General features: G+C 46.9%; 40 protein-coding genes, 3 long non-coding RNA genes and 1 other non-coding gene across 60 annotated transcripts; 17 read left to right on the top strand and 27 right to left on the bottom strand.

The window, feature by feature from the left end:
* Window positions 1-2,451: 2,451 nt before the first annotated feature.
* LOC112269451 lies at window positions 2,452-2,985 on the bottom strand. Its single transcript, XR_002961299.1, has 3 exons — window positions 2,956-2,985; window positions 2,699-2,872; window positions 2,452-2,488 (listed from the first exon to the last, which is right to left on the bottom strand). It is a non-coding gene; the product is annotated as an uncharacterized LOC112269451 (long non-coding RNA).
* A 5,718-nt stretch (window positions 2,986-8,703) lies between these two features.
* On the bottom strand, window positions 8,704-12,387 carry LOC100845659 (FT-interacting protein 1). The gene has a single exon (XM_003580847.4). The coding sequence runs from the start codon at window positions 12,212-12,214 to the stop codon at window positions 9,161-9,163; it is 3,054 nt and encodes a 1,017-aa protein (XP_003580895.1). The 5' UTR covers window positions 12,215-12,387; the 3' UTR covers window positions 8,704-9,160.
* A 3,634-nt stretch (window positions 12,388-16,021) lies between these two features.
* LOC100839049 lies at window positions 16,022-24,627 on the top strand. 5 transcript variants are annotated; one of them, XM_024455559.1, is made up of 12 exons: window positions 16,023-16,402; window positions 16,513-19,710; window positions 19,908-20,031; window positions 20,445-20,530; window positions 20,863-21,104; window positions 21,246-21,332; window positions 21,936-22,035; window positions 22,259-22,454; window positions 22,559-22,773; window positions 23,286-23,431; window positions 23,725-24,082; window positions 24,292-24,627. In XM_024455559.1, exons 2-10 carry the CDS (start codon window positions 16,513-16,515, stop codon window positions 23,304-23,306), a joined length of 4,269 nt encoding a protein of 1,422 aa, XP_024311327.1. In that variant the 5' UTR covers window positions 16,023-16,402; the 3' UTR covers window positions 23,307-23,431; window positions 23,725-24,082; window positions 24,292-24,627. The 5 variants fall into 5 exon arrangements, with proteins under 5 accessions (XP_024311330.1, XP_024311329.1, XP_024311327.1 ...); XM_003579501.4 differs by having other exon boundaries at window positions 16,024-16,402; window positions 22,577-22,773; XM_024455562.1 differs by lacking the exon at window positions 22,559-22,773 and having other exon boundaries at window positions 16,022-16,402; window positions 23,286-23,450.
* A 126-nt stretch (window positions 24,628-24,753) lies between these two features.
* Window positions 24,754-25,586, bottom strand: LOC100845152 (30S ribosomal protein S17, chloroplastic). The gene has a single exon (XM_003580845.4). It carries the CDS (start codon window positions 25,569-25,571, stop codon window positions 24,978-24,980), a length of 594 nt encoding a protein of 197 aa, XP_003580893.2. The 5' UTR covers window positions 25,572-25,586; the 3' UTR covers window positions 24,754-24,977.
* An 18-nt stretch (window positions 25,587-25,604) lies between these two features.
* On the bottom strand, window positions 25,605-28,581 carry LOC112269266. Of its 2 annotated transcripts, XM_024455564.1 has the most exons (4): window positions 27,945-28,581; window positions 27,534-27,769; window positions 26,478-26,535; window positions 25,605-26,358 (listed from the first exon to the last, which is right to left on the bottom strand). In XM_024455564.1, the coding sequence occupies exons 1-3, from the start codon at window positions 28,411-28,413 to the stop codon at window positions 26,497-26,499; spliced, it is 744 nt and encodes a 247-aa protein (XP_024311332.1). In that variant the 5' UTR covers window positions 28,414-28,581; the 3' UTR covers window positions 25,605-26,358; window positions 26,478-26,496. The 2 variants fall into 2 exon arrangements, with proteins under 2 accessions (XP_024311332.1, XP_024311331.1); XM_024455563.1 differs by having other exon boundaries at window positions 25,605-26,535.
* Window positions 28,582-29,519: 938 nt separating this feature from the next.
* LOC100838433 (transportin-1) lies at window positions 29,520-41,815 on the bottom strand. The gene is made up of 29 exons (XM_003579500.4): window positions 41,451-41,815; window positions 39,969-40,256; window positions 39,669-39,758; window positions 39,489-39,566; window positions 39,319-39,399; window positions 39,022-39,072; window positions 38,543-38,628; window positions 38,222-38,288; window positions 38,071-38,127; window positions 37,951-37,980; window positions 37,567-37,626; window positions 37,353-37,469; window positions 36,144-36,257; window positions 35,794-35,892; window positions 35,362-35,487; window positions 35,209-35,283; window positions 35,023-35,094; window positions 34,795-34,905; window positions 32,806-32,889; window positions 31,952-32,059; window positions 31,636-31,737; window positions 31,488-31,550; window positions 31,350-31,424; window positions 30,919-30,990; window positions 30,712-30,836; window positions 30,498-30,549; window positions 30,332-30,400; window positions 30,195-30,254; window positions 29,520-30,108 (listed from the first exon to the last, which is right to left on the bottom strand). The coding sequence occupies exons 1-29, from the start codon at window positions 41,637-41,639 to the stop codon at window positions 30,025-30,027; spliced, it is 2,685 nt and encodes an 894-aa protein (XP_003579548.1). The 5' UTR covers window positions 41,640-41,815; the 3' UTR covers window positions 29,520-30,024.
* Window positions 41,816-46,208: 4,393 nt separating this feature from the next.
* Window positions 46,209-48,766, bottom strand: LOC100844843 (amidase 1). The gene is made up of 7 exons (XM_003580844.4): window positions 48,356-48,766; window positions 48,011-48,288; window positions 47,761-47,886; window positions 47,433-47,618; window positions 47,172-47,322; window positions 46,874-47,045; window positions 46,209-46,777 (listed from the first exon to the last, which is right to left on the bottom strand). Exons 1-7 carry the CDS (start codon window positions 48,475-48,477, stop codon window positions 46,490-46,492), a joined length of 1,323 nt encoding a protein of 440 aa, XP_003580892.1. The 5' UTR covers window positions 48,478-48,766; the 3' UTR covers window positions 46,209-46,489.
* Window positions 48,767-48,915: 149 nt separating this feature from the next.
* On the bottom strand, window positions 48,916-53,935 carry LOC100844532 (receptor homology region, transmembrane domain- and RING domain-containing protein 1). 2 transcript variants are annotated; one of them, XM_010242369.2, is made up of 6 exons: window positions 53,801-53,935; window positions 53,478-53,714; window positions 51,918-52,239; window positions 51,336-51,560; window positions 50,603-51,019; window positions 48,916-50,034 (listed from the first exon to the last, which is right to left on the bottom strand). In XM_010242369.2, the coding sequence occupies exons 3-6, from the start codon at window positions 52,072-52,074 to the stop codon at window positions 49,265-49,267; spliced, it is 1,569 nt and encodes a 522-aa protein (XP_010240671.1). In that variant the 5' UTR covers window positions 52,075-52,239; window positions 53,478-53,714; window positions 53,801-53,935; the 3' UTR covers window positions 48,916-49,264. The 2 variants fall into 2 exon arrangements, with proteins under 2 accessions (XP_010240671.1, XP_010240672.1); XM_010242370.3 differs by having other exon boundaries at window positions 50,603-51,007; window positions 53,801-53,933.
* A 4,469-nt stretch (window positions 53,936-58,404) lies between these two features.
* Window positions 58,405-61,936, top strand: SWN5 (protein SOMBRERO). Of its 4 annotated transcripts, none has more exons than XM_010242364.3 (3): window positions 58,405-58,813; window positions 60,418-60,670; window positions 60,772-61,936. In XM_010242364.3, exons 1-3 carry the CDS (start codon window positions 58,583-58,585, stop codon window positions 61,626-61,628), a joined length of 1,341 nt encoding a protein of 446 aa, XP_010240666.1. In that variant the 5' UTR covers window positions 58,405-58,582; the 3' UTR covers window positions 61,629-61,936. The 4 variants fall into 4 exon arrangements, with proteins under 4 accessions (XP_010240666.1, XP_010240665.1, XP_010240669.1 ...); XM_010242363.3 differs by having other exon boundaries at window positions 58,406-58,813; window positions 60,409-60,670; XM_010242367.3 differs by lacking the exon at window positions 58,405-58,813 and adding an exon at window positions 60,070-60,213.
* A 6,668-nt stretch (window positions 61,937-68,604) lies between these two features.
* LOC100837527 (DDB1- and CUL4-associated factor homolog 1) lies at window positions 68,605-78,003 on the top strand. The gene is made up of 14 exons (XM_010242368.3): window positions 68,605-68,907; window positions 69,598-69,688; window positions 69,783-69,899; window positions 69,994-70,166; window positions 70,273-71,125; window positions 71,239-71,336; window positions 71,431-71,854; window positions 71,965-72,564; window positions 72,661-72,843; window positions 72,950-73,441; window positions 74,109-74,219; window positions 74,348-74,466; window positions 74,546-76,109; window positions 77,009-78,003. Exons 1-14 carry the CDS (start codon window positions 68,735-68,737, stop codon window positions 77,723-77,725), a joined length of 5,715 nt encoding a protein of 1,904 aa, XP_010240670.1. The 5' UTR covers window positions 68,605-68,734; the 3' UTR covers window positions 77,726-78,003.
* Window positions 77,942-81,082, bottom strand: LOC104581468. The gene is made up of 3 exons (XM_024455555.1): window positions 79,496-81,082; window positions 79,149-79,387; window positions 77,942-79,055 (listed from the first exon to the last, which is right to left on the bottom strand). The coding sequence occupies exons 1-3, from the start codon at window positions 79,620-79,622 to the stop codon at window positions 78,363-78,365; spliced, it is 1,059 nt and encodes a 352-aa protein (XP_024311323.1). The 5' UTR covers window positions 79,623-81,082; the 3' UTR covers window positions 77,942-78,362.
* Window positions 81,083-81,434: 352 nt separating this feature from the next.
* LOC100843625 (serine/threonine-protein kinase SAPK5-like) lies at window positions 81,435-82,812 on the bottom strand. Its single transcript, NM_001317865.1, has 3 exons — window positions 82,693-82,812; window positions 82,260-82,583; window positions 81,435-82,133 (listed from the first exon to the last, which is right to left on the bottom strand). The coding sequence occupies exons 1-3, from the start codon at window positions 82,810-82,812 to the stop codon at window positions 81,435-81,437; spliced, it is 1,143 nt and encodes a 380-aa protein (NP_001304794.1).
* Window positions 82,813-86,414: 3,602 nt separating this feature from the next.
* On the bottom strand, window positions 86,415-94,339 carry LOC106865471. Its single transcript, XR_001404670.2, has 5 exons — window positions 93,789-94,339; window positions 90,364-91,960; window positions 90,177-90,259; window positions 89,640-90,056; window positions 86,415-87,304 (listed from the first exon to the last, which is right to left on the bottom strand). It is a non-coding gene; the product is annotated as an uncharacterized LOC106865471 (long non-coding RNA).
* An 8,445-nt stretch (window positions 94,340-102,784) lies between these two features.
* On the bottom strand, window positions 102,785-105,374 carry LOC100837218. Its single transcript, XM_010242361.3, has 3 exons — window positions 104,116-105,374; window positions 103,783-104,015; window positions 102,785-103,673 (listed from the first exon to the last, which is right to left on the bottom strand). Exons 1-3 carry the CDS (start codon window positions 105,263-105,265, stop codon window positions 102,990-102,992), a joined length of 2,067 nt encoding a protein of 688 aa, XP_010240663.1. The 5' UTR covers window positions 105,266-105,374; the 3' UTR covers window positions 102,785-102,989.
* Window positions 105,375-108,570: 3,196 nt separating this feature from the next.
* Window positions 108,571-108,642, top strand: TRNAQ-UUG. The gene has a single exon. It is a non-coding gene; the product is annotated as a tRNA-Gln (tRNA).
* Window positions 108,643-109,475: 833 nt separating this feature from the next.
* Window positions 109,476-113,168, top strand: LOC100836914 (auxin response factor 13). 2 transcript variants are annotated; one of them, XM_003579496.4, is made up of 3 exons: window positions 109,476-111,375; window positions 112,100-112,710; window positions 112,805-113,168. In XM_003579496.4, exons 1-2 carry the CDS (start codon window positions 110,446-110,448, stop codon window positions 112,676-112,678), a joined length of 1,509 nt encoding a protein of 502 aa, XP_003579544.1. In that variant the 5' UTR covers window positions 109,476-110,445; the 3' UTR covers window positions 112,679-112,710; window positions 112,805-113,168. The 2 variants fall into 2 exon arrangements, with proteins under 2 accessions (XP_003579544.1, XP_010240662.1); XM_010242360.3 differs by having other exon boundaries at window positions 109,479-111,375; window positions 112,818-113,168.
* Window positions 112,312-115,754, bottom strand: LOC100836601. Of its 2 annotated transcripts, XM_024455554.1 has the most exons (3): window positions 114,926-115,754; window positions 114,490-114,837; window positions 112,312-112,451 (listed from the first exon to the last, which is right to left on the bottom strand). In XM_024455554.1, the coding sequence occupies exons 1-2, from the start codon at window positions 115,368-115,370 to the stop codon at window positions 114,533-114,535; spliced, it is 750 nt and encodes a 249-aa protein (XP_024311322.1). In that variant the 5' UTR covers window positions 115,371-115,754; the 3' UTR covers window positions 112,312-112,451; window positions 114,490-114,532. The 2 variants fall into 2 exon arrangements, with proteins under 2 accessions (XP_024311322.1, XP_003579543.1); XM_003579495.4 differs by lacking the exon at window positions 112,312-112,451 and having other exon boundaries at window positions 114,161-114,837; window positions 114,926-115,746.
* Window positions 115,755-117,960: 2,206 nt separating this feature from the next.
* Window positions 117,961-122,512, bottom strand: LOC100836295. Its single transcript, XM_010242359.3, has 4 exons — window positions 119,970-122,512; window positions 119,711-119,879; window positions 119,305-119,359; window positions 117,961-118,559 (listed from the first exon to the last, which is right to left on the bottom strand). Exons 1-4 carry the CDS (start codon window positions 122,210-122,212, stop codon window positions 118,507-118,509), a joined length of 2,520 nt encoding a protein of 839 aa, XP_010240661.1. The 5' UTR covers window positions 122,213-122,512; the 3' UTR covers window positions 117,961-118,506.
* Window positions 122,513-123,550: 1,038 nt separating this feature from the next.
* Window positions 123,551-129,684, bottom strand: LOC100843019 (small glutamine-rich tetratricopeptide repeat-containing protein). Its single transcript, XM_003580838.4, has 11 exons — window positions 129,508-129,684; window positions 128,428-128,687; window positions 128,167-128,200; window positions 127,845-127,981; window positions 127,472-127,538; window positions 127,151-127,250; window positions 126,352-126,515; window positions 125,429-125,475; window positions 125,268-125,312; window positions 124,539-125,028; window positions 123,551-124,005 (listed from the first exon to the last, which is right to left on the bottom strand). Exons 1-11 carry the CDS (start codon window positions 129,593-129,595, stop codon window positions 123,989-123,991), a joined length of 1,449 nt encoding a protein of 482 aa, XP_003580886.1. The 5' UTR covers window positions 129,596-129,684; the 3' UTR covers window positions 123,551-123,988.
* Window positions 129,685-130,433: 749 nt separating this feature from the next.
* Window positions 130,434-132,047, bottom strand: LOC100835986 (RNA demethylase ALKBH5). Its single transcript, XM_010242358.3, has 2 exons — window positions 131,763-132,047; window positions 130,434-131,446 (listed from the first exon to the last, which is right to left on the bottom strand). Exons 1-2 carry the CDS (start codon window positions 131,977-131,979, stop codon window positions 130,608-130,610), a joined length of 1,056 nt encoding a protein of 351 aa, XP_010240660.1. The 5' UTR covers window positions 131,980-132,047; the 3' UTR covers window positions 130,434-130,607.
* A 338-nt stretch (window positions 132,048-132,385) lies between these two features.
* On the bottom strand, window positions 132,386-133,441 carry LOC100842715 (tyrosine-sulfated glycopeptide receptor 1). The gene has a single exon (XM_003580837.4). It carries the CDS (start codon window positions 133,387-133,389, stop codon window positions 132,553-132,555), a length of 837 nt encoding a protein of 278 aa, XP_003580885.1. The 5' UTR covers window positions 133,390-133,441; the 3' UTR covers window positions 132,386-132,552.
* Window positions 133,442-135,076: 1,635 nt separating this feature from the next.
* On the bottom strand, window positions 135,077-136,079 carry LOC100842409 (receptor-like protein 2). Its single transcript, XM_003580836.4, has one exon. The coding sequence runs from the start codon at window positions 136,024-136,026 to the stop codon at window positions 135,286-135,288; it is 741 nt and encodes a 246-aa protein (XP_003580884.2). The 5' UTR covers window positions 136,027-136,079; the 3' UTR covers window positions 135,077-135,285.
* A 436-nt stretch (window positions 136,080-136,515) lies between these two features.
* On the bottom strand, window positions 136,516-138,353 carry LOC100842101 (probable LRR receptor-like serine/threonine-protein kinase At4g37250). The gene has a single exon (XM_003580835.3). The coding sequence runs from the start codon at window positions 138,346-138,348 to the stop codon at window positions 137,545-137,547; it is 804 nt and encodes a 267-aa protein (XP_003580883.3). The 5' UTR covers window positions 138,349-138,353; the 3' UTR covers window positions 136,516-137,544.
* Window positions 138,354-139,198: 845 nt separating this feature from the next.
* LOC104585476 lies at window positions 139,199-140,369 on the top strand. Its single transcript, XR_733300.3, has 3 exons — window positions 139,199-139,435; window positions 139,659-140,142; window positions 140,221-140,369. It is a non-coding gene; the product is annotated as an uncharacterized LOC104585476 (long non-coding RNA).
* A 5,565-nt stretch (window positions 140,370-145,934) lies between these two features.
* On the top strand, window positions 145,935-148,967 carry LOC100835680 (protein ACCELERATED CELL DEATH 6). Its single transcript, XM_014896131.2, has 3 exons — window positions 145,935-146,964; window positions 147,283-147,836; window positions 147,940-148,967. Exons 1-3 carry the CDS (start codon window positions 146,097-146,099, stop codon window positions 148,654-148,656), a joined length of 2,139 nt encoding a protein of 712 aa, XP_014751617.1. The 5' UTR covers window positions 145,935-146,096; the 3' UTR covers window positions 148,657-148,967.
* A 123-nt stretch (window positions 148,968-149,090) lies between these two features.
* Window positions 149,091-149,786, bottom strand: LOC100841805 (phytosulfokine receptor 2). The gene has a single exon (XM_024456137.1). It carries the CDS (start codon window positions 149,784-149,786, stop codon window positions 149,091-149,093), a length of 696 nt encoding a protein of 231 aa, XP_024311905.1.
* A 1,806-nt stretch (window positions 149,787-151,592) lies between these two features.
* On the bottom strand, window positions 151,593-152,411 carry LOC100841194 (phytosulfokine receptor 2). Its single transcript, XM_003580832.4, has one exon. The coding sequence runs from the start codon at window positions 152,374-152,376 to the stop codon at window positions 151,732-151,734; it is 645 nt and encodes a 214-aa protein (XP_003580880.1). The 5' UTR covers window positions 152,377-152,411; the 3' UTR covers window positions 151,593-151,731.
* Window positions 152,412-152,855: 444 nt separating this feature from the next.
* On the bottom strand, window positions 152,856-155,413 carry LOC100835063. The gene is made up of 2 exons (XM_010229046.3): window positions 154,407-155,413; window positions 152,856-153,767 (listed from the first exon to the last, which is right to left on the bottom strand). Exons 1-2 carry the CDS (start codon window positions 155,179-155,181, stop codon window positions 153,055-153,057), a joined length of 1,488 nt encoding a protein of 495 aa, XP_010227348.1. The 5' UTR covers window positions 155,182-155,413; the 3' UTR covers window positions 152,856-153,054.
* A 3,344-nt stretch (window positions 155,414-158,757) lies between these two features.
* Window positions 158,758-162,684, bottom strand: LOC100834756 (pathogenesis-related protein 5). 3 transcript variants are annotated; one of them, XM_024455812.1, is made up of 4 exons: window positions 160,905-162,684; window positions 160,683-160,778; window positions 159,577-160,288; window positions 158,758-159,090 (listed from the first exon to the last, which is right to left on the bottom strand). In XM_024455812.1, the coding sequence occupies exons 2-4, from the start codon at window positions 160,744-160,746 to the stop codon at window positions 158,961-158,963; spliced, it is 906 nt and encodes a 301-aa protein (XP_024311580.1). In that variant the 5' UTR covers window positions 160,747-160,778; window positions 160,905-162,684; the 3' UTR covers window positions 158,758-158,960. The 3 variants fall into 3 exon arrangements, with proteins under 3 accessions (XP_024311580.1, XP_010240659.3, XP_024311581.1); XM_010242357.3 differs by lacking the exon at window positions 160,905-162,684 and having other exon boundaries at window positions 160,683-160,839; XM_024455813.1 differs by lacking the exons at window positions 160,683-160,778; window positions 160,905-162,684 and adding an exon at window positions 160,485-160,676.
* A 1,256-nt stretch (window positions 162,685-163,940) lies between these two features.
* Window positions 163,941-166,935, bottom strand: LOC100834153. 3 transcript variants are annotated; one of them, XM_003579488.4, is made up of 3 exons: window positions 166,617-166,935; window positions 165,136-165,601; window positions 163,941-164,487 (listed from the first exon to the last, which is right to left on the bottom strand). In XM_003579488.4, the coding sequence occupies exons 1-3, from the start codon at window positions 166,748-166,750 to the stop codon at window positions 164,335-164,337; spliced, it is 753 nt and encodes a 250-aa protein (XP_003579536.2). In that variant the 5' UTR covers window positions 166,751-166,935; the 3' UTR covers window positions 163,941-164,334. The 3 variants fall into 3 exon arrangements, with proteins under 3 accessions (XP_003579536.2, XP_010240658.2, XP_010240656.1); XM_010242356.3 differs by having other exon boundaries at window positions 166,488-166,933; XM_010242354.3 differs by lacking the exon at window positions 166,617-166,935 and adding an exon at window positions 166,152-166,394.
* Window positions 166,936-168,015: 1,080 nt separating this feature from the next.
* Window positions 168,016-169,756, bottom strand: LOC100833843. Its single transcript, XM_003579487.4, has 3 exons — window positions 169,000-169,756; window positions 168,706-168,891; window positions 168,016-168,586 (listed from the first exon to the last, which is right to left on the bottom strand). Exons 1-3 carry the CDS (start codon window positions 169,528-169,530, stop codon window positions 168,281-168,283), a joined length of 1,023 nt encoding a protein of 340 aa, XP_003579535.1. The 5' UTR covers window positions 169,531-169,756; the 3' UTR covers window positions 168,016-168,280.
* A 7,166-nt stretch (window positions 169,757-176,922) lies between these two features.
* On the top strand, window positions 176,923-178,881 carry LOC100833536. The gene is made up of 3 exons (XM_010229045.2): window positions 176,923-177,502; window positions 177,630-177,865; window positions 177,960-178,881. The coding sequence occupies exons 1-3, from the start codon at window positions 176,923-176,925 to the stop codon at window positions 178,635-178,637; spliced, it is 1,494 nt and encodes a 497-aa protein (XP_010227347.1). The 3' UTR covers window positions 178,638-178,881.
* An 86-nt stretch (window positions 178,882-178,967) lies between these two features.
* Window positions 178,968-183,506, bottom strand: LOC100833018 (probable receptor-like protein kinase At1g49730). Its single transcript, XM_003579485.4, has 9 exons — window positions 183,329-183,506; window positions 182,242-182,793; window positions 181,872-182,159; window positions 181,327-181,588; window positions 181,193-181,245; window positions 181,047-181,114; window positions 179,916-180,005; window positions 179,751-179,835; window positions 178,968-179,648 (listed from the first exon to the last, which is right to left on the bottom strand). Exons 1-9 carry the CDS (start codon window positions 183,444-183,446, stop codon window positions 179,122-179,124), a joined length of 2,043 nt encoding a protein of 680 aa, XP_003579533.1. The 5' UTR covers window positions 183,447-183,506; the 3' UTR covers window positions 178,968-179,121.
* Window positions 183,507-184,395: 889 nt separating this feature from the next.
* Window positions 184,396-186,928, top strand: LOC100832713 (PI-PLC X domain-containing protein At5g67130). The gene is made up of 5 exons (XM_010242353.3): window positions 184,396-184,653; window positions 184,733-185,270; window positions 185,360-185,583; window positions 185,667-185,753; window positions 185,852-186,928. The coding sequence occupies exons 1-5, from the start codon at window positions 184,438-184,440 to the stop codon at window positions 186,638-186,640; spliced, it is 1,854 nt and encodes a 617-aa protein (XP_010240655.2). The 5' UTR covers window positions 184,396-184,437; the 3' UTR covers window positions 186,641-186,928.
* Window positions 186,929-188,694: 1,766 nt separating this feature from the next.
* LOC100840693 (cationic peroxidase SPC4) lies at window positions 188,695-190,022 on the bottom strand. Its single transcript, XM_003580830.4, has one exon. The coding sequence runs from the start codon at window positions 189,867-189,869 to the stop codon at window positions 188,853-188,855; it is 1,017 nt and encodes a 338-aa protein (XP_003580878.1). The 5' UTR covers window positions 189,870-190,022; the 3' UTR covers window positions 188,695-188,852.
* Window positions 190,023-194,230: 4,208 nt separating this feature from the next.
* On the top strand, window positions 194,231-195,539 carry LOC100840082 (cationic peroxidase SPC4). The gene has a single exon (XM_003580828.4). The coding sequence runs from the start codon at window positions 194,316-194,318 to the stop codon at window positions 195,345-195,347; it is 1,032 nt and encodes a 343-aa protein (XP_003580876.1). The 5' UTR covers window positions 194,231-194,315; the 3' UTR covers window positions 195,348-195,539.
* A 3,152-nt stretch (window positions 195,540-198,691) lies between these two features.
* LOC100832395 (cationic peroxidase SPC4) lies at window positions 198,692-199,974 on the top strand. Its single transcript, XM_010242352.2, has one exon. The coding sequence runs from the start codon at window positions 198,735-198,737 to the stop codon at window positions 199,713-199,715; it is 981 nt and encodes a 326-aa protein (XP_010240654.1). The 5' UTR covers window positions 198,692-198,734; the 3' UTR covers window positions 199,716-199,974.
* Window positions 199,975-209,641: 9,667 nt separating this feature from the next.
* LOC100832094 (protein NRT1/ PTR FAMILY 5.10) lies at window positions 209,642-212,433 on the top strand. Of its 2 annotated transcripts, XM_003579482.2 has the most exons (3): window positions 209,642-209,852; window positions 209,988-210,205; window positions 210,886-212,433. In XM_003579482.2, exons 1-3 carry the CDS (start codon window positions 209,693-209,695, stop codon window positions 212,224-212,226), a joined length of 1,719 nt encoding a protein of 572 aa, XP_003579530.1. In that variant the 5' UTR covers window positions 209,642-209,692; the 3' UTR covers window positions 212,227-212,433. The 2 variants fall into 2 exon arrangements, with proteins under 2 accessions (XP_003579530.1, XP_024311921.1); XM_024456153.1 differs by lacking the exons at window positions 209,642-209,852; window positions 209,988-210,205 and adding an exon at window positions 210,306-210,406.
* An 880-nt stretch (window positions 212,434-213,313) lies between these two features.
* Window positions 213,314-216,318, top strand: LOC100831794 (protein NRT1/ PTR FAMILY 5.10). The gene is made up of 3 exons (XM_003579481.1): window positions 213,314-213,446; window positions 213,835-214,052; window positions 215,065-216,318. Exons 1-3 carry the CDS (start codon window positions 213,314-213,316, stop codon window positions 216,316-216,318), a joined length of 1,605 nt encoding a protein of 534 aa, XP_003579529.1.
* A 3,420-nt stretch (window positions 216,319-219,738) lies between these two features.
* LOC100831494 (peroxidase 2) lies at window positions 219,739-221,165 on the top strand. The gene is made up of 2 exons (XM_003579480.4): window positions 219,739-220,048; window positions 220,202-221,165. Exons 1-2 carry the CDS (start codon window positions 219,824-219,826, stop codon window positions 220,973-220,975), a joined length of 999 nt encoding a protein of 332 aa, XP_003579528.3. The 5' UTR covers window positions 219,739-219,823; the 3' UTR covers window positions 220,976-221,165.
* A 789-nt stretch (window positions 221,166-221,954) lies between these two features.
* Window positions 221,955-223,441, top strand: LOC100839781 (cationic peroxidase SPC4). Its single transcript, XM_014895601.2, has 2 exons — window positions 221,955-222,272; window positions 222,390-223,441. Exons 1-2 carry the CDS (start codon window positions 222,027-222,029, stop codon window positions 223,170-223,172), a joined length of 1,029 nt encoding a protein of 342 aa, XP_014751087.1. The 5' UTR covers window positions 221,955-222,026; the 3' UTR covers window positions 223,173-223,441.
* A 7,746-nt stretch (window positions 223,442-231,187) lies between these two features.
* On the top strand, window positions 231,188-232,794 carry LOC100831194 (cationic peroxidase SPC4). Its single transcript, XM_003579479.3, has 2 exons — window positions 231,188-231,526; window positions 231,725-232,794. Exons 1-2 carry the CDS (start codon window positions 231,269-231,271, stop codon window positions 232,517-232,519), a joined length of 1,053 nt encoding a protein of 350 aa, XP_003579527.1. The 5' UTR covers window positions 231,188-231,268; the 3' UTR covers window positions 232,520-232,794.
* A 1,058-nt stretch (window positions 232,795-233,852) lies between these two features.
* Window positions 233,853-236,965, bottom strand: LOC104585475 (F-box/FBD/LRR-repeat protein At1g13570). Its single transcript, XM_010242351.3, has 5 exons — window positions 236,751-236,965; window positions 235,912-236,001; window positions 234,920-235,813; window positions 234,634-234,789; window positions 233,853-234,503 (listed from the first exon to the last, which is right to left on the bottom strand). Exons 2-5 carry the CDS (start codon window positions 235,990-235,992, stop codon window positions 234,132-234,134), a joined length of 1,503 nt encoding a protein of 500 aa, XP_010240653.1. The 5' UTR covers window positions 235,993-236,001; window positions 236,751-236,965; the 3' UTR covers window positions 233,853-234,131.
* Window positions 236,966-238,005: 1,040 nt separating this feature from the next.
* Window positions 238,006-239,607, top strand: LOC100839477 (peroxidase 12). Its single transcript, XM_003580826.4, has 2 exons — window positions 238,006-238,604; window positions 238,733-239,607. Exons 1-2 carry the CDS (start codon window positions 238,194-238,196, stop codon window positions 239,348-239,350), a joined length of 1,029 nt encoding a protein of 342 aa, XP_003580874.1. The 5' UTR covers window positions 238,006-238,193; the 3' UTR covers window positions 239,351-239,607.
* Window positions 239,608-246,318: the final 6,711 nt, after the last annotated feature.

The following is a 246,318-nucleotide window of genomic DNA, read 5'->3' as shown; positions in this document are numbered from 1 at the left end:
CGAAAACAGAAATATTTCACCACAACCCAATAAAAGCTTCATCTGTGATTGGTCCCTATAAATTTAATAAACAAGATTTTATAAACAACTATGATCTCTATGTTTGTTTTATAACTATATGAACAAGATTACCGTCAATAATTGAGTGAAGCTAAGATTGGTCCGGTAGACTTCATATTCTTTCCCTTTGCCACTATAAACACCATCATTTGCAACTTGTACTTGTGCATCTGCTTGTGATTGTGCTTGTGCACTGCCACTACCTGCCTCTTCCCCAACGTCTTCTATCTGTGGTGAAATAAAATAGAACGGTTATGAGAATTGAAGGACAAAATGATAACACTGAAATTGCACTTTTATTTAGCAACATACCTTTTCCCTCTTTTTTCTGAACTTGTGCTTTTTATCGAGCCAAGTTCTTTTTCGTTTTGAAGTTTTTGTTTCAACCTCCTTTTTCTTTAGGCGCGTGTAGTCAACAAGTCATCTAGTGGGCTAGCATCTGTGGGAATCGTAGATGGATACCGAGGAGTGCTTGTGCATGCATTGAGTTTTTCTTGAATTTGCTTACCAAGAATGTCAAGTGTGCTATCCACCAACGCAACACATTCTGGGAAGTTGGATGCTCGATCCGCCAAATTATGAAATTTGTGGGACATATATCTGTAGCTAAGCATGGCATCCATATATGGGTTTTCAATTATATTTCTTCCCTCCTTGTCTTGTACAGCTCCACTTCGTGCTTCTCTTGTCCATCGCTTTAACACATAATGTGATGGCAATGACTTGATGTTCATTAAATCAAGAACTTTAAGAGCATGGCCACACAATATCCCAATTCTCTCATATTGCTGGCAGCTGCACACAACTATTTGTCTCAAAGGATCACCGGTAACTTTATACTCCTCTTCGATGGTAAAATCTCCTACAATATATTCATTACAGCCATCCAATTGCTTGGTGCAAGCTGATAAGGATCTTTCATATTCACCTTGGAAAGCTTCGAATATACCAGGTGTATATACGTTGCTAGCTTGCACCAACATAGGTGGTGGTCTCCTCATAAATAATTTTGGCAACTTTTTCCTTGAGTCAAATTCTGGATTCAGTTCGTTATTCCTTTTTCCTTGCACCACCCTTTCAAAATGCTTAAAGAAACGGATGATATCGAAATCAGATTTGAAATGGATTTTCAAATCATTGTTCAGACTCTCACTCAATTGTGTACTTCTCATTCCTAGTGTGAAGACATCGTTCATATAACATTCAGCCCATTTTTCTTTAAACTTATATATGCTATCCAACCAAGTTTGCTTGCTCACCTTTTTCCTCATGAGGTCAAACTTTTGTTCAAATTCTGCCTTGTCTTCATACTCAAACATGCACGCACTAAAATCTGCCAGAATACTAGTTTCTTCATTCTCCTCTCTTTTCTTCTCTTCATTTTTTTCTTTCTTCTTCTCTTTTTTCTTCTTTTCCTTTTTCTGATCTTCATCCTTCTCTTCATGTAGATGCTTGACAGCATTTTGCATAATGTGAAAGGTGCATAATCCATGCCATGCTTCTGCAAACACTTCTCCAACTGCCTTTCCCATTGCGGCATCTTGATCTGTATATAATGTTTTAGGCACCTTTCCTTTATGAGCATTTAGAAAGGCCTCAAACAACCACTTGAAAGATGCAAAGGTCTCATCATACATGAGAGCAGCACCAAAAACTACAGTTTCTCTAAAGTGATTGAATCCGACAAAAACACCGAAGGGCCTACTCTCTTTGTTTGTTCCAAAAGTAATGTCAAAACTAACCACATCGCCAAAATGTGCGTAGTCCATGATCATTTTAGCATCAGCCCAAAATATGTTTGCTATTTGTTCTTCACAATCCATTTGCAATGCATATTGGAATGATGGGTTTTCAGCAATCTTGTCTTGAAAATACTTAAGCATGCTACCTGCTTGGCCATATGCCATTTCTCGTTGGCGCTTGGTCCGCAAATAATTCTTGTGATCACGGAGGGTATAGCTAAGATTGAGTCCTCCACCAACTTGGCGACTTGCAAACTCATGTGAGGCTTTTGGCCCAATACCTGCATCATCTGCCATTTCAACTTCAAAAGCTTGTAACTCTGAAATTTTCCTCTATGACACCATTAAATGTAAAGTTTCTGGCAGGTGCAGTGTGTGATTGTGTTCCAAAATCAGCTTAGTCACTTTGAGATTTTCCTTTTTCCGGTCCATATTAACGCTCATGTGCACTTGGCAATCGGTTCTAGTTTCAGCTCGAGGCAACTTTGTTAAATGGTCCCTTTTGTCTTGTGATCGATGACCCTCATTTGCACAAACAAATTTGCATGATGTAACTTTCCCATCAGATGCTCTTTTGTTTGTATACCTTTTTCTGACCTCAAAGCCTTGCTGCCCACTATAGCTCAGCCAAAATGCCCAAGCTTCATCAGAATTTGTAAATTCCATGCCAACATGAGGTACCAAACCTGGCAGCACAACTCTGTCGTGTAAAAATTGAGTAAGTGTTGGAGTTATGAGTTGTGCAAGTGTGGAGAAAATATTGGAACCAATAGTATTGAAAAAGAAGTTGTGGAAATAAGCAAACACTAGCAGTACGTAAGGATACAAAAATCATATAGCCTTTTCCTGTTTAAATTACCGATTTCATGCCAAAGTACTTGAGATAAGGAAAGTACCTATTTAAATTAGGATCATTGCTTGATCTGTTAATCTCCTCTGCCACCTCTGTTTCTTTCATAGTTTCTTCTTCCATGGACAAATAGAGAAATTGATCAAATTCAACCATTTACTTCCATGAGAAATAGGGGAGTTGATCAAACCAAAGTAGAGCAGCGCTTGAGCTCCAGGTCCTGGCACAAATTTGAATTCAGGTGATTGTCGTCATGTGGGAGACAGAACGAGAAAGGGAGAAAATCGGGCAACTGAGATCTACCTGGGAATGACGAAGCAGATCAGCACGTGATCTCCTCCAGGTCCTGGCAGGAAATCTCTTTCTCTCCCGCCGTACTTGTCTAACACCCTGTCCTCTGGCGCCTTTTTCTGAGACAGCGCTCTCCTTTTCCCTCTTGGTCCTTGGACTGGGCTTTGGGCCAACCCATCAGTGCGTTTCCAGGGGATCTGATGTGCTGCCGGCCGATGGACCACGAACGAACCGATTTAACTTACGTCCCTCTGCAGTATTGACTAGTACGTCAGAGGATCTCGTTCCGGTCTTTGGTATGCGACGGACGAGGGAATTTTTTAAACATCCGGCCTGAAATTTGCTCCCAAGAGGAGTCGAACCCAGTACCAAAGGGGTGCTACTAGAGACTCTAGTCATTACGCTAGAAGCTCCTTCTCATAAATGGCGATAACATGCATGCAAAAAAAGCATGACATTAGGAAATCTTGGATCATGAGAAATACATCATTCCCTCCTTCTAAAAGTATAGGATAAAATATTATTATTCTAATAATTGGTCAAAGTTTGATATAAATTCGGTAATGGCCTTATATATTTCGAATGAGGGAGCAAATATTATTCTTAAGTCCACAAGTATAAGATAAACACACTTTAAGAAAATATTATAGAATTTGATCCGACGGGAAAAAGTGATGCCTTATAGAATTTGCAGTAAAAATTCTTCACTTTAACTATTAGTAGTTGATTGGGTAACGATGCTATCCATGAATTTTATGATGAGAAATATAAATACTTTTATAGTGTATATATAAGTTCATTTATTTTTTCACGAATAACAACCTTACAAGAAAAATTATTTTTCAATTAAATGATGAATGCTCTCGTATCCATTGCTGACCGGGCTAATTAATTTTTTGTTCTCTTCCAGGACAATTAATTTGAAAACGATGCTACTTATTTTCAAAATTGCTAGAAAGAACCAGTCATGCATGCATTGATATTCTGTGGATCATCTGCAGCCGTGATTTGATTATGGAACTCCGGAATCATGGATTAGCCAGATCGAATGAATTCTGTCATTGTCGACCAAAACGTGCATATCATGTAATTATTACTCTATAATTAATCAATTAATAAATCCTGGCGAGTTGATCCATCCAGAAGATATGCGCATGCATGATGGATGGATGCATGGCTAGCTAAGATATACGGAGTGTACACTAGGGTCCAAAATCAATTTAGAGACGAGATGGATCGATCGATGGACTAGATTACACACATGCATGCAACATTAAAAGTCAAAAAAAACGAGGTCTTGCCGGCGGTAATTGTATTCTCCGGCCGACATTTACTCACTTTTTTTTTTCACGGGATAAATATCAAAGTGGCCGGATATATATGTACAGATAGCGATAAATCACATCTCAGCTATATAATCTGGATATGATTCATCTGTCATTCTGTCAAAAATAAAAGTCTGATCATGCATATATAGTATATCCTGCTTGTTTCATGTTCCATCGGATCGGATGCGATCGATCGAGATGTGGACGACGATGGCTCATCGGCTGATTTCTTGATGGCTCATCGGCTGATTTCTTGCTAGGTGAAGAAGAAGAAGAATCATGCATGCATGTACAAACAACCTGTAGCGTCCCTCCAACAAGGGCTTGTCGTCGTTTGTCAAAATGAAAAGGGAATGGTAACAACAATTGTCGTGGAGCGGCGATTTCTGGCACGCACCGACGCAGCACACGAAGAAGATAACAGGATTAAATATATATATTTTTTAGCGCATGTAGAGTAAATCTATACCTAAATACGGACCGTTACCTTCACCGTCGTCTGTCAAACTTCCCATAAAATTTGTGGGGCCCAATGATTGTACCGAATCTATCTATATCTGTATACCAATGTAAAAAATACGGACCATTCCAACTTCTTTTCTTCCTTTTTTTCGCCAAGCCCCCAAGACCCAACTCGTCCGTCCGCACGCCAACCACTCTTTCGTCTGCTCCAGACGCCAAGCAAGGAATATGTTCGTTATCTCAGCCCTCATCCCCTGACATGTTGATCTGGGCCAACGGGAGCCGCTATGACAACGCGCGCTAAGGCGGTTCAGTAGCCGTTTAATTCCACAGAAAACAAGAGAATATGTTAGTTCTCTCAGCCCTCATCCCCGGCGTGTTGATCTGGGCTAACGGGAGCCGCTACGACAACGCGCGTTAAAGTGGTTCAGCCGGGGGATGATTGAGGAGGGGAAAAGGAAGGAAAATGCCATGGGATACGGTTCAGAACGCCTAGACGGATTGCGGGTCGAGGAGGCGTCGTCGAGGGCGGAGATTGCAGCGGCCGACGCACATGTGTGCTGCTTTTGGCGCTAGGAGGAAGACGGGCACGAGCGCTCGTGCGGGCATGGGCTGGGCGCTCTCGGGGAAGCTGGCCCAAGAGAGAGAACGGGTGTGGCACAAGAAGAAAAAAATGAAAAAAAGAGAAAAAAAAAGAAGACCCGAAAGTGCTTTGCTCGCCCGTGGCAGTGCACGGGCATTCTGCTAGTATATAATAAAAAAGTTGTATGCGAAAAGAAAAAATTTGTTTGGCTTGGATTGCTTGTGTGTAAATAAAGGAAGAAAGCTAGGCAGCCCAAAACACAGAGATGGAAGCGAGACACACAGCACACACACCTCTGCTGTTCTTTCAATAGAAGCCCATAAGAAAGTACTCCATATTCATTGACGATTCAAGGCCTTCTTTCCTTGCTTACTTGGGCCTCTATTTAGCCTGCACCGCCGGAAGAGCATATACAAGAAAGCAGGAAATGCTCTAAAAAAACAAGAAAGCAGAAAAAAAAAGTGTGAAGAAACTACTAGTAGCTCACTGTGCAAGTTAAGTTGACTAGGTTTAATGCTGTGGAATGAAATGGAAAAAAATTACCGTAGTTTTTTAACAAAAGTAAAATGACGACCGTGAAGAGTCATGTCGATGACAGGTGGGGCACGTACGTACGGCTTAAAACCGAAACTGAAATGAAATGTAGTATGAAGAAATGAGGTAATCATGGATGGCGTGGACGACGTGGTGCGTGATCCATGCCCTGCGTGTCGATCGGATCAGGTACTCAACTCTGACGCAGGCGCAAACGGCCAGCTGATTCATCACACTCATCAGTCCTAGCTGAATTCCAGGGTTCAGTTAACACCCGTTCACTCATGCAATAATAGTACTGTCTGTTCTTCCTCAACTAGACACTGAACTGTGGATTATATGTAGAGGCACAGGGCTCTCTCTGCTGCCGGAAGTTAAATTGTTCAAATTGAGTTCACCATCCACTCAGATCGATGCTTGTACCAGTTCGCGTGCAGTGCAGAGTCCAAAGTCCATGAAGATGCATTCAGCTATATATAATTTCTCTCTCTTCTGAATCATTCTTTCTGCGATGCCATGACTGACGGTTACCCTGTCCTTCTCCTGGATACATAGTCGGTGGATGGAGCCAACCGGCCGGCCGGCAGCATGCAAATGGCACCATGGGATTGCCTAGCCAATCCTATTATCCTATACCTAGCATAGCTCATGTCCTGCCCAGCTGCCTGCCTGCCTGCCTTGTGATGAATGAACTGAATGATTGATTGATTCATCACTCCTACAGTCCTACGACTATAGCTAGAGCTAGATTTTGAGTTGGATGGAATTATTGGACCATCGATCAAAACTTAAGGTTCACCTCAGAGGCATGCACAAGTTTCAGGTAGGCTAAAACTACAAGTCTTGGAAAATGCTGTCGGAGACTGCATGAGTTTTTCTAGTATTTTAAACACACACTGATGACTGACTGACTGACTGACTGACTGATGGTGCGCACTGCTGCCTTTTACAAGCTTAGTTAATGTCAAACCACCCGTCCCGTTCCCCATCACCGTCGCTCCATCCTCATCAAGCGTACGTTACTTAATGATTTACCATGATCCCGACCGTGGTTGATCCATCAATTTTAGGGTCCATTTCAGCCATTTAAATTATGGATGGAAATGGTCCTGTGCAATGTAATGAGCATGAGGCAAACTTCGATCTCTTGTATCCTCTCATGCATGAATGTTACAGATATATGTCGACGACGATGATGATGATGAATGGCCAATGAGGGAGGGCCATGGTGTACCACTCACTCATAGTGTTTTCAATGATGTTTCGATTGCCCGATCAGACAGGCAGTTCAACTTTTCTGCCTCATTCCCTTCCCTCCACTCCACACAACCACCACCTCTAAGCTCCTGTGGTCTTCTCCTTGGTAGGCACTACTACGTGCAAATTCAAAAGGTTGTTGATAATTGCGAGTTACTAATTGAATACTGGTAGTTCTACAAATTTTTACAGTTGTATCAGAGCATTAGACACCAGTAGCTTGAGCTATAAAAAAAAATCTTGTCAGGAAAGCACAACGGAAGAAGGCCCTACCATACCACTATTATATGCATGAAGCAACGAACAAACCCAACTTTTGTGCCTAATATAATTGTTGCCCCTCTGGAGTTTGGAAGACATGCTGATAACACTTAGCATTGACAAAATGCATGCAGCTGCATAGAACAAAGATTAGGACAAAACCACTTCTGAAAGACCAGTAGCATATACTTTATTTTGTTTCGACTGTTTTCTGCGTCAAAAAGACGGAAAGAAGATTTTGCTAAAAACAACGGCAGTTCCATCCATTTTAATCGTTCATTGGTGAGATTCCAAACAATTTTCATATGCAAAGTACTTGAAGTGGATACATTTTTTGGATGTACCAGCAATCTATATGAAACCCTATATCGATCTCCGCGAGAACCAAGGCCGGGCGATAGCCAAGGTTGGATCCCCTTAATCAGCCCGAGAACCGGTAGAGATAGGAATTCGAGTAGAGGATGGGTCGGTAGCTTAACAGAGACTCATCACCGGAGACGGAGTCACCGGCGGAGTAGGATCCCCAGGGGGCTACGACGCTCAGCAACGATGGGCCAAAGATGATATATAGCATAATAAAAGTGAACCTCCTCCAAGCTTAGGATAAGCTTGGTCTCTGCTACGTGCAAATCCAAAAGGTTGTTGATGATTTCTAGTTACTAATTGAGTACCAATTCTACAATTTTGGATCGTTGTATCAAAGTATCAGACACATACAAATAAATAGCACGCGATTTGGCTGCTATAGTGGCGCAATAGTGGCGTGGAAGCCTCGCCGCGACACTATGACAGTTGTTGCGAAATCAATGTTAATACATAATTTTGCATTAATTTGTTCATTATATAACAAATAAGTTTAGATATGACGCTAATTTTTTGGACGCGATGCCACGATAGCGCCCGCAATAAGCCGCTATTGCGGTTGGAGGATGCCGCCGCGAAATGATTTAGCGTGTGATTTAAACCTTAACCAACACCACTAGCTTGAGCTATGAAAAAACCTTGTGAGAAAAGCACAACGGAAGAAGGCCCTGCAACGCCGCCACCATTATATGTGTGAAGTAACGAACAAACCCAGCTTTCGTGCCTAATATATTTGTTGCCTCACTGTAGTTTGAAGGCATGTTGATAACACTTTAGCATTGGCAAAATGCATGCAGCTGGATAGAACAGAGACCAGGACAAGCCACTATTGGAAGACCAGTAGTATATACTTGAGCTCGATAGCAAAACAGCTACTTTCTGAATAACAAAAAGATATACGATCGAATATCTTGTAGTACGTACTATGACTATGACGCATGCAGCAGCAGTAGTTGGGAATGAGAATGGGAATGGAATACAGTGGTAAGGCAGGCTTTATTTTATTCCTCTTCTTGTTATATATCAGAGCGACTTTATTCCGCGTGCTGCTTACACGTACGTATCAACGGAAGAAAGAAGAAGAAGGTCGAATGGGAGAGCTTTACACATGGACATGTTTTGGCAGTGCAGAGCCAAAAGGAGGAATGGAATATACACTCAAAGATCAGACGGGTAGTGGGGATTGAAAAATGGGATGCAAAGAATGTCCGTTGCATCAACCTCATGCATGCTTTGAATTTGTTCTCTTCGATTCGCCCCCCTTCTTCCTTCCCCAGTCTGAATGATTGATTTGCTTTCTTTGCTGCCCAGACTGACTGACAGGCTAACACAGGAAGCTTCTTCTGAATGTTCTGTCTGAATTAATAACTGCTGAATTTTGAAGCAGAATCTGTATGTCTCGGAACTGTGTTGCAGATCGAAGACCGAATCATATGAGCATGTCGCCCCTGGCGGGAAGGCGCTTGTAGAAGTTGAAGGGCACGGAGGGCTGCTTGCCCCTGAACTTTGGATGCCGGAGGAGGTAAAGCCCAGCAATGACTGCCACGACCTGGAACGGCGTCACGTAGAGCACAATGGCCACGATGAGCGAGAGCGTGACGAAGATGGACGTCGCCCTGGGGTCTCTCCAGCTGAGCAGCGACTGGGCGCGTTCGCCTTGCATCGCCAAGTCCCCGACCACCGTCTGCACCCTGCCGGCGACGCTCCTCAGCCTGTCATACCTCATCCTGACGACGTCCCCCGGCTTGGACGTCGGGAACGTGTCGAACTCCTCGTCCAGCTCGTCGGGGTGCGCGAGCTCGGCGTACGACAGCACCGTGTCCATGTGCGGCGGCTTCCTCGGCCGCCGCCGGTAGTTCCACGCCCCGATCATGAACAAATATAAGAAGACCGTCGGCAGGATGAGCTCCGGGTAGCACACTAGGATCAGGAACAGCACGTGGACGAGGATCGTCGTCAGCGGGTTCTTCCACTTGCAGATCCCCTCGAACCACTTCCCCACGGCGACGGCGCCGGAGAAGAGGGACGTGATCCGGTGGAAGTTGGCCTTGCTCCGCCGCAGGCTGAACATGTGCGAGTCCACGTCCAGCATGTACTCCACCACCTCTCTCTTCAGCGGCGGCTCCGAGCGCCCCAGCCGCGCCGCCACCAGCTGCATCGCCATGAACCGGAGGTAGTCGAGCTGGAGCACGGGTATGGGGTTCGTGTAGTGCATCTTGGGGAGCAGCGGCTTGCCGTACTGCCCCAGCATGTTTGCCCAGGACGTGCACGTGTAGCGCACGGCGAGGTGGAGCTCGCCCGTCTTCTTCAGCCCCGACGGGGTCAGCGCCATTAACGGGTAGTAGTGGGTGTACACGCGGTCCGACTCCAATGTCGATATGCGGACCCTCACCTTGCCGATCCGCGCGTCCTTGTCGCCGCCATGGACGGCGGCGTTGTCGAAGCAGGCGACGGTGACGACGGTGCAGAGGTCGAACACCTCCCAGGTGTACTGCTCGTTCCACGCCGGCGCCGCCGTGCCCACCAGCGTCCGCGTGCGGACCCACTTGGCGCCGTACTTGGCCACGCAGTAGGGGTTCTTCTTCCCCGCCAGGTTCTTGGCGCTCAGGATGCCCACCTCCAGGATGCCGATGGCGCTCTTCCGGAGCTTCTTCGCCGCGGGCTGCAGGTCGCTGCTGTAGTGTGTCGATTCGTCGAGCACGTGGTAGGCGGTCTCGAGGCTGAGCCTCAGGTGGATCTTGCTGGTGAACGTCTTGGAGGATTCCCTGTCCTTCATCTTCTCCGTGACCCCCGCCGACGCCTCGTCCACCGTCATCCCCCGGGACAGGCTGAACCACCGCGACGCGATCGACTTCGCGAGGTCGTTGCGGGCCACGAACGGCGCGCCGACGGGGATGATGACGCGGCCGATGGCTTCGTCCCGGCCGGAGAGCTTCTCCTCCACGGTGACCACGAGCGGGTCCTCGAAGGGCTCGCCGGCCACGAAGAAGAACTCCTCGTTCCACCCAGGGTTCGCCGACTGCTGCGGCCTCGTCCGCCGGATCTGGCTCCCCATGTGGATCTTCGCGATCGCCGGCGCCATTGCCCGGCCCTTCTCCCCAGGCACCAAATCCTGGGCGGCGATGACGTTCACCTTCAAGTAAATCAGCTTGGGGGAATAGTAGACCTTGGAGCGCGTGCTGGCGAGCCCTTCCTGCGACGCCACGCCATGCGCGTCGGAATGCCAGGCCTCCGGGAACGATTCGTCGGCCTGGGTGCCGAGCCAGACGGCGAGCATGATCTCGCCGCCGTGCCGCAGCTTGTCTCCCCCGGCCTCGGCGAGCTTGTACCACTGCGGCGCGAGCGGGCTGTCGGGGGGGAGGCGGCTGGGGACGTCGGACATGTCGAAGAGCACGCGGCCGACGAAGTCGTCCTTGACGACGTCCTTGTCCTTGACGATGACCTCCAGCTGGTTGGCCTGGAGGTGCTCCTTGGAGAAGGCGAACGTCTGCCGCCACACCGGGTTCGGGTTCTTCTCCAGGTGCTTTGTGGTGCCCTTGAAGTTGCCGAGCTTTACTTCCACGTAGGGGTCCAGCGCTCCGGTGATGTCCTTGGTCGGGAGGTCCCGGGCTTTCACGACGGTCACGTAGAGGTACGACATGGGCTCTACGAGGTCGTAGGTGGACGACACCTTGGACGCCGCCAGCGCCGACCCGCGCGGGCCGAGCTTTGCCGGGAGGGGTGGCTTTGTTTCCACTAGCCCGTACTGGGAGCCTGGCGCCGCCGCTTGCTGCGCCGCCGCGGCGGGGGGCTTCGGCATGACGACTGTTTGGCCCGGGGGCGCGCTCGGCGCCGCCATGGCGTGCAGCGTGAAGCGGCGTGGCTCGGCGCGGAACTCGCGCGGCGGAGGAAGCTCGTGGTCGTGGCTGCTCTTCCCCTTGGATTCCGCCGCCGCCGCTGCCTCCGGAGCTGAGGAAGAAGAAGAAGGCGCCTCGTTGGCAAAGACGTTCCTGACAGTCCTCTCAGGGTCCATGGCGACCGGCTCAGAAGGCTGATCCACGGCCGCCCCCGAAGCAGCAGCAGCAGGATCGCCGTCCTCGTTGATGAGGTAGAGGCGGAGGGCGATGTCGCCGGAGACCCTCGAGAACAGCCCCCTCTTATCAAGCGGGTACCGCTGCAGCACTGCCTCGCCGACGGACCTGGCAACAGAGGCGGCGGCGGAGAGGCGGACGCGGCCGAGGAAGGCGTGGGGGCGGAGCGCGTTGTGGTCGTTGAGGCGGCGGTCGTGGTACACGGACACCTCGACGTGGAGCGACGGGAAGAGGGAAGCGTCGGCGACGGAGAAGACGAGCGTCTGGTTCCACTGGGGCGCGCAGTCGGCGGGCTTGGTGGCGGTGCGCTGCTTCTGGCCGTCGAAGTCGACCTCGACGAAGGCGTTGCAGGTGGCGGAGCCGTCCTTGGGCGACAGGTCCGCCGCGTCGGCGATCTCCACCGCCAGCTTCATCGTCGGTTCAGCCCGAGGTTAGCTAGAGGCCAGGACGACGGGGCATCGTCTCTGTTCTGCTCTGTTCTCGTTCAAGGGGGGAAGGAAGGAAGGAAGAAGAGGCCGTATTAATAATAGCCGGGAGTTTGGAGGGGCTGGTTGCTTTATTTCGCTTTCCTTTGGCGGTGGCGGGAAATAAAAATAAAAAAGGAAAGGATGTGTGGCGGGCCCAGTGGTCAGAGAGTTTGTTGTGCTCGTCGGCGAGGAACTCTTGTTGTTGTAGCTTTTGGGATTTGATTGGGGTTTGGGTTTGGTTTTGGCCGGGTTTGGTATCATGATCTCATCACGAATGGAGTATATATCACCGACGCCACTTTACACGCACGGGATCGACCGAGCTGGCTGTCTATCCAAAGGAACTTATTAATTTGATGGCACCTTTCTATCCAAAGAAACCAAATCTTGCTATAGTCTACTTTGGTTTAATTAGGTTAGCTCGGTATAGTTAGTACTCGATCCTATGTATTTGTCACACGTGTGTTGCACGATGATTACTGAAACCATATATAGGTCTACCGATATGCTGTCGGCATAATCGTTGATTAATTGAAACGACATAAAATTAATCCTAACGAAAACCAACCTCTTAGTGTAATGAGCAGCTGTCGTCCTAGATGCTAGTACGTTCGATCGATCCGCACACGCGTCGCAATGCAAACTCTCGAGCTAAGAACAAACATATATGCATGCATGATGGATGGATGTTTTGTCGCATGTTCCTTTACTATCCTGCCGTGCCAGCTTGTCATGACATATGCGCTTCCGGCCCTAGCTAGCAAACTACTGCGCGTATCACATCTGACCTTGAATTCTCAGCGTTTTATTTGTTGGGGGAACTTACCAATTGGGATGTCCAAAGTGTTTTTTTCTCCTTCTCTTGGCCGGGAGGTTTATCATCAGTTTGGGATATGATGGATGGAAATGGATGCATGCTTTGGTGGGTCGCCATATATTCCTATCAGATTCGGTGCCCATAGCTTTCTCGGAAAGCGGGCTTGCGCTTGCCTAGTCCATGTAGTAGGAGTATTATTTAGGTCGTCATGCATGTGTCTGGAATTTTGGCATGTGTATACTTTATTTTAGGAGAATTGGTGTCGTCAATTGGTCAATAATGAGCAAAATATTGGAACACGTACGTCGGTGCCTCTACATTATCTCTCTGCTCTATCTGTCAACATTATCCTTCCGGTGGAAATATATAGAGAGTTTCTTAATTATTTTATCACAAAATATAGAAATATATATATATATATGCATGCAGAGATCGAATTCTGTTACAGCTCGTCGGGCACCCTAGAATTTTGGAATTCATTTTGAATTCCAGAAAACAACTTGTTTGGTTGGCACGGAATTGGCCACAGGAATTCAGTCTCAAATTTCATGGAATCACGCTAGCTATAACTAGCGGGCATCAATTCTTCTCTAAAAGCCATCATTTCTCTGGAATTGTCTCTCATTCTACAATTTCATGTGGTAGACAAACATGATGTTAATTTCAACCGGAATTCAAATTCAACCAATGAAATCCTATCAAAAATTGGTTTTCATTTATTTCTATCAAATGAAATAAATTCTTGGTTGCCACACGAGCAGTTAGTAAAAAGGCCTTGTTGTGATACTTATACTAATCATACGTGATATCTCTACTAAATTATTTGAAGGGGCCATGGTTAACAAGGGGGGGGAGGGGAACAAGATCGATAGAGTTTCCTCAGACCGATCTTGGATGGACCCTTGGTCATACTAAATCATTTTAAAGGGAAACCCGTAGTACTCCGTACTACTGTTACTGGTACGTACATAAAACTTTTCTTTATTCTGGCAATGATTAATCATGAATTAGTGCCCAACTACTTTGATGAGCAGTGAAGGAGACGTTGACATGTAATTGTACGAGCAGTATAGCACCCAAAAACTGCTAGTAGCCATATATACAGGCTCAAGCGACACCGGCCGGCCTATATACATACACAGTGCCAAGTGCATGCATGCGCGCCAACGTCCATTCTCAATTTGCACCTACCGACCTAACTATATGTCTACAGCGCACTATACATTCACCAACAACCTTAATCTATCTCGTATTTCTCGCTAATATATATATGCATGCATGCATGCCATTTCCTGAATTAATTCAAACGACATCAACTTTTCATGCCCGTCCTTTTCCCCCTTAATTTGATAGTCAAAGCACGCTGGAAAGTCGATGGATCGTCACAAGTAGCTAGTTAATCTACAGTTAAAACAGACCATACCTAGAAACTCTTTTAAGCTTCAGCGAACTTCCAACGGGGATGGATGGAGAGAGCGACGTCTCAACGCCATGGATGGATGGATGATGAGGTAGCTAAGCTATAGCTATATAGTTGCAAAGGAAGGGAAGGAGGCATGGCATTGATTCCCTGATGGCGGCAGAGGAACCACTGCTTTGCTTGCTGCTATCTGATCGAATTAATGCCAACATGTACGGTTGCTTTTGCTTTGGTTCATATATATATCGAGAACGGCCGGACGTATACGACATACGGAGTAGTCTAGACAAAAGAACAATCATGCAATTAATCAATCGATCGCGTTGCATTTGCAGCACCGGCCGGCTAGCTACATCGACGTCGACCGACCTGTATATGTACACCCCACGTACTCTTCCAGTAGCTACGTACGTGCCACCACCTCGTACCACACTTTTCTTTTCTTTTCTTTTTTAGCGGAAGCGCCACACTTGTATACCAGCAGGAGGTAGCTGTTCTGAAAAAAGAGAGAGAGAGCCATATAATGCCCAGCCCAAGCCTAACTCAATCAGACCATAAGATTTGTCGTCTTATCTTCATGTCTCCAAGCTGGGCCGGTCTGACTAGATTTTCTCGGCCCGCCAGCTGTGGCTCCTCTCTGGCCCATCTAGTAATTATATTCAACACATGGCCAAAACTGAGCAGCAAGAGGGCATGAGAAGAAAAGTTGCTCCCTGTCCTCGTGAGCAACCGAGCATCGAGCACAAGTAGCAGAATCAATGATGGTCTTGCGTAGAAGATTGGAGCGCGTATTGGGCCTGTCCTTGAATAATAACCAAGCGAAGATCTTGATTTTGTTCGGCACGAAGGACTGCCAAATCCAGGCAGCATTTTCATCATCTGGCGCGTCTAACACAGCCAAGTAGGCACCAGCGGTGGACATCGGCAAACCATCCTTCAGCTGCCTGATGCCCGGAGCATTTGTGAGCACCACACCGTGCAACACATTACGCAAAAGAGCTAATTTTGTTAAGGTCAGTCTATTCCGCAAGCCTACTTCCAGACCTTCCGCTGTCGTTTGGATTGGCCATGGGCCGCACGACCAAGAAACAGTAGGGTTTGTTTAAACCGCCGATAGAGTAAACTAAACATACGATTCGCCACCATATGGCTGTGTGCATCGACCGATGATGCCCGGACATACGTCGTTCCGTTGCGTGTGTTTACGTTGTTTCCGCTCTTTTGCCGTCCTCCGGTAAAGTGTTCTACGGGAGGAGTTATTGGGAGTTCAAAGTTAAAACACACGCTGACGCTGCTGACTTTGTACGTGAGCATCTCGAACAAAAAGACATTAATAAGCCTGGGTGGCGCAAAGAAGTCAAAAGAAAGGAACGAGCGAGTGAGCAAAGCAAGGAAAGGGACTCAGCTCGGCGCACACACGCACCAAGTTTGAATTTCTAACAACTCCATTCCGCCCGAACGCCGTTTAAAAACTTTTATTTAAAACGGGAACTCGCCTTCTCTTCTCTTTCTTTAAACAACAAAGCCAAACAAGACCTTCCGAGAGAGAGAGAGAGAGACAGTGCCACTCCGTCATCGCTTGCTTTGCTGCTCACTTGCTCTTCCTCCAAGAGAGGCAAGGGAGACCTGCGCCGCCGCGGCCGCCCGCAGCACCAAGCGCCCCGGCGAGCCCTCCCTCTCCTCCACGGTGAAGGCTCCTCCGTCTGTTCGCCCGGGCCGGAGACCAGATCAGCCAGCCGCACAAACCCTAGACACCACCGCTGCCACAACACGCAAGGCCGGCCACCCTCTCGGATCTCGCCTCCGCTTGACCTCATTCCGCTGCTAGTCGGGCCGCTTCTTGCGGGGGCTGCCTGTCCTCGATTCGTCGGAATTCCAGTGCCTCTCCCGGTTCCAGGTACTCGGATCTGCTCTCCTGCAACTGTTGTGTGATTTCTCTTCACTCGCTCCCCGGAGTTTTCTCACTCAGATTCGTTCCGCCGCCGCGTGCGGCTTCTCGCTTGCTAGATGTCCGGGGAGGAGGAGGAGGCGCTGGGGTTCAGGGAGGACGACGCCCTCAGGTTCATCTTCGGCGACAGCATCGCCGGGATGGACGACGACGCCGGCTTCGACAGATCGCTCGTGGAGCTCCGCGTGTTTAAGGAAGTCTTCTCCTCCGGTGTCAACCACCACCTGCATCCGCATGCGCACATGGAGGGCCATTTCAAGGTGGCCGAGACATCGCTGCTTTCCTCATTGTCTGCACAGCAGCAGCAGCCCGCTGATGCACTGCAAGCCGGAGTACTGGACACCAAGGTCGAGGAGCCTCCACGGTTGTGCAGCGAGGGCATTGAGACTGACCGGATGGATGCCAGGGCGGCTCGTGGTGCCGGGGAGGAGCATGCACATTCTCATGGTAGCTTGGATGGCACAGTGGATCCTCTTGTTGAGCATAATGCACATTGCCGCAGCGAGCTGAATGGGGTTGATGAATTGGCCCTCGAGTTGGATGCCGCCTTGCAGGGTTTCTTGGGATACTGGCCAGATGGACCTAGGTGTGCGACCGATGATGTGGTCGGGGGCTTTAACCAGCAGCAAGTTTTCCGTGCAGCTGTTGTTGGAAACAATGCGGATGTGCACATGCAAGCAATGGTTGAGGACAGCGTAGCAGCTGGGTTGAGCGACGCGGTCGGGTTTGGTTGCAGCACCAGCACCAGCGGGGTTGATGATCCCATGCCGTCCTACATGGATGCTTTAGCAGATTTTTCACGGTTCCAGAGCGACACGTCTCTTTCCGATCCATTTCTATATCAGTGGCTACATGATCAGCAACCATTCCCGAGCGATGCCTCTTGCTTAAGTTATGATCAAGGACAAATTGTTGACACTAGTCAAGTGCTATATACATATAGTGGGGCAGATTTGTCCGAAAGAGGAGCAGAAGAATACCCATTTTACAACAAATCAGCCCATGATACTGCAATGCCACCTCGCCTATCCAATGATTGTATTGGCTCTGGGCAGTTTGTTGAACTTGACAACCTTTGTGAGAAGGGTACGCCCGATCCAAATACCAGTTCACTAGATGATGTTGATGTTCCTCAATGCAGCAACCTACAGTCTGTACCACCTGTTGTTGGTTCCAAGAGGACTTTAAGCAGAGATCTTCCTGATCAGTTGGAAGCACATGCACACTGCCTTTTCATTGATGCTGGCTGGACTATCAAGCCACGCAAAAGGAATGACAGAGCTAAGATGGCATCGTATTTCACAGCACCACACCGTGAAGTGGTTCTTAGCTCACTTACTCAGGCTTGGAAGTTTTGTGGTAACAAATTATATGAAGCATCTGTAGGTTCAGAACGGGGAAAGCATCCGAAGGAGTGGTCAGATGTTGATACGTTTTGGAAGGACCTCACAGATACGATGGAGTGTATCCAAAAGATACTTGTGAACCAACAAAATGCACTTACACTTCTTCAACGGTGGGAGCTTTTGGATCCTTTCATTGCTGTCGTGTTCATCAGTAGGAAAGTTACTGCTCTGCAACAATGTAAAACTCTTAGAGCTGTCGATAGTTCAACCTTTGTTCTCGATGACAACAAGCAAATGTCCTCAGAAAGTAAAAGCACACAGAAAGCCAGTAATTCATCAACCACCTGTATGGTTCGATCTACCCCTGTGATCACAGAATCTGACTGCAGCGCACGAGCAATTGAGACCTGCAACAGGAGTCAGGCTCTACAGAGCAGTCATGATCTCAAAGGTGGTCTCTATGGAGAGATTAATTTGAAGAGTGGCCGCACACAGGGTCAGGATTGTGAGGCAAGTGACCGAACAGAGAATCGCATTAAAGAAAGCACTGAAACCCGGCAAGTTTGCTCTGGAGCAAAGCTCGTCAATAATTCGGTGAAAAAAGCAAGGAAGAAGCCTGAAGTGATACCTTATATTGATGCAAATTGTTTAGATGGGCTGTACGCTCAAAGCTTTATGCAGCATACTATGGAAAATATATTTAACCAAGAGAACAATGTAGCAATTCTGGACTTCTCCAATCCAGATAACATTAACCTCTCTGGAAGACATTCTATCTGTCCAGCTGTTGGCACATTGAAAAAGCATCTGAGAGCTGAGTCCAGATCAGCAAAGCTAAGTGGAAACAACCAAATCAACAAACCTAACGTGTTGTTTCCTTCAGAGAGCAAGCAAATGAGTATGTTAAGAGGTGATACTGTTAAAGAACCGCACACGATCTCAGAACCTGATCCTAATGAAAGGGTGCCAGATGCCAATGAAATTGTCCCTGTAGAAATGGTCACAATCTCCGAACCTGATTCTAATGCAAGGGAGTCAGATGCCAATGAAATCGTCACTATAGAAATGGTCCACAAGAACTTGCCGTCGTCAAAGGAATCATCTCTTGGAATCCCTCCCAAGGATTCACACAATGTTCCAACTGACAGTGCTGTTCCTCTTGAATCATGCCATGAATCTAATGCTGCTCTCCTGAAAACTGATCTATCTCGTGAGTCACAAATCTGCAAGACGGTTGCTGCTAAAAGGAAACCTGAAGGTTGTGATAAGTATGCCAAGAAAAGACCTCGTGAGTTACGTATCAATGACGATGACCTTTTGATCGCAGCTATTGTTAAAAACAGGGATGCTGGCTCCTACCACAAATTTGCTGCAGGCTCATCTTTTTCGGTTGCAAAGAAATTTAAAAGCCAAAAGAGAGGCAGCAAGCTATTTGTTCGAACATGTGGAAAAGGAGGGACAAACCTATTGGGTGGGAAGAGAATAAGTTTGGCACGGAAAACTGTGCTCTGTTGGTTGATTGCCACAGGCTTTCTGACTGTAAAAGATGTTATTCAGTACAGGAATCTGAGGAGCAATGAAGTTATTAAGGATGGGCAGGTTACCTGGGAAGGCATTCTTTGCAACTGTTGCACAAAGACATTATCTATATCAGACTTCAAGGCTCATGCTGGTTGCCGGCTGCGTTTGTCCTCATTAGGCCTCTTTCTGCAGTCTGGCAAGTCGTATACTCTATGCCAGGTTGAGGCTTGGTCTGCTGAATTGATGAGCAGGAGAAGTGATGCATATGGTAGGAAAGTAGAGGCGGTGGATGAAAATGATGATACATGCGGTTTCTGTGGAGATGGTGGTGAATTACTTTGCTGTGACAATTGCCCATCAACGTATCATGAAGCTTGCTTGTCTTCTCAGGTATCTAGTTTCTCTACAGTGCCATTGGATGTTTATCCATTACTTAGTTATGTTGCAAACTTCCAATTCAGTTGTTGCGATCCCTATTGGTGCGCTGTTTTGTTCCAGAAAATGTCTATCTGTTGGAATCTTAAATTGAGCACTTATACTGATTGAAGTTTGTTTCATAATTTATTTTCTTCCTTTTACATCTGCAGGAGCTTCCAGAAGGCAGTTGGTACTGCCATAATTGCACATGCCGGAGCTGTGGGAATCCAGTTAACGAAAAGGAGGTTTCATCATTCTCAGATATCTTGAAATGTCTGCAGTGTGGAGATGCATGTAATAATTATCATCCCTCCTCTTTTGCCTTGTTATTTGCCAAGGGATGCAGTAGTTAATTTGTCTATTGTTCTTACAACTTTTTATTTGCCTTTAAAGTGGATGCATACTTTTTCAGTACGTATTTATCTTGCTGGAATACTTCTGTCCTTTCTTTCATAGAGCTTTTTACCCCTCTGTTGATCTAAGTCCCTTTGGTGGTAGTTTAGCTCCTTCCAGAAGTTGGCACAGAGTTTAGTTGTCAGTTGTCATGGAACCTGCTTTACTGAGGAATGAGTATTCATCTTGTCAGTATAAAACAGCCTAAGCCTCCAAGAAGACCCCCTCTAGATTTCATCTTGCTTTACATAATTGGTCTTCTAATGTTTATCCTCAACTTCAATTTGATTAGTGTTCATGTTTTCCACTGGCAGACCATAACACTTGTATTGATCGTGTGATGCTGCCCTCTGATGGTAAAAGATCTGACACATGGTTTTGCGGGAGATACTGTAAGGAGGTAACGTTTAATTTTATCTTTCTCTACAAGATGCTGAGTAGTGCAAGATTATTTAGGCAGTGACGTGATTTATCACCCGCTCATGCATTCCCAAATCAAACCTGCAGTCATCATTAGAATTAGATTCACCCTCTTGCATTGTTTGTTTTCCATGCTTGGAGAGCTTAGGTATCAATAATATGGCCATTAAGATCAAACTGTTTGCCATTTCATGGAACTATGGCTACTTCTGTTGGTGCACCTAACAAACTGTGGGCTTTGGTTTCAGACATTCTGTTTTCATACCCTTCATTTCTTCTCTGAAAGACCGTCTTTGCCATTGTTGCTAACAGATATTCATGGGATTACACAGTCAAGTTGGCGTAGAGAATGTAATTAACAATGATCTTTCATGGACCATATTGAGGTGTAACAGTGATGGTCAGAGGCTACATTCTGCCCAGAAGATTGGCCTTATGACCGAATGTAATACCAAATTGGCAGTGGCTCTTACTTTATTGGAGGAATGTTTCATTCGTATGGTGGATCCTAGAACTGGTGTTGACATGATACCACACGTCTTGTACAATAAGGGGCAAGTTTCCTATTTACTTTCCAGTCATTGTCCTTTGTGCCATTGATTCGTCTTAGACATCATTCTTTGCTCCAGTACTTGCCACAATAATATGTTGCTGAACAATTTTGAAACTTACTAACATGGAGTGCATTTCATCAGATCAAACTTTGCGCGCTTGGATTATAAGGGATTCTACACTGTAATCCTGGAGAAAGGTGATGAGATACTATGCGTAGCATCTATCAGGTAACAACTAACAACACTCTTGGTTGATCATGTAATCTACAAGTTGTTCTTAAGACTGAACATGCACTTGTAGGCAACAGTGTATGGTCAATGACTAACATATAGACTCATTAATTGTTAGAATACTTAGAGGTCACTCTGTGTTGTAAACTTTGCAGTGATGTAACTTACCTTGGCTATGTTTCTGTTTGGAGTAGGAATTTGAAACATTTTCTCAAGAACACTTACACAACCAAGCTTTTACCTCTGTATGTATGAGTTAAATGTTGTTAATCGATGGAACTGCAAACTTTTTGTAACAGAATTTCTCACATGCAAACCCAACTGGTTTTGATAAGATATCTTCATCCTGTTTAATTATTACAATTCCCACTGGTTTAGGACAGGTGTGAATATATGAATTTTTTTTCCAATACTAATATATTTATATTTTTCAGCTCATGAATAAATTAGCAAAGGTTCCAGATAGATGGAAACAGTTTGTTGGAAAAATTAATTAGTGAACAAAGAGTCGTATAAAGTGGGCATTTTTTTTTGCGAGAGTATAAAGTGGGCATTTGCAACACCATGTTATACAAAATTTATGTGTACTATCTCATGCAGGTTACACGGGACCAAAGCAGCTGAGCTGCCTTTCATTGCTACTTCTGTGGATTATCGCCGTCAAGGGATGTGCCGAAGACTGTTGGATATCATTGAAAAGGTATGTACACTAGAGTTTGGATATCAGATACAAGTGTTCTGAAGCAAATTATGAACTTATAGTGATCATGACCACATAACTTCATTAGCTTGGGTTTCAACTGTACTATGAATACCGTGGTGTGATTTTCTCCAAAATACTTGCCTAGCCCAGTCTATAATCGATCTTATTTGCATGCTTGCATATCTCAATTTGACCTGAATTTCTTTTTCTTTTATTGCAGATGCTGAGATCATTTCACGTTGAAATGTTGGTCCTTTCTGCCATTCCAGAGTTGGTTAATACATGGGTCTCAGGATTTGGTTTCAAACCTATCGAGGATGATGAGAAGAAACAACTACGTAATGTTAACTTGATGTTATTTCCTGGGGCATCCTTGCTAACCAAAAGGTTTGATGGAATTATAACTGCAAAACCAGGTTAGTTGTTCTATTACCTTCAGCCATATTTCTGCTTTCCTCATTATGAATTCAGACTTAGTATCATGCATTCCTTCTGTTGTTGCACCTATAATAATCCTCAGATTTTTGTAATTACGCAGAGAAGGAAAAAGGTGCATGTAATGTCTCTGTATTAACTAATGACAAATGTTTGCCTAATGGGAAAGCAAATGAGCATCTTGTATTCCATGAGCTTGAATTGCCAGAAAAGAAGTTGAATTCTGAGGTTGAAATGAATGGTTCTTTCAGAACACTGAAACATGAATGTGGTCCTGCAGCATGGTTTAATTCCGCTAAGGTTGGTCCACCAGCAATTCGAGGCTTTAAGCTTTTTCTTGATGTGAAAACAGACTACTTTTGTCTTCAACATCATAGTTGCGAGTTAATCCAATCTCCCAGTTGAAACTTGTAGGTTTGGGGTATTCATAAAAGTTAAACACATCTGAATATCTGATTTGGTTTTTAGAGAAACTCAGCTGTCCTAGATATATGGGACTTTTAAGTGACGCAGCTGTAATTTGCTGTGTAATCTGAACTCTGGACCTTAAAAAGTACAGAGAAGGGTTGAGGCTTAGGTTCATGGATGTGTAATCTGAATTCTGAACCTTAATACTATAATGTTTTGCATTCAGTGCACACAAACAAGCAGACCATTTGGAGCGCATACGCATACAATCCATTTTCATTGTTCTAATAATCAAATCCTAGTGTTTTGCATCTACAAGCACATCAGTATTTTTTTAAATTTTTTCTGAAGTTGTGCTATTATAACCAAACTTAATCCTTCAAGGTCTGTTCATGTTTTTGCAGCTAACTGTTGGGGAAGTGTGATTTTATCACAAAATCAAACATCCAGGCTCTATCCTTTTTGGTCGCTGTGTTAGTCAACTGTCGTGCTGATCTATGTCTGAACTTAAAGTTGTGACTGCGCAATTATATTGAAGCGTGCTGCTGTGGTGAGGCCATTCTTTCCGGGTATCTTGTAAGGATTTGTCGAAAGAAACCTGTCACAACACAGCATTTTGGTTGCCCTCAGTCATGTTGCAATTAATGTAACATTTGTTGGAAATTTTGGGGGTAACTCTGGTTTGGAATTTAACTATAGCAACAATATTTGCTTGCTCACATAAAAGATGCAGAATTCATGCCTTTGTGGGAGAAAACCATTAACGAAAGAATAGACAGAATTAGTACTATTCCAATTTTCTGCTCCTTCATTCTATCTTATCATTGTTTATATGCTCTACAGCCTCAATGTGGTGTGATGGATGTTCATTCATGCAATAACCAAGCAGCGACATTTTCGGAAGAAGTCGTCATCAAAGCCAGCATGTTGACGAATCAGAAGAGATAGTCATCCAAGAATATTCATCGCAATACGGCTCCAGTACCTAAGCTGAGAAAAGATTGGGGCACAATGGGACTGGTAATGCATGAAGACCCTCAAGTCCATTTGCATGGCACAGAATCGGTGCTGCTGAAACAGGATAAACATTGGAGTGTTGGACCCTTGAGGGTATGGATGCGAGCAATTTGTAGAGCCACCTAAGTAAGATGTTTCAGTGTTGGACCTGGTCTGCATACAAGCACCGACGGCATCCTGTCAAGTAAGTTAACTCCCCAGCGCATACTAGAATGATCTATTTGACGTTCACTGGATTCCATCTTTATTTTCTGGTCATTTTTGAGAATTCAGGTATAATAATTTGAAAGATGTTGCATCTTTTAGTAGCTTCAAAATCTGCCTTGGTCTGGTACTTATCTGCTGTAGTATTTCAGATGATTAACCTTCATATTTGGTCTTGACCTGGAACAGGACTCGCAGGGCGTAATTGCTGATGGCTGAGGCGAACAAAGAGTCCATTGATCAGATATGCAAGCAAGAGCAACTGCACTGCAGAACAAGCAAAACCTTGTTGGGTTCCGTTCATGTGGAGCTGCCATCCAAAACCTCCAAGTCTGTAGTATAAATTTTGGCAGAGCCTGCCTGAATTCTAGTACATCTTTGCATGATGCTTGGCCCTGTTTTGTCCTGTTTTCTAGAGCAATGTATTATAAATTTCGGCAGAGCAAATCATACTTTTGTATCCTTGATCCTTACTGCAATATATGCGGGCTGTTTTACAAATAAATAAATAGAGTTGATAGAACATTTTTCTTGGCCCTGCTGTGCTCCATTTCAACTGTGATGTAACTAGAAAATTTCCAGGGAATTCGTTGAATATACAAGACAGAGATACACAATGTGGTGGTTGCATGTATAGCACGATGTGACACAGAGATAACCATAATACTCGTGGATATGAATCAAAACTCTTGGTAATAATACAAGCAAATGTGCAAAGAAAACGTAATCAAGCGATTGCTGTTGATTCGTTCGTTCGTCCTACATAGGAAATGCAGAAGAGCACACGCGCCCATCTCATCTCATCTCAGAGAAGTCGAAGCAGCAGCAAAAAGGAAACTCAAAGGGCAAAGAACACATCGGAAAGCAGCACATGACTACTGGGCGTCCTCGTCACCGGCACCGTCGGCATCGGGCTGGAGCGGCGGGAGGAGCTGTGCCTTGCGTCGGGTGTCGCGGGGCGGGACGGGGACGGCGAGGAAGTGCTTGGTCTTGGAGATGGGCCTGGATCGGACGAGCTCGACGACGTCGCCGACCTTGAACTGGTTGTCCGGGTCGTGCGCCTGGTACTTCTTCTTGATGCGCTCCCGCCGGTGGTATTTCGGGTGCGGGGCCAGCCGCACCACCTCCACCCCGACAGTCTTGTTCGCCTTGGTCGTCACCACGCGTCCCGTCAGCTGCTTCGCCGCCGAGATCCGCCCGATCATCCCCGCCATTGCCGTTGCCATGGGCGCCGCATTTGGGGTTGGGAGATGGAGAGGGGCGAGGAAGGGCGAGGTCAGCAGCATCTTCTTCTTCTTCTTCCTTGTGTCTTCCTGCTTCTTCTCGAGGAGGGAGGGGATAAGGTTATTGAGCTGCAGCCACGACTCTACTAGATGAGAGCAAGGAGGGAGACGATAATACTGGGACTGTGGGTGGGCCGTCCGAGGCCAATGAACCTCTTTGGGCCGAATGAGACGAAAGGAACGCATTCTTTGTGCCTCCGATTTGTAGACAGGTCAGGGGGGCCACAGGTCAGCCTCGCGCGCCCCCTTTCTAGCAATAACATGATATATATCTGCACAAGTTCAGGCATTTGCATACTACAGATGCTGCAACAATCAAAACACAAATACTTGACACACAAACAAGTTATTGCACAAATCAGGACACAGCATAAGTTATACTCTAGTACTCCCTTACATAACTGATCCAGTCACAAATAAGTTATACAAAACACAGATGCTTCAACAAACAAACCAGTGGTAAAACAGGATATCATACTTCATAACAGGATTCATGCCTGAGCACCATCCCTAGCAATCCCTAAAAATACGTCCTGCTTGAAGCAGAGACAGACCAAGCAACAGTAATCTCCACCTGATAGCCGCCAAGGTCACATGTAGCTTCTTCTTTCTGGGGAATAAGGTCACATGTTGCTTGGCTTATGTTGCAAAGTTTTGGCTTAAACATGACATCACCTTGTGCAGCAATACCCCGACCAGACTCCGAGTATGCTTCAAGGACAACTTTCAGGCCTTCTAAATTTTCATGCCCTGGATTTATTTCAACAGAAACCACACGCCTTGACAGATCAATGTGACCGTCCGTGCCCATTGGCAGTTCTCCACGAGAATCGAGCAAGACGACCTCATTGGCATCCATAGTGGAACCCTGGCTAATCACAACTCGTCCTCCATAACTGAAACTTCCTCCTTTAATGATGCGGACACCCAAGAAAGTGGCCTGGACTGCGTTCTCTATTTGTTCCAAGCTTAACTGAGCTGTGCAAAGGCAATTGTCAAAGTAAACATTACGAAGAAAAGTACCATCACCATGGGAGTAATGGTATCTCTTCATGATCAAGGTTTTGTCCCGAGACATCGAAATGCCCTCACCCTTAGTTGCACTTCAAACTCAAGCGGGTTTATAGCTAGAATTCCCCGAGACGGCCTCCTGCAAATATCATCACCATTGTTATACTTAAATGCAATGAAATAATCAACAGTGTCATAAGCAGCATCAAGTAAAAGAGAGCGATTGATCTCAAGCGATTAAGAAATTTCAATTTCTCAGTAGATTTTTCTCCTGCCATCGTCCAATATAGTTGAATCATTTAATTCTATTGTGTCGACTAGTACTGCTGCTGTACATTGGGCTTCAGATACCAGCCATGCTATTACTAGACAAGCAGGGGACCTAATCATTTGTTTAATATGTTCAATGGGACATGGTCGTGGGAAGGGTGGTGGAAGAGGGAATCAGCGAGGGTTAGGGAGATCAAATCAACAGGAGCTTCCTCCGTTCCAAGGCTACCAGCGGATGGAAGGTTTCTCTCAGTTGGGAAGAGCCAGATTCCACCTGGAAATGTAACTCCTCAGCAGAACAAACATCAATCCTCTCATGACAATGGGAGGAGTGTCTGAATGGATTGCAATCAGGGGGAGCCGGTATCTGAAAGTGGTTCTAGACAGAAAAAGAAGAAGAAGCTAGCCTGCTTGGAGTGAATGTGCAGAACTCAGATTTGTCATATTGAATGGATTTCTAGTGTCTCTAGAATCCCTTTTCATTGTAGTGTCAGAGAAATGAATTTTTTATTATGCTTGCTACTATTGTTGGTGGCCTCTCCTGTTTCAGCCATATTAAAGCATCAGAGTTTATGTGTTAAGGCACTGTTGTTCTGCTTTCAAACTGTTGTTAAATTCCCTAAGTGCGCTCTAGAGCTAGTGAATGGCCAGCTGCATGTCAAATAACGAAGGGCACAACAAATTAGATTTGGCAAACGGGCAGTCAATAAGTATGAAAAAAAAGAAAATGGTGGGCTGGTGATCCCATAAGAGATTTAAACATCCGTTTGACTGGTTCATGGATTAGGAGATGCACGGAGAAGGATGACAAGCTATGGAAGCAAGTGGAAGGTAATACGAAAGCAGAAAGCTGGAAGCGGTACATACATCTCGGGTGAGTAGTTGGCAGTTCATATTGGTCCGATAGAAGAGAATGTTGCGGTTGCAATCGACGCTGTCTCGGGCATTGACCACTCCATACACAAGGAGCGGCCACTCCAAGTCACACTTGATCTCCGAGATCTTGAAGGAGAAGACCTGCAGGCTGGTTCCGGTGGTAGCGCCAAGATGATCGATAGGTAACCCGGGCGTGCAGTGCGTGAAGAGCATGGGGCTCAACATGGCTGTGAAAATCGTTAGAAATTGAATAAGGAATAATGAAGTAGTACTCCTTGTCTCAAATTTTTTCAAACATAAATGTATCTATAGCTAAAAAAGTCTAGATACATGCAATATTTTGACACTTAATATGGGACAGAGGGAGTATATATCTATCTAGTCGTTTGAAGTAGTACTTACTGCCAGATTTGAAATTATTTCCATGGCATACTGACTCCTTCCCCGTAGAGTAGTTGACGAACCGTTGCTCCTCTAAGAAAATCTGCTCCTTGGCTTTCTTCACCGACTCTATCTCCTCCTCCAGCTCCAGGTGAGCAGCAGAGTCCTTGTCATGTCTGTATCGAATGAATTCTCTCCAGTATGTCGCCACCAGATGCTCCCAATCAACTTCATCCTCCGAGTCCTGATACAATGAGAAATCAACTCTAGAACCAGATGTAAGCTGGAGGAACTTTGATCTGTATTCGGACAGGTATTGCTGCAGATGCGAGAAGAGCTCTGAGATGGGCGGCGTCTTATCGTCGTCTTCCTCTCTGACATCAAAGAGAGCAGCTGCTAGTTTGGTATTCCCCGTCAACAGAGAAGCTAAATCGTTCAACTCGGCAAGAAACGCCTTCATGTGCGCAGCTGACGGATTGGTTTTCTCCATCGAGAGAGATGGCTCGATGTGCCTGGTTGGTCTCGATGTGCTTCCCCCCCTCCCTCTTATGGTCCGGCTCCCGCAGCGCCTCCCCCTCGCCCTCAGAGTCCGGCTCCGGCAGCGCCTCCCTCTCGCCCTCCGAGTCCGGCTCCAACTCTGCCCCAACCAACCCCTCCATGTGCTTCTCCGCTTAGGGTTTCCCGATTGCTTCGGGTTTGTGTGGAGGATGCTTCGGGTTTCATTTATATATACTACAGGCCGAGTTCCCCCGCTCTATTGCATTTGGGCCTACTTATTTCGGACGGCCCATCTTTCTTTTTTCTATCTTTTTCCGGAATGCAAACCTCCATCCTGACCCATCAGATCTATGATGATGTTCTTAAAAAAAAATCATCAGATCTATCATGAGAGGTGGGAATAAAAAATAACACGCCATGTATACGGGGTTATGTGAAGAAAACGTGTTTGACTGAGTGTTATGATTTGCACTTTTAATCTGCGCTACGTGTTTTAGACATGGTACACATAAATAGTTTACAAGTTTGCACAGAATGAAAGTTTGCACGGGATACCACCTTTTTTCGGATGGGCCGAACTATCACCGGTTTAGTTTAGTTTATTTGAGGAGAGGAGTAAATAGTTACTGATGTATGGCCCCCGCAGCGAAGACATTTAGGATTCGAGGGAGAGCGCACGATCTATTTCCTCTCGCCTGTTGCCGCCATCTTGATTATGCAAGGTTGCGGGGCCTCGGATTCTTCTAGAAGCATGCATAAAGTGTTTAGCATTTTGTGGACATCATCGTTACCATGCGTAGGGTACGATGCCGTCGAGAATAAAGATGAACAGATTCTTCTTCAGCTGTGGTAGTGTCCTACCGGGCATTGCCACGGGGCGAACCTGTATGAAATTGAAAGGAAAACACTTCTCATTCTATACAAGAAACCCCTCGATGGGCTTCTCCGCCTCCTATGAGTAAATAGGGGTGCCATGGACGCTGCACGCCTCATAAGACTCACGTCACGACAACTTGCGACGCCACCAAAGGGCAATGTTCAAGTATTTGACATGCTCAAACCCATCTCTAATTTGAATGAACAGCAGGGATACTCACGAGAGCAATTCAAGACTTTGTCCTATCTTTTTTATTGATGGTAATGAATTAACAATACAAGGACGAGACCCTTTTCAAGCATAACAAAAAAAAAATCATCAAACCCTAGACCTACTCTCATCTCCCCATAATAGAATACACGCTAACAAAACTCTTTTCGCATTGTTTGCCGCTGGGGTGACAACAAAACCAACCCCACTGAAACCCAGCCAATACAAATTGACCGACCCCCCAAGTCCTATATGACACATACCATAGCCTCCCTTTTCGACTCGACTCAAATATGCCAACGAAAAACATCCTAACTCAATTGTCACCGTGCATTTGAGCTGTGTGGGACTATATAAACCACCAGAGTGAGTATACAACACACCAACCAACCAAAGACCCAGGCAGAATCAAACAACAATGTAGCTACACGTGACATCGTCCAATCTCATGCAACCCACAGTAAAACTTGGCCCTTTCTGCTGTTTGCCTCTCCGGTTGTATACCGAAATTCATCATCAGACACCATATCTCGCTAATCTCTGCACCACTGCTGGTTCTAGGGTGGACATACACTGTTCCCAACCAGCACTCCCAAGCATCTACAGGGAATAATTTCCGTCAGTTTCTTGCATACATACAGCATACAAGTGGAAATGCAAGGACTTCACTATTTCTTCTTTTCTACCTGCTTGTAGCCATTCAAAATCTGGCACACTTCATTGTGTAAACCTTCACTTTTTATCTCCTGCACGTATACAAGTAAGGTGAGCTCAAACGCATTGCTGGCCTCAAATAAAATATCCGACTGAAACCGCATCTTACATTCCAACTTGCACAGGCCTGACACACGTAAGTTAGTGAACCCACAGCCCCTGTTGGGTTTGCTGCCACCTAGTATAGCGCACACAAACAGAGTTGTTGTAAGTACACCATTCACAGCTATGAAGAATGTAACCGCAAGCATTAAGTAAAAGAACTGCGGGTTTACCATTGCACATAGGCCATGGAATGCGTCCTCTTTCTCAAAATCATCTCTTATCCTGCACAAGAAACAAAATTAACTCCAAAAGCCATGCAAGAGTATGAACATAAACATGCACCGCATCTCGAATGTTGTCAAGAAAGCTGCAAAAAGTCTTTCTTAGCCCTTTTGGCTATACCATAAAAAGCAAAAAAAAAAGGAAAGAAAGAGAAATGCTCACATGCACAAAGCATTGCACCAAGCTTGCATGAAATGTTCCATGTGAGGGGCCACAATGTCTGGACAGACCCAGGAAAGCCTCCCAAGAGTGATCGCACTATTTTCTATCAGTGACTTATTCAAGCTCTGTTGATGACACAACACAATGATACTTAGCTGAAATGCTCACTTGACAAGAAAACATGTTTTAAAAATAAAAGGTATTCACCTCTGGGGATGTTAGAATAGGAACCAGGTATGACACAACAGTGATCACCACAGGTGAAATTTCTTTGCCAATCTGGAAAGGAATGGTCAGTTAAACGTGTAAGAAATTTTCATAAATACTAATGAGTACTACTCACTCTGGCCGGAAATACTTGTCACTGATTTAGTACAACTTTGCACTTTGTACTAAATCTGGGTCGGAGGGAGTAGTATGTTTGTAGCATGAAAAATACCACTCGTTACAAACCCACATATAAATACTACTAGTATGTTTTAAAGTTGTTAAGGGGCAAGTGGTAATGCATGTCAATTGCTGACGAGCTAGTTATTGCACATACAATAGTAACAGACTTGCCAAAAAGAAATGAAACCCCCTCCAGTCATCTGTTATGTATAACATATTAATCTAGTACTGCTAAAAGTGGCACCAACCTTGATTGCTAATTCTCCGATGGCCCAGCAAGCATTGTTAGCGACTGACACGGCATCCTTCACAGATTGTGGGGTCTAGAGAAAAGAAACTATGTGAGAAACAAAAGGAGATAATACTGAACCACTAAGAATTCTTACCAGTTGCTTCGCTGCAACATTAAGGAATTCTTGAAGACGTGGATTCAAATGTATAGGGCAGACCTAGATATGATAATATGAAAATGTGTTATCGGCTGAAAATTGTAATAGAGATAACAAATAGAAACTTTAGTGCTTTGCAACCGACCCTAGAAAGGTCCCCAAGAAGTGCTAGAGAACTTTGTCGAACATCAGCTGCTTCATCCATACAGCATTGCAGAAGTAGATCTCTCAAATTGCTTTGTGCAACCTAAACCAAAAATAAAGATGGATTACACACTATGGAAGTGTTGCTGATATAATATGCTATAAGATGATTTCAACAAACAGAGTACAAGCAGTATTAACGACAATCTTCTAAAGCTCCCAACCAAGTGCATAATCTAGCCTATTATGTACAAACTGAACTGCATGGTCTTCATAATTAAAGCACCATTAACAAAAGCTGAAAGAATTGAATTTACCAGGCTTTCAATACCAGCACCAAGTCCTTCTGTAAGTCCGGACAACAGGTCCAACGAACAGACAATGAATTCCTTATCATATAACACACCAGCTGCAGCAGGATCAACCTGCATGTAGAAAGGAGATGTCCATCAAGCAACAGAAAAGCATGAGCTTATTTTTTATGTAAGTAAACACTAGTAGCATACTCCATCAAACATTGACGTTAAATTGTCAAACAGATTAATTTTGTAGTTGGCATAATCCATGGTACTAAACAGATCAGAGTACCAGAAACCATGCTACAACAGGAGAAGAGAAACCTCTACGCTCAGACGTGACCTAGATTAAGATCATAACTGTCCAAAGGACGTGTAGATAATAAGAACACAAATTTACGTATTTGAAGTTCACCCATTCGAACAAACTAGCTAAGTATAGGCTGGAAAGGTCGAACTTGATATAATATAATTTCTCTTCCACAAAAACAAAGAAAAGACGTTAAGCATTCAGTGTTAACCATCTCATCACTAAGTAATCTATTAAACAAAAAAAAAACTTGATTATCATAGCAGGTGCAGGCTGGGATTGATGTAGTTAGCCTTGATTTACAAATCAATGGATACTTTAGTTAAAGCTACTGCTGGATGCTGTAGTTTCACTGAAAGAGCATTCATAGTTCAAATATCGCTGTTTGGCTACAGGTATAAATAAGACATTAAGTATCACATGGAAGGAAAATGGTTCGATTATAAGGATTGTTAAACAGCTCAAGAAGCATGAACTGAAATCTCTAGGGTGAAATATCAGCAAAAGGAATGACAGAGACCGAGATAGCTACGTCCTACAGTAGGAAATAAAAAATTGCACATACCTTTGCCAACTGCTGGGATTGGATAAGACTGACGCACCTCTGAAATACTGGTTCAGCAAACTGAGAAAATCCTGGTCCCAGTGCCTGGAAAATTATGTTTTTCAAAGATGGTCTCAATATTACAGAGTAACCTTACAAACAACAATACAGAGCAAGATCTATAAATTAGTGGAACAAGCACTTAATAACTAGGATGCACAGAAATGGAGATACGGACACCGCGATACGACAATTTTTCAAAAACCCTGATACGGGGATACGTTTATGTATATTTAATAAATATTAATAATATATAAAAATTAGTGATTTCATACGCGAAAGCCCTCTCTCTTCTCCACCTAGTTTGTCATGATAAAATAGAAATCACAACTCTTCCCAGCATTCAACAACTGGACTGCATGTGCTCCTCCAGCACCACTGCCCGCATTCGATGGCGTAGCAGTAGGGGACCAGGGTGGCAGTGGCGCAGCAGCAGCAGGGGACGCGGCGGCGCCCAGCACCCAGGTCGGTAGGTCAGTATGGGAGAAAGATTGGATTGATTCAGGGTTGGAGTGGGACTAGGCATTAGGCCATTAGGTCTTTCCGTATCCTACCATCGTGAAGTATCAGAATTAATTTTCTTTCTTAAAAAATAGAAAATCGTCTGATACGTATTTTGGGGTACCCGGAGGTATCCAACCGCCAATACGCACGATTTCTGAAGTATCCGTGTTAAGACAAATTGGGACAGCATGTTTTATACTCCCTCCTTTTCTTAAAGAATGGCGTATATGGTTTTCCCCTTTTTTTCTCAAAGCTTGGCGCATGCGCATGATCTCCCGAAACTGCCCCCGCTACCCTCCGCATCTTCTGCATGCAAATTAATGCTCCCGGATTCTCTCTCCTTTACTCTCCTCTCCCGTATGCATGCAAAACTCTCTCTCTCTCTCCTTCCTTTATTATCTCCCTCCATTATTCTACCTCTTTATTCTCTGCTTCCGCTGTTCACTCAATATCCTTCCTCCTTCCCCATTTCAATCTCTCTTCTCTTTATGCGACCGTTGCTTGCAGAGAGAGAACGAAGTAGAGGTGTAGCAACAATGGTCGAAGAAGAGGTCACCAGCGACTTGCGTGCACTGGCGACGACGCATCGTGGCGAGGGAAGAAACTGGTTGGATGCTGCTGTGCGCGCCCAAGCCATGGCGGAAGAGCATAAGCGCACTGGTGAGGAGATGCGTGTCGGTGCCGTGTGGTTGGCCATCCTTTACCTGCGTGCGGCCAAATTCTGCGTGCGTGTGGTTGATTTGTACGTGCGAGCTGCCGGCGAGGATAACCAATGTGTCGCCAACGAGAAGGACAAACGTGCAGCTGACGAGGTGCGAGCCATCGCCAAGGAAGACCAACGCGCTGCCGACGAGTTCAACCCTGCTGGTGACGGGCACGGCATCACCAACTTCAATTCGCGTAGCCCGCTGCTAGGCAAGCACGGCCACGGGGACGGTGTGCAGACTGCCGACGAGGTCAAGCCTGCTGGCGATGAGCGCAGCATCACCATCTTCAAATTGCATGGCCATCCAATCCGTGAGCTGCATGCGGCCTGCTGGAGTGGCTAATTAATGCCAGCAGAGAATGCGAAGGGGTACGTGCGCATAGTCGAGAGAATTAAGTCTCAGCCAGGGGTAAAACTGTCCACAATTGAGAGAATATGAGTTTCTTGGTCTGTGTGCATGGAGCAAACACGCCAATCTTTAAGAAAAGAAGGGAGTATTGAACAATGAAGACATACAAGGGAAGTCAACATTCTTGTAGTATAGTACCAACTAAGCAACCGTCAGTGGATCATGGATTCTTGTAGTATAGTATACCATATTATTATTACCAAATAAACTCTTTAGTAAACATTTTCAATTCAAATAATTCTATATACTGTGCCAAGTTTATTACTGAGATAACCAAAAAGGTATTCTAACATGAGCACGACAGACGGTCTACAGATTAAAATAAAAGTACCTGTGCAATAGATGTAAAGCATTCAAGCAGTGGAAATAAATCTTTGTCGGAGTTGGGAAGTTGCTGCCACTTCATGATTAATGGAGGCATGAAAATATCTAGATATTTCGTCTGCATGACATCATAAAAGGAATTAACATGCTGAAAACCCAGATTGAGGAAATCATCACAGAAGAATATCTAATTAATACAAAGAACAAGCATCAGAGGAATTCATCAATGTTGAACCTGGTTTAGCTCTGCTCCAACAGCATCAGCAAGAGTACCAAGAGCGTCATAGAGTATCCGAAGGTTTCGCCTCTAATCAAAAGAATAACGGTGTTAGAGCTAAGGAAAGGAGACTTGAGGAAGTGCTTGTTGAATGGCAGTGCCCAATGCAGTTGCAAATTTATGAATGTTTAAATTCTCAAGAACCTGGTATTTCCCATATGCACACATGAGGTGCTGCAAAATAATATCCAGTCGGGGCACTAATTCTTCTGCAGCCTCCTGAAAAACAGATACCATTTTTTAGTAATTATTCACAAGACCTCGGTGCGGGAAACCAACCGAAGATAGCCAAATCACCTCTTCAAGTGTTGCAAATGCAGAACAAGCAGCCTCCTGCACTCTTTTGTTGGTATCTAATATCCTTCTGAGCAAACCTATGAGAATCTTATCAAATTGTTCACGACCGTTCGGATGGCCAAGGCTCTGTGCCACAAAAATAACAGTGTCGTAAGTTAAGAGCCACAGATCTACTAAATGAGCATGCATAAACAAGGAACCAAGTCCACATAAGTATATACCCCCATTCTCCCAAAGCATTAGGAATACATACATGACACTGGGAATATTTTAAAATAAGTAGTCCCACCAATAGAAACTTAAACATGCAACATAAAGTACATATATTATTACTACCGAGCTCCACATGTTTTAATTACATTGCATATGGTAGAAAATTAGAAATTATTCCAAACAGATGAATAGCAACAACAAATATGAGTATTCTGTTACCTGAACAATGAACTTGCTATATCGAGAGAGGGTCCAACAAGTAATACTCCGTATAAGAGGGAACTTGTCATCAAGAAGTGGGATTAGGAAAGCAACAATCTGCAGTTGAACAGAACATCTCAGAAAGGGTACAGTGTATTGCAATTAATGCAGTTAGATAGGTGACAACAGGAAAATTGTTCATACTAGATACTAGAATTGTAACTTACAGCAGTTCAAAATTCCAATTCAGATAACAGAAGCCAGTAAGATTAATAGGTATGTGTTCTCAATGGCATTTGCTCATTTGACCATAGCTAAAGATAGACTGCAGAGCGCATGGACAAATCAATAATCAGTCATTAAATTACCTGCGGAAGGTGGGGATATAATCCAGTAATGCAACCCTCTGCTATAGCACCAATAGACAAAACAGCAGCTTCCCGCTCCTTCCAGGCATCATCATCTGTACGGCCCAAATTTTGCTGCAAATTACAGAAATTAATTTATGTTATCCAAAGGATGCGACGTTGGAAACAGAGTGCAGCAATAGATATTGTACCAAGCGCCAACTATAACAAAAGGCACTTGAAAGGGTAAACTTGGAAAACAAGCCAATGATGCCAGGGACAGGATTATGAAGCTGCCAGTTACTTGAGACATACTGCAATAACTAGTTTCACAGTTGGGACATATTCGATCAACATCACAACTTTAGGTAATAGCTTTTAGGGTTTATGTGCCACTAGTCAAGCCAATTCATAACTGACAAGCTTAAGCAATTATCAAAAATCTTACTCCCTCCGTCCAACAATATGAGGCATATTTGGGTTCGGTTGACCAAGCTTTTGACCACAAATTATTTCCTGAATATGTGACTAATGTGATCAAAATCATAACCATAAGCAAATATCCTTGAGTAGGAACATAATGGATATGAATCTATGTCATATAATTATATATTAATAGAGTAATTTGTGGTCAAAGCATTGGTCAAAAGAAAACTAATACGCCCCCTATTGTTGGACGGAGGTAGTATCTAAGGAGCCTGGTTTATTTGACTCCTATAAGAACCTAAGATTATACTTCCTCCGATCCATAATAAGTGTCGCTGATTATGGATCAGAGGGAGTAATAATTATCGAGACCGATCAGAAGGCATTTCGTTTTTTGCCACACACGAGTAAGGGAAATTCGTCTAGGTAACCATTTGGTTAGCACTAAAACTGTAAGTTGACACACTTGCTTAGCATACTATCCAACCTTTCATAATCAGTTAGTTTCATATTCTTCCACACCTTTGCCTAACCTGTCACCACCGATTTTTCCCACCACAAAAATATGTGGCTAACACACTTCGACAAGGAAACTGGCAATTTATAGTATTGAACCAAACATACCAACAATTTATAGGGTCAGATCAGGAGTACTGCTAGACCAAGTGCCTCATTACTAACAGATATATTTAAATTTAAGTAATGTTTCAATGTTTGAAGTCAATGAAGCATCAAGATCAGAACTAAAATCAACTCTATAAATCCAACAGTCACGTATACAGTGCACAACCAGAAGTGAAATACCTGGATCAGAGGCATTAAAGTAGGAAGAATGTCATCACCAAAAACATTAGAGAGGACATCCAACCCAGCAGCACTGCATTTGCGCAAGTTCCAAGCATTTATAGCGTCATCGTCATCCTATCCATACAGCCATTAAGATTTTGCAAATTTAAGTTGATAAGTAGGCAAGAAAGCCATTCAGCTGCTTAAAAATAAATAAAATTTCAAAACTCACATCATCTTCTCCAGTTTCAGATCCATGTAATCGAGATGCATGGAAGCGGGGCTTCAGATCCTGTTACACAATTGTCTAGATCTTATTTCAAGTAAGAAAAAAGAGAAGATCATATATCATAAACATGTAGATAACTTGCATACCGCTGTTCTTAAACAGCCATGGCAGTGTTCTTAAATGCTAACTGTAACTACTACCAACTAACAATGAAAAGATCTAATGTGCCTATCACAGTTCAAAATTAAAGGACAATTATTATATTTTTAGTGTTGTACTGACTAAAAGTAAAGCCTTATTCAATATTTAATTACACATGGATAGAGCCAACCATATAATTCAAGCCACTATCACTGAAAACATATAATTACAGAAGTTGTAACCAACCTGGTCCCTGTCCGGGAAAGATTCATCTTCCTGAAAAAATAAAATATTTAAAAGATCAGGCCAACTATTGCCCGGTTACCAGGAAGTGAAAAATGCAAGATATAAAGAAATTTACCACACCTCAGCATCAGCAAGTGATTCGTCATCATCAGTATAGATCATATTCGACACCAAAGTCTATAAATAAATATAAAAGGATGATGTTACAAATTGTAACCAGGCTCAAGATTCATTAATCAGTAGCACTAGTTTAGATAATGTGAAATGTTACTGGGATTAAGCGTGGCAAGAACTCCCGCAATCCTTCAGGAGGCATGCTGACATCACAGTATGCGGACCTGAAAAATTCACTTATAGTTAATACTGTAAGACAGTGTCAATCAAGATCAGTTTGCCATTATGCAGTCGTTCAAAGTTTGTTTTGAAACAGAAGGATGTCAAGCATACAAGATGCGAGAATAAAAATTATTGAATTTAAATAACAAGAGTAGACGAAAAGCTGTCATAAGGAGCACCAATAAATTGCAAGAAAACTGATAATACAAAGTTTGAATATGACATGTTGAATCTATCATGTTGACAGAAAGCATACCAGAATTCACAAGCCTCAAGAGCAACTTCGTCGTCTGAATCTTTATTAGCTTGCAGGATCAATTCGGTAACATTTTTCAAATGTGGCTGCAGTTTTGATAATTTATTGTCAAATCGAGCATAAGGCTATTTGAGAGCAACTGGGATTATTGGCAAGAAAATCTACTGATGAAAGAAGATTGGCAAGTGATACATACAAAAATAAGCCTTATAAAAGGACGGTTGTGTTTCATACTTGTGCTCACAGATAGAATGTGAGCTGAATGGGGGAGATTCCAGAACTCTTTAAATAATAGTAAATACAATAACAACAAGTTTCATGGCGGAGTAGACATTTCACAACAGACAGTAAAAAATAGTGGGGAAACATAATAAAGCAGAAAGGCAAAACAAATTGGAAAACCAGTTATCTGGCTATGAATTGCTTGGTGAGGACAGCAAACGGAGTCTAAATGGGCAGCACTGAACGTTATTCATTACCTCCAAAATTGATGGCCGCACTTCAATGAGCTGAACCCAGGCCGAACAAACCTATCAAAGAAATGGGGGAAAATTATCAAGATGAAATATGCAATTGACAACTGAACTAAGCAGAGCAGCATTTATACATCCTCGTTATAATTAGCACTTGTGGACAAATCAGCTAGGTAAAGAAAAGCATTAACAGGAAATCTACTGAGTTATGCAATAATTGCATTTATACATATTTGAACTCTATCCATACAAGATTACAAAGTAGTGGTGCATCTTAAAGTGGAATTTTCAACAGTGAAATACCAGTTTCCGAACATCTGGTGAAGGATCCTTCGCAAGGCTGAATAAGCCCTGAAGGTACTGATCCATCGACATATACAGAGCCTGCAGTTAAATTGCAATGATTAGTCACAAACATTGAGCAAGCAACATAAGATTGGGACGAAGGGGGAGAAAGGGAAGGGGACTCTTACCGATGGCATCACCACAATATACTGATTGATACAGCCCAGTGCTAGTTTTCTAAGACTTGCATGTGGAGACTGGAAAAACTGGAAAAAAAAATGAATTGACTGTATCAGACCCTGTAAAAGTGTTAAACAAGAGTATGCAGGCATGTGTATAGCACCACAAGGGCATGATTGTTTGCAAACCTGCAGCATGCATGGCATGAATACGTTGATTGGTCTTTCGGACAGACCAGGAACATCAACATCAAGCTCTTCAGGAACATCCTCACATATCTGTCATAAAAAGCAATCTTTTGAGCATGCAAATTGTGTTCAGGAAGTTATAACTTATACAATTTGTACTGTAACATTCAATGCTACATGATTGCTTTACTGTCTAGGTACCAGTACCAGGTAGTGGGACTTGCCTCTCACTGAATAGCTAGACCTAGAGTCTAGAGATAGTCTTCCATGTATAAATGAAAATTCAGGCTCGAATATTACCTTGTAGATAGCGTCCATAGCACCCTCCATATGATCCAGATCATTACTGTCCAAACATTGATGTAGAGCCTGGAACAACTCAACCCATCCAGCGACTCGAACAATTTGAAAAAGCACACTGATAACGGTTCCAACTGTGGATCTAATTGCCCTATTAGTTGCCCCTATACATGTCAACAACTCAGACTTGATGTATTGCTGAGATGGAGGCGGCATGGAAATGAAAGCCGCTCGCAGATTGTTTTTCAATAGAAGGCCAGCAGCTTGCCTTACTTCAAAAGATTTTCCCTGGTATAGGCAGGAGGAGTGTTACCCAGATGTCAGCAACGTTATATACGGTAGCTGGTGAGGAATTCAAAGCAGTTTTTAATCCAGCACTAGGCACGGAATCTACAAATTTTGCTGCATAGCTAAATAATCTACATGAGATGGGAGTACATTTAAGGATTCCTAGCATTGGTCTTGGTCCCTATATAAAATGCTAAAATGCTATTTGAAAAAGAAGTAAAGAAAACATGCAATCCCAAAATTTATCATCCTATCTTGAAGCCCTAATTAAACGGATATGATGCCAGCTGCTAGAAGACATGGTTCGATCAAGTGTCTAGTATCTTTGTGCCAGAGTTGCTATCTGGTCCAAAATTAAATTAAATGTACATAGAAGATTATCTTCAATGTGTTACTTCTTCAATATATTATATATTCCAATTTTACACATTTACATCACGAGGTACGGGTTTCGCATCGAATTCCTTAAAGCGTCAATGTTAGCTTCAATTCTATCGGCAGTGCTAACTAACATGCAAGAGAAATGTTCCAAATAGTGGTTAACCCAACTTTAAGTGCATATATGTTGTTGTATAATGCTAGTTCCAGTGTAAAGTTGAGTTAGCACAATAGCAGCTGGTATTGGCATGAAACATAAAACAAGAGAATCGCTAAGCACATTGCAAAGCCTAAACCCTACTAGAACCCCAACTTGGCAGCATGATAAATAAACGCAAGGCGGGGAAATAAAGAAATAATTTCCAAATTAACCACCGGGACGCTTGTTCAAATCAAAGAGCTACACGAAAAACCCTTTTTCCACGGGATCAGCACCATAACCACTGAAACAAACGCCTTCAAATCTATGCAGTAATAAAGCAGCTACGATCAGCAGCTTACTCTCACCCAAAAAGGTCAACTAGGACGCATGTTCTTTACATGCTAATGTATTCTCATAATCGGTGCCCATTTAAGCTCTATCCTTAGTAATCCGGTGCCGAAAACCCTAGTAAGAAAAGACAGTGCGATTCCAGATCGAAAACAGCGCGCGGCGGGGAACCCATTCTCAAGCCCTAGTAGAGTACTGCATCCGTGAGCCAGCGGCCTAAAACCCTAGCGCGACGGCCATGATAAACAAGCGAGCGAGCGACTGAGGACGAGGCTTCCGGGAAAGAGGAAGAAGGAAGGCAGGGGGGTGGAGGACGGCCGACGAACCTCTCCGCGGGCGAGGAGGAAGACGAGGTAGTTGTTGAAGTCCGGGAACTGGCTGTAGTGCTGGAGCTGCTGCCAGATGCGCGCCTGGTCGGAGTTGGGGGAGATGTGCGCCTCCAGGAGCGCGCAGATCTCGCGTAGCCCCTCCTCCTGCGGCTGCCACAGCGCCGCCGCCGCCGCCGCCGAGGCCATCGCGCCGCCGACGAAAGACGATCGCCTGGAGAACGCGCCGGGGGCGTTGGATGGGTAGTGCGCCGGGGAAGTGGCGGCGGGAGGAAACGGCTGGCGGCGCGGCGGCGGAAGGAATCGATCCTGGCTGCAACCAATCCAAGGAGAGTATAGAGGAGCAGGAGTTGGGGGAGGAAGGAGAGAAGCGCAACTTTATAGATAGGCTCTTTTGCTTCTTCGAATTCTGCTTCCTCTTCCTTTTTCTTGCCTTTCCTGTGATTTCTCCGGTCTTTATGGGGCTTGGTGTAAATATATATGCGAATACTCCTATGTATCATTCTTTACGGATTCTTGTCGAAATATTACATGTATGTAGACATATTTTAGTAATAGATACATCCATTTTTAGGTAAATTTGAGACAAGAATTATGGAACGGAGGTAATACTTAGCAAAGCAAGCAAGGATTAATTTATGAGTGCTGACTTATGTAGCGTTGAATCTATTTTATCTGTTATACAAATATAGATACAGTACTAATATGACAAATCGATTAGCTAATACATAACGCGATGTAAATTGTGGGTGCATTGCCAAACAATTGTATCAGGATGATGTGAGAATAATTACAATCATCCCTGTAAACAACCAGTTTTTGCTGTCCCTGGAGAGCCATCGTTTGCCCATCCCATCCGGCCTTCGGCTAAGGCCATCGATATGGGTATTATGGTTGCCATTGGGGAAGAATTTTCATGCAATTTTTAGAAGAACTTTGAACTTCTTTGAAGAAATTTTGAAGATTGAATTTCAAACTTAGGGGAAACTTGTAGAACTTCAAAAAATAAGCATGTCAAAATTGTAAATCGAGCTCTTCGTACCTGCTAATCCTCTCGCACTAGCATCGGCTTCGAGGAGGCCATGGAGGATAGAGAAAGTGTCGGCAAAATTGGAAAGACGGAGCGTCCCCGGTGGATCTCACCATGGTAGATGGAGGACAGAGTTTCATCCCGAGATCTCGTGCCATGATCAAGGAAGGCCGGAGAGAAAACCCTAGATCTTGGGCCATGGTGGAAGCAGAGCGGAGTGAGGCCCTCTTGTGCCTTGTTGGAAGAAGGTTGCGCCACTCCTAGATCTCATGGCGGGCGAGGAAGGTCCGGGGTGTTTCCCCTCAAGATTCTGCCATGAGAGGGGAAGAAGGCCAAAGTGTTGCCCCTTGAGCTCATGTCACGATGCGGCCTCTACCTTTGGCACGGGTGTAGAAATCTCAACCCAAAAACGGATGTAGTGATGAGAAGAACCGTAGAAAGTTTTTAGGAGCGAGACCGCGAAAGAGACAAATGCTAAATGCAACCCGCACACGCAAGCGCGATTGCAAGCGTTCACGAGACACGATTGGAATTAACCACGTTACACTTGCCGTGGTAGTTGGCCGCGAAGACAAAAAAGAGAGAGAGAGAGAGGGAAAAACCGTGAATGCTAACTTGGAAATTTTCAACTTTGACGAAATTTCAAAAATGTTTCTCACTAAAGCGCTGTAGTTAAACTACACCGTAAGAAAATTACCACCTTGATCTTACCTTGATTTCTTCCTAGTGGAGTAGTAATACATACACTTTGCACCTGGATATTCCGAGTCGTAGTGTCTCTGGTTGTCAAATGCACGCCTGCCAAGTACCTCCGTGGGAAACAGTCCCTCTCAAATCAAATCAAACATGACCCAATTTTTTCTTCGAGGAGTATGACCCAAATTAATTAGTTAGCAAAACTTATTAGTAGCGATTATTGACACACGCACCCCGAATAATTAATTATAACTAAAGAAAGCATATATGGTGTTTGATTGCAACTAGCCAGACGAATCGATGATTTGCACGTGGACACGACACGCCAACTGCATTTTCCAGACAAGCGTTGTTCATTGCTTAATCTGTGAGAGATACTAATAACAACAGCCTGCCCTATGATTAATTAGAAACCAACCAGTAATAAAAAGGATCAATTCATGCTATTGATCAAAAGGCGGACTTTTTACAGCCGGGAAGATTTACTGGGAATGAAGAAAGAAGAAAGCAAAGTGGGTGATGAAATGATTGCGCGAGCTAGCTAGTAGGAGTAGCTGGGATGCAGTAAAAAGAAGATGATGAAAGGCTGTGAGTGAGTTTGCTTGCTCATGGTCATCATTTAATCCAAATGGAACAAGGACAGAAAACATCATAAATTGCCCTCAAAATCTTCTTTTCTGCTCCTACACCGAAAATGGAATTAAATTGCATATATTTCAGCATACTACCTATAGATCTCTATCCTATTTTCACCAGACCCGCTATCTCTAAAACACCAGCATATATATATTCACCTGGCACACACACAGAATGTAAAATACAGTAGCACACAGTATATAAGCACAGTAAAGGCCAGAAATGTGAACAATTTGCATGGCAAGGTGTATCTCTGTGAAGTGGGGTAGAAAATGGAACGATTGCTTGCGTTCCTCCTCCTACACCTACAGTACCTGGCTGACAAGTAAATGCATGGTGGCTTCAGTTCAGTTCCAGTCAGTATATGCATTGCACTTCACCCTGCTGCACGCACAGCACTGTTCACTCACTTGCAGACTTGCAGTCAGTGTAATATGTACGATCAATGTTTATCATCATTGTCCATGTGACCATGGAGCTGTAGCATCCAGTACAAGTAAAAAAAGAAAGAAGAAGATAATAGCAGAGTTGAGTACCAGCTAGCTAGAAAAAGAGCCTTAATAAGTCTGTTTAACAAATGCCCGGCCTGGCATCTGCAGAAGAAGTCAAGAAAGAAAAAGAGCAAAGTTTAATAAGTACGAGTAAGTACAGAATCCATTGATCAGCTTACAGGATCAACTTAATTCTCTCTGAGACTGTACTACCACGAGCAACCTGCTGACAAACTTTTGTGCTGGCACTGGCGATGGATGGATGTGCGTGTAAGCTTAATGAGATCTCTGTCACTGCAAACATATGAAGGTTAATTTAATCTGAAGGGTCACGCGCAGGCATTGATGGATTGGTGCGCTGGTTTCAGTCTCGTGAAGTGAAAACTAGTCTTCACTGTACAATCTTTGGACAGTTGGATTGGCCACAACGCCCTTTTGATTATCTGAGTAAACATATATTTTCATCTTCCAAAAGGTTTGTTTATGGCAAAAATTTATAGTAGCAGTAAGTACTGTAAGTGAATAAATACAAAAGCTTTCTTGTGCAGCAGGGGAGGCTGGCTGGCTGGCTGACTGACTGACCAAAAGTTTAAGCCAGCCTTAATTTTGCAAGTACTACTCTGCAAAAAGAACTGCCTTAATGAGATCGAGGAAGCTCATACAGAGAGCCTTAAAAATAAACAATGCGACGTGAAACGCCGAGCGGCCGAGCCCATCATCAAATACATCCATACATGGCTGCTGCCAAAACAAAAACTTGGCTTCTTTCACGCACACCGAAACAGCACACACGCATGGCTCAATGGCTGGCTGGCCACTCTGAACCTTTCTTTTCCCCTGCAGCAAGCGCGCGCGCGCACACACACAGCTGCTTTGGATGGAGCCATCCTTTTGCTCTTTAGCAGCAGCAGCGAGTGAGTAAGGCTGTGTCTCTCTCTCTCTCCTGTGAGCGTGGCAACAGCTTCTTTAAACACATTTGGCCATTGCTGCCACACCTTTGCCAAAAGGAAGAGAGAGGGCTAGAGAGATTGTTCCCTGACACTGTGACACATATACCTACACAAGAAACATGCATGTAACACTTTGGCTAGATGTGATGGAAGAGCTAGTAGTAGTAGAGAGGAGGGTAGGGTGGGCTTTGCACATAGTATGAGTGTGACTGTGTGAGCAACTGAGCATGTATACCAACAAAAGGATTCAGTTGTAAAAGCAGGCCATCTTTTCCCAAAAGCTTCCTTCAGTCCAGTCAGTCAGTCCAGCATCTAGCAGCTATTGCAGGGCACAGCGTACAGCAGCTAGCAGCACAGCAGGCTGTGAGAGATGATTATTGACTGGTGGTACCCAGATTAATTCCAGATCCAGTGCTGTAGCAAAAGATCCATGTGTGCATGCCTCTGTTACTCTTTGGTTTCAGCTGCTGTTCTTCGTGCTCTAGCTGCCAGCTGAAGACTCAAGGCAGAAGCTCTGAAGCAGAAGCCATGCTATGATTTTGGCTGTGGGGAGCGATGATGGAGATAGAGGGCTTTAGCTCTTGCTTTTGTATGCTGATGAAAAGAACTCTTGAGCTCCACCGTTGTGATCGATTACGGGTCTGCTTCTTCTTTTAATTAGTACGAATAGCTCACAAAGAAACCACTCAAAAGATACCGTAAAAGTAGCTAGGTTTGACCATTCCAGTTGCAGACGATCCATCGATGGATTACGGGTCGCCTTTCTGAATTCATCGCTCCCTTCGAAGCTGGAGAAACTATTTTGTGTATCGACTGTTATGCCGTGTTAAGTATTTCTGTTTCGATTAATCAGGTGCGAACCTGAGATTATGTTGTTGAAGCCATTCCTATAGTTCCACGGCTATAACCTTCTGTCATTACGTCTGCTTCTTTTACTGGCATAGAAACTCAACAATTAAACAAAGTACCCAGGCTCCAAAAGAAGCATACTATGAAAAGCATTGTAATTTTGACCACACCAGTCGGTCATTCAAAAAACAAAAAAGTAGAGCCTCTCATATAACTGACTTGATGATGGTTCATTCAACAAGCTAAGGGAATCAAATCATCCCCATAATCACAAGCTATACTTGATACTTACCCACTGGAATCTGAACCTGACGGTATATATATATAGACAGAATCATACTGCCTCCTGTCCTGTATATGTATGGAGGATTCAGCAAGACGATGAAGCTAAGATGATGAGCCCCAAGCTCTGACGGCTTCGTCTCTGAGAGAATCATAAAGCTCCTGAGCCACGCCAATGAGGAAATGGTCGGCGCCGTGACGTGCGAGCAGCGAAACCGACACCGGGACGCCGTCACGCGTGCCCAACGGAATGCTGACCTGGCAAAACCCAGATAGGCCGGCGATGGAGAGCAGGGAGAAGGCTCTCGACCGGAAATTCTCCAGCTTCACAGCTTCCATCCTCAACTTGGGTGGAGCACCTGGAACTGTAGGGATCGCCAGGATTCCGTTCTCCTATGAATACATTTAAAATAAATAAATTCAACTCCTATCTGCATCCTGCAGGTTCAGAAATGCAGCAATGGAATTTTGGATGATCTGTTGATTTACCTTGAGGAGAGCAGCAAGTGCAGTCTTGAATTCGGTCCTTACAGCATGAAGATCCTCCATGACCGGTTCATCTGCCGATGCGATGGCCTCCTCTACTCGCTCCCGTATGCCGAGGCCTAAGTTGGGTTTCACGGTATTAACCCACTCTGCATGGTTTGCTTTGAATTCAGACCTGAAATAATACAACGTGTTTATCTGGCTGGACTGTGGACGACATATATAGTGCCCTTCGGATCAACGTGTCAGCGCAATGCTAGTCTAAGTAAGCTGTATCGATTGAAAGGCAGTCATAGCCAACCTTTGAAGGCATCGCATGACATGTGAGATGGCAGACAGAGCGGGCACACAAGTTGCTTCATCTACGCTTGCAGCACTGCTCATGAATTTCCCGATGCTCGGAATGTTACTGGACACGAAATCACCAAGGTTCCTATTGTCAACTGCATCACCTGTCAGTGACAAAAGACACCTCACAAGGTCAATTTACATGCTGGAAAGAGATGGATCGAGCATCAGAAGCTTGAGTTCGAGTTCATGCTAGTACAAGCTAGCTACTTACTGCCGAATATCTTAGCTGCTGAAGCGTTGAGGATCTCATAGGTGTGGTCGTCAACAGAGGAGCCCAAGATCTCAAAACAGTCTGCAGGAATCATGACACGACTCGGTCGTCGGCCCTCGTCAGCAGGGAGCGGCAGCAGCACGTTGCTGACGCGAGACAATGTAGCTAAATCTCTAGCAAACCACCCTGCAAGCAAGATGAAATATAATTATGACATATGCTAACTGAATGAGTCGTCTCTTTAACACTGACAGTGGTAAGCTCACGTTCTTCTTAGCTTTTTAAGCTTGCGCCTAAGTTTAAGTAAGGGCAACATGTTGTTGATTACCGACAGTGTCAAACATCTGTGCCATGGGGATGACATTTTCAGTGGAGACCAATCCATGGGAAGGGCGGAGGCCGAAGATGCCGCAGTAAGCAGCCGGTACCCTCACACTCCCACCAGTGTCAGTTCCTGCAGAGCAAATACACGTACATGTGGTGTGCAGCGAAAGACTGAATTTTTTCCCCCTCTTCAATCGAATCGAATGCAAGAACTGAAGAAACGGAGGTCGTTTGTCAATGGCAGAGGAACGGACCGAGGGAGAAGTCGGCGAGGCTAGCGGCGACGGCGACGGCGGATCCGCTGGAAGAGCCGCCGGGGACGCGGTCTGGGGCGCAAGGGTTGGCGGGTGTGCCGTAGTGCGCGTTCTCCCCGTTGATGCTGTAGGCCATCTCGTCCATGACGGTCCTGCCGACGGCGGCGGCGCCGGCTGCGAGCAAGGCGAGGACGGCGGGGGCCGTGGCGGCGGCGGGCCCGTGCGTCCGCGACCAGTCCGGGTTGCCGAAGCCGGTGACACGGCCGGCGATGTCGAAGCTGCAACCAATTGCCATCAAATGGATGTGGAGAGCGAAGCAGGAAGAAGGAAGGGGAGCCTACATACATGTCCTTGATGGCGAAGGTGAGGCCGTGCAGGGGAAGCTGCTGCTGTTCTTCAGTAGGAGGAAGAGGAAGCAGCAGGAATTTCTCCATGAAGGCGCCGTGGTCTCCCTTGGCCTCCTCCATGGCTGGCTGCTCCTGCTGCTGCTGCTGCTTCGGCTGGGAGACTGAAGGGAAAATGGATAGGATTAAGGAGGAACGACTGTGCCGTGTAGGACTGCTTCTTCTGACAAAAAGAAGACAACTGAGAGCTGGAACCTTCACTAGTGTAGTACTTACAGTACTTGACAGAGATTAGCATTTTATTTAGTTTTGAATCTTGGCAAAGCGTCCGTGTAACCAGACATCTTTGATGGGTATTGAGGTGACTGCCAAAGCAATCAGGATCAAGTTAACTTGATTGAATCTGTCTAATCAGACATCCCTGATCTCAGTCTCTAGTATTGCTCCACTGAAGATAAGTTAAGAAGCAAGAAGAGGTGAGTTGTTGGCAGGATGAAAATACAAGATTAACCAGCAAACAAACACCATCATTTTAACTGATTAAAAAAACTGATGCCGGCCTTAATTAGATGAAAAGAACTTTTTGCTTCATTTCTCGTTTCAGACTGAGATGGAATCATGCATCTAAACCCAATGCTAGGTAGCATGAATTTCACTTGCATAACCATAACGACTTCAGAAGCATCACCTCCAGAATTACCCTCTCTGCACTGTCTTATACTTTCCTCATGCTGCTGTATACTTGTGGTGTACACCCATAAGCACCAACACAATCACTAGAACATAAAAATGTCACACAAACAAAAACTGTGCAATTTTCACTCTCTCAAGCAAGCTGTTGCCTATGTTACATGCCTCAATGTATTCACGAGTCACCATCTCTTGCATGCGCTGAGGAGAGCTGAGGTCATCAACATCCCGGCAACGACTGGCCTGACGATGCCATGGCAGACAAGCTCGCATCCGAATCACCACAGTGTCTCAGGTAGGACTGCCGAAAGGACTGAGCTGACGATGCGCCTGCTAGGTTTGTCTCTGACTCGCCACCATGGTGCAGCTGAGACTGTTGCTGTGGTGATTGAGGGGCCATGGTAGATAGGCTAGGCCCCGACTCCCCGCAGCGCCTTAGGTACGACCGATGTTGGGTGGACGAACCAAGATAGTAGCCTGAAGAACTGTGCCCAGAATTGAAGATATAGGACGAACTGACATGCGTACTGGGTGATGCATGGGCGGAATGGTACATGTGTGGTGGTGCATAACTTATGTTGATTGGTGGAGACAAGTGGCTGCCAACTAGAGAGTGTGTGGAACCAAGGTGCGAGCCGCGGAGGAGGGGAGAAGACATATTTGCAAGGTCTGCACCGCTTCTGCTTATACTCATGGCAGATGAAGTTCTGTAGTATCTTTGGATGCTAGGAGAGTTGGGGGTACCAGAAACAGAGTAGACACGAGATATAGATTGCGATGAAGGGCGTCGGCTAATTGGTCTGGGAGGGGATGCTGCAACACTTGATCGGAATGAAGATGATGGAGAGGGTAACTGAACCGCAGAAGAAAGCAACGGGGTAGTCTCCGAGGCAGGAGGGGCTGACGTTCCAGCATCTGCATCTCGCTTGCATACAGGACAGAATGATCTCCAAGATGTGAGCCACATGTCCACACAAGCCGCATGGAACTCTGCACAGCAGAAATCACACAGATATCAGATTATTGCCTCAGAAATGTCATTCCTCACATAGCTGACCATATATGACCGCAATTCATTTTAACTCAATGCATTTTTCTTTAATTAACCAGTTGCACATAAGGAGAGTGGTCAAATTACTTTGCAACACTAGTCAATTGACAAATCTACATTAAACAGCTTAATGGTTTTGAAAACAATGGACCTACAGATTCAGCATTACAAAAAAAAAAACTACAGATGCAATTATGGATTTCAAATGACAGTACCAGGACTCTATGTTACTATGTTTTTATGGATCTTCAAGTGCCTACCACAAGAAAATAAACGCAGATAGTAGTTTGGTAATTTTGTTACATACTGACAAAATTGTTGTGCAAACAGAATAAAAACCTAGCACATTTTTAAAAATTCTGAATTCAAACATGGAAGAGTAAAGTAAATCAGACAGAGGTGCCTAGTTTTGCTTAAAATATGATTTGAGCGTGCCAAAGTCTCAAACAGGTAAGGTACTACTTTTTTCATAAACGCAGTTATGGTGTAAAAAGCTGGTAGACATACTGTGGCGGCAAGGCAGCACCCTTAGTTTTTCTCCAACATTGTAGTCTTCCAAGCAAATGGCACACAATGATGATGTGCAGTTGTCCTCTTGCACCTTTGTGAAAATAAGGCTCGGCAGTGCCTTAACTAATTGGCTGCTCATTCCATGGAATTCTCGGGCTTCTGGAATTCTAGGCCGGTCCCGCCTTATTCGATGTCTTCTCACAAAGAAACAAGTAGCTAGAACAGCAGACATGGCAAGCAGTGATATGAATGAAATTGCCATGATCGACCCGGCTGAGTTCTCAAATGTGGGTATTAACCACACCTCTACATCTGTACGGCCTGAAAATTTCTTCAAAACCTCCCCTGAGACCTTAGAGATGAACACGGCATATATGTGGATACCGCTTGAGCTTCCAGCCACTGTTACAATTCCTACTTCCGAGTTAGAAAATGCAGAAAATAAATGAAGTGAACAATATTAAAATGATCTAGCGAATGTTGGATCGGTTTTTAAAATTTATCAATTTCTACAATGATCTCTATCTTTTATTTATCTGTGCATGATCTGCATAAGTATTTCTGGTTTATCCATTATGGAGAACAGATCTCAGAGAATTTTCTAGTCCAGCTCAGCTCTGTCTCATCTCAAGTGAATGTGTGTCCACCTACAGACTACAGGTCCAAAAACATGATCAGGTGCCAAAGAAAGGAAAACAACAAGACCAAGTGAGAGAGACAAGGTGCATACTTGAAACCAGAACCCCACTATTCTCGTTGTCATATACGATTGCAGCTTTGAATCCAGCATCCTGCACATTCTTCACTTTCTCGTCAAATGTGCAGCCACCTCTAATAACCAATGCGAATGGAGATGGTGGACCCTTGACTGCCTTGTTTGTTAGTGCACTACAAGCATTCAACGGTTCAGCAGTATAAACTACACCATCAACACCAGATCCTTTCACTCCTGGAGCTGCAAAACAATTGAAATGGCATAATAAGATCCTGGAAACACAAGGAAGACTCCAAGGCGATGAAAAGAGAAGAAAATAATTTATAATACAAATGCAACACGACACAATCAACAGAATAAAGTCAAGCTTAATGTTTTTACTAGAGTTAGGAGCACACAGAAACTAATGCAATAGCAATATATTTTGCGTCTGGCCATAAATCAACAGTGCAAACCAAACATTAACACCTAAATCTGTCATAAGCAACAGGTGGAGGATAGGAGAACGCATACAAAAAATGCACTGAACATCCAAATAGGTGAAGTTGGCAATCTACTCTCACAGGGCTAGATGATGGTAAGATATCCAGAACATACCAAAGTTTGCTTCAATATCGTCGAATGACAAAGTAAGATTATTCCCCATTAGAACAACATTGGCAGCTCCTATCTGAGCCATGAAGCAAATCATTGCAGCGAGACAGAGAGGAAATAACATTGCTCCTCGTCTACTCTTGAAATTATTAGTCTCCATAGCTCTTCAAGAAAACCCAGCTTGTTTTTACAAGTTACAGCTAAGAAGACGCAAGGGAAAGCCGTTTGATGCTTTAAAACTCCCAGTTCTGCGTCTCCACGAGCAGTCAACTGCCGCAACGTGCTCTGGATCTGCAGCTCCAAAGCACCCAATCAACTACGATTGCTGCAAAAAAAAAAAAACCAACAGTGTTGAGATTTATGTGACATTTTATCCCTACCAATACGACAAAAGGAGAAGAAACTTTGCACGGAACATTGAGAAATATAAGCTTTACACCCATAAATTCCAAAAAAAACACATAACGTATAAGGTAGCAAGTCACAAGTAAAACCACCAAAATTATTCTGTTGCGACTTGTTTTCCATAACAAAATATAGAACTTTAATTAAGGAAATGACAAAGGCAATTCATAGGTTATAACTTTCTTAAAGCAGAATTAAGATGGCAAGACGAGAGCCAATTAATTTCCACAAATAAGGCCAAAGGGAGTGTGTGTGTATTCCCTGATCATGTAAACAAATAAGAATAAGTTCACTAACTGATGCCTCAATCTCCAAATCAGTACGTTCCACTCACTCGACCGAGCGAACGAGATACCATAATATCCGAATGTCTTGGTTCATTCCACCAATAATTCCAACTGTTTCATCCGCTATTTGGCAGTGCGCATGAAGAGTTTCACTCAGCCTAAGTCCATTCCAATTATAACGCATATCCAAAATGCGGCAACCCCGATAAGGAAACGTAATAACCACCATAAAAGTGATTAACAAGTACGGTCCTGGCATATATCCGGTCCGTACGAAGAATAAAAATTGGATCATTTCAAGCCAGAATCTAGAATAACCACTACACAGTGTACTAAGCAACTTAGCCCAACGCCACCGGAAACCTGACGAGCAACAGAATGGGCAATTCACCATGTGCCTCTCTGTAGAATGCCACTCTAGAAAATCCCCCTTCCTATTGCAGATCATGGTCTGAATTGCCCCTCAAATTTCTATTAGTTGTGGTAGTCGAGAATCGGCCCTCTTTGAAACGTTGGAGTCTCGAATCTGTGCGCCCACATGGTGTCAATTCGATAGCCGAACAGCAACTTGGATGAACACCCACAAGGGGAAAAACCTAAGGATGGAGGAGTCAACAGACTCTGGAGCACCGGAGCACGGCGGCGGCAGCAGAACTGCAGAGGCAAGCGTCTCTCCGACACCCAACCCAGTGGTCGCACGCCGCCGCGTCAATCATCAGCGCAGCACAATAGCGAACCAAAAAGGAGCATGGGAATTGACGAGGCAAAGGGCGGATCTTTGACAGGATTTGACCCGAAAAATAGAAAAGAAAAACTTGAGCGCTGAATTCAATCAAGGTATAACCAGTGCAGTACGGATGCGGATGCGGACCTGAGGGGTAGTAGGGTTGGCAATGGGGACGTCGGCTGCCATGTAATGGAAGGGCGGTGCGGTGTCGGAGGACCGGAGCCGGAGACGATGGTCGGAGGAGATGAGAAGCTTGCTCTTGGCGGCCGCCGGGGATGGAGTCGAGTACGGAGAGGAGGTCAGGGAGGAGGGTTGTTGCTGTTGTTTGAGCCTATCCGTCCCGTTCCTGCTTCATTGACCCTAGGCAAACAATTGTTTTTCCTGGTGGAGAATTAATTATTAATTAGAAAAATGACAACTTGTTTTGTGCAGGAGTAACTGCTATTTCTCTAATACTACAAAATTACCCGGGCGCCGGATCCGGCCGAGGGGAGCTCGAAGAGAATGGATATGCTCTCCGTCTCAGCAGCGCAGAGATGATCCATCCGTTTTTAGTTAAACAAAACAAATCAGTCCAAGACCACACTCACTCGTGTCGTGCCTCGGTCTCTTTCACCCCCTGGGGCTGGAGCAGGAACAGGAGCAGGAGAAGACGAAAATGGGGACCGACTCCCAGCTCCAAATTATTCCTAATTTGGCGACCAAGGGTCTGCTGGTAATTGTTTTGTTTTTCAGCGACGATGATGTCTCAACAGCTCGCAAGTCAAAACCATTGTTGACATCTGTTGCTCGGCGCCATGGATATTATCAGATCATGTCGATTCGATCAGGAATTGATCGCTTAGTTTGTTATTTATTCTTCTGCATACACAAGGGTGCCACCATGAGTGACAGAACAGGAGGGTGGCTGGGCTCTATGTATGATTGCATCCTATCTTATCTCTTTCGGATGCGTGTCCATCATCTTGCTTGGACACTCCAGTCTAAGCTCATACTATACTAGTTGGCAGGTAGCAGTAGGCAGCCTCCTTAATTTGGCATTTTAGTTCATGTCGCTGTCATAATTCTTATTAGTAGTAATTTCCTGCCTAACTAATGGATCCGAAACAAATTCAATTCAATTATTCAGAACGCACATTCTTCGGATCCGATTATTCAGAACGCACATTTCCTCAGGGTTCCATTATTCAGAACGCACATTCTTCAGGGTTCCATTGTTCAGAAATTTGTATGGTCCATGGATCGGTCCAAAACGATGGGCCGGGCCATGAGAAGGCACCCTGGAACTTTCGTGGGCCATATTCTCTTACAGTATTTGTTTGTCTCGCACAGAATTAATGTTCGATGGGCCGGGCTTGTTTGAGTGCCACGGTTTTCCTCTCTTTTAGCTCTTTGGATTTCTACAATGCGACATGCGTACCAATGACCCGTTGGATCAAAATTAACTCATGCATGCATGGATATCGTCATTTCCTTTTACTGCCTGCGTTAGTCGTCGGAAGCTCGATCCGATGGATCTCAAGACCGAAAGCCCGACAGCGAGCAACCTAGCTTTGCTATAAACAAATTAAATACTGGAGTAGCTCCAACTAGATTCCATGTATTAATTATTCATTACCAACATGAGCATTATGCAGACTTGTCCAGGAACACCAGCTAGCAGCTACGCAGGACTGGCTAGCTAGTAGTAGGAGAACTCGTTAGTGGAGTGGTACACGTACTGAATATTAAACCATATATCTCCAGCTTAGCTTTTGACCAGTACATGTCACTGTCTGAATCTCTGCAGTCTGCAATCAGATCGTCAGGCAGCAGCTTCTAGAAGCTTAATTAGATCGATTTGTGCTAGCAATAGCATAGCTTGTTGGAGGGAAAGCATGCAGATCGATGGATCGATGACACACACACACACACACATAGAGATGGATGGAGCTAGCCAGGGCCCATATCATCCGGCCGGCCCATGCAGGCCCCCACAAACCGACCCAATTAAGTTAAGCTGACCAGAAAAGAAGAATGATGAGCAGCAGCAGCCATTGGATCCAAGTGTGAGCACCGACCAGTCTTCCCACTGCGAAAAGCTAGACGTGCTACAGAGGACAGAAACGTGCAACAAGATAGAGTTCAACTTGGAGCCGTCGATCGATCTTACATGCAATTCCGATCCTGTCCAAAAAGATGGACGGACGGATCCTTGACTTGACCACGATCCATATATATGATCATCGTCGCTGTCGTCTATCGCATCACGTCACTGGTCGATCGATCGTTCGTTTAATTAGAGAAACGCGCAATCGATTTCGCGTTCCCAAAATTATATATGCAAAGGAACGTACGGTGCTACGGTACTAATATTCGACTCCAGAACGTAAGTGCCTAGTGTTGATCGAGGAAAGGAATGGTCGGGAATTAATTAAGAAAGGAAGAAGAAGAAGTGGCCAAATTAGCTATAAGCTAGGGAGAATCGGAGCTAGGATCGATGTGAGAGTGACTGGCATATATTAATCGATTGATATCGACCGGTGCACGCGTATGTTGGCTGCTAGCTAGCTTGGAGACAAATTATGTACGATCTCAATGTTGCTCGATTCAATTCTTCGTGCTAGCTTAATTGCTTGGTAGCGACAGGTGCATGAACCAAGAAATCGAACAAGTTGCATAATTTTGCTCCCGGAATGCCCAACAGACGCGGCGCGCGCCAGTTTTCTCATCGTTTCGGCAGAATTATGTACGGGTCGATGTTCCTTTCATTTGGAAGAGATTTTTATATATACCGCTCCCTCCGTCCAACAAAGGATGTCTTAACTTTGATTAAATTTGGATCCAAATGTTAACAAAATTGAGATATCTTTTGTTGGACGGAGGTACTAGGAGAGCAGAGTCCAATTAATTAATAAATAAATAAAAGAATGAAAAATTAAGGATGTCACGCGGCCAGGCGCTGTACTGTAGCGATCAAATGAAAAGCCGAAAGATGGTCACGCGTTCCGTGTTGAAATTCCGATCGATCGATACATGCATGATCATCAGACGACGTACGTACACCTGTATATGCGAGAGCTGGATAAATCAAATCAACCGCCACACATATATGATCTATTGGAGATCGACCGCGAAAGGGATCGGATCGGATGGAATTAATCCACATCTTGTTTCTGAGACGTACACAAGATTCAGGCATCGACACACACATGCATAATAGTCCACACGCACGAATTGCAACACTGTCCGGCCACAAATCAGATGAACCTCTATATATATAATCACTGGACGATCCAGACACAAGCGCGTGTGTGTATATTCAACAGCCAGACCACGACTCCCCTGACTTGGCTGCCCCATACGAGCCACACGTGTCAGCCTCCATCTTCCATTTCCATGTACACATTTCGAGTCCGTTTCCTCTGTCCACTTCAGTGTACACATACGGTGTTCCGGAGATTCAGTCAGTACTGTACGTACGTGCTGTAGTCACTCTCTTTAGTACATTACAGTACGTACAACCCTGATCAATTAATGCAGCTCGCTCTGGCTGACTCTCAAAACTCTCCGGCGTGATTAGTCCGAGACTTTCTGAATCGATCGATCGAGCGAGCGACGGCCAGTACTGGTGCTTGATCACTGCTTGCCATCTCAAATTTATTACTGTGCCTGTGCGACCCAACATATATATGATGTAGTCTTACATACTACTGCAATGCACTTTTGTGTCTCGCAAGTTAGTTGCATCGATCATACGGCATTTAATTAGCTTTTGTGACCCATCATGCACGATGACGGAATTGATCCCTTAATTAATTAACCACTGGAATGGAACGTACGGGACAGAACGGACTGGAGTTGATATGAGTATTATTATTGTTATTTGCCAGGCCAGCCGTAGGATGCAAGCAAGCAAGCGTGAGATAATACGGTCGGAGTAGCTTGCAGTACGTTGCACCCTGTCTGCCACTGCACTTGGCTGCTGCTGCTGCTGTGAAAGGTAGTACCAATTAGTACTACCACGTAAAGTACCACCATATTTCCTTTTATTTAACATACATTGATAAAACGTTTTAAATAAGTACTCCTTCTGTATCATAATTCTTGTCGAAATATTACATGTATCTGAACGCTTTTTAGAAATGCATACATTCATTTTTGGACAAATTTGAGACATGAATTATGGGACGGAGGGAGTACTATATATATGGATAAAAATAAGATTAATTTAACATACTCGGTTGCAACTTTCTGAGCTACTCCTCTGATCCTAAATTCTTGACTCAAATTTGTCCAAATATGAATGTATCTATTCTTAAAAAGCGTCTAGCTAGATACATGTAATATTTCGACAACAATTTAGGATCGGAGGGAGTACTTAATTAATTAGTTTGCAACATGACCAAGTGACTTACTGCAACTTGCAACACATATATACGGTATATACGGACCATTTCGTACAATCTATGCATAAGATACGAAGTTAGCATACAGAAGATGGATGTGGTGCCAGTGACAGGTCCTGATCGATCATCAAATCGATCGAAATGGGCGGCTGTGGCATGCATGATGCGCACAATCTATATCTTGTCAAAGGGGTAAATCCCCTAGCGAGCGAGTTAGCAGCTTGAGTAGAAGCATCCCATTCACCAAGCCAGACAGTGACAACTCTCTTGATTTAGCTTCTCCCATACACATATACACAACTCGATCTAGCTTTAGGCAAAATAGATGGACAGGAATGGAAATGCAATGATTGGCGTCCGCGCATTTGCCCGAGGATCCATTGGTCGGAACGGCCGCCGGCGGTGGTGGGTTCCACCAGCAAGTGTCTGCCAGTTACTACAAGAGAGGAATCAAATTTGTATATATGCACCCGGCCGGCCGGCCGGCCGGCTGATCCAAGACTGGGGAATTAGTAGCTAGTGTAATTAACGTGTGTTGCAAGCACCAAAGCTAGTCTTGCACACCAATATAACGGCAGTAAAGCTAAATTCAGCCGATGGAGACTGCATGGCATGCTGCTGTTGTTAACTTGAGGACCATATATGGCTCTTCTTGATCTTAGCCGACCAAATCGACCACCACCACCCCCACCCCCCTTTGTTGGTCTCCCTACTCGATCTATAGCCACCCCCACGCGCAATCCATGGCTTTTTACTGGCTATTAGCTAGATTTATCCCGGCCCCGGCCTTACTATCCTCTGTCGATTCCTAGCTATCTCGATCGATCTCCAGCCTTTCTCTATCAGTGCAAAAATCGATGGATGCTTTTCGGCATATATAAATATGGCCCCAAATTAAGCTTCCCTAGCTACCAAACTTGGATCGATCTTACTATCATTACTCGTTTGCTCCTTAATTCCCTCATCTCTTTCTCCCTCTCCCGGCCTCCGACAACCAAATTACAAGCTTCAACTATAGCATCCTCCATCAAATATCGATCCTCTTCTTCTTCATCGTCGTCGTCTTGTCTGGCTTCCCGGTTAATTAATTTGGTGAGTGTCCCACCCTGCATATGATATACGTACTACTATATGGCGTTTATTTGTACTTGATTCGTTAATTAACTTCGTTTGGTCCATCATCATGCATGCGCCACTGCTAAGTGCTAGTACTGATACAGTACAGTACCTCGTTAATTGCATGGAGGCTGGAGCATGCATGGTACTAAGCTAGCTAGTAGCCTAGCCTGGCAAGTAGCTAGTGGTACTTCCATCAATCTACAGCTAGCAGCAGAGAGCATAGGTAGCAAGGCGACATGGTACTTGCATGCAAAAGCGACCTGAATGAATGAAACTGAATAATAAACCTCCTCCTTCTGCTTCTGCAGCTGCATGTTAGCTGCTGGTACTCACACACAAACGTACATACTTTCGCCGTTCGGTAGTATATATATGTCGATCGGCTGTACATACGTACAAGATAGGTGCGTAGATATGGTGTTGATTTCTCTGACGTACTATACATGTACCTGCACAAGAGGGGCTGGGTACATGCATCTAGGTACCTGATCTGGATGGATGTTTTAATTTGTCTCTGCAAACGCAGAGACTGTACCTTTTAGTCCAGTCCACCACAAAATTGACCGGAGAACCATTCATTCGCTCTCTACCTATATATAGTTATATACCCCGTAGGTACGTGTCAAGTACTAGTAGGCCGGCGTAGAAAAAAATGATGGAAAAATACAGGCCATCTGCCACTGCCATGCCTCTCTTAGCTTTTGGTGTGTTTGTGTGTGTGTGTGTGTGTGTGAGAGAGAGAGAGAGAGCTGGTGTTTAAGTTGTAGGAGGGTGGTGGATGTGTACATGAGAGGCAGAGCATCAGAGAGTGAGGGGCTAATCCTGAAGTGCACTCAAAGAAACATGCTGTTTGGGCATTGCATTCATACCCCTAAAAGCTTCACTCTCACAACTATCCTTTTCCCTTCTCCATATGTCCTTTTCATTCTCTATTCCTCTCCCCTCTCTAGCTCTCTCATTAATCCCAGCCACTTTATATACAAGCTTGTAGACAAATGTGCATTCCATCCGTCCCATCGAGTGCACGGTCGCAATCAAGCTAGATCATCATCATCATCATCATCATCATAAGCGCGTACTTGCCCCTCACAGATCCAGGACATGATTGCATGTATTCCTAGATAGATCATACATGGATTTTGGTGTGTGAGAGCAAGTATATCACATCGATTCGGCCTATAGCCAGGGACCTAGCTAGCTATAGATCACATTATAAGTAGCAGGTCATATGTTGTTGTATGTTATGCACTATTTGTATGTATGAGAGGCAGCAGCTAGCTAGCGTGCACATCCAATTGTTAGGTCACCTCTCATCACAAACATGAAGTGCGCCTACCCTTTGCAAGCTATATAGCCACACGCCTTTGTGCTAGGTCTCTCGCTGTAAATGCATATATTCTTCTTCTCTTCTTCTTCTTGTTTCTTCTTGTTTGGCCCACACGCATGCTAGCTAGCTACACACTCGTATATATACTCCACTGACTCTGCACATCGATCCTCCACACATGCAAACTAACAGCTTTATGAGCTAGCAACCTGAAAAGCTTGTTGTGCTTACTTGATTTCAGTTTCGGCAGGAGCTAGAGGTTAATCGATCGAGAGCTGGGCAGCTAGCTTTTGGTGGACAGATCGAGCTAGCTACATCAATGGAGCATCTTCAGCAGCAGCAGGATGATCAGTCTTGCTGTGTTCCTCCTGGGTTCAGGTTCCACCCGACGGAGGAGGAGCTGGTGGGGTACTACCTGGCCAGGAAGGTGGCTTCCCAGAAGATCGACCTCGATATCATCCAGGAGGTCGATCTCTACCGCATCGAGCCCTGGGATCTCCAAGGTACCCAATACATCCTCAATTAATCCTCAGCTGTTAATCAACAATGTTCTTATTCAGTTAACCGATTAATGGTGTTGTTATTTTCTGAATGCAAAATGCAGAGAGGTGCGGCAGGCAGTACGGCGCCGGCTCCGGGCACGAAGAGGACAGCTTCCGGTCATCGTCTTCGTCAGCGGAGTGGTACTTCTTCAGCTTCAAGGACCGCAAGTACCCGAGCGGGACGCGCACGAACCGGGCGACAGCGGCCGGGTTCTGGAAGGCCACGGGCCGCGACAAGCCCGTGCTGCGCGGGGGCCATGGCCATGGCCGTGGCGCTGTGATCGGGATGAGGAAGACGCTGGTGTTCTACCGGGGGCGGGCGCCGAACGGGAGGAAGACGGAGTGGATCATGCACGAGTACCGGCTGCAGTCGAGCGAGCACGCGCCCACGCCCGAGGAAGGATGGGTCGTCTGCCGCGCCTTCCACAAGCCTCTCCCCAACATGCACCACCACAGGCCGATGCCCTTCGTCTTCCCCGGCGCCGACCACTACGCCGCCGCCGCTGGTGGTCCTCCTCCAGCTGGTTACTACATCAACGACATCGACGCCCGCCTCAATGGCCATGGCGGTGATCTCCTCAATTACCTGCACCCTGCTCCAGTCTCCGGCGGCGGCGGAGGAGGGTTCGTCTTCCCCGGCAACGGTAGCGTCCATGGCCAGATGATCGTGTCTGAGGATCTGCAGGTGGAGTCCAAGAAGCATGTGAACATCTTCAGCAGCATCCCCCAGCTGATCGAGAGCCCGGTGACCGCCACCATCGACGACGATGATCAGGCAGGAGCAGGACAGCAGGCGGCGGGTGGCATTGACTGGAATTTCCTCGACAGCTTGCTCTCCTCCACGTCGTCGGCGTCCCAGCTGATCCATGACTCTTCCTCGCAGTCGCAGCTGATGATGCACCTGCAGCAGCAGCACTGATCGAGAGTCTGAACATTATTCATCATCGATTTGCTACTAATAATGATTCAGTACATAGTATACAGTACAGTGCAGTGCAGATATATCCATACAGATACAGTTATATAGTATTGATTTGGCAGTAGCCTAGCTAGCCCAGATGACATCGATCCATTGTGTTGATTTCTTTGTTTTGTACTACTACTGCTTGACACATTGTATCTAGCTATCCATATTCATACTCCTGTCCAGTATATGTGTATGTTCGATTTTAGTTTACAGACCACTCTGTTTTATATTCGTTTACTGAATTTACTGTACATTATTCAGTCTAGCTAGTCTTGAGTTTATACATGTACGGTGTTCCGGCCATGTGATGTCTTTTCATTTTGCCATACATACATATACGATTAACGCGTGTTTGTTATTGGGGACCATACATATCGCTAACTTAGGTGATGTGATGTGACCATGGGTAACATCCAGTCGTTAATTATAAGTAGCTAGGTCCATTGATCCAGATTGATTGATTAACTTGACGCGGTCTGGATGCACGCGTACGTGTGCACTAGAATTGTCTGAGCCGCAAAAGTCTGAATATATAGTCAACAAACTGACAGGGACTTGCACTGGAACTAGCTGCCTCATGAGTGGTGATCACTTAAGCTGGGGCTCCGAATTAAGAACCCACCACAAGGAAATATATACTTCCTTTTGACAAATTTGCTGGCTGCAAACGTGCAAGTATTTCTTCCAAAAAAGAAGAAGACCATGACCGAACATGCATGCATGGTCCTTCCCGATGACCAAGCTAGAGGGTTTATGCATGAATGGAAAACTAACAGATGACATATTTTAGATCAGATATCATTTAATTCATTTTTGTACATGTAATTATGTAAATGTATGGGAGAAGGGGGGGTTAGTAGTTGTTTAGCCAGCCGTACGTCGAAGAAGAGAAGACGAACGAAGAGTCAAGAGAGAATAGATCAGTGGGTGACTAACTTGGTGCATGAATCATTACGCCGGCTGGGTGGTGCACTCATAGCTAGGACGGCATGCATGGGGCGGTAGCCGGCAGAGAGCTAGCTGCGCATATGCACTACACCGTGTACACGACGATGAATTAATGCATGTAAAACGGATATGGCTTTTTTTCTGATTAAACGGATATGTATACACGCATGTACGTGCGTATGTATATACGGTAGTGCGTCCGGATATTAGATATCTTTGATCTCGTTCGATCATTGCCGGCCGGCCGGCGCCCTTGTCGGCAGGGAACTAGCTAGATTAGATGCTCCAGTATATCGGCATTCATTGTCAAAGTAAAGGAGTTAGTTAGCTATTACCCAGAGTAGTTAGAATCCTAACATAACAAGTCTGTCTCTATACACGGTGGTTCAAACCGTGATCTGTACGTTGTAACTAACTCTAGATACGAGTCAATCTAGTGATATAAAAGGAAGAGGGTTGGTCCGATTGGGAGCGTGCCGTTCCGATCAATTCTATCTCCTCTGTGTCATTGTTTTTCATGATATCAGAGCTTTGATTGATCTATCACCGCATCCACTGCTCCATCCACTGCATCCACTGCAGCTTCAATCTCCACAAATCCATCGAGTGCCACGATCAGCGTCGGATCTATCATGTCGACCGGCGCTTCCCCAATTTCATTCGGGCATCTCATCACAATCAAGCTTACGCAGGAGAATCATCTCCTCTGGAGGGCGCAAGTCGTTCCTCTCCTAAAGAGCCTCAGCCTGTTTGGCTTCGTCGACGGCACGTCAACTCGACCTGCCGAGATCATCGTCACCGCCGCTGCAGAGGGTGCTAAATCGCTCCCCAATCCGGCGCACCATGCCTGGGTCCAGCAGGATCAGGCGATTCTGTCCGCTCTCCTCTCATCCATGACAGAGGGAGTTTTAGGGCAGTTTCTCTTTATCACCACAGCTCGTGATCTTTGGGCAGCAATTGAAGCTTCCTTCTCCTCGCAGAGCCTGGCGCGCACCATGCAGATCTGCCGGCTACTGTCGCAGACCATGAAAAGGGAGTTGTCTATCACCTCTTACTTCAGCAAGATGAAGGCGCTGGCCGACAAACTCATGTCCATTGGCCAGCCCTTCTCTCAGATCGACTTCACCGCGTATGTTCTCGGTGGCCTGGACTCCGAGTACGACTCGGTGGTCTCCATCACCATCTGCGGCAACGCCAATGTGTCTGAGCATGATCTTTTCGCTCATCTCCTGAACCACGAGCAGCGTCTGGCGGACAGGGAAGGTGATATTCCTGTCGAACACACTGCAAACATGGCAAACTTCAACCGCGGAAGCACTGGCGGCAGGTCCTATCGTGCGCCACAGCAGCAGCAGTATCGCCAGACTCAATCTCCTCAGCAGCAGCAGCAGCGCCCCTACACCAACAACTTCCCAAGCGGCTCATCCGGAGGTGGAGCCGGAGACCAGAAGGAGAGACCGGTTTGCCAACTATGTGGCAAAATCGGTCATGTTGCTGCAAAATGCTTCAAGCGGTTCAAGCGTAAATTCGCTGGACTCGGGAATGATGGACGTATCGCTGCTTCTGCTCAACGTGGATACCAGGGCAATACGCCTTCCTATTCCATTGACACCGCATGGTACGCGGACTCGAGAGCCACAGAACACCTAACTGGTGAGCTTGACAAGCTCACCACGAAGGAGAGCTACACTAGAAAGGACCAAGTGAACACTGCCAACGGTTCAGGTATGCGAATTTTGCATGTTGGTCACTCCTTGTTGTCATCTCCTTCATCATCCAAATCTTTTCATCTCAAGAATGTCCTGCATGTCCCATCTGTTACACGTAATTTACTCTCCGTACATCGTTTTACTGTTGACAACAATGTACTTATGGAATTTTACCCTCATCATCTTCTTGTCAAGGATCTCAACACGAGGGACACAGTTCTTAGTGGTCGATACCGTGGTGGCCTCTATTCCTTTGATACATCTCCATCCAAGTCGGTTTTCAATGCAGTTTTCAGCGGTGTTAGGACTTCATCCGGTCAATGGCACTACAGATTAGGTCATCCAGCTCTACCCATCGTGCAACATGTTTTGAGTCGTAGTCAACTTCCTGTTGAGTTAGCTAAGAGTTCCAATAAAATTTGTGATGCCTGTCAGCAAGGCAAAGTTCATCAGCTTCCTTTTTCTAGTTCAACTCATGTAATAAACTCTCCTTTGGAATTAATACATTCGGATGTGTCGGGCCCTGCCCAAACCCTCAGTCAGTGGTCATCGCTTCTATGTGAGCTTTGTCGATGCTTATAGTAGGTTTACTTGGTTTTACTTGCTTAAGCACAAATCTGAAGTTTTCACCGTGTTTCTTCAGTTCCAAAAACATGTAGAAAGATTGCGAGATCGCAAGATTAAACATGTTCACACTGATTGGGGAGGAGAGTATCAAAATTTGCACCCTTTCTTTGACAAGTTAGGGATCTCACACCGTGTGTCATGTCCCCATACACATCAACAAAATGGCACGGCTGAACGAAAACACATACATGTTGTTGACACCGGTCTTACTTCTTGCACATGCTTCTGTTCCTCTTTGTTTTTGGAGTGATGCCTTTACCACTGCCTGTTTTCTCATCAATAGGATTCCGAGTCGAGTCATTAATATGCAAACTCCACTAGAGCGTCTTCTTGGTCAGTCAGTCACCTGACTACAGTTTTCTGAAAGTGTTTGGCTGCGCATGTTGGCCTAATCTTCGACCTTATAACACTCGTAAACTAGCTTTTCGGTCTAAAATATGTGTGTTCTTAGGGTACAGTGCGTCTCATAAGGGGTACAAGTGCCTACATGTTTCGTCAAGTCGAGTATATATTTCTCGTGATGTCATTTTTGATGAAACGGTTTTTCCTTTCTCTAATCTCCCACAACACACATCCTCTCCAAATAATAGTCCATCTCTTGCATCGAGTGACCAACTCGCCGATATCGCATACTCTCCGTTGCTTTTGCCTAATCATGCTGCAGGTCCAGTTCGAGGAGCACGAATACATGATCTCACTTTGGAGGAGCATGCCGAGGATACATCACCTGATTCGCCTGCTTCGGGTCAGGCATCACCATTCCAGGCAGGAGCTCCTGCCGGCTCCTCTGCCGTGGCAGAATCCGCGGCAGAGTCTTCTGCCGCGCCGCCGTCTCCTACAGCAACGCCCCCGGCGCCTCCCCCGCCACCACCTCGGCCACGCACCCGCCTCCAGAACAACATCCGCAAGCCTTACGTCCGGACTGACGGCACGATCACATAGCTTGCGACCACTGCAGTTGCCCATGATCAGGAGCTCGACACGGTTGATGCAGCTCTATCTATTCCCCACTGGCGTGATGCGATGAATGCAGAGTATTCTGCTCTCCTCAAGAACAAGACGTGGCGTCTTGTTCCTCCTTGACCGGGGGTGAACATCATAGACTGCAAGTGGGTCTTCAAAACAAAGAAGAAGGCAGATGGTTCTGTTGAGCGGTACAAGGCAAGATTGGTTGCAAAGGGATTCAAACAAAGGTACGTTTTTGATTATGAGGACACATTCAGTCCTGTGGTTAAACCTACGACTATTCGCTTGCTCCTGTCATTGGCAATTTCTCAGGGATGGCATTTACGTCAACTTGATGTCCAGAATGCATTTTTGCATGGATATCTTGAGGAGGAGGTGTACATGAGGCAGCCCCCAGGATTTGAGGATCATCGGTATCCATCACACTTATGCTACCTGGAAAAGGCGTTGTATGGGCTTAAACAAGCTCCACGATTGAGTGCTACTCTAACCGAGCTTGGGTTTAGAGCATCTCAAGCAGATACCTCCTTGTTCTACCGACGACAACAAGGTTCAACTTTGTTTCTGCTAGTCTATGTCGATGATATCATCATAATCAGCTCATCACCTCATGTTGCGGACACACTTGTTAGTCAATTTGGCAAGGCTTTTGCAATCAAAGATCTTGGTCGGCTGCACTATTTTTTGGGGATTGAAGTTCACGCACAGAATCAGTCCTTAGTTCTGACCCAGAAGAAATATGCAGAGGAGTTACTTGTGCGTGCAAAGATGCACAAGAGCAAGCCGTCAGCTACGCCCATGTCATGCAGTAATCACCTAAGTCGTGAAGATGGAAGTCCTCTGTCACAACAAGAGTCTACTCAATATCGAAGCATTGTTGGTGGGTTACAGTACCTCACCATCACTCGACCTGACATTTTCTTTGCTGTGAATAAAGTATGTCAGTTTCTTCACGAGCCGAAGACGGTTCATTGGGCAGCAGTAAAACGGATTCTGAGATATATTCGTGATACTGTTTCGTTTGGTTTGACATTGACCAAATCATCATCAACGCTGCTATCCGCTTTCTCTGATGCTGATTAGGCGGGAGACACAGATGACCGAAGATCAACTGGTGGCCATGCAATCTTCTATGGAAGTAATCTTGTTTCCTGGAATGCACGAAAGCAAGCCACTGTCTCTCGTTCCAGCACAGAGTCGGAGTACAAGTCCCTTGCAAATGCTACTGCCGAGTTAATTTGGGTTGAATCCCTTCTCTCGGAATTGGATCTGCTACCTGATCAGCCTCCTGTTCTCTGGTGTGACAATCTAGGTGCAACATACTTGTCTGCAAACCCTGTGTTCCATGCTCGGACGAAGCACATTGAGGTAGATTTTCATTTCGTCCAAGAAAGAGTTGCTTAGAAACGTCTACAGATCAAATTCATCTCATCCAAAGATCAGGTGGCCGACATCTTCACCAAGCCGTTGTCAACTCAGCTCTTCTTGAGTGGTTGACGCAATCTCAACCTTCATCCTCCAGCGGTTTCGATTGTGGGAGGGTGTCAAAGTAAAAGAGTTAGTTAGCTATTACCTAAAGTAGTTAGAATCCTAACATAACAAGTCTATCTCTATACAGTGGTTCAAACCGTGATCTGTATGTTGTAACTAACTCTAGATACGAGTCAATCTCGTGATATAAAAGGAAGAGGGCTGGCCCGATTGGGAGCGCGCCGTTCCGATCAATTCTATCTCCTCTGTGTCATTGTTTTTCATTCATCAGTTCAGCATTATCGCTATATGGACATGAGTCACATGATGCATATTATGTTTTATTTTTGAGAGAGAGCAACGATCTGGCTTTATTGATTCAAGCGACAAAAGTGCAAAAGATCGATACACGAACGAACACAAATAACAAAGATAGTCAACAAAACTAAAAGCTTCATTATAGTCCTTCGAAGTAAACTTCTTTTGATCCATCCTTCGCATCTTGATACTTCTCCACGTATTCGTTGACAAAATTGTAAAATACTATGCTTGCACAAGCTGAACTAACCTTAGGGGTTTTGAAAAGCTGCATGAGCCGCCCACCTTAAACGGTGAGAACTTAAGATCGTTGAACGCACCATGGCCGGGGTAATTAACCCTTTGCGAGACAAGCTATAAACCGCTTCTCCGTCGATGAATCCACACCGAAAAAAACCAGCAACCCGAAAAGACGTGTCGTGAGAACCACTGACTCCATGGCATAGGTTGCAATGCCTACACCAGGACGATGAAGGAGCCATGACACCAATATTCTAGACGACGGCGTCTCCATCGCCAAGACGCCACACAAAAACCTAGCAAAAGAAGGTAGCAAAACTTGATGCGTGATCCCGTGGTTTCCTTGGTCTCTTAAGGCCAGATCGGCGTGAGAGAGACGATGAGAGACCGCTCGAGATTGAAGTACATGATGCATATTATGTACACATGTATCACTTGCGCAAGAAACAGGCTTTTATGCACACAGCCACAGCCGTCACCGGCCCAAGAAAAACAAACATCCAGAAGGGCCGGCGCACACACCCCATTTCCGGGCCAGCTGTCCTACATCTCCTCCATGTGGCATACGGCCCATCTTAAACAATCGGCCCACGAAGCCCAGTAATCCGGAAAGAAAACCTGGACTAGAAACTTCCCCTGCCTGCGCCGCAACGGGTTCTTTCTTCCCCGCCGTTCTCCGATTCGCCATTAACATCCCCACCGCCACACTCTTTCTTTCTCCGATTCGCCATTAACCTCTCCCTCCCTCCCGGCGCGCGCACGCACGCAACCCTAATCCTAATGGCGGACGAACCACCCGCCGCCGCCGCCGTGCCGAAGCAGGACGAGGGGGACGCCGAGGTGCTGGCCCGCGCGGGGGCCGTGATCTCGCGGGTCGTCGAGCGCGGCGAGGCCAACCCCAACCCGCGCCTGCTGCACACTCTCGCCACCATCTGCGAGGACCAGGAAGCCAGGTTCGCCTCAATTCCCACCCCTGCCCCGCCATCAACTCGTTTCTCCGGTTTCTACTTTCTAGGGCTTCGTCCTCCCCCCCCTCTTCCAATTCTCCTTGCCGCCATCTGTACGTACCACCGTTGAGTCCTCCCTTTATTGGATTGTATTCGATTTTATTTAGGGATGCTGCTGCTCGCCTAAGAGAATCGTTCCGACAGAGGAGCGCGCCACTGTATTCTTTGCTTCATTGTAACGCTGTTTATTTTTAACGTCCACGGACACTGGTTAGTTCTTGTATGGGGACACTGTTATTTATGTCGTCTGTGGCAGTAGGAAGTTGCATTGACCGTGCAAGCTCATGTAGTTAAAGTTGCCTTACCGTTAGTCAAGTTATTATGTGCACGAGTGGTCAATACAAGAACAAAATATGCCTTGCCATATTTATTATGCCTTTATGCATAAAAGCAGAGTTGGTAGTAGGTCAACTCTGCAAAATAAAATAAAATGATTCCATCACATTAGATCACTACTACATAATCTATGGGTTTTTGAACTTGGTGGAAGTTGGATCGGTTAGTGGCGGTCACTTTTTATTTTGTTACTTCTACAGTATGGGGGGCTCCTGCTTGAACTCGTGATGCTCGTCGAATCACATCGCTTCTAAGGTTGATATATTGCTTAATCTTCACTTTGTCTATCCCCCAATGCAGGCATTTTCATGAATGTGCAAGTAATCCGACGTTCAACAACGCAAACTCAATGAGTTCACATGCAATAGGCAAGCTGGCAAATTTGCTCAGGGTGCGTACCTTTTGTTTTCTACTTGCATCAGCGTAACTTGGTCCTTATCTTAGCCCCCCTTTATCGCTGAAACTAATCGTTGTTGCTTCAACAGGAGAATGATGAGTTCTATGAACTAGTGTTTTGCAAGTTCTTGTCGGATACATCATACTCTGTGGCAGTACGCTGTGCTGCTGCTAGGCTGCTCCTAAGCTGCCATTCTGCATGGACGGTTCGCTCCACCCCCACCTTCCCAAACACACTCTCCATCTGTTGTCCACATCCAACAGTATTGACTTGTTTTGTATTTGTCTCCTCTGGCTCAGTTTCCCCATGCTTTTGAAGATGCTATTATAGAAAATATAAAACGCTGGATAAAGGAAGACGGCGAAGCATCCAATGAATGTGAACTGAAGCATTTAGGAAGCCATAAGAAACCTACAGATGTTGAGATGCTGAGAACATACGCTATTGGGTTGCTTTATATGGCTCTGTGTAGGTACTGTCATGACTCGTCAGATGAGATCTTCTGTCTTTTTGTTAGCCTTTTGTTAGCCTTTCTGACTGATGTTAATCTAACTATTGCGTTTTTGTTTCTTTCCCAGCAATGTGAACTTGGTAGAAGATGTCTTGAACATGGGAGTATCAGCCAAGCTCATGCGTTTCTTGCGAACACGAGTCCATGGGGATGGCACATCTTCACAGAGAGATGCAAGTCTTCCAGTAGATACCAGGCACCCTCGGGTTAGAGATGAGAGTAGAGGCAAAGTGCAGTTGGTTCAAGACAGTTCTGGATTGGATGGAACAAAGGCTGGAGATGGAATATCGACTGACCCAACTTTGGAGAAAGGCTTTGATCATGGTGTTGGAATGACGCAACCACATGGAGAATTGTCGATGGATGACACTATCTACCTGCAACGTGAGAATGGTGATTCTTCATTTGATCCTGCTGATATGCCTCAGGCTGATAGGATGATGTGCTCAGCCGGCTCAGATACTAAGCCAGTCAATGGGGAAAAGCACCCCACATGCGAAAGCTTGAGAGATGAACTTCTGAAGAGAAAGCTGGGTCGTACAGGATCTCGACTAAGAGGAAAAAACAAAGCAGGTGAAAGCTTGCCTGAAAGTGAATGTTCACCTTTATCACCAACCTCACGATTGAGAGTGGGAAGTCGGGCGAGCAGAGACAAGAATGCGGCAAAGGTTGAGGACCCAAAGCAAGCAATCGATTTGAACAATAGCTCTGCAGATATTGAGCCTTATACTGCCATTTCCAAAGAAGAGTTTGAAGACCGGTTCAGGGATTGCATTATCGGTTTGAAGGATATAACTGACATTGTTTTGAAGGCAGTGAGAGCTGCAGAAGCGGAAGCCAGGTCTGCAAATGCACCTGATGAAGCTGTGAAAGCAGCAGGTGATGCTGCTGCTGAGCTTGTCAAATCTGCTGCTTTAGAGGTTTGGAAAAAGACTTCTTTGGACTTTTCATTATTGGACTAGTAGTTACTTAAACCTTATTTATTTTCTGCTTCATTCCGGACCATTAATTTTGAGATGCTATGTTTTCTAAGGTTTGGAAAAGTGAAAATAGTGGAGATGCTGTTGTATTAGCAGCTGAGAAAGCTGCAGCTGCTGTAATCGATGCTTCCATGTCAACTAGCGTCTCACGGTAATGGATGAAATGCATGTTCTCTCTCTGAGACTCTCGTTTCCTCTTTTCATTATCTCAGTGTTCCTTTTCTGAGTTTTATTTGGTGTTACAGAAGCTCTGATCAAGTTAATAAAGAGCATGTTGTTGAGGAAGCTGCTAAAATCAGCGAGGACCAGGATTTGGAAGATTTTGTTATCGTTGACCAGGAGCAGCTCTTGCAACTTAAAGAAAAATATTGCATTCTGTGCTTGCAGATTTTGGGAGAGTATGTTGAAGCTTTGGGTCCTGTGCTCCATGAAAAGGGTATTGATGTTTGCCTCGCATTATTGCAACGGGGCATCAAGGACAATGAAAGACGTGGCCACTTTATGCTACTTCATGAAATCGTTCGATTAATTTGTGCCCTGGCTGCCCACCGAAAATTTGCTGCACTATTTGTTGATCGGGGTGGTATTCAGAAGATCCTGTCTGTCCCCAGAATAACTCAGACATATACTTCTCTTTCTACATGCTTATTTACTTTTGGTTCTCTCCAGGTAAATCATATAAACCAAAACTGTCTGGTCTTGCAGTCTGTTGATCTGTTGTCATTCTCCCCTGATTGTTTATTTGTCTTTTAACTGCTAAACATGCTTCATGCTTGCAGTCTACCATGGAACGTGTCTGTGCACTCTCTTCTGACACGATCAACAATGTGGTTGAACTAGCGCTTCAACTTCTGGAATGCCCACAAGATCCAGCTAGAAAAAATGCAGCCATATTCTTTGCTGCTGCGTTTGTATTCAAAGCTGTTCTGGATGCATTTGATGCACGTGATGGGATGCAAAAAGTTCTGAATATTTTACATGTTGCTGCATCTGTAAGGTCTGGTGGTAACTCTGGAGGATTAGGATCCTCAAATTTAAATCAAGGGAATGATCGATCGCCTGCAGAGGTTCTAACTCAATCAGAAAAGCAAGTTGCATATCATTCATGTGTTGCACTACGGCAATATTTTAGAGCTCATCTCCTCCAGCTTGTCGATTCCATCCGGCCTAGCAAGAGTATCCGCAGTATTGCTCGGAATACTTCCAGTGCAAGAGCTGGTTACAAACCTTTTGACATTGGCAATGAGGCTATGGATGCTATTTTTCGTCAGATCCAGCGCGACAGAAAGTTAGGACCTGCTCTTGTGAGAGCTCGTTGGCCTGTGGTGGATAGATTCTTAGCCTCTGGTGGCCACATAACCATGCTAGAGTTATGCCAGGTAAAAACATGGTACTATGTTTTGTACTTCTTTTAGAAAAAAACATAGTTTGTTGGTAAGCTGATCTAACCCGTAACCCGTAAAATTATGTTTCAGGGTCTACCTGTTGATCGGTATCTTCGTGACTTGGCTCAATATGCATGTGGAGTTCTTCAAATCATAACACTTATGCCACAGAGCCGGAAATTGATAGTCCAAGCTACACTAAGTAACAGCCGTCTTGGTATGACTGTTTTATTAGATATAGCAAACAGTGTTGTTGGCTATGTTGATCCTGAGGTGTGTTTTTCCTTCTCAAGCTATGGATTAACTAAGCTTTACAAACCCAACACTATTTGTCAATGTTCTTTCAAATAATGCCATTTTGCCATGTTTTGTGAATTAGGTGTTATGTCCAGCATTGAATGTGCTTGTCAATCTTGTATGCCCCCCTCCTTCTATCAGCAACAAGCAGTACTCAGCTGCAAATCAGCAACCTGCCGCTGCCCAAGCACTTGCAGGGAGTTATTCAGAAAGCAGAGATCGGAATGCTGAAAAAAGTAACTCAGATAGAATTCTAGCAGCGAATCAGAATGAATCTCGGGAGCGATATGGTGAAGGAACACCAGTTGTGCCATCTGGAGTAGTTGGTGATAAGAGAATATCTTTAGGCATAGGAGCTGGGGGTCCTGGTCTTGCTGCTCAATTGGAACAAGGGTATCGCCAAGCTCGAGAATTAGTCAGAGCCAATAATGGTATAAAGATTCTTTTACAGCTTCTTGGTACTCGGATGGTTACACCTCCCATGGCTATTGATCTTATTCGAGCTCTTGCCTGTCGTGTACTGCTTGGCTTGGCTAGAGATGATACAATTGCACATATGCTGACAAAGCTCCAGGTACTTATCATCGACTGCAGAATAATACACATTTACTTGTCTATCTTCTTTTTATTGCTAGCTTTGACCTGTATTTTGTCTTACTATTACTTGCCTATCTTCTTCAAATTGCTAGCTAGCAACTGCCCAAACAGTTCCACATATAGGGCCCATCCCTTTCCCCCTCTTGCCTGGTTTCAAAATATAATAAGTCCCCTACAGAAATTGGAATCACTGGGTACCTAAATGGTAGATGATTGTGCTACCAAGCAACCCAGGTTTGAACCCGAGTATCCGACCATTCTCTTAGGAATATGTTGGGGTGCTAGCACCGCTGGACCTCTTCTTTTGTAAGTTCCCTACAGGAGTCAGTAGTGTAGTCAATGAGGTTTTTCCACCTTGTACCCCTACCAAAGTGAAACACACTACCTATTCAAATCTAATCATTAAAGAAACAGATGGCTAAACATGTCCACCCTTTTCTGTTTTTTTCTCGATTTTGTTGTTCCGTAGTCTGAAAAGTGCTATGGGATGTATGGAGGCGGTGCTAGCTAAGTTGCTTTTTCGTGATAATTGAGTTGGCATACTGATCCTCTCTGACATCCTTGTCACGTCCTCTCTTTGTATATTTAAATCGCATAAACCTAGCTTGTGTGCCTCCTAGGTAGCTATTAACGTATTATTTCAGGTAGGGAAGAAATTATCGGAACTGATTCGTGATACCAGTGCCCAGACACCTGGTGGTGAGAATGGAAGATGGCTAACCGAGCTGACCCAAGTAGCAATTGAACTTATTGCGGTAAGGAACACATACTGTGTTATGTAAATTGAGTTGCCTGGGATACTAATTTATAATATCAATATCTTGCTACGCTGTTATGGGGAAGATGGCCTAAATGAGCAGTGTGTTACCTTTTCTCCTGACAGATCCTGACAAATTCTGGAAAAGAAACAACCTTGGCAGCAACAGATGCTGCTGCTCCAGCACTGAGGCGCATTGAGCGAGCTGGCATAGCTGCTGCTACTCCTATCTCATACCATTCCAGGTTTGACATTTTATATGATTTCACTCTTATTACTTATACATATTTGGGATCCTACATTGCTCTTATTCTTTGTGTCCAGGGAATTGATGCAACTGATACATGAACATCTCCTTGGATCTGGTTTGGCTGCTACTGCTGCCATGTTGCAGAAAGAGGCTGACATTACACCTTTGCCATCGACAGGTGCAGTGCTTCCTGGCCACCAGCACCAGGCCACTGCCCTTGAAGCCTCATCTGTTGAACAACAGTGGCCTTCTGGTCGTGTTCAAGCATGTCTGCAAGATAAAACAATGATTGCTACCGATCAAGCTGGCAAGGGATCTGATTCTGTCGTGCCGTCTTCTAAGAAGAAGGCACTGGTATTCTCATCCAGTTTCTCTAAACGAAGTCAACCTTTGCTTCCGTTTTCTGGTAATAGAGCAAGCAATAGCCTGCGAAGTCCTGTACCTGCTGGAAATATGGACAGTATGACTTGCGCTGCTTCTGCTGCTGGAGATGCAGAGACGTCACATATAATACCAACGCCGTTCCCACTTAAGAGGAAGCTTGTGGATACAGAGATTAGTTCCGCATCAGCAGCAAAGCGTCCTGCAAAAGTTGATCATGTATGCCAATCTCCTGTATTCCAAACTCCTGCTCCTACTCGCAGAGGCCTGTCTGTAGCAATTGATTCTCCTACTGTCGCATTTCATTCAGGACGGACAAACTTCAACAACGTTTCGTCAGAGAACTTGGAAGATTCTCAAGGCACACCTGGAGTGGTAACGGGCACACCTCATCTCGGAGCAAATGATCAACAATCTGGAAATTCAGAGCGCATGACACTTGACTCGTTAGTTGTACAGTACTTGAAACACCAGCACCGTCAATGTCCTGCTCCAATAACAACTTTGCCACCACTCTCTCTGCTGCACCCTCATGTTTGCCCTGAGCCTAGCCGCAGCATTAGTGCACCAGCAAATGTGGCTGTTCGTATGGGAAGCCGTGAGATATGTAGGCAGTTTAGTGGGATCCAAGCACCTCGCAGGGATCGTCAATTTATATACAGCAGGTTCAAGCTGTGTCGTGTTTGCCGTGATGAGTCGTCGCTGTTGACTTGCATGACATTTCTTGGAGAGGCATCACGAGTGGCTGCTGGAAACCATACTGGTGAATTAAGAATATTTGACTGCAACACTGCAAATCTCTTAGAGACACAATCATGCCATCAACATCTTGTTACAATGGTCGAGTCAACATCTTCTGGTGGAAATGAGCTGATTCTCTCATCTAGCATAAATGAGGTTAAGCTCTGGGATGCTTCCTCGTTATCTACGGGGCCTTTGCAAACATTTGAGAATTGCAAATCTGCTAGGTTTAACCATGCTGGGACTTTGTTCGCCACCCTTTCTACTGATGAAACTCAGCAGGCTGTTTTGTTGTATGATGTCCAGACACATAATATTGATAGACAGTTTCCTGACAACTCCAGCCTTTCAGATTCAAACCGTGGTTACGTACAACCCATTATACATTTCAGTCCTTCAGATGATATGTTTCTGTGGAACGGGGTCCTGTGGGACATACGAAGTCCGAACCCTGTCCATCAGTTCGACCTTTTTACAGACTACTGTGGTGGCGGCTTCCATCCTGCTGGAAATGAGGTGCATTTACCCCCCCCCCCCTCCCACCAGAGTTTTTTGGTCTCACGTCAATATTTGTTTCTATTTTTGTACCCATATCATAGCATGGGCATGTAGAAGCTTTACTCTATCCGCTTCATAATATGGGACATAATTTCCCTATACTCGTGCTGAGGCATGCAATTTTTTATCTCACTGGTCTTCCCCTTTTCTCCTGCATTACCACAACCATCCTTCTTCGGCCAATATACACTTGTGGCCGGTAGTCATTATCAAACCATAATAATCTGTGATGGAAACTGCAAGTCATTTTGTACCGAAAAATTGCATTAAGGCATATTTTGGATGCACTATTTGTGATTCTGGATTCTACACTAACAAGTTATAGCTCGCTCATGGCCAAGCTAGTTGTGGTGAGATCTTCTGAAGTATACTTGTTGGGCCTGCAAGTTCATGTCACTTTCTGAAAACAAGAAAACTTGCTGTTAAGTTTGACAGCATGACCAGCTGAAACCTGTTGTAACTTCTAGATTTAATTAGGTGCAAACTCTGAACTGTACGCGGGTACTTGTTTTTTTTGAGTCTAAACAAATATGGTTTTCTTGATGTTACTGTCAGATCTTCCTTTGCTGTAGAATTGACTCCTATTCCAGAATGCTAATTGTTGTTACCATTAGATCGAGCTATATTCAAACATTAACCCTGCCTCTTAAGTACTTAAAGAGGTACCCTGATTAGATACCATACACATAGTGTAGGAGTGCCTTCGTTTTTGTTGTTAGTAGATGTATTCATAATTAGAAAAGCCACAGCAGCATGCGGGTGGCATTACTAGCTATTTGTTACACTTGCCAATGTTTTGAAAGGAATTCGTTTGTACTTGTGCTTATCTTCTTATCTTTGTCTACATTATTTTGCAGGTGATCATAAATTCGGAGGTGTGGGATTTGAGGAAATTTAAGCTTCTGAAGAGTGTCCCTTCCCTGGACCAGACAGTAATAAAGTTCAATGGCAGGGGTGACGTTATCTATGCCACCCTCAGGCGTAATCTTGAGGATATAACGTCAGCCATTAATACTCGTAGGGTCAGGCATCCTCTGTTCCCTGCATTCCGCACGATTGATGCTGTGACTTACACAGATATTGCAACCGTCCAAATAGACCGGGGCGTCCTTGATCTTGCTACCGAGCCCAATGATTCCCTTCTGGGTGTTGTCGCTATGGATGACCCTGGCGAGATGTTCTCTTCTGCTCGCTTATTTGAAGTTGGCAGGAAGCGACCAACTGATGATGATTCAGATCCGGAGGACGCAGGGGACACAGAGGACGACGACGATGACGACGATGACGACTCGGATGTTGATGTTCTCCTTGGGACCAATTTAGCTCTCGGTGACTCGGATTCTGATGATGATCCAAGTAACAGCAGTGATGATGATGGTGGTGACGACGATGACGATGAGGAGGGTATTGACAGTGGTGATGAGAATGATGATGATGCTGACTTTGAAGAAGAAGGCGAGTTTGATGTGGGAGGGGGTTTGCTGGAGATTATGGGTGACCGTGATGGCGATGACAGTGATATGATCGAGTCCTTTAGCAGCGGTGACGAAGAAGGTGGTGGTTGGATGATGTAAGAGTATAGAGGGGCTGGATTTTTCTGGAGACTGCGTTGCCGTGGTGGATGCAAGAGCAAGGCTAGTTGCTGAAGGAAAAACTTAAAAGAGTTGTAGGCTCAACTTAAAGAGTTGTAATTATTGCCCGGTTGGAAGAACACGTTGGTGTAGTCGTTAGAGCGCATCGCAAGTCTTGAGGCATTTAGATGTTGTATGTAAAGCAGTTGAGATTTTTTGCTGTTTATCGATCAAATTTTGGGAAATTCATTTATCAGATCTCAGTTGTGTTGTGCTGTCTATTGATGAAATTTGCCAAGGCGGTTGTGTGCAAATCAAACGACAGCACACAAGTAATATGTAGGATCATTTTCACTGTTTCTGACTCGTTTCTTTCATGGCAGATTGGAATTTTCAATATGAAGATCAATCTTTTGCATTTTTAGTGTTACTGTCATTCTCTACTAGAGATGTTCCATGAGGCCACTGAATATTGATGTCAACATTTCCCAGCACATCGATCGTACCAGCTGGGTTTTATTTATAAAGATAAAAGAAGGAAACATGGCATATATTGACCAAGATTCAGACATTTGCATAAATCAAAACAGAAATATTTCACGCAACATAACACAAATAATTAAGATCAAAACAGGCCTCCTCAAAGAAAAACCTTCTCTTCAACGTGGACCGACCAAGCAACAATAATCTCCACCACGGAGTCGCCAAGATAACATACGGTTTGGCTTATGTTGCTCAGCTTGGGGGTGAGCTTGACCGCCTTGACGTGACCTTGCGCAGTAATATCACCACACTTTGAGTATACTTGTATGACAACTTTGAAAGTCTCTTCCAACTTTTCTGGATAAAGGAAATGGCTTTCCCGCAATTCCACGGAAACAACACGCCTTGTTAGATCAAGGTAATCATCACTGCTCATTGGCATTTCTCCACCATGGCAGTAATGAGAATCGAGCAACACAACCATCGTGGACATGGGATCAATAACCTCCTGAATAGCGCCCTGACTATCCACGATCGCAACTTGATGAGACGGCGATGAGAAAGCAACTCGGCCCCCGTATCTGAATGTGCCCTTAACGATGCGGACACCCAAGATAGTGGCCTGAACTGACTTGCCAAGTAGCTCCGTGCTTAGCTCGCATCGGCAAAGGCAGTTCCAAAACGGAACAGTGTAGAGACCATCATAGTGAAAGGACCCGATGTAAGGGTGCCTGTCGTTGATCAACGCTCTGTCGCGATACTTTGTTCTGCCCTTAACCCTTAGTTCGACTTCAAAATCAGGGTCCGGCAAAATCCCCCGAGCTGGGCCAATCAAGCGCAGAAAAGGATCCTGCAAGCATCGTTATATACATATACATTTAGTTGCTGACACAAGCAAAGAAAAGAAAATGGAGAGGAATTAAATCAGGAACTGAAAAAATACATCTAGTGTGACTAGTTGGGCGTCATCCCTGGTTCGATTGAAGAGAAGGTTGCGGTTGTAATCGACTTTGTCCCGGGCAGCGACCACGCCGTAGACATAGAGTGGCCACTGCAAGCCGGCTTTGATCTCGGCGATCTTGAAGGAGAAGACCTGCAAGCTGGCCCCGGTGGTAGCAGCAAGCTCGTCTTCCATTTTCTTTCCAGGCGTGCAGTGCGTGAAGTACATGGGGCTCAATGTGGCTGCAGCAATCAAGCAAGCAAATTAATCAAGCCAGGAGAAGAAAGGATCATTCAAGGAATGTGCTTGAGAAATGAGCTATATATGTGAGTAGTAGTGCTGTTGCTTACTGTTGGTTTCCAAGCTACAGGTAAGTAATGCAGTCTTCCTGCCCCTAAGGTAGCGAGCATAGCGTTTCTCCTCCATTGCCATCTCCTTCTCGACAGATCTCGTCAGCTCCTCATCGGCACGAAGCATGCTGTACTAGTCACGCATGTACTCATGGCGGTCTTGGAAAGGGATCAGCTGCAGCTTTTTGTTGGCAGCCATCTCCCTCTTGTAGGCCTTCTTCATAATGTCGACTTGGCCTAGCTTGGCCTTAATTGGAACAAGACGATTAACTGGCAGCAGTCGTCGAATCCGATCTCGGTTTGAATTCGATCGGACAAGTTGTGGCAAAGCTGATCGAAGTGAGGCAGAGATGTGGTCTGAGATTTTTGTCTTTCATGGATCCCCCTGAGGGAAATTTATGGTTGGATTGAGATAAGAGGCACTCTTTCGTAAGTTACCAAGTTTTATTTAAGGCTTCCGATCCAAGATCGAGATCGAGGAGGAGGAGGAGGAGACGGAGATGCATGCATGTCCGGGAACTAATCAGCAGCCCAGCCAAGGAAGCTCTCCTCCACGCTAGCTCTACGCCGACTAGCAGTGCTGCTCCGGCGCCATTGCTGGAGGGGCTCGTTTCTTGTGTTTGTTAGGGGTTCCAATTTGATTAATTTTCTGAATGCCACCAATTAAGTCTGAACCTTTTTTTAATTCCCCGCACTAAGCAAGCAATTTAATCGGCCTGGAACAAAGGCATGCACGTGTTACATAATTCCAGGATGTATAGACCATGTTAACTTGGAACAAGTTGACATGCCTGCATAGACTGTACAACAACTGAAGATTGACATCTTCTTTTCTGGTGGCCTACGAGCTAGTCGCACATAAGGATTTCAGCAGTAAGCAGAGCATTTCCCTCAAGATCAATCATAATATGTACCCATCAGCTGGGGTAATTTGTTACATAAGAGTGAATGTATGATTAGTACGGCTGCTGAATACAATCAAAAGAGAAATACTTAACGCAACATCAGTACCTTATCATAGTCGATTTCTGATACACACATTGCTAAATATCTGATCCATACACAAACAGTACGTTGCACAAGCAACCCAACAGTAGTGGTAAAACAAGGTATATCATGTATAGTCCACAAGCGGAAGCACACCTCAGAAAAGATCGAAGAAAGGAAACATACATCTCGTGTGACTAGTTGGGCGAGAAGTGCATGGGGCTCAACGTGGCTGCAGCAAGCAAATCAAGCATGCAAATCAAAGGAAGAAAGAAAGGAATTGAGCTGTGTGAGTACTGATCAGTAGTGCTTGCAGGTTGCTTACTCTTGGTTTCGAATCTAGAGTTCATGAATGCGCCCTTCTTGCTACCGCGGTAGTCAGCATAGATTCTCCCCTCCATTGCCATCTCCTCCTTGATAGATCTCATCAGCTCCGTCTCCTCCTCTTCCTCATTGGGATGCGGATGGAGCCTGCTGTAGTACTCACGCATGTACTCGTGGGGGTCTTGGAAAGGGATCAGCTGCTTCTTTTTCTCTGCAACCAGCTCCACGTTGGCCTTGGCAAAGTCGAACCGCTGCCCAGGCTCCATGGAAGATGGATGATTGGCAGTCCGGCTCCTTCCTTGGCCTTGGAACAAGATGGCGGTCAATCGGCAGTCGTCGATATATATGAATCCGATCGGACAAGTTAGTTGCGGCACAGATGTCTTTCTTCCAATTCAGCGCCCATGGGATCTTCTGCTCTTTCGTAATTTCGAAACCAGTAACACATGATTAACCTCAACCTTGATTACCTAAACTTGTTACAATTGGCATGTTACAACTGACGAAAGAAAGAAAAGGAAGAAGAGATCGATCTTGGTAGTAACAAATACCGTAAGAAACAACAAAAGCAGGGGGCAAGTACAGAGAAACTAAACAACGAGATGGGCGGATCATGCCGGCCATGTGGTCAGATTTGGAGCTTGCTCATGTCCAGTTCCCCACTGGCATGCACCTCCCGGACCGTCCTCTCATACTCATCTTCCTCCTCCTCATACTCTTCTTCCTGCTCCTGTTCATCGTCGTCCTCGTCTCCGGCGCCGCTCCACCCGTACCCGGCCGCCGGCTTACGGTCAACCTTGGGCACCGTCTGCGCCTCCTGAACAATCTTCATGATCTCCTCCACGCTCTGCGCCGAGTAGTAAACCTCCGGCGCCGTCGCGGCCACGCCATTGCTGCCGTTACTGGAAGCACCGGCATCAACAGTAGGAGGCCGGCGATTGTAATACGCCTGCTGCGCCTCGTCCTTGAGCTCCCGGGGCAGGTTCTTGAGGAACCAAGGGTGCGCCTTGATCTCGGCCATGGTGATCCGCTTGTGCGGGCTGGCGACGAAGAGCCTGGAGAGCAGGTGGCGGCAGGGCTGCGAGACGTGCACGTACTCCGGGATCTTGTACTGCACCGACATGATCCTGGCGATGGTCTTGCGGAAGTTCTTGGGGTCCTTGCTGTCCTCGAACGGGTAGCCGCCGACGAGCATCACGTACAGCGTCACCCCGCACGACCACACGTCCGCCTGCTTCCCGTCGTACTCCCGCCGCGACAGCACCTCCGGCGCTATGTACGCCGGCGTCCCCACCGTCGACTTGGGCCTCGAGTGCAGCACCGAAGACTGAACAGCCAATCAAGAAGAAGAAGAATTGAGGAAGAAGAAGAAGAACAGAGGAGCAAGAAGAACAGAGGAGGAAGAAGAAGAAGAACAGAGGAGGAGGAAGAAGAAGAAGAACAACAGAGGAACCTTGGAGTAGCCGAAGTCGCAGATCTTGAGGCGGGGAGCGGGGCTGCCGTCGAGGAGGGTGTTCTCGAGCTTGAGGTCGCGGTGGCAGATCTGCATGGCGTGGCAGAAGCTGACGCCGCAGACGAGCTGCTGGAAGAAGTAGCGGGCCTCGTCCTCGTGGAACCTGCCGGCGTCGCAGATGCGCTCGAACAGCTCGCCGCCGGCCGCGTACTCCATGACGATGCCCAGGTGCGTCGGCGTCAGGACAACCTCCTTGAACCGGATGATGTTCGGGTGACGCAGCGACCGGTGGTTCACGATCTCACGGAACACATTCTCGTCGATCTGCGATTTGCAATTCCCCCAATTCTCAGTTCTTTCTTGCTCCATTGTCCACATCAACTGAAAAGTGAAATTGAACTGAAGAACATAATCGGATGGATCAAAGTGTTACCCTGTATCCCCTCTCGATGAACTTCATGGCCACCAGCTCCCGGGTCTCCTTGTTCCTCATGAGCTTGGCCACGCCGAAGTTGCCCGACCCGATCTCCCGAACCGGCTCGTACTTCTCCATGCCTCCTTGCTTTCTTTCTCTCTCGATCGATCAGAGGATTCAGAGCAGAGCAAGAAGAAGAAGAGCCTGAGGAGGAGTTGTGTGGATGGATGGTGAGTGGGAGAGAGGGAGCAGGTGCCTGTAAGGTTGCTCAGCTGATTGTATTCTACTATTATCCAAAGAGAAGGGCTTCCCTTCTTCCTACTGTACTAGTTAATCAAACACACACTCTGCCTTCCCCCTGTTTGGAATTCAGCTGAAGGAGACCTGGACTGAACTTTACCTCTCTTTCAGGCATCCTCTTGTACACCACACACTGGTACTAGTGTGCATATGCTCTGCTCTGCTGTCTGATGTACAGCTCAGAAAAAGGAAACTTTCTGCAAAGAAAAATATTTAAGAAAAAGAAAGCTCTCTTTGAATGAATGTATATATGGTACAACAATGGATTGATGCTGCTGTGAGTTGCTTTCCGGCTGAACTGTTGCTTCTGGTAAAGGGCACTAGCAAAGCTGACGGAGCAGATGCAAATAGAATCCTCACATCTGGAAAGGAATATACATGCATCATCTGCTCACTACACTGCCACACACAAGGTGAATGGTTCAAGATGCTGTCCTCCTCACCATTTTTAAACTGGCTGTGGCTGGGAGCAAAGAAGGAAATATCTAGGCCAGGTTCTGAACTCAATGGAACACAAATCAGCAGAAGCAGAAGCAAAGGCGGCAAAAGAAATATCTAGTTGAGGAAGCTGCTTGGAAAAATCAGCCGTTGCCAAATTCAAAGTCGTCCAAGCAAAGGATGTTATGGTAAACTGAAGATCTTTGCTTGTTTGTTTATACTCTGTCGTTGTGCCGTGCTGACAAGGACGGCGCTCCTAACCTCGATCTTAACTCTGCCTGTCTGTCTCGTTGTCCTGTCCTGTTGCTCCATCTGGAGTATATTATTACATGAATATGCATTAGGATTTGTCAGCAAGTAATTAACTAGTACCTGCCTAACCGTTGTTCCATAGGTTTAATTGTAACTAATTAACCAAAGGGGCATATGGTTCTAATCAATGTATCTTAGTATGAGTGGGTGAAAGCGATGGAGTTCTAAGCTGCAGGCTCAACCAATAAAACAAACGATGCACGAAGCCGACAGCAGCAAGGTGGACAGTGTGGTAGGATTCAGACAACTCTTGCTGGCTCATCTACCTAGTGGAGCAGCACTCGTAGTGCCTCTCTTGTCCTAGGCTATGAGCTAATCTAGTCTGTCCATCAGGAGCTGCTGCCTGCATTTCACTTGACCTGTACCTGAGCCCACATGGGATTCTTCCTTTCTTTTTACTGCAACTGTGTGGTACTCAGCTGCACCTGTGTGGTACTCAGCTGCTTGGTGGTTTGGGAACTAGAGATATTGAATGTTTCAGTCGGGCCTTGAGACTGAAATGGCTGTGGCTGAGTTGGATGACCGAAGATAGACCATGGAAAGGTGCTGAGCTGCCTTGCGATGCGACTGACAATGCTATGTTTCAAACTTGCACCTCTATCACTGTGCAGAATGGGAGATTTACTTCCTTTTGGACTGATCGGTGGTTGGATGGAGAGGCCCTTTGTGAAGCCGCTCCTCATCTCTTTCAGCTCGCAAGAAAGAAAAAGATAACCGTGCAAAAAGGGATTGAAAGAGGGAATTGGATGGCTGGCCTGCAGAGGATGAACACTCTCGAACAAGTTGAGGCTTTCATCGCCATTTGGGAGAGAATTCAGCATGTTCAGTTGACTAATGGCCATGATCTCATTACATGGAATCATTCCAAGGATGGGCGATACTCAGCCAGGACAGCGTATGATTTTCAATTTGCTTCCCGGGTGCCGCAGCCTCTTCTTGCGCAGGCTTGGAAGACGAAGGCCGAAGGAAAAGTAAAATTCTTTATTTGGCTCCTGCTCCAAAATAGGCTCTGGACCTCAGACAATGTGCCAGAGGGTGGTGGCATTGTGTCACCTGCTCGTTCTGCGATCAGGTCATGGAGTGTGCCCGTCATCTTGTTCTTCAGTGCCCTTTTGCGAAAGAGATCTGGCTGCTGGCTGGCAATGGCAACGTCAGGATTTCAAGGGCCGCATCTGCTCCAACGATCAAGAAGTGGTGGTTCACAGCCAGAGGAGGGCCGGCTAAAGATGTTGCCACCAAACGAGAAATTACTCGCGTCGCATACACTGCCTGGAATATATGGAAAGAGCACAATAGAAGAGTTTTTGAGGGAAAGAAGCTGACTGCCACCCTGGTGGCTGGGCTAATCAATGACGAGATCGAGGAGCTGGGGAGAATCTTAGGAAGCTAACACTAATGTTTGTACAGCCGAGGTGTTGCTACAGCATCGGATCTATTGTTTTCTTTTCTGTTTGCTGAGCTGCTGCTGCCGCCTCGGCCTTTTGTTTAGGACCCCTGTTTGTTCTTGTAACTTTTGATTCCCTCTTCTTAATGCAAAGGCAGAACAACTGCCATTCCATTTAAAAAAAAAACACTCATAATTTGGACGCTTGTTCAAATATTACAGTAGCTTGAATTTTATATCTAAGAATGGAAGAAAAACCAACGAACTCTGAACCCTCTTCCTTGATCTCCCTCAAAACGTAACTGTAGCAACGCATAGCCTCTAGGTAAGCAAAGGTTTCTAGGATTTCAAGAGGCTGATATATGAAGCCATAGCACAATTATGTCACAAACTTGCGATAAACAAATCTTTCTCACAAGATAAGACAGACATCTTCTTCTTAACAAGGGCGGACCAGGCAACGGCATGTGACTTTCTGATTACGTGCAACAGCATACTGTGATTCTTGTTAAGTTTGTGACTTTCTGATTACGTGTATTCACTTTGCTTCTCCACAGGTAGGGTGCAAGATGGGCTGTAGGCTCTAATGCTACTGGAACAGTGGAGAAAATTTGGAGCAGTTGGTCCACATTAAAGGAAAATTTAGAAGATAACCTCATAATTTGCTGATGACTTTGCATGGTATTCCCGGATGCCGTAGTATCATTTTTGACAAGTAAAAATAACAACCTTGACATTTTTTGTGTGCTTACCTTGACGATTCTTTCATCGTCAGAGTTTGAGTTGATATTGTGCTTGGTTGACAGTCTGCCCCATTGTTAATGCTATTAAGTGGTGGAATTGGAGCCAAATAAAATACAGTTAATGACCGTCTTGTATTGAGTAGTATATTAGTGTTGTTCATTTCTTTGTGTAACTTTGTGTCCCTACGATCTCCCGAGGACATGTAATGTTGATTTTGATGCAAATTATCAAAACATTGTTCGTAGTTGTGCTACTGTGCTCATTTGACTTGGAAATTTGATTTAAGAAATACAACCTGCAATCTGGGACCAACACTTCAACTGAGGCACGGAGTGACACAGTAAAATTTCTTTACATGTTTCTGATGCAACGGACATGGATTTAATGCGCATGCTTAAATCGCCAGATCATGACACCTATTTAAGTCGTTCAGTGAAGAAAACGATAATAGAGAAATAAGATTCCTAAGCAATCCTATATATTACTAGTTTTTTTTCAGAAGCGAAAGCATACATCTGCAGCTCTGCTGGCTCTCGAGAAACTAGTACGGAGCCTTCCAACATGAAAATAATTATCCTAGAAGGAAACATGTTTAAAAGACAATGCTAGTTATCAGCAGTCGACTGAGATCGTCTCTCAACAAAAAAAAAGTTGACTAAAGTTGACTGAGACATGACATTCTCAGACGAGCAAAATATAGAGACCGTAAAGCAACGTACGTACACATGGTGCAGAGACTATCTCAGTGTAACTGTGTTTCTAACACCACCACATTGAACGCTCATCTAAAGTAGCCATCTAGAGCAGATGGTCCACAGTCAGCCACCATCCGCCAATCTAAATCAGTCACTGAGAGGACAACCTACAATCTGTCACCAATGCCAGGTCACCTGAGGTAAGAAAGGACAAATGGTGCAGTAAACCTACTCCGGGAAAACACCTTTGTATCCACCCAGGCGCATAAGTATTTTCTTAACGACTTCTTGTTCGTGCTTCAACATGCATAGCTGGCCACCTGCTAAAATCTTTAAGTTGAATTTACCATTTTCATCTCTGAACCGTATAACTTCACCGTAACGGTCCTCGTAACGCTTCAAGACCTTCTCAGCTTGTCGCATAGTGAAGCCAAATTTCTCTATGTCTCTTTCGGAGCTCCCTATTCCCAGTTCTATCTCCAGCACGGCTAAGTATAGCGCCATTATCCCCTTGGATATATCAGACCATGCCCTGATCACAGCGACCATAATGCCAGTGGGGCTCACCGGCTGCTTCTTCCCTATATTGTTTACGACCATCTTTTGGGCAAATGGAAACCGATTCCCTTCACCGAACATGAAGAACAAAGTCTCCAAATAGACTTCGCCATCATCGCAGGTTACAGGGTTTTCCGGGAACCCCAATAGATACTTGACAGCTTTCGGCAGTATTCCCTTGCCAATTTGGGTCTTCTCGCTGCGAAACAATGAAATGATAGTTTAAAAAGATAATGTTCAGAAATAGCAATGCATACTTAGAATATTCTGAAACATTCTGGATAAGAGAAAATTTACGGTACCCCGGTACTCCAAAAACATACATGGGAGTACCAAAGGCATCAACGGCTGATATCAAAAGGGTACATTGGTCTTTTCACCCCTTAATCGGATTATCACAGAGACCGATTAGCACTTCCTGTGCTTCGCCTCCGCGCAGCCGCCACCCCGACGCCCCCCAGTGCGCCGCCACCCCCAGCCGGAGCGTCGCCGCCACTCCGCCCCAGTGCGTCGCCACCCCGCCGCTTGAGCGCCGCCGCCACCTGACCGATTCTCCCCTTGCCCTAGCGCCGCCGCCCCGCCCCCGACCGATTCTCCCCCTGCCCTAGCGCCGCCGCCCCCCGGTGCGCCGCCACCCCGCCGCCTGAGCGCTGCCGCCGCGGCCGTCTTAGCGGTGTGGTCGAAGCACCCGGCGGGGCGCACCAAGTTCAAGGAGACGCGCCACCCGGTGTACCGCTGCGTGCGCCACCGCGGCGCCGCGGGCCGTTGGGTGTGCGAGGTGCGCGTCCCAGGCACGCACGGCAAGCGGCTTTGGCTCGGTACGCACCTCACCGCCGAGTCCACGGGCCGCGCCCACGACGCCGCCATGCTCGCGCTCCTGCACATCCCGATCCACATCCAAGAAGACCATGGGCGGGCGTGGGGCAACGTTGGGCGGCGGAAGGCACGGGCAGCAGATCAGCGGGCGGCGCGTGCAAGGGCGGGGCAGAGGAAGCGGCGGCACCGGACGACGTGGAGGGCGAGGTCAGCTGCTGGGGGCTGGGCGGCATCGGGTACGGCGCGGGGAGGGCATGGCAGGCTCGATGCAGACCACGGCCATGGAGACGACAGCCCTGAGACGAAGGCCATGGCGGGAGGCTTCGTCGGGGCGGAGCATGGGGCAGCCAGCGGCACTCGGCAGAGCCGGCCATCTTCTTCGAGCACGGCGGCAGGCAGGTCGGGCAGGGTTGCAGGCGGAGCTCTGGGAGCACTTGCTGCGGCTCGTCGGGGGCGGGGAAAGGCGCGGCATGGAGGAGCGGGGCGACATCGAGCTCTGGCGGCTGCCCCTCGTCCCCTCCATCCCTCAGCCGGCGCGGCCGCCCCTCGTCCCCTCCGCCAGATCGAGATCGAGAAGGAAGACCGAATAACAATTTTTTCTTTTTTTTTCTTAATTGCAAATCAAAATCACAAGGACCTCAGGTTCAAACGTAATTACAAGTTTGCCATCCAATTCGGGGTACTCCCTGGTTTTTCCACCCAGTACTCCGTGGGATTGAGATGGAGTACCAAGCAATGAAAGCCATTAGATCGGGACAAATAAACGGCTCATATTAAATCCGGGGTACCGTAAAAGAGCTCCTGGATAATTGGAGAGTGTTGGGAATTAGTATGCATATTTGAGAAGATTCTAAAATACTTTGGATAATTGGAGAAGAAGATATTTATAATGAGCCTTCTAGTGAATATGAAAAGATTGGAATATCCTAGAAGGCTTGAAAGGTTGCTTGAAGAGGGTTGCTATTTATCATGGAAAGGTCTTAGAGTAACTTTCAAGAATAAGTGGGAATTCTCTAGAACTAAGCACATGTAGAGTATTTTAGAGAATTGTAGTAAGATGTAACACATGCTCTTGTAGAACTATAAATATGGGTGATCCCCTTTCCCATGAGTTGTATCACAAGCACCGCAACAAGTAGTGTACCACACTAAGAAAAGTGTGAGCTACCAAGGAGTAGTATGATTGTGTACTAATAAGGTAGCCACTAAATTAAGGAGTGTTGTACCAATATTATGAGAGTAAATAAAGTTTTGGGTTTCCTTCTAGTGATGGTGGTATCCCAAGTAGCGTAGGTGTGCAAAGGTCCTAAGAGTGGGTGTTAGGGTCCCCGCCCATAAAATCTCTACAGATAAGCTGACCCAATTAAAAGACTAATGCTGCAGCGGCGCAGGAGGGAGCCGGCGGCGGCTCAGGCGGGGAGAAACAAAATAAGAATTAGTTAGTATGGAGTATTAGATAAGACTAATTATGAGGGCAGTTGTGATTGAGTACGGGAAAAAAAAGTTATGCGGATTCCGTCGTTATAGGCAGGAAATCTTCAGTCCTAATTATTTCCTAAACGCACACAAATAAAAAGATTAGTAAGCTGACGTTGGTTGTTAAAGTTGGTTTAGTGGGCCTAGTAGAAAGGTGGGGTAGTTTAGAAAAGAAACAGTTGGTATAAAGTAATAGAGATGAAGCAGAGAAATGTGGAAGACAAGAAAAAATTGACACTTACAGTTTGGAGTAGCCAATATCAAAGCCAGAATTGATGACATTCCGGAATATATTGTTTGGAAGATGGGCACCCTTACAAGCATACCAAAGCGTCGTGATGACATCATCATCAGGTCTGAGAACGTGGAACCCCGTGACATAATTGTCTTCCTCACGGACCGGTAGCTCAAGAATAGGACCATTTTGATTTTCATGGTGACACAATTGGATGATATGATACGAGCTTTCTCTCTACGTACAAAATGAAACGGAAACATATAAACTAGGTATGGTATAAACCACAAAACAAAAAATGCAAAAGGTGACTTGCTTGGTGACAGGAACTGCACAAATTCCCATTTTGGTACCCTCAATCGTGACCGAAGAGATAGACAAATAGTGAACAGATGTGCGAATATAATGCTCCGCCATCTTTGCCCTGGTCACATTGGTAAAGAGCCGGGGAAACTTTGTAAGATCTTAAAAGAAGCAAAATTTTAAACTCGAAAAAAAAGGTTGGACATTTCAAAAATGTTGCGAGTAGCGATAGAAATCTAACCAGATAACCTTCCTGCACGGGATACTTTCTTGATTCTTCTGCCGTCGCATGGTCCTCCCTCCGTTTATAGGCTTTCGACATACCTGCATTATCATAAATGAAACAGCATAACATCAATTAGTTAGGATTACGGAAAATGCATTTCGATACAAATAGATTTACAGAAAATCATCAAGTAAGGCCTTACCACAAGACAAATGGGCCACACATCAACAATAGTTGGGTTGACAGAAACAAGTACAAGGGCATTGGCACACAATCATAAGCAAGGAAATACCACAAGACAATCCGTGCATGCCAACAGTTTCGATAACAGAAACAACTGATGGCATTGCCATCCAACTAGATTTACGGAAAATCATTAAGTAAGGCCTTACCACAAGACAGATAGGGCACACATCAACAACAGTTCGGTTGACAGAAACAAGTGCAAGGGCATTGGCACACAATCAGATTTATAGGACTTTATTAAGCAAGTAAATACCACAAAACAAACAGTGCACGCCAACACTTAGGATAAGAGAAACAACTAATGGCATTGCCATCCGACTAGATTTACAAGACCTTCTTAAGGAACAGGCATTACCACAAACACATACGGTGCACAGCACAGCAGCCATGGCCTACAACGAATAACCACGAATCTAGCATTGCAGAACAGCAATTAGGATGACAGGAACTCAAAGCTAAGACGGAGACCGATTTGTCAAGGCAGCACCTGACTGCTGAATAGGCTCACGCCAGCAATTAGGATGACAGGAACTCAAAGCTAGTCCGTGACTAGGGTTCGGAGCTTACCGCGACAGAGGGCGCCAGCGGCACAACAGTGGTCAGCGGTTGCTAATCGCCAAGCTAGTGAGCAGCGCGGGGCGAGAGGAAAGCTGCAGCGGTGGAGGGGCGGAAGGCCGGGAGTGGCGATGCTGCCGCCTCCATTTCTCGACTCGCTCGAGAGTTTCTTTCCTCAGACTTTTTTTTTGGACGTTGCTAGGGGGTGCTCGTGCACTATTAGAGTGCCCAGAGCGCACACCCAAATAGGGTAAGCATAGCCCTCGTTTCTTAAAAAGGTTTCGGTTTCCTGCGAGTTTCCCGCATGTCTAACCTCTGGTCCACACTGTTTGCCACGTAAGGAGTAAAACCGCAATTTCATAACGTCCCATCTACCGTGTCAGGGTAAAAACTCAAACTAAGAAATTGCTTCCTATAGGCTAAAAAGTGCAAAAAGCAAGGCAAAATAGCAAACCGACTCTGACCATCACCCCTATCCTCTCCACGGTGGGGATTGTGCTGCTAGGTTGTACAACGCTCCTTGAAGTACTTCTTCCACCACCCCCACCTCCAAATTGTTTATCAAGGACTTTCAAAAAACAAATTGTTCACCATAAACTATTGAATGTTGCTTGGCGATTGATTTGACATTGCATGCATCTATAACCCTAAAACCATAATTGAAGTCAGGTCGGAAGGACATGCTTCTAGTAGTTGTACTAGCACATAAAAAATGTCTCAGCAAAGAACAAGGAAGGCAAATTATCTGAAAAATAAAAAGCATATGATGCTGCTCTAAGCTGTTGACTAAACAAAAAAATCAAAAACAGTTCTGGGAAAGCCCACATCAACCCCTCCCCTTTACAAAGTAGACCATTGCCCCAGATTCTTGTATTGTTCTAGTATAGTTGCATCTATAGAAGTTGCTGGAGAGCACACAACTAGTTGTGCAAATAAAAACAGACATATGAACTCCTCCTGTTGCTTCTTCTTCCTCAAGTGAATCCATGATACCTGTGCTGCAAAAAAGATGGCTGATCATTGTGGTGACTATCTAATTTGATGGGATTGATTAGTTGAAAAGCAACCTGTGTGTATAAATGACTAGTCGTAAAGCAACTTGTACACGATTATAAGTTGCTTTTGGTCTAACTAAACAATGGTTGAAACGGGCGAAAAGATAGTCATGCAGCTACTTCTCAAAAAGGTTGGCTTGTGAATACAATTTCGAGCAAAAACTTGACTTATCAGTAAGCAACTTATTAAGTCAAACGAGTGCTACTTAGTCTAGCAACTTCTAATTCAACAAAGCATCAACCTTGTTTTAGTTACCGGACTATAATTTGCTTTTGGTCAATCAACTATTTAGTAAATTATTTTGAGTATCGAAAAGCAATAAACAAATAAATTGAGAATTTTCTAGTTCAACGAGGTTGATTGGTCCGGGCGACTCCTAGTTAAACAAGGTCAATTGGTCATTAAACTTGCATTCATAGAGAAATGAAAGGGCAAAAGTTGCTTGTAATGCAATTGTTGTTCAGTAGTTTAGCATAATTGTTTACTCGAGAAGGTTGAAAAAGTAAAAAGCTGATTAGTCATGTAAGTACTGCTCAAAAAAGTTTGGTTTGTGAATACAATTTCTAGTCAAAAGTTGACTAATCAGAAAGCAACTTAGTAAATGAAAAGAGTGCTGGTTGGCTAGTTAGTCTAGCAACTTCTAATTCAACACGTCATCAGCCTTGTTTTAGTTGCCGGACTATAAGTAGGTTTCCAATCAATCAATCAATCATTTGGTGTATCGAAATGCAATTAACAAAATCCTGGAGCGACTTCTAGTTCAGCAAGGTTGATTAGTTACGGAGACTCCTAATCAGTAGTCTTTTTTGTGAGTATATAATCCAGAAAAGTTGACAGTAAGGCAACTCCTAGTTGATAAATTGCTTAGTCGGTCATGTAGACCGTTCAGCAATAATCTTCGACATCCCAAACATCTGAGCAACACAACGCAAAAGGTTTGACCATGGACATGTAAGGCATACAAATTTTATTAACTGTGAAACTTTACAAGGTTTGAGACATAGGTACAAGAGACAACGCTAGTAGCAGGATATCGCCATGCTAGCTAGTGTACTACTTCCGCGCGCTAGTAGTATATGTAAAGGATTGCCCGACATTAGGAAGTATCATCTATAGTTCGTGGTGGATTTGGAAGGGGCCAATCAAAGTGTTTTCTGCATCTAAAAAACGTCTTTTCCGTGCCTCAGCTCTTGAGGCGCTCCAAATGGGAGGAGATAGGCGCATACTTGTTCTCTTTTCCATGTTCAATTGTCCGAAGAATTTGCCCGCATTTTCATCGGTCATGTGATGCACTGTGTAGACGCGCATTGAGCGTGGCTGTCATTCATGTCACAGAGCTTCCTTTTTACACGCTAGGTCTCTCTCTCCTTCAGGCCTCTCTCTCTCCTTCAGCCTTGTTTGGTGTTGGTGTATTTTTTAGTCACTGGTGTTTTTCAAAAATCTAAAACACTAGTGTTTAAATAAAACACCAGTAGGAGAAGTGTTTAATTTAGTTAAAAAATGGAGTGTTTGTGGGAGAAAACTAGGGATAATCCCCTCCAAATAACCATTTGAGTCTCTAGTATTTTTCAATTTGGAGTGGATAGTAGTACCTATAAAACAACATAAAAAACAGCAGTGCCAAACAAAGCCTTAGAAAAACTCAATTCGGGCTATGCAGAGATACAGAAGCAACTCTGGGTCTCTCCCCTAAAAAACTAATTCAACGCGCTGACCTATGCAAATAGCTAAGCACCGGAGAGCTTTCATTCAGTAAAAAAAAAACCTTACATCTTTGGCATGCTCCGGCAAACAACTTCCACAACACGATTCGAGTCTGAATCCGCTCATCCGCATGCAAAATCGCCAGATCCGCAAACCCGGTATCAAATCCAGACAAACGGAACAATATTGTGTTCCGTTCATCCGGATTCGAATCTGGACAACGGATCCACATCTATGACTTGTGAGATCTGGATTCCAAGACTGGCATGGATGATTCTTGCAGCGGCGGGGTGGGTTTATGTGTGATGGAATGGAAGCTCCTACGGGATTCAGAAACGCGGTTGTGAGGAAAGCTCTGCAGAGAATTTGTGTTCCGTTCTGGATTGGGGAAAGTGATGAGGCCGGCACCTTATTTAGGAGGCCACAAACCCTAATAAGGGATATGGGGCCCGTGGCGATAATGACGCCGACAGGTGCTGTCACTTTTCACGACTGACAGGTAGCCAGTCTGGGTTCAGTGTACCAAAGATACGTGACCTACTACCGGCTGATGCGAGCTGGAGAGGAATGAGTCGTCTTTGAAGGTCAATATGTAAAGAACCACAGCAAATGCCATTCCGTACCTGTTTGTGCAGGTGAGAGCCTTCCCCTTCGAGCGTGCATAGAAACCGCAAGCCAATTTAATCAAATCAAATCAGTAAAACGAGACGACTTTAGCTTGCTCTCTGCCTTGAGATGAAAAAAAAATAGAGCAATTTATATGGAGTAACATATGTACAATCGCACAAGCGTAACTCCTGTTGTATTACAAGGACGTACGTACCCAAGGGGAGGCGGGGTGGCTCGCCAATAGGGAAACTAAGAGATACTCCAGTAAAGACAAAAGATTGTGCAAGGAACAGTAAGCACCTCGCTATATCGCATTATTACCCATATAATCTTCTGTGACTTTTAACCATGATACAATAAGTACAAAAGATGCATCACCTACGGTAATCATACACGTGAAAGAAGCCTTGGGTAACAAAATTCCCAACACATAATTACACCAAGATACCTGAATGTCTACCATACTAGTACTAATAGAAAGCACGCAAGGACGATAGTCACATAAATGATAAATGGTAGCCCAACTATAATTGCAGATAAGTATCTGGTGAGTGACGGGATAATTTTCACATAAGAGAAAATAAACACATGAGAGCACCGCACGTCAAACCGAGCCACAACACAAGAAAGGACTCCAAATGAACATCCCTAAAATCCTAAAAGCAGTAGAAGATGCCTTCAAGATCCCTGGAGGAAGACCTCCATTCAACAAGGTATCAAGCTTATTCAAATGAAACTAAACGGAAATTGCACAGCAAACACAACACGAAATTAAAAACCCAGATTAATTAGGCTCAATTCACATGCCACAATGCATAAATCAAAGAACATGCTCAGGAAGCACTACATGCTATAAAGTACAGATCAAGTAATGCAAAGAAGAACATGAGCAACACCTTACCAAGAGCCTCCTCACTGTATTAAGGCTAGTGGAACATCATTACACAAGACAAACTCAAGACAGAATTAGCGTGTAAGGAAGGAAACAGGAAAAGGACAATGATCAGATTGATGACTGGAGAATTTGTACTGGAGTTGTGAGACGGACAGATGAGAAGCATAATCAGTTGATATGTTCACCTCATGAATTAGCACAACACAACAAATGGTCGTGATTATGAAACGTGTGGGAAACCAGCTTAGAAGAAACATATTATAACTGATTCCAAGCATCACCACCATTGCACAATGAGTAGAATACACGCAAGATGTCCAAAAATTAGGCATACAATGCAAGTTCCAGCAATAAAAAAACATCTATCATATCCCACTTCTTTGTTTTGCAAATCACCAGACACAAATTGACAACATAAACAAAGAAGCCTTGTGAAATCATGGAAACTAAGCAGTAGTGACAAAAGAAAGGAATATGGTTGGTTTATTAAAGAACATAAGCACATTTTTTGGCTGTAAGCTTGGTAAATAAGAACATCTAAATTTTCGTATGCTTGGTAAATAAGAACATCTAATAAAATTAAGCAGACCACATGCGTTATACTTATACCGGTGCTACGTCGATCATGTGATCCAATAATACAAATGGACTACGTGATATAAATCAAGGACGTGGCTAGGGAGTGCTCATGCACTATTAGAATCTCTAGGGTGCACACCCAAAAATAGTAAACCGGATTCCTTCCTTTCAAAAAAAGGAAAGTTTGTTTCCCCTACCGATTTTACGGCGCGCGTCAGCTCTCAATCCCGCGTCAAGGTTCCTCCTTCCAGTGGAGGCCCGATCCAGCCTTAAAAAATAGGTAAAAAAAAATCCCGGTGCAGGTCCACCATCCATGCGAGGCAAGTAAAAGGAGGTAGTAGCAGACAAAAGTTGCCTCTTTCATCTTCTTCTTCGCTAGGTGCTCGTTTCTGACTTCTTCCCCTTCTTCATGGTATCTACTTGAAGAAACTCTTGATCCAGTAAAAAAAGAAGGTGTCCCAAAAGGATTTGGGAAGGTATTGAAAAATCCCCACCTTGATTTTGTTGAACAAAATCTAGTCAAAATTACTTGGGTTTTGTTTTGGCACTCAATTTCTGGAGGACAACTCATAAATCATCACATGCCTAGAAAAAATGTGGCATGGATCCATACTCCTAAACCCCTAGCATTGAGATTTGGGTCAGGCAACAACTGGCCATACTCCTAGTATTTATGCTGATGAGAAATTTGTGTCAACAAAAGCAAATTAGGAGCAAATTAAGTATTGCAAACCCTTTGATAGGCAAATAAAAGATGCATATTAAGGTGCTTTGATATGTTTACTACAAAACCAAAAGGCATTTTCTGGACTGTCCATCCACCCTCTCCCTTTTACAAGCAAAAGCATTAACCTGTTGCTGGAAGCTACAAAGAACAAACACTACTACATAATGGGGACTTGCTGCCCACATGTTGTGCACCCCCACTGCTTTGTTCCTTGGCAAAAAGAACACCCAAAAACACACATACTGATATATTATTACGAACATTGTTTCTTGTCGTGTAGTCCATCTTGCTTCTTGTTACTCTTATCATCTGTACAAAATCCCTGATAAAAACACCTATACAAAAAAAGAGAGATGCATTGCTAGCAACACCTAGTCGCTAATTTGCCTAACCGGTCATGCAAAAAAGGGCGATGTAATAAAAAAAAGATGAAGTGAAGCAATTGCTAGTCGCTAATTTGCCTAGTTGGTCATGCAATACCTATCCAGAAAATAGTTCAGTATGTCGAAAGGCAACTTATGATCCAGAAAAAAGAACAGTGAAGCAACTCATAGTCGATAATTTGCCTAATCAGTCATGCAACTTCTATTAAAGAAGAGGTCGATTAGCGAAGACAACTTATAGTCAGAAAAATGAATTAGTGAAGCAACTACTAGTCGATAGTTTGCCTAACTAGTCATGTAACGGCTATTCAAAAGAGCTCAATTCGCTAAGGCAACTTATAATCCAAAAAATTGGATAGTGAAGCAACCCATAGTCAATAATTTGTCTAATTTGTCGTGAAATGCTATTCAAAAGTAGCTCGATTAGCTACGGCAACTTGGATATTAAAACTAACTCAATTAGCTAAGACAACTTACAATCCAAAAAAATAGACATTGAAACAACTCATAGTTAATAGTTTGCCTAATCAGTCATGCAATGAGTAGCTACTCAAAAGTAGCTCGATTAGCTAAGGCAACTTGTCTATTCAAAGAGAGCTCAATTAGCTAAGGCAACTTATAATCCAAAAAATGGATAGTGAAGCAACTAATCAATAGTTTGCCTAATCGGTCATGCAATGCTATTCAAAAGTAGATCGATTAGCTAAGGCAACTTATAATCCAAAAATTGGACAGTGGGGGCAACTCCTAGTCGATGATTTGCACAACCAATCATGCAACTGTTATAATCCAAAAGGTGGGCAGTGAAGCAATTCCTAGTCAATAGTTTGCCAAATTGGTCATACAACTTCCTATTCAAAAAACCTGAACTGCTAAGCAATTTCTACATGTGAAGCTACTTCTGATCAAAACCATAACCTAGATGGTTAGCAAAATTCCCAAAAAATGCACATGTATTAGAAAACAAAAGGCAACTATATCGACTACTATGCATCTATATCAGGCAACTATATGTGAAAAAAACAACTATTATCAGAAAAAAAAAAAGCAACTACTATCAGACAAAAAAAAGCAACTATATTATGGGCAGATGTGTCAGAAAAAAGAGAGAAAATCAACTATATTGACTGATATGCACCTATATCAAGCATCTATACGAGCTTTAATTTTTGGAAAATATGGAACTATAGGACAATAAGCAACTATGCCAGCTTATATGAGCTTAATTTTCTAAATGCGAAGCTACTTATGATCAAAACAATAACCTAGATGGTTAGCAAAAGTGCAACCAAGTATGACGGTCCTCAAAACGAGTCCTAAAATCGATAGTTATTGACGCTATGGTGTCCCTCCAAATGCATCAGATTCATCTAGTTAGAGGCTAGTGATGTTGATATGGACAGGTTGCGTGATACACTAGCAACAGCTAATGTTGTTTGATGGTGGCCTGCCTTTTTGGTTCAAATCAGATTTTTAGTGTGCATATCGACATAGAAATAGTCAAGTCAGAGAAATATTATCTTGCAATTAGAGGTGACTTTTTAGGTCTACAAACCATGCAGTTTTTATACTTCTCGGTTTGGGTGAGACATTATAGTGTGAATGCAAGCTTGTGAGATAGTATATGAATCTGTGAGAAATTATCATCATCGCGATTAGGCTTATTTTGTAATCTGCAATCTTCTAATTGATGCTAGCCAAAGATTGATGCTAATTGATGCTGGCAAAAACTGTTGTACTTCTAATTCTTGCTGTCTGAAGCTGTCTATTGCTAACTGAAGCTAATTGATGCTGGCACCAGTAGTGCTGTCTAGAAGCAACAGAAACTGCACACAACTGATGCTAATTGATACTGAACGAGGCTGCTTCCTCCGCTAACTGATGCTAACTGATAATGCAGTTAGCATTAGTTCTCTAGCGCCAACTGATGCTAAGTGCAAGCTAACCTATAGCCCCCAAAAATGCTTATCCTATCAGGTTAAACTAGTCTAATTCCTATGCATCTGAAGGGTCTCACTCGATACAAATCGCAAAGCAAATCTGACAAGATTAGCTCCTAGCCTCTCTCTGCTGCGGCGAGCAAACCTAGAGCCCAAAAAATGACAGAAAATTCCTAGAAAAATAGCTTAGATTAGGCTGGTTTTGGGAAGGATATGAGAGGATCTAACCATGATAACTCTGATGAAGCAGCAGATGCTCCCCGCCATGCTCGATGCGCTCGCCGTCCTCGATCCGCCGCTGTGCTCGCCGGTGATGTGCCCGCCGAATTCGTTGCGCCCTGCCGTGCCCAGATTCAACAATCATATCACCTTCGCGCATCCCATGCCACCTTGCCCTGCAACATGCAGAAGGCCCCGTGCCTTATATGCATGCGTAGATAGCAGGTTGGGAGAGGGGAGCACTAACCGTGAAATTGGGTGAAAACGATGTGCTCGTTGCGCCTGCCGAGCTCGTTTCGCACCCACCGTCGTTGATGCAGCCGCCGCGCTTGAATCAGCAGTCGAACCCTGTTCGTTCAACCCATAACAACGTGCCGTGCGGCATGCAGATGCCCTCCCCCGTGCCGACTGACCGCAACCCTTGTATCGCCGTAGGGTGCCCCACGCCGCGGTAAGAAATCGACGGTCATCTTGAGCTCCTCGGCAACCCACCCACCCCGTCGACCACGATCCCTTCGCCCGCGCCCCTCTTCTCCGTCAACCCGCGCCGCCGAGAACCACACCGCCAAAGAGGAAGTCGCCAGAGACAGAGAAGAGATGGGCTGAGGCGGAGAGTTTCTGGGGAGAAATGAGGTAGGGGGAAAGGACGGGATAAGGCTTCCACGTGGTCACGTGGACCAGGTAAAAACAAAAGGATCGGACGGGTTAGCTGTGTCAGGAGAAAACGGATGCCGACGAAGCCTGTGCATCCGTCTTGTTCGATAAGTGCATAAGCACTTTCAAGCATTTAGGATAAATCAAATAGACCCTTAGTAAATTAATCTTTACGCATAAAATAGACTTTGAAATTGTAACCTTGCAATAAAATAAAATAAAATAAATATTTTTAGGCATAAGATAGACCATGAAAGTATTACTGGATTAAAAAATAGCCCTCAGTGCTGGCAGAACTATACTTCAATTTTGTGCATGAAACATTCTTCTGACAAAATGTTCAATTGCAACGGAGGCTTTTAAAGAAGCAGAGAAAACATTGGTCTTTGCATTATGCATTTGGTAGCTGGAAATGATGATAACTGATATAAGCTCAAGAAACTAATTGAAGATACCAGATATTAGCAAATATATGCCCATGTTAAAATATTTACAGAATATCACATATCTTAAAGCAAACAAGAAGAAAGCTTATGGAAAACTACCAGAAGAACCTAAAAGAAACTGAAACTGTAAACCTCTTGGTCAAGCCGCTAACTACAACAGTACCTGGAATGCCAAATACCAGATTTAACAACAATTTTCACATAACTGCCCTTGTTTCAAAAGGATAGAGTATCATCCTAAGTTTGATTCTGCCAAAATGATCAGTGCGACAACTATATGGTAAAGATACAAGAACTATCTGAATGAAGTATATAGTGATGATTCGCGGTCATTGGTCAATAGATTACAGAGCTGGAACTGATGAGGCCAGAGGCAGCCACAGGGTTGTCACAAAACAGTTTGTACGAACTGCCTAAAAACAGCTATTAGATGTGACCAAGTGCGAAGAATCTGTAGCTAGAAATCCAGCGGACAATATATAAAAAATTGACCAGGAGCAGACACTATAATTCAAGAACCTGAAGGAGCAATAATGTGGTGAAAGAAGAGAGGACTAACCTCCCTTTGGAAGGATCTGACAAAGGCATCTTCTCTGCTAAGTCGTTAAACTTGTGTCCCTTGAGAAATTTGACAGACAGAACATGTATGTTCCAAAACTGTAAAAAAGAGGTCAAGCAACCATTGTATTCAGTGGTACACTGACAAACTTATGCTCCATTTCATGATTGGACATTAATATTCTTACATACTCAGTATAGGTTTGTTTTCTTCAATTCTATATGCATTCTTATGTAGTGGCAGATCATTTCTTGCCTTTAAAAGGGATTGAGCACAAGCTTGACAGTGAGTAAGCAAGCAATTTGTTTTACAAACAGAACAAATGTTGCGGGTCATATACTAACAATAAGCTTCAAGAAATCTTATCTCGCCTGCAATCACTCAAGGGATGGACGCTTTTGACTACATCGTCGGTACGACTTTTCTTAGGAGAAATCTTAGCTGGCAGTGGACATAGTTAACTTAAAATCAATTAATATCAGTATCCAGTCAGAATATCTCAAAAGAAAAATGAAGTTATTGAGTATAACAATGTATGGAACTTCTGATTATCTGCTTTCAGATTCAAATATAGTCATTTCCAAAGTTCACTTAGTAGATATTGATAAACATGAACTTCATCAACAACACACAATGGCAGAAGCTGACCAAACCAAAACACGACGATTCAACAATACAGCCATGTCTCAGGAAAATATCTGACAGCATACAAGTTTTCTTTACCAATCTAACAAACATCTTAAGTCTTACAAATGCTGCTGTTGAGCATAGGAACCTTAATAGAGATTTTTGAGCTGACAACAGTACAGAGTAAGCCACTAACTCACCAATCAACAGCCAGTCAGCCACAAACATGAAAATGACATATGGCCAGTGCACCGTAAATGCAATCTTACAACATCAACAAACATGAAAGATGGATGGATTTTCTTACTCTGCTATAGGCTGTGTTATCACTGTTATGCCAGCTTAAGAAGCTGAATTTACCAAATCAAAAATTAGATAACTGGAAAGCACCAGGCTTGTAAAAAAATAGTAACTTGTAAAATTGAATCGCTGTTAGTACGTATTAGTGCTAAAAACAACAGCAAAGTGGAGATAATGCTTTCGTAAATAAACAAAATGTGGCATGGTTGCTTCCCAAATAAGAGCAAATGTAAACACAAGTACTTAGTGGATCTCCTGCTCACCTGAGAAGCTACCGCTGGTGAGAAGAAAGCAGCCCAGAACCAGCCCCGCGCTGTCCTACGTGGCCTGATGCTGCGACTGGGAGGGTATCACCGCGCCCTGCTACCCCGCACTGGCGCCGCCATATCCATCTGCCGGGGTCACGCCAACCTTGTGCAAAATCGCCACGCATGGCGGACTGGGCGCCACGTTGGAATGGGTGCTGCACAGGGTCAGGGAGCGCTGAGGATGGGGTTCAGAGGCGTTGAAGGGCCTCCCTGATGGGAGGCGTAGCCTGCTAGATGGAGATACAACACCACGCTGAAGCACATGCAGTTGCCGACAAACAAGATTAGGATGAATAACAGATAACTACCAAACCAAAGACCCTAAACTGGTCAGGAGAGAATAATAAATCCAAGATTGGTGTAGGCAGAACAAATCAGTTAGAAAGCTTGCCACCTGCGACCAAACACAGGCTCTTCACCAGCCAGATTTTGATGAAAATTCAGAATTGGTGGAACTACAGGAATATATTAAAGAATATGCAGTAATTGGTCTTTTAAGAGCATTCTTTCTCCAGTGAAACAAGACTGCCCTCTAGTTGAAAAAGATGACAAATGTTACAAATAAGCTGCACACACTGTACAACTGTTGCCAGATGTCTGAGCAGAGTTGCAAATAAGGTTTAAATCAAGCAAAAATGCAGCAGACAACATTTTGCTGGAGCTCAGGCTCCCAGCAGAGTACCCACCTGATTTGAGTTATAAAAGAAAGAATGGAACTTTCGAGGTGAGCAAGTATTATTGCCACAGAGAATGCCATAGCATATTAACAAAAAAACAAATCTGACATTCTGCATAACATGACGTACTACTGAATAATCAAAATAAAAAAAGAAAACTTCAAATAACATTAAATTAAAGTGCTAAAGACACAAATAGTTTGGCGATATAGGTACTTTGAGTCAGTACATCAGAGGAAGCTCATACACATATATCTACCTACTAGGAAGACAGAATAGCATAGGTAGGCAAAGAGAATCGCAGTCCCATAATTAACATCCACTGGCGTGCGCCATCAAACATCTCAGTCTCGATCCACAATGTGTATCCTGCTACTAACCAGGGCAGACCAAGCAACAACAATCTCCACCTTAGTCTCTCCAAGGTAACATGCACCTTGACTTATGTTGGACTTTTTGGGCATGAACTTGACACGACCTTCAGCAGCAACACTGCCAGAATCTGAGTAGGCTTGTATGACAACTTCCAAGTTTTCTGCACATTCCCTAGAACAACCAGGCTTTTCCTGGAAATCTACAGAAACAACATTCCTTGACAGCTGAAGGTAACCATCTGCTCCAACAGGCATTTTTACACCATGAAAATCAAGCAACACAACTTGCCTACATGCAGTATCAGTAGCATGCATGTCAGCTTTCATAAGTTCCTGAGGTGGTGAGAAGCAAGAAACTCGGCCTCCATATTTAAAAAGGGATAATGGGTCCCCTTCACCAATGCAGACACCTAAGATAGTGGCCTGGACTGTGTCAATAAGTTGCTCCACGTTTAACTCTGCTGTGCAAAAGCGGTTGCCCAGGCTAGCAGTATATAAACCCCAAGGATAACCACCGCGGTAATGGTAGGTCTGATTCATCAATACTCTATCCTCAGACTCTACTCTGCCTTTTAGTTTTAGTTGAAACTCAAATCCAACAGGATCCTCCATGATAATTGCACGAGAAGGGCCAGTCAAGTGTAAAAAGGGATCCTGCAAGCATCAGCATCATTATACTCAACTGCAACGAACTAATCAACAAGGATGCAGGCAACAAGAAATTGAAAAGGAAATGCAGAGATACTCAAGTACTGTACAATACCTCTTGAGTGAGCTTTTGGCAGTTAAATCTTGTCCGACAGAAGAGAATGTTGCGGTTGCGATCCACAGAGTCTCGAGCAGCAACAACGCCATAAACATAGAGTGGCCAGCTCAATTTCCCCTTTGTTTGAATTTTGATTGTGTAGATCTGCAAGGTGCTCCCAGTGAAAGCAGTGGGGTACGATGGGACGTGTCCAGGAGTGGAATGTGTAAAGTACATGGGACTCACTATGGCTGCAGCACCAAATTAAGTCAAGTTTTAGAAAATATGCTGACATGAGGTGATACAAAAGAGGAATTATGAAACATGAATAAAGGATTTATGTGCACTTACTCTGGTCTTTGAAGAAATTACGCGCTACAGTCTTGGAGCCCCATGTAGATTCCCAGCCGGACTGGTGACTAGCGAACATCCTCTCCTCCATATCCATCTCCTCCTTGTCTGATTCTGTGAACTCTATCTCCATCAACTCCTCCTCCTCCTCCTCCTCCTCCTCCTCCTCATCATCATCATCATCGTCATCATCATTCTCTCCCTTCTCTTCGAGAGAGGCCATTTGCATTCTGTAGTAGAGTGTCTCCTTATTCACCTGCTCGAGGACCTTGTATAAGTTGTCATCAAATTCCTTCTCCTCCAAGGTCTTTTCCACCACCTCATCCTCGTCCTCGTCCGAAGTCTCCTCCCGTTTCAAGTCAGACGTCTTCAAATCCTCCACCTCCCCCTCCGTTTTCTCCTCCTCCATTGCCCCCAATCTGAATTTGGAGTCAGTCTGCAGCACCATCTCCTTAGTCATCAGGTTCTCAGATTTCATGAAATCCTCAGCTATACCACTGGAAACCCGAAATAAACAGTAGGTCGTGTCCATCAAATCTTTGATCTTGTCCAACGAGATTATGGGACTACTGCTTTCCCTCAGAATCGAAGCTAAAGATGCCAGCTGGTTGCTCGTGGCCTCAGTGTCATGCAAGATATAGTCGAATTGGCATTCCACGGGCTCCTGCGCGTCATGCCTACCACCGCAGGACACACATTCCTGCTCGAAGTTGGATTTGAATCTGGAGGTTGGTTTGATTTTCCTCGAGTCCGTATCCTTGTGGCCGGAGGAATTGGACAGATCTACCATCTCCTGATCCGCCATGTCCTCCTTCTCCTCTGCAATCCTCCGCACTGAAGATATTTTTCTGCGCACTGTGGGGCTGACATCAGGAGGCGGAACCAGGCCTTTGCGCTTCCTCGCCAGCTTCAGGGACGTGATCTCGCTCTTCAGGGACGTGATCTTCTTCAGGATCTCAGAATCGCAACAAAGGACGTCAGATTGCTTATCCGTGAGCAAGATCATCAGGGACGTGATCTCCCTCCTCAGGATCTCGAGGTCGCAAGAAGGACCTCCAGACTGCTGCTCCATGGTCTTACTCGATTCCCCTTCAATCTCCATCTCACGAGGCATCCTCGCCTCGTCTTTATCCTCGCCACCACCCGCCATCGCTCTCTTCTCTTGGTGTGGTAGAGATTGCTAAGCACACTCTGGCAGGCCGCCGCCTCCGCCTCCGCCGCCATCTAACTTAGGGTTTCTACAAAACAGCCGGTGTGTGGGGGGATTCTTGTGTTTGTACTACGCTCAGATCGGCCCGGCCCGGCCCGGCCCGGTACATCGATAGTTCGAGACTGCTCATCTCACCGACTCCACGCCGATAATTAGACAGCAGGGCCTAAAAAAAGGGATATTTTAGAAAGCAGCTAATTCTAAAAAAAAAACGGAAGCAGCCGGCAGGGCCTAAAAAAATGGAAATTTAGAAAGCAGATGAAAAATCAGAAAAATCTATTGAGCGGTTAACCGCACAGGTGCGGTGGCTTCCGAACACAAGCGACACCTTGCCAAGAACACATTAACAATATTTCTTCCCAAAATTAAATAGATTACTATAGAGGGGACGGTTCGAAATACAAATCTTCACAAATGTAATAAAAATTACATTGATATTTCTAAACCATCCAAACGCCAGTGTCATCGCTCTCCTACCGGGGTCGGTCTGACCTTGTCGATGACAGCCGGAAAATCCTTGAGCACGTGATGTTCCCCTAAGAACCAGCGTCATAGAGCCATAGTCGTCGTCGTCGTCATTGTCGATCCCGTAAATCAAACTGCAGAAACTTGACACCCAGATCGCCGATGCGATGTTGTCCAAGTGAAAGGGGCCTTGAATTTGTCAACAATTTGATAACTGAAAAGCACAAGTATATTGGGCAAACCCCGGGCCAGGCCGGGCTTCATAAAAGCCCGACGGTCAAACCTGAAGCCCGGCCCGGCCCGAATCCCGGAAAATAGGCCATTTACACATTAAAATAATTATTTTCAGAATAAATAAATGTATTTGTATAACAATTTTTCCTTAAAAATACTCAAATTAAGCCATTTTCGGGCTTTCGGGCCGGCCTTTGGACAGAAAAGTGAAGCCCGGGCCCGGCCCGGTACCCCGGGCTCCAGGCCGGGCCACCCATGCCCAAGTATAAGCAAAAGGCTCGTCAAAAAGTAATAACTTGTAAATTTGAAGAGCAAAGTCCATTTAAACCTTGTCTTTGTAGAGGTAGGACACATCAAACCCCGACCTCCGAATCTCTGAAATTGCCACCCTGAACTCTTAATCCCGGTCAATAGGCTCTAAAATGTGTTTCCAAACAAGGATTGCTCACGTGGCACCATGGGACCCACACGTCAATGACATAAATGTCTTCTTCCTCTCTCTCCTCTTCTATTCTTCCCCGAATCCGGCCTGCAACTCCCTGCTCCTCCCATTGATGCTAGCCAGCCTGCTAGTCCTCCCATCAATGCCCGCCGACCCCCGCTCTCGCTCACCCGCCCGCCCCTCTGCCGCTCCCATGCGCTCACGCCCGCCCGTCCCATCCTGTTGCCGCTCCCAGGCATTCCCGCGCCGCCCTGCCGGAGCGGATGAGGGCTTCACCGGCGGCGGCAGGCCTGATCTCCTCCCCTCCGACCCTCTCGCTCGTGCCTCTGCGTGCTTCGTCAATGAGAAGGTGAATTCGATGACTCTGTCGAGAACTCGAGATCGGATCTGCACAATCCAGGTGTGTATTGGTTGGCGCTGTGGGCGGACGGCGAACCTGACGATCCTGGAGGTGTAGCTAGCTGCCGGAGTCGGAGGGGAAGAACGGAAGAGGTTCTTCGGAGGCGACGCCGGCGGATTCCTCGACATCGCCGTCGGCTCATTCGCGTACTGCCGAAGGGTGTTCGAGGAGATGGCCGCGGTGCGGCTGCGTTGCGGAAGAGGGCTGGGAGGACGAACCGAGGCTAAGCATGACCGGCGGCGGGAATGGCGTGGGGCAGCGACAGTGACCGGTTATGCGCGTTCACGGCGTGGGGCGGGCTGGGTCCCCTGGCGCCATCCACCGGCAGCGTCGGCTCGTTCACAGGATGTGCTGCCGAACGCCGTTAAGTCGCACACTCACTTTCATTTCGCGGCGGGGACTCAAACCCCAGCTACGTCAGCAAATCCAGCCCGCAATACCCATTTCGTCCGCTATATACCGGGATTTAAGAGCATGGGGTGTCAATTTCAGGAATTTAGAGGTCGGGATTCGATGTCTTCGACCTCTACAAGGACAAGGTTTAAAATGGACTTTACTCAAATTTGAACGGTTGAACCAATGTTAGTACGTGTTGGTGGCTAAAAACAAGAACAAAGTTGAGATAATTCTTTGATAAATAAACAAAATGTGGCATGGTTGCTTCCCAATTTGAAGGAAAATTTTCCTCTTCCTAGTTATAAAGATTCGAGTTGGTGGCACCGAGAGTACTATTTAACTTGTTAGGCAATCACTTGGTGCCACTCATTCAATGTTTCAGTGTGATGCATACATATATGTATCGCGATTTTTTGATGTACTATAGCTGATTGGTTTGGTACGTACAACTTTGAGATATTTTAAAATAATTCTTATTTAGTATAAAATATGAGCACATAAATATTAAAAATTCATATATGTAATACGTGAGTGTATATTGTAAATTCCGTAGCAACCGAAGACCCTAAACTGGTCAGGAGAGAATGGTAAATCTAAGATTGGTGTATTTGTAGAACAAATCAGTGAGAAAACTTGCCTCCGACGACCGAACGTACGAAGGCTCTTCAGTGTAAATCAATGTACTTCCTCTGATCGGTATTACTTGTCTCAAATTTTCCCAAATACGGATGTATTTATATGTAAAAAGCGTCTAGATACATGTAATATTTCGACAAGTAATTCCGGCGAGAGGAAGCAGTATATCTTAGTATGAGTGGGTGAAAGCGATGGAGTTAAGTGATATAAATCAATGTACAAACGATGCACGAAGCCGACAGTAGCAAGGTGGTGGGATTCGGACAACTCTTGCTGGCTCATATACGTACGTAGTGGAGCTAGGCAGCAGCTGGCTTGATTCCACATGCAAACGATCGAATTGGCAGTCCAGTGGCTCCTCCAAGTCAGGTTTGATTCTGGAGGCAGCAGCTGGTTTAATTTTCCTCGACTCCGCATCCTAATTCTCGTACGTGGTCGACGGAGGAATTAGAGATCGATCTCGATCGAGTCGATCAGCTGGTGGATATATATTCAGTGACAATGGGGACGTGAGGTCGCGCCCTCCCACAGTTAATTCGTTCAGCACAGCAAAGGGCCATGTCGATCAGTGCGTTGTTTGCAAGCCTACGCTCTTTTTTTTTACAGCTTAATTTGTAAACCTGCGTTTGTCTTACTATAATAAACTTTTTGTGCACATATAAAGACAAAGTTGGTTCTATGGTGTAGTGGTTAGCACTCCAGACTTTGAATCTGGCGACCTGGGTTCGAATCCCGGTAGGACCTTTTTTTTCCCCTCCTCCATTCCGTTTCTTTTTCTTCTTCTTCTTCTGCCCGTACGTCTACTCTTCTTCCCTGACTAGCTTGGACTCGACATATTTTTGTTTGTAACCGTCAATGATAATCTTGTGCACAGCTGTACTGTCGATGCATTTCTACTGTACCATTGTCGGCCTTCCCTTGCTTCGGTCTTGTGTCGATCGATCGTGCCGTTGCTGGGTACGTGTACGTGTTATTAGCATGTCGATCCGGTATCGCGTTTTATATTTTCGCAAAATTAGCAAGTCGAATTGCTACTACTTGAAGAAGAACGTAAAAAGGAAGGAAGAAACTAAGAAACAGATCCGATTACAGGGGGACTGAGATAGGGAGATACTACTATATCAAGATCGAGACCAGATATTTTTCTAACCGCATCAAGTTGTTGCAAATCGCCGCAGATATAGCGCGTGGATCGGAGTTCGTCTCTAGATTAGACAGGAATATATGTTGCTTCTAATTTGTTGCATATATGTTTGTTACTACTAGCATCCATCCCTAGCTAGCTAGGCCTCTGCCTGCATGCATGCGTCCAGTCCATGTTTACCACAAGATATAAAACAGCTGCTAGCTGCATGATCGAATTATATGCTTACGTGCATTCTGTTTCCAAGGAGCTGATCCGAATGCTTATGTGAAGCACTGCCCTTTTCTAACTTATAAGTATGAATCTATAACATGCATATATACATGGACAAATAATGCTATATATAGTGTATAACTTGATTAATTAACACATGTCATTTTGCTATGAGTTTAGACAGTTGAAAAACCTCTCAGTGCCCGCACATCATATATCGTGCTTAATTTGCTTCATATAAACCGAGGAACCTAAGGAAGAAACACAAGGTGCACGCCCGTTGTTCCATGCCTAGCTAGTCGGAAAGTAGAGCCACATCCGACTAGCGGGCTCTTGCTTGTTCGATCTTTTCGTAAGATCGAGACGCATGCCAAACCGTCGACCATCAATCATATTTGCTATATATAGAGAGATTGCAGACATCATTTGTCCCTTGTCCAGGTAGTTAGTGGGGGAGTAGAACCGCGACTAACCAGCTGGTCCTTAGTTGTTCTTCTTTTCGCAAGAGACGCATGCATGCCAGACCATTGACCAGACGCGGACAAACTTCATCATTTTTTGCTATATATAGAGCGAGGAACACAGGGTGTGTTCCTCAATCATCGGTTGTCCCCTATATATCCAACTAGCCAGCTAGGGAGCTGGATGGCTAGCCCATGGTTGTCCTTTCCGTAAGAGACGCATGCCAGACCACCGACCAGCTATCGCAAACAATTTCACCAGACCTGCTATATCTTCTAAGGAAAGAAGCACGAGCTGTGTCCCTCAATCGTCCCATGTCCAGCTAGGGATTGAGTCGCGGAGCAGAGCGTGAGCTTAGAGGAATCAATGACTCGTCGACCCCTCCAAGCTTTTTTCCAGCCCCAAAAAACATTGTTGCAAGAGCTATCCTTCCATGTTGCAACAACCGAAAAATCCATGTCCCAAGATCGTAGATTTAAAAGGTGTGCTCGGATTCTTCTTGTTGCACTAGTATAAGACAGGGTCAGGGCATGAAGGGGTAAGATCTTTTTCAAGAGGAGATCGGGCGGCCAGGAGGAGTGTCCAATCGGCAGTCGCCAATGGGCTGCTATAAATAATCCCCTTCGTCTTCCCTTGCGTGTAAGAGCAGAGCAGATCAATCGGCTTCCTCCAACAATCTCCCCCTCAGCTCCCGCCCCCAACCCTAGCAAGGTTGCAAAACCCCCCGAATGGCGGAGCAGCAGGACCCGCCGGTCGTCGTCGACCGCGACGTCTGGCTGGCCTGCGCGACCCCGCTGTCCCGCCTCCCCGCCGTCGGCGCCCAGGTCTACTACTTCCCGCACGGCCACTCGGAGCAGTGCCCCACCGCGCTGGCGGCGCCGCTCCCGCACCCGCACCTCTTCCCCTGCACCGTCGCCGCCGTCGCCCTCTCCGCCGACCCGAGCACCGACGAGCCCTTCGCCACCATCTCCCTCGTCCCCGGCCCGCACCGCGCCCTCGGCGGCGGAGCGCCCCACCACGCCGTCGACCCCGCCTTCGCCCACTACGCCAAGCAGCTCACCCAGAGCGACGCCAACAACGGCGGCGGCTTCTCCGTGCCCAGGTTCTGCGCCGACTCCGTCTTCCCCGGCCTCGACTTCGACGCTGACCCGCCAGTCCAGACGCTCAGGATGCGGGATCTGCTCGGCAAGCTCTGGGAGTTCCGCCACATCTACCGCGGCACCCCGCGCCGCCACCTGCTCACCACCGGCTGGAGCCGGTTCGTCAACGCCAAGCTGCTCGTTGCGGGCGACGCCGTCGTCTTCATGCGCCGCCCCGACGGCGAGCTCCTCGCCGGGGTGCGCCGCACGCCCAGGTACCCCGTCTCCCAGGACCCCGCGGAGCCGCCCCGCAACGCGAGGGCGCGCGTCCCGGCGCAGGAGGTCGAGGACGCGGCGCGGCGGGCGGCGCAGGGGGCGCCGTTCACGGTCACCTACTACCCGCGGCAGGGCGCCGGGGAGTTCGTCGTGCCGCGCAAGGAGGTGGAGGACGCGCTCATCAGCCCCTGGGAGCCCGGGACGCAGGTGCGCATGCAGTTCCTGCACCCCGAGGACCGCCGCTCCGAGTGGATCAATGGCGTCGTCAGGGCCGTCGACCATTCCATCTGGCGCATGCTCGAGGTTCATCTCTGCGTGATCCATCTCTGTTTGTTACAGTATTGCCATATATGCTTGTTGGCTCGATTGTTTTGCTAGGTTATGTTGAGTTGCAATCAATCAACCAATCTTGGACTAGGAATTAATTAGTAACCATGTTTAGTCACTGCTCACTAGTAGTAATTTAGTCTCAGGTTTGCTGCATGCTTGCGTAGGGTTGCTGTTGTGGATCTTTTGATTGGTCTCTCCAGCCTTTTTAATGTGGGAGTGGTTGTACTGTCGGATGGCTTCACTTCACTTCACTTGTCTGTTTCCAATAGGGGCATGCTCTGTTTCTGATATCTAGATATCCATGTGCAAGCGATTATTCACCTCGTGTTTCCTGTGGCAATTAGCAATGCACTTTTATATCTTGGTGTGTTTTTGTCTATTTTTGACTTCTGAACTCTATTTTTATCAATACAACAAGTCGTGCCAGTTCTGCCATGTAATGGAGTCAGTTGTCTTCTTTCATATGATTGTTCCTGGCTTCCCAACAACTAAATGTTTGATGAATATCTGAAGAGAAGTGTTTTATGTTGGCTCTTCCATCAGTTAATTGATTATTCATCATCACTGTCTCGCAGTGGTGTTGCTCTGTTTGATCTTGTATTTATCTTTACTGTCTCAGATTCATTGGTGTTGCTCTGTTTGATTTGCCATTTTGTTGCCTAGGCTTGCCTGATTCCACTGCTTGATGTATCTGCAGATAGACTGGGATGAATCTGCGCCACCGTCATTAAAGAACAGACATGTTAATGCTTGGCAAGTCCAACTTGTTGGGTGTCCTCCTCTTCTGAAGAGGCTTAGGATTCCTGAAACCATTGCACCTCTGATCTCTGGAGATGTCGCCATGGCTGACCCGTTGGCGGGACCGGGAAGCCTATACATGCCGATGCTAATGGGGTCACCTATTCCTGCTGGCATGCAGGGAGCCAGGCAGGATTTCCTTGCTGATTTTCCGTCTTCATCCACTAGAATGCTTACAACTCAGCTACTGTTCCCGTCCGATCATCCAATTCCACCGAGTCCTGGTGGTGGCTCCTCTGAGGTTTTGAATCCTGAAAATGGATCACCACCTCAGTTTCCTGAAGAAATTAGGACCATACAGCTGTTTGGTACCACAATCACATCAGCTGTGCAAATTACCAATGGTTCTTCTGAAGAAGTGAACCAAGTTCCTGCTGCTGTGGTTGATGGAACAGCTAATGACGATGCTTGGGAAACAAGCCCAGTTGACTTCACCCTTCTCAATGGAAATGATGGCCACAACCAAAATGGAATCTAGGCAAAGGAGTCTGAGGTGGCATTTTAGAGCAGGTATGATCTCCTCTATGTTTCAATGAACTGATCAATTGAAAATCAAAAGCAAGGCCTAGATACTGGTTGTTTACTTAACTCACTGGTTGTTTAGTGTGCTTTTACAGATGGTTGGATCAGAATTTTTGTTGCGATTTGCTTCAACCCACAGCGGTCTCATGGATTGCGCCATTCTGATGCATGCAATTTATCTGGAGTTTTAGTAGGCTGAGTGATCCACCGACGGCATCCTAGCTCACTATCAGCTAGTTCTTATCCAGAGAACTTTGGGGTTCTATTCTCTGTGCCAGTTTTATTTTTTCTAATCTGCTCATAGTCAGTTATGTTATGCTGATGCTGGTGCTCTGCTTGTACTTGTATTGGTCTGATAAATCCCTTCCTCTGTTGGTACTCTGTTGCTACTGATACTATAGCGATATTTCTTGATGGATCATCTTTTAATCATGTTGTGGTATCTCCGATCCCTGAATTTTTTGGCAACCTATGCATGCTGATGTTCTAGCTTAATTAGGCCACTTCAATCGACGTGGAATATCTGATATGTATGCCTCCATTCATCATATATATACTTGGAAATTATTGCTATGATTATGTAGTGAAAGATGTATGCATGCTGAGATTAGAAGAGAAGCAGCCTAGCTAGCCAGTCCTGTCTATCTTGGGTGGATAGCAACATGACAGTGAACTCACCACCCACCTCACCCAAGCTGAAAGAGATGCCATATATACAATTGGTAATATTTATGTAGTATAGTATTGTGCAGATGCAGTGCATCATCATGTACAGAGTTTTGAGTTATCGATCGAGTTCACAGACAGGAGCAAAGCACCAAACTGCTTTGTTTGCTTTGTTTGGGTTCCCAGTTCAACTGCTCATTGGCATTTCAGACATTGAAGCCCTCAAATTTAGGAACCGAGGGAGTATTGACTGTGCCGCTCTGCATTTCGTCACTTGAATTCTATCTATGCATTTGTTTTCAAATTCTGGTAGTCCTTAGTTTGAATGTGAGCTTTAAGGTTCCATCTTTTCATTCAGTCGTGTCGTGTCCGCCTGCTTTGATGGAAAGGCAGTCAAAATGGTCTTTTTTTAGTCTCCTTCCCCCCTTGAAAGGAGATATGCTTGGTACTAATCTCTCTGACTTTGTTAAAGCTCTGCTCCGACCGTGAAAGAGAAGAGAGGAAAAGAAAAGAAAAGATGGATGTGAAAGAAAAAAAAAACAGCTATTCGACAGCCAGACGACATGTAGATCGTGCACACATGTCCTAGTACCTATCAATCAATCAATCCCTCAGATTACTACTCGTGTCACGGCAGCAGAAAGAGACGGTTAAAGCTGCCAGTGTAGCTCGACAAATTAACTTGGCTTAAAAAACAGAGATTAATTCCTAGATCTTGCTTTTGCACGCAATTTATCACTTAATCGGTCATTCCTTACGCCTGCTAATTTGGTAGTAGCAGTACTTGTCGATCGATGTATTGAAAACCAAAAATTATCCTTCCTGCAATTCACAGTGCAGGATATTCAAAAGCACAATACTAGTTGATGAAAAATTGACAAAGATATATCTACTTGTCGATGGATCGATCTATCTATTGCGCTCAAAACTGAAACAAGATGGATCGATCTTCCTCCGGCCGCTGTATGCATTCTTTCGTCAATCAGTCCTTCAGTATTGTGTGTAGTATAGTACTTCGATCGTGTATATATATGGATTGAAGTTTGGACGTGCCATACCAATACCATGTACAGTAGTACAAACAAGAGAGCATGTACGTACTCGGATCTGATCCAAATGTTGGCTGTCGAGTGACGAGTGTGAGTCAGGACCAGGCTCTGTCGGCGCGCCGCCGCGTGAGGCTCCGGATCCAGCTCCGGCCTTTGGACCGCTGCTCCTGCTGCTGCTGGTGCCTGCTGCCGGGCGTCGACCTCTTCCACCGCGCCAGTTGCAAGAGCTTCCGCCACCGCGTCACGCCGCCGCCGCCCCGCTTCACGTGCTCCACCACCGCCCTCGTCGTCGTCTTTGTCGCTGCCTTGGGCTTGGCGTCGTCTCCGGCTCCGGCCGCCGCCTTCTGGCTGTCCCACGTCGCCTTGCCGTTGTCCTCGAACTTGATCGATATGAAAGAATCTGCAAGAAAACAATCAAAACAACACCCGAATCAATCAACCGACGAGTCAATAATTGCGTCCGTACGATAAGATCGGCAATTGCGTACCGTCGAGGCTTGCAACGGAGGCGTCTTCCTCGGCTCCGGCACCGTTCTTCTTGTTGTCATCGCCGCCATCGTCATCGTCGACGGCGGTGTGGTGGCGGGAGGAGGAGTTATAGTCGAGCTGGCGGTGGAGGAAGGAGGAGCCGAGCGCGAACACCTTGGGGAGCGAGATGCTGCTGCCCGTCCTGCGCCGGACCGCCCTGCTGCAGTAGGGCCGCGCCGACAGGTAGCTGGCGCCGTCGGCCGGCGAGCGGGCCCGGTGGCCGCCGCCGGCGCCGTGCTTGGAGGAGGCAAGGAGGAGCAGGAGGCGGTCCCGGAGGCAGTGCGCGCACACGCCGACCAGGAACTCCCGAGGGTGGAAGTAGCAGAACAGGGTGTCGCCGCCTTGCTCTGCTCCGCCGTGGCGGCCATTAGCGCCGCCGCCGCCCAAGCCCGGCACGTCGCTCATGGCTTCAATTGGCGAGCAGAGCGATCAGCTACTCGGCTAGCTAGCCACGATAAAGAATATTGTAGGAGATGAAGAAATGTATTGCAAATGCAATGCTTGGATTCATTCATCCATTGGCCGCAAGGATGATGAAGCTGGGGAAGCTTCACTTTTGCATTGCATCTCTTTTAAGAGAGAGTGTGTGCGTGTTGTTAGGACTAGTGTTTGGGCGAGAGGGATGGATTAAATTAGGACTACTGTTCGGGCAGCTTCTTGTTGTACTCACTCGCTCTGCCTTTATGAAACTGGACCCTGCCTTGACAGCCAGGCATGGAGCGATCGAGCAGCAAACACCTAACCAAGAATCAAGTTTGGTTACCAAATTAGACGCATTGAATTGTTAGGTTCAGGGATGTTTAGGCAACACTAAATGCTAGCTTAGCTACTTAATCCATCAATCATATGATCTACTAGTTTATCTCAAGGAGTTTAATTGTCGTGATATGATGTTATGCATGTTTTGTGGTAATAATAGATAGATAGCAGATGGGTAGTAGGAAGGGGGGATTGATGGATCGAGTTGCATGCTATCTGGTCCAAGTTTGATGGAGAAAAAGACCACCTAGCTAAGCTAGCAATATAACAGACCACCACATTTCATTATTACCAACATATTACTAGCAGTACCATTATCATTATATTCTACAGTAGATAATCTGGTCCCTAATTAAGTTGGATTTACAGATACGAGCAACCAAGATCGATGCATCTCAGTTTAGTTTAATTCGCTTGCTTGTTAAGATATGAATGGTGGTCAAGGGAAGGTACGGATGGATGTGTAGGTGTGAATGAGAGCCCGAATTATTAGGCGCTCTTTCGATCCATCAATTCAATCAAAGAGTCGACACGCGTCCGTCCAACCGGGAGATCTAGATCGTGTGTTATCATCTTGTATTTCTTTTTCTTGTAAATAAATCATGTATAACGTGTCGTCATATTGCACTAGTCGCATATATACTTGTCCTGCTGGTACGTTGGACCGTTGGACAAGATCGTCAGCGGCTTGGTATTCTGGAAATTAAAAACATCCACGTACGTATTGACTTTTGAGAGTGTAGCTTGAGAGAGTTCCAATGTAAGTCGTACACAACAACGGCCGGATTACTGAATGTTATGTAATAGCAGCATCTCTCCGTATGTTTGTGAAGGGAATGCACAAGTTTGCAGTGCATGGACCGGCCGGCTGGAAGGTAAGATGCATGATCGATTCACAACCATCGCTCGCATGGGCAAGATGTGCGTGCAGTCAGTGTGGGGGCAGCCCACCAGCCACAGACAGAGAGAGAAACAAACAAGCAAGCATATGATATGCATCATCCATCCTTTGATCAACTAGCTAGCACTTGTAATCGATCGATCCGCTGCCTAATTCATGTCTCGATCTGTGCCCTCCTAGTCTCTCGACCTCTTGCTATACGTACGTATTTTAGTCCAGACAAAAGCACCTTCTTCCTTCCCTTGCAAACAGATGGAATGCATGCATATATATACGTATTGCCAAATCGAAACTGAAAGAAAAGAAAAGAGAAGAGCCGGGTATGCAGTTGAAGGAAGGAACCAACCAGCGCACGCGTACATCACATGTGTGGCATGTGCCCCGGTCGTCTCTCCACTCTACGGTCTCTTGGCTATACGTACCGTACGTAGGTTCCAACGAACCTACTGGAGTAGTACTGTACGTCGCAAAGACCTTTCTTTTTTCCCTTTTTCGCACCCCGGATCAGATTCAGATCATCAGACAGTGAGCAGCGTTCCCCTGCTGTCCGTGCGTCCATGCGTGCATGCATTTCCTCTTGGACATCGAAAGGGTTTCAGATGCAAAGTGAGATTAATTTCAAACCACAACTTTCAGATTGACAGAAGCAGTGATCTACTCCAGTAGCTACGTACCTGTTCTTCTCCAGCTGCCAGTGCAAGCGCAGTGCCAACAACTGACAACCAGTTCATGGCAACCATGCTGAATCTGTCATGTCCACGCACACAACTAGAATTAAACAACAAGGGCTACCTTCCAAACATCAAAGGCTGTTTTTTTTAAAAGATTTCTGAATCTCTCTCTATATAGATATCCTTGAACAGAAGAAACGTGTGCAAATCATGCCGGCTAGAGGCCATGCTGCAAGTCAAGTGAAGATGGAGAGTAGCCATCGGCTCAACAGGGGACGGGAAGGATGCAGTGCACGCACCGCAATTACCAACAGCAGCTGCCAAATGCATGCGACCAAACCAAAGCTTCTCCTTGCTCTTGTGTGTCCTCCATCCTACTGGCATTCTCTCACCAGAGACAGATAGCAAGGTCTTTTCTCCACGGTCAAACAAAGCACACCTCTCGACAAAGACCCTGTCTGAATCCACACTAGACAACGGGCCGACAGATATACTGTCGACTTAGTACAAATGATAAATGAAAATCAGGTCCCTGCTTATACAAGCCTGTTCCCATCACCGTAACGTATTATACGGGGTGGCAGATCCTCTTGACGTGGTGACGCTGCAAAGCCACCAAGCTACAGCAGCGTGACCATGTCTTCACAGCCATCAGACATGGAAATTCAGTGGCTCAGATCAGTCTGGCCTGGCTCACAAGGCACTGTAATTGTATCATACAAGTTACATGACAGGCAGGTGAACAATGTTAGCAGAACCAACTCCCCCATCATCTCAACGAGAAGCAGAAGAACAACCTCTTCAACTAGAAAAACATGATAGACTGGTTAGACGAACAAAGACCCATACCGATCGGTCTGGTCGATCATCCGCAGCGGAACCGTTTTAAGAGCTACATTCACCTACAAAGACATGCACTGGCCCGGAGCGGCCCGGCCTGTATTACTGGCATCATCAGCTAGTTTTCTCGGTTGTAAGGAGCTGCTGCTTCACTTGGACCAGCATATGGAAATGTGACTTGACTAGTTCTAGGGAATCTAACAAGGGAGGACTACTGCACAACATACAAAACAGTGACCGGTTAACTACTCCAGCATGCTTATGCTTCGGTTCGGCCTCCCATGGTCCAGGACAGCACTGGGCTGAATCCTTGCCCCCTTCCCCTCCCATGTAGGAGGGGAGTACACAAAACAGCTGCATCCATGGCGGCTCATAAGGATTTCCCGAGCTCCGTCGACGGCAGGTCCCACACATTGATTACTTCTGCGAAAACAAAAGAGCAAGTTACTTTTAAGTGCGTGGCAGTTAAACTTCACCTGGGAACAAGAGAACATGTAGTTGCAGCACTCTAGCAGTTTTCGTCAAAGCAAAACTGCAGTACTCGTACTAGGTTCAGTTAACAAAGCATGGAGAAGAATTGAACAGAATATGTTGGCACAGGTACACAGGACGAAAGCCGAATTGATGATTGGTAAACTAGTCACTCAGTGAGTACAGAAGAAAAATATAGACCAACAAATGGGAGAAATAAACCACTATGGTGCATAGAGCTGTCTACGGTCATGCGAGCATCATTAAAATGGATACAACACTAAGCAGATAAGGTAGTAATAGCATAGGATACATCTGATCTGCATATAGAATTGGAAACATGGTATATATAGAAATAAGATGGCCTCTCCCATCAGTAAATAACAAACATCTGGTGGAAAACAGTCTACACTGAAGGAACACCTCCTATTTTTTCCATCATTTAAATGCCCAATCCTGTGGTGCAATACAGGCAGCTAGTGTCCATGCATACCACTAGCATGCATATTGTGTTGGTCCAAAGTTAAATGGAATGTCAGCATTCATAGTCTCTAGGAATGTGCAACCTGATGAACTGAAGTTCATCTACATATGGTCAAAATTTGAGACAAGCCAGGCTGGCAACACTCCAATTCAGCAAGAACAAAGATAAGCTGAGAAAGGAAATTTGCACAATTCCAGAAGTAGGAGGGCATACCTAATGGTATTTTATCAAATGCGCCATACAACACATCATCATCACTGGGAATTCCCTGATGAAATGAAAATTTTGGTTTCAGTCTCTTTGAGATAGCAGGAAAATTAGCAATGCAGGACAGAAATAGAATGCTGTTGATCGGAACCAAAGGAGAAAAACGACAAAATGGGAGTACTGACAAATGGCAATAAGAGCATGAACTAAATGATTCTCATATATCATCAACTCATTGGCGAGAAGTGCAACTACTAGCATGAATCAATCAGTTTCAACTCATTGGCGACAAAATGCGAGTATACTGACAAATGACAGAATGCTTCTAGCAAGATGTTTCACTTGCTGCATGAAGAGTAATACCTGAAAATGAGGGCACATGTATCTTGCTAGTATTAAACAACCATCTTACCTGTGCATTAATAGCACCCCTTCCAGTCCACCTATTTCCAAATTTTTGTGCGACTGGTGAAGAAGCTGCTGGGATGTTAGTCTGAGGATGGTCAGGAGAACTTGAGCTTTGCTTGTCTTGAGAATACATATGTCCATGTAGAGCATTATCCGTCCGTAAGACGCCACTTCTGTATAGTGGACATGTTTAAAGTGTGAAGGTGTGAGCAATTTCCTCTCCCCCTCGCGACTAAGTCGAAAATAATTCTAAAAAGGCTTACTTGGGTTCTAAAAACTCTCTGGTGTCAGACTGCTCTTCTTCATCATCTTCTAGATTAATTACAGGAATTATTCGGCCATTGCCCAGATTGTGAAGTGTAGCTTGTCTGTCTGCAGCCTGATCTAAAAGCATTTGACTGCCCTCTAACTGACCCCCATCTGCTGCAGGTTTATCTGCATCGTTATGTAGAAGCATTTGTTCACCGTTCAGATCGCAATTATCCAATTCATGCACACCAGAAACATGATGTAAAAGCATTTGCTCATTCTTTATCCGGTGATTATCTTCAGGATGTTCATCTGTAGCATGAATGTGTAGCAACTGCTCACCATTCACATGGTAATTTTCCAAAACTTGCACAGCAGGGTCCTGATTTTGAAGCATTTGCTCATTCTCGATCAGGTGATTATGACCCTCGAGCTCATCTGCATCTTGCTTTAGAAGTGTTTCCTCATTGTTTAGAAGCATTTGCTCATCCACCAGCTGATGATTATCCTGTTCATGTTCATCAGATCTCTGATTTGGAAGTATTCTATCATTCAAGTCATATGTACCAATGCCCTGATTTACAAGCATCTGTGTGTCTTCCGACTGTTGGTTATCATCTGCACATTCACCTTCATACTGACCTTGAGTTTCTGAAGTATCATAGCACACCTGTTGGCTCACCAAACCAACCAAATCAGGCAAAGAATCACAAGCATGGTCAGCAGGAGGATTGCTGGGAATATCCGACATTTCACAGCTCTCGTGAGTTCCAGCGACGTTGAGATCAAAAATTCCATACCAAGCTGGTAGCTCTTGTTCATCTCTGGTAAGATCGGCAACATCAGGTTCAACTTCACAGGGCAGAGCCTCCATTTCAACCCTAACTTCAGAGCAATCACTGTTGTTAGCCACTGGTTCAATTTGGCATGTCTCCCTGCATGCAACGCCACCGTTCATGTCCCCCTCGACATCGCTGAGTTGGGACTCCATATGCGTCGGTTCCTCAACAGGCTCTGATGGCTGAGCAACATCCACATGGGATAGTTCAACATCCGCATTGGATAGTTGTTGTTCAGTGGCATTTATTTCACCAGCTTCTGCATCATTCAAGCCAGCAACTGCATCATTCTCATCCTCCTCCTCATCTTCACAAACTTCTTGCTCTTCATACTCAGATTCCATCTCTTCATCTTCATGGATGGTACCATCATCTTGACCATGACCCTCTGATTGACCACGGTCCTCTGATTCCATCCCTTCATCTTCATGGCTGCCACCACCATCTGCCTCCACAACCACCTCAGACCGAGGTGCCTTCGCATCCCTCGGAAATTTATCGACATCATCTCCACCCACATTACCATCGCCGCCAGTAACAGTTCTAGACTGTGGGACCTTCTTGTGGTCCAGATCACCACTGCCAGCTCGCCAATCCGACTCCCTCCGGCCGCCACTGTGGTAGCTCCTGGTCCTGGTTCTGCTCCTGCTCCTGCTCCTGCTCCTACTGCGCCGCCTTCGATCCAGCCTACCGTCGACAGCAGGCCGCCGGTCATCGCCGGAGGCCCGGCGGTCGTTATGCGAATAGGAGCGTGACATGGGGGGTCTCCTGGGTTCATCGTAGGCACGGCCCCGGCGGCCACCCCGATCTACATCACCGCCGTCTTTATGCCTGCGCCTCTCGTCAAAGCTTTGGCTCCTCCTGTCCCATCCCGACCTAGCCCGGGACGGCCTGTCGTCGTCTCCCTTGTTGTAGCTGTCGCGGGCCCAGTCCCCGGCGCCGGCGCCGGCGCGTTCGTTCCGCCGCCACCTCGGGTCGTCATCGGGGTACGCGTCGTCCCGCTGCTTCCTGGAGACGTATCCCGCGGGGGGCGGCTCGGGTATGCTGGTGACGTGATTTGGGTCCTGCTCCCGGGCGTGGAGAAGGTGCTCGGGGAGGACGCCCTGGGCGACCAGGTAGTGGGCCGCGAGGCGGCCGGCCTCGAGAAGCACGTCGGCGCGCGAACGCCGGTCACAGCCGATGGAGGCGTGGTGCGGCGGCGGCGGCGGAGGTGGCGGCGGGGGGTGCTTCTCCTCCAGGCGGCGCGGCGGGCGTTCGAGGCTGCTGCGCCTCTGCGGCGGCGGCAGCGGGGACGGGGGCAGCGGGTCACGGGGCGGCCGGCGGTGGTGACGCGGCGGGGATCGGCGGCGGTATCGTCCTCCCGACACTGGCGGCGGCGGCGGCGGCTCCCGGCCGCGAATGCGTGACCTCGGGTGCATGGAGGCCTACCCCGGAGCAGCCGCCTCGTCCTCTTCCTCCTGGTCGGGCGGCGGCGGCGGAGCAGGAAATCGTCCGGGAATGCGTTCGGTGAGCGAGCGTTCAGTCCGTACGGTCCAGCGGCGACAACCTGCTGTTCCTCGGCGGGCGGCGCGTCCGTGTGCGGCGAGATCTGCTGTCGTCCGAAGGGCAAGTCTTCCGGCGGCGGGGGCCGGGAGATTTGCGATGCGAAGGAGCGAGGGTTTGCTTTCTTTGCGAGTGGAGAGCACAAAACTAAAAAGGGGCGTCAGTATTTCCACAGTATATATATTCCAGAGCTCTCTGAATCCACACCCACAGATTCTTTTTTCTACTGCAGCCTCCGCCCTCAGCAGTCAGCACACGCAGCAGTAATAATCATCATCATTTTTTACATGGGCTGGTAACTTCCTAATTAGGGCTCACTAATCAATCACGGAGGCTGCCTCGTGTCTGGGTGTATTTTTTCTGGGGTTCGGTAGCAAGATTCAGAAATACAGCACTCGGGCGCTACTCAACTCAGTTAGATAAACAATGGCGATGTAGGGAACCCTGGCTCATGTTAGGTCGTGACGTCTTCTATCCTGTCCCCATCCTATCTGTCTTAAGTCTTAACCCATCTACCTGGATGCCATTCATTCAGAAATGTGATGCAAATTCAGCCACAATTTCGAAGGCAAATTGTATGACGAAACAAGCCATGAACGAACCTGAAAGAAGGCAGTGGACTTTGCTATATACGGGCAATCGTATCATGACGCATCATCGTCAGTGCCAAACAAAAACATGAAACGGCTTTCTCAATGAGCTCTTCCACATACGGTGAGATTTCGTTTCCTGTTTTGGGATCATCAGGCGCCCGAACTGAACTGCCTGCGGTGTAACAAAAAAAATCCGGGCCAAAAGCTTCACACGGCCCAACTAAGACAAAAGGCCCACTGAAATTAGGAAACGGCCTGCCTTCTTTTTGCTGCTCGTGAAGGATGGGGCTTTTTGTTTGTCTCTCAAAAAGAAAAAGATGGGGCGCTCATGAGTTGAAGAATAAAAATCTTAGGTTCCAGAAAAGGAAAAAAGGGCCATCAATCTAGACGGAACTGAGAGTTGGCAGCCATCCATTTTTATTCCTCCTCCCTGACAAGCAAAAGTGAAAGCAGAGATGATGTGCAGCAAAGGATTTATTCACTTTGGATCTTAACACCTCATTTAACAACTCTCTGCCGTCTTTCTGTATTTAGCAAAAGACAGGCTACCCTTTTCTCTCATGCTTTGCCCTCCTATAGAGCCTCCAAGATAGAAATATATAGAGGATGTGCACATTTAACTGGCTCAGCTCAAAGATGCACAGGTAATTGCAATTGACAACATAGTACATACACCGATACACACTGGATCACAGTATAGAGTTCAATGCAATAGCTAGAAAGATTTTGCATGTAGCAACTGTCAACCCGCAGGCCCAAATCTATGCTAAACCATGGCTTTTCAGTTTTAAGAAAGCATAGCAGGCCTGCAAATAAAACGGTCAAACAGACACCATAATGAGGTCCATGAATGATAGCATTTTAATTCTAGCATCATTGCTAAATTCCATCGAACAAGCCGCATGTGCCCATGAATGACACGTTGACGCTTGGATGCAGAGAGAAAGCATAGAACAGACATAAGGTGCCCAGGATAAGTTTCAAGAACCGATGTTTGAACAGCGAACATACACATATAAGACTTCAACTATGAACGACATTAACACATTTTCTTGTTTCTCAAGTCGAACCTGGCCCTGCACAAAATACAACAGTTATATTGAAGTCATTCAACCAGATACTAAAAAAAAACAATCGATGATCCTTGCATAAAAAACAAAGAGGTCAAGAATTCCAACAGAGGAAGTTAAAGAGAAAAGGAGAAAGAGTAAGAGGATAACATATGTCCTCCTGTTTGTAATACAGGCAGCAATTCCTTTAATTTGTACTACTACAGCTACTTTCCATAAGGAAATATTTAAAATATGATCTTTGATACTAAAAGGAGGCAACATATTTTCAGTCAAAGCAAATACACCAGATGATTATGTCGGAAACTACAGATAACGTGTAGAGAACGAAACCATGGCCAAGAACAACTATTTCTACAATTATATACATACAGTACAAAAGAATCACTTTTTGGTTTAAACACAATGAGATGATTTTTCAAAAGAAAGAAACATAGTATTGTAGTCTTTTATGGAAAAAAAATATAGGCATGACAAGTCACATGTTAGTTTTCAAGCATCAGCCAAGATGAATAATTCAGTGATGAGAATCAACTAACCTCCAGGTGCACCTTCATTTGGGCCCATCTGTTGTCCAAACATCTGCATCACTGCTCTCAAAGCCTCAGTGGCCTGCTCTGGTCCTGCCACATTTATGTGGATGCTAGCATCCGTGTGGGCATCTGGTTGACCATGTTCTCCAGCATGTCCACCTGAAGCTTGCTGTGCTATATTTGCTTCAGAACCAGGGCCCATGAAGGAGAAGGCAGGAGGGACTGCAGCATTGGTTGGGAAAGAAGCTGATGGATGGTTGCCTGAATTCCCAGTCGTTGATCCTTGACCATTCCCATTGACAGTTGTCTGACCAAAATAGTCATTCAAATTTATGTTTACGGAATGTTGACCAGGACCAGACCCACGATTGATGATATTGGCCAAGAATTCCGGATTAGGAGCACTTCCAGGGGGGAATAATGTGAAAGGCATACCACTGCTAGTCTGGCCAGTAAACCGTGGATGTGATTCTTGGCCTTGGCGTGCATGTGTATTCTATAAACAAGGAGATGGGATTACTTGGTGGTTTAAAAATACCAAAGAACAAAATAAGATCATACCATGTAACCAAACAGTATTGACATTCTATGCATATTAATATATTGTACAAATTCCAGGTGAAGCTTTGGTTGCGCAATTTTTTTAAGAAAACAAGGGTACTGATTTGTTAAGCTGACAGGATATGTTTCATAATACATTTAAAAAAAGCACAAGTAGCTTTCTGGTTGCAGTACCTGTCCTGGTGCAGCTCGCTGTTCAGCCAGCTTCCTTCTGGTAGCCTAAAGTTTTCAACACAGAGCAAAATCAAAATTCAGTAGTGATTATAGAAGGAAACAAATTCTATCCAGACTCCTGATGGGAAAAAAAAGAAGATGAAACAGAATAAGATGCCTACCTCAATATTCAGTCGAACATTTTCATTACTAGGCTCAAGCTGGGAGGCTGCAAGAAGATCAAAGTGAGTTCACTATAGGCTCCATACATTACTGTACATAGTAATCTTTGTAGTTTAGATTCATCTAGGAATTGCAAATGGACTGTTAATTTGGATATTGCAAGCACTGAAAGGTGAAGAGAATACATCAAATATGAACAAGAGTTTAAACAGTGCTGATAGCAATGCCATCATATGAAAACTTGGGATAAATTTGGATGCAGAACTGGTCAAGATGCAATAGAGCAAATGTTTGTTTGACTCAACTGGATGCATGGTAATATTATAAATGCAAACATGTAGAGCGATACACTTAAACTCAGCATTTTAGTAGACTGTGCCCGTGGTAAGATAGATCATAACAAAACAATCCACCCAAAAGATATTAAAAACTGTTCGTAAAGTCAGATACGACTGTATGTTACTCCCTCCATTCCAAAATAGACACCCTTTTAGTCTACACTTTCAGGGCAGTTTTAGTATTAGAACATCTCCTGTTTTGCCCTTTATTAATGTCATCAAGAAATGAGCTAATAATCACTGCACTTCCTAACTCTCTTTAATGCCCTGCTGCATTGGGTTGCATGGAAAATTTATTTCTGTCTTAGGGAGAAAAAGACAACAAACAATGAAATAGAAGGACAATATAAACATTTCACTCAAATCGTTAATTCTCGTGCCCAACTCTCGAAAGACATATATTCTGAAACGAAGGGAGTAAAAGTTAAGACAAGATTCGGCTTAAAATTCTGGTTCTTTCCAGAAGTGCCAACACATATGTAAACTGCACCGATGAGGACTTCGGAATGCCTTTTATAAAGTAACATATAGCATATATTATCATTTTTCAACCAAATCCTCGTTGAAGTTTCTAAGGTGCCCACCTTTCAAGTATCCCTTATATAAAGCATCATGGAAGTTCCCCATGGCAAAATAAGCAGATCCGAGTCGGCTATAGGCTTTGCTGTAGTTGGGATCAATTTCAATTGACTTCAGGCAATCCGTAACAGCTTCATTGCACATATTAAGAAGGGTATATGCAGCAGCCCTGAAAAAGCATACACTTTTCAAGTTGCATCAAAGCATGAAACAGAGTGCTCTTGTGAACAGGAGTTAAAAGAACTAATTTATACGGAACAAGAAGAACAAAGACCACTCTGGCAGCCACCTAACAAGAAATCAGCCAGTCTCTAGAAAAGATCAGCCATTCCATTTTCTTAAAGCGTCAAGCTTTAAGCATTCAACAATCTCTAAGACATATACAGTTTGTAACCAGCTACAGCTGGTTTCAACTGGTTTTCAGAACTTTTGTTAGCCAGTAGGAAGAACTAATAACAGAGCCTGAGACTCCTCGCCACATCGCAGGCTATAGAAGCAATAGGAATGAGAATGCAGGAATTTGAAGCAACAGAGTAACATGCATTAAGCAGACGTGAGAATGCTTATCACTATTAGTCACTAAGCCATTTCCAGATTCTATATCACACGTTGTTACTCATGAAAATGGGAAAAAATCAACCCATTTTTTAATTCCGTCCATCCTGATCCTCAACTCTAAAATTACTCAGTACAGTTCAACTCGGTATGAGATTTCACCGTCGGAGTCAATAAAATACAATTGCACACTTATGCACTGTTCGTTCACCAAAACAGCCATCAGAAGTTTCAGTAACCTGTACATACCTGTTACAATAGTAAATGGCATTTGTTCTGCTCAGTGCGATAGCACCGGTGTACAGTTCTACAGCTTTTAGGTGTTCTTTTGTCCTCATGAAGTCATTACCTGATGAACAAATATGCAGTTAGCCACTACAAGTTTGCACATCTGCATCCAGTACATAATACACATAGAGGCCTGAACTGCAAAGCCCTTTACAACAAAGGGAAAATGAAGATCCAATTCATCCTATCCTGTAAATTTACTGCACGAACTAATGAACCAACATATCAGTTGGAATACTAAGACTTGTACATATGAAACAACTAAGGGTTCTAGCTATGTACCTTTAGATTTAAAGAACTCTGCAAGGTCTACTAAGCTTGCCATGTTCCTTCCTGAATTGCGCACCACCTAAACAGAGATAAATCATACTTCATTATTAAAAAAATGTAAACTAATTAAGTGAAAACAGAAAAATAAGTAAAATAGTTAAGGTAATGAATATAAAACTAGAATGCGGGCCAGCTACTAGTTTCATGATGTCATAACGCCTCAAGTCCCCTACTTGTGTCTTCAACCAAGAGAACTGCCATGACACAGAATGCCCAAGAATAGAGGAACATCTGTAATAGCGTTCAATTGGTAGCAGCGACAACAAACTGTTTACTCTATCATCAAGCATGGAATGCTAAGCGAGGAAAAAATAGTTTATCATACCAGCAATGCGTCCTCGAAGAGTTGTGATGCTTGTGAAAGTTGATCAGCATCTTCAGCTCCAGCTGGCGATGTCTTAAAGAAATTTATTTCATCAAGTGCGGCATAGAATTTTGCAAATAGCTCGTCTCCTGAAATATCTGGCAAAAAGAAATCAAGTTCCGTGAGAAAAGTAATTTACATCTGTCATTATGTGATAATGACCCCCATTACCCTACAAGAATCAAGTGACACAAAAGGCAGCAAAACTTTACAGAAACAAACTTGATAAATCCCAAGAATATCTGGATGATCATAGAGTTTAGAGTTTATGCCATAGTCATACCTAGGTCAAAGGTATCTTCCGCTTGGCCTTCACTCTGATGTGGAGATGCAGAGAAAATATCAGAAGCTAATATCTTATGAAGGGTAATATGGAAAGCAAATAATAAAAACTAATGAAATAAAGCATGAGACATATATGGAAGTTCATAACAACCATGTATAAAAATTTCAAACATGCATTTATATGTATCAACATGGAAAAAGATGGATGCTGGTAGTAGATACAATATAGAAATCATGTGCCAAATGACAGGGAGCATACATTTGATGTTGTACATTTAGTTGACTCTCCTTGGAGACTGGAAGTACTTGCACTGCAAGAGGGTTTGTTTGAAAAAGATTGTGGCACTGGGTCTGGTCTTGACTTATATTGTCCATTAGCTTCTGGAGAGGTAAAGAGTTCAAGCAACAACCCTGGCTGTATCCCCTCGGCAGTCGATGATGAGTTGATACTAAAAATGGATTCCAGACAATCCCTTGCGACTTCAAGAGCTTCAGGATCAACCTCAGGAGATAACTCAACTGCATTCCAAACATGGTTCCAATATGAGAAGAACTAATGATAAATAAATGTAAGGAACGAACATAGAGCAGTAACGTGCCTCGGTTGTGGGAAATCAGCCAGATTTCCTCACCCCATCTCTACCGTTTAACGTTCATATCATTTTCCAGTCAACTCCAATCAAAATCCATTTTTGTCCAGAAACACGCAGCAACACGACATAGCCGCATTGCCAGCTTGCACAAGTGGCAGACGACGGATCACAGTGACCATAATCATAGATTCCATACAGCTGGATGCACGCCACAAGACACGACAAAACTCGGTACCACGCACACCTGAAACGGCAGGCAACCGGACATTCACACGTCAGAGGTGCACACAAACATCTAACCGCCAATTGTCGCCTTGGCAAGTCCCCACTTCCACAGAAACCTAATAATGCTGCTTTCAAGTAGTGCATCCTGCTCATATGCATGATTTCTTGGGGAGGGGGGGCATGCATACCCGTGACACCACATCCAACACAGCCCAATTTCAGCATCGGAGGCTTCTAGTTCAACTTTTCTTCCACGATCCACCAATCGAACCTAGTACCTACCTAGCTGCGCGTCGGCAGCTGAAACCCTAGGATCCTACTAAATCAGACTCATTTGATCGCAGGCGATCCGATCCCCTTCCGGCTCATAAAGCAAGAAACACACTTACGCACCCGTCGACCAGCGTGGAGAATTCGATGGATACGAGTTCTAAACATGGGAGCGCAAGCGACATGGCGGAATTGAGTTCGGGAGCAGAGAGTAGGGCAGGGGGTTAGGGGTCTTGGTGGTGTCAACTGACCGGAGTTGAGGAAATCGAGGAAGGAGAGGACGATGCGGCGAGAGACGGGGGAGTCCGACCGGGTCATGTGCCCTGTTCCTCCGCCCATCGAGCCGGAAGGGGAGGGGGAGGCGGCGGCCGACGGCGGAGGGGTTGAAGAACACGACGGCGGTGCGAGCAGCAGTTTGTGTTAGAGTGTAAGACAAGTGAGGAAATATTAAAGGGAGATAAAATCTAACTGATTTTGGGCCGTACAAGCCCAAAGCTAACTGGTCTTCGGGTGACCCATTAACCCATACAAAAGCCTGCCTCGCAGCCCAACTATAATTTCCTACTCGAGCTTTACTTGTTTTAGTTTCTCAAAAAAAAAAAGAGCTTTACTTGTTTTAAAAAGACTTCTTCCTCTGTTCATGGGTTGATTCTACTTTAGAAACCGACATTAGAGAGAAACTGATGTGAAATTAAATGAGTTTTGTCTATTCTCTGATCAGATGGGCCCATACGGAATTAAGTTGTCGCCCGTCAAAAGGACGACTCATACCGTTTTCGGCTCGTTAACAATGGATGTCCGTAGCCATAGGCAAGATTGTCACCTTTACTGCTGCATGGGTTCATCGCTAGACGACGGTAGCGCAGAAAGACAAACGCGGGAAAATTTTCAGTAATCCCGGTACGTGTAGTTATGAAACCATAACATAGACAACACTTCATATTATGTGTATTTATGGTTTCACATGTTAGAGCATTTGTGCTATGATGGAAGAGTATACTTCGGACGGAAACAAACATAAAACACTTGCTACTATATTCAATTTCAACACATGACGTCGTTCGAAATATTAATTCGACGATCCATGGACAGCCTATGGGCAAAAAGACGATCCATTGCCCTATTGGCGCCACAAGAAAAACGCGTGAAAATTCATAAATTCGATTTTCAAATATAATGATAGTCAATAGCACGCCTTTTCTTTTATTTCTGATGAATGATCAGTACACATATAACGAATGAATGGTGTCTACTGTCACAGCCGACTCTAAAAAACAATAACGAATAATCTTACAGGCACAGCATATGAGCTCCCTCCAAGGAGGCAAAAACTCTGAAAACATCATCTTCTCTATCGTCTTCCGCGTCGTCCGCCGGCCGGCGAAGCACCAAGCGCCGGGAACTCGTCGGCGGAGAGACAGAACGGCACGCTGCCGCCGCCGCCGCCGCCGCCGCCGGTAATTCTCTGTCCAGCGGCAGCCGGGTTCAGAGGCGGCGCCTGCTGCTGAGCCGTGCTCTGAATCTGCTCCCCTGCTCCTCCTCCGTTCTTCTGCTGCCGCTGAGGATGATCAGCCACGCTCGCCAACGCCATGGCCGGCCGGACCTCAGGAAGCGTCGGCAGCGGCAATGGCGCGAGCTTCTGCAGCAAGGGATCAGGTCTGAACCCAAAGGGGACCTTGGCAGGGTCCATCTTCCTGAACGTGATCGAGATCCTCTTCTCCGGCACAGCCGGCACGCAATGCTTGGCCACATCCGCGCCATTCCCCTTCAACACGAGCACAGACCCCAAAGGAAGCGAGATGGAGGCGGCGCCGGCGAACTCGCCGGGGCCGAGTACCCTGAGCTCCTTCCCAAACAAAATGGCGCACTCGGCGAGGAAGGAGGCGGTGCAGAAGGGGCGGAGGAAGTCGCGGCTGTCGACGTGCGGCGGGATGCAGTCGTCCTTGTCGTAGATGTTGACGATGCAGCTGTCGGGGACGCACGACGGGGGGAGGACGCGCCAGAGCACGAGGCGGCGGACCATGGCGGAGAGGAGCGGCGGGAGCGGGTCGACGGCGCCGTGGGCGGCGTCCCGGATGATCCCCGGCGGGTTGCGGGCCTTGTCGGTGGCGTAGTTGTAGCAGCAGCCGAACTGGATCGTCGCTCGCCCTTTCCCCCGCATCCACTTCCGCGGCTCCGAGTAGGTTCTCTCTGCAACAAGAAAGAAAGAAAACGCCATTCACGCCGCTGATGATGATCTGAATCTCGACAGAGAAAGAAACTGAATCCAATCCGGCGAGATGGACGGAGGAAGGGTTCGGTCGGAAGCTGGAGTCAAGAAGCGGGCTGTGGAACAGGGGAAATCGATCTTACAAATCAATGAATTAGGTGGCTGGAACTGAACCTGGGGAATCGAGATTCATGAAGGAGGTCGCGGAACAGGGGAATTGGGGACAGAGAGAAATTGGGCGCGATGAAGATCGAAGAAGCTGAGCGAGGGAGATTGATTAAGAACAATAGCACGTACCTTTGAGGAGTCCGCGGCGGCCCTGGTCCTGGAGGTCGAGGACGCAGGCGACGATGGCCTTCTGCTCGTCGGGGGAGAAGACGGCGGTGTGCAGCTCGAGGCCCTGGAGCACGTTGAGCGCCCGGCCGCCGCCGGCCGCCTGCTTCTCCATGTGGCAGAAGTCCTTCTTCCGCACCCGCACCCGCCCCACCCCCTCGTCGCCCAGCAGCGCCGCCATGGATCTGACTGGCTGGCGGCTGCGGCTCTTGTGTGGTTCCTAGAGAGCTTCAGCTCGGCATGGCTCGCTTTATTAAATCGGGGTCGGCTCGCGTGTTGACTCACTTGAAGCACCACGTGGGACCGTTTGGTGGGCTTCAATTCGAGCCTTACTTCTTTCTTAGTGGGCTTCGAGTGAAGGCCCAGCCTAGTATTACTATGGTTAATTAACGCATTGCTCTCGTACAAGCAGCCGTAGCATGCGATCCACGACCCAATCAGGATACATAATAAAGCATCAGACATCATTAACAATAGAAAATGATCACCGTAAGCAGACATGCAACGATGCAAATATGTAGACAAGCAAACACACGTACGCTTGGGTCTATACCAGCTACAAGCCGCCGTTGATATTCATGTCAACATGCATGTAAAGGTATTTAGGAGAATTTTTATTCAAAGCGAGAAGATGATACACACAAGTTACATAACGCGATTCGCCCCCACCAAGTGATTGTGAGGTACACTGATAACTTATAGCTTGGACACGCACGGACATGAGCTTCGTCAGTTCCACGATCATTAACCTCGATCAGGTCACGACTTTGTTGTTTCCGGTTACGATGTGGTTGCTCCCGGATACGGTATTGTGGCTCCCGGATACGGTGTTATGGTCCCCGGATACGGTATTGTGGTGTCCGGATACGATATTGTGGTTTCCGGATGCGGTGTTGTGGCTCCTGGTCACGGCGTTGTTGTTGCCAGTTACGACATGGTAGGTCCCAGATACGACATGCATGTGACCACTTACGGCATTGTGACTCCCACTTAGGATTTTGTTGTGGTTCCCGGTCACAACGTTGTTGTCTCCAGATATGACGGTGTTATCGTTTCCGGAAAGAGCGTTATCTTTCCCAGATCTGACATGGTTGTTGGTCCCAGTTATTGTGTTTGGTTCTTCGTCTAGAGTTTTTCGGTTAGTGGAAACCGTCACACCCCGTGAACGTTGACTGGGATTAATCTTGGCTACCTCATAAACCGATGCATTATGTGATAGATCCAAGTAGCAAAGACGGTCAAGCTCACCAATCCATGATGGGATGGTGCCGACCAGTCTGTTGTCGGCAAGGTTGAGCGACTCCAGCCGCACGAGGCCGGCCAAGGATGCTGCTCCTTGGATGGGTCCCGTGAGGCCGCGTCCGGGGAGCCACAAGGACGTGACGCGGCCACTTGCACTGTCGCAGCCCACACCTTCCCAACCGCAGCAGGAGGCGCCGGACCACGTGGCGCGGAGGAGGACGGCACCGCCACTGAGGTTGCCGGCAAAGCCCCGCAGCGCACGGAGGTCATCGGGGTGGCACGACGCGGCCATGCTTGCCGCCGGTAAGAGGAGCGCCAGGAGAAGGTGCGGCAGCCAGCATTTTGCCATGGACTCAGCTCAGCAAGAAACCAGCTGTTTTGGAATACAAGCAAGTGTTTGTTTGTTGTTGGCAAATGTTAAGTGCACCCCCTATCTTTTATAGTGCCTCCTGCTTGAGTGGTGCATCCTAGCGTATCTTATTAGTGCGTGTCCTGTGTGCATATATATGTGTGTTTGTAAGCATGGGTGGCCACGGTTCAAGTTTGTTTATAGTTGTTTGTCGACTGAAATTGGTATATCCATTTTATTGCTTGTGATCAGCTAGCTTAATTAGAGAGACCAATTTCTAATTTGCAAAGTTAGTAGCGAAGGAGTTCGCACTTACGCGAGGAATTAACGTCCCATCTGGCTGGTGGTGTAACATCATCATATATATATCTCGCGGTGTTGTATGGAGTGGGCATGCCGACATCAAGCAACACAAGCGTACGAACCTATTTTGGACCGATGGTTTGTGCCGACATAGCGTTGTCTCCAGATATTGTCTGTGGCACACGTGGAGTCGTTGCTGGGCTTCAAGCCTTACTGCTAGCTTCTTCTTTTTCTTTTTCTTTTTTGAGTGGAGCCTTACTGCTAGCTTGACTTGCTTCTTCTCAGCGGGCTTCGAGAGAAGGCCCAGTTGGGTTTGACTTAGCCTGGCCTGCATATTAATTATTTCGATTACTAATACAACTGATCTGCTAAGGCCCATGTACTTACACTCCTTCAACTAGGACGGCCTTCTTGTACTTACCAAAGATCCAATGGCCATTTTTTCCTTCCCTGTTTCCTGATCCTTTTCTTCCGTAGGAGAGCCAACTTCTTGGCTCCTGAGTTCATTATTACTACACTCTTCGTCTTTGCAAAGATGGCCCTCCGTTGCTTCTCGATCTAGCAACACCTCTCTGCTCTCTCTGCAATAGTGCAATCTTCTACTACGCGTACTGTTTGGGGATTGAGCTGCTCTTTGATTTGTTCCAATCGATCAAACAGGATCTCTAGAGACTAGCTGTGGTTAGCTAGTAGTAGTACTAGAGTACTCGTGTAGTAGCAATCAATACAAAAATAAATGGTGGGACTTGGGAGACCAAGGGCATTGCACGCACTAGGCAGTATACTATACAGTGCCACGTAATTAATCAAGCTAACAACGGCATCAACTGAATTAGTTCTGCATGCTGCTACAAAGTTACTACTACGATGTGTAACGTCTCACTGCCACGGTAACAAACTTTCTTGATGAGCTAGATAGGCTACGAAGCTCGATCTGAGGTAATGTAATGCTCCAGCTATCGAGCAATCAAGCCTAGCTAGCTTTTAGACGCAGCATGGGAGGATGGCGTGGGGTTGAACACCCCCAGCTCGTCCATGCTCGAGTACACCAGCATGCTACGGTGCATAATTATATACTGCTCCCTTTCGTTACATAATTCGTGTCGAAATATTACATGTATCTAAATGTTTTTTAAAATAGATACATTTATTTTTTGGACAAATTTAAGACAAGAATTATGGAACGGAGGTAGTAATAATCTCTGCTCATGATTTGTTCCATCTCCTTCATATAGACATTTAACATTGATGCATGTATGTAACATTGACAATTGCACACGAGAAGTGTATAACTAGCTGACATTACGCGGTTAAGATTCACCATCCACGACCCAATCAGGATAATAAATCATCGCTGAAAATAGAAAACATGAAATAATCACCATAAGCAAACACACTTGGTCTATATCAGCTGCAAGCCGCCGTTGATATTCATGTCAACATGTATGTAAGATATTTAGGGGAATTTTATTTAAAGTAAGAAGATGATACTATATCCGTGAAGTTACATAACGTGACTGGCCCCACCAAGTGATTGTGAGGTACACTTATAGCTTGGACGAGAACATGAGCTTCGTTACCGACTAAAGATCATCAACCTCCTGTCACGACTTTGTTGCTCCCGGATACGATGTGGTTGCTTCCAGATACAGCATTGTTGCTCCCGGATACGGTATTGTTGGTGCCAGTTACAACATGGTGGGTTCCAGATACGACATGCATGTTACCACTTACGGCATTATCACTCCCGCTTACGACTTTGTTGTGATTCCCAGACACGACGTTGTTGTTCCCGGATATGACAACGTTATCGTTCCCAGAAATAGTGTTACCGTTTCCAGATTTGACAGAGTTGTTGGTCCCAGTTATTGTATTTGGTTTTCCGTCAGCTAGTGTCCTTCGGTTACGCTTGACATGCAACGGCGATGCATTATGTGATAGATCCAAGTAGCAAAGACGGTCAAGCTCACCAATCCATGATGGGAAGGTGGTGCCGACATGCAGCCTGTTGTTGGCAAGGTTGAGCGACTCCAGCTGCGCGAGGCCGGCCAAGGAGGATGCTCCATGGATGGGTCCGACAAGGCCACGTCCGGGGAGCCACAAGGTCGTGACGCGGCCACTTGCGCCGTCGTCGCAGCGCACACCTTCCCAGCCGCAGCAGGAGGCGCCGGACCACGCGGCGCGGAGGAGGACGGCGGCCCCGCCGCTGAGGTTGCCGGCAAAGCCCCGCAACGCACGGAGGTCATCGGGGTGGCACGACGCCGCCGTGCTTGTTGCCGCCGGTAAGATCAGGAGCGCCGAGAGGAGCTGCAGCAGCAGCCAGTATTTTGCCATAGCGAGAAACCTGTTTTGGAATACAAGCAAGTGTTTGTTGTTGGCAAAAATGAAGTGCATCCTAATGTATATCTTATAGTGCATGCGTGTATGTTTGTAAGCATGGGTGGGTGGCTACAATTCAAGTTTGGTTTAATTTGTTGTTTGTTCGTGCCGACAGATCGTTGTCTACCCATACTTAGAAGCTGTGCCGACATCCTTGTACTATCCCAGAATATGAACAGCTGGCTGGCTGCGGCTCTTGTGTGGTTCCTGGCTTCAGAAATATCGCGGTCGGATTCCCAATCAGGGTGGCCTCGCGTGTTAATTTGACTGACTTGCAATTTCTTTCTTTCTTTAATTCTTAGGGAAGGCCTAGCGTAGATTCCTCCTAGTAAGGCCGTCGTCCGCCTTCTTCTTCTTCCGTCCATCCGATGCCCATTTTCCATTGATCGTGCGCTCGTGGATTAAAAAAAGCCAAGGTTAATTAACGGATTGCACTCGTACTAGTAGCAGTGTAGTTTCATGTAATTAATCAAGCTAACAACGGCATCTACTGAAGTTGTTCTACTGCTAAAAGTTACTGGAGTACAATTAATTTGTAACATCACTACATCAGTAGGACTAAACACAGTAAAAGACTGTCTTGATGAAGCTACGAATTGGCCGGCAGCTCTATTCTGCATGCTCATCGAGATGACTAATGAGATAAGCTGAGCTGAGGTGATGTGATAGAGCAACCAAGCCCTGTAGACGACGACGAAGCATCGCAGGATGGCCGTGGGGTTGAACACCTCCCATGCTCGAGTACACACCCGCCGACCCCGCCACCGAGTCGTACTCCTACTCCGCCGTCTTCTTCTGATCCATCTCCGGCAAATCATCCTTCTTCTCCGACTCCGGCACTGCCGTCTCCTTCTCCTGCAACCGCTTACTCAGCAGTCAGCACACAAGCATCGCTCTCCTGCGCTCGCCCCCATAATCCGCCACCGCCACAGCGTCATGCGCGCGGCCGCTGGTAGCCATGGTGATGTAAAAGACATAAGCCCTTGGTCCACGTTAAGTGACTCAAATTTGTCCAAATATGAATGTATCTATACTAAAAAAACGTCTTGATTCATTAATATGGGACGGAGAGGGTACTTATTTATACTAACAATCTCCGCTCATTTGCTCCATCTCCTTCATCTACACCTTTGACATTGATGCACGTAACATTGACAATTGCACACGACAAGTGTATAACTAGCTGACATTATGCGGTCATGATTCACCATGTGATCAATGACCCAATCAAGATAATAAAGCGTCACTAAAAGTAGAAAACATGAAATAATCACCATAAGCAAACACACTTGGTCTATATCACCTGCAAGGATATTCATGTCAACACGTATGTAACATAGGTTTTTTATATTAAAAGTAAGAAAATGATGATATATCCATGAAGTTACATAACACGATTGGCCCCACCAAGTGATAGTGAGGTACACTTATAGCTTGGACGAGAACATGAGCTTCGTTAGGGACTGAAGATCATTAACCTCCTGTCACGATTTTGTTGCTCCCAGATACGATGTGGTTGCTCCCAGATACGTTATTGTTGTTCCCGGATACGGTATTATTGCTGCCAGTTACAATATGGTTGGTCCCAGATACGACTTGGTTGGTACCACTTACGACATTGTCGCTCCCACTTATGATTGTGTTGTTGTTCCCAGACAGAACGTTGTTGTTTCCGGATATGACAGTGTTGTCGCCCCCAGAAACAGTGTTACCATTCCCTGATCTGACAGAGTTGTTGGTCCCGGTTATTGTATTTGGTTGCCCGTCAGCTAGTGTTCTTCGATCACCATGCTTAACATGAAATGACGATGCATTGTGTGATAGATCAAAGTAGCGGAGACGGTCAAGCTCACCAATCCATGATGGAAAAGTTGTGCCGACCTGCAGTCTGTTGTTGGCAAGGTTGAGCGACTCCAGCCGTGCGAGGCCGGCCAAGGATGCCGCTCCTTGGATGGGTCCAGCAAGGCCGCGTCCAGGGAGCCACAAGGTCATGACACGGCCACTTGCTCCGCCGTTGCAGCCCACACCTTCCCAGCTGCAGCAGGAAGCGCCAGACCACGTGGCGCGGAGGAGGACGGCTCCTGCGCCGCTGAGGTTGCCGGCAAAGCCCCGCAGCACACGGAGGTCATCGGGGTGGCACGCCACCGCCGTGCTTATTGCCGCCGGTAAGAGGAACGTCAAGAGAATAAGCTGCATCAGCCAGCATTTTGCCATAGCAAGGAACCTGTTTCGAAATACAAGCAAGTGTTTGTTGTTGGCAAACATTAAGTGTTGCATCCTATCTTATAGTGTGTTTGTAAGCATGGGTGGGTGGTCCATGGCCACAATTCAAGGTCGGTTTTTCTTGTTTGTGGACTGAAATGTATTTTTCTTTATAGAATACTGACTGAAATGTAATCGTCTTCGTAAAAGAAAGACTGGGGATGTGTATTCGGGCCGACATATCGTTGTCTGCTAGACTTAGTAGCTGTGCCGACATCCAGACTAGCTGCGGCTCTTGTGTGGTTCCTAGCTAGCTTCAGCTCGCGGTCGTTCCAGTCGGGGTCGGCTCGCGTGTTGTTAACTGACTTGCAACGCGACGCACGTGGAGTCCTTGGTGGGCTTCTTGTGCTGATGAAGTACTAGCGCGCTCGCATTTGGTACTTGTGGCTGTGGAAGGCGCGCATAAAAATAAATGTCGCGGACATATCAATTGGCAGTGAGATACTAGTATAATTGGACCTGAAAGTTGTGAGGCAAATAAAAGGGTGCACGACAGTCCGGCTCTAGCTTCTTTGATCCATCAGTGGCTAACTAGGTAAGTAAGTATCACATGTCGGCGCCGAGGACGTTAATAGCCACCTAGCTGAAGGAGAAACCATAACTTCATAGTATATAGCAAGTGTGGCCCATGTTATCCTCTGAGAGCAATCGCCGATCATGTGCCAGATAATACGCGCTTTAATTAGCCGTTAGCAGGTCCTTTGGACTAGCCGAATTGTACCATTATTTGACCTATCAAAGGGTAACTATACAGGGGAAGTATCCAGTGAAAACTGGAATTCGGTGCAAATCTGAAAACTTCCACTGTGAGTCATTGGATCAGCAATGGACGGTGTGGATCGAAGGTGGGATGTTTCACTTAACTCTGCTTTTCACATAACCCCCTCCTTTTTGCCGATCACGAAACTCCCTGGCTCTTCGCCTCCTCCATGGTCGCTTCGTGTTCGATCTGACGATAGCGCCACCGGCCATGAGCCCTCGCCGTCCGCCGGACGTGAAGGAGACCCTCCCTTCAGACCATGCGTCGCCACCGGCCCTTGTGCTCGACGGCCTCGCAGTTCCGTCCCCTCCCATGCCCCATCCTCCTCATAACCCTGCACTGGTAAGCACTGAAATTCCTATTCTTTCTCTGTTGATTCAGGTGCAGGCTGTGAGGGAAGATGCGTACGAATATTTATATCTTGCCTCGGTACCTCATGCCTGCAGTATTTCTATTCCATCTCTGAACGTCCGATGAGGTAGTAGCTCATGCCTGCTGTTTTTTTTTAATTCCTTCTCTGAACGGCCGATGAGGCAGTAGCTTATGTCTTCATGCTAATCTGCAGGTTTTGTGGAAGCTCTAGAGGTTTGTTTCGTGAAATACAAGAAGTTCATGTGTAGCATGATTCTTACTTCATGTGTGCCTATTTTGTTTACCAAACTAAGTGATGTATGCAATTTGACAATATCCTGAAACTGAGTGAATGTTCATACTGAATATTCTAGCCATGCAATGTCCTGAAATATTGCAATTCAACTCAGCAGATTTCTGCAACAAATAAAAATTACACCATCTGAGTGCTGCCAGAATTTCAATGTTTGTGTTGCGTTTAACAATCTCATGATTTTCATATCTGAATGCTTTCAGAACACCATTTCAATTGAGTATATTTCAGGTAAGATAGTAGACATGCAACAGGAACTTGGTTCCATTGATTTCTTTTCAATCTAGAAACATCATGCATTTTAATAGATCACCAGACACAATGCTTGAGCACACAGGTGGTATATTCTTCGATAATCAGCTTCAGGATACACACATTGTCATCGGTACAACCCATAGCGATTACATCACAGATTGCCTACACAAGATTGTACACAACACCAAACTGAAAAAAATAAATTCAGGAACGACTTCAGAAGGCGCTGCAGAATCAAGCTTCGACGGAGAAGCCTCCGAAGCCATCGCGTGGGGGCTGCGCCCTGGCCGTCGAGTCAGCGTCGCAGAGACGCCGTCGCGCCGGGGCAGCGCAGCAGCTGCCGAGTCTCCGTCGCAGTAGTTGCCGTGGCCGACGAGATGCCGTCATGTTAGGGCAGCGCAGCGGCCCCGTGTCACCGTCACGGCTGTAGAGGTGCCGTCGTGCCCGGGAACCGTTGCAGACGTCGAGTGGTCGTTGTCGACAGCGTCGTGGCCGCCGAGTACCGCCGCGCCGTCGCGCTGGGGCAGTGCCGCGGCCGCCGACTCGGCATTGAGCGGGGGCATCTCCGCAGCCTTCCAGACGCCATAGATCGGGGGCAGCCCCGAGCCGCCGTCGCTGGCTGCCAAGAACTTCCTCATGCAGATGCGCCGTGGAGAAGCGGTCGGATCCCTCCTCGCTGGGGGGATGCCCCCGTCCCTGCTCCCTGCCGCCGTTTGTGATGTCGTCCACGCGCCTTCCCCGACCCCGCCGCGCTGACGTGAAGCTCCCAGAGCTGGCTGACGCCCCCGCTGCTCCCCGCCGTAGTGTTCGACTGCGTGACTCGGAAGGCGCCCTGTTTCAAGACGCTGTGACGCGAGCCGCCGCTCTCAAGGCCCGCCGGCTCGGAGATGGCGGCCCCTCTGCCCAGCAGGGTGTGCCGTTCCTGAGCCCCTCGCTCATTCGCCTGCTGGGGGAGGGGTGCAATCTCTCTACTGATGAGCTGCAGCGCCTCGACGCTGCCTCGCCGGTGGTCGCAGATGTGGACTGATGGAGTGTCGTCTACTTCGTTGCGTGTCGTCGTCCCACCTTCTGTGTACGATACCTAGCTCTATCCCTTTGCCTTGCTCTCTCCCTGTTGGGGCAGTCCTGCTCTGTAGATGTAGCCGTGTTGTGTTTTGTACTGGCGTAGCTTGTGTTGGAATTTTGGGTTAGGCATAAGGTCCAATCTGAAATTAATTTCTGAAAAATCTCAAAAGCCCATTCACGTAGTGGGATGAGGAAGTGGGAATAGTCCCACCTTACTAGTTTAGGGGGAGTTGGATTAATATATAAGGTATGTTGGTTCTCATCTCTTGAGCAAGTGAGTAAGGAAAATCCCCACACGTGCTCCTCCGCTCGCCTCGTCACGACGCGCGCGTCGCGTTTCGTGGATCGAGTTCGAGCCGTGCTGGGTCGTGCTTATCTTTTTGGCAGTCGGAATCCGTTTCAGAGCGTAACAAATCCGATAATTGCGGAGCCGGTTTTGGTTTCTTAAACCGAACCGAAGTCCTCCGCCTGCGTGCCTATATAATAAGACTACCCCGGCCTCCGGACAGACGACGCCAGAACCCTAGCCGTCACGCCCATGATCCAATGTTGTTGTTTGCCGCCAACTGCTACTCCATCCCGTCGACTACGTGCATAGATCGTCGGGAGAGCAGGCCTCCGGAACCCCGACCTTCGAGATCCTGTCCGGGAGACGATCGATAAGGTTTTTGGGGAGCGTTCTCACGCGACTGCTCGCTTCTTCACGTCTCTGTTTCGTTGGCATCTTCATCACCAATGGCCGACGACCTTGGAGATCCCGCGGCTCAGGCTGCCGCTCTAGCTCAGCAGCAGCAGGCTACACAACTCCAAGCACAGCAGCAGGCTGCCCAACTCCAAGCCCAGGCAACTGCTGCTGCACAGGCGCAAACGCAGGCACTGGCCGCTGCTCAGGAGGTAGTCAAGGCTGTAGCTGCTGCCGGCGTGAACATCGACGCCACCGGACTCGTTACCGACCTCAACAAACAAACACAAGAAAAGAGCACAGCACCGTACGTAATCTGCTCTTTCTTGTTGATTTTGATTAGTAGTTCTATTATTCATGTCGTGAAATTAGATGAGTTTTATTGCTGTGCGTTGTTATTTAATTTGTCTAGTTTGCATGATATAATGTGCTACATGTTTTACACACTGTTTTTCTAGATTAAATATTCATCCAAATTACCTAATTACTCGACAGCTTGTACATTATGGAAGTAGCCCGTTGTCGTGATGTTGTAATCCTGTGTTGGAACGTGCGAGGCCTGGGGGATCCCGTTAAATGCTCTGTGGTTCGCTCTGCCATCGTTGATGCCGCTCCCCGCCTTCTCCTCCTACAAGAAACCAAACTCACCTCGCCGTCCCCCGTCAAGCTGCGCTCTTTCCTCCCTGCTTGCCTGGACGCCGCTGGCGCCTCTGGCGGCATCCTAACGGCATGGGACCCCGCGTTCTTCAGCTTAGCGGGCTCCTCGTCCGGGCGTTTCTCCCTCACGGTGCACCTGGACTCGGCTGTTGACGACCTCTCCGTCTCCATCACCAACGTCTATGGGCCGTGCGTTGGCGAGCTCCGCGATGAATTCCTTCTGGAGCTCGAGGGCATCGCGGGCGCGGCGGCCGGAGTGGGCCGGCGTTCGATGCTGGTCTCGCTCTCTCTTTCAACGACGTGGTGGATCGTCTCCTCCTTCAAGAACTTCCTCTGACGGATCGCCGGTTCACGTGGTCGAACATGCAAAGCCGCCCCCTCCTCGTCCGCGGTGAGGGTCACGTCGGACCACGCTCCCCTCGTCGTCAAGACTTCATCGCGCGTGCCTGCCTCCCAGGTCTTCCGTTTCTAGAGATCCTGGGGCCTGGACCCGGCATTCGTGGCCTTGGTGGCCGAGGTCTGGAATCGTCCCTGTAACCAGCTCGACGACCCTGTCCGGCGGATCGCCAGGAAGCTGAAGTGGGTCCGCGCCGAGTCGAAGAAGTGGATACTGTGCTGTCTGCCTCGCGCGCGGTGGTCTCCCTCCTCGATGATATTGAAGAGCGGCGTTGGCTCTCCGCCGCCGATCCGGTCCATGGCCAGGTCTCAGATCTCCCGCCTCGTGTATGCCCAGGCCGAAATCTTCAGCCCCTGAACCAAGCCTACATCGCTCTGCTGCCCAAGAAGGAGGAGGTGGTTTCGGCCCATCTCTCTCCAGGGGTGTGCCCTTAAGATCCTGTGCCGTGTGCTCACTTCGCGCCTCCAGTCCCATATCCCCGATCTGGTCTCGCTGGATCAATCCGGCTTCATCCGTGGGCGTGAGATTTCTGACAATTTTGCTTATGCTGCTGAGCTCGTTCAGACCTGCCATGTTCGTAAGATCCCTGCGCTTGTCCTGAAACTGGATTTCCGGAAGGCGTTCGACTCTGTCAGCTGGGTGGCGTGGGTGGACGCGCACCATCCTTGACTCGGGAAGCGTGTCGGTGTTGCTCAACGGCGTCCCCGGTCGGTGGATTGACTGCAAACGCGGGCTCAGGCAGGGCGACCCGCTGTCGCCTTACCTGTTCATCATTGTGGCGGACGTTCTCCAGCGGCTCCTCTGTTCCGTCTCTGGGGGCGTCCGTCTGCTTCACCCCGTCGTTGACGATCTGCCGTGCCCCGTCATCCAGTACGCACAGCAGGCTGCTGTCATCCGTTGTGCACCTGCTGTGGGAGCTCCCGGGAAGATCTCCACCATCTGCTGTTCACCTGTCCCCGGCTGCGTGGTCTCTATGCTGCCCTCGGCGTGGAAGTGAACCGTCTGGGCAGTCCCACCACGTTTGCGTCATTCTGCAACGCTCTCCGGACCTCACCGCCGGTTGCTAATTCCCTGGTGCTGCTTGTCCTCTGGGTCGTTTGGAAGCGACGGAACAGGTGTGTCTTCGACGGCGTGCGTCCCTCAAACCAGCAGCTTGCGGCCCTCCTCCTGGATCACATCAAGTCCTGGGTGCACCGCTTCCCCCCCCTGCCACTCCGCCTGCCCTTTAATCCCTTGGTGTACGTCTGGGTGTGAGATGTTGCGTCAGGTGCCCACCCCCCCCCCCCCCCCCCCCCCTTCCTTTTGCCATCATTTCGAGTTAATTATTCAGTTAATTATGGAAATAGGAGGGGGTTATGTGAAAAGTGCTAAGTGGATGGTTAGACATCCCACCTTCGATCGACACCGTCCGTTGCTGATCCAATGGCTCACAGTGAAAGTTTTCAGATTTGCACTGAATTCCAGTTTTCGCGACAAAAAAAAAGATACTCCGTATATGGATGGAAAGAAAAAAAAAGCATTTCGATTCGTGTACTCGCCGTTGGACGGGGCTGATTCTTCATTGAGTTTCAGCCCATATAAGAATAAGGCCCAATAGAAAATAGACCAACAATAATAAGGCCACGGCCCACACCGTCGATTCTAAAAAAAAAGACCGTCTAATGATTCCCCACCGGTCGGTCGTCCTCCTCATTCCAGCGGAGCTCTCCCTCCCCAGACGGGAGCCGCCCACCGGAACCCTCATCCGCCGTCCTACCTCTCTCCCTCCACGAGATAGAGATTATTCTTCTCCATCCCCGTCCCTAGCCATCGACAAACGTTTCTCGGCGACCGGAGAGGAGGAAGGAGGGAGATGGAGGTCACGCTTTGTTGGCGCGGCGGGCGGCGTTTCCCGGAAAGGCGAAGCACGTTCTGTGGCGGCGGCGGCGGCAGTCGGCCAGGCGGGTACGCCAGTAAGCCAAACAGCACACTCAACTAATGGTACCATGCTGCTCGCGGAAGGAATTAATTGTGCTAGCTCCTTTATAAACGGCAGCCTCGGCACCATTAGCAAGCAACCAGAGCAGAACAACAGACTAGCGAGACATGAGAGTCTAGGTATATGCTGTGCAGAGGCCTTTTTTTTTCCAAAAGAAAAAGATAAAAGGTTTGTGCAACTACTGTAGTGCTACATAAGCTACCAAGTTTCTCTTTATTCGTCCATCTTCTCCTTTAACCAAGTCCATCCGACCCAGGCAGACGCCATCTAAAATTCTGATTAACCACAAAGCTAGATAGCACAAGAGAGCCCAGGTTTGCAATGATGCAGCTGCTGGCCGGTAGCAATGGCAATGGCAATGTAGCAGCAATTGAGGAGGATGCATGCTATGCAGCCCAATTAAGCCTGTCCCGGCCATCGTAAATCCGGCCAGTGCTGCTATCATCAGCATGCTACAGCTTAATTAGGCTCCTCAGAGCAGAGGAACTGACTAATGAGATGCATCCGTTGTTTACCAATTTGGCTTTGGCACGACGGCAGTAAGCCCCTAATGTGAGACGGCTGACGCTCTCCGTCGCTTAGTATCCGCCAATTTGTTCCCTTGTCATACTGTCTACTTACCGCCTTCGTTCTACCTTATCATCTCACGACGATCGACCGTATATCCTTCATGACTGTCTAGGGGAATGCTTGGTCTTGTGCATGATTCTGTGGCCTGCAGGCCCCCAGGCAGCTAGGATAGTGGTGAGTGCATGTGTATCACTCTATATTAAGAAATTCATATATATTTCCAAAGTATATTTTAATACGTTTAAATAATGTTTGATTTATGACAAAATTACAACATCTTAATTACAAGTTGATGTACTAAACTGTAACATGCGTGCCAAGTTGATTTACTCGGCTAATTTAAATCCAAGCTTAGCATGACGACTCGTTCGTTAAACAAACCTGTAAAACTTGCCACTGAAGAAAATTTAGACACCAGGCAACAACAAAGTAGCACGGCAGGCAGGATCAAACATCGATAATCTTTCAAAATGGAAAAGAAAAGAAAAGAATCAAACATTGATAGTCTTTCAAAAAAAGAAAAGAACAAAGAGCACCTGTAGCATTGAAGACTGTTCCTTGATTCAAGAGGCATCCCACAACCACAAGGCCCGGCAAAATGGGGCACCTGCAGATGCTCCAAGCTAGGGTGTCTTATTCGTCCATCGATCTTCTCCTTTAAACAAGTCTATAATAGACATGCGCCATCTAAATTCTAACCACAAAGCTAGCTAGCACAAGAGAGCCCAGGTTTGCATGCAGCTGCTGCTCGTATACGTAGCAATGGCAATGGCAATGACCACGGGCCCTGCAGCCAATGTCCATCAGTTGAAAGATGATCTGCCATGGAGCAGCAAGGAGGATGCTATGGAGCTGGTTCCCATGCCCAAGCGTACCCCGGCCAGCATAAATCCAGTGCTGCTATCATCAGCCTGCTCAGGCTCCTCAAAGGAACTGACTTGTCTTTTTAAGCAGGAAGATGAAGGAAGGCCACCTTCCATGGTTCCTTCTAGGGAATTTATCAACTCCATAATGAAAGGCGGCAGCAGCAGTGATGAAGATGATGTAGAAGAGGGCATTGACCAGCAGCCTGTTTTGCCTGCAGCAGCACCACCACTTCTCAAGGGCGTCACCATGGCGGGGGACACCGCACTACATGCGGTCGCCAGCCATGGGGACGATGAAGAATTCTTCAAGTGTGCTGACATCATCTACGAGAGGGCCAAGCACCTCCTGTTTGCCAAGAACAACAAGGGTGACACGCCCTTGCATTGTGCTGTCCGTGCTGGAAAATCCAGAATGGTCTCTCATCTCATTGCTCTAGCTACAAGTGAGGATGATCATAGGAAGCACAAGCTGTTGAGGGACGTGAATGGCCTTCAGGAGACGGCCTTGCATGACGCTGTCCGCATTGGAGATGAGAAGATGGTCGAGAAGCTAATGGAGCTTGATCCTGAACTGGCTAATTATCCTAAAGACCAAGGTGTTTCACCATTATACCTAGCCATCTTGTTGTACAAACACAGAATTGCACAAACATTACATCGCCAGAGTAACGGGAATCTCTCGTATTCTGGACCTAATGGACAAAATGCGTTGCATATTGCGATTCTTCGACCCCCAGGTACTTATGAGATGCATCTATTATATGTGATACATATATATGTGCTTGCCTACCAATTTCCTATGCATTCTCTTGTCGGTGCATATATGTCTTCGGGATTAATAAATTACTGTGGTTCCCTTTTGATATTATTTTTACTATGGTTCAGAAACTACATGATTGCACACAAAATTTCTATTTACTACTTGGGTTCATTATGCATGGCCGTATGAATGTCGTACGGATGATCCTCTTCCAGTCACGTTATCTTCTTAATGGGCATACAGTACGCTTTTTGACTCACTTGGGTTTGGTCTAACATGAATAGCACATTTGCAGGGATGACAAAACTGGTATTAGAATGGAACAAGCTCCTTACCATAGAAAGGGATGGAGATGGAAGTACACCTCTTCACTTCGCTTCGTCGCTGTATTATGTGTATTATGATGATGCTTTTATGTCAATGCTCAAGGAAGTATTCAAAGCGAATCCAGCAGCATTGTGTCAAGCAGACAACAAGGGATTTTCCCCCATACATGTCGCTGCCTCTGTAGGTTCCATAAGTATCATAGAATTTTTCCTTGCAAAGTGTCCCAACAGTGCGGGACTCTGCGATGCTAAAGGAAGGACATTTCTTCATGTTGCCGTTGAGAACGACAAGTTGAAGATGGTGAGGTTTATTTGCGGAACTTCATCTTTTGATTGGATTTTGAATATGCAAGACAATGACGGGAACACTGCACTGCACTTAGCCGTCCAGGCTGGGAAATTCAGGATATTTTGTACTCTATTAGGAAATCGAAAAGTGCAGTTGGATTTACCAAATAACTGCGGGGAAACTCCCTATGATATATCCAGAAGCAAGCTTCCACGCGGAATGGGATATTATGTGGTATACTTTCGAGCTTTCGCCCCTTGAATCAAAATAAGGCAATTAATGCATGGCCCATTGCTCCATTTGATACTCATATAGTGCTGCCTATTTTTTCTTTCAGAACACTGAGAACCAAATATGTAAGACCTTGCGGGTCGTTGGTGGTGGTCACCGCAGTGCCCTTCGCTGGGATAAAAGTGATGAAAAGTATAGTCGCCATGTAAAACCAGAGGACATATACAGAGAATCAGAGAAGGTGAAAGGTGCAACAGAAACGCTTTCCATTGGTTCAGTTCTGATAGCAACGGTGGCGTTCGGTGTAACTTTTGCCCTTCCTGGAGGTTACAGAGCCGATGATCACACGAATGGAGGCACACCAACACTTGCTGGCACCTTTACATTTGACGCATTCATGATGGCCAACACATTATCTTTCATTTGCTCCTCGGTAGCTACCATTGGTTTCATGTTCTCTGGGACTTCCATTGTTAACTTGACCAGCCGCAAACTCAACTTGGTGATATCGGTGTTTTTCATGTCAAGTTCTGTCGCAAGCATGGCAGCTGCTTTTGCACTGGGTGTGTATATGGTGCTAGCTCCGGTTGCTCATAAAACTGCAGTTGCGATCGCTGTTGTTATTCCATTTGGAGGGCTATTGTCATGTGCGGAGGAGCTAGGGAAATGGTTTCTTCTAGTCCGGCCATTACGTGTTAGGAGTGGATTCAGAGTAATTGGAACGGTACGGGTGCTAAGTCAGTTCTTTACCATAGCATTGCGTGCTCTTTGGCCCTTCGTAGTTATCTTTGGTTGGGCTGCATTGGCAAGGAGCCACCGCTAATGTGAAGAACATGATGTCCGAGGTATGATGCTCGCAGGTGACAGAGTGGGCACCAGGTTCAGGCTTTCTTCTTACGTTACCGTAAATCATCACAATTGTCGCTGCTGCTTGCTTGCGCCCAACTTGTGTTACTACAAATTATGGTATTTGGTTTGTTGTGCTGGTTTGTAACATTATTGATTTTGCGGTTCATCATAAGTGTGTGTGTGCTTGTCCAGAACTTGTGTTATGGAAGTAGTAGTATTTGGTTTGTTGTGCTGGTTTGTGTCAACATGTATGTATGTAAGATATTTAGGAGAGTTTTATTTAAAGTAAGAGAATGATACTATATCCATGAAGTTACATAACGTGATTAGCCCCCACCAAGTGATTGTGAGGTGCACACTTATTGCCTGGAGAAGAACACGAGCTTCGTTAGGGACTAGAGATCATCATTAACCTCCTGTCACGACTTTGTTGTCCCCAGATACGACGTGGTTGCTCCCAGATACGGTATTGTGGCTCCCGGATACGCTATTGTTGCTGCCACTTACGACATTGTCACTCCCAGTTACTGTGTTTTGTTTCCCAGACACAACGTTGTTGTCCCCAGATATGACAATGTTATCCTCCCCCATAACAGTGTTACCACTCCCAGATCTGACAGAGTTGTTGGTCCCACTTATTGTATTTGGTTGTCCCTCAGCTAGTGTTCTTCGGTTACTACTATTCACATGCAATGGTGATGCATTGTGTGATAGATCCAGGTAGCGAAGATGCCCAAGCTCACCAATCCATAATGGAAAGGTGGAGCCGACCTGCAGCCTGTTGTGGGCAAGGTTGAGCGACTCCAACTGCGCAAGGCCGGCCAAGGATGATGCTCCTAGGATGGGTCCGGTGAGGCCGCGTCCCGGAAGCAACAAGGTCGTGACACGACCATCACTTTTGCCGCCGTTGCAGCCCACACCTTCCCAGCCGCAACAGGAGGCTCCGGTCCACGTGGCACGGAGGAGGACGGCCCCACCGCTGAGGTTGCCGGCGAAGCCTTGCAGCGCATGGAGGTCATGAGGGTGGCACGCCGCCGCCATGCTTATTGCCGCCGGTAAGAGGAGCGCCAAAAGAAGCTGCATCAGCAGCCAGCATTTTGCCATTGCAAGAAACATGTTTTGTCATACAAGCAAGTGTTTGTTTGCTGTTGTCAAAAACTAAGTGCATCCTATATTTATAGTGTGCGTGCGCGTGTGTCTTTGTGAGCATGGGTGGGTGGCCCGTGGCCACTGGCCACAGTTGAAGTTTCGTTTTTCTTGTTTGTCGACTGAATTTTTTTTCTAGAATTAGAATAGTGACTGAAATGTATTCATCTTCGTAAAGAAAGACTTAAATGTATTACATATCGTTGTCTATCTAGACTTAGAAGCTGTGCCGACATCCAGACTATTACTAGGCCTCGCGTGTTTGGCTGACTTTGCAACGCACGTGCAGTCGCTGGTGGGCTTCAAATTCAGGCCTTTTTACTAGGCTGACTTTTAGTTCCTTTCTTTCTTAGCGAAGGGCCAGCCCAGTCTAGCATTACTATAAGTGATCTGCTGCGGCCCATATGATCCATCTAGCCTCTAGATTCCTTCTTAGGCAGCAACGCGGTCGTGACGTCGTCCGCCTTCTTTTTCTTCCTTCGTTCATCCGTGCCCATTTTCCATTGATTGTACACTCGTGGATTGATCAAAATCAATGGTGAGAGAGACCAAGGTTAACTAACGTAGAGTAATTAATTAATCAAGCTAACAACGGCATCCACGTACTGAACTAGTTCTACTGCTAAAAGTTACTGGAGTACAATGTGTAACATCAGTAGGAGGACTACTATACTAAACACAGTGAAAGACTATCTTGAGATGAAGCTACGACTTGGCCCGGCCGGCAGCTCGATCTGCGTGATGTGGTAATTAACGAGTGGTACTCCGTTCCGTAATACTTTCGTTTCATAATACTTGTCGCTATTTTAGTGCAAGTTTGTACTAAAACAATGACAAGTATTTAGAAACGGAGAAAGTATTATGAGCAATCAAGCCTTGTAGACGACGACGAAGCATGGGAGGATGGCCGTGGGGTTGAATACCTCCAGCTTATCCATGCTCGAGTACACCCTCGCCGACCACGCCACCGAGCCATACTCCTCCTCCGCCGCCCGCCGCCGTCTCCATCTCTGGCACACCATCATCTGCCGCCGCCTTTTTCTCCGACGCTGGCGGGCCTGCGGCACCATATCCTTCTCCTGCACCCGCTTCACCCGCCCAGCAATGACCCTGCACACCAGCATCGCCCTCCTGCGTGCGTTCGTCCCCATCCTCCTCCATGACCACAGCGTCGTGCACGTCGACCCCACCGTCTAAATTAATTCTAGGGTTTGTAAAAGCCATACTCCCTCCATGTCATATTAAGTGACGAAATATTACATGGATGTACGTAGGCGTTTTTTGGTATAATAAATCCATATTTAGAGAAATTTGAGTCACTTAATATGTGAAGGAACGAGTACTTATTTATACTACTTCCTCCCTCTCATAATTCTTGTCAAAAAATTACATGCATCTAAACGTTTTTTAGAAATAGATACATCCATATTTGGGTAAATTTGAGCCCAGAATTATGGAACAGAGGGAGTAACAATCTCTGCTCATTTGCTCCATCTCATCAGAAATTCGACGTTGGTGCATGTAACATTGGCAATTGCACATGAGAAGTGTATAACTAGCTGATATCACGCGGTTAATATTCACCATGTGATCCATGACCCAATCAGGATAATAAAGCATCATACGTCACTAAAATAGAAAAACATGAAATAATCACCATAAGCAAACATGCACGATCGATGCAAATCTCTGTACGTAAGTAAACACCCACTTGGTCTATATCAGCTGCAAGCCGCCGTTGGTATTCATGTCAACAACTCAACATGTATGTAAGATATTTAGGCGAGTTTTATTTATGCTATATCCATGAAGATACATAATGCGCACGATTGGCCCCACCAAGTGATTGTGAGGTACACTTATAGCTTACAAGAACATGAGCTTCGTTAGGGACTAAAGATCATTAACCTCCTGTCACGACTAGGTTGTCCCCATTTACGATGTGGTTGCTCCCAGATACTGTATTGTTGCTCCCGGTTACGGTATTATTGTTCCCCGACACAACGTTGTTGTCCCCAGTGATAGTGTTACCGTCCCCCATAATAGTGTTACCACTCCCAGATCTGACAGAGTTGTTGGCCCCGGTTATTGTATTTGGTTGTCCGGTAGCCAATGTTCTTCGGCTACTACTCTTCACATGCAATGGCGATACATTGTGTGATAGATCCAGGTAGCAAAGACGGTCAAACTCAGCGATCCATGATGGGAAGGTGGTGCCGACCTGCAGCCTGTTGTGGGCAAGGTTGAGCGACTCCAGCTGCCGGAGGCCGGCCAAGGGTGCTGCTCCTTGGATGGGTCCGGCGAGGCCGCGTTCGGGGAGCGACAAGGTCGTGACGCGGCCAGCGTCCCCGTCGCAGCCCACGCCTTCCCAGCCACAGCAGGAGGCTCCGGACCACGTGGCGCGGAGGAGGACGGCCCCGCCACTGAGGTTGCCGGCGAAGCCCCGTAGCGCACGGAGGTCATCAGGGTGGCACGCCGCCGCCGTGCTTATTGCCGCCGGTAAGAGGAGCGCCGAGAGAAGCTGCAACAGCAGCCAGCATTTTGCCATAGCTAGGAAGAAACCTGTTTTGTAATACAAGCAAGTGTTTGTGTTGTTGTTGGCAAAACTAAGTGCATCCTATATTTATAGTGTGGGTGGGTGGTCCGTGGCCAACAATTCAAGGTTGGTTTTTCTTGTTTGTTGACTGAAATGTATTTTCCCCTAGAATACTGATTGAAATGTATCCGTCTTCGTAAAAAAAGACTGAAATGTATTACATATCGTTGTCTATGTATGTAGACTTAGAAGCTGTGCCGACATGCAGACTATTACTAGCCCTCGCGTGTTTGGCTGACTTTGCAACGCACGTGGAGTCGTTGGTGGGCTTCAATTCAGGCCTTTTTACTAGGCTGACTTAGTTTCTTTCTGTCTTAGACAAGGCCCAGTCCAGTACTACTCCGTACTAACTGATCTGCCGAGGCCCATACAATCCATCTGGCCTCTAGATTCCTTCGCCGAGTAAAAAAAAAAACAAATCAATGGCGAGATAGCGAGCAACGTAATTAATCAAGCTAACAACGGCATCTACGTAGTTCTACTGCTAAAAGTTACTGGAATGTGGTAGTACAATGTAACATCAGTAGGACTACTAAACACAGTAAAAGACTATCTTGACGAAGACACGAATTGGCCGGTGGGCAGCTCGAGCTGAGGTGAGGTGGTGTGATAACGAGTGCTATCGAGCAATCAAGCCTTGTAGACGACGACGAAGCATGGGAGAATGGCCGTGGGGTTGAACACCTCCAGCTCGTCCATGCTCGAGTACACCCCCGCCGACCCCGCCACCGAGTCGTACTCGTCTTCCTCCTCCTCCGCCGTCTTCGTCTCCATCTCCGGCGGCAAATCATCCTTCTTCTCCGACTCCGGCGCCGCCGCCTCCTTCTCCTGCGCCGGCCGCTTCACCCGCCCAGCAATGACCCTGCACACAAGCATCGCCCTCCTGCGCTCGCCCCCATCCTCGTATTCCACCGCCACAGCATCATGCGCGCGGCCGCTGGTGGCCATGGTCCGGACGCCGGCGCCGGCGCCGGGGGCGACGACGAAGCCGTCCCTGACGATGGCGCAGGCGGCGCAGGAAGCGTGGTCGCAGAGGTGCGTGGCGCCGCGGAGGCCGAGGGAGCACGCCAGCGCGGCGCAGTGGAAGCGGAGCAGCTCGTTGCCGTCCGCCGTGCACCGCGCGCCGCCGCCGCCTCCGGAGCCGGAGCCGGAGGAGGAGATCATGAGGGCCTTGGCCTTGACGGCGTCGCGGTGGGCCTCGAAGCGAGCGAGCGTGGCGGGGGCGTTGTGGACCTTGAGGATCCGGTCCACGGCGCAGACCGGGCTCTGCTTCTTGAGCCAGCTCGACTGGAAGATGATCTCGATGATGTTCCGGCTCGTGTCCTCCGGCCCGAGCTCTGATACTGCAAGCACAAAAATTACTGATTCAGTAACTAGCTGAGATTTGTTTCAGTAAATCAATTAAGTCGAAGGGCCAATGGCCGATCTTTATTAAGATAGGAAGAAAAGATACTCAGTAGATCAATTAAGGTTGGTTAATCTGGCGGTCATGGATGATTTGACAGTAGATTAGACATGCCATGAGAGAACACTGTTCTGGTCAGAGCAGCTCTACCTAGGATGCTTCAGCTACATTTATAAAATCGTTGTACTACCACTGTTGATAGACTCTAGACTCATGATGAAAGGAACAATCTTCCTTCTGATGCAATGCCTTTTACAGTGGATTTGTTTGTTTGTTCATGGGTCAGATAAGCCTGGATGACTCTGGCAATCAAAGAACACTTTGGAGCATCAAAAGCAGCAGGGGATAATTAAAGCTAACGCAGCTCTCACTTTCACAAATCTGTAGAAAGGAGTAGTGGAAACTCATCCCTAAACTTTCAGTTCAGCAAGTTGGAGTCTGGATGAAATTTTCTGTCACTAAATTAGAAATTAGAAATGTGCTATCCCACAAGATCTTAAAGAAGAAGAAAAAAAAGGGAGCTACAGAGTTCTGACAGTAGCTGAAGAAAGAAACAGAGGAACAATTGCGGCCTGACCTGCGTGCCTTGTGGACTGATGGCGGTGGAGCGACTCGGCCCTGACGAAGACGTCGCCGCAGTCGGGGCAGGAGAAGACGGCGGCCCTCATGGACCCGCCGCCGCCGCCGCCGCTCATGGGGTCCACCACCATGTGGTGGCACTCGTAGCACCCGGACAGCCGCCGCAGCCTGAACGACCCCCCCGCCGCCGACGAAGACGAAGAAGACGAGCTCACCACCACTGCCACCGCCTCGCCCTGCCTCTGCTGCAGGGCCTTCTTCACCGCCCGCCTCTCGCCGCCGCTTCCGCCGCCGCCGCCGCTCACCGACGCCCGCCGCTTGGTCGTCATGGCGTCGACCAAATTAGGCGGCTCCTCCTCGGGCTTCTTCATCAAGACCGGCCGCCGCGGGCCGGCGTCCCGGAGCTTGCAGATGGACGCGCCGGAGCTGCAGCCCAGCTGCTGCTGCTGCTGCTGCTTCTTGCACTTCTTGCTGGCCATGGCGACGACGGCGCCGGAATCCGCCGGCGGCGGGACCCGGTGGGTGTGATGCTGAGCGTGGGTGTTTCTGCAGGAGAAGAGGCTCCTGAGAGCTAACCTGTAAGAAGGGCTCTCTGCAGCTGAAGCAGCAGGCTCTGCTCCTGCTGTCCCTGAGCTGCTCTGCTTCTTGCTGCTGCTGCTACCACTGTTCTGCTGCTGCTTCTCTGCAGCCAATCTCTCCTTCTCCGGCTTCTTCTTCCTCATGCTACTACCACTCATAGAGGTAGTGCTCTTCTTGGCTGCTGGTTCCACCATTGCTGGCCGGGAATGAATTCAAACTCCTCCTTTGAGAGATCCTAGCTAGCTTCCTCTGGTTTTTTGCTCTCAGGGCAGATGTGACTGGAGGAGGAGGCTAGATGATGTGATGGGGTTTGAATGGAAAGGAAATTGGGATGAAATGATGGCTGGGCTAGCTTTGAAGACCTCCCTGCCTGCTTTATGCTTTGTGGGGGAGGAGGAAGAAAGGAGCCGGCTGGCCAGCTAGTGTGATGCACGCATGCATAGCTCTCCTTAATTTCACTATAATATGGCTCTGTGGGTTAGCAAATGGCTAGTTTATGCGTGCCATTGCGTCATAATCTCCATGTTTACAAATTTTGGAGGTGGAACTGAAAAAACAGAGCAGTCCTTAGTTAAGAGTCAAAATTCAGAGTATTCATTCTGTGGGTATGTTGCTGAATGCATGAATAACCTGCCGGTGGAGCCTCGAGAGGACTCGGATTAAAGAATGGAACAGCCCACGAGCTAAGGGAAAAGGAAAATAAAGGCAGGGTCACTGTTAGTTAACTACTCCTATCTTGTGTGTGTTTAATATCTGACACTGAACTGAATGCACATGTTATGATAATACTAGTACAGATCTCCATGCAGGAGATGGATCCATCCATGGAGAGAAGAGAACATATTCCTCATCGATCGATCTTCTCGTGGTGAATATAGACCCATGCCTAAGCTACATGGTACTGCTCATCCATGACGACTCCAAATTCCCTTTACTTGCGTAGTACACCAGTAGTAGCATTTTGTATGCATTCTGTCCAAGAGTACAGTCTCGGTTCAGGTTCAGGTTCAGTTTCAGTTTGTTTCTACTGCGATGAGAGCTTCTGTTGTGACTTGTGAGCAAGTAATTTAAACCCGGTAGTTAATTAAACAGGAGGAAAAGAAAATCTCTTGTTGTGATCGAGCAAGTAATCTGCCGGCCGTGCAGATTGCATTGACAAGACATACTGTCCACAAATATATGTATATGTATCTACCTGATCGACTCTCCTTTATCTGAAAACAGAAAGAAAAAATCTGCAGATGGGAGTGATTGTGCATGCAGTGCCACTGTGCCAGGGCATTTAACTGGTTTAGTGGCCATGGCAGTGCAGGGTCGTCAGGCTAGGCAGTTTGCAGCCTGCATCACGTTGTTGTTCATGGATCTGCAAAAGAAAACAGAGATCTAGATATAGTATGTACTGTGCGTTATGGGCACGTAGGTCCGGGCAGTGCGCGCCATTGCATTGTGTTTGGTCGATGCAGCTAGCAGGGGTTCAGAGTTCAGAGTAGAGAGGACAGGATGGTGGCGGCGTTCCTCTTCTTGGGAGTAACCCTCCATCCATGATCCATGGTCTCTCATCTGCTTCTTCTGTCTGTCTCTGCCTCTCTGCTGCAAAAAAGGAGTAACCTTTTGCAATGCATTTGCATGGGATTTGATGCATGTGTGCCCCCACTTACACTAACTCGCACTCAATTTCCTTCTCCACTTTGCTCATCATGCCACCCCTCACCTTTCTCTCAATGCCTCTGGTACATTTTTCTTGACACGCACACTTTTGCAACAGAGGCTTAGAACAAGTAAGAAGATGCTTACTATCAGTGTACATGTGTGTGTGTGTGGAGAAGCACAATGTACTGTAGGTGTCGTTCATGAATCATGGGCTTTATGCTTCTTTGCCATGTCTCCCTGGGGAAGTTTCCTGCTACTGTGCAAGCAAGCAAGCTCCTTTCTCTTTTCCTTTCTCCCTTTCTTTCTTGGCCTTTGGGTTGGATTCCCCTCGCTTTCTGCTTCTGCTTGCTTGCTTCTAACAAATGACATGGGAGAAATTAACCTGCAGTATTTGTTGTGGATTTCAGTGCGGCCTGGGATGGATGCATCCATCATCCATGGAATACAGTAGTGGTAATAACAAGAGGATGGATGAAGCACGAGGTATGCTGTGTAGTACATACATCTCAAAAGGAACAAAGAATAACTCGATCAGTACGCAAGCCACACAACACACTGTAAACCCAAATACTATATGCATTCTACCACTACTCCTACGGATCATCGAGTGAGTATAAAGCTGCTTTACACGTACGCTACTTAATTCTACTTTTGTTCAAGTTTCAAATTTCATGTCGCCATTTGCAAACCCATATCGGTGCAAACCTTCCACTGATTCCGAGACTTCTTTGCCAGCTGCACTCTAATCTTATCTTAAAATTTTGATCATGACATACTAGGGATGTGAATGAGAGTGACACGTGGATGGATCAGGGAGAAAGGAATAATTCGTCTCTCCATGGATCCATGATCGATCGAGCTCCATGTGGTCCGGTTGTGATGGATCATGGTCATGGAGAAGAGAATATATGGATGCAGTGCAGTGAGTGTACTCAAACGCATGTGATTTGGCTCCATCTGCAATCATGCTCTCTTCCTTAGCTATCTCAGCTCATCCTGCCCTGGATATGCATGCATCAGCACCATCACTCTCACTAGCTTGCTTAATTATACTAACAAAATGTTTGTTCCAAATGTTCCTTTACTTTTCCTGGTCAATTAAGTGACTGTTTGTTCTTCAGGCGTATCTGTCCTCAGGATCTCACACTGGCCTCACCCAAGCTTTTGCTGACCTGACAAATCCTTTTCTCCATTTACCCTCTCTGACTCACACTCACAAGCTGTCAGTTAACAGTCATCACCCATGCTCTGTTGTATATAGCTTCTCTGCTCATCACTCTTTCCTTTGCATCTTCAATATGCAAGGTCGATGTCTCCCTGATCTATACCCAGTGTCAGTAGATTATACTCTGAAAATGATGCGAATCTCAGATATCAACTCTGAAAACGCGCTTCGTCAGACACCCAACACTTGAAAAATCGGGAACTAATTGTGTTACAGATAATCTTTTACTATGTGTAATTAGTTTTCAACCTTGCAAAGACGACCACTCTAAATAATTTCTAGCCTTTTACTACTTGTTTTCTTTCTTGCTGGTATGGAACATGTGCTACTTGCATGGTCCCTTCCATCTGTTTCTCTAAAAACATGTCCTGTCGGTTCACTGAATCAATTTGCTGTACTTAACTTCAGCAGTTAAGCATGACAAGGACATGCGACGGATCATAGCAAATTTCTAGTGCTGAGCAGCCTTTTTGCAAAATGGAAGCACTAGGCAAAGGTTCCAACTTCCAAGGAACAGCAGGGCTCTGCCTCTGCATGCATTTGGTATTTTGGTTTCCATGAAACTGGCTTGGCTTTGGTCAGGCCAAGCATAATAGTGAGTAGTAGTACCAATGATAACAAATCACTGTTCAGAAAGAGATGGTGCGACCATGTGCATGATGGAAAACTAAGTAGCTGGAGTATGTAAGCACAGCATTGGTTAACTGAAATCAAGGTTGGATAACAGAGAACATAGGAGTAGCAACAGTATGTGCAGCATTATTTAGTCAGTCTGCACCTGCACTCATGCAGGTAAATGTTACTTAAAAGGTGTACTGAAAGATCCAGGCTTTCAGGAATCGTTTCATGCACTAATGCTGTCTCACACTTACCAGAACAGATGATTAGAAAAGTATAGGAAAAAGAAACATTCACTTATGCTGTCTATCCAAAGAATATCATCCACATGGTAGCAACAGTGCAGATATTTGATGATGAATGAATCACCTGTACTGTACTTTGTGTTTCTAAACGAAAAAAAAAGCCCCAAAAGAAAGGAAGAACTATATCAGGTCAGGTTGTTCTTCAGTTAACCCTTAACTACACTGAAAGTGCAAACTACAATGGCAGGAAGCTGGAGAGCAGCAGCAGCAGCAGCACAAGCGTCAGGGCGGAAATGCTCGGCCAAGATCTGCCAGAGCCGCTGCAGACGAGCCGTTCGTTGTGGTACGAGCACACGGATTGCTTCCTGGATCACAACAAGAACAGCAACAAGACACACCGTCAGTAAGAGATCAAGTGTCATTCACTGAAGTCTGAAGAACTGCCATGTAACCTGACACAAGCTCGTCAAATCAGAAATATGACAGTATGCGAGAAATTTCTCGCCAGTGTATATGATTGGAACGGCTTTGTGTTTTTATTTTGGATTCAATCAATAGACAGCTTGCAGATGGATATGGGCCACGGATGCATATATGACTGTGTCAAGAATCGGATTCTTTGACCACAAGATCTTCTGACGTGGACAAAATTCAGATGCCGGTTGACAGAGAGGATAAGGTTCAGGAACTGGCACTTTGTGTACTCCTTCCTTTGCTTACAGTACATTCAGTACAATACAAGGAAGCCCCAGAAAGAATCACACAGAAAAAAAGGGGCTTGAACAAGAGCAAGAATCATCAACCAACCATGGACAAATCAAGAGGAGTAATCAAATGAAATGGGTAATTACCTGTTGGAGCAGAAGGCGATGGTGTAGTCAGGGGACTGGGAGCAGGTGAAGATGCTGGTGGGATCATCATAAGCATAGCTGTAAGCGGCAGGGCAGGCGGCCTTGAACCTCTTGGAGTAGAAGCTTGGCTGGCATGTCACCGGGTTCGCGTACTGCCCGCGGCAGCAGTACTCGTCCGTGCCGAACACGTCGCAGGCGCTCCGGCAAGCCACCGTCTTCCCCCCCGCCCCCTTCACCTCCAGCTCCGGCGGGCAGTCCTTCCTCAGGTCGCCGTCGCACCCCGCCACCGTGCAGCTGCCATTGCCGCCGCCGCTGCTGTTGGACGGCAGCGACGGCGTGATCACCATGGGCAGGTTGAAGCCGTCGACGAGGCTGACGTCGTAGTAGTCGACGGAGGCCAGCGTGAACTCGGCCAGGCTCGCCGGCGGCGCGGCGGAGGCGGAGGCGGAGCAATGGAGCGAGGTGCCGCAGGAGCCGGTCTCGCAGGTCCCGTTGCCGGCGGCGTCGAAGTCGCAGCCCGTGCGCGCCCAGACTCGGCCCACCCACCCCGCCGGCGCCGTGAACACCATGGACTGCCCGGCACGGAGAAGGAAGCCGCCGTCGCTGGCGCCGAAGCTCTCCCCGCCGCTCGGCGTCACCGCCGGCCAGATATCAGTCTTGCATTGGTTGATGATCGTGAACACCCGGGCCGAATCCACAAGCCGAGCTGCACCTGTTGATTTAGTCAACAACATCCAGGGAGCAATTTAGTCAATTCAAGTCAACGACAGAACAGCATGGACACAACAGAATAATGATTTAATTCCAAGCCAAAATGAATAGAAAATGACAAGCTATCTGTCGGAAAACTTGTGGAAATTATTCTGAAAATGAATTGACATGGCATGGCCAGCTATCTGTCAGAAAACCTGAAACATAATCTATTCTGAAGATAAATGGACAGACATGGCCAGCAGCTGAAACATTCTATTCTAAAAATCTGTCAGGAAACTTGACAAGAAAAAGGGTAAACAAAGAAAAGGAGGTAGCGGCGGTAAAATTGTTGTGGTTTTAGCAACAGGTGAAAGTGAGAGGAGGTGAAGAAATATATATGGAGAATGCCTAACCTGACAAGAAGCAAATGAGAGACAGCAGCAGAGATGGCCTTGAACTTGGGTTCTTCTTACCCATGTTTCCCTTACGACAAGAAGAAGAATGAGAACCTGAAATTAACCCTAAACCCATGTCATGGTGCAGCTACCTAGCTTGCCAGGTAGATATACTAGTAGTAGGAACTGGAGAAAGAATACGTGAGAGGGAAGTGAGCTCAGGCATGGCCATGCACAAACCTTGCTTGCCGTGGTCTCCGTCCTTCCTTGCTTCCTCCTACCATTTCTTCCTCAGATTCCCCAGCCAGCCAGCCAGCCAGCCAGTCTGGCAAACTATCTTTCCTTTTGCCCTCCCTTTCAATATTTGGAAACAAGTCCCTCTTCCTCGGATCATTACAAGACAAAAACAAACAAACACGATTTCATCCTGCTTAAGTATCTTTTTTTCTTACAGGGGAAAGCAGCAGGAGAGGCTCCTACTGCATTTGTATTAAAACAGAATCAGTTAAACAAGTTACATATATACATGAGCAGCAGGTGAGGACAAACCCTCACACGTAATCTAAGAAACAAGGTGTAAAATTTGCACTAGATGATCTTTAAAACTGTCTCTAGTGGACCTGTGGGTGAGCAGCTCCAGATCAGTCTTGAGGATGGCTCTCCAAGCAGCTTTGGAAGGTGCAAGATCATCAAAAAGCTTAGCATTGCGTACTTTCCAGAGAGCCCAAGCCACAAGAGTGAAAACCTCCCAGAAGAGGCCCCAAGGCCAGGCATCCTTTGCGTGAAGCAGGCGATCAGCGAGTGGGAGGGACAGGTCCCAAGTGATATTCAGATCGTTCCAACAGCCTTGGCTGAAAGTACAGTCAAAGAAAAGATGATCCAAAGTCTCTTCAGGAGGAGAACGACATAAGATGCAGTCCCAGCTAGTAGTAATGACAAAGTGCCGACGCCTAAGCATGTTTCGCGTGTTGAGCCTGTCCATTATAAGCAGCCAAACAAACACCTTGTGCTTCATGACACATTTGGACTTCCAAAACTTCATCATGATGGGGTTACTAGGCAATGAGGCAAAATAGTGTTTGTAGAACCGGCTAGTAGAAAACCCATCTTTCCAAATGCACTGCCAAACATCAGAACCAGCAGCCTCAATCACTGACTCAAACGTCTCACCTAGCTCCTGCTGAAGAGAAGTAAACTCAGCAAAAGCAGGGGCCGAGAGAGGAGCCTGGAGGGAGGGAGCTTGAGGCAGAGAAATCACAAAGTCCTTGACAGAAATGTACTTGTCGGTAGAGTAGGACTAGGCACGAGGGAATTCATCCGACAGGAGATGGCCATTTCAAAAATCCTTCCAAAATAGACAACTATCACCAGTGGCAACAACACAGGAGCTGAAACCCCGATAAATGGGATTCAGTTTGAAAATGTCCCTCCACTAGAACGATCCACAAGGAGCAATAGAATGCGGCACTTTATTCTGGTAATAAGTATTCCACAAAAGATGCACCCAAGGAAGGTCAATCTTATTGTAGAATTTATCCAAATGCTTCAACAACAGGGCTTTGTTCTGAATTTTTAAGTTAATGACTCCCAAACCTCCACGATCCTTAGGGCGGTAGACCAAGTCCCACGCAGCAAGAGATTGACATTTTTCCCCAACCTCAGTCTGTTTGCTCCAAAGAAAGTGACGTCGGGCTTTGTCAATGTGCTCTAAAATTTTAGGAGGGAGCTCCAGGGAGCACATGGTATATGTAGCAAGAGAGGAGATTACTGAATTAAGAATCGTCACCCTGCCACCATAAGAGAGCAAAGCCAAAGTGTTGGACATACGACGCTCAATCCTGTCCACCAGTGGCATGAAATCAGTGAGAGTGGGCCGAGTGGGGCCCAAAGACAGCCCAAGGTAAGTGAACGGCATGGATCCAACACCACGGCCAAGCACCGAAGCAAGATTAGTGGCCTGAAGATCACTGATGTTAACCGGTAACAGCTGAGATTTATGAAAGGTTTACTTTAAGGCCAGTGGAGACAGCAAACATATTAAGAATGTCCTTGAGATGCGCCAACTGAACTGCACATGCCGGTAGAACCAACATGGTGTCGTCTGTGTACTGAATAATAGGAAAGTCATTCGCTCCAACCGTGGGAATGGGCAAAGAAAGATGCCCCTGAGCGAAAGCATTGTTCACAATATCCTGAAGCAAGTCAGCCGCTAACACAAAGAGAAGTTGTGATAAAGGATCGCCCTGTCTCACTCCCCTTCTGCACAAGAACTGCTTGCCCGGCACCCCATTGAGGAGCACAGATGAAGTTCCAGAAATAAACAATTCTTTGATCCAGTTACACCATGTGCTGTCAAAACCTTTACATTTGAGAATGTCCAAAATCACCAAATGCTCAATAGTATCGAAGGCTTTCTCAAAATCCAACTTGAGAATCACAATCTCTCTACCTGACGCTTGACATTGGTGAATATACTCAAACACCCAAGCTAAACAATCCTGAATGGACCGGCTCTTAAGGAAACCATATTGATTCTTATGGATGAGCTTGAGGATCCAGGGCTGCAATGGATTGGCAAGAATCTTAGTAATCAATTTGAGGCAACTATTCAGCAAAGAAATAGGTCTGAAGTCATTAGTGGTTTGGGGATCAAGCTTCTTCGGTACAAGAGTGATAAAGGAGTCATTCAGAGCTTGGAGCCAATCTTGCCAGCAAAGAAGTCCAAGCATAAAGCATAAATATCCTCCATGATTATTGGCCAGCAAAATTTAAAGAACAGCCCATTAAATCCATCCGGCCCTGGGGCTTTGTCAATAGGAAGATGCTTGACCACAAAATTAATCTCATCCTTGGTCACAGGAGAAGAGAGAACTGACAGTCCATCCACCTTCGTAATGAGAGTTTCAAGATCAAAAAGCATGGCTGGTTGACAAGACTGCCCCAGCCGATCTTTGAAAACCTGGAAGAAAGCCATTTCCTTCTGAAGATGCATTTCAGCAACTGAACCATCAGGCAGAGTTATTTGAGCAATGTTATTCCTTCGGTTTCTGTCAGTCGCCACCGCGTGGAAATATTTAGTATTTTCATCTCCCAATTGCGTCACCTAACCGTGCAATGCTTGCGCCAAAAAGCCTGCTGATAGGAAGTGAGCCTGTTAAACTGAGATTTAATGATGCGCCTGAAGCCTGCTTAAGTATCTCGAGCAATCGACAAAACTGCAGGAACTGTTACAGGACAGGACTAAACCCACAGCATAAGCAAACCACCATAAGTATCTCAAGCGATCGACAAAACTGCAGAAAATATAGCAGATTGGTTCCATGGGATCATCACGTCTCTGATATGGAAGTTTCACATCATGCATGACACGGACAGGTATCAGACATCGTTGTGTCATCTCGATAAGACGTTAAACTTGCACATCATACACGGATTACACTAAGAACAACGTGAACATGTCATAATGCACTAACAGCTGTAACACTAAGGAACCACTACTTTTACACAGAAGATGCAGCTCGCCACAAGCAGAGCACGCCCGTGTCAAACTAGTCAATGGATTATTACTATTCAACCATCACACCAGTTATGGCTGGAATTCCACGGAAAGTTCCGTAGCTTGCATTGGGGCTTCAATCTCCATAGCCGTTTCATGGACTGGCGAAATTGATCAAGTGTCAGACAGATTGACCTTATAATGCTGAGCAAGGTTCTGAATGTTCCCACTTTGCATGATAGTCTCAAGCATGTCGTACTTCTTGTAGTTTCCATCAAGTGTTTCCTGCTGCTGCTTTGCCAGCTCCTGTTCCTCTTCTAGATTATTCTGAAAGAAAGAGAAAAAAACCCAATGAAAATACAGCTCATGTTTTAAAAAAGGCAACAGCATCAAAATCACCCCAAATACTTTGTATAATGTAGTTAAGCTTCATCCAAATGTCGCAAGCATAGTATTTGGAATCTGACAATCTCATATACAGTTTTAGTGAGACACAAATATACATTTCTAGTTACTTCTAGAAAAAAAAAGTTACTCATGAGTCATGACAAGTACAGAATAAGCATGCCATTGTCCATTAGGAACGTAGTACACAGATGAGTCGACAGTTAAAGCATAGCACTTAAAGGCATCAATGCTCCAGGTGAAAATAGAACAGCGCATCACTATACTCTTGCCTGTTTAGTTAAATTAACCATTATAAAAAAAGACAAGCCAAAAAGTCCCCTCAATTATTATTGACAAGGAACAACAGAATTGACTTAAACATAATTTTGCAGATTTGTTTTTCTAGTATAACATAAGCATTAATGAATTCTCAAAAGGATACGTTGACATCTCTGGTTCAAATTGCTTATGCCCTATTCAATCTTATTCTTATATTCTCCTGAGCAATTGTGAAAGCATAAATATATGCAGTTCTATGAGTAGTGGGCATAAAAACCAAACTATGAGCAGTGGACATAACTACTTTACCTTGATGAGTGCCATATTTTCTGCATCTTGCCTCTTTGCAAGGATCTTCAGTTTATTCATCCCGTCATACTCTGGATCACCTTGTTTTACCCACCGGAATTCCATCTTCAAGCCAGGCCGAAGAGGGCGATCCCGAAACATCTCAGGCTTTGCATAGGTGGCTCTTACAGGCCTCGGCATTCCACCAATTATGAAAGGGAAATCATTCATCAAGTCTACAGCAGCCTTGGCTTGAGACTCATCATCCAATTCCACCAATGCAGCGGAAGGGATATCATACGGGATTGTGTAGTTCACAATGAACTCCGAACTGACAACATTTGCACACTGAGCAAGAGCTGCTTTGATGACTTCTTTAGTAACAAGAGGAGAGAGATGATCGATATATATCGTTCTCTTGACCCTCGCATCGAAATCAGCATAATCCTTAGCTTGTTCGTCTGATGTCGCCATGGGAGCACAACTTCTGCAGAAATAACAAAAAGCCACAATGTTGACTGAACATGCTAAGATTTCTTAGAAATAAGAGAATTGGCATTGCATAGGGCAAGCCCTGTGTACAAGCATATACAGGTTCTACGACTATTTGTTTCGGTTGCAGTTTTCTAAAGTACATGTAGCTGGTTTTCCGCTGTTTGAAATGGTGCTTTGACGGCTGTGGCTATTAATTTTATGTAAGAAAATGTCTGGGATACCCCTGAGTAGAGTACTCAAGATGTTGATGACTTACCTGTTTATGACCTGATTGAAAAACATTTTCATGATTACAAGCTTGTTTAACTCAGTTTACCAGTTTTTTTTTGTAGGGAACTGATGTAAAATGGCTATATTTGGTCAGATTAAGCACAAAATATAGTCAATAATAAATTATTTGGAATTCAAAATATTGATATTGCTGAGAAATAACATGGTGGCAAACTCCGACGTAGTCTAAAATATAAACAGCATGAGTCCAAAAAGTAGTACAAGCTACGAGGTACTCATGTCTACACATTATAACTTATAAGACATCTAACCTCTTGCCACCATCCAGATTCAAGGCCTCATCTTCACTTTTCTCTTCTCAGATCCCAACCTAGTCCCAACGATTCTTGTGCCCATATAAATCCCAATTCTTGACTAAGAAAAGCGGTAGGACTATTCCCAGCCTTAGTCTCAGCCACGCAAATTTAACAGAACACCTTAGTAGCAGATACTAAATCCTAGCTTGCTTTGTGGGTCTTATCTTGATCCATCTATCTACACGGGGGCAGAAGATTTCACTGTATGCAAAAAAAACGAACCATTTACTTGCTACTGCTCCAACCATGTGACCACGGACCATGGGCGGAGGACCCAGTAGGGCAAGGTACCTTGATTTTTGCCTCGGTTGCGAATTTGGGAAGATTAAGGGGATGAAACTGTGAGCTAAATGGCGGAATCCGTTCGTGGGGTAATGGGAGGAGAAACGGTCGGGAGCGAGAGAATCGAGGGGAAGATACCTGCGGTGGCAGCGCTCGCGCGAGGAGGAAGACGAGCGAGGGGACTGGGGCGCTCGGCGCCGGGACGGGGAGGGATGGGTGGCGGCGCTCGCGCGAGGAGGAAGACGAGCGACGGAGCGAGGGGGCTGGGGCATTCGGCAGCAGGATGGGGAGGGAGGGGTGGCGGCGCTCGCGCGAGAAGGAAGACGAGCTACGGAGCGAGGGGGGCTGGGGCGCTCGGCAGCGAGATGGACCACAGGGAGGGAGGGCTGCTCGCGGCGCCGCCGCAAGACAAGGGTGAGTCGGTGAGAGGCTGCTAGGATTTTGAGAGTACGGGGAAAGAAACGGTTTTGAGGAAGACGACGTGGTAAAGAACTGTTGGATCGATTTGGGCCGCATAGAGATCTCGGCCTCTTGGGCCCCTTATCGCTTTTTCTTCAAAGGCCGCTTTGTATTTACGTGTTAAAATTTGCTCAAAACTTTATGTATTTATTATTAAAAGGTTTCTATTTAAAAAATCTGGACCATGTAGCATGGTGTCTCGTGTAATTGCGAGGGGATTTTTTCGCATCTATAGTTTTTTGGTTTATGTAGATATGTATTGCTATGTTATTTTAAAGAACAAAATTTTTAGTCTATAATATCTGTGTAAAGTTCCTCCCAACTAATATGCGTTAAGTATCTGCAACCCCAGCATGCACGGTATTCATGAGGCATCTACTTCCCTCACCTGAGTATGTCAATTTTTACGAGATATATGATAATTATAAGAAATTAAACTCGGTCAATGGTAGGCAGGTTTGCCATTTTTTTGCAAGAGTCGACACGTTGTGTTCGAAGTGATAGTATTAGAGTAATGCATTCAGATGAAGTTCAGATCATGATCATGATTGATCATTTGAATGTCAGAACTAATTAAACACGGTACACTTATAAAGGCGCAATTTTAACCACCCCCACTACCTGTTGCCCGATTGATGTTACCTTTGGTACCGTAAAGATAAATATTGTCTTGCCACTAACCTAACATATCGGGTCTTACCACCATTGGAATCAAATCTTAGAATCAATTGAGCCTCATAGGAAAAAGTCCTAAGATTCTAATCTTATAAAAATCCTTTTCATGATAAATAATGAAAGGAGCTCTTAGTGGCATAATATCATCCCAACTGTAGAAGGGGAGGGATTTAATAACTAAACGAGAATGGGAAAGCACAGGGATGATGAATTTACAGTGCACTGACGCTTCTTCGTAGAGTTCCTACACCAAGGGGACGAGACGAAGGTCTTTATATTGGCATAATCTCATCTCATCACAGCTATTGGATCGTTAGTATTCATGTTTTCTTTTGTTTCTTTTCATGCAGAAGAGTGAAAAGCACATAAACTTGAAGTGCTGATGCACATAAGAAAGGCGAGCAAATAAAAACATATCACCTGTCTTTGTTGAGCAAATAGTATATATCATCATCAGGCACTAATAATTACAAGAACAAGGAATACTCTGCAGCAGCCACGGCGAGCGATACAACTCTTAATCATAACACGGATGGATAGTGGATACACAAAAAAGAGAGAGAGAGAGAGGCAAAGCTCATACACAGAGAGAAAGAAATAACTTAACCGATTGATCTGATCAGATTTGACTTGATTACCCAATCAACCAACCAATCACTGGATCTCGATCAGTAGTACTGGCAAGCCTTGGCAAGGGAGATTGGCTTGTTGAGCTTGGCCGGGTTCATGACGACCCTGCACTCGATCTCCTTGGTGAAGCGGGGCTTGACGAGCGCCCCCAGCACGTACGCCCGGGACCTCACCGTCGTCCGGAGGATCATCGGCACCGCCGCCACCTTGCCGGGCGCCGCCCCCTTGGCCCCCGCCGGCGCCGCCATCAGCGTCGGCCCGCTCCCGTACAGCGGCACCTTGTTCCCCGTCACCGACACGCTCACCGTCCTCCGGCCGCTCCGCCCCTGGTAGAACTTCTTGAGCTGCAGCAAGATCCATCCGGAGCCAGCGTCAGATCAGAGCACATATAAAGATGCGATATTTGGTTGAGTTGTTGGCCAGATCCAAGGGGGAGAGATCGTGACTGAAGGGGCTTGCTTACGTCTCCGGATGCGAGGTTGAGCTGGGAGTAGGAGAGCGTGAAGGGGTCGGCGGCGACATGGATGCCGAAGAAGGTGCCGGTGTTCTTGTAGGTGAACTTCACGGTGGCGTTTGTCGTCGCCATGTCCGTCGGCACCAGCGACGCGTCCGTCCCCGCCTGGATGATGAAGTTCTCGAACGTGATGCTCTGCCAAAACCCCAAAATTCAGTCGTCAGCCTCCTCTGTTTCTCCAGATCCAAACCTCAAAACGACGAATTCGACCGTCAGCGACTAGGACAAGAGGTTGCACAGTACCTTCATGGCGATCTGGGGCTTCTGGGAGCGGCTGGCGCCCCAGAGCACGAGGGCGAAGAAGGAGAAGAGGACGACGAAGCCGCCGACGAAGATGAGGCAGTACTTGCAGCGCTTGGGCATGGGGCGCCGCTCGTCCTCGTCGTCCAGGAGCCCTTCTTCCTCGATGACCCCGATCTCCTGCCACCCTTTGCCCGCCGGCGCCCCCTTGCGGCCCGCCGACTTGTCCTTGTGGTGGCCGCGGGAGAAGCGGCTGGAGGAGGAGTCCCTGCCGACGGAGGAGTGCGAGTGGCGCGGCGACGCCATGGGGCTCAACGCCGGCGTCGAGTGCACGGACGTCGCCGTCTTGGTCTCACCGTCGTGCGAGTCCCGCGACGGGCTCTGCACGTAGTACACCGCGCCCCGCATCACGCCGCCGCCGGTGTTGTTGCCGCTGCCGTTGTTGTTGGTGGTGGTGCCGTTGGCTCTTCCTGGCGAGCGCGGCGGCGACGACGGCGCCAGGCTCGTCACCTCCGAGTCCGTCTTGGCGTGCATCTTGGCAAAGGGCTCTGCTTTCTTTCTTGCTCTGCTTTGCTGAAGCGAGTGAGCAGAGGAAGAAGAGAAGAGCTGCCTTGTGCTTAGCTTGATGCGGCTGGCAAAATAGCTGCTGCTACTGCTAATGCTAACTAAAAAAGAGGGAGTGGAGGGGAAAGGAGAGTGTCTGCCGTGTTAGTTGGCTAAAAACCGTCGGTGCTCTGCCCTGCTGGTGCTATCGGCGGACAGTGGCTGAGCTTTCAGCTCTTTCAGTCACTCTTGATTTGTCTTAATTTGCTGTTAGAGAGAAAGGGAGAGGTGGTTAATTAGTATAATTGGCAATGGTAGGTGCACGAGATGTTGATGGAGGGAGAGAGAGGGCCATGTGTGGTGATTCGTCGTCGGTTGATGCATGGCAGGCTGGCACTAGAAATGGACGGACGGACACCGACACCCAATTGCAGCAGCTACCCTGTCACCTTCCTTGGATTTCTTTTCCAACCTTTTGCCCTCTCGCGAGCACGTACTACAGTACACAGCTCTCTTCTTTACTTCACTTCAGCCGAGCGAGCCTCTCTCTCACTTTGCTGCTAACTGGCCTCTCACTGCAATTAACTTCACACGCCTTGTACCCGTCCTTGGTTTCGATCTTTCTCCCCGAAAACTGTCACCAGCCCGGCTACCCCCATTTAGCAAGTGCAGAATTGCTTCTGGTTCCTGCAGAAAATCGGAACCCTTTGTATTCTATTTGTCGCAACATTCTGGACCCACATGCCGAGTTGATCGCACAGTGATCAGAATTCTTTTCAGTCGACCGCGAACCACCAAGATTTGAGACCAAGGGCAGGCACAGAACAAGAACGACAGAGTTTGTTGAGAGTAAAGGGGCGTCATCAGAAGTCTGAACCACATGGAACGTATGTGCTTTCACTGAAGCACACTGCCAGTTATACGGCTAATATAGCTAAAAACATGTTTTCACTTAATTATTAAATTTCAATATGTGTTATGTCATACTCCATCCGTCACATATTAAGGAACGAAATATTACATATATCTAGACGCTTTATGGTTATAGATACATTGGTATTTGGACAAATTTCAGTCGGTTAATATGTGACCGACACCCAATTGCGTTTGCTCACCGGCTCACGAGCCCCGCAGCTACCCTGTCACATAAATCAAACAATAATAATTTGATTTCACATAAATTCCTTATGAGCAATCAAATTAAACAAGTTAAGATGCCTTTTGATTAGCTGCTGAACATGGTGGCACAACAGCAGGTCTTGTTTTCTGTATTCTTCAAAGAATGTTGTGTAAACCTGCACTAGGTTGAAGAATTCAATCGTTCAGCAATATAGGCATTTCTAATAGAATCATCCTGAACAACAAACTGTTGAAATATGACAACACTTAAGCTCTTAAAAAAAAGAGTAAGTAGTATAAAGAGTGCATGCAGTCATAAGAACTTGGACTCTCTTTTTAGTCTTTATGAAACAACATAGTACATTACTTGATGATGAAATCTGACATTTCGTACGGAAGGTGTGGCATGAAGAGTGCCCGCAATCATATGAGCAAGGCAAAAAATAATGTCCTACAACATCTGAGCGCCTTATAAATTCCTGATACAACACAAATATAAATATAAATGGCCTGCTCTTACAGAAAGTGTGGCAAAGACACTAAGTTCAAGGAACAAGCACCTATCCAGCATTCCATTATAAACTACAAACTAAGAAGCAAGGTCACTAAGGCCCTACACAATGGAGGCCAAATACGGGTGCCAAATTAACTTTTGGGCATTTGGCACCGGTGCCCTCAACTGCCCAGTCAGTGCCAAATCAGAAAAAAAGGAACCGGAACAAGTAGTTGCTCCGATGCCCAAACTTCCGACCAAATAAACTTCCGCCTGGGAAATAGGAGCAGTAGTCGACGCTGCTGTCAACCACGGCGGCAAGGCTGCCGCACCCGCCGAGCAGCGCGTCCGCGTCCAGCACCGCGCTCCCTGGTGCCGCTGCCCATGCTCAGCCTATCCTCCGTCTTCCCGTACTGCCGCACCTCGCCGGACTGGACTTCGTTGTGGATCTCGTGGGCACCAATCGATGCTAAATCGAGAAGAAATCGGAAGGATTCATGGGAGAAAGAAGAGGGATTTCATAGATCTGGCCTCATTTGGAAAAGGGGATTTTCTATCACACGAGGCAGCCGGAAAGAACTCGAGCGAAGGACTCAGCTCTTTCTGGACATCGTGGGTCCTATGATTTATTTACAGGCATCGTAACGCTGTGAGACCGGTGGCATAGCAAAATATTGGGGCATCGCCATGAGGTGGCATGCCTGTGTCAGTAATCTGGCATCGTAACGTTGTGGAGGGCCTGAGTGCAATGTTTTCAAGAACATAAATGCGACCACAGGTTTTCTCCACCACCTTCACCAACAGCCTCCACCTTATCCGCCATCAGTCTTAGGAAAACTGCATATTATAACACCGAATTATATACAAATTTCGATTACATTACAAAATTAAAAACTGCAAACTGAAAACGAGACTTACTCAACAAACAAATCCTAATAATTAGCTTGGCGCATTAAGACCTTCAAAATAGTAATCTTTTGGTGCTTGAGCAAAAACATCTCCCGCCTACAAGAGACCCCAAATCATACCCACGGAGGACGACTCGTCCTTGTGATGGTGCCCGTGCGAGAAGCGGCTGGACGAGGAGTCCCTGCTGACGGAGAAATACAACAAAATGCGATTATCCAATTATACAAAGCGAGTTCACTTTGTCATGTGCATGACATAGAGTACTAACAACTTCCTTCTTCGGCTCGACATAGCACATAGCACTGTTACTACTTCCTTGTGCTCGACATAGCACAGCCAGTTAACTTGTGATTGCATAGAAAGACAACTACATCAATAGCAAACGACAGCTATAGAGCTATAAAATTGTGACCCTCAGGATACCCTTTGACCCTCCTTAGTTCAACCAAATGAAGTAAAATTTCAAAATGGCACAACTTTTTAAAAATCTAGTGCATTTGTTTGAACTAAGGAGGGTCAAAGGATAGACTGAGGGTCACCATGTTGCACCTCTAGATAACTACATCAATAGCCTTGTTCCATCATCACATGATCAGGTCTTCATCTACCCAAATAATAAAGAGAGGAACACTTCCTTCGTCGTCGTCCGTCCGTGAACTTTGCAATTTGCCCCTTCAAGTTTTGATAATTCAACCCGCAGTTCAAATTATATGGGCTATTCTATAAATATGCATCTCCTTCCCCAGATCTCTCCCTGACCCCAATACCGAGCCTCTACTCCTCTTCCTCCCGACCTCTTGTGGCCGCCGTCCCCCTCCCTCTCCTTCGGCCTTCCCTCCGCCCGCCACGGGCACTTATCCCCCCTACTTCGGCGCTGCTTTGCTTTGTCGCGCATGCGACGCTACGTCCTGTCTGCTCCGCTGGCGCCGCTCCCTCTTGCCGTCGGCGCTGCTCTTCTCTACCGCACGGGGCGCCGCTCCCTCCTGCCGTCGGTGCTGCTCTTCTCTGCCGCCCGGGCGCCGCTCCATCCCACCGTCGGCGCTGCTCCCTCCCGCACGAGGCGACCAACAGAGGAGCTGGGTGAGGGGACGGTGGCTATAGACCCGCGAGAGGCGTTTCCTCGGTGCACCCCGTCGTCGAGCAGCTAGTCCTGCACCGACCGTGCGTGCCTCCTCCACTTCCTTTCTCTGTTGTTCTCCGTCTCTCCCTGTCTCTGTCTCTATCTTTCTCTGTTCGTTTCTGACCCCTCCCCCTTGTCTTCTCTTTTGTTTATGTTGGTAATAATGGTGACTTATGTTGCTGGTCATATACGCATATCAATGTTGTATTAAATCTTGGAGAATTTTATCCATTATCATTATATTGAGGAGGTAATCTCATTTTGGCACACAAATGTTACCACAATCCGGCTCATCCAGGTTAATTAGAAACCAAACAACAACCTGGCTCATCCATGTTAGACAACCAAACATAGAAATGAAATATCTTTATACACGCCACCAATAGCTATCTCTATCCACTTTTGCTTCACGACAAACCAAACGCACTCTAAGTGACCATGGCAATGCACGGGCACTGTACTAGTACATGACTAACGGTTCTATAAACAAGACAACTATATAAAAAGCCATTTTTCTTCTACCAACATCACATCATCAGGTCTTTATACATGACCTAGCAGTTCTAGAAATAAGACAACTAAATAAAAAGCCATTTTCCTTCTACCAACATCACATCATCAGGTCTTCATAAATGACTAGCAGTTCTAGAAACAAGACAACTACATAAAGAGCCTTCTTCCTTCTACCAACATCACATCATCAAGTCTTCATACATCACTAGCAGTTCTAGAAATAAGACAACTACATAAAAAACCTTCTTCTTTCTACGAACATCAGATCATTAGGTCTTCATACATCACTAGCAGTTACATCAATAGTCTTTCTTCCTTCCTTTAATCCGTACATTAATCCTCCGAAATCACATCCTGAGATCCTCCTTAAACTCTTGAGCAGATCGTTGGAGGCAGGCGAACGAGCATCATGGACCGCTGGGGAACGTCGTGTGGTGCGGAACCAGCGCCGGCGTCTCCAGGAAGCGGCTGATGCCAGGGTAAGGTTCTTATTTTACCCTGTTCCAGATATAGTGGTACGAATCGGTGTTCCAACGTTAGACCATTTGATTGTAGATTTGGTTGGTGTTGACGCCATTAGATAAAGGGAGTTTCACACAATCCCATGCTTTAATCCTCATGTGTTCTATGTTGAATATGTGTCATGTGATGCTCGGTAGCTAGCCCCCAACGCTGAGGCCCTGCTCACAAAACAGAGTAGTTTGAATTAGCATGTGATTCATTTACTTCATCACTTGTCTTCATCGGCCTTCGGAAAGCTGCACACCGAACCGAATTACACAGACTTGAAATTAAGAAAAACCGAGAACCTTCAACACAGGAATCAAAAACTGAGAAGGCTTACTCCACGAAGAGCTTCCAATAGTTGGCCTTCCGCATCGAACTTTTAAGACGAGAATCTGGCGATGTTTAAGCAAAAACATCCGCCGGCCAGCGACAGAAAAACTCAGGTCAAACTTGTCTGCACTGTCCCGAAACGTCATCAACTCTCCATATGAAGATTCCAATTTCATCACTGCAGCCTTGGTATCCTCAAAGCTAAGAGATATCGCTCCACTCGTTGATTAGGCTCACCATCAGCTCATCGGGCCCACGAGAGTAAGAACTGAATGCATGATTGAAAATTATCTATTGGACTATCCAAAATCGCATTACTTAATTATGATAATACAAAAACAAACATTGATACTCATCAGCAATTGAAAGAAGAAAACAGCTCATTGTAAAACTAGTCTTTAAACTATTGATACGCATCAACAATTGACAACAACAAAAACAACTCATTGTAAAACAACTCATTGTAAAACAGTAAAGCAGAACCATCTTCATCTTCAGGGCCTTACAACTCCACAATATGAAATGTATTTAACTATTCAGATTTAAAACTAACATTAATTTTATTTGGAGGCATTGTTGTTCGGTCTAATTCTTCTGATATTTATTGGACTTGTACACATAGATGCTCACTTGAATGTATTTATATATGTGAGAAATTGCTTAACAACACACTGGATTATTTATAAGCCGGTGTAAGATATTTTGCTACTTAAAGTTAACCAATTGATTCGCGAGTCAAGTGGAGCTCTCTCAAAAAAAATGTCATATTTTTTTTTAAGTTGGATGAGAGAGAAGAGAGCGAAGAGAAAGGAGCCATAAGTTAATAGTCAGTTGCAACACAAACTCCTAAAAACCATGTAAGTCGTCTATGATGTGGGTCAAGTTCAATCAATTGGTACATATTTATAACTAACTATTGCAATGATATTACAGATGACATTGATATCCAGCGGTTGGCTATACTATTGTCCCAAAGATATGCACAAAACTGAGTGTGTCAGATGTGCGACGCCTACTTACGTGCTTAAGCAATACAAGAAAAAAGAAAGAAGGTCAATGGTCAGCAAGGTAGCATGGAATGGAATCTTAAGGTTGTTGGATAGATTGCATTTTCTTTTCCACATGCTAACAGATGGACTGATGGACTGCAACTGAATGCCAGCAAGCGCAGAAGGAGAAGAATATATGACATGTTGACAGATGGACGCAATTGGGTGCCAGTCAGCAGCAGCAGAAAGAGAAGAATACTCTCTCGGTTCACAGTAAGTGTCGCAACTTTGTTTATATCGACACTTAATATTAGACGGAGGTAGATGAGCGGTGTCAATCTACCGAGCCGTATTAGCATTGGGCTGGGAAAAGCCCCACCGGACTCCTATTAGGAATTAGAAATGGCTACGGATTTCTTCCCATATATGCCCACCATTGCCGCCCCACTTTCTTCTTCGACTCAGGTAGAACCTGCCTTCCGCGTCGTCCATGCACTTGCCGAAGCTTCCATTCCCTGGGTCTACTCCAGCCTCTCTGAGAACATCCTCAGCCCTTGCCTGATGGACGCCTCTGTCGTGCTTCCCTATACGTGCATCATTGGACGATGTCAACCGCCAGGTGCAGCTGATCCATGTCGACCGGTCCCGGATTGTCGGAACAACCAGCTCGGGAGGGGTCGCACGGGATGACAAGTTTCAAAACAAACTAAAAGCAGAGTTGAAAGAACCAAAAGTAGTGCAAGCAAGATTGAAAGAAAGGTTTTATCGCTAGGTCAAGAATTGAACTAGGATTCATGGGTTCTCTTGTATCATCTTTCTCATTAGTAAGCACGGTTATGCAATTTTGATCTATGATAAACTCATGAACATGCTTGCAAACATACATGTGATGATGTGGACATCATTAATAGGCAACACGTCCCGGTATCCTTTTTTTTAGAGTAGGTCCCAATATCCATGGTGCATGGGACTCAGAATTGTAATGGCTCAACCGATCGGGCAGCTACTGGGCTGGGCGCAGACTAGCTGTTGTCCTGAGCATATCTTTTTTTGTTATGGGCCCTATTTGTGTATTACATGGGCCGTGGCCCACTGGAATCTGGTCCTCCTTCCATCCATATCCGAGTCGGTCGATGTAGCAGGAATCAAAGTCGATATCGACTTGCGTGTGAGTTTTTTTAAGAGATCCCTAAGATTAAGATACGTGAACGACTGCTATAAGGATTCCCGTGAAAAAAAAAACTACTACGAAGAAATGGCTACGGATTCGACTTAATTATACGTACTCTATATATATATATGCTACTCTGAGCAGCAGAGTATTCTATGTATACCCCTGAAACGGCCGAGTCCATCGATTCGTCCCGAGCAGGTCGATCCCCCCGCCAAGAACAAATTGAGATATGGCGACGAGTAGAACTCTCCAGCAGCAGCAGCAGATTGAGGAGCTCTGTGTCCAGATGGAGAAGACGGTGTCGCTGTTGAGGAACAAAACCAAAACACCACCATTAGCAATAGCAGCAGCCGCACTCACAGAGATCGTGGAACAAGTCGATGATGATCAGGCCCTGCCGCCGGCGCCAGGGATCTCCGAGCACATGATCTCACGCCTGCGTTCCCACATGTCCGACCTCGAATCAGCACTCCTCCTTCTCCCCAACAACAAGCTCGCCGGGCCTGATCATGCATCGGACTCACAATCGGAGGATGATGATGACGAGGAGTATCAGGGCCAAATAAGCTGGGAGGAGCTGTTGGCTGCCCAGAGACGTCGGATTTCCCAGGAATATGAGGAGCAGCTGATCCGCGACACGCTGCCATTGATTCCTTACCAACAAGAGTACAACTACTTGGAGAGGGAGGAGGAGCTGGAGTCGACGAGATCAGCCAAGGAGCAGATTGCAATGGAGGAGAAGATCTTCGCCGGCTACCGTCAGGGCACGGAACAACTTTTAAGCCTCCACGCCTCCTTCGATGACACGAGTAAGCAAACAATTTCTATTAACTTCTCAAGCACCTGATTAATTCCTTGATATCTTTCCTTAACGACAAGTAAATGTGATCAGGTTGATTTTCTAACAACATTCACTTGATTTGCTGCTTGCTGCAGCCAGACTGAGTCCCATGCACTGCACGCACTGCACGCCCGGGGTACACATCCTTTACCCTCGGGCTACCACCGGGACAAGCCTGCAGATCTTCACCTTCAAGATCGACGAGATCAAATGCGACCTGGAATGGCCGCTCCGTGTGTACGGCGTGGTCAATGCCCGGGACAACGTGGATCGCAACCGCAACATTCTCTTCTCTCGGACGAGGGATCACTGCCAAGAACTCACCCAAGATGTATGCACAAGTTTCAGTTTCCAGCCTTTTGTCATTGTTGATTATTATTTCATTGCAGTTAAGTATGTACAACGATGGGTGATGATGTTCGCAGGATCCCTATTTGCGCTTGACTGGCCCGTCCCGGGGAATTCTGGCTGAGGGCCCTCTTGAGTTCGAAGTCCAGCTAAGAGTGAAGGGCATAACAGAGTCTCGAGACAGAGCCTTGATCACTCAAAGATACCATTACGCCGGTACTCTACTCCGTACTCTTACCTTTGACAACTGCCTTTGTACAGCCCAGTTAAGCTTGGAGCAGGTTAGAAATTCAGTACAGGCTACTATTCTGGGTGTGCGCATTGTTGAGGGATCAGGTCCATACACTTTCAAATATGGAGGCCCAGTCGCGTGCTCCTTGCCAACTCATGAAGTTGTGATCCTAGATAGTCAAGGAGCCGTTCTAGATGTTACTGATCCGCCATCCACGCAAGTTGTCCTGCTTGATTCTCGTCATAGTGATGGTGGAGAACTGCCAATGGGCGTGGATGGTTACCTTGATCTGTCGAGGCGTGTCGTTTCTGTCGAATTACATCGAAACCATGTTTATTATCCAGAAAAATCAGAAGGAAGCCTGAAAGTTGTCGTACAAGCCTACTCGGAGTCTAGTGATATTGCCGCACAAGGCCATGTCAAGTTTAGGCCCAAACTTTGCAACATAAGTCAAGCTGTATGTGACGTTGGCGACTCTAAGGTGGAGATCACAGTTGCTTGGTCAGTCTTGTGGTCTTTTTAGGGATATATGGATGGTGCTCACGCATGAATCTTATGGACTATTATGATATCCTGTTTTACCACTGGTTTGTTTGTTCAAAGTATTTGTGTACCGACCAGCTATGTGAATGTCCGACTATTTGTGTATCGATCAGCTATGTTAGATTTTAAACTTTTCATGAATCGAGTGTAATTTATAAGACATTCTGTGAGATATTCTGGTTTTGTTTTCTGCTATAACTTGTATGTTATGCTGTGTGAAGTATTCTGCCAACACACTCACTCACTCTGCTCTGCACTGGCCCCGAAGATCAGTTCCATAAAGAATGTATCAATGCATGTACCATGGTGGTTTCAGAAAACCAATCTGCGATGACAGATTTAACCGATAATATAACTATCAAAGTTTTTGCTTCCGGCTCCGAGTTCTGACTAAGCACACAAATTTGAGTTTTATCATGCACAAGAGCAAAATTTTCTCTTCTTAAGCCTGACCAGAGAGGGTTTCAGGGGGGTGAGTTAGCCTGGCCACCTTCAAGCAGCATGCTGCGGCTGCAGTACGACCTCGTCGTGCTCGACGACGAATGGAGAGACCGCATGTCCCCGCTGCAGGGGACCAGCTCGTTCCCGTGGCTCACGCCGCACTTGCTGCTCCGGCTCGGGTAGAACCCGCCTTCGGCGTCGTCCATGCCCTCACCGAAGCTGCCGTTCCCTGGGTCCAGCCTCTCTGAGAACATCCTCAACACTTGTCTGATGGACGGCCTCTGCCGCCCTTCCCTCTGGGTGCACCACTGGACGATGCCGACCGCCAGGTGCAGCTGATCCATGTCGACCGAGTCCCGGATTGTCGGGTCTACCAGCTCGGGAGGGATCACACCGGACGACAAGTATCCCTGCGCCCACTCCACCAGATTCTTCTTGTCCTGGATCGCTCTCCGCCCAGTGACCAGCTCCAGTAGTAGCACGCCGTAGCTGTATATGTCGCTCTTCTCTGTCAGTTCCTGAGTTACCACATATTCAGGATCCATGTACCCTGCAGTTGGTTCATTAACAGAGAGATGAACAAGCCTGCCAACAATGGTCCATAATTCACTGAATATGATATTAATTAGCTGATTCGTATAGTTTAATTCACCTGGAGTTCCACGTATATCAGTGTTCACAGCTTCAAAGCTGATAGCACCAGTCCTTGATGCATGTGCAAGGCCGAAATCAGCAACCTAAATACAAGACCGACAGACATTTCTCAGCATTAATTTATCACAACCTAAATACCATCAGGGGTATCACAAAACCAAACCTTTGCAACAAAATTCTCATCTAAAAGAATGTTGCTCGACTTGATGTCCCTATGGCAGAGTGGAGGGTTACAAAAGAAATGGAGGTACTCCTGCAAGAAAAGAAAACAAGAACGAAGAGCATTCACAGATTCGTCATCATGCAGAAATTAGATATAAAACGAGTTATCTACAGAAGTAGGTAAATGTCAGCTGAACTAATTGAAGGCAAGCTCACAAAGTTTAATCCTGAATACAGATCCAGGATTTTCCAGCCTGGTTCTTGTCAAACAGACATACTGTACTGGCTAAAACACAAGCATATCAACAGTGCAAGCCCCATCCAGAAAACACTACCGTAGCATACATGGTGGGAGCTACTGGGGGCAAGGCGCCAAGCAATACACCATACTGCGAAAAGACTACCGTATCCTAAACGAAAATAGAATTGGACATACCCTCAGGACAGAAAGTGGATGCCTTATGGAAATGTAAAGCCAAATGGGGCCAAAAACAGGTCAACAGTGCCAAATTATACATAGCAGGACCACAGGCATAAGCCAGGAAATGGTACAAGTGCCTGTACTGTATAAATATGTACCAGCAATTTTCCCATGTCAACAACCAGAAAGGGACCATCTCTCTCAGAAGGGGGCAAAATGCTATCATGTTATACATAATATGGTGTGTGAATTCTTGTATTAACTTTCAGACACCTTTTATAGAGGGGCCATCGCTCTAAGAGAAAGCTCAGACAACTCTCTTTGCAAATAGGGGAATCTGAAGAACTAAAAGGCATATCTAAGGTTGCCCTAGATGAGGGTGGTCGCTCTGTGGGGACAAACGGGGTGAGGGATGCCTAGCTACAGTGCATAGGCTGGACATGCTAGAGTAATTAATTGTACTGTTATAATGAGTGTGTTCAAGGTGTTATAATGAGAAATTCCGATGTGTTCTGTACTATTCCTCCAGATAGTGTAGTGATTTTAGGAAAAACAAAGAACAATGTTTTGAGCTTAAACATCAGATACGGTAGACACAACTAGACGCATGTATATTGAATGATGGTTTCTCGGTATTTTGGCTTAAGTACAAAGCAGAACAATAAAATCATAAGGGACAGGAACTAGTTTCATTTGCTGCAGTGAACCTACCAGAGCATTCGCTACATCTGTTGCGATCTGTAGCCTTGTTTGCCAGCTTAATGCCTTCCTTCCAGACACTGCAGCAATTCAAGTGAGAACACTCAACAGCAACTCAAGATATATGTAGAAAGTATTTGAAGTATGCAAAATCTTACAGTGCAGGTGATCCTTTAGGCTTCCATTTTCCATGTACTCGTAGACAAGAAACCTGGATATTAGAAACATAAGATGGGAAATTGACCATATGTACAAACTAAACTAAATTAGGATGCAAATAGAGCACAATTACCTTTCTTTCCTTTCAATACAGAAGCCCTTTAGGTTTACAAGATGGCGATGATGCAATCTAGCCAGGAGTTCCATTTCCCGACAGAATTCTTCTTCAGCTTGTCTTGAAACTTTGTCCATTCTTTTGACTGCGGCTATAGAGCCATCACTAAATTGAGCCTTATAGACTGTTCCAAAACCTCCCTTTCCAATAACTGTGCTGAAATTGTTTGTTGCTTTAGTTGTTTCTTTATAGCTATACCTTTGAAACATTGGTGACTGACCTGAAGAACAGGGTAAACAAGAGGTTTCGATCAAAGATAAAAAAGAAAAGTGGGATGATTTGTACATCTTTTGTTGCCATACTACTGTCTAAGCAAAGCCATCAATGCCAATGCATGTGTCGATTGTTATTATGCATAACTTTTTATGCCCATGGCGACATCAACATAACAATAACAAAAGAACCTAGGCAGTTTTCAGGCAGACGACATACATGATTGGTCAGATCATATGAACCACTCAAATAAAATACTTTTTTTCTATAATCTAAGCAAATGCACTGACCTTCCGGGCATCTCCAGGATTGACTCTGATGAAATGCATTTTCTGGACTCTGAGGTGGAAGGTCAGCATTCTTCAATTCCTTGCTCTTTCTACGAATTAGCACCACTAGGATGATTTGAAGAAATATAGCAAGCAATATAACACCTATCCCTATCCCTGGAATCACGGAAATCCGGTAAGGCTGCTGCTGATGTTTCTGTGGTTGTGGAAAACTTTTGATCTTTGGAGCTGGAGAATCGACGGTGACATTAGGAGAAGAAGCTGGCGTCGACGTGACAGATGATGGCCCTGGTACACTCCCAAGCATTAGATAGAAGATTACAGAGTACTTGTCATTTTAGCAAAGCTTTAGTTGCCAAAATTGCAATACCTGGAAAGGTGGTAATTCCTTGTACACCAAAGAAGCATGTGAGAATATCATCATACGAAAGAGTACCCTGCTGAGTCGCAAGCGTGACAAAAACCGCGTTGCGGCACACGCTGAGGGCGACATTGTCATCCGACCCCATGAGGCGGCGCAGGTACACGATGCCATAGTTCAGGCAGGTCTTGCAGGTAATATCCAAGGACAGAGGGCCCCTGCAACTGCCGATGACGTCGTTGAAGTTCGGGGACTGCATCATCTCCAGCACGGTGCTCCGCCCGGCGCACTGGTACGAAACCCTGATCTTGGGCCCCAGCCCGCAGAACACGTCGGCGTCGGTGGCGATCCCCCGCAGCCTGAAGATGTCCGACACCGAGCTGAGGCAGATCCCCGAGAACGCCGGCGGGACACCGAGCCTGCCCGTGGCGTTGGCGTACCGGGCAATGGATATGGCCACGAACGCGTTGATGTACCGGCAGCATGCCGCCCTCTGGCTGGGATCGGAGCACGCCGCCGAGGCCAGTGTGAAGTTTGCCCAACTAAAATCTAAAGGGCAACCTGTAAATGTAATAACATCCAAATGCACTGCTTTTAGTAGAGATCCTACAAATGAATTGGTGAACTGGCTACGGAAAATGTACTGCAAGAAACGGTAAATGCCCCTAATTACTCATTGCTGGTTCGTTCGGCTCCAGTCCTATAGGAAGCATTGAATCAAATCGAACAATCAGAAGCTCCCTGTACGAGCCGAGTACTAAAATGTGCGGCCTTCTAGTAAAAAAGGCGTCGGCTTTATCCGTTCCACGGAGCGAGCGTACGCGAAAGATCGGAGTTGTACATAGACGCATTGGTTCATTTGTGTGGTCCGGCCGGGAACAAATCGGGGCAGCGAACGAAGCGGGGGGCGCGATGGGATGGGATCAATCGCCGGCTGCTCTCCCTGCACTAATTAACCATCGCCATTCTGATCTATTATGATCCCCCCAAAAGCAGCAGGAGACCAGCACCAGAAGCAGCAATGGAGGGATCATGGCATGCAAATAATGAGCCGGTGCTACGAGCAGGGGCGGCGAAGTGAAGAGAAGGAACTGACCTCCGACGGCGGCGGCGGCGGGGTTCGGGGATAACCAGTACGGGGCGGAGAGCGAGAGCAGCAAGAGGAGCATCGGCCCGGCGGCGGCGGCGAGGCGGCGGAGGGGTAGCGCCGTCATTTTGAGAGTGGGGGGCAGTGGGGTGTGGAGTGTGGAAGAAGACTGATGAGGTGTGTGAGAGACAATGATTTTCTTGGGTTTTCGCCCGTGACAAAAGCCCTGCTTGGTCTGGCCTCGGGTCCCCTCGGCCTAGCCTCGCTTGCTCCCCACTCAAGCAAATTTTGGATACTACTCCCTGCAAATGCTACATGTATTTTTGGAATTTCAGATACTTATGCTTAGATTTGACTCATTTTTTATTAATTCTCTTGCAGGAAATAACTGCCTTTTTTTTTGTTTCGTCGTGGAACATTTACCGTGTAAATAAATATTTTCTTAGCTCTTAGGTTTTTCCACCGATAATATTCCAGGGTTTGCTTTTTTTTTTAGAAATTTCAGGGTTTGCTGTACATTACAAAAAATAAAATGTTGACCAGCAAATGACAAACCCCAAAAAGTTGGCGGAAAAAAAGGGTAGTTTGGGTTAGGTTTGGACGGCAATGGATCCAAAACATAGGGGCCGAGAAAGCTGGGGTTGTCAGGACGGTAGTCAGAGTTTGCATGGGGCCCAAGCGAGCCCTTGGTTAAATTCTTGGGGACACAGCCCATGAGCCATTTCCGGCCCGGATTAAATGCTTTGCTACCGGCCGGTCTCATGGCCAACGAGAAGGAGATGGACGATTCCACCCACCATTGCCGTTGGCGTGCGCAAAATAAGAGGAATTTGAGGTTTCCCGTCTTTGATTGATGTCTTTGATTGGCAATGCCAGTGCCAAATGCGTGGGCACGCACCAAGATAAATCGAAACTCCTCTCCTTGCAGCCGCATGCATGTGGCTTCTTGCCGTTCCCTATTCCTGGAATGAATGAATGAATGAATGAATGAATGAATGGCGCCCCCATCAAACTCGATCTGCACGAGTCCTTGTTAATTAGACTCTCTGTTCTAGCTCCACCGTCCGTCTCTTTCTCTCTGGCCCGGGTCGACAACGAAACGCTCGCTCCTACGTGCCATGGCCGCCGCAGGGACGACTGCTCGCCGCCGGGGCCTCCTCTTCTTCCTCCTGCTGCCCGCCATCGCCGGGACGGCGTCCGCCGGCGCTTTGGTGGGCGACAGGTGCCCCGCGGCGTCGTGCGGAACCGGGATGCGGTGCGCAACCTGCTCCCCGCTCCCCAACTCCGGGCCCTCCGTCTGCTGCCGGACCACGCCCATCGACCCCAAAACGCACGTACGTTTACATGCATAACAAGTCTCGCTAAATTTACATGCTTGCTTGTTTGACCGTCGTTAATTGACGGTGAACGCAGGGGACGGGCCTGCCCTTCAACAAGTACTCATGGCTCACCACCCACAACTCCTTCGCCATCACCGGCACGCCCTCCGGCACCGGCACCCCCATAATCTCCCCACCCAACCAAGAAGACTCCGTCACCTCCCAGCTCAAGAACGGCGTCAGGGGCCTCATGCTCGACACCTACGACTTCAAGAACGACCTCTGGCTCTGCCACTCCTTCAGCGGCAAGTGCTTCGACTTCACCGCCTACGTGCCGGCCTCCAAGGTGCTGGGCGAGATCAAGGCGTTCCTCGACGGGAACACCGGCGAGGTCATCACCGTCTTCGTCGAGGACTACGCCGCGCCCGGCTCGCTCGGCAAGGCGCTGGCCGCGGCCGGGCTTACCAAGTACGTGTTCCCGGTGTCGGCCATGCCCAAGAATGGCGGAGATTGGCCGCTGCTCAAGGACATGGTGGCACAGAACCACCGCTTGCTCGTGTTCACTTCCAAGCAGGGGAAAGAAGGGTCAGATGGCGTCGCCCACGAGTGGTCCTACGTCGTCGAGACCCAATGTAACAACATTATTGCTGATCATCAGACGATCGATCCAGAAATACCAACGGCATTTCTAAGTTGGATGCTTCATCTTTTGATGATGCAGATGGGAGCGAAGGGCTTGTGGTTGGGGCGTGCCCGAAGAGGGGGGAATCCAAGGCCTTGGACTCCAAGGGGCAATCTCTGGTGCTCATGAACTTCTTCACCACCAACCCCAGCCAGATCTGGGCCTGCGCCAACAACTCCGCGCCGCTCATTGCCAAGCTCAGGGCCTGCTACGACGCCTCCGCTGCCCGATGGCCCAACTTCATCGCCGTCGATTTCTACATGGTATATATACCAAAAAAAATTGTCATTCATTGATGCGATGCGAGATGGTCAACTTGACATTTGTTGTGAACCGTGCCGTGCAGAGGAGCAGCGGCGGTGGCGCCCCCCTGGCGACCGACGTGGCCAACGGCCGCCTCCAGTGCGGCTGCGACACCATTGCCTACTGCAAGGTACGTACGATCACCGTCTTTGGCTCATGAAATTAGCAAGCACAATGCCACGACGTGATTGCATATTCACATATTCTTATCCTATGTTTTATTTGTAGCCAAACGCGCCGTTTGGAACATGCACAATGCCGTCGCCATCACCATCTCCACCGGGTTCGCCTTCCCCGCCACGTACTCCATCGTCATCGCCATCTCAGGCTCCCTCGTCATTGTCGTCACCGTCTTTGGCTCCCTCGTCGTCTTTGACTCCGGCGGAGGCTCCGACTGTAGCACCATCTTCACCGGTACCTCGAATATTGTTGTCACCATTATCGCCGACTCCGGCTCCGCATTCATCTCCGTCCCCAACTCCCACTATGGCTCCGCATTCATCGTCGTCCCCGACTCCAACTCTGGCTCCACATTCATGGTCATCTTCACTGTCGCCTCTGTCATCATCACCGTCTTCAACACCAGCTCGGAGTCCGTCTCCATCTTCGTCTCTGTGGTCATCATTGTTTTATTCAACGGCATCCCCTACTCCGGATATGGCTCCATCCATGTCACCGTCTTCATGGCCCTACGGGACTTCTTTGTTCCTGTCTCCATCATCATCACCGACGTCATCCCCATCCTTCGACATAGTGGCAGTGCACGAACCGCCTCCGAAGAGTAGCTCCGACGAACTAGAAGGAACAATACAAGAGATGACGACCCCGGAGAGCACGAGGGACGCAGGAGTGCCACAGAGGACATCTCCAAAGAGCATAGCGGAGGCGCCGGCGCCGGAAGCAGCCGCGCCGGATTCGGTGGCTGATGATAGCTCCGGTGCGTCGGTTCGGCCGAAAACCCCTAGCCGGAGTTCCCTCTTTGGACTCACGGCCCTCGTTCTCATCTCACTCTGCTAAAAAACAGAGCTTGCATGATCGGAGCCAGCTGTTACGGTGGAGATATGAAGTAGTCAGCTTCCTTCCATATGTCCATATATGCACTTATATACTACCTGTATAGTAGTGTTGAGCCAAAAGGTTTTCACTCTTGTGCTTTTGTTTCTCAGTACCGGATGGATGCCATGCATGGTTTTGTTGCTGCATCGGTCAGTCGGTCATGTCAGTAGCATGTCTACGGAGGTTAGAATATCAGATGCATACATGTAAACATACCTTTAATTTCCCATAATTTTGTACAACACTGAACTTGCAATTGTGTACTCCTATATCCTTTAGAAATTTTTGTTCAGTATGTCTACACTGTTCTCCAGTCTGAAACTCCACATGTATATATAACATTAATTTCCTCCTTTAGGTCACTATAGTCATTAAGATATAGCCGACTCAGTCAGAGCAACTCAAGTTGCACTTGACTGAATGTCTGAACGCTGTTGCTTGCATGCCTGGTTGGTCTGTTAGGCACAGGACGATCATAAAATTATTTGGTGCTCGGTCCTCTATTTTTTTCTTTTATTTTTTTCTTCCAACTCACGTTTCAAGCTTGATCCTGGTGCATGTATATATATGCACACCAAAACCAACTCCTAACACTATTAGGACTCCAACCGTAACCTACTAGTATTGCTACTAATTAGCCACGTACTACTAACCTATCTAGACTCGGACACGACGTGCTCATCACCACACGCACATGTCCTAAACAAACTCAACTCTTGAGTAATCTAACAATCTCCCCTTAATCAAGACTTGTTATCTTCCTTGTGCTTCTCCTGATCTTGACTCATCTGCAGCTTCACGACTCGTCGACTACACTCAACGCATGATCTTGACTCCCAGCCACGCTAACCCTGTGCACTACACCGTACACTCCTAGCGCAATACGTGCTAACTAAACCCATAGATCCACGTAGAGACATGGCCTCATTGAAGAGACTCACCTTCACTGGCACACCGCCCCACTATACGCTTGAGCTTCCGTCTTCTCGTCGAGACAGACAGATGACACCCACCTTGCACACACGTCTTCGCCCTCAGTGATACACCTCACTGGACAGCCCTTCGACCGTGACGTACTTCCGCTGCAACAGAGTCCCACACAGACGAGCACTTGGACACAACCACGACTCACAGACGCTGACCTGGACGTACATACGCAGCTTGACCCGATGTCGAGTACTTGCCGACGATCAGGATGATCTCCCGTTACTAGGAGATCGGTCCACTGCGACGATAGTCCTATCTGATCTGCTGAACGTCGCTCCACTGCACAGCCACGGATTGCCCGATCCAATCCGCTGAACGCCTCTCCGCGCACTGCCACCGTTTGCCCGCTCTTATCCGCGGACACCGCTCCGCCGCTGATTGCCCGCTTTGATCCGCAGACGCAGCTTCACCACTGTTGCCCGCCCCGAGGCGCTAGCACATCGCCTCCCCGGGGCAACCACGTCTTCAATCTTTGACCTGGCTCTGATACCAAATGTTGGGTTTGCCCAAAGATCAATCACATGAAGACGCACACGCACACGACGATCATAAGATTATTTGGCCAAGGAGCGTATCGTGTTTTCTATTTTTCTCTTTTATTTCTTTCTCCCACTCACGTTGCAAGCTTGATCCAGGTGCATGTATATATATGCACACCAAAACCAACTTCTAACACTACTAGGACTCCAACCGTAACCTACTAGTATTGCTACTAATTAGCCACGTACTACTAACCTATCTAGACACGACGTGCTCATCACCACACGTACATGTCCTAAACAAACTCAACTCTTCATTAATCTGAATGGTCGTTGTGTTACCTGTTAGCGAGGGGAAACAAAATATCTACACGGATGGAGAGCTTTTGTCATTTGGATCGACCGAAAGACTAGCCACTCAATTAGTCACATGTTTTTCAGCCCTTTAATTGTGTGGCAAATTGTTGTCTGATGTTGATGTTATTAATGGCCGAGTTGAAGATTCAACTCATACACCGTAGCAGATGTAGCCGCCCGATCCAAACAGAATTGCAAGTACCACCTTAAGTCGTTTCTTTATTGCATCCTACCCGCGAAGGACCAAAAACAAAGACAGGAAACACGTACAAGCTCTGAAGAAACAGACGACAGACATTAAGTAAGCACTACTAATTTAGAAAGGAAAGCTTGATCTTCAACCTTCAAGATCAAGCTGAAGCCTTGAATCCCTCTTCTTCCCCGGCGAGCTCGATGGTCGCATCCGCGCCCTGGCGGACGTTGCGCGTGAAGCAGTTCCGGCGGATCTCACCGACATTACCCCCCGGCCTGGGCGCGTTAGCCAGCTTGGTCATGGACCTCGCAAACTGCGCAAAAAACGCCTCCTTGCTCTCCGCGAACTGCCTGACAATGGCGGCCGAGGTCCTGTTCTTGATGAGCGCCATGTCAGAGGTGAACACGCCCTGGTTAAACGTCAGCGCCTTGTAATACCCGTTATCAAACAAATCAGGGGTGACGACGTCGAGGTTCTGCAGGCGGTCCTTGTGCTTGCTGCAGTTGGCTGCCAGCTTCCTGGAGAAGGTGTCGTCCATGCGTCCCGACCTGTCAGCGAAGGAGTCGCACTGGGAGCGGCCGACGGTGTGCGCGCCGGAGAGCGCCACGAGGTCCGCCACGTCGGCCATGCCACGCGTCGCGAACGTCGCCACGAGTTCCGCCACGCTGGCCGTCCTGGGCCCCGGGAGGTCCAACACCTTGTCCCGGGGGGCCGGGGCGAAGCTGTCGAGCTGGCCGAGGGGCACGGAGTAGGACGGCCCGCCGGAGGCGACGACGGCGGCCCGGGTTGCCAGGGCGGAGACGTCGGCGCAGGAGACGGTTGGGCCGCAGGCGGCGTGGGCCTTGGCCCGGATGGACTCCACGAGCTGCATGGCCCGGCGTTGGAGCGTGAGGTTCGGGCCCAGGGAGATCTCGTCGGCGCCCGTGCCCATGAGGTACACGGAGGCGTCGCAGCCCTGGGGGAAGCAGTCGTGGAAGAAGATCCGGATGAGGCCGGCGGCGAGAGCGATCTCCTGACGGAGCGCCGCTTGCACGGTGGTGAGCACGATGGTGTCCAGCTGCGGGCAGGACACGGCGTGGAAGGAGTCACCGGAGTCGGGGAAGACGGCCGTGGCGAGAGCAGCTGGGGAGAGCAGCAGCAGAAGGAGCACGGCGATGGGCAGTGAGTTAGCCATGGCCGTGGATTATTGGTATATGCTAGCTAGCTAGCTTGACTAGAGGAGGAAGAAGAGGGCTTGTGGCTTCCTCACGTCAAGAGACGGGCGTCATTTATAACCGGAGGCACGGCAGAGTGGCTGCTGGGGCCAATCTAAGCTTGGATCACACCAACTACCCCCCGGACATGGCATCGAACATGGATCACAGGCCGGGCCATGTGTCCGAAAATGTTTATAAATCCAAAGGTGCAGAGAAAAAGATCAAAGGCGACAGACAGCGCGAGTGGCACTAGTTGTAGTACGTGCATGCCATGGGCCGCGATCACGTGGCGAGTCTTAATATGTCCTATCCACCTATTCTTTTTTTTAGACACGTAGTACACCTACTCGTTAGTACCACTCCAGTACTGTGCGTTTGATGAGGTGGTGCTGTTGATATCAACAATTAAGCTACTCACTTATTACTTGTCTCAGACCAAATACGGATGTATCTATGTGTAAAAAACGATTGTAATATTTCGACAAGTAATTAATTCCGGTCGGTCGGAGGCAGTAGCTAGCTTGACTAATACCGTAATACGTACTCAGACAGTGCCGATCGTTAACATGCATATAATCGATAGATTTGGTTTGGGTGTAGACTAATTGACTGCGACAACAGGAAGCTAGGAATAATTGTAACTCAGTACTCCTATGGAGTAGTACTAGCTAGCTAAGGAACATGGCGCGAGTTGGATATGAAATGTGAGCGTGAGGCAGCCACACTCGATCGACTAAACTTCGATATCAGTGTAGTTTAGAGAATGGGGAAATCGAAATGTTAATTTGGTGCAGATCCAAGCATGTGGCTTAGCGCAAACGTGGAGGGCCACGTGCATGAAGGAGTGCTGAATTCTCAGTACTACAATACTCCGAAAGCAATATGATTGGCCTAGCCAAAAGCAACAAGTTGGGTACGTAGATTATTCTTTCTATCTTTAATTTTCTCGATCGGCGACCAATCCACCCAGTGCGCGCGCACGCCCACGGTTTTGGGTCTCTCGGTCCATGAGATGCAGGCATCTCTCAGCAGCTGATTCTACAAATTAACACTGCATCCATATATACGTGTTGTGCTCGATATGCAATACTCAATGACAATTAACCAATGTCACAGAATGGAGAAGAAGAAAGGGATTAGTAGTGCATCTTTTGCACAAGTTGGGTATAGTACAAGTAAGGAGTGTATGACTGAGAATTATACCGTCAGCAACTTCTTATCCACTGGAGTAATGTGTGAGTATATATATATATTTGTGGGGTACTGCAGGTAGGTACCGCGACGCCGGCGGCTAAGCGTGCCCCATTGTTTAAGGATGCGCACATGGTCTGAATTGAAGCTCTGCATGCATGGTCCACGGGAAAAAAGGGTCAAGCTGGCCCGCGCATTGTCAGGCTTTCGCATACTCTAGTTAGCTCCATCATGCACCGCCACGTTACACTAGCTAGGCCACGAAACCAAGTGACGCGATTCCCTGGACTCGCAAAGTCAAAATTCACCATTATTGCAGCCCGGCCAGGGCCGGCCGGTTGTACAAGTTTCTCACCGCTGATTTCGGCAAAACTTCCACACACGAAGCAGCAGCAGCTGGCTAGCTAATATGCAGTTAGCTCAGCTGGCTAAACGCTGAGCCACTTAAAAAGAAGAGTGCATGGAGTATTAGCTCGGCCTACATGTAACAACTTGCTGCTTTTGCGCAGACGACGACCTTTGTGCTCAGCGTTTGAATATTTCAAAGGGCAAAATGCAGCGTGTCTGCTCAAATCATGTCACTCTCTTAGATAGCCATAGCTTAGCTTGGAGTAGATTACGGGACACTGTCGATCGGTACGTATTCTACATTGCCAAGTGGGTCCTTTTTCGTTGAAAAACTTTTGCCCCTCGATGAACCAACCAATCAGTCCACTCGTGTATACGAGATATAGTACCCCCTCAGTGGTCGCAAAATAAGTGACGTCACTTGTTTTGAGACGGAAGAAGTACGTACTACTGCTGTCCATGTGCCGGCCACACTTCACACAGGTATAAGGACAAGCACGAGTATTTTTAGTTTGGAACCGGCTATATTACATATTCTCCCATTTCCAAATAACAGAGTGCATAGAAACAGGAAGGAAAAGCAGAAGAGCAAACGAGTTGAACGCACAAATAAAAACGGGTAGTAGCATCTTGTCCCTTGTTATCTCGACAAATTAAGAGTCATGCATGTATGTGTGGCAACATATCACGTACGTACAGACACGTACTGCTAAAAACCGGAGCAGCTCCTCCAAGACCGCCGCGCCAAAGAACTGATAGAATGGTTGGAGGACAACGAATGGTGGTTCCGGCACCTCCATCTCCGTGACCTCCATCTCCATCACTTGCTTCCTTCCGGCAAGTTGTTCCTCTCGGCGGCCCACGCGGCACGACAGCGTTATTGGGCTGAGGCCACAACGCGTTGAGGACGAAAGGCCCAAACTCAACCCAACAGCAGATAGTGTACCACGTTTTGACTTTTCCTAAATAAAATTGTGCTCGTTTTGAAAAAACAAAACATGTTCAAGTTTGTGCTTCCTTAACCAGTGAACCTGCACGGTTCTCTTCTTCTTGTACACGTACGAGAGTTCAGTATATAGCTGCCCAAGTGAAGAGTGGCACACGTGAACGAGGCGACAAACAGGCAGACAAACGCACACCCACTTGATCTACCCCCAGGCGCGTGAAATCCTGCGCTAGCTGCACGTGCCACGCATGTCTATTTCAGACACACGTAACACTCAGAGATGCAAGTTTGTGATACCCATTTACACTTCTTAGTTCCCACACAACTTTTTTGCATTGCATTGCATATCTTTTTGCCCTAGACAGATCACAGGGTTGGTACAATATTACTCCCTCCGTCAGGATTCGTACAATATTACTAATTTAGATGTATCTAGCTAGACATGACTTAGTGTATAGATGCATTTAAAGTCATCGGAGGAATATTACGGTTCATATTACGACTATATACATTACATTATTGTATATATGCGGTCGAGTACGTACGTGGCTGCCTCGTGCCTCTCATCTGATCTTATCCGTGATTAAGCTACTTAATTCATGTCCCATCTGTGTCATCAGCTGGTTACATGTCCAAGATGGCGGCCAATCAAATTAAGGAGAACGTCAACGGAGCAGAGACATGCACTTGATCGACTTGTCGTTTCTTGGATGTTTTAATTTGCTGAAATGAAACGAAATTAAACAAAGGCGTTGCCTTGCTTTGCGCATAATGTGTACAATTAATAGAGCTCTCCGTTGAGATGTCGCTCTCATATCGGTCACTTTGAATGAATTGAGGAAGCCAAGCTTATCTGGTGTGAGCTCGATCGTATACATACATACATACATACATACATACATACATACATACATACATACATACATACATACATACATACATACATACATACATACATACATACATACATACATACATACACACACTTGGTATAATTTCGATAGATGTTTATAGTGCTCCGTGTGGCACTCTATATCCTTTAGCGATGACCCAGAACGTGGGCGTCAAAAAATATTCAGTGTGAAGGCGCGCCTCCACCACACTCGCACATGCATGCACGAGGACCGACCTACTACCATAATATGACATCCACCAAAACCCAATGTTACACACAACATAGTCCATATACTATTAGACAGTATATCTCAGCACTATTCGAGCTAGACATAGCATATTCCTAGTATTATTTGAGTACTATAAATATGAGTCGACCCACTGTACAATCTATATAGACTATTCGAGTTGGGTAGTGGCATCGACGCAAACCCAATGTTAGACACAACCCGTGTGCCATATTATGTGCAAATAGTAAGACCCACTTTAGTGTAGTACTCTATATGCTAATAAAATTAGGGAGGGAATTGAGTGCCTGCTAGACCAATGTGAGGTGCATAAGTGCATTTGAGTTGCATAGGCTGTAACGAAGGCCTCTCAAGTGCGCAGCACGATTCGATCGACCCCAAAGCTTCTTGAAAATAATCTACGAGAAAAAAATCGTTTTCAATTAATCCGGATGGAATACTATCTTCCACGGATAGCTAGGCATGCAGCATATACTTTTCATTAGGCTGGCCGGCCCCGGCCCGCAATTAGTTAAGTACACATCAAAGTGTGAAGCCTTATTTGAAGCTACCTACAGAATACTTGACCGGCAAAAATGGCCCAAAGTCTTCTTTGAATTTTCGTTTAGTATTGTCAGCAAGGAATTAGGCACACAGAGAGTCGTTTGGTGATCTAGCCTTGGATTGGCCAGCAGCATATACCTTAGTTCCCTTCCCCGTCGTTATAAATAACGGCCATTTCGTGACTAGCTAGAGCCAGCCACGAGCTAATTAAGCTAGCTACTCCACAGTAGTCCACAACACACAGCAAGACAACAATGGCGAGCAGCAGCAGGAGCTCCGGTGGTGCACTAGCAGCCATGGTGACCATGGCCATGCTGCTCTCTTCTGCCGCCGCCGCCACCACCGCCGCCCTCTCACCGGACTTCCACGCGGCCAACTGCCCGCAGCTAGAGTCCATCGTGCTCAGCTCCGTGCAAACCGCCCTCCGTAACGAAATCGCTCTCGCCGCCGGGCTCCTCCGGATCTTCTTCCACGACTGCTTCCCGCAGGGCTGCGACGCCTCTGTCTACCTCAAGGGCCGGGGCACGGAGCAGTCCATGGGCCCCAACGCCACGCTCCAACCCAAGGCCCTTCAGCTCATCGAGGACATCCGGGCCAAGGTCCACGCCGCGTGCGGCCCGGTCGTCTCCTGCGCCGACATCTCGGCCCTGGCCACCCGGGACGCCGTCATCTTCTCCGGCGGACCCTCTTACAGTGTCCCCCAGGGCCAGATGGACAGCTTAACCCCTGCGGCCCAGAACCTCGTCGATGGCCTCCCGTCCCCCAGGACGTCCAGCGTGTCCGCTCTCGCCAAGGCCTTCCGCGACAAGGGGCTGGCCGACATCGCCGACCTCGTGGCGCTGTCCGGGGCGCACACTGTCGGGAGGACAGGGTGCCCCTTCTTCTCCGACAGGGCCGGCCGGATGGACGACGCGTTCTCGAGGCGGCTCGCGGCCAACTGCAGCCGGCAGCCGGCCGTGAAGCAGAACCTGGACGTGGTCACCCCGGACTTGTTCGACAACGGGTATTTCATGGCGCTGGTGAACGGCCAGGGCGTGTTCACTTCCGACATGGCGCTCATCAAGGACCGGGCCACGGCGCCCATCGTGAGGCAGTTTGCCAGGAGCAAGGACGCGTTCTTTCAGCAGTTTGCGAAATCCATGGCTAAGCTTGCTGCCTCGCCTAGGCCTGGTGGGAATGTCGGGGAGATCCGGCGCAGCTGCTTCAGCCGCAACCCGGCTCGCGTCGTCGAGACCGTCGACGTCGAAGCCGGTGATGAGCAGGACGGCTTCGCGGCTTCGGCTTGATTGATTCCCCTGTTGTCATTTCATTAGCGTCAATCGATCCGCGTGTGTTTCATTTTAGCATCTTGAGATGTGTGTGAGTGTGTGTGTTTCCCGCTTTTGGTTCGATCGTGTAGTGACAATAATGACAAGGCTCTTGCTGTTGCATGTGGTTCAATTTGTGGTTTAGCTATGGGAAAAGGAGAGATTGGAACATCTCTACGTGGGGTGCATGTGGAAGTGCGTGTGCCGGCCACGATCGACGACTACCTCGTGGACGGTGTTACTTTCAGAGCTGCTTTGGATGTTGGTTCAACATGTCCATCGATTAAAGACAACGCGCACAAGGGCCTGTGACTTCGACGCACCTTCGAAAGTTATATTTCTCACTGTTCCCTAGAGAACACTCTTCCTTTTTTGAGAGGATAATACAAAGAGTACGGTACGGACTCCGTCGCGGCGTGCCCCACGTAAGCGTGGCCAGCGACGCCCTCACACCCGCCCCTCGTGCACGCAGCACGCAGCAAGCGGCCGCTTCCGGCTGTCTTCGCCACCGAAGCACACGTTAGTTGAAGCACCCGTGTGGGCAGCGCAGCCCAAGCACAGTCCAGTCTAGCCATCTTGCTTTAGCATTTTTCGCTTTTTTTCACTCCAAAATTGCACTTGTTTTTTACATTGTATTAAATTTTGATCAATTTTAATCCGTTCATCAGTATACTTCAGAGCACCTAAAAAAGCAGGTCAGTTTCACATATATCATGAAGTCATAGCAACAGTTTTTTTTTTCCGTATTTACCGACTTATCGAATCCTACTTCCTGGGTTAAATGTGCCTATTTGTCGATTTACCAACACTTGTCAGATTATCCGTCCCTACTTGTCGACTTATCGACACATACTTTACAGGCTAAGTATTCGTACTTGCCAAGTTAACAATGCTTACTTGCTAGTTTATCAACGTCTACTTACCACGACATGACAGTTAGTAGTGCATGGGATGGCAACTTTGATCCAACATCATGTCAACTATGACCAGACAATATGGCAGCTAGATAGTATACGACGTGCACGACATGCCATCTATGACCAACATCATGGCAACTGTGACAAAAAAACAAGGCAACTAATTATTACACGACATGATAGTTAGTAGTGCACGGCATGGCAGTTATAACCCAACATCATGGACAACTTGACGACTATGACCACACAACATGACAACTAGATAGTGTATGACATGATAATCACTTGTGCACGGCATGGCAACTATGACTCAACATCATGGCAAATATGATCAGACAACTATGACCAAATAACATGTTAACCATGCATTACACGACACGGCAGTTATGGCCTAACATCATGGCAATTAGGTCCAGACAATATGTCAACTAGACAGTACATGGTAGTTAGTAGTAAACTACATGGCAACTATTACCTAACATCATGGCAATTATGACCAGACAATATAGCAACTAGGAGCAAACAACATACAAGTAGATAGTACTTAGTAGTGCACGACATAGTGACTAGGAAAAATAAACTGGTCATCAGGAGTAAACAAAATGGCAATTGAACATTGCTAGCACAACAAAGTACCAAGCCAAGATCACTAAGTATCACCATGAACAAGAGTTGAGAGAAAATATGTATGTTTGTGACATTTCACATGGCTAAGGCCCATCACATCTACAAACAACCACAAGCAACACTGTACATTTCACATAGCTAGCTAAGCCCTAGCAATTGTCATGTCAATGTGTCTACCTGCCGAGTTATTCATGCATATGTCCCCTCATGTACAGGCTTGCCGGCTTAACTGTGTCTACTTGTTGGATTATCCGTGCCGACCTATCGTCTTATCATACCTACTCCCTCCGTCTCATATTAAGTGTCTCAAATTTGTCTAAATATGGATGTATCTATAGCTAAAATGCGTCTGGGTACATGTAATATTTCGACACTTAATATGTGACGGAGGGAGTACTTAACTGTTTAATTATGCATATTTGCTAGGTTAACCATGTCCATTTGCCAGATTAATTATGATTACTTGCCAGATTAATTGGCCTATTTGCCAGGTTAAATGTGCCTAACTGCCGCTTTATCCATAATTATGCTCACTTGTCAGATTAAATGTGTGTACTTCCCAAATTAAATGTGTCTAGTTGCCGATTTATCCATGCCAACCTATCTTCCTCGGTTTTACTCAGTTAGGAGAATGCATCGTCAACATCATACAGCCTTCCTCATTCACAACAAGTTTGCCCAATCCTCGACGATTAACAAGACCAGGGTTAACTAGCCAATTCCCAAGTAAACCCTTGGATACCTGATTTCCCACACATGGTCATCAATCCATCACACCGTAGCCACACCAGTACACCACACGTCCACACCTCCATCGCTAGCTTAACTCTCTCTTCCTCTCACGCTTGTCTCTATTTGAGTACTACTAACGCCAAGAACCATAGGAGCAATAGTGAGATCACAATTCCATCCGACAGATCCATCACCAGGTAGCCGATCCAAGCAGCAAGCAGCTCAGCAGTCATCAAAGCAAGCAGTTGAGCAGTCATCACAACAAGCAGTGGCACAGGAAGCATGCAGTGGTAGAGCGAGTGTGGGCATCGTCGCCAGCCGTTCCCGCCGGCGGCGGCATCTTCTGTTCCTTGTCCATGGCGTCTCCTTCCCACCTTCCTTGTCCATGGCGTGTCGACGTCTGTTAGCTCGGCCCCTCCCCCGCGCTACTCCGCCGCCCCTCTGCTGCAGCCGCGGCCTGCTCCGCCACCATGGCCCGCGCAAGCTCCGCCCCTCTCCACCGCATCTGCGTAGTGCTCCACCGCCGGCCGCGCCCTTCTCCTTAGCTGCTGTGTCCGTCGTGCTCTGGCGCCGCGCCCAGCTCGGGATTTGAGGGCCACACCTGGGTTCAATCAGGATGAGACCCACATCAGGAGGAGAAAGAGAGGAGAAAGAGAGGGAGAGTGCGTCGAGAGGAACAGAAAACGGGAGAGAGGGGATCGGGACTTCGGGAGGGAGCAGATAGACCAAGTCGGGCACGTGTCCCAATTAGAATCTCCGTTCCGAAGAGAAAAAGGCCCAGTAAGTTTCCACGCACAAACCCCAAGGCCCTCTTCAGGTCCTGACCTTGCAGGAAACGGCTCATAGCCCAATAAAATGTCACGTTTCTTCTCGAAAGGCCCACAGCCCAATCTGACACGCACTGCAGCCTGCAGGACGAGGGTCGAGGGAGACCGATGATCGACCGGCGACGTGAACAAAACGGAGCCCGGATTCGTTAACTTTACCCGTCTCCTGGCCACTTTCCCGCCTATAAATAACGACCATTCTGGGAACCATGACAAGAAGAACCCACAAAGCTTACTTGACACCACACCACCAGCCAGCAAGCATGACAATGGCGACGGCCATGGTCGCCGCCGTGCTACTACTGCTCACGATCTCCCCAGCAGCAGCAGCAGCACTGTCGCCGCACTTCCACGCCGACTCATGCCCGGAGCTCGAATCCATAGTCCGCACCTCCGTCGAAGCCGCCCTCGAGGAAGAGATCGCGCTCGCAGCCGGGCTCCTCCGGGTCTTCTTCCACGACTGCTTCCCGCAGGGCTGCGACGGCTCCGTCTTCCTCACGGGCCGAAACTCCGAGCAATCCCTCGGCCCGAACCTCACCCTGCAACCCCGAGCTCTGCAACTCGTCGACGCCATCCGGGCCAAGGCCCACGCCGCCTGCGGCCCAACCGTCTCCTGCGCCGACATCTCCGCCCTCGCCACCCGGGACGCCGTCGTCTTCTCCGGAGGCCCAAACTACACCGTCCCCCTCGGCAACCTCGACAGCCTCACCCCGGCATCCGCAAAGGCCGTCATGACGCTCCCGTCCCCGATCACCTCCAGCGTGGCAGCGCTCTTCGAGGCCTTCAGGACACGTGGCCTGGTCGAGCTGACGGACCTCGTGGCGCTCTCGGGCGTGCACACCGTGGGCCGCGCCGGGTGCCGGTTCTTCGCCGACCGGTCGGCGAAGCAGGACGACACGTTCTCCAAGAAGCTCGCTGCCAATTGCAGCGTGGAGCCTGATCGGTTGCAGAACCTGGACGTGATCACGCCGGACGTGTTCGACAATGGGTACTTTAAGGCGCTTATGTTTAACCAGGGCGTGTTCACCTCTGACATGGCGCTCGTGAAGGATAAAGACACGGCGCCTATTGTGAAGAGGTTTGCGGGGAGTAAGGACAAGTTTTTTAAGCAGTTTGTCAAGTCTATGGAGAAGCTTGTTAACGCGCCTAGGCCCGACGGGAATGTTGGGGAGATCCGCCGTAGCTGCAGCAGCCCCAATGGTGATGACGGCGAGAAGGAGGACTTTGCCGTGGCTTCTGCTTGAATGCTTGGTTGATAGTTTGTCACTTGATTTGTGTGCGTGTAACGGCCGTGCGTTAGCGTGCAAGGCTGGCTAGCTATGATCGACAGTTGAGTGTGTCGGCCGTGTTCTGTTTCAGCGGGCAACGGTGTTCCTTCCAAGCTTAATTTGGTTCGGGCAGAAATAAGAGAGGTCGGTGTTTGCTTTCTTGCCTTGTGCAGGTAACAACTTTGTGTCTATCAAAAGAGAAGAGAACATGATCTCTACTTATCTGCTTGTGGTACTCCTAGTATACGTGCGTACGTACGTGTTTTTCAATTAGCATATTTCCAAATACACGTATTGTTAGTAGATAAAGTTTCTCTATCTATGTCAAATTAAGTTGAACTGAAATTTTGCCGAGCAAAACCACTCTCCCAAGCATGGCCTTCTAATTAGGCAAATTCTCCCGTACCCAATACTCCGTCCACCTCTAATTAGGGGAAAATTTTGGAAGATTCCAATTCATCTACTCCATATGATATTTTTTTCCCGTATAACAACCTCTTGGATCATAGATTGAGGATGTTTTTCTTTCATCGGTGTTATAGAAAGAAAGAACCAGAAGCAAAGAGAGAAGAAACTACGGATACGGCGTTTTGGGATTGATTCAGGCCACTCAGACCAGGCCAGTAGCCCGTGCCCAACAAAAAATACGGCCCAACAAATTTGGGTCTGTCTATTGCGTAGTCACCTGTTTTGTTACCAAAAAGTAGGCGCCTGTTTTTGTTTCCAAAAGTAGACGCCTGTTATGTTTTTTTAAAAACAGTCACCTGTTTTGTTTCCTCAGAGCAGGCGCCTGCTTTTGGAGTAAAAAACAGTCACTTTTTGTTATGCCATACACAAACACCAGATCGACTGATAACATGACACTACAAACATTCACAACATGCAAATTCTGAAAACAGTAGAACTCCAAACAGTCGCATGACAAAACAAACCAGAACATGGTTCATGATGCAGAATTCTGGTTTTGGTCTACCTATAAAACCAGCACACCGTAACGAAGTGTTCAAGACAGGGGTAAGTACAGCAGAAGACATAAAAATCAGGGGGGCAAACCTTCCCACAGTGTGATACAGGGACAACTTAACAGCCCCTGCTTCAACACAGAGACAACTAGGCGTGCCAATTCCTCGAAGATGTTGAAAGAAATGAGCTCATTTTTCTTGAACTTAGCTTTGGCAGCAAAAACTTTCCACAGAGTAGATCATGTTGTTGCCATACGACCATTAGTATCGATACGAAAGTCAAACTCTGATTCGCACTCTCGCTCACTCACATAAATAAAGCATTTGGCCCCTTTTATCTGTCCTAAGAAGAGATGTAATTGATTCTGGAAAATTCTGAAATGAAATAAAGAAACCATTAGTACAAAAAAAAAACAGTTGCAACTAGGGCATGGGGTATGCACCTCCATATGAACACGGAAATATAACATCTGCTCAGAACTAAAATAACAAACATTCACAGGCAACACCCCAACGGATTGCACAAGCTCCTGATTGCACTAACTATAATCTAGAATTGCACCATCCTGGACTCATGCAATCCTGTTTGCTAAGTATTGCAAAATGCTCCAAATTACATTAACTTGGGGCTAGAGTTGCAACATCCCAAAACCACACAATTCTAGCTTCTGAATATATAATTACACCCATGCAAAATCCCAAGATTACTGCCTGCTGGACACAGAAAAACTTAGTACATTGACCCCAATCTGAATTCATAAAAGACTATACTAGAAGATTGCGCTAATTGGAAGCTACAGTTGCACCATATCAAATCATGCAATTATAGTTAAGAGTGTGGTGCAAAAAAGCCAATTTGCAAGAACTACAAGCTATAATTACACCCAATCAAGTTTATGAAATTATGAAACAAGGGTTGGCACACACAAATCAACACATGGTAGCTGGGCATAGAGAACAAATGAAAACAAAAGGGAAACATAATAACTTAGTATATTGATCCCAATAACAAGTTTGAATTGAAATCTGAATTCAAAACAAAAAGTTAGTACATTAACCGCAATCTGAATTCATAAAAGACTGTACTATAAGATTGCACTCATTGGAAGCTACAATTGCGCCATATCAAATCATGCAATTATAGTTACAGTGTGGTACAAAAAATCCTGTTTGCAAGAACTACAAGCTATAATTACACCCAATCAAGTTTATGAAATTATGAAACAAAGGTTGGCACACAAATATCAAAACATGGTGGCTGGGCACAGAGAACAAATGATAACAAAAGGTAAAAAAATGGAAAAGGATTGCAGAGACTACGGCTGTCACGTGCTTGGGGAATTTGGGAACTAGAGAAAGATCGCAGGAAGTAGGGGTGCTCTACGGGAGGACGAGGCTTGTAACCTCGTCGCCCCGTGGCAGGGAGTAGGGGGGTGCCTGGGCGCAGGGGAAATTAGGGTTTAGGTTTTGATTGCTTACTTTATTGGTTGACTGGGGGGGGACTATAAATAGTCCTTACAAACTTGGAGAACAAGCTAGACTCTTACAGAATTGGAATAGGACTCCTAATCAGATTGGAAATAGTAGGGAAAACCTTCTACGGGACGAAACCTTTCTATCTCCAATCTAGACTGTTAATTACTCAAATTAACTAAGCTGACCCAGACAGTGGGTCCTTCTCTGCCCTAGGTGGCCGGCGCCTATACGTGCGCCCCCACATGACATCTCCCCCTCCATTCTGAAACAGCTTGTCCTCGAGCTGAAAAGCTGGGTAGCGCTCCTTGAAGGCCGGAACATCCTCCCAGGAAGCTGCTGAAGCCGGCTGTCCTGCCCACTGGATGAGGACCTGCTGTACACCACGGGCAAGGCGAGCACGCAAGGCTTTAGTTGGCGTAGGCTGGACGCGTCCTTGAAACATAGCGGGCAGTACAGGCGGCGCATCAGGCGGAGGCCCATGATACTTCTTCAAAAGGCCAACATGGAAGACATCATGAATACGAGCATGAGGCGGCAGCTCCAAGCGATAAGCCACCGAATCAATCTTCCCAATGACTTTGTATGGACCATAAAATTTTGGTGCCAGCTTGCCCTTTGCTCCTGTGCCCAGGAAGGCTGCTGGACGGTGGTGTAGGCGCAGCCAAGCCCACTCGCCGACGTCAAAGGAAAGCAACCGATGCTTGCCATCATAATAGTGCTTGTAGTGCTGGGCAGCCTGGACAAGACGCTCACGGACGTCAATCAAAAACTGGTCGCGGTCGGCAATGTTGCGTTCCATGGCTTGATTGCGGATTTCCCCCGACATATACGTCCGCAAGGACGGAGGGTCTCGACCATAAACCGCACGGAAAGGCGTGTCCTTCAGGGCGGTGTGGAAGGAAGTATTGTAGCAATATTCCGCCCAAGGGAGCCAATGAAGCCACTGCTGAGGACGGTCGCCAGTGAAGCAGCACAAATACATGCCAATGGCCCAATTGACCGCCTCTGACTGGCCATCCGATTGAGGGTGAAATGCCGAACTCATATGCAAGCAAGAGCCGGAAGTTGCAAATAGGGCTTTCCAAAATCCAGAAGTGAAAACCACGTCACGGTCCGAGACGATGGAGGCCGGAACCCCGTGGAGGCGAACAATGTCGGCAAGAAAAGCCTTGGCCACTGACTCGCTGTGTAGGGATGCGCCAATGGAATAAAGTGGGCATACTTGGAGAAACGGTCGACGACGGTGAGGATGACACTCTTGCCACCCACCTTTGGCAGCCCTTCGATGAAGTCCATGGAGATATCTTCCAAACACGGGATGGCACCACTAAGGGCTGAAGTAGGCCAACCGGCTGGAGCTGCTCTGTCTTGTTGCGTTGACATACTGTGCATGCACAAATGTAGTCCTGTAGAGCAGCGCGGGCCTGCGGAAGGTGGAAGTCGTGGCGAAGTCGGTGAAGTGATTTTTGAATGCCTTCATGGCCCTCGTCGTGTGCTGCCAGCAGAACATCGGCCACCAATGGAGACGACGGAGGGACATAAGCGCGGCGCTCGAAGGTGACCAGTCCATCCACGAGGGCCCAAGGGGACCCTAACTCACCGGCCTCCAACTGCTCACGCAAGGCGACAAGAGCAGGGTCAGTATGGGCTGCTTGGCGAAGAGTGTCGAAGAGGTCGAAGGCGGGACCCGTGATGGCACATGCACTGGCGTCGGAGAAGTCACGCCGAGAAAGAGCATCGGCCACCGTGTTAAGGCGGTCAGGCTTGTACTCGACGGTGAAGTCAAACCCCAGAAGCTTGCCAACCCAATGATGTTGGGGTATGGTCGCCAAGCGTTGGTCGAGGAGGAACTTGAGGCTGTAGTGGTTCGTCTTGATGATGAAGGAGCGTCCCCATAGGTACGGCCGCCAATGCCGAACTGCCTGGACCAGGCCAATGAGCTCACGCTCGTAGGCTGCCAGGGACGCATGACAAGGAGCGATCGGCAGGCTGAAATACGCAATAGGGCCTGCGCCTTGGTGCAGCACGGCGCCGAACCCCGAGCCCGAGGCGTCACACTCCACGGTGAATGGGATGGTGAAGTCGGGCGAAGCATCTCGACCTGGGTTTTGAGCGTCTCGCCAAGGTTGTTGGTGAAGATGTTGCGCTCCGCTTCGTCCGGGATCCACTTGACGCGAGACACCAATTGTAGGAACTGCCTGGTGTAGTCAGCCACCGAGCCCGTGCGCCTCAGGGAAATCAGCTCGCTGAAGGGGTTGGCGCGTGTAGGAGGGCCGAAGTGCTGGGAGATGAGGTCGACGAATTCTGTCCAAAAAGGCCGCCCCATCTTCTCTTCCAGATGGCCGTACCAGAGGGCAGCGACATCCGTGAGATGGTAGGACGCCAGCCAGGTCTTGTCAGTGGCCGGAGTCCGTTGTCCGATGAAGAAGAGATTGCATCTCGTCAGCCAGGGTCGAGGGTCACCGGTGCCGTCGCAGGTGGGAAAATCAAGCTTGTAGAGGCGAGGTGGCCGGTCTTCTCCTGCCCCAAGCGGCGCGGTCGGGCGGCGGAAGGGTCCATGATGCGCGGCTGCCCGCGGCGAATCCTCTACGTCGAAGGAGGGACCACCATGGCGGTCACGTTCCAGCCGGGTGATGGCCAAATTTTGCGCCCGTTGCTGCTGAGATAGATCATCGTAGTTCAGCTGCATCTTCCGCAAAGTTTCGTCAAGGGCGTCAAGGGTCGATGTAACGTCTTTGCGGAGGAGTTCGATGCCCTCGGTGACGTCGCCAAGGCTCTGAGTGACGCCTTCAAAATCTTCGTGCTCCTTGGTGATGAGCTCCTCTAGGGTTTTGGGTGGATCGGGCTGTTTGGGGCTGGTCGACATGGCTTTAGGCACAACGGAGATCGACTGCTCTGAACCAAATTGTCACGTGCTTGGGGAATTTGGGAACTAGAGAAAGATCGCAGGAAGTAGGGGTGCTCTACGGGAGGACGAGGCTTGTAACCTCGTCTCCCCGTGGCAGGAAGTAGGGGGGCGCCTGGGCGCAGGGGAAAATAAGGTTTAGGTTTTGATTGCTTACTTTATTGGTTGACTAGGGGGGATTATAAATAGTCCTTACAAACTTGGAGAACAAGCTAGACTCTTACAGAATTGGAATAGGACTCCTAATCAGACTCCTAATCAGATTGAAAATAGTAGGGAAAACCTTCTACGGGACGAAACATTTCTATCTCTAATCTGAACTCTTAATTACTCAAATTAACTAAACTGACCCAGACAGTGGGTCCTTCTCTGCCCTAGGTGGCCGGTGCCTATACGTGCGCCCCCACATGACAACGGCATTGCAGTATTTCGAATCTAGAATTGCACCATCCCGGATCATGCAAATCCTAGTTCTGGGTATTGCAAAGTAGCTCTTGATTGCAAGAACTGCAAGCTATAATTTCACCCATCGAAAAATTCATGAAAAAAAACAAAGTGCAGGTTAGCTAGCTGGGCACAGAAAAACTTGTTCTGAGTATTAAGCCCAACAAAACACCAGAATTCATATTTGAAATTCAAAAAATCAAACACACACAAAAAAACCATTAGAACAGGTCGCATGTACTCTGTGATTGCACTAAGTGGAAGCTAGAATTGCACCATATCAAAATCATGCAATTATATTTACCACGTGGTGCAAAAAATAGAAGATAAAACACAGTCTCAAAAGTCATGCAATCCTAGCTGCAGATGCAGGGTGATGCAAAAACTAAAACACAAGGCATTCAGACAGGTCGCATGTACTACGAGATTGAGGTAAGTGGAAGCTAAAAATTCACAATCTCAAAATCATGCAATCCTAGTTGCAGGGTGGTGCAAAAAGCCTTATTGCAATAACTAGAAGATATAATTATTGTATAGTCTGATTATCCAAAAGTAAGGCTTTAAAAAGCAAGCAGTACACAAACGAACTGAGTAGATTGCGCCAGAAACAAGCTTAACCAGAACAAAGCAATTTTTCAGTTTCAGAGCTTTAATGTTGGTAACACTAACAAGGCAAAAACAGTCACAACACTAGAAAACATCAAGGAAACACATAAGGCAGGGCGAACTAAGCAAGCACTCTTTCTGTTCGTATTGGATATACGATGCACGAAAAATCCTGATGCCCCAAAACCACCGTCCCCAATATGATAGCGCAGATTCTCTTTCTCACGATCAAAGAGAGATGCCCTTTGTGTAGAAAACATAATCAAGCTTGTAGTCAAGTTTGAGTTGAAAACATCATAAGATACTACAAAAAAACAGAATGGATATTAGAACAACGAACATGGTCAATCATTTTTTTTAAATATGAAAATCTGGCATTAAACAAAGGGCTCTGTTAATCAAAACACAGAGTATGAAACACATGAGAATCGAAGCTGACTTATCAAGTCGTTGCTTGATCTGGCACCTTTTGTTTGTGCACTGAGTTATGAAGATGTGTTCCTCCTTGTCTGGAAACATGAATGTCAAGGTATCTCATAGGGCTAGACAATGATCAACTCTTTCCACTTGTTTCCATGCAAAACGGTGACATTGTCCATGACTTCAACTTGTACAGTGTAATCAAACCCATCGCTATTTTGCAAAGCTACGATGTCGGATGCCAACTTGTTGAACTGCTCGCGTATGTAGCAAGGAACAGTCTGCATAGACACAAAAAGGGAAACATAAAATAACAGAAATCAGAAAAGCTACAATCACTCTTATTTGAGAATACAGACCTTGAGAATATATCATATACATTGATAGGTAAAATTAGTACCGCAAAAACTAAAGAAATTATACCACGTGGTCCTCAAATAATTCGATGAGGTAGACGCAAAAAAAGCTCTTTTCTGTTGGTTTAACTTTACATGGTCCGCTTGGCTTCCGGCATACATCACAAGGACCCTTGCTGCCTTGCAGCACAAAAAAAAAACAGGAGATGTCATAATAATTTATGTTTGAGAAACCAAACTCAAAACAAAATAGTTAAGCTTGATATGTATGAACTTATACAAAACTAATCTGTACCTCCATTAGCAAGAAACAAGCGATTATTGTTTGAAAAACCTGATAATTGCACCTAGATAACAACAAAACAAGAGTGACATGAGAACATATATAGCTTAATAGGTACAGAAAATTGCGCCTAATAAATCGTGCAAAAAACAGTTGGCGAAAGTTGCAATTTAATGATTCTCATGTGCAAAAAACATCTATATTCCAATAAAATTATTGCAACAAAAATAAAAATAGACTAAAAAAACTGGGTGCAAAGTAGACTAAAAAAATGTGTCTGCGTTGAAGAAGTTTGCTGTATACATGCTTTACTATATACTTGCGCCTATCAACCACACAAAAAAAATTGAGTTAACAAATGCAGAGAGTTGCAGAAACACTATTTTGAGTAACAGAACAAAATCTAATAAGCCTCTGATTAGACACTAGGAACTAACACTACAAAGGGCACTGCAAAAACAGAATACCACAACACGAGCTAGCAGGCCTATAAAAATGAATAGATTTTCAAATGAAACTGAATGAAACAAAAGTAAACAAACATACGATGCTACGAATCAACAAAACAGCGGTGCTGGGCATGTGGCTCGTAATCGTAAAAAATGATTGAATCCTTCACGAAGATAAACACATTGATTTGTAGGTATGTGACACATGTATAGATCAATGCGAATGCAGGACAGGGGGGTGTGAAAGGAAAAACCTTACTCAAAACAAGATAGCAACAGGTGATTCAGAAGACAAACCGCCAGTACAAAGGGAGAAAGAAGGGGCCAAGAACCTAGAACAAGGGAGACAAAAAGGGTTGGGAGTGTGAAATAACGCATTAAGAAACAAGTCAAAAGGAACGGATGCACAAAATAACAACCAATTTAACGCTCCTAGTACAATCTGGATGAAAGCAAGCATCAATTTGACCTCCTGAATGGGTAAAAATGGGGAAATACACTACCTAAATGCTGTTGCAACTAGCTCCCGGGCTTCAGAACGCACAAAAATCACGCTCTGCGGGTCAACACACAGAGGCGAAGCAAGCTCCGCAACACACAGAGGCGCAGTTCAGCAGCGGAAACAATAAACAGCAAACTAACGAACAAATCAAGCTGTTGCGATTCACGGTGCCGGCGAAGCAGAAATGGTGCCCGGGAGAACCTGCAGGTCGGAGCAGACGCGAGCCCAGCGGCCGGGGCCTTGGCGGCGACCTTGCGGGGGGCGCCTCTAGCTTCTCGCGGAGGTGTGCTTCGAGGTGGGCGCCTCTAGGTTCTCGTGGAGGTGCTTCGAGGGCTGCGGCAGCGGGCCCCGCTCGCCGCGCCGTCGCCGTCGAGGTGGAGCCGCCACGACGATGCCGGCCCTGCGAGTAGGGCGGGTTAACGAGCAAGTTCGGTTCGTTAAGCTCGGTTCGTTAAGAGCTCGGATCGTTAAGATCGTTATCGTTAACGATCTGAAATCATTATTCGGCTGGGTTCGTTAAGAGCTCGCGAGCGCTCGTTAAACTCATTAAGATAATAGATGGTATGTTGATCTAAATTTTTGGGCATTACCTGTTTGCTTGGGATAAATTTTGCCAGCAAACAAAATATATCAAAAATTAAACAACGCTATAAAAATTGGAAATAACACAACAAAAGAGACAAAAGAGAAATAACAATACAATTCCAACAGCAAAATAAGTTTCACAAATGATGTACGAGACGAGCTCGCTGACGAGCTTAACGAGCGCTCACCGAGCTCGCTCGTTAAGATCGTTAATGATCTGAAAAGAAAGTCCTGTTTGGTTCTTTAGTTAACGAACCGAGCCCTTAACAAACCGAGTTAGCGAGCATTCAATAAGATTATCGAAGTTGGATCTTTTTGTCAGGACTACCTGCGAGGGACGGCCTCCCCCCGCGTCCCCATCCTCTCTCGCTCCGAGGCCCTTTTGGCAGGGGAGAAGCGGTCAAACGCAAGGAAAAAGAAAAGGCACGGATCTTCAAGCATGGATCGGACGGACAACACATCGCCTGTTTTTCAAACGAACATATTTTTAGGTCCAAACCTCTAAGGCCTTCTTCCAATGCGGCCCATGAATGACAAAATCCACGGCCCATGAAAATTTCTTGCTGCTTCTACAGCTGACGTTTGGTAACGAGGCGATTTCTTCGATCTGAATGTTCCCCAATTTCGTTCAGTACAATCATACTATGCATTATTCATTTTGTTTCCAAGTGGTCGATCGACCAAACCACACGGATATGGTCAAAGGGAACGTCGTATTCCAAGCACCAGCCACGAGGTAGAGCTAGCACGTACAGCACGAAGATGTAGTCAACGCATAATTCCTTTTGTTCTGAATAAAGGGTTTATTAATAGCTGAACTTGAGAACCAGCATGCAACACGCTTCATATATAAGCTCAGCAACCAATGCGCGAGGCCGGCCGGCTTTTATACTCGAATGCATGCTAGCTACCGTTGAAGACCAACAGTCGTCAGGTATATCGATCGGTCGAGGATCGGAGAAGACATGGGCGACGCCGAGGTCCCCTTCCTCCTTACGGTGGACGGCGCCGACGGGGACACGGAGACGAAGGAGGAGCCGCCGCTGGCCTGGGTCACCGACTTCCGCGGCCGGCCCGTCTTCCGCTCCAGCTCCGGCGGATGGCGCTCCGCCCTCTTCCTCATCGGTACATACATGTTCTTAGACTTACTGCAATTACTGGTTCTTAATTCTTATCTTATATGCTTGTGTATGTTATGTACCCATCTGAGAATTAATGGAGAGGTTCAGAAAGGCTTTACGTTTAATCATACATATGCAGTGGTGGAATTGGGCGGCACATTCACGTACTACGGCGTGTCGGCGAACCTGATCACGTACCTGACGGGTCCCCTGGGCCACTCCAACGCGGCGGCGGCGACGGCGGTCAACGTCTGGGCGGGCACGGCCAGCTTCATGCCGCTGCTCGGCGCCTTCGTCGCCGACTCCTGGCTCGGAAGATACCGGTCCATCGTCCTCGCATGGACCCTCTACGCCCTGGTAATTTCACTCTTCTACCGGCATCAGCTAGCACCGTAGAGAGGGGACGTCAAACTCGATAAGCTCGTTTCCTGACAAGTTTATCTAATCTTAATTAACATGCTTGCTCGATCGATGCCGGGAGACGTGCCTGAGTGGTGAAGCACTCCCAATCATATGCTGCAACTCCTTCTGACGAATGAATCTGTCGGTTTCAAGGAAGTGAGATGCGCTGACCACGACCTGGAAAATTTAAAATATTCCGGTTATGGGATCATGTGTCTGCTATAAAATGACATGATAATAATATTTACAAAATATAGCCCTCCGTTCCGTATTAAATGACTCAAATTTGTCCAAATACCCCAACTGCATCTAAATACATGTAATATTTCATCACTTAACGTGTGACGGAGGGAGTGGAAAATAGTTTTTAGGAATTCTCCTTTATAATAACAAGTAACTGAACACGGCAGGAGCACTAGCTAGCTGCATGACTGTTCATATGGATAAAAAAGAATATCTTACAAGGTTTCTGCCAAATATTAATCTGGTTCCAAATCTGTCTTAATAAGTATTGCCTCCTAAAATTTTCTCTTTCGGGGTAATAGCGGAAATGGTTGTTTCTTGTCATTTCCAAATTCGCACCTTTTACATACTGACTGTTAACAAAACACTGACAATACAAAAACCACATGCAGGGTTATGGCATGATGACTATAGCATCCTCGCTCCCGGTTCTTCTCCCGTCATCGCCCAACCACAACGACTCCTCTTCCCGCCCTTGGTCGATGCAGGCGGCCTTGTTCTATGCATCGCTCTACCTCATTGCCCTCGCGTACGGTCCCGACAAGCCTTGTGGACTGGTTTTCGCCGCCGACCAGTTCGACCCCTACCACCCCAAGGAGTGCGCCGCCCGAAGATCCTTCTTCAACTGGTGGTACTTCTCCATAGCCATCGGCATCGCCGTCTCATTCGCCGTCGTCAGCTACATCCAGGAGAACCTTGGCTGGGAAATCGGATTCGGCACGCTCTTTGCCATCGTGTTGTGCGCCTTCTCCGTCTTCCTCCTTGGAACCCCTACCTACCGCTTCTACTCGGCCACCCTCGGCATCGAGAGCCCCTTCGTCCGCCTCGCACGCAGCCTTGCCGCACTTGTGAGGAATTCAAGCTTCTCCTTATTGGGCCAAAAAAGACACCATCACCAGCATGAAGATGAAGCTACCACGGGAAAGTTCGAGGAGGCACGCCATGTGTTGCGGCTGCTTCCGATCTGGGCGACGTGCCTAGCCTACGGTGTCGTGCTCGCACAGGTATCAACGATCTTCATCAAGCAGGGCCGCACCTTGGACCGCCGAATCTTGGACGGCCTGGAGCTTCCATCGGCCGCGCTACAGACGTTTGGTCCAGCGGCCATCTTGGTGTTCGTGCCTATCTACGACCGGCTGCTGGTGCCGGCTCTGCGTTACGCGACAGGCAACCCGTCTGGGCTGACACCTCTACAACGCGTGGGCACAGGCTTGGCGTTATCCTTGGCCACGGTGTCAATGGCTGCGCTGGTGGAGGCCCGACGCCTAGGGATAGCACGGGAGCACGGGCTTATGGACGACGCCGGTGCGACGGTGCCCATGAGCTGGGTGTGGCTGGCGCCACAGTTTGTGATGATCGGGGTGGCGGACTCATTCGTGGCGGTCGGGTTGCAGGAGTTCTTCTATGACCAGATGCCTTGCGGGCTGCGAAGCCTGGCCCTAGCGCTCTACTTCAGCGTGATCGGCATCGGCAACTTTATCAGCGGTGCCCTTGTCTGCCTCATCGATCGCATAACGGGCAGCGGCGGTGGCGACAGTTGGTTCGCCGACAACCTCAACCGTGCCCACGTTGACTACTTCTACTTGTTGCTGGCTGGCCTTAGCGCCGCCGGGCTTGCTCTTTACCTCTACTTCGCCAGCTCCTATGTTTACAAGTGTACAGCCACAAGAGCTTCCGCTCAGGGCAAGAACCTACCAGTGCTGCAGACATGCACTAGTGTTGTTGAATTCTGAATTTCTGATGACGGATGGATAAGCGTCGATTATTCGAGATGATCGTCAATGTACAAATCATGAATAGCTAACTTTAAGGGTAGGAATTTTATAGTCCGAAATAGGAGCTCATCTCTCAAAATAGATTTTGTGATACTTGAGATTGTATATCTTTGGTGGTCTATGTAGCGCCTTTTTTTTTCTGCCCGTTGGCAATTGACTCCGTAATAAATCGGCACCAAAAGGTACCGATTCCACTGTTAATATATAGCTGCATATTCAAGATTTTTTTTCCTCTGTACAGAACACACATGGTATCATATTTTGGCACCCAGCCAGCGGAACCTTTGCAAAGCTCTACTTTTTTCAAGGATGTACAAAGCTTTTTTTTTTTCGCGGGTAAGGATGTGCAAAGCTTTAGTTACTTGTAAAGGCATAGGTTGGATTCTCATATCTTGGCCCATTACAAGTACTTGGAGCCAGAAAAATACCCGATGAACACCCCTGACACAACATAAGACGTACATTGAGGCACTTGAACCAGCCCACTATACTGGCAAGGCCTTCTCCAAGAGAAGTTTCTCGCATCTGTCCGGCCCATATAAGATACTAAAAAGAAGTACAGACTACTGGTGAATAACGTATTTTTTGCGAGAAAACGGCACAGAGAAAAATATGAATGCGGGGCAGGCTATGGAGTTGTTCTGAATTGGGAATTGAAGCAAAATCGGCGGTCGGTGTTTCCAGCAAGTTAGCCTACATTTGTATAAGCGCCACGAGTTCAATTTTGAAGCCTTCTTCAGATTTTGCAGTTCGCATGTCAGCTGGCTTTTTTATGATCTCCTCCTGAGATCGAAAGGAAAGAAAATGAGCTTGTTGCTTCTCGAATGACGCTTCATACTAGTTGATTTATAAACACCGCGTTCCGTCGGGCATTCCTATACACGCTTGATATATACACACACACACACGTATATATTATTTGTTGTTCCTCAACCAACAAAAATATGGCACAGATGTACTTATATATAGGACATATATATGGCCCATGCTCGATCAAAAACAACAAACAGCAGCAAAACTTGTAGCTTGGTCCGATCGATAATCAATGGAGATGTACACCGTGGTCCCTTTCCTGCCCACGGAGGAAGAAGAGCCGCTCCCCGGCGTCTCCGACTTCCGCGGCCGCCCTGTCTGCCACGCCAACTCCGGGGGGTGGCGCTCCGCCTTCTTCGTCGTCGGTACGCTACGCACTAACGCACCTTGCTCGATCCTGCGTCCTAAGCTAGTACTCCTACAATCAATTAGTGACTGTCAATGAACTACTGGGATGAGTGCGGCCAGCATATATGCAAAATGTGTTGGGTTTATCTAAAGATCAATCACATGAAGACGCACACGATCAGAAATTTATTTGGTCAGGAACACCTGTCGTGCCACTCTTTTCTTTATTTCTTTCTCCCAAATCCGTAATGGACGTGCCTAGCACCGCCGGAACCAAGTCCGACTAGGACTCTAACATTGACCTACTCCAACTCTAACTAAGTACTTAGATTAACTCCAATTCTAAACTCACGAGGACTCGGACTAGGAACTCAAAGATTAATCCCTAACAAAATGATCATGCAGCGGTGGAGGTGGCTTCCACTTTCGCCAGCTACGGCGTGTCGGCGAACCTGATCATGTACATGACGGGGCCGCTGGGCCATTCCAACGCGGCTGCCGCGGCGGCGATGAACGTCTGGTCGGGGACGGGCAGCCTCATGCCGCTGCTCGGCGCCTTCGTCGCCGACTCGTGGCTCGGCCGATACCGGTCCATCATCCTCGGATGCACTCTCTATGTCCTGGTAATTCAGCTCAGCGATTCATATTATACTCCTATATTTGTTGACAGTTGGATCATCTTTAGCTGACCACGCCACCGATATATATTGATTTCTCACAGATAATTAAGAGGACCGATTTATTCACAACATTCTCTTTAGAGTTTAAACATATGTAGAGTTTAGTTAATTAGTCCAATGCAACGTTATAGTTCTCCACGCTTGCTGGGTTTTAGAATCTGTCTAATCTAGACCCGCTGGATCGCCTGGAAGACGTGCCTGAGTGGTTACGCAATGTGCAACCAATAGAATGCTCATCATTCCTGTTCAGTCAAACAATGGTAGGTAGTAGCTAGCTAGGTACGCGTTGACCGTTATCTGGAGGAACATAGGAGCAAACTTAAATATTCTGTTGTGAATCATGTGTTTGTTATATAATGAACATGATATTTTTTAGATGATCAGCGTGTCGGTCCTCTTTGCAAAAAGGGATAGAATAAGGAGTGAACGTTCGCCCCTGTCCTTCTGGCGTGACGGTTAAGTTGACATCCGCACAGAACTAAAGTTGTCATCTTTACAGACTAAAGTTGTCAACCCTACTGAACTAAAGTTGCCACCCTACGGAATTAAACGTTCGCTCACTAGTTTTCTGCCGCAACGGAGTAAAGTTGCCACCCGCACAGAACTAAAGTTGTCATCCTCACAGACCAAAGTTGCCACCCCTACAGAACTAAAGTCGCCACGGCATAGAACTAAAGTTGTCATCCCCACAAGACACGTGGTGCGATCTCGGACACAGTCTTCTCCATCGGATGGCCAGCGGATCGTTCGCTCCGAGAGACTAAAGAGCGAACGTTCGGTCAATATAAATTCCGTTGCAAAAATGAAGAATACACAGAGTCGCGTGGTTCTTCCTCCACATGGATAAATTTGGGAGGATTAGCCAAAGGGGAAAATATATTTCTAGTAGTTTATTTTTTCAGGAATTGATTGTTAACTAGACACTGACAGCTTAAAACCGTGTATATAAATGTAGGGATATGGCATGATCACTCTAACGTCCATGCTCCCGTCGCTGCCCGGCGACAATGTCGATTTCTCTTCCCGCCCTTTGTCCTTGAAAGTGGCCTTATTCTACACCTCCCTGTACACCCTTGCCTTTGCGCATGGCGCAAATAGTCCCTGCGGCCTAGCCTTTGCGGCCGACCAGTTCGACCCCGACCATCCCAAGGAGTGCACGGCCCGTGGCTCATTGTTCAATTGGTGGTACTTCTCCATAGCCATCGGCATTGCTGTCGCCATCGCCACGGTGAGCTACACCCAAGAGAACTTTGGTTGGGCAATCGGATTTGGCGTGCCCTGCGCCATCATGATTTGCGCCTTCACCGTCTTCCTCCTTGGCACCCCCACCTATCGCCTTGGCGTACCCATCCCCGGTGCCAAGAGCCCCTTTGTTCGTCTCGCACGCAGCCTTGCAATAGTACTTGCAACGAAAAGGCACCACCAAGAGCTCCAAGAAGTCGATGAAGATGCCAAGACGTCGGAGGAGGCGCAAGGCGTGCTACGTCTGCTGCCGATCTGGGCAGCGTGCCTAGCGTACGGCGTGGTGTTTGCGCAGATCATGACACTCTTCAACAAACAGAGCCGCACGCTAGATCGTCGCGTCTTCGGTGCCGGCATGGAGCTCCCGCCGGCGGCGCTGCAGACGTTTGGGCCGGTGGCCATCCTTGTTTTCGTTCCCATCTATGACCGTGTGTTGGTGCCAGCGCTACGTTCTGCCACGGGCAACCCATCAGGGTTGACGTTGCTGCAACGCGTGGGCACGGGCATGGCCGTGTCACTGGCGGCCATGTGCGTTGCCGCTCTGGTGGAGGCCCGGCGGCTGGAGACGGCACGGGAGCACGGCCTCGTGGACGATGCCAGTGCAACGGTGCCGATGAGCTGGGCGTGGATGGTGCCGCAGTACGTGATGATCGGGGTGGCGGACGTGTTCGCGGTGGTCGGGATGCAGGAGTTCTTCTACGACCAGATGCCCGACGAGCTACGCAGCCTAGGCCTCGCGCTCTTCTCCGGTGTGATGGGCATCGGTAGCTTCATCAGCGGCGCGCTCATCTACCTCATCGACGGCGTCAGTAGTAGTGACGGCGGTGATAGCTGGTTTGCCGACAACCTGAACCGCGCCCACCTCGACTACTTCTACTGGCTGCTGGCCGGGCTCAGCGCCGCCGAGCTGGCGCTCTACCTCTACTTAGCCAGATCCTACGTGTACAACCACAAGACGCTCCGCTGATCCTACGTGATTATGTAACATGTTCCCTTATTTGTTTATTTTTTTTCCTGTCGGTTTGCACTTGACTGTTGCAACATGCAACAAACGACAGCATTTCGTTTTTGTTTTTTGATCGTAGAACCCGTTAAAGAAAGAAAACCCAGCGATTTCGTTGAGACGGACCAAACTGGCCCAGAAGCATATTAATTTGAGAAAGAAAACCCAGTTTGCGCCGACATCACCAACCTGGCGACCCGGGCGGCCGTCATCCGGTCCGGTCTGCCAGGGTACAACGTGTGACCCTCGCGTCGTTGGGCGGCCATCATCGACCTCGTCGCGCACACCGTCGGCAAGACGAGCTGCGGCAGCATCAAGAAACGGTTCGGGGAGAACGCCCGCTTCGTAAACCTGCTCCGTCGCTACTGCGCAAATTAAGTTCCCTGATGGCAAGGTGGACTTGGACGTGATCACCCCCAATACGTTCGATAACCTCATGAACGGGACCGGGGTCTTGAACTCCGAGACGACCCGGACATCAAGAACATGGTCCAGGGCTTCGTCAATGACCAGGGCTGGTTCTTTAGCCAGTTCAGCGAATCCATGAGCAAGATGCCGCCCAAGGATCATAACAGAGGTGAGATCCGATACAGCCGCAGCAGGAGCAACTACGGACCCACGACTGCCCATCTTGCTGCCAACGCTGATCATCAGGGGGTTTCTGCCTCTGCTTAACTGAGGTCGATCGATCGATATGATGCAGTAAAGCTAGCACCTCCCATGCGTGCGTGCGTGTAACAATAAACAGCTAGCTAGCCACTACTATACGCCCTCACGTACCAATTTGAGCAACTTTGTTTTCCTCCTTGAATTGATCGTTGTGTAGCTTTTACCATTATCAGAAGGTAGTGTACGCGCGTCTACTTCACCCGCTACTCCGTTCATCAGCGTGTCCAACTCGACATCCACTTCGTTTTGTGTCAAGGTGGTGCGAAAGCGACTTTTTATCGGGGCCGATATCTAGCTAGTGGAGTATGTCAAATTTCAATATCAAAATAGTTTAATTTTGGGGTATCAACTCCATATCAGTTAGGTATCATTTTCATGAACACATCATTAATTTATTATTATATATCATTAACATTTGAGAAACCACGGTTCTTGAGACAGTATTCTCACAGAACCACACACTTCTTTTTTTTTTTTGAAAACCACACTTCTTCAGACTAATTGTCTCAAGTGGTCCAAAACTGATGTTTAAGTGCATTTGACATGTTTTCTTACACGTTAGGCCCACTGTCAGGTGCCACGTCGAACCCATACCCGAACTGTTAGCCCGTCCCTTCTTGGTGGAGGCAGCTGACCTGGTGGAACTTTGTGTATACATCTTCCTGGGCCGACATCTAACTAGGCCTATTAAGAAACCCGGTGGAACTTTCTGGGCCATGTCCGCATTCCAGGGAAGCCCATCTTATGCCACGATGAATATTTGCCTGTCAGTTTGCACTTGACTTTGCAACAAACGACAGCGATTTCGTAGAGACGGACCAAACTGAACGTCTGAACCCACAACTAATTTGAATTATTATCATTTTCTGAGTGGGACAACCTTTTTTTTTGAGAGAGCATTGAGTGGGACAACTTTGACATGCAAGGTGTGTACAAAGAGATACGATGGAGCAGGCGGCCCACCGTTATATACTTGAAATGCAACCTGCCTGGGCCGATCTAACTGGGCATATTGCGAATTAAAACCGGTGGAACAATGCAGCCCATGTGTCGGCATTTCGAAAGCCCATCATACCCAACCGAAAACCGAAATACCGAACCGAGCCCGATTAAACCGAAACCGATAATTTTGATTCCTAATTCGGTTCAAGAATCTCAGAAACCGAATTTTTCTGGAGCAGTTCGGTTTTCAAGGTCAGTTACCCGAACTGACCGAATAAAGCGAAAAATAAACAAAAGCCAATTCCCCGTGTCTTCTTGACCCACCAGGCCCAATAAGCAATAGCCCAGCAAGCTTCTCAAGGTCTCGCTCCCTCGATCGATCTCCCTGATCCCCTGCCCACATCGTTCTTTTCCCTCTGGCCGTCTTCCTCTTCTGTGCTGGCGAGTCCTACGTCTCCGATACCCTAGCCGCCACACCAATACACCACCTATTCCTCCAAGACCTGCGAGCGGACCCGTCCTCCCGAGCTCGCTGCCTCAGCGGAGCGCCTCTGTTCGCGGGCTCCTGCACGGCTGCACCCTCACGTCTCCTCTAAGCAAGTTCGCCAGCCTACAGGAAGCGCCGGTGTCTGGCTTCGGTTCTGTTCGGTTAAAACCGAAACCGAACCGAATTGTCGGTTCCAAAAACCATTCGGTTCTCAGTTTCTTTAGGAACCGATCGGTGTGCATTTTCTGAACACCGAAAATTCTGGAAACCCGAAAAACCGAACCGAACGCCCAGGCGTACACCCAGTACAGTACCCTCGCGCGCCGCGAGCGTGCTGGTTATTTATTATCCGCATGCACATGCGCATATGCTGCTTGCTTGGTCAACGTGAAGTGAGATCCATCACGTGTAAACGCCTTGAACAATTAATCACGTGGCCGGCATGACTGTCTCTGTTTGCTTAATTAACTAATTAAGTAATTTGCAAGATCGATGAAGATAGCGTCGGTGCTCCATCGATCTTAATTTGAGCCTACGTGTACTAACTAACGAGCTCGATCGACCCATATTCATGTGCTTAATTAGGAGGAGTTCTCCAGTACAGCTTGGCAAATATTCCAGGCATCCAACGTTTTCAGATCTAACGGCCAGAAATGGATGGCAGCTCCCGGTACCTTCACGTGATCTAAGGTACCAAGTCAATAAGGGTAAAAAGGTATTTTCGTTCTTCCAGTAAAAATAAAAGACGATTCAACTGCTCGTCTTCTCTTGAACGATATATGGTGCCACGTGGCGGTTTGTGGTTGGTTGCATGGCACCAATAGGTACCGGAAGCGTTAATAATGACTTTCGCGAAAGAGATGGAGTTGAGACTCGTTGATCCTAAAATACTACACTACCCTTTTTCAGATCAACGGTGGATACGATGGGAGGTACCAGTACCTTGTGCTACCTCCTAAGTACTGTGAGATGGAGTACTTGCCCGAGAAATCTGAGAGTTAATTACCACATGCAGGTGCATCTGAGAGTTAATTAACAAAGCCCAGCTGTTTAATTGGCACCGGGCATCAATGGTATCGTTTCAAGTGATGAATGCAATCATGACAGTCTGCACTCGATCTCGATCCATTATCGATATCTCTGTTGCAGCTAGCTTGCTTAACTGATCTTTTGCAATTAACTCGGGTTAATGATGATCTCAACCCTGGTTATAAGTAGAGTAACCAGCTGCCTAATTTCCGTTATAAATAGCAGCGTTTTGGACGTGAGGAAGCCACACTCTCACACCCTCTGCAGCTGCTCCAAGTCCCTGGGAACAGCTGCTAGCTATAAGGCTAGGGTTCATTAGCTAATTAAGGTGCAGTAGAAGCGATGGCGTGGAGCAATGCAAATAAGGCAGTGCTGGCCATGGGCCTCGTTGCCGCGCTGCTCTTCCCGGCAGCTACTGCATCGTCGGCCCTTTCCTATGACTTCCACGACAACTCGTGCCCGAACCTGCTCAACATGGTTTACAATGCCGTGGACGCCGCCCGTCAGGAGGACCCCGGTGTCGTCCCCGGCCTGCTCCGCATCACTTACCACGACTGCTTTCCTCAGGTAACTAAGTGCAGCGTTGTTGTCAGAAAGAAAAAAAGTGTTCATGACACTTGTTTTTGAAACTTCTAAACACGATTCGCATACACGTAAGGATGGGTTTTGCATGCCTGATATTTTGGCAAATTAATATGTAAACGTGATCATCTCTGCTAGGGTTGCGACGGGTCGATCCTGCTGACGGGGCCCAACAGCGAGCAGAAGATGCCGCAGAACGCGGGGCTACGACAGAGCGCGCTGGACCTCATCGAGAGCATCCGCGACAAGGTGCACCTCGCCTGCGGCCCCACCGTCTCGTGCGCCGACATCACCAACCTGGCCACCCGGGTGGCCGTCGTCCAGTCGGGGATGCCCGGCTACAACGTGACGCTGGGCCGGCTCGACAGCCTGGAGCCCGCTTCGGCCGCCCAAGTGGCGGCCTTACCGGGCCCCGACTTGGTGGTGTCGGAGCTCGTCGACTCCTTCGCGAGCCGCGGCCTCGACACCACCGACCTGGTGGCGCTCTCCGGCGCGCACACCATCGGGAAGACGAGCTGCCGCAGCTTGAAGAAGCGGTGGGGGGAGAACGCGGATTTCGTGGACCTGCTCCATAGCTTCTGCGCCAGGTACCCTGAGCACAAGGTGGACTTGGACGTGATCAGTCCCAACGATTTCGACAACCAGTACTACATCAACCTCCAGCGTGGTGTCGGGGTGCTCAACTCCGACATGGCGCTTGTCCGCGACGACCCCTACATCAGGAACTTGGTCAACGGCTTCGCCCGTGACCAGGGCTGGTTCTTTAGCCAGTTCAGCAACTCCATGAGCAAGCTGGCGAATCTGCCGCCCAAGCTGCAGGGAAACGACGGCGAGATCCGATTCAGCTGCAGCAAGAGGAACAACGGACCCATGGCTGCCGACGCTCATCAGGGGTTTTCGGCCTCTGCTTAATATGTTAAAGCATGCCATGCGTGCATGTAGCAATAAAGAGCTAGCGATAGCTAGCCAGCCTATATATCCTCCCGCCTCATGTCAATTAGCGTACTTGCTTGTGGCCACTAGGCACTCATGCATGTACCAATTTGGCAGCAACTTTGTTTTCCTAGCTACTTGAATTTAATTACCGTTGTAGCTTTCCTTAGGTGTAGTGTACCTTACTCACAACTCCGTTCATCATCGGCACACGATGCATGTCGAGCTCGACATCCACTTTGTTTTGAGACAAAGGTGGTGAGCCAGCCCAAAAAGCTACCGCCCAGCATAGGTTTGTATTCTCATACCATCCCGACCATCCGTTTCTTGGAGATTGGTGCTCCAGGGTTCATGCCATGTGCTTGATTGGTTGGAGAGGATTAATGACCAACGGGCGTCCAAGATTTATTCCCTCGCTGTCCCGTTGATCGAGTTAGTTGAGCTGGCGTGTCTTTGAGACACGTACACCACTCCTACAAATGTATAACAAATGCGACGTACGTTGCACGATCAGATTATACTCCATGATGCACGCACGCACGCACTAATGCATGCATGGTTCTATATATCGACGTTTGGTCAAACTAAGCACGTGTAGGCGTCTCGAACGATTAATCACATGGCAGGCACGACTGAGCACTGCTTACATAAAATAGCAGGGTTCCACATCTAGACCATCTACAATTCACGTATTTTGTATTGTTCAGACGATGGAATCCTATAGTTAATACAAGTTCTGCCCGATCCATCATCGGTATCTCTGCTCTCTCTCGGTCGATGAAGTTTAATTGCCTCAACTAGATATAGCTAGATCTGGCAAAATATCTCAACTAGTTAGACGATAAGGCCAAATATCTCAACTAGCTAGCTAGCCAGCCAGATCTGATCTGAACTAGCTAGATTCTGCAGGCCTCAACTAGCTACGCCCTTTCCACTATAAATAGCAGCATCTTGTTCGTGAGGAAGCCACACTCACTCACTCACTTACAACGAGCTAGTCACAGTATCTAGCTAAGATAGGATAGGATCGATGGCGTGGAGCAGAGCAGCAATGCCGTTGGGCATGATAGTCGTCGTCGCCGCGCTGCTCTCTCTCCCGTCAGCCTTGTCCTTGCCGTCCTTGATCTCTATGCCCACCGCCGGCAAGGTAGATCTTGCTCTTACTGACTCGTGCCGTGACGACATTGTGCGCAACGCCGTTCAGGCCGCGCGTAGCAGTGACATCGGTGTCACCGCCGGCCTCCTCCGCATCTCCTTCCACGATTGCTTCCCTCAGGTACGATGGTTACGATATATCATCGCTTTCTCTATTGATCACCTTTGAACTGCCATGGGCAGCCTTTAATTTATCGGATCTCACTGACCCCTCATATATACATGTTTTCTGATGTAGGGATGCGACGGGTCGATCCTACTGACGGGACCCAACACCGAGCAAGATATCAGGCCACAGAACGGGGGTCTTCGTCAAACCGCTCTAGATCTCATCGAAAGCATTCGTGACAAGGTGCACCGTGCCTGCGGGTGGCGCTCCGTCTCCTGCACTGACATCATGAACCTGGCCACCCGGGAGGCGGTGAAGCAGTCCGGGGGCCCGGACTACACCGTGCCTACCGGCCGGCTCGACAGCCTCGAGCCGGCTCCACGCACGGCCGTCGAGCAGTCCTTACCGGCACCCTTCTTCGACGTCAGCCAGCTCCTGGAAAACTTCGGGAGGAAAGGCATGGAGAACCTCGACCTTGTGGCGCTCTCCGGCGCGCACACCATCGGCAAGGCCAGCTGCGGCAGCTTCAGCAACCGGTTCGGCGAGAACACGGCGTTCATGCAAGCGCTCTCCAAGACCTGCAGGGACATCCCTGGCTGGAGGCAGGATTTGGACGTGACGACCCCCAACGACTTCGACAACGCCTACTTCGTCAACCTCTTGCAGGGGAAGGGGCTGCTCACCTCCGACATGGCGCTCGTCAACGATGGCCGCACCCGGTGGCTCGTCGAGGGCTTCGCCGGCAACCATTGGTGGTTCTTTGGCCAGTTCGGCACCTCCATGAGCAAGCTCGCGCATATGCAGGGAGACCAGGGGAGGAACGGCCAGATCCGCGATAACTGCACCAGGAAGAACTCTGGACTGGCCCAAGATCTCGTCCATGCCGTCGAGGAGTTCGTGGCCTCCGTTTGAGATTTCGCACCGTTGACATGCAGCAGCTTCCATGCTTGCAATAAGAGAGCACTAGATATATCTAGCTAGGCTAGCTAGCTTATCTTCTGCCTGCTTCATGTCAATTAGAATATGCCTGCCTTGCTATCTGCAGCTTGCATATGTCGGCCAGTACTGGTGTCTGTCTGTTTCACTAACTTTGTTTCCTACTTTCCTTGCTGTCTCATGTTGTTGCCACTGTCACCTCTGTTCATCGCCACCAGGAATCCAAACTTTCTTGACAGGAACTATATATTTTCGTGATGGGTATCACTATAACTGACAGGAAATACCCCACCCACCACCCCCGCCCTCTTTAATTAGGGCAGGGTGAAACTGACGAAAAAACAACATACATGTTATTTCCTTCTCTATGAGAAACCGACAAGGAAAGAGTAAACCATGAACACCCATGCAAAATACTAGTACGATATGATTTTTTTTGCTCACGCCACTCTACCCCTCTCGGCTAATCTGTCTGTCAGTTTTACTTTGCGCGTCAAAAAGGTCTGATTTCTGGTATTCCAGCTGAGAATATACTGATGGAAGTCATTGTCTCCCAACCTTTCAAAAAAACTGACATCTACTAGCTAACCGTGTGCACGTTTTTCAGACAACTGGGAACAGATGCTCTGAGGTTGTGCGTAGACCGTAGACCGGCCGAAAATCAGTCAATGCTTGCAACTACGTTTACTGGATCATCGATCACGTGATCAGATGCGTGTGCCTACCGTTGCTCGATCCATCATCGATTTTTGTTCTCTTTTAGCTTAGTTATGCGTTACTTGATCAGCATCAACCGCCAGATTCTTTATTTTAAATCTAGCTAGGTGTTGGCGCGAGGATGCCACACTCACTCCCAGCTTAATTAGTGCACACAGAACGTGTGGGATCAGTGGTAAGCTGGTAACTGAGCCATGATCCATCAAGCAGCAGGACATTATTGGCCATGGGAAAAAAAAAACCCTATGCGACCTGGGTCGTTTCTCCACGCGGTGGACCCGATGGAGAGTGGTTCAGTAAAATCAGGATTCATGCGCAACTGCCTGTGGTTCGCTCGAGCGCTTTGTGAAATCCAAAGTGTCGTTCGATGAGATTTTTTTTCCTTGGCCATGGCCCTTCTCGCCACTCTGCTTCCTCCTGGAGGGTTCGTGGAGAGCGTGAGACCACATTACGATTATAAAACTTACACTCGTATATTTATATACGCTAGCTCATCATAGTGGGTTGTGGCTTCTGCATGCTCGTTTCTTTAATGTCTCCAACTAATAATCGTGTGCCAGTAGCCAGCCCTGCCCGTTAGTTTGGCTTTGGCATGATGGTTCGATCGCTGCAGGTACTAATAGCTAGTGTCGGTGAACACATCAAAATGACTATATTGTTGGCCGCCACGTGTAGATCTAGCTAGGGTTTAGATCTAGGCGTCCACAAACCATGCCTACCGTGCATGGAATCCGGATTACTTAAACCCGCATCAGCTATGCGTATTACTGTCCTAAATTGTTGTCGAAATATTACATGTATCTAAACGCTTTTGAAAAATAAATACATTCATATTTGAGCAAATCTGAGTCAAGAATTTAGAATCAAGGGGAGTAGTTTGCATCGATCGATGCAAAGGCCGGCGTATTCCCTCCTTGTCGGTTTTTTTTTTAGTTTGGCATCATGATCCCTCCTGCGCTGCACGCAGCTACTCGTACACAGTGATCGGCCTAGAGAAATGAGGAATCACATGTGCAAGGGTGCAATTAACGGTGCAAGTATATATATCACACTGGGCAATTTGGATCGATCGTCGACACATACCACGTGTGAAGTTATGGGGAATCCCTAGAGTCATTTGCTCACGTGATGGAGAGCATCCATGCATGCAGGCTGCCGCAAATCCTGCTCGATCTCGCCTCGATCCATGCATGCATCATCGAGATCCATGCACGTGTTTAAAATTCGTAATGCATTTATGCCAAGCGCGAGCATGTTGGAGAATACAATGCAAGCTTCTAGAGTGTTCTCAATATTACAAGAAAGAAGACATTACTATGGAATACTCTAAAATATAAAATAAATAAAAGAGGGAACCTTCTAGTGTTTAGATATGCATGAAGAAGCTTTGGAATATTCTAGAATAGGAGTTTAAAATAAATAAATAGGAAACCTTGTAGTATCTAGATATTTATGTAGAAGTGTGTGGAAGGCTTTAGATATTTTGTATCAATGGCTAAGATTTTGACACATGTCAAAGATCCAATGGCCATGTAGTCCTATAAATAGAGGCCCTTGCCTCACACCTTGAGTAGTAGAGAATAAAGAAGTGAAGAAGGTGGAGAACAAGGTGTGAGCAAGTGTAAGGTGTGTATGCTCTCTCTTGTACTAATATTCCTAAAGCAATATAGTACTACTTTGTTCATATAAGTCTCCCGGTTAGGCCTTGTTATTTCTAAGTACTTAGTGCATATAAGTTGTGATTTAACGTGAGCGGATTCGCCCGGAATCACAACGGTCTTGTTTCAACGTGAGTGGCATAGCCGCCCGGATTCAAGACTTGCTTTAACGTGAGTGGCTCTGCCGCCCGGAAGCTTGCACTAAGTAAGTAGAAATAAAAAGGGACTAATCAACTACACCAAAGTAGTTGGTATAGGTGAATAGGCCCTCTCGTAGTGTGTTAGGTCCACCTCGAATTCTCTACAGTTGGTATCAGAGCAGGTGGTCCGGGACCGTCATTTGGAGGAAGAGTTGTAAGCACGGGGTGCTTGCTTTGTTCGGTGCAACAAGAAGGCGCTGAGGGGAGACTCTGCTGGTGCACAGTCTAGGACTGTGAAGCTGGTCCGGGACCAAAGCTTACTTGACGCTGGGCGCAAGTCACCATGGCGGATCTTGCTAGCTCAAGCAGCGGGATCAGGAAGCTTAATAGCCACAACTATGGCTATTGGCAGACCTGTATGGAGTCCTACCTACAAGGTCAGGACCTATGGGAGGTCGTTGCGGGCACCGAAGCATTTCCTCCAGAGAATGCTGATGCCTTGCGGAAATGGAAGATCAAGTCAGGGAAGGCCATGTTTGTATTGAAGACGACCATCGAAGAGGACCTATTGGAGCACATCCGTGATGAGAAGACACCTAAGGAGGCATGGGAGACTTTGGCGAAGCTATTCTCAAGGAAAAATGAAGCACGGCTCCAGCTCTTGGAAAATGAGCTCGCAGGTATCTCACAAGGCAATCTATCCATCAGTCAATATTTTTCGAAGGTGAAGTTTATTTGCCGTGAGATATCCCAACTTGCCCCGGATGAGAAGGTGAGCGAGACTCGGATGAAGAGAATCATCATCCACGGTCTTAGACCCGAATACAATGGGTTTATGGCTGCGGTGATGGGATGGCCTACTCCACCTTCAGTAGTGGAGTTGGAGAATTTATTGGTAAATCAAGAGGAGTTAGCTAAGAAGATGGGGAGCATAACCATAAAGGAAGAAGAGGAGGCACTTTTCACTAAGAAGAAGAGCCCACACCAAAAACAATGGAAGCCCAAGCCTAAGTGGACAGAAGGTGGGAAAGAACATCCAAAGGAGAGAAGCAACTCTTCAGGGGGAGACCAACGAGAAAGACAAGGACCAAAATGGTACGAGAAGAATGCAAGGAGACCAAGTGATGGATGCTTCAATTGTGGCAAGGCAGGTCACTTTGCTCGAGAATGCCGATTTCCAAGGAGGTCAAATGATGGATGCTCCAATTGTGGTAAGAAAGGTCACCTTACTCGAGAATGTCGATATCCAAGAAGGCGTTATGAAGGGAATGTGGCCACCACAAAAGAGAAAGAGGAGATCACTCTAGAAGCATCCATGAGCGAAGAAGAATGGGACGCCGAAGCTGGATACTCTCAAGAGGTTGACATAGAAGACTTGGAGGAGGACATGGAGGCGCCAGCCCTTGCAGCAATCAAGGATCCAAAAATCAACTATAAAGATGATTGGATCGTTGATTCTGGGTGCTCCAACCATATGACTAATGATGACAACAAGCTGCAAGATATGACCGAGTACAAGGGAGGAAAAATGGTGCTGACAGCTAACAACTCCAAGCTATCGATTTCCCATGTTGGAAAGACAGCCGTTCCAAGGTATGGTACTCAACAACTCCAACTTGAGAGAGTCTATCACGTCCCAGGCTTGAAGAAGAATCTGTTGTCAGTACCTCAACTGACAGCAGAAGGGAAGTATGTTCTGTTTGGTCCACAAGAAGTAGCAATCTTCAGAAGGCTCAAGGTGATCGGCACACCCATCAAGGAAGGGAAAAAGAGAGACTCACTCTTTGTGCTCTCTGCTGAGTCAGCATACGTAGACAAGACTCGAAAGAATGAGACTGCTGATCTTTGGCATGCGCGGCTTGGACACATCAGCTACCACAAGTTGAAGGAGATGATGGAGAAGCACGTAGTGAAGGGGCTTTCTGATCTTGATATCCGTACAGACATGGTCTGTGCTGGATGTCAGTATGGCAAGGCCCACCAATTGCCATATAAGGAGTCGCAGCATCAGTCAAAGGTACCTCTAGAGCTCATACACTCAGATGTCTTTGGCCCAGTCAAGCAAATATCACTTGGAGGCATGAGATACATGGTGACCTTCATCGACGACTTCTCAAGGTACGTTTGGGTATATTTTATGAAGGAGAAGTCTGAGACCTTTATGAAATTTAAGGAATTTAAGGATATGATAGAAGGTGAACTCGAGTATAAGATACGGTGCCTACGCACTGACAATGGGAGAGAATATTTATCCAATGAGTTCACCATCTATCTCAAGAAAAATAAGATAAAAAGGCAGTTAACTTGCCCTAATACTCCACAACAAAATGGAGTAGCGGAGCGCAAGAATCGTCACCTTGCGGAAACTTGTCGGAGTATGTTGCATGCCAAAAATGTTCCTGGAAGATTCTGGGCTGAGTGTATGAGGACTGCAGCTCATGTGATTAATAAGCTACCACAAGTGAGGTTGGGGTTCAAATCACCACATGAGAAGCTTTGGAGGATGAAACCAGCCATCAGCCACCTCAAGGTATTTGGTTGCGTATGCTATATCTTTGTGCCAGATCACCTAAGAACCAAGTTTGAAAAGAAGGCGAAGAGGTGCATCTTCGTTGGTTACGATGATGCTCGAAAAGGATGGAGGTGTTGTGATCCAACCACAGGTAAATGTCACACCTCAAGGAACATTGTGTTCGATGAAGCTTCTTCATGGTGGTCCCCTAAGAAAGAAGAGATTCCTGAATCACCTGACGTGGAGGAGGTTATAGAAGAAGAAAGAGATCAAAAGCTAGAAACCCCAAGTGAAGGAGAAAGGAGCTCACCAAGTAAGACCAAGAGTCCGTGGAAGACTGGCATACACCAACCTGAAGAGCCACAAACCGAGGAGCATGATCAAGAACTTCGAAGATCAACAAGACCCAGGAAGCCCAATCCAAGGTACGCTAATGCTGCTCTTGCCGATGAGTCTTTACCTATTGAGCCATCTTCCTATGAAGAAGCAGCACGAGGCCCTGAGTGGCAGAAGGCGATGGAAGAAGAGATTAAGGCACTAAAGGAAAACCAAACATGGGACTTAGTGCCAAAGCCAAAGGACGTAAAGCCAATATCCTGCAAATGGGTCTACAAAGTGAAAACCCGAACAGATGGCTCAATTGAAAGGTATAAAGCTCGACTTGTGGCACGAGGTTTCTCGCAGGAGTATGGACTGGATTACGAAGAAACATTCAGTCCGGTGGCAAAAATCACAACAGTTCGAGTCTTGCTTGCATTGGCTGCCAGCAAGTCTTGGGAGTTGTGGCAGATGGATGTCAAGAATGCCTTTCTGCATGGAGAACTTGACAAGGAGATTTACATGGAGCAGCCAAAGGGGTTTGAGAGCAAGAAATACCCCGAGCATGTCTGCAAACTAAAGAAGGCACTCTACGGGCTAAAGCAAGCACCAAGAGCATGGTACGGAAAGATCGGTGAGTTCCTAGTACACAATGGCTTTAAAGTTGCTCCATCAGACTCTAGTTTATTTGTGATGGCCAAGGAAGGAAGACTAGCAATAGTTCTAGTCTATGTTGATGACTTGATCATCACGGGAGATTACTCCGAGGAGATAGAAAGGACAAGGGAAAATCTCTCCGTGAGATTTCAAATGAAGGAACTTGGTGAGTTAAGACACTTCCTTGGACTTGAGGTGGAGCACACTAAGAATGGGATATTCTTAGGCCAACAAAAGTATGCGAAAGACCTTCTTAAGAGGTATGGGATGCTTGACTGCAAACCTATTTCCACTCCTATGGATCCTAACGCAAGACTTCAAGAAGACAAAGGAAAGAACTTGGAGGATGCAACCATGTATCGGCAACTGGTCGGGAGTCTTATCTATCTGACACTTAGTCGGCCAGATATTTCCTATGCCGTTGGAATGGCAAGCCGATACATGAGCACACCAAAAAAGCCTCACCTTGATGCAATAAGGCGAATACTCAGGTATGTCAAAGGCACCTTAAATTATGGCATCCTATATAAGAAAACAAAAGAATGCCAGGTTATTGGTTACTGCGACGCCGACTATGCCGGAGATTGTGATACACGGAGATCAACCACTGGATATCTCTTCAGTCTTGGATCGGGAGCCATAACATGGTGCAGCAAAAGGCAACCTACAGTGGCACTGTCAAGTACTGAAGCAGAATATCGATCAGCGGCAGCGGCAGCACAAGAAAGCACCTGGCTTAAACAATTGATGGAAGACCTTCATCAAACTCCAAAAGATCAGGTATGGATTTTCTGTGATAACTTATCCACCATAAGGCTAGCAGAAAATCCTGTCTTCCATGCAAGGACAAAGCACATAGAGGTGCACTACCACTATATCAGAGAAAAGGTCCTTAAGGGGGAAATTGAGATGGTGCCAACAAAGACAGAAGACCAGACTGCAGATATCCTCACCAAGAGTCTCAACAAATCAAAGTTCGAGAAGTTTCGAGAAGCTCTTGGCATGGTCACCAAAGAAGCTTTGCATTGAGGGGGAGTGTTGGAGAATACAATGCAAGCTTCTAGAGTGTTCTCAATATTACAAGAAAGAAGACATTACTATGGAATACTCTAAAATATAAAATAAATAAAAGAGGGAACCTTCTAGTGTTTAGATATGCATGAAGAAGCTTTGGAATATTCTAGAATAGGAGTTTAAAATAAATAAATAGGAAACCTTGTAGTATCTAGATATTTATGTAGAAGTGTGTGGAAGGCTTTAAATATTTTGTATCAACGGCTAAGATTTTGACACATGTCAAAGATCCAATGGCCATGTAGTCCTATAAATAGAGGCCCTTGCCTCACACCTTGAGTAGTAGAGAATAAAGAAGTGAAGAAGGTGGAGAACAAGGTGTGAGCAAGTGTAAGGTGTGTATGCTCTCTCTTGTACTAATATTCCTAAAGCAATATAGTACTACTTTGTTCATATAAGTCTCCCGGTTAGGCCTTGTTATTTCTAAGTACTTAGTGCATATAAGTTGTGATTTAACGTGAGCGGATTCGCCCGGAATCACAACGGTCTTGTTTCAACGTGAGTGGCATAGCCGCCCGGATTCAAGACTTGCTTTAACGTGAGTGGCTCTGCCGCCCGAAAGCTTGCACTAAGTAAGTAGAAATAAAAAGGGACTAATCAACTACACCAAAGTAGTTGGTATAGGTGAATAGGCCCTCTCGTAGTGTGTTAGGTCCACCTCGAATTCTCTACAGATCACAAATTAAACTCATCTTCTGGATCTTGATCTTAATATAGTATCACACGTCCGTACAATGAGTGCCCTCTTTGCAGTAGCTTGAAACTCCGGGAGGGTAATCCAGTCTTATCCTTCTCCATGCATTTCATTGTCTATCACTACGACAAGATCCCATGTGAGCACTTGTTTGCACCCTGATCAGCATATAAGCTACCTAGCTACGTACTTGGGTTATAAATACCATCTCCTGGGCCGTGAGGAAAGCACACTCCCTCACAAACTCTCAAGAGTCATAGCCACAGATAGTAATACAGCCTAACCTAGGTAGGAGAGAAAAAATGGCTTTCAGCAGGGCAGCAAAGCTGGGCATGGTCGTCGTTGCCGTGCTGCTGCTCTCTGCCCCGGCAGCCTTGTCCTTGCCGTCGTTGATCTCCATGCCCAACAACGACGCCGGGGGTCTGTCCTATGACTTCCACGACGCGTCGTGCCCGAACCTGGATCAAATGGTGCACGATGCCGTGAAGAAAGCAAAGGAGGCAGATGTCGGTGTCGTTGCCGGCCTCCTCCGCTTGTCCTTCCACGACTGCTTCCCTCAGGTATACATACATTCTCTATGTAGCTAGTCCAAACACTTATTAACGAAGAGTTTCACGTACCGAACCAGCTCACCCAAAAGCTCGATCAAGCGGATGGAGAAATGAGAACAATCAACTTATACTTCAACAATTAAGGCATGCGTCGTCAAATTAAATACCTAACCATGCATATATATATATTACATATATAAACTACAGGGCTGCGACGCGTCGATTCTACTGTTGAACAAGTTCTGGGGCGAGCTGAACATGCCTCAGAACCACGGGATCCGGCGGAGCGCGGTGCATCTCATCGAGGACATCCGCAAGGCGGTGCACGAAGCCTGCGGCGCCACCGTCTCCTGCGCCGACATCCTCAACCTGGCCACCCGGCAGGCCGTGATGCAGTCCGGGGTGCCAGGGTACGAGGTGCCGCTGGGCCGCCTCGACAGCCCCTGGCCGGCCGCGCTCAAAAAGGTCCAGGAACTCCCGGGGCCCGGCTTCAACGCCACCGAGCTCAAGGAATCCCTGGCCAGCCGCGGCCTCGACACGACCGACCTCGTGGCGCTCTCCGGCGCGCACACCATCGGCAGGGCGAGCTGCCGGAGCTTCAGCGACCGGTTCCATGAGAACAACGACGGCTTCGTCCGGAGGCTCCGGGACAACTGCACCGGCAATGCCGACCGGCTGCAGGAGCTCGATGTGACCACCCCGGACACCTTCGACAACAAGTACTATAGCAACCTGGTGAACGGGGAAGGAGTGCTCAGCTCCGACATGGCGCTCACCCGTGACGCCGAGACCGGCATGTTGGTCCGCAACTTCGCCGGGAACCAAGGGTGGTTCTTCAGCCAGTTTGGGACGTCCATGAGGAAGGTGGCGCATCTGCCGGGAGCCCAGGAAGCCAACGGCCAGATCCGGAGGTACAGCTGCTTCTGGAACAACGCGTGGGGGCCGGCCGGGCCGCCTGCCGCCTACCTTGCCGGCGAGGAGCTCCTCAAGGCCTCCGTTTGATGTCGGATCATATCACCCACATTAATAACATGCACCATGCGTGCGTTGACAACGTACCCTAGCTACCCGGATGTTGTCAAAGGCACGTTTCTTTCTTTTTCTTTGCACACGCCATGTAATAAGAGCTAGCTAGCTAGGGCCAAGCTATGACCCTTGTGGGCTGTTTGCTTGATAGTAGTGTATGCCAGCCGTGTGCGGGCCTAGTTTGTGTGTCACGTTTCAGCAACTATATGTACTGCCTTACAGTGCAATAATAGAGTTAAAGGGTTGCTATACGTACGATGTCTTTCGGGACGAATTTGTAACCACGAGCAGGAGTTCAGCTGCTCACCCAAAACTCTCAAAACCCCAAAACACTAGTGTTTGTTTTTAAAAAACATTAGTACTTCGTATGAGAAATGTTCTAATTTAATTAAAAAATGGAGTGTTTTGTGAGAGAAAATTAGGGATAATCCTCTCTATTTTCTTCCTACCAAACAACCATTTGGCTTTCTATTGTTTTTTAATTTGCAGTGAATAATATCCTAGAAAAGGAAAAAAAATGGGTGGGCACCGGGGTCACCCGCGCCCCCGTGCGCTCCACGTCGCGATGGCCACCACGTGCGCAGGCATCAGATCGGACGGAGACAAACGCGATGGCCACTTTCCGAATCGGATCGGGTCCCAACGAGCCGGACATGGGTCGCAGCGGCTCGCCGATGGATTCCAAGCCGTCCGCCGCTCCTTCGTAGGATGAGGGCATGGTGTACTCGCGCATGTCGCCGGAGGACCTCGCGCCGCCGTTGGCGGTGGAGCTCCGTGCCCGCCGCCGCTTGCCACGGCGGACGTGCTCTGCGCTCGTGGCGAGCCTCCTGACCCCTCGTCTGACTCCGGCAGGATGAGCTCCCGCGCACCGCCGTGGTATCCACGCGCTCCAATTTCCTGGCCGCGGCAAGGAATCGGGGAAACTCATAGTATTGCCAGACATCGCCGGCCATGCCCACCGTCTTGCGGGCGGCGTCGCCGAATCTCTTCCCCACCTGGCCCAAACATCTCCCTGAAGTTCTCCCTGGTAGGCGGACTGACTCTTGGCAGGTGGTTGGGAGGAGGACGCGGACGAGAGCACATAGGGGTTGGCGGAGGCAGGCAGCACCACCGGCGGCGGCGGCGGCGCGAGGTCCTGGAATCCATGGGCGAGCCGCGGCAATCCATGTCCGGCTCATTGGGCGAGACGCTTCGGAAAGCAGCCATCGAAGCCTGCGCACATGGCAGCCATCGCGACTTGGAGCGCACGGGGCGCGGGTGCGCCCGGCGCCCACCCAATTTTTTTTCCTAAAAAACACCAGTGCCAGGATTATAAAACTTACACTCGTATACAAATTGTTACTACTAGCATATATTTATGTATGTTGATTTGACTAAGCGTATTGAAGAAAGAGTGCCACATATTACTTCATTATGCCAACCTTCTTCTGCTCACAGCCATACCACCAAAGCCCAAAAGAACAACAAACCAAATAGTGACAGCATATTCCGGACTGTAGTCGAAATACAGAGACAACACTCAAAAGCTTTCAGGAAGCTCCCAAGCATCCATTTATTTAGATAAGATCTCAAGACCCAGCGTTGTTATTCATAAAACGGTGACGATGTGACGAAACTCCTCTGTCTCCAGGTGCTGTTTCGCAAACATCCTCTTCTTGGTGATCCAGAACATATTCTCCTTGGTAGTAGGACCAGGCGGAACAACAAACTCCTTATTGCTACCGAAATTGGTGGACGGATAGAAATAATCGGTACGCAGATCATACTTCATCCTTACCACTGGATCTACAATCATACGTTCAAGAACAGTAGCATTCCCAAGGATGTAGAGAGCCAGTTCGGGTAGGCCCAATACATCAGAAAATCCAGATATGTAGACCCTCCTGAGGTGACGAAGCAGAGGTCCTTCTGCGGCCGACACCATCGTCTGATTACGGCGGCAAAAGCTACCACCATCGATCTGCACGTGTATGTCCATTAAATGTAAGATGCATCTTTATGTTCTCAAAGAAAATCAATATGGAACTTTGTTCGAGTGGAGAGACTGAGGCCATACGGAATTACCATAATTAACAACTGAAATCACTTACATGCAGTTCTAGCCCTTCTAAGACAGGTGATAATTCCAAGAGATAAACCAACCCCATAACCCAACTAGTATCCAATGGATCGAAAAAGATATCAAGATTCACGTTCAGGTGCCTCAAATTGATGAAGCTAGTCTGGGTGTTACTGAACATTAGCACCTGGAACAGAAACAATGCACGGCCATACGAATCAAAATAATTTGAGATCAATCGAGGTGGTAAGTTTGAAAGTAAATACTGTGATGGAAATAAAAAAGAATAAAACGAGGCACTTCTTTCTAGAGCAAACCTGATCAACATTCAAAAGTACAAATAGTTCATGCAAAAGAGGAAGAGCAGGTGCAAGCTCGTAGAAGAGGAGGTCCAAATCATAATCATAAGGTGGGAGCGCTCTCCTATTCGACACAAAGGTTGCCTCCGACAACTTCCAGGATTTGGTGAGCATAATTTGCCTCAAATCGTCATCAAACTCAAATCTGGTAAGATTCGGAGCATGTAATTCTATCATTTCCAGGTCACAACCATGCACACGCAGGTACTGCAGCTGGCACAACTCCTGCTGTACGCATAAACTTGATAAGGAGCACCACTCTATGCTTAAACTCTCGAGAAGAGCACAGCTTAGCAACAGACACTGAAGATCAACTCTATCGATGGACACCGTACTTAGAGTGAGATTCTTAAGGTTCATGATACCACAGAAACTGGGATGCAACTTCAAACACATGTAGCCCAGATCAAGTGACTTGACACAAGAGCCACTTGGGCCACTGAGATTGCACAGCGGGACAATGTACTTGTAATGTTCAAAACTAGGCCCTGACTCTCTCATAATGAAATCAAGAGCAATGAGCTTGGCCCGTGACATGGTGGCAAAAGTAATCCATCTATCGATGTGATACTTATGCTTTCTGCGGAGTTTAAATTTGATGACAAACTTATCCAGTGTAGTGGTAGTTCCAGCAGTAGCCCACAGTGGGCGCAACACATTGTCGACTCTGGTGATGAATTCGGCAGTCATGGATGCAGACGGGTTAATAGTATTGCTGCTGCCAAAGAAGGTCTCTTCGGTGAAGACCAGGTCTGGGTGACAAATCCCTAGCTGTCTCCATGGACGAGAAAGTGTGCTCATCCTCAAGACATCTTTGATCGATAGCCGTGACAGTATGTGACACAGAACATCCTGTAACGAGCATGAGGGGCCAATTAGTCACGCTCCTTGCTAACATTGTGATTTAGCAGAGCATGTAATTGACATAAATAAGGCATGTGGGTCCTTACATGGGGTAGAAGTCGAAGCTCCATACTAAAACCATCGTTCTTGCTTTCGATGGGGCGTTCTTGACTGCTTTGTTTGTCCATCAGGGCACACTGATACATACAGATATCTGTTTGTCAGCAAATCAGTACAAACTCGATAAACCATCACTACTATTTCAGCAAGCTGTTTGGGTGTTAAAAGTCATGAATGCTCTGGGGTGAGAGTCTTCTGGTGTTGGCAGCAATCTGAGTGTTAACAGCAAAAGTGTGTTGTCAAAGCTGTGTTGACGCCAGGTTTCTGGTTGATGTAAATTTTCAGTCCTATTTGTGTTAAACTTGTTTATGTAAGACACTGTGATTTCCTTTAATGAAGCCGGAGATGAAATCTCTGTTATTCTAAAAACCTATTTGAGCAAACAATCGTGAATCACACCCACTCAATTTTGTTCTAGGAAAACTAAAACAGGCAATAGAATTTGGCAACAGGCTGAATGAAGGTCAGGTACAGAAGCCGGAGAATCAGGTTCAGAAACTGAATTCTTTACCGAATCAGGTATCTTCCAGGTTAGTACTAGTCTGGGGGACAGATGCATAGAACCAAAGCCATGCTGGCGGCAAGGCATTATGTGAAAAAAAAAATATTGAAACTTGGCAACGGGGATCGCCGATCGGGATTGGATGATTAACCAAGATTAAAAGGCAGGAACAGGCCATCGCCTCATCGGCATTCAACGATACATAATCCCCAGGGAGTTGCCACATTAGTTTTGAGAGGAAACGACACATCCGCGGAATCTAGGATCGAGACAATCGCAGCCTTAACAGGGTTTCGAACTGAATCACGAAATCAGGAGAAATACCTATGGATGGAGACGCTACTGTGCAAGAGGGCGCGGGCCTGGGAGGGGATTTGGAAGGAGGAAGCGCGTCGAAGGAATCGTAAGAGCTCGCCCGCCGCGCAATTGATCGTCTTCGACTGACCGCCACCGTGCCGGCATCGCACTGGCTAGCCCTAGTGCGGTGGGGTGCTGGCTGCGGCAGAGGAGGAAGAAGACGAAGGCAAGACATTCATTCATCTGGGCCGCACATTTCTTCTCTCAGTTTTTTTTTCCTTGAGTAAGTACCTTGTTGGGCCCGTCGTATATCACGAGTCTCTCACTACTGAGCCGGCCCAGTTACTGTACCGTGTAAGCCTTTTTTTTTCCTCTTCTTTTTTGAACTCCTCCTATATACGTATGTCATTGCTATATATATGCGACAGCAACTGATTTTTACGGCTCTTTTAAAAAAAAACTGATTTTTACGGCCCAGAATTCCACACTCGGTCCTGTATATGCATGCATTTTCCAGTGCATCAAGTTAATCAACAAGCACATGCAAAGAGAAGAGCATCATGTAATCCCCCAAATTAAGTTCTCTTGTTGAGAGACGGAGAAATAAAAGCTTGACTTTTTGTGTGTGTAGCTACTAGCTAGGTAGGAACGCGCGCGCGGCATCCTGACTATGTCAATCTGAGCCTAATTATTAGCGTAAGTCAAGATTACCTCGCACGACTGCACGTGTCTGTGTGTCTGACTCCGGCCGGGCCGAGCGAAATTTCAGCGGCCGATCGAGAGAGACACCCCAACTAACCATGCACTTATGCACCTACTACCAAGATTAATTCGCACCTGTCATCCAGGATTATACCAAATCCGTTAAGTATATCCATTCCCAAATTAACAAGCTGCAAGTGTGTTCTTTATTTAATTAAGAGAATGAAGTCTTTAAGATCGGTACGTGGAGTGCGTGACCATATATCACTTGAATTCCTCTTAAGGCGTCATGGCTCCATCGATTGGCACAGGTTTGCGAGGAAGAAAGCTGGTCAATCGTTCTGCCGGTGGTCCTTTCACCAAATTTTCTTTAGCTAAGCTAGCTAGCTAACATGTCACTGTACATGGCCAGGGAGTTGTTAGGTCACTTGATCAATTAGGAGTAGGTGTGTCAAATTGGAGAGGAAGGTTCCAAGAAGAGAGATGTACTGACACGCGAGGCGGCATTAACAAAGTGTACCGGCATTAATTCTTCTGACTCACAACGTCAATACTATACCCATGGCGCGATCCTGGCCTGCACACATGGTGTCACTTATTTAGTCTCTGCGTCGACTTGTCTATGGATCGGATCGAGCTGAGCTTGGCTTGGCCACAGTTTTTGCCGCTTATAAATACCAAGATCGAGCTAGCTTAGCTTCATCGTGGAAGCCACACGACACTTGGGTCGGTGATTGATCAAGTAGCTAGCTACTCTCGTATATATCCATGGCGTCGTCTAGAGCGGCCGTCGTCGTCTTCCTCCTGGCGCTCTCCTCCTCCCTCGGCGCCAGCGCCGCTCCGGTGGCCCCCGGGCTGTCGTGGGGGTTCCACGACACGTCGTGCCCGGACCTGGACCACATCGTGAAGTACCACGTCGGCGAGGCCTTCCGGCGCGACGTGGGCATCGCGCCGGCGCTCGTCCGCATCCTCTTCCATGACTGCTTCCCGCAGGGCTGCGACGCCTCCGTGCTCCTCAACGGGACCGGCAGCGAGCTCCTCGAGGTCCCCAACCAGACGCTCCGCCCCACGGCGCTCAAGCTCATCGACGACATCCGTGCCGCCGTCCACCGCTTCTGCGGCCCCGTCGTCTCCTGCGCCGACATCACCGCCCTCGCCACCCGTGACGCCCTCGTCGCCGTAAGCACACATGCATTACAACATAATGCGTGCACAGTTTGCAAGTTTGCACGGAACGAAGGTTTGCATTGGATACGTCTTTTAAACATATAAGACGTAACTAACCCGTATATAATTTGTCGTTCTAGGCTGGCGGGCCGACATACGAGATACCGCTAGGCCGGCGTGACGGACTAGCCCCAGCGTCCAAGGCCCTCGTCGGAACCCTACCGGCCCCCTTCTTCGACGTGCCGACCCTCATCAAATCCTTCAAGGACCGCAACCTCACGACCGCCGACCTCGTCTCCCTCTCCGGCGCGCACACCATCGGCCACTCCCACTGCCCGTCCTTCAACGACCGCTTCCCTCCCTCCGCGGACCCGACGATCGACCCGGACTTCTCCAAGAAACTCCAAGCCAAGTGCGCCGCCGACGTCCCCTCCGGCACCGTAACGCAGGTCAACGACGTGCGCACGCCGGACGTGTTCGACAACAAGTACTACTTCGACCTCATCGCCAGGCAAGGGCTGTTCAAGTCGGACCAGGGCCTCATCGACCATGCCGACACCAAGCGCATGGCCACACGGTTCGCGCTCAACCAGGGCGCCTTCTTCGAGCAGTTTGCGGCGTCCATGGTGAAGATGAGCAATATGGACGTGCTTACGGGCACCCAGGGCGAGATCAGGCTCATCAGTTGCTCTGTGCCGAACAACCGTGTCTCTGGTGTCCAGACTGCCGACGATGAGGGCCTCGTTGCTGAGATGTAGTTCAGTGGTTAATTTTTAGTTCTGGATCGATCCGTGAGTGCTCGTGATTTGGATTGGTGTCGTTGTCAATCACGTGTTAGTTTTGGCTGTGGGGTTAAATGGGGATCGATGCATGTGTGTGCTTGTGTTGTGGAGTTGTACTGTAGTAAAGTCACAAGACGATCAACCGACAGTTGTATGTCGTCGTCAGTAATACATCGATCTGACTCAATAAACCTATGAGACCAGAAATGCTATATATCTACCCTGTCTCGATCTGTCGATGGTCAATATATACAGCGTTTCGATCCTATGGCACACGATGCAAAGATCAGTTCAACTTCTCCCTCTCTCTCTTTTAAAGTATTACTAAGAGCTTGACTTTAATTAGTTTGTGTAGGAACGCGCGCGACAGCTAAAGTAATTAGCAGACGTGCGTGAAGATTAACTAGCTAGCAGTACTCCAGTGCTCGTACAGTCCAGCAAGCTATCATGCATGTCATTCAAACTTTTTTTTTTCTTATTATGTTGTGATGTGTGCACCATCTTATGCGGAGTACAAAATTTGCTTGGATGTATCATCTTGATGCGGCTTCGAAGTTCAATAAAATCAATTATAAAAGAATCCGTTAAAAATCCCTGACGCCGGTTTCCCAAGTTTCTGCAAACTGCGCCGGGCTTCAAGTGGCGGTCACCCAGGCATGGAGCAAGCCTGTCCTGACCCCCTCACGTCATCCACATCAAGCTCTGCCGCGTCGCCACTAATACAGAAAGGCTTATCAGTAGCAGGACCGTCGTTACTAACTTCGTGTTACTGATGATAGGTATCATCAGTAACGGTAGTTCCAACCGTTACTGATGATGGTACATCAGTAACGGTCTCTGGCGAGCGGCCTGATCCGACCGTTACTGATGAATACCATCATCAGTGACGGTCACGTTTCCGCGCCCGTCACTGATGATATGTACATCAGTAACGGTCGCTTTGCCACATCAGTGTCGGACGAGCGAGCGACACTGATACATTTTCGGTAATTAAAAAATAATTAAAACAACAGAAAATACACAAGAAATACACAGAAAAATATATACAACACAGCACATCACAGCACAGCACAGAAAAATACACTGTCACATCATTTAAAGCATACAAATGTATATATAGCCGCATCATTTAAAGCATATAAAGAATACAAATGTATCTCACTTCACGACATTGATTACAAAGTGTCAAAATTTCATAAAAGCATATAAAAAATACAAATGTATCTCATTTCAAGTTTGAAGCTATTGTTGTGGGTGAACCCTAGTCACCACTTGTTCCACGCGTTTGTAGAAGTCCCCACTAGCCTTGATGACCTCATTGTTGATGAGATGGGCGAACTACCTTTGAATGTTATACACGACCCATTTAGGTCGATGTGCCATTGTCATTCGGGGCCGCCAGTACTCTTCCACAGCCGCGACTGACCCCTTCCACTCAGGCTTGAACATGCTGGCATTCTCCATAAGGATGTGATAGCAGTAGTAGCCACAGTACACACTGCCGGCCGGCTGTTGCTGGTCTCTGTTTTCAAAAGAAACGCACTTTAATTAGTATCTAAGGATGTATAAGAAAGACTGAATTAGAAAAAACAAACGGTTCCATATATAAAATTCAACTTACTGCAAATTAAGGAAGAAGAGGATAAAATCGTGGTCCGCGTATTTCTCCAGACATGCCACCAAGTATTTAGATGTCAGGGTTCTTGAGTGATCCTTTTCTGGCTCAAAACCGATGTCACCGTAGTTGAACACCGCGGGGTCTAGAATGACTACTTTTTTGACCTCCATTCGCCGCATTTCCCTTATTTGGTAGGCAGATCACAGCCTTAAAAGGTTGATATCAAGCTTTTGGCAGTTGAAGAGGTGAAACAATTCGTTGAACTCCACACCAAAGGTGATAGGATGTTCCTGAATGTTCCCAGTTTCTTGGTCAAAGAAGCCATAGTCTCGTGGGATTCGAATATTGATTTGTTGGGCATGAAGTTGAGAATCAGCTGATGCTTGCATGTAGAACTGATGAAGCTCTTGCATCTCTCTGGACACGGCATGCAGGAAATCTTTGGTGACCATCGATCTTCCAGGATAGTAAATAATCACCCGGTCAAACTCCCTAGCCACGAAATAGGATCCGTCTTCGAATCTCTGGCCTTGACGAGGGTTCTTCATGAGAATGTCAGGCCTATTGTCTTCCCAGACTCTAGTTATGTCAGGCACATAGTGCATCTCATCTTAATTGACATTGGAGGACTCCTTGATGGTCTTGCCGCCGCGCCCCCTCTTTTTATGCCTCCTCTTATTGTCCCATGCCTTTTGCTCCTCTGCCTTGTACTTGTCATCGATCTTGCGGCCACCCATGGACTCAGCGGCACCCAAGAGAGAGAAGGTAGGAGGGACGCTTCCAGCCTGTGCTGACCATGTGGTCTGGCTATCTTTGAGCTGTGGAGGCATCGACATTGCCCGCTCTTCATCTCCGCCGGCATCGACAGGAGGAAGTATCCTAGGGGAAAGGCCGAGCGGTGATTGAGAAGTGCATTTGTGGGCGGACGGAGATGGAGTCATAGAGGGCCGGTGCTGGTTGTAGAGAAATACCAAGCTCTTAGGCCACATAATGCGGTAGTTTGGACAACCGCCTAGGATATCCACGTCTTTCTCCGGAGGTAGCGGGATAGCATAATCACGATGGTCATCGACAACAGAGTCCACCATCACACTCACTTGTGTGTCGTTCATAAGAATGCCGTGCACCAGTCGCGGTGATTCTCTAGGCATCAGGCGGCCAATGGCGCCTACAGGCTTTCCAGGCTTGTCTACGTGGATACGACACTTCACCGGTGCCTGCGCGTAACAAGAAGAAGGCATATGTGTGTAAGATACTTATTCATGAAGGTAAGGAGTGAAAAAGAGTTTGAAAAGTATGCTTACAAGGATGTTGTCGCTCGGACCCGGATCGTTATCCCGGATGCCCTCCCTTGGGTCCGGTTGGCTAGCGGGGGGGTTGTCCATGCTAGGAGCCGGGCTGTAACCTGGGGTATAGGTGTCTTCGTCGTCCATACATGTGTCGGAGGCGGCGCTGCTCTTCAGCAGGGTGCTCTTTCGCGGGGGAAGAGGAGGAAGAGGAGGAAGGAGGTTCCTCAAACCTTCCACTCCTCCCCCGACTATTGCGTCAAGGGCGGGGTGGTCTTTGGCCAATGCCGACACCAAATGATGGACGGCTTGCACTGCATATTCTCTTGACACCTCTTGACACACCATAGATGCCTGATCTCACGCCTCCGCCTTAGCTTGTTCTCTTATTTCAGCAGAAGCGGGGAGCTTTTTCTGGACCCTGCTTCGCTTCGGAGCAGGCGGGAAATAATCATCCCAGCAGGCCCCTTCGCCTTCCCCTAGAACACGGCCCGGGTGCTCCGCCTTTTGCAAGCCGGCGGTCACAGCTGACTCCCACCTCTTGCTCTGCATGGAGTTGTCGGATGTTTCTGACCTCTTGCTCTCCTCCCATTTGTGGGCATTTTCCTGTTATCATATAAGACAGGACGTGAGTCTATATGGATCATGAGTGTCATAATTTACGCCGAAAACAAATTAATGCATGTGAACACTTACCGTAAATTTTTTAACAAGCGGTTGCATTGGCTCAATGCCCGCCCACTCCTCTGGTGTCATGTGCTGACGTGCATATTCTCTATCACTTTGGTCCTCCAGCATGTTATGCACTGGAGGCACCCTGCCTACCGCCTCAAGAATTCGGTCCTGCTTGCGCCAGACCTTCTTCTTTCCCTTTTTCCCTGCACTCCCTAGCCTGTGGTTCAAGGGCTTCCTCGCGCGCAACGTCCTCATTCGTTCACTCTTCGCAATGAAGGCAGGGTCCAACGATTCCTTCTTGAATTTTTCTCATTCGGCCTCCTCAGTTATCGACGACCATTTCTTCTTGATGATCTCTTAGGGTTTATCCATCCACTTTCTAGCGGTGGTTTTCAATTAGCAAGACCATTCCGCACTGCTATGTTGACGGACGCTAGGAATCGCTCGCGCCACTCGTCAGTGACTTGGAACCTCCTTGCAACGTCCGCAATGCACGTGTTTCTAACGACTTCAGAGATGTCACTCCACTCGTCGGTGATCTTGCAATATTTACGTGCAACGGCTCCACAGGTGGTTGAGAAGGCCTTCTGTACCCTCTCAGGCGACTCCGGGCGGCCTCTGTCAGAGTGCCGGGTGACCATGTAACAAAACTCCTTCAAGTTGTGGCTCCCCCTCGGCGTTTTCTTCCTTGGCTTCTTAGCTGTAGAAGCAGTTGGCTGCGGGTTACTCTTTTCCACCCGTCGCTCGTTGTCGCGCTCTTCTGAACGAGAGCTACCTTCGCGAGAGCTAGGTTCGCCACCAGAGCTGGCAATTTGCTCTCCCGATGAAGACTCTTCATCGACACGATCTACCTCCTCAGGAGCTACGTCCTCAAGAATTGATTTCTGGCTACTCTTGCCCATTTCGTACCTATGCCATCAAAACCATCAAATATAGATCGGCCGAAAATTTTGGCATGACCTATGCTAAAAAGCTAGCAAATTTTCTCTACTAGGAGCTCTAAACCTACATAAAAAACCGACCCACATATGTACCCCCTCGGCACGATGGTCGTCCCCTTCTCCGATGACCCGACACGATGGTCGGACCCACAATTCATTACTCAATTTTCCAAAATAGCATATAAAACAACATTCATATATGACAACATCTAATAATCTAATAATGAACACTTCACATTGCTAAAAAAATTCAGTTAATCAGCATGTTCTTTTATGACATTGTCTGACCAGCAACATGTATATATGACATTAAGCAAATAACAATATTTGACAGTATGTTCAAAATATGACAGTATTAGGCATGATCTTAAGCAAATAATAGTAACTAACATCAACTGTAAGCAAATAGGTTAAGCAGCAACAGCAGCAATTAAGCAGCAGCAGTATTCAGCAACAGGAACACTTAAGAGATAGCAGTATTCATTTTATTCAGTTAACCCTAACCCTAAATTACTCTAACACTAACCCTAACCCTAACAATATGTAGCATGAACCCTAACCCTAAAGTACTCTAACACTAACCCTAACCCTAACAACAGCAACTAATTTGACACACTCAACAATGCTACAATATGCTAAATTAACAGCAAGAAACTACAATATGCTAACCCTAATCCTAAATCCTAACCCCAAATCAGAGGAGAGGGAGGGAGGCAGAGGAGAAGGAGGCAGAGGCGCGCACCTGTGGTTGAGGGAGACGGCGGTGTGCGCTCGGGAAGGAGGGAGACAGCGGCGTGGGGTGGCGGCACTCGGGCTCGGGGTTGACAGCGAGGACACGGGGTGGCGGCGCTCAGGGTCGACGCGGGGCGACGGGCTCGGGGTCGACGGCGAGGACGAGGCGAGGACGCGGGGTGGCGGCGCTCGACGCGGGGCGGCGGGCTCGGGGTCGACGGTGGCGGCGGCGAAAAAATCTGGCAGGGCTTCGCCGAAGCTAGGGTTAGCCCACTGCTGGTCGCTCGGTGTTCTGAGGACGCGCAGGCGGAATAACCCTAAAAATTTTCTAAGTGTTTCTTTATATACCCAAGTATCAACAGTAACGGGCGGATAAGGGAGGCGACCGTTACTGATGTTCCCTCACTCATCAGTAACGTTCGGGATACAACGCGACCGCCACTGATGAGTGCCTATGAGCAATGCCTAGCAGGACATCAGTAACGGGCGCCTTGTTACCCGCCCGTTACTGATGTGTGCATATACTCATCAGTAACGGGCGAGTAACCATGCGACCGTTACTGATGTGTTCCCATCCTTGTTGAGCTTTGTACCAATTTAAATTACAGGAACGTTTAAAAAAATTAAAACCTGTCCTTTTGAGTGTTTTAGGACATGTACTTGTCACATTCAATAGATGAAATCAAAATGTTGAAGTTTGATGAATAAATTCATGCATTTTGTCTAGTTTTTTTTGCTAAAAAATTTAAAACCTGTCCTTTTGAGTTTTTTGTTTTGCTAAATTTGAATTTTTGGGAGTGACAAAGCCATGTACTAACATGCATACGCAAAAGTACATCGATCACACATAATTTCACTTAGTACAAAGTTTGCATTCAAATTCAGTAAGAGTACATTACAATGTGACTACTAGTGCTTCTCCTTCCTTCAGTAAGTCATAACTTGACTCCTCGCAGTAGTGCTTCTGAGGTAGGGTTTTTCTGGTATTTTCTCGCTCTCGGTCCCATCACTTCTTATTTTCCCTCTCCTTTTCCTCGTTAATATCGTGCGTTCTGCTTCTTCGTCATCTGCGGCGGTCGTCGGATCATGGAAACCTTCGTAGTCTTCTTGTGATGTAACTTCGTCCACTCCAACAATGCTTCTTTTCCCTCTTCTTACTACGACGCGGCCTTTATTTGCCGGGTCGTCTATGTAGAATACCTGCTTGCATTGTTTAGCAAAGACCCATGGTTCCTCTCTTGCCGGGATTTTTCTCACGTCAACTTGTTCACGAGGGATCTCAGGAGGTAGCACCATCGTCGTGAACCTGTGACTTTGTTCTTTTTCACCTTTGGTCCATCTTACACGGAACATTAGGATCTTTGTGATCGTGTACTCCAATTCCCAGATCTCCTCGATAACGCCGAAGAACGCTTTGGTTTTACTATTGTCGTCGGTCGCGGTCTCAAAAGTCATGACTACACCACTATTTTGATACGTGCTTTTACGGTTCTGAGACACAGAAGTTATAGCCGTTGATCGCATATGATTGCCAAGTAGAGGCGTGGTAAGCAGGTTCCCGTGACAAACATGCAACCGTCTCTTCTGATTCATTGGTCGTCTCCCTGCCGTACCAATAATTCTTCAGCCACGCTGCGAATGTTTTATTGTGCTCCCAGTGGATCCAGACTTTTCCTCTTTTAGGATTTTCAT

This window comes from Brachypodium distachyon, chromosome 5 (genome assembly GCF_000005505.3).
Source record: "Brachypodium distachyon strain Bd21 chromosome 5, Brachypodium_distachyon_v3.0, whole genome shotgun sequence".
Taxonomy (NCBI): domain Eukaryota; kingdom Viridiplantae; phylum Streptophyta; class Magnoliopsida; order Poales; family Poaceae; genus Brachypodium; species Brachypodium distachyon.
The sequence above is the reverse complement of the archived record's forward strand: the minus strand, read 5'-3'. Positions and strand labels throughout refer to the sequence as shown.

Bases quoted from the DNA above. Each gene is read 5' to 3' on its own strand.
- LOC100845659 (XM_003580847.4), bottom strand. From the start codon at position 12,214: ATGAAGCTGGCGGTGGAGATCGCCGACGCGGCGGACCTGTCGCCCAAG.
- LOC100839049 (XM_024455559.1), top strand. From the start codon at position 16,513: ATGTCCGGGGAGGAGGAGGAGGCGCTGGGGTTCAGGGAGGACGACGCC. The intron at 21,333-21,935 runs GTAACAACTAAC...TATCTCATGCAG, and splicing joins CTATGCGTAGCATCTATCAG to GTTACACGGGACCAAAGCAG. The intron at 22,774-23,285 runs GTTGGTCCACCA...ATGTTTTTGCAG, and splicing joins CATGGTTTAATTCCGCTAAG to CTAACTGTTGGGGAAGTGTG.
- LOC100845152 (XM_003580845.4), bottom strand. From the start codon at position 25,571: ATGCGTTCCTTTCGTCTCATTCGGCCCAAAGAGGTTCATTGGCCTCGG.
- LOC112269266 (XM_024455563.1), bottom strand. From the start codon at position 28,413: ATGGAGAAAACCAATCCGTCAGCTGCGCACATGAAGGCGTTTCTTGCC. The intron at 27,770-27,944 runs GTAAGTACTACT...CGATTTTCACAG, and splicing joins AAATAATTTCAAATCTGGCA to CCATGTTGAGCCCCATGCTC. The intron at 26,536-27,533 runs GTATGTACCGCT...TGATATTTGCAG, and splicing joins GCCAACTACTCACCCGAGAT to GAGGCCGTCTCGGGGAATTC.
- LOC100838433 (XM_003579500.4), bottom strand. From the start codon at position 41,639: ATGGCCTCGGCGGCGGCGGCGGCGGCGCTGTGGCAGCCGCAGGAGGAG. The intron at 35,488-35,793 runs GTAACAGAATAC...TTTGTGGCACAG, and splicing joins ATAGCAAGTTCATTGTTCAG to AGCCTTGGCCATCCGAACGG. The intron at 31,551-31,635 runs GTCGGTTGCAAA...TATCATATCTAG, and splicing joins TTCTTGGGGACCTTTCTAGG to GTCTGCCCTATACATTTGAA.
- LOC100844843 (XM_003580844.4), bottom strand. From the start codon at position 48,477: ATGGAGGAGGCCAAGGGAGACCACGGCGCCTTCATGGAGAAATTCCTG. The intron at 47,887-48,010 runs GTCCGTTCCTCT...TTTGCTCTGCAG, and splicing joins CCTCGCCGACTTCTCCCTCG to GAACTGACACTGGTGGGAGT. The intron at 46,778-46,873 runs GTAAATCAACAG...ATGTATTCATAG, and splicing joins CACTTGCTGCTCTCCTCAAG to GAGAACGGAATCCTGGCGAT.
- LOC100844532 (XM_010242369.2), bottom strand. From the start codon at position 52,074: ATGGAGACTAATAATTTCAAGAGTAGACGAGGAGCAATGTTATTTCCT. The intron at 51,561-51,917 runs GTATGTTCTGGA...ATTGTTTTGCAG, and splicing joins CGATATTGAAGCAAACTTTG to CTCCAGGAGTGAAAGGATCT. The intron at 51,020-51,335 runs GTATGCACCTTG...ACTCGGAAGTAG, and splicing joins TAGTGGGGTTCTGGTTTCAA to GAATTGTAACAGTGGCTGGA.
- SWN5 (XM_010242363.3), top strand. From the start codon at position 58,583: ATGCTTTTCGGCATATATAAATATGGCCCCAAATTAAGCTTCCCTAGC. The intron at 58,814-60,408 runs GTGAGTGTCCCA...ACTTGATTTCAG, and splicing joins CTTCCCGGTTAATTAATTTG to TTTCGGCAGGAGCTAGAGGT. The intron at 60,671-60,771 runs GTACCCAATACA...TGCAAAATGCAG, and splicing joins CGAGCCCTGGGATCTCCAAG to AGAGGTGCGGCAGGCAGTAC.
- LOC100837527 (XM_010242368.3), top strand. From the start codon at position 68,735: ATGGCGGACGAACCACCCGCCGCCGCCGCCGTGCCGAAGCAGGACGAG. The intron at 71,337-71,430 runs GTAATGGATGAA...TTGGTGTTACAG, and splicing joins ATGTCAACTAGCGTCTCACG to AAGCTCTGATCAAGTTAATA. The intron at 72,844-72,949 runs GTGTGTTTTTCC...TTTGTGAATTAG, and splicing joins TTGGCTATGTTGATCCTGAG to GTGTTATGTCCAGCATTGAA.
- LOC104581468 (XM_024455555.1), bottom strand. From the start codon at position 79,622: ATGCTTCGTGCCGATGAGGAGCTGACGAGATCTGTCGAGAAGGAGATG. The intron at 79,388-79,495 runs GTAAGCAACAGC...TGATTGCTGCAG, and splicing joins CTGTAGCTTGGAAACCAACA to CCACATTGAGCCCCATGTAC. The intron at 79,056-79,148 runs GTATTTTTTCAG...CGATGCTTGCAG, and splicing joins CCCAACTAGTCACACTAGAT to GATCCTTTTCTGCGCTTGAT.
- LOC100843625 (NM_001317865.1), bottom strand. From the start codon at position 82,812: ATGGAGAAGTACGAGCCGGTTCGGGAGATCGGGTCGGGCAACTTCGGC. The intron at 82,584-82,692 runs GTAACACTTTGA...TGCAAATCGCAG, and splicing joins TCATCGAGAGGGGATACAGG to ATCGACGAGAATGTGTTCCG. The intron at 82,134-82,259 runs GTTCCTCTGTTG...TTGGCTGTTCAG, and splicing joins GCGACTTCGGCTACTCCAAG to TCTTCGGTGCTGCACTCGAG.
- LOC100837218 (XM_010242361.3), bottom strand. From the start codon at position 105,265: ATGGCGGGTGGTGGCGAGGATAAAGACGAGGCGAGGATGCCTCGTGAG. The intron at 104,016-104,115 runs GTAAGTGCACAT...TTGGTGCTGCAG, and splicing joins TAATTTCTTCAAAGACCAGA to CCATAGTGAGTCCCATGTAC. The intron at 103,674-103,782 runs GTATTGTACAGT...TGATGCTTGCAG, and splicing joins GCCAAAAGCTCACTCAAGAG to GATCCCTTTTTACACTTGAC.
- LOC100836914 (XM_003579496.4), top strand. From the start codon at position 110,446: ATGGCGGAGCAGCAGGACCCGCCGGTCGTCGTCGACCGCGACGTCTGG. The intron at 111,376-112,099 runs GTTCATCTCTGC...ATGTATCTGCAG, and splicing joins CCATCTGGCGCATGCTCGAG to ATAGACTGGGATGAATCTGC.
- LOC100836601 (XM_024455554.1), bottom strand. From the start codon at position 115,370: ATGAGCGACGTGCCGGGCTTGGGCGGCGGCGGCGCTAATGGCCGCCAC. The intron at 114,838-114,925 runs GTACGCAATTGC...GTTTTCTTGCAG, and splicing joins CTCCGTTGCAAGCCTCGACG to ATTCTTTCATATCGATCAAG.
- LOC100836295 (XM_010242359.3), bottom strand. From the start codon at position 122,212: ATGCACCCGAGGTCACGCATTCGCGGCCGGGAGCCGCCGCCGCCGCCG. The intron at 119,880-119,969 runs GTAAGCCTTTTT...TCCACTATACAG, and splicing joins AGAGAGTTTTTAGAACCCAA to AAGTGGCGTCTTACGGACGG. The intron at 118,560-119,304 runs GTATGCCCTCCT...TTGTTTTCGCAG, and splicing joins ATTTGATAAAATACCATTAG to AAGTAATCAATGTGTGGGAC.
- LOC100843019 (XM_003580838.4), bottom strand. From the start codon at position 129,595: ATGGGCGGAGGAACAGGGCACATGACCCGGTCGGACTCCCCCGTCTCT. The intron at 127,539-127,844 runs GTATGATAAACT...ATCTCTGTTTAG, and splicing joins TCTTCGAGGACGCATTGCTG to GTGGTGCGCAATTCAGGAAG. The intron at 125,313-125,428 runs GTAGGCATCTTA...TGAAAACTTTAG, and splicing joins ATGTTCGACTGAATATTGAG to GCTACCAGAAGGAAGCTGGC.
- LOC100835986 (XM_010242358.3), bottom strand. From the start codon at position 131,979: ATGGCGGCGCTGCTGGGCGACGAGGGGGTGGGGCGGGTGCGGGTGCGG. The intron at 131,447-131,762 runs GTACGTGCTATT...TTCTTGTTGCAG, and splicing joins CCGCCGCGGACTCCTCAAAG to AGAGAACCTACTCGGAGCCG.
- LOC100842715 (XM_003580837.4), bottom strand. From the start codon at position 133,389: ATGGCAAAATGCTGGCTGCCGCACCTTCTCCTGGCGCTCCTCTTACCG.
- LOC100842409 (XM_003580836.4), bottom strand. From the start codon at position 136,026: ATGGCAAAATACTGGCTGCTGCTGCAGCTCCTCTCGGCGCTCCTGATC.
- LOC100842101 (XM_003580835.3), bottom strand. From the start codon at position 138,348: ATGCAACACTTAATGTTTGCCAACAACAAACACTTGCTTGTATTTCGA.
- LOC100835680 (XM_014896131.2), top strand. From the start codon at position 146,097: ATGCAGCTGCTGCTCGTATACGTAGCAATGGCAATGGCAATGACCACG. The intron at 146,965-147,282 runs GTACTTATGAGA...GCACATTTGCAG, and splicing joins TGCGATTCTTCGACCCCCAG to GGATGACAAAACTGGTATTA. The intron at 147,837-147,939 runs GTATACTTTCGA...TTTTTCTTTCAG, and splicing joins GCGGAATGGGATATTATGTG to AACACTGAGAACCAAATATG.
- LOC100841805 (XM_024456137.1), bottom strand. From the start codon at position 149,786: ATGGCAAAATGCTGGCTGCTGATGCAGCTTCTTTTGGCGCTCCTCTTA.
- LOC100841194 (XM_003580832.4), bottom strand. From the start codon at position 152,376: ATGGCAAAATGCTGGCTGCTGTTGCAGCTTCTCTCGGCGCTCCTCTTA.
- LOC100835063 (XM_010229046.3), bottom strand. From the start codon at position 155,181: ATGGTGGAACCAGCAGCCAAGAAGAGCACTACCTCTATGAGTGGTAGT. The intron at 153,768-154,406 runs GTCAGGCCGCAA...TTGTGCTTGCAG, and splicing joins TCAGTCCACAAGGCACGCAG to TATCAGAGCTCGGGCCGGAG.
- LOC100834756 (XM_010242357.3), bottom strand. From the start codon at position 160,800: ATGGGTTTAGGGTTAATTTCAGGTTCTCATTCTTCTTCTTGTCGTAAG. The intron at 160,289-160,682 runs GTTAGGCATTCT...CTAAATCAACAG, and splicing joins TCTCATTTGCTTCTTGTCAG to GTGCAGCTCGGCTTGTGGAT. The intron at 159,091-159,576 runs GTAATTACCCAT...GTTGTGATCCAG, and splicing joins ATCGCCTTCTGCTCCAACAG to GAAGCAATCCGTGTGCTCGT.
- LOC100834153 (XM_010242356.3), bottom strand. From the start codon at position 166,750: ATGCCCCAGCCCCCTCGCTCCGTCGCTCGTCTTCCTCCTCGCGCGAGC. The intron at 165,602-166,487 runs GTACCTTGCCCT...TTATTTCTGCAG, and splicing joins CAACCGAGGCAAAAATCAAG to AAGTTGTGCTCCCATGGCGA. The intron at 164,488-165,135 runs GTAAAGTAGTTA...TCTTTCTTTCAG, and splicing joins AAAATATGGCACTCATCAAG to AATAATCTAGAAGAGGAACA.
- LOC100833843 (XM_003579487.4), bottom strand. From the start codon at position 169,530: ATGCACGCCAAGACGGACTCGGAGGTGACGAGCCTGGCGCCGTCGTCG. The intron at 168,892-168,999 runs GTACTGTGCAAC...GGGTTTTGGCAG, and splicing joins AGCCCCAGATCGCCATGAAG to AGCATCACGTTCGAGAACTT. The intron at 168,587-168,705 runs GTAAGCAAGCCC...ATCTTGCTGCAG, and splicing joins TCAACCTCGCATCCGGAGAC to CTCAAGAAGTTCTACCAGGG.
- LOC100833536 (XM_010229045.2), top strand. From the start codon at position 176,923: ATGGCGACGAGTAGAACTCTCCAGCAGCAGCAGCAGATTGAGGAGCTC. The intron at 177,503-177,629 runs GTAAGCAAACAA...TGCTTGCTGCAG, and splicing joins CGCCTCCTTCGATGACACGA to CCAGACTGAGTCCCATGCAC. The intron at 177,866-177,959 runs GTATGCACAAGT...TGATGTTCGCAG, and splicing joins GCCAAGAACTCACCCAAGAT to GATCCCTATTTGCGCTTGAC.
- LOC100833018 (XM_003579485.4), bottom strand. From the start codon at position 183,446: ATGACGGCGCTACCCCTCCGCCGCCTCGCCGCCGCCGCCGGGCCGATG. The intron at 182,160-182,241 runs GTATTGCAATTT...GGAGTGTACCAG, and splicing joins AGGAATTACCACCTTTCCAG to GGCCATCATCTGTCACGTCG. The intron at 181,246-181,326 runs GTAATTGTGCTC...TCTAATATCCAG, and splicing joins TGTATTGAAAGGAAAGAAAG to GTTTCTTGTCTACGAGTACA.
- LOC100832713 (XM_010242353.3), top strand. From the start codon at position 184,438: ATGGCCGCCGCAGGGACGACTGCTCGCCGCCGGGGCCTCCTCTTCTTC. The intron at 185,584-185,666 runs GTATATATACCA...CGTGCCGTGCAG, and splicing joins TCGCCGTCGATTTCTACATG to AGGAGCAGCGGCGGTGGCGC. The intron at 185,754-185,851 runs GTACGTACGATC...TTTTATTTGTAG, and splicing joins ACACCATTGCCTACTGCAAG to CCAAACGCGCCGTTTGGAAC.
- LOC100840693 (XM_003580830.4), bottom strand. From the start codon at position 189,869: ATGGCTAACTCACTGCCCATCGCCGTGCTCCTTCTGCTGCTGCTCTCC.
- LOC100840082 (XM_003580828.4), top strand. From the start codon at position 194,316: ATGGCGAGCAGCAGCAGGAGCTCCGGTGGTGCACTAGCAGCCATGGTG.
- LOC100832395 (XM_010242352.2), top strand. From the start codon at position 198,735: ATGACAATGGCGACGGCCATGGTCGCCGCCGTGCTACTACTGCTCACG.
- LOC100832094 (XM_003579482.2), top strand. From the start codon at position 209,693: ATGGGCGACGCCGAGGTCCCCTTCCTCCTTACGGTGGACGGCGCCGAC. The intron at 209,853-209,987 runs GTACATACATGT...ATACATATGCAG, and splicing joins CTCCGCCCTCTTCCTCATCG to TGGTGGAATTGGGCGGCACA. The intron at 210,206-210,885 runs GTAATTTCACTC...AACCACATGCAG, and splicing joins CATGGACCCTCTACGCCCTG to GGTTATGGCATGATGACTAT.
- LOC100831794 (XM_003579481.1), top strand. From the start codon at position 213,314: ATGGAGATGTACACCGTGGTCCCTTTCCTGCCCACGGAGGAAGAAGAG. The intron at 213,447-213,834 runs GTACGCTACGCA...ATGATCATGCAG, and splicing joins CTCCGCCTTCTTCGTCGTCG to CGGTGGAGGTGGCTTCCACT. The intron at 214,053-215,064 runs GTAATTCAGCTC...ATATAAATGTAG, and splicing joins GATGCACTCTCTATGTCCTG to GGATATGGCATGATCACTCT.
- LOC100831494 (XM_003579480.4), top strand. From the start codon at position 219,824: ATGGCGTGGAGCAATGCAAATAAGGCAGTGCTGGCCATGGGCCTCGTT. The intron at 220,049-220,201 runs GTAACTAAGTGC...CATCTCTGCTAG, and splicing joins ACCACGACTGCTTTCCTCAG to GGTTGCGACGGGTCGATCCT.
- LOC100839781 (XM_014895601.2), top strand. From the start codon at position 222,027: ATGGCGTGGAGCAGAGCAGCAATGCCGTTGGGCATGATAGTCGTCGTC. The intron at 222,273-222,389 runs GTACGATGGTTA...TTTCTGATGTAG, and splicing joins TCCACGATTGCTTCCCTCAG to GGATGCGACGGGTCGATCCT.
- LOC100831194 (XM_003579479.3), top strand. From the start codon at position 231,269: ATGGCTTTCAGCAGGGCAGCAAAGCTGGGCATGGTCGTCGTTGCCGTG. The intron at 231,527-231,724 runs GTATACATACAT...TATAAACTACAG, and splicing joins TCCACGACTGCTTCCCTCAG to GGCTGCGACGCGTCGATTCT.
- LOC104585475 (XM_010242351.3), bottom strand. From the start codon at position 235,992: ATGGACAAACAAAGCAGTCAAGAACGCCCCATCGAAAGCAAGAACGAT. The intron at 235,814-235,911 runs GTAAGGACCCAC...TGCTCGTTACAG, and splicing joins AGCTTCGACTTCTACCCCAT to GATGTTCTGTGTCACATACT. The intron at 234,790-234,919 runs GTTTGCTCTAGA...TTTCTGTTCCAG, and splicing joins TACTTTTGAATGTTGATCAG to GTGCTAATGTTCAGTAACAC.
- LOC100839477 (XM_003580826.4), top strand. From the start codon at position 238,194: ATGGCGTCGTCTAGAGCGGCCGTCGTCGTCTTCCTCCTGGCGCTCTCC. The intron at 238,605-238,732 runs GTAAGCACACAT...TTGTCGTTCTAG, and splicing joins CCCGTGACGCCCTCGTCGCC to GCTGGCGGGCCGACATACGA.